General features: G+C 39.7%; 20 protein-coding genes and 2 pseudogenes across 23 annotated transcripts; 11 read left to right on the top strand and 11 right to left on the bottom strand.

The window, feature by feature from the left end:
- The first annotated feature begins 11,128 nt into the window (after window positions 1-11,128).
- LOC122652294 (pathogenesis-related genes transcriptional activator PTI5-like) lies at window positions 11,129-11,837 on the top strand. Its single transcript, XM_043845998.1, has one exon. The coding sequence runs from the start codon at window positions 11,158-11,160 to the stop codon at window positions 11,782-11,784; it is 627 nt and encodes a 208-aa protein (XP_043701933.1). The 5' UTR covers window positions 11,129-11,157; the 3' UTR covers window positions 11,785-11,837.
- A 10,611-nt stretch (window positions 11,838-22,448) lies between these two features.
- On the bottom strand, window positions 22,449-23,359 carry LOC122650086 (ethylene-responsive transcription factor ERF094-like). Its single transcript, XM_043843387.1, has one exon. The coding sequence runs from the start codon at window positions 23,307-23,309 to the stop codon at window positions 22,449-22,451; it is 861 nt and encodes a 286-aa protein (XP_043699322.1). The 5' UTR covers window positions 23,310-23,359.
- An 11,526-nt stretch (window positions 23,360-34,885) lies between these two features.
- Window positions 34,886-38,592, top strand: LOC122652238 (GDSL esterase/lipase At5g45960). The gene is made up of 5 exons (XM_043845926.1): window positions 34,886-35,162; window positions 35,249-35,379; window positions 35,475-35,711; window positions 37,830-38,103; window positions 38,393-38,592. The coding sequence occupies exons 1-5, from the start codon at window positions 34,901-34,903 to the stop codon at window positions 38,590-38,592; spliced, it is 1,104 nt and encodes a 367-aa protein (XP_043701861.1). The 5' UTR covers window positions 34,886-34,900.
- A 4,509-nt stretch (window positions 38,593-43,101) lies between these two features.
- On the bottom strand, window positions 43,102-44,047 carry LOC122651040 (annotated as a pseudogene).
- On the bottom strand, window positions 43,951-44,807 carry LOC122651039 (annotated as a pseudogene).
- A 5,011-nt stretch (window positions 44,808-49,818) lies between these two features.
- LOC122651038 (agamous-like MADS-box protein AGL80) lies at window positions 49,819-50,503 on the top strand. The gene has a single exon (XM_043844380.1). The coding sequence runs from the start codon at window positions 49,823-49,825 to the stop codon at window positions 50,501-50,503; it is 681 nt and encodes a 226-aa protein (XP_043700315.1). The 5' UTR covers window positions 49,819-49,822.
- A 5,838-nt stretch (window positions 50,504-56,341) lies between these two features.
- On the top strand, window positions 56,342-57,022 carry LOC122651037 (agamous-like MADS-box protein AGL80). Its single transcript, XM_043844379.1, has one exon. The coding sequence runs from the start codon at window positions 56,342-56,344 to the stop codon at window positions 57,020-57,022; it is 681 nt and encodes a 226-aa protein (XP_043700314.1).
- A 4,185-nt stretch (window positions 57,023-61,207) lies between these two features.
- LOC122651738 lies at window positions 61,208-116,459 on the top strand. Of its 2 annotated transcripts, none has more exons than XM_043845252.1 (9): window positions 61,208-61,604; window positions 62,419-62,535; window positions 63,320-63,402; window positions 66,664-67,094; window positions 92,926-93,101; window positions 94,619-94,704; window positions 95,962-96,095; window positions 115,230-115,535; window positions 116,023-116,459. In XM_043845252.1, exons 1-9 carry the CDS (start codon window positions 61,284-61,286, stop codon window positions 116,205-116,207), a joined length of 1,839 nt encoding a protein of 612 aa, XP_043701187.1. In that variant the 5' UTR covers window positions 61,208-61,283; the 3' UTR covers window positions 116,208-116,459. The 2 variants fall into 2 exon arrangements, with proteins under 2 accessions (XP_043701187.1, XP_043701186.1); XM_043845251.1 differs by having other exon boundaries at window positions 92,923-93,101.
- A 3,525-nt stretch (window positions 116,460-119,984) lies between these two features.
- On the top strand, window positions 119,985-146,558 carry LOC122652534 (apoptosis inhibitor 5-like protein API5). 2 transcript variants are annotated; one of them, XM_043846306.1, is made up of 16 exons: window positions 119,985-120,184; window positions 120,308-120,469; window positions 126,043-126,142; window positions 126,242-126,304; window positions 128,410-128,507; window positions 129,057-129,131; window positions 129,359-129,508; window positions 138,585-138,650; window positions 138,733-138,798; window positions 139,066-139,176; window positions 139,590-139,679; window positions 139,773-139,879; window positions 145,490-145,604; window positions 145,687-145,752; window positions 145,839-145,942; window positions 146,038-146,558. In XM_043846306.1, the coding sequence occupies exons 1-16, from the start codon at window positions 120,098-120,100 to the stop codon at window positions 146,219-146,221; spliced, it is 1,644 nt and encodes a 547-aa protein (XP_043702241.1). In that variant the 5' UTR covers window positions 119,985-120,097; the 3' UTR covers window positions 146,222-146,558. The 2 variants fall into 2 exon arrangements, with proteins under 2 accessions (XP_043702241.1, XP_043702240.1); XM_043846305.1 differs by having other exon boundaries at window positions 126,239-126,304.
- A 5,680-nt stretch (window positions 146,559-152,238) lies between these two features.
- LOC122651036 (basic leucine zipper 61-like) lies at window positions 152,239-153,814 on the top strand. The gene is made up of 4 exons (XM_043844378.1): window positions 152,239-153,054; window positions 153,156-153,246; window positions 153,359-153,485; window positions 153,636-153,814. Exons 1-4 carry the CDS (start codon window positions 152,492-152,494, stop codon window positions 153,812-153,814), a joined length of 960 nt encoding a protein of 319 aa, XP_043700313.1. The 5' UTR covers window positions 152,239-152,491.
- A 6,914-nt stretch (window positions 153,815-160,728) lies between these two features.
- LOC122651035 (glutamate receptor 3.2-like) lies at window positions 160,729-162,082 on the top strand. The gene is made up of 3 exons (XM_043844377.1): window positions 160,729-161,061; window positions 161,167-161,549; window positions 161,654-162,082. The coding sequence occupies exons 1-3, from the start codon at window positions 160,929-160,931 to the stop codon at window positions 162,080-162,082; spliced, it is 945 nt and encodes a 314-aa protein (XP_043700312.1). The 5' UTR covers window positions 160,729-160,928.
- Window positions 162,083-165,145: 3,063 nt separating this feature from the next.
- On the bottom strand, window positions 165,146-167,978 carry LOC122651961. Its single transcript, XM_043845553.1, has 2 exons — window positions 166,651-167,978; window positions 165,146-166,602 (listed from the first exon to the last, which is right to left on the bottom strand). Exons 1-2 carry the CDS (start codon window positions 167,959-167,961, stop codon window positions 165,325-165,327), a joined length of 2,589 nt encoding a protein of 862 aa, XP_043701488.1. The 5' UTR covers window positions 167,962-167,978; the 3' UTR covers window positions 165,146-165,324.
- An 11,333-nt stretch (window positions 167,979-179,311) lies between these two features.
- Window positions 179,312-186,504, top strand: LOC122650307 (sodium/calcium exchanger NCL). Its single transcript, XM_043843698.1, has 7 exons — window positions 179,312-179,742; window positions 181,186-181,371; window positions 181,670-181,851; window positions 183,290-183,435; window positions 183,516-183,792; window positions 183,879-184,181; window positions 186,006-186,504. Exons 1-7 carry the CDS (start codon window positions 179,346-179,348, stop codon window positions 186,252-186,254), a joined length of 1,740 nt encoding a protein of 579 aa, XP_043699633.1. The 5' UTR covers window positions 179,312-179,345; the 3' UTR covers window positions 186,255-186,504.
- Window positions 186,505-189,267: 2,763 nt separating this feature from the next.
- On the top strand, window positions 189,268-196,082 carry LOC122650308 (coenzyme Q-binding protein COQ10 homolog, mitochondrial-like). Its single transcript, XM_043843699.1, has 4 exons — window positions 189,268-189,599; window positions 191,192-191,387; window positions 195,364-195,495; window positions 195,791-196,082. The coding sequence occupies exons 1-4, from the start codon at window positions 189,292-189,294 to the stop codon at window positions 195,911-195,913; spliced, it is 759 nt and encodes a 252-aa protein (XP_043699634.1). The 5' UTR covers window positions 189,268-189,291; the 3' UTR covers window positions 195,914-196,082.
- Window positions 196,083-197,163: 1,081 nt separating this feature from the next.
- On the bottom strand, window positions 197,164-212,600 carry LOC122649468. 2 transcript variants are annotated; one of them, XM_043842640.1, is made up of 6 exons: window positions 203,009-204,446; window positions 202,791-202,916; window positions 202,500-202,663; window positions 202,174-202,405; window positions 201,826-202,013; window positions 197,164-197,201 (listed from the first exon to the last, which is right to left on the bottom strand). In XM_043842640.1, the coding sequence occupies exons 1-5, from the start codon at window positions 203,666-203,668 to the stop codon at window positions 201,840-201,842; spliced, it is 1,356 nt and encodes a 451-aa protein (XP_043698575.1). In that variant the 5' UTR covers window positions 203,669-204,446; the 3' UTR covers window positions 197,164-197,201; window positions 201,826-201,839. The 2 variants fall into 2 exon arrangements, with proteins under 2 accessions (XP_043698575.1, XP_043698577.1); XM_043842642.1 differs by lacking the exon at window positions 197,164-197,201 and adding an exon at window positions 212,594-212,600 and having other exon boundaries at window positions 201,822-202,013; window positions 203,009-203,701.
- On the bottom strand, window positions 203,950-215,312 carry LOC122649469 (PLASMODESMATA CALLOSE-BINDING PROTEIN 5-like). Its single transcript, XM_043842643.1, has 4 exons — window positions 214,698-215,312; window positions 214,517-214,544; window positions 214,220-214,397; window positions 203,950-204,258 (listed from the first exon to the last, which is right to left on the bottom strand). The coding sequence occupies exons 1-3, from the start codon at window positions 215,110-215,112 to the stop codon at window positions 214,247-214,249; spliced, it is 594 nt and encodes a 197-aa protein (XP_043698578.1). The 5' UTR covers window positions 215,113-215,312; the 3' UTR covers window positions 203,950-204,258; window positions 214,220-214,246.
- Window positions 215,313-222,109: 6,797 nt separating this feature from the next.
- Window positions 222,110-222,691, bottom strand: LOC122651034 (RING-H2 finger protein ATL39-like). The gene has a single exon (XM_043844376.1). The coding sequence runs from the start codon at window positions 222,689-222,691 to the stop codon at window positions 222,110-222,112; it is 582 nt and encodes a 193-aa protein (XP_043700311.1).
- Window positions 222,692-228,994: 6,303 nt separating this feature from the next.
- LOC122651032 (RING-H2 finger protein ATL39-like) lies at window positions 228,995-229,549 on the bottom strand. The gene has a single exon (XM_043844375.1). The coding sequence runs from the start codon at window positions 229,547-229,549 to the stop codon at window positions 228,995-228,997; it is 555 nt and encodes a 184-aa protein (XP_043700310.1).
- Window positions 229,550-233,363: 3,814 nt separating this feature from the next.
- LOC122651031 (RING-H2 finger protein ATL5-like) lies at window positions 233,364-233,984 on the bottom strand. The gene has a single exon (XM_043844374.1). The coding sequence runs from the start codon at window positions 233,982-233,984 to the stop codon at window positions 233,364-233,366; it is 621 nt and encodes a 206-aa protein (XP_043700309.1).
- Window positions 233,985-256,420: 22,436 nt separating this feature from the next.
- LOC122651030 (RING-H2 finger protein ATL5-like) lies at window positions 256,421-257,077 on the bottom strand. The gene has a single exon (XM_043844373.1). The coding sequence runs from the start codon at window positions 257,075-257,077 to the stop codon at window positions 256,421-256,423; it is 657 nt and encodes a 218-aa protein (XP_043700308.1).
- A 3,070-nt stretch (window positions 257,078-260,147) lies between these two features.
- LOC122651029 (E3 ubiquitin-protein ligase ATL41-like) lies at window positions 260,148-260,918 on the bottom strand. The gene has a single exon (XM_043844372.1). The coding sequence runs from the start codon at window positions 260,916-260,918 to the stop codon at window positions 260,148-260,150; it is 771 nt and encodes a 256-aa protein (XP_043700307.1).
- A 13,929-nt stretch (window positions 260,919-274,847) lies between these two features.
- On the top strand, window positions 274,848-276,332 carry LOC122651028. The gene has a single exon (XM_043844371.1). The coding sequence runs from the start codon at window positions 274,848-274,850 to the stop codon at window positions 276,330-276,332; it is 1,485 nt and encodes a 494-aa protein (XP_043700306.1).
- Window positions 276,333-288,358: the final 12,026 nt, after the last annotated feature.

Genomic DNA, 288,358 nt, shown 5'->3' with positions numbered 1-288,358 from the left:
AAGAATAATGGTTCCAAGCTAAAAACTACAAACGGGTAGGTTATTGTCATTGGGTAAATCTGACCTGTGGACCGAAAGAGATTTCACTCTTGTGGGACCCAATTACATAATAAGACTCACATGTTTGTGCTTGCCATGTATGCATTGATCCATCTATCCACAACTGACCCATGAAAGTGATGAAGAAGAAGAAGAAGAAGGTTTTCTTGGGCTACAAACTTTCAAACCAAAAAAGTTATAAAAAAAAAAAAGAAAAACAAAGCATCCACCTCAAAGGCTTTACAGGTCAAACTTTGCTTATTAGTACTCCCACCTTTCTCCTATTTTCAAAACACGTGAATTCAATATTTCCATTTTTTTTTTTTTTTGGGCTTTCACGAAAAGCAAAAAAAAAAATCCAAATCACAACACGTGGGGTTTAGTCATCCTTCAATTTTGACCAGTTTTTGAACTTGTGAATGAAGTCATGAACAACTAGAACAAATGTAGTCTCAATTCACTTCATTTTTTGGATTCCCTCTTTCAAATAATCAAATATGTTTCGGAAAAAAGGTTGAAAAGTCAAGATAGTGAGTGGGTAATTGTTGAAAGGGAAGAGTGGAAGACCACGAGTTTGGAATCTACGACCCATTTGTCAGTACGATAAGAGAAGTCTTTGGTTTCTCGTTCCACGCATAACGTCACCTCCTAGGGTGGAGGCTTCATCCATGATGTCATCATTATTGCCCCCTCACCCACCGAAGCCCCACCAGGAAACCGACTGGAAAGGTACTACTTTATAGATTGCCCTTGAAATTTTATTAAACTACAGAAGTATCCTTCCTTAATTTTTTATTTTTTTTGGGTTTTAAACTAAACTAACTTAATCAAGAGTTGCCAGGTTTGACTAATCTAGGGGTTCTTAAATCTGGATTTTGGCAACCATTGGGTTTTAAAGTTGGGGGCCATTGCCTCTAACTTTGTTTGTTCGGTGGTTCTCTTTCATTTCTTTGGGTTTACTATACAATGTTGATCCTTTGGATCTGGATCCTCTATTGCTGAGCTGTCCCAACTGCCGTATTGTGCAGACATCGCAAAGCCCGAAATGATCGCCTTACCCTCACTCGGGGCAAGGTGCTCGGGCAAAGGTAAGACGGTCATTACACACCTTGCTATGTCTACGTAGCACGACACAGGATAGGCAACTCGATAGTAGAGGATCCAAATTGTGATCATTCCCATCTCTTCAAACTTTAGCCTTCACGTGAAACTTTGCTACGTGGGTAGATCAAGTCATTCATTCAATTGAAAAATGGTTTCGTGATGGCTCTCTCTGACGATTCGGTCATGGATGCAAGACAAAGGGTGTCAATTTAGAATTGAAACCAAAAATCAAAATAAAAAATGGCTGTTTAAAAGGTCGATTTAGTTTTGGTGTAGAAAAGTAAAATTACATTAGATTTGGTTTTGATTTAAACTAAAAATCATTTGTTTTAAATTGAATTAAACAAAATAGAACGTAACCCGTATAAACTGAATCGAACCCTATAATCATGTGTCTTTTTTGAATTGTGTGAAATTACCTATCATGGGGTTCTTTGTTCTATTGTATAAAAATAATTAAAAGGTATCAGATTTGATAACTGGGATCATATTTTCATGAGGTTGTAATTTTCTTTCTAACTGTATTTGTTTCAACAAGTTATTTCCATTTAAACCGATTTTTTGAGACATGTTTTTTAGTTTTTTTCTTTTAACCCAAAAAATTTCTAGGATCCAGGCCAGCCCCTAAAATTTTATTAAAAATAAATTCCAAATAATAGTAGATACAAAGAGGGGGGGGGACAAGCCTGCCTAACCCCAAACCTGAGAAGTACAAATAAATCGCTCCACTCTGAACAAACTCTCTCATCCAAACCCCATACATATATAATTTTATTTTCTTAACACTGGTAGTCCAATTGCATCCTCACGGGTGATCCGTCAAAGCTCCATATATAAATAGAATGAAATCAAATAAATTGAACCGAATCAGTTTGGTTTCAATGTATAAAAATTGTATGATATGCACTCCCGTACTAAGAATGTGGGCCCATTAAAAAAAAAACTTGATTGTTCTAGTTTTTTTTTTTTAATGAGAAAAAAGAAACAAATTACAACTAGGCAAAAGATACAGAGATGCAGTTCCTAGTTTGAGCATTTTTGGCTAGGTTATAAGCCATCGTAAAACAGAAAGGATCCCCCTTAGTACATACTAAATGTAATGTCTTGCCCTATGGTACTTATATATACAAATTAATTGAGAAGTGGTCAAGGCCAAGGAGTATGTGTTGGAGTTGGAAGAGACTCGACAATCCGTTGATTGGAGCACCACACTTCTTTCACCTTCATCCCCAGACTGGACGCATGCTGGAGACCTGTCCGGATACTAACTAATTCTGGTTCCATATGACGAGACGAATTAAGACTCCCTGCAGTAAGCAAAGCAAACTTACCATCTAAAAAATATATATAAGACCATCCTGCTGAATTCACTCCTGGTATCTGATATCCTGCACAGATTAGAACAAGGAAATTGAATTTCGGCAAATGGGAAAAAGTAGATAAGATCAACTCCTCCTCATTATGAGAAAGAACATCATGGGGCAAAAATGAGGGGGGAGATAAGTCTAAATCAACAATCCATTTTTCAATACTTTTCATTACCCATGATACATCCAATATTCACCGGGCCAATCAACGACCGCCACGTGTCACAGACGACCCCCTCCATAGCTAAGGGGAACGAACCGGGGTCCCAAAGACCACTCGGGCGCGGCCACCACTCGGGCGTGGCCCCGCATCGGCGCGGCCTCCTCACCCGAGCGCGGCCTCACCCGGCGCGGCCTCCTCACCGAGCGCGGCCTCACCAGCGCGCCTCCTCACCCAGCCGCCTCCTCACGGCGCGGCCTCCTTACCGAGCGCGGCCTCCTCACCAGGCGGCCTCACCCGCGCGCCTCCTCACCGGAGCGGCCTCACCCGAGCCGCGCCTCCTCACCGGGCGGCCTCACTCAGGCGCTGCCACCACTTGGGCGCGGCCTCACCTAGGCGCAGCCACACATCCAGGCGCAGCCTCACCCAGGCACAACATTGTGGGCACGTGAGGTGGGGGCCACCCATCTACGATCTGATCGTATCGCTAAGACTCATGTCACTACCAGGACTCTAGACCGCCGCTTAGAGGTCACGTCATCCAGACGGATTCAAGCACCAAGGACGTTATCACCACACGCGGGTATCTATCCACCAAGGATCCTGATGCCACCAGGACACTCCCTCCCACGGGGAGATGGCCAATCAGGATAGAGCCCCGTTACCCAGGGCCTCTATCCACTCAACGGCACAATCGCCATCAAACGAGGACTCTCCACACCGCCATACACCGCCATATGCTACTATAAAAGGCAAGGTACGCAACCCCATCAAGGGACATCTAAACTCATACTGAATAATCACTATTCATCTGTTTGCGCCAGGAGATCTAACTTTGGCATCGGAGAGCCCTAGGCCGGGACCACACCGGTTCTCTCTGTTGACCCCTTTGGTCCACTTGCAAGTGACGGCACTCGCAGGACCGCTCGACGATTTCTTGACGCAACAACCCAGACTGGATCCGCCTTATCTAGACCAAGCACGACCTTGTTTCTAGAAGACCAAATAAAATAACAAGTGATAACAAAGACCCCAAAAAACCATATCAATGATTGTTTGTCAAGCTTATAATTAAACAAGGTAGCAAGGCAGAAATCTTTGAGGGAGGAATAAGACAAGAATTCAGATCTCAAGCCCAGCGGACCAACGGCCCAAATATGTTTGACCCAATCATAAGAAAGGAATAAATGCCAGTATGATTCGACACAGTTTCCACATAAAGCACAAGAGGGGTCAATTTTAAGCCATCTAGATAAAGTCGCCTTGATAGGGAGTCCCGCATTTAACACACGCCAGAAAAAAATGTTTGAATTTAGGATGTATTTTCAGCTTCCAAAAAAACTTCCACCAGGTGGAAAGATAAGGGTTAATATTAGAAGATGATAAGAATAAAGATCTAACAGCTAATTTTGTATTAAATCTGCCATTCTTGGCCAAAGTGCACCACCAGCTATCATCAGACTCAGATAAATTAATTCTTTGAATATAAGTAGAAGTATCTAGAGGAATAGAAACATCGAGTAAAGCTGAATTCCAACTAGAATTAGAGACAAACTTACCAACCTTTTCCGCATGGTTAACCAAACCAACTAAGGAAAGCAACTGACCACTAGGGATAAAAGGGATCCAAGGGTCAGTCCAAAAGAAAGTGGATTTTCCATTGCCAATTTTCCTAATCATAATATTTCTCAAGGAAGGAATAATATAAGTAATACTATTCCATGTCCAAGAGCCTCTCTTAGCAATAGTTTTAGGGTAAAAAAAGGATGCATTAGGAAAATATCTAGCTTTAAGAACTCTGGCCCAAGGTGAGGAGGTGTCGGTGAGTAACCTCCAGCCTAATTTCATGAGTAAAGCTTTATTATGGTGCTCAGCTTTACGGAAGCCCAAACCCCCTTTAGATTTTGGGGCACACATTTTTTCCCAAGCAATAAGAGAAGCTTTTTTCTTTTTCCCCGAATTACCAAGCCAGAAATTAAGATAGATAGAATCAATACTGCGACAGATTTTCATAGGGAATTGAAAGCAATTCATCAGATAAGCCGAAGTAGCAGCCAACACAGATTGAATTAAAAGATTACGACCTGCATAAGATAGGAAATTAGATTTCCAAAGTGAGAGCTTCCTTTGAATGCGCTGAACAATACCACTCAACTCCCTTACTTTAGACCGGCCATGGAAGAGATTAGTTCCCAAAAAGATGGAATCATTTGTCATTTCTGTCACACCCCATCCCGAACCACGGAATGCAACGGAGCGTACTAACACGCTCTCTAACCACCGATCACGATGCACACTAAGACTAACTCATTCACAACGACAAATAATAGGTAAAAACAAAGGATTAATATTAATAACATCGAGTTAGTAGAAGCTAGGTGATAGCATATAAAATATTATCTATTCAAATTTACCCCTTCATATCAATGGGTTCTAATAAGGATCTATGTATTATCACTGTATAATAAATACACTTATCAAGAGAGGAATAAAAGAATACACCTTTGAATCGGAAAATAGTTTATCAAAGTGTAACAAAAGATGGCCACCGCCAAGAATCACTGTTCCTCGTGGAACACATCTCACGAGCACTCCGGTCCATGATCCTCATACTCAAGTCCACCACTCTTCATGACCTTCATCGGAGTCTTGAACTCCGTGCCATCATGTTTGAATGTTCCGCATCAACTAAAAAAATATGTTTTCTCGAGGAGTGAGCTCCAATCGAGCCCAATGAGTGGCTAAGCCACACAAGCATACACAATAATAATAATGAATGGGGTTGATGCAAACCATACATGATGGACGGATACCAAGGTGTCCCATACCACCAAGGTAGACCGTACATCACATACAATTTACAATCATGCTACATGAATGAATGATGATGTATAGTTTTATTGTTATCCACCTAACACACAACTAAGTCGAGTATAGTACTATAGCAACACCTTAGGTAGCATCCCCGACATCGGTACCATAAACGGATGGTATACCGGCGATGACAAACCCGAGTCGCTCCGAAGCTCTTATCGGTCTCCACCAAGAGATATACGCAAACCCCGAGTCAAATCCCGTCCGGCGTTCGGCCCAAAATACGGTTGGCGCCAACTTCCCGGGTGGGTATACCTAACGGTCGGAACCCACGGATTTGACCGACACCTAACTCCTCGTCGGTAAGGGTCATAGATCTGGGTAAACATTTATCCTAGCCAGCATTCACCTATTGTATGAGTGAGGTGCGCATGTGCATAGGCCGAGGCCGAGTCCATAGATACCGAAATACGGTCGGCCGGCTATCCTCTCGCCCCTCTAGCCCATACGTGTATACAAGTACGAGATGTGAATACCGAAGGCGTCGGTCGGTCACCATCCCGTTTCCACCTAATGCAATGGACAACTCTAATGCAATTTCAAACGGCAATCTCAAGCCCAAGACCCACCGCACTTGATCCCGCTCGAAGCCCTAGATCTACATGCCATGAGTGAGTCCATATTATGGAATCCTCGTGTCCAAGACCAACCGCACCGAGTCCCATAATTAAATCCAACACCATTCGCACCATAGTGCGGGAAATAAATAATATCGCAAGACAAGAATGTAAAGTCCTATCAACATCTAAACATTTATATCGTCCTATATCTTACTAATAATTATATATTATAGCACACATGCATGAATGACATTCGCAAGACACGACACACAAACATTCCATAAATTAAGACGCTTGCTTAACTCACTCACCTTGATTCTCGGTCAATCGTCGATGCGGAGCTTCTTCAAATCGACGCTCGATGCCAAGTACACCGTCCCACGTACTAATACGCCCGAGCCGGTCACCAACCTAAAGAGAGTGTACAACGTGGGGAGAGATTAGTGCCTTAGGGCTAGAAGAGTTGGGCCCCATAAGTTATCAAACAAGGCTAAAATAGGGGACCGCACATACAAAGAAGGCTATATCATGTGCTGTCCATGTGCCTGTCCCTCTCGGACTTTCCCACCTAGCGAGATCTAGGTTCTCGGGACGGCACTTGCATGTGCTGTCCATGTGCCTGTCCCTCTCGGACCTCCCACCGGCAGATCTTTCTCGGGCGCACTTGCATGTGCCTGTCCATGTGCCTGTCCCTCTCGGACTTCCCACCGCGAGATCTAGTTTCTCGGGACTGGCACTTGCATGTGCACGTCCACGTGCGATCTTCTTTGTTCATGCCATTCGAGAATGGTTTTGCAGCCCCAAAGTCTTGGGCTAAAATGGGGTATTCTTAGGGGTTTTTAGGGGTCTCTTTGGCCATGAGAACAACTCCAACCAAGGTGCCATAGCACACACCCAACATGGGTTTGTAAACCCCATGATCGATTAGGTTTTTCTCCATTAAAATACATATGGAAAGAAAACTCATGGGTTTGGGTATTGGGGTTTTGAAAGGGGCTTTAATCAATGTTATTTAATAACCCACAAACCACACCTCTATGGTCTTCCATGAGGGTTGGTGAAACCCATAAATGGAGGTAAATCCCCAACTTAGGGTTCATAAATGGAGAAGGGTGAATGGGTTTAAGGTAGGGTTAGGTGCTTCATTGTTAAGCATCAAGGATTTGCCATTAATGGCTCTTCTAATTGAGTAGATGGAGCACTCAAGGTGTGCTCAACCGATTCAAACCCTAGGTAATAGAATTAGGGAAAGAGAGATGGAGAGAGAGAGAAAGAGACTCACCAAGGGTTGATGATGATAGCTTGTGCTCCACCATACTTCTCCCTTCTCCTTCCTTCTTTCTCTTCTTTCTTCTTCTTCTTTCTTCTTCTCCTCTTCTTTCTTTTTCTCCTCTCCTCTCCACGATTTAGGTTTTCTATTGTGAGGTGAATAGTGGGTGACCCCTATTTACCTCACTTTAGTCTTAAGTCATGTTTGGTTGTCTTAGGTCTTTAGGTCCATTTTAAGTTATTGGGCCCATTATACTACTAGGCCCATAATATGATTAGAAGGAACATCGGTCCTAAGCCCATTCTAGTATTTATACTCATGAGTTATTAGGATATTAACTTACTCCCAATCATCTATAAGTGGGAACGGGTACACGGCGGGGCCAGCGGATCCTCGAAATAAGGAAATGCTAGGAATGCACCTCGAAGACAAACTTTCCCCTATCTCTGTCGATGTACCTATCCTCGCGACTTCTCTAGAGTCACGGTCAACAATCTTGTGGGATGGCTTGAGTATCATGGTCCATAGTTCACGAGCGTACTCCGCTCCCGGTTCTACATAAAAGGTTCAAACCAGACCGGTGGTCAGACCGAGTTTTAAACCGGGTTTTGGGCACGGATTTAACATTTCCTTTATGCCAATTAAAGAACATAGAGAAACTCTATCAGAGGGGGAAACATTTCTACTAAAGTGCACTCCACTTTTGGGAAAATTAATCTCTTGACTTGATAAGTCAGAGAAAAGATCCAAAATAGCTTTGATGGTCATGAGGTCTTCAGGCGTAGCACGACAAAAAACAAATATGTCGTCGAAGAAACAAAAGATGAGAAATTTCAGGGGCTGATCTAGCTACTTTAATACCTTGAAAGAGATTCAAATCACGATAAGCAGTAAATAATCTAGAGAGGACCTCCATAGCAGTAATGAAAAGATAAGGACTGAGGGGGCAACCTTGACGGATACCCCTAGAGGCTTGAAAAAAATCGAATGGGCTCCCATCCATTTTGATCGAGAACGAGGTAGAAGAAATAAGAGAAAAAATCATTTCACACCATTTATCCCCAAAGCCCAGAAATCTAAATAATGAAACAATCAAGTTCCATTCGAGTCTATCATAGGCTTTGGACATGTCAATTTTTATGGCCACATAACCTTTCTTACCTCTGGTATGCTTGAGAAAATGAAAAATTTTCTGTGCAATCACAATATTATCAGTAATCTGTCTGCCAGGAATAAAAGCAGCCTGAAAAGGTGAGATGAAGGAATGTAAATGATTTTTCAATCTATTAGCAAGAAGCTTGGACAAGATCTCATAGGTAACATTGAATAAGCTAATTGGTCTAAATTCTCCAACATGAGAAGTAGAATCTGTCTTAGGTATAAGACAAATCAGGGTATGATTGACACCCTGAGGGACAATGCTATCTGTAAAAAATTTCAGAACGAAAGATAGTAGGTCAGAATTAACCAAAGACCAAAACTTTTGAAAGAAGCAAGCCTGAAACCCATTAAACCCTGGGGCTTTCAAGGAACCAAAAGAGAAAACTACCTTTCTTATTTCCTCAAGACAGGGGGGAGAGCAGAGAATTGAAGAATCCTCAGTAGAAATCAACTTGGAAAACAAGCATTCTACAAAACCTGCATCCAAAGGGTTAGAAGTCTCAAAAATAGCTTTAAGATGGGAAGCAAATGCATGTGCCATTTCCTTAGGATCTTCAAGTTTTTTATCGTCTTCCAACCAAATAAAATCGATTCTTTTCTTCCTCAAATTGGATTTCGATATCGAGTGGTAAAACTTGGTATTTCTGTCACCATCTCGAATATAAAGATGTCTAGATTTTTTAAGCCAAAAGATCTCCTCCGCGTTGAAAATCCATTTCAGCTGATGTTGGATTTTGTTCATTAAGTCCATATTAGGAGAGGAACCATCAGAACTACAAAGATAGTTCTCAAACATCCTATTTTTGAGTACCTCAATGTGGCCAAAAACATCTCTGTTCCAAGACCTCAAAGAATTAGAGAAAGAAGCCAGTTTAACCGCAATGGACTCCAAAGGAGAAGAGATCCAAGATGAATTACAGAATGAAACAAAATCCGGGTGATAAATCCAAGCTTCTTGGAAATGGAATAATTTCTTATAAGAGGGTCTAGAACCGGAAGTAGAAAGAAGAAGTGGATTATGTCAGTGCCTACTGGGGAAAGTTTTACAATAGATGCTAGGGGGAAGGCAAAAAACCAAGGAGGGGAAGCCAAAGCTCTATCAAGGCACTCCTTAATAAGACAGGATGGTTTCTGTTTATTTGACCAGGTAAAACGAGTACCTTGAAAATTCACATCCTCGAGGGAGAACGAGTGAATGATGTCTCTGAGTTTTTGGGTAGTAGTAGAAGGTTGAAAGGGAAGGCCTCCAATCTTCTTAGAAGGATGAAGAATCTCATTAAAATCGCCAATAATACAGAACATACAATCCAGATTCTCAAGAAAGTCAAATAACTTCAGCCAGCATTGACCTCGAGTGGCCGAATGGGGGGGGGGGGGGAGCATACAAACAAATGACCCAAAACTTAATATTTCCCCCATCAGCTATTTTAATTCCAATAAAGGTGCCATCACGCAAGAATCCAAAATATTAATTGCAGGGTTAGTAAGAACCCATAAACCACCCTTCCTACCCCGAGAGCCAGAGCTGTTAATAAAGAGACCAGGATTATAGGAGGATATAGGGGGAAATATTAAGATAATATCATGGTGAGATTTATTTATATAAAAAGACAGACATTTTTTGGTAAGCATATTATTAAAACCACGGGTATTCCAAGATAGGATCAACATATTAAGATGACGAGGAAAGCAAAAGGAAAAAGAAAAACCTTTAGAAAAGAATCCTCGACGAGGGAGGAAAGCACGATGCCAACCTCGTCGAAAAAAGTTCCAAAAACAGAGATATAAACTTGGTAGAATAGTTCAAAACACTGAGTAGTAATCAAGGAAAGCTTAGAGAGATGAATAGAAAGATACCGAGTTAAGTGTTGGTGACTCCACCGTCGCTTCAAAGACTGAGGGAAGAGAAATGCCGAAAGCAAAAGATGCATCCGTATAACCCAAACCGGAACCCAAGGAAAACTCTCCAACCCAAACTTTAACCGGGAGAACAAATAAGTTAGTTGTTTGTTTTTTTTATTGATTGATCTAGTTAGTTGTTTACCCTGCTTACAACAGCACCAATAATGCGGTGGTTCAATAAAATAAAAAAAAAAAATACCAATTACGAATTATTCTTTGCCTTTCACACCAAATTCGGTTGCTCAGTTTCTCACCCCTCGGGCCCTTTTGGTGACGTGCAGCCTTCTAGCCTGGAAGAAAATGAGACCGGCACCACATTTGGAGTCAAATAGATGGAAAAGTCAGAGTGAATGGTTAGTAGTTTGTAGACTATTCCAAATTAAATGCAGAGATTGGTACCCAGATGATGTTGATAAGTATTAACATCTCTAATCTGTGAAAGTATCAAAATACCCCTCTTATTGGACAATCAATTTTTAATTTAATGCTCTAAACTTCTAAAGCCTCTATAGCAATGGCACGGTCGTAATTCTTTACAGAATCAAGTGTGAATTCCAAGTATTAGTCCTTGCCTATAATTTCTAAAGGTAAGCCACAGAGTCCATACAAATAGAGCCACTCCCACATAAACTTCTTCCAAGATCAGGAGATCAAACCATATTATACCAAAAAAAAAAAAAACCAGAACAGAGAAGAACAGAGGAGTGTGAAATTGAAGCCATGGTTCCTTGTTTACAAGGCATAGATAGTGAATTACCTCTTAATGAGAATGATTCACAAGATATGGTTCTATATGAAGTTCTAAACGAAGCCATGGCTATCAGAAATCCATGGTTTTTGCCTACCAGAGACACAGTTCACAACGGAGCTGGCCTTGAACCAACCCGGGAAGTCGGAAAGAAGCACTACAGGGGGGTAAGACGCCGGCCGTGGGGGAAATACGCCGCTGAAATTCGTGACTCAACGCGACACGGTGCGCGTGTATGGCTCGGCACGTTTGATACTGCAGAAGACGCTGCTTTGGCTTATGATAGGGCTGCATTTAAGATGAGAGGAGCTAAGGCGCTACTGAATTTCCCAGCTGAAGTTGTGGTTTCTGAATCTGTTCATCGAGTATTGAAGCCCAATTCTAGTATTGAAAGAGTGATTAAGGAGGGCTCGAGTTCGACTTCAAGTGGGGTTACAAAGGTGGAAGATCAATTGGAATCGGAAAACAGTTCAGTTGTGGAATTGCAGGATTTGGGATCAGATTACTTGGAGAAGTTGTTAAAGGTTTCTGAGATTGAAGAAGGATTCTCTCCTTCATCTTCCTCTTCTTCTAGTTCATTAATTAATCCTGAAACTTGATTTGAAGAATTTTTTTTCTGTTTTTTTCACTTTTGAGAAAAAAGTGTTTGAAGTTAAGTCTCTTCGAAGGTGTTTGTGTTTTGTATATAAGAGCAAAAATAGTTGAGAGGCATTTCATGTGTTTGCTGCTCAACCATAGTTCAACAGAGCGCTCATGAGCCTATGGAGGGGACACATATATATGTTGTAATTTCTTTTTAGCCTGTAATGAAGAACAGGGTAAAGCCATAATGGTTCCTTCTTTTTATTCTTCTGTACAATAAATTTAGGTTCTAGTGTTCTGCTCGGAATTTAAAAAATTGGGAATTGGATCGGTTTGTTTCCTTGAAAGACAAGTCAATTGCTTTTTTTAGTAATAGTAAAAAAGGCAAATCATTCAACCAAGTTGATTCAAGCCAATATGAATCCTCTACTTAGTGGATAATATGCCACATAATTCCTTGCATGCAGGGTTCAGTGAGTCCCCTTAGCTGTAACAGGGTCGGGTCGGGCTGGGTTTATAAAACCCTAGTCCAGCCCTGAGTCCCCTTAGCTAAGCCCGGATCAGACCCGACCCTGACCCAGGGTCTGAAAAATCCAACCTTATCCTACCCTCAAGGTCAGGTTGGACTGCATATGACTGCCCCTGATCATGGGAAGGGAAAAGGAAGATGCATGGGTTGAATTTGAGATAAAATTATCAATTTTATATAAAATAATATTATAACAAAATATTCGGACTTAGGGCGGGCCAGGACGTTAGGGCCAACAAGGCCAAACTTGAAGTTCTATCTTAAACCTCAAAGGATTAAATTAAAGGTATTAATATCGTGTATGACAAGGGCAACAGATTCCGATTAGACTTGTGGCCATAAAGGCAATGTTTCAATTATATCTAGTTTATGGGAAAAGTCCCCCTGAACATGAGGCGCAGGTGACCTTCAACTCATATTCAGATAATCCTTTCGCTAATTTATAATCTCTTTATTCCATATTTTTTCAATGGGAATTTTTTTTATTAACACCTTAAGGTGTCAAGTCAACCCCAAAAAACCTTAAGGTGTCTAGTATAACACATATTCTCTTGTGGTGAAGAAAATTTTTTTTTCTCGCTAGTTCTCAAATTTACTCGAAAACATGTGTTAGACTTTGACAATTCTTGAAAATAACTGATGGTAAATGATTTTCAGATCATTTTTGAAAGTCCTTGTTAACCCTATCTAAAAGAACTTTTAGAAATAAAATAAGGGACAATCAAAATATGGTTACATGTTTTTTGTATACCTATAGATTGTATCTTTGGTATAATCTATTTTTCAATTCGTAATTTTGTATATATTATTTCAATAAAAGAGTGTTAAGGTATCTTTAGGGCACAAAAGATCACATATTCACACACATGTGTGTTGGTAACATGGAACTAATTGGATATTCAGATTTACATTATGTTGGATATGAAAATGCAAGGACTTCTACTTCATAGTACATTTTTCTACTTGCTGGGGGAGTAATATTCTGGAAGACTGAAAAACAACTAAACACATCATTCTCTACTATGGAAGTTGAAGTGGTGGCGTACGTAATATGAGACTGTCCCTCAGGCATCATTGTTCTAGTATTTTGTCTTAGATACATGTCTTTTGTGACAACACTACAGTAATATGGTTCTCTTACAACACATGCTCTATGAATCGGCGTAGAAACATAGAGAGTAAGTATTTTGTTGTTAAAGAAGATGTGTGAGATCATTGTGTAATAACAGAGTATATTGGTATCAGCTCAGTTGGCAAAAAACCAACTCCTCAAATAAGAGGTCATGAGTTCAAACCACCTTGGGGCCTATCCCCATCCCCTAATTCCCTCCTATTATACAAGCTTTAAATCCCCCCCCAAAAAAAAAAAATAGAGCATATTGTTATTGAGAAGATGATTGCTGAATTTACATTTTTCTGTCATTTATTTGATCTGCACACATTAAGTTTTTTAAATGATAGATGCCTATAAGATAAAATGGTAATAAAGTTTGAACCATGAATTGACTATGGGGTTGATTCTATAAAATTGAAAACTACCACATAAAGGTTCATTATGGAAAGGATAACATATCGTAATACATGAAAAGGAGTGATTAATAAGTTCGACCATGCACCACCATGATTCGTGAGTTGGAATTTTCATTTTGAACTCATTGAATATTCAATGAGTCTTGAACTTGAATAGCTATACTCAAGTTTGCAATTCATAACATTTTCTTGGCATCTGATAATATAAACCAAGTGAGAGAATATTGTCTAATATGACTATATGACCTATCTTGTCACATCAACATAAAAGTTTGAATATGTAATTGGGTTTTAGATTTAGATTATAACTCCCATCTTACCTTGATAGAGAGGGAATGCTAATTTTTTTGCTTTTGGTAAGTTGGGAATGTTAATTGAGTTTTATAAAAGGAAATAGGCTCTTGACTTACAGAAGTTAAATAGAGGTTCTCCGTCGTTCTCTATACCTAAAAGCTAGTTGCAGAGGTCAGAAACTGTGTCAAAGAAATGAGATTATAGAAGCTTGCATTGCTTGGACCAATGGAGGTAAATCCACTTCCACCACTAAAGTCATTGAATTTTATTTTTAAAAGATCTTCTAGATTCTTTATTCTAGCTATGCTTACCTAATACCTTCATTATAGTAATTAAATAACCTTTAGAATTGGATTAGTTAATATCTTATTGGTTATGAAAACTCTAGAAACAAACTTCCAACTTAAAGACGTCATCAACTATTCTACCAAAAAAAAAACGTCATCAACTATAGTTGCTGAATAAATAGTCGGATAAGGAAAGCAAGAGAGAATATAAAAGAATTTTAATGAATAGTCTATCATTTCACCCCCAAAGCTTTTCTTTCATTCTATTGTTAATCTAGATAAGAGGAAAAAACTAAGGAGAGCATATATAAATAGGATATATAAAGTATGTTAATTAGGGAGTAAGAACTCTGTTTGGAGTGAGGTCTACGTCAGCAATCCCATGAGTCTATCTCTCTCCTGTCATATGAAAAGATAGTTTTACCCTCTTATTTTAAGGAGGAGAGAGATAGACATATAAGAATACTGACATAGGCCACACTCCCGAACAGAAAACTATTTCTCTTTTTTTGATGACGAGAAAGTTTGTTATTACTAAGACATTAGAGTGTTCAATTTATTCATTGAGAAATTCTAACTTATATGACAAAAGTACACCATCTTAGGGTCATTAATATTTACCCCTCGATAATACCTTAAACTTTAGTCATGCTGAGGCACTTACAGTTTTCCTTCAATTTATCCTTAATTTTTTTGAAACTTAAATTCGTCACTTGGTCAATTCCAATGGAAATGAAACTTAAAATGTGACTACAGGCCCTAAGATCCACCAATCCACAAAATTACAATCTATTCTAACCCGTCATATGGCAGAACCAAGGCCTGTTGGAGAACCCCTATAGATCGACCTGCCTTAAAAACTCGATTCCCCAAACAAAAACTATGAGTATGATCAAGGAAAGATTTAGGTGTTAATGATACAACGATAGGCCTATGATTGCAGGTTGGATCAGGCTACTCTCCTGCGAGCGCAATGCCCAAGGAGTGCCAACGACACTGGGCTACTAGAGGCACGGGGATGTGTGGCTACGTAGGGTTTGACACACATCTCGATGTACCTAGCAGCCCAGAGCCGTTGGATGTCTCACTAAACACTCCCTAGGTGCTGGTCTTGTAGGAGAGGCCCGACACACATCTCCGCACGTCTAGTAGCCCAACGCCATTGGATGCCTCATTGGGCACTCTCTAAGTGTTGAGCTTGCAGGAGAGGAGCCAAATCCTTGTAGGTTTGAGTTGGAAAACAATCTCACCATGATGGAGGTAAGACTGCATACATTATGACGTTGCCCAGAATCAGGGTGTTAGGCGGTTCAATTTCACGATTTGAGTCAATTTTGGTAAACGGTTTCTATTTGATTTTGGCATATTTATGTACATTTAAGAGTATTAAACAGTCTATTTGGTTAAACAATCCGATTTGATTTAAATCGTTTAATTAAACGATCTCAATTTTAAAATCATAACCAAAACCATTTATTAAACAAGGGAGAATGTTCTCTGTGCCGGGGGTGCAGGCTGTGCCCAAACACATAGGGGTGGGTGCGTTCTCTGTGCTGCCCAGACACATGGGCATGCTACTTAGGAGGGCAGGGTGGTCATTGCATCCCACCCCCATGTGTCAGCGGCACAGAGAACATGAGCCCATAACAATTTCACGATTTTGGTTTGATTTTGACACCCCTAGATTCTAGATCCTACAGTGGCAGAATCCGTGCACTGGGTACACGGTACACCCTTTTATGATACAACGATAGGCCTTAACAAAGGCCAAAGCAAAGCCCCTGGGTTTGGATCTAGCCCAGCCCAAGCAAAGGTATGCAAATGTGCTGATCCAACGTGCGTCGTGCGTCGTGCGTCGTGCGTCGTGCGCGTCTGACCTTTGCGGTTGTTTGTTTCAGTGGATTCAGTTGAACGGAAACGGAAAGATGTCAAAGGAACCATCGTCGGGGGTAGCCGATGGGGAGGCGTTGCAACTTCTTCTCCCATCGTCTCTGCCTGCTTTCTCTTCGTTTCCTCTTCTGCCTCCCTACTTCCAACTTCTTCTTTCCTTGGAATTCACACTTAAGGTTCTCGTGTTTTTATGTGTGAGTGTATTCGTCTATGCGAACGTTAGAGATCAGGCTCAGAGTTTCCCCTAATTTCAATTTTTTCTCGTTGTTTCAGAGGAGAATTATTTCAATTCAGGGGTGATCGAGTGCAAGGATGGATCGAGATCCTTCACCAGAGACAGATCCAATGATCGGTTTCTGCGACTGTGTCAATGACACTGATGAGCCCGGTGACTATTTTTGCCCTAATTTTGATTTTTAAAAAAGACTATTTTTTCCCTTATCTCACTTCATTTGGACTTCTTTAGCTGCAAAACTTGAATTCCAACCCCTTGGTAACTTTGAGTATGAAGTAAAACAGGATCTTTACCAAAGGATAGGTTCAGTTTAGGGTTTAAAACCATGAAAAAATATTAGGTCAAGGAAAACATCCCAATAAACAAGAAATCATATGAGGGAACCAAGAGAACAATGGGAACTAAATCATATGAGGAAACCAAGAGAACTATGGGAACCCAAATATATTAGGTTAGGGATGGGGTAATAAATCATAAGTACTGCTCAAGTTTCTCATCTTTGAAAAAGAGCATTTCCTTCCATCTTTCAGCAGTTCCAAGGGTTTGGGGATTTGAACTTACTTCTTGATGATGAATAAACCTTAAGATCACATAGCTTGATTGTAGAACACTAATGGAGAAAATATAGTAACCAAAACGAACCACCCAGGCTTTCCACCGCAATGTGTCAATCGGATCAAACACCAACACCTTGATCAAACATAAGACAAATCTTCAAAGGAGAAGAAGAATAGCAAAAAGCTTTTCATTAATATCAAAATTCGTGTGCAATGCTTGTCTCCTTACAACTTTATATAAAAGACTCAAAAATAGACTTCTACACTGAAAATGACAGGCCTAACCCAATCTTTAAGCAATAAGGTAACCTAAACTGAGAAAGTGAAATAACAAAGGAAACAGACTCAAAACAGGACTGGACTTATAGAATACTAATCTAGCCCCACTAAAACACGTACTAGCAACTTAAGTTGAACCACATAGAATCGGTTCAATTGAACTAACTCAAGACAACTTAAAAATAAACTTAAGTAAAGAAATAAACTAACTATTCTCATATGCAACCTTATTACCCATACTTTAGGCTCACAAACCCATGGGATCAAAGGCCCAACATGTATACAACCCAACCCTAGACTTGTTCCTAAGCAAAGAAGCCCAGTTTGGTGATAAACCTGCATCACCCCTGAATCAATACACCAAGTATTACAAAGAACATCTAAAGTTTAGTCTTTCAACTATTTCTTCTCTAGATGAGCATTTTTAATCCTCTAACTCAACCTTAAGCTACTGGTTCAAAAGAAACTCTTGATTCGATCAAAGAATTAAAAGGAAACCCAACTTTTACATACTTCTGATAATTCTCCTCTTCAGATTACTCATATTGGATCAGTCACCTTACCTCTTTCTTCTTCTCGATCTTTGATTCTCAGCTGTACACCTAATTTTCTGGGATTTCATTTCAATCAGTCAGAGCACCACCCTGTCAAGGGGGAAGCTGCGGATTCGAGCCCCGCCAGTCCCGAACTAGGATCCAATGAATCAATCAATTCATTGCTCCATTTTTCTGTGAAGAGGGGGGGGGGGGGGACAAAGAGCAGGTTCTAATTCCCGGCAGGAGGATCCTCCTTGATTGGGACCTGCAGCAGAGTCTGTTTCTGTTGCACAAGTTGAAGTGCAAGTATCAGAGTGCATATGGTGTAAGCTAGAAGGCTTTGGGTTCACTAAAGTTGTCCCTCTGATACATTTCTTATCTCAGGCTTTTGGATTGGTTCAATCGTGAATTATTAATCCTTCTGTGTTTCTCCAACCTCTCCCCGCCCCCCCCCCCCCCCAAAAAAAAAGAAAAAAATCTATCATATACTTACCTTTTCATCGAGGAGATCATTTCTTATGGTTGGAATCCTTCTATGTTTCTCCAGAAGTCACATAGAGCCAAGGTTTTAAACTTTGATGAACTTTTGGATTTTTTATTTGTTGGAATTAATGTAAGAAATTTCAATTTTTTTTCCAATTTCAACGAACTTTGGGAAATTGTTTTCTTTATCTTTTCCTATGTGCATTACTATTTCATCCAATTTTAGCTGCCTTATAGATAAAATATTTAGGTTATTGAAATTTGCGTTAAATTTTTGTCTGAAGAGATCTTTCAGTTGTTGTTAATTGAGATTTGAAGCTTATCTCCATTTGCACCATGTGTATAGCACTGGTAAGTTGAATGTGAGGATTCCTCATAATCCCCCCTTCTCCAGACAAGCTTTTCTAATCCTTTGGATGTAGTAGCTGTAAAGTTGTAAGGATATCCTAAAGTGTACATGATTGGATGCAGTTTTTCAGATGAAATTGTTGAGAATCCATTAAATTAAAGCAAATGTTTAGCAGATACATTTATGGCAATGAGCCCATTTAACCTATAACACACAACATATTTTGCTAGGTTGTGAGTCAGAAATACTAAGTCCCTGTCCACATAAACCTAGTTACAATGCAACATTCCAGACCGCTGAATCTGATCTTATTTTTTAATCCCTCTTCTCCACCTATCTCTATTGAGTCCGGCTTACCATCCCTTAGTGAATACCTTGCATTACCATCTAGGGATCATCCTATTCTTATTTGTGATGGTTTCTTGGATTTAAACTCTTTGGGTAGCGGTTGGATCATCCTATTTTATAAGGCGAGCCTTGGCGCAACGATTAAGTTGCGCTATTGCAACCAGATGGTTGCGAGTTCGAAACTTGGAAACAGCCTCTCCTGCAAAACAGGGGGGTAAGGCTGCCTAAATTTGCCCCTCCAGACCCTACAGTAGCGGGAGCCTCATGCACTGGGACGTTCTTTCTTTTTTTCCCCTTTGAGTTCTGGTATTTCAAGGTCTATGTTGTCACCAAAGGCCAAACGTATCCTGTAGGGGTCGCGTCAAGCAAGTTGAATAGGGTATAGGGAGGTAGAAGTGTGAATTGATAGCCCAGTCTTGTGCAAGTGGTTAATGCAGGGAAGTCAGGCCGGTTGGCCGTGTGAGTTGTTTTAATTTTTTTCAGGAGAATATGAAAAGTATCAAAAAGTTATCTAAATTCAAGCCAAGGCCAGTTGTCAAAAGATTCATTTTTCAGCAAACTAACAGCCTCTAAGCAATCAGTGGCAATTGTAGCTTTCTACAGTACGGCTTTTGCCATAAGTTATATTGCTTCTGCAATTCCTCGCACTTCAGCTTCTAGGTGTGATGAGGCATAACCCTATCCAACCCAAGCTTGTTGTTCGGTCATGAATACACACCAGCCAGCTTTCCTAGTATTTTTATCAAAAGCAACATCAGTGATTAATAGAGTATGTGCAGTAGAATATGCTTTCTGCTACGTAACCCGGTAATCTTAAAAAGTGGAGCTGTGACCCATGGGTGAGTGGTGATGCTTGGGGATTCCTCTAGAAAATAATTCCAGGTTGAGGGTTTATCATTGAGGAATTTTTGAAACCCAATTTGAAAAACATGAACACTGATGAGTGTTTTCCCTGAAGCTCCTGAGACAGGTTCAGTTCTCAATCCTAGACCAGAGGTGGCTCATATTCTTTTAAGCATGCCAGGCAGTTTCTTCAGCTTGGTGGCATAGTGGGCAATTGCTCTGAATATGATGCAGAAATTTGTGCAGATGTGCTCTTGTAGTGACTTCATCAAGTACAAAAAAAAATGGGTGTACCCAGTGCACAAGGCTCCCACCTGCGAGGTTTGGGGAGAGTTAATGTACTCAGTGTTTTTCCCGTTTCGCAGAGAGGCTATTTCCGGACTCAATCTCGCGACCTATGGATCAACTTTACTGTTGCACTGAGGTCTGCCCTCTGAATTCAACAAGGACTCATTTCCATAAATACACTTTGAACTTCAGACGGATTGGAAGTTTCCAGATTTTGGATCATGGAAGTGGCTCATGTGATCCTATCTTTGCTTTTAGAATGGAAATATAAGCATATTTGGTAACAAGGCTTCCTTCTTTAGAAGTTAGACAAAGGATTTTATCAGCCGAAGGGGCTCTAGTGGCCACACTGGAAAGGTTGACAAGAGCAGAGGCAAATTCGAACTTCTGTCATTAAGGATGAGGTCACCACCCTTGGATGGGAAGGGCTTTCTGATAACCTTGGCCGGAACTCTATGGTAGGGAAGACTAGGTATCGAAGGGTCCGTTCAAATGTTGAGTCATGTAGCTCAACTCTCCAGGACTCATTGTTCAAGGGCAGGTTTGGTTTTCTCGATCAAACCCAAGATGCTGATCCGGGTTTGTTTGGCATCAAGGACAGTGTTTAAAAGAAGAGGAATTGGGATCTGGATCAATCTCAATTCTAATCCGGATCTGAATCGACCAGGAAACAGCCAGAATGCGCCTCAACCCTGGAAATCCATTATGGATCAGTCGGAACTGATCCGATCCTGATTCTTAAAACACTGATCAAAGGAGGAGCATTAAGAAAGTGCCGAGCATTGATAATTTGTGCTCAAAAAGAATCAGGGTTAGTGAGGAGTCTTTGTCCTAGATGAAGTAGAAGGGCCAGATTATGATCCGAACTTTTCCTGAAACCTAACCCTCCTTACGATTTTGGTCTGCAGATAGCATACCAAGACAGTAGGATTAGATGGTGCCTAGCGTCCTTCCTGAGCCAATTTGCTGTCATCCAATATAAAGGGATGGCTGCCATGACCAGCTGGATGAGAGTTATCAAATCGGCTGCAGCAAAGAGAAGCTTGGAGCTCCAGGCCTGAAAGCCTGAGGTGCTTGCATTTTACTGAAAAGGATTTCAAATTTTTTGAAGTTTACTTTCTGGCCTGAAAGCTCTTTAAACCATTACACGATCCAACAAATTGAATTGGTGTGATAGTAATAGGCCATTAAGAATTTGAAAACGTAATCAACAAAAAGCTATGGATTACAAGGGTTGAAAGGGAAATTTTAATTCCATTAATAATCTTATGCTCATGGAGTCATGGTAAAACTATAAGATTCTAGAAAGGCCTTTTATTGCAATAATAAAGAGAGCTAGACTAAGAGGATCCCCTTTCTGAAGTCCTTTGCATGGTTGGATATGGCCAAAGGAAGAGCTATTCACACTTTGAAAGTGGCAAAAGAAACACAGAATGAAATCCGATCACACCAATGATCATTGAAGCCTAAAATTTCCATTAATGCTCTTCTTGTAATCCATTATGAAATTAAAATCTCACTTGCAACAATGTAATTGTCAGTAATCTGTCTACCTTTGATAAAGGCAGATTGCGAGAGTGAGATAATCATATGGAATACATAGTGGTCTAAGTCTATTCGCCAAAAGCTTAGAAATGAATTTATAGACCATGTTGCAAAGGCTAATAGGTCGTAGTCATCAGGTGTGAGTGGAGGATTTGGAAAGGACTGAAACCAGGGAATGCTGCCCATGCCTCAGCAAGGTTCAAATCTGTGATCAGTCTTAGTGCATCTTTTACAAAGCTGAATGTTATGATTTGAATGTAATGGTCTATGATTTACAATTATTTACACCAGATCATAACTCGGTAAGCATACATGTAGTTCTTCCTTTTGAATTATTGATGTCATAATAACAGTAATAATAATAGAGGATGTTATTAGCTCCTTACAGAGACATATGGCACTGAACAAGAAGACAGACAGGTTATACGAAATTTGTTTGAAGAAGCTGAGAATTATACTTCCATTCCTTAAGCTTTTGTGGTATTCCATTCATTCTTATTACTGGATCATATTAATATGAAAACAAATATACAATGGTATGTTAATAACAAAACCTCACAAGGCAGAGATGCCTGTAAACAATGAATCTGTTGTGTTAAGAATATTATACATCATAATTATACAGTCAAAACCTACAGTAAAGGCTAATGATTTTTTTTTTCTCCCTTTCTTGGGGGTCAATTGTTCTTCAAGAAGACAATAAACTCTCCAAGTAATCGCTTCCAAGGTCCTGAAACTCCAGTACATCAAATTCATTCCATAACATCTGCTGCTCCACATTAGCTAGTTTCTTCCATGAAGGTTGCTCGTTCATTGACATTGTCTCATCATTCTCTTCCCATTCTCTAGCTAATCTTTTTTGTGGATTAAGAGTTGCTTTCTCATATCCGGGATATGTGCAGGGGGATCTGTTTAATTCTGTAGTATAACTTGCTTGAGAAGACGGTGAGGAACAATTCACAGAACGTTTGTCTTTCGTAGCCTCTGCAACAATCTCCAATGGAAAATTGAGGAAAGTTCGAGGCCCTCTCATCTTCAAAGCAGCTTTATCATAAGCAAGGGCAGCTTCTTCAGCCGTATCAAAGGTTCCAAGCCAAACCCGAACTCCTTTTCTTGACGAGTCCCTTATCTCCGCCGCATACTTACCCCATGGTCGTCTCCTCACTCCCCTGAAGTGTCTAGCTTCCACCTTCTCAGCTTTCACAGTACTTTGTTTTGGAGTTGAACTAACCTCATTCCATTCTGAATTAAGATTGTTGGACGGTTCAGTATTGTTTGTGGACTGTATTCCATTGAGCAGTTCCTCCCAGCTTTCAGCTCCCATGGATATCCATCTCCCCAGACTGGGAAGCCTTTGTAGGACTTCCATTGATCCATCTCTCCCATCTAGATGTGGTAGTCCTTCCCAAATTTGGGTTGAAGTGGGTGCCTTATTGGGTTCTCCTCCAGGGGCATTTCCACCGATGAAATTCGCCCATACGTTCTCTAGAATACCATCTGGGGCTTCATGGTTCTCCATTACTTCGATGGCCATGTCAGTCACTGGCATAAAAGTTGTGCTCTCTTCTTGGCAAAATGATATGGAGAAGAGAGAAGATTGTTATTTGAGAAATGTAAGGGCCCATAAGCATCTCTTTGAATGGAACAGCTCATCTGTTACTTTTATCTTATTCCATGAGTGTGAACTGAGCAAGAAACTTATGCTTCAAACAATTGGCCAGCCTAATTCATGGAGGATAATCGGATTCAAACAATAAAATAAAGATGATAAGTATGATTTTTTAGGATCTTTTGCTGACTTATGTGATTCTACTAATCATTATGCAGTGTATTCTATGAATGATCCTTGTATCATGATAAATTAAATAAGAAACACTGAGAGAAGAGAATAGAAATCTAGCTGGATTATTCTCTGAGTTTAGTTTTATTTATTGGTCTGACGTGTTGCTGCAGTGTCAAAGATAAGGGCTTATTTGCATTTGAAGAAGAGGTGGATAGGGAAGGGTTTTTGAGCGGTTTTGCTGCATCATTTCTTCCCAGATACTCTTATCATAACTTGGACTTTCTACGTTCTCAAGGAAACTTTTAAAGTCTAAAGTGCAGTTCCTTAACGGACATCCTCTTTCTTTATTGTATTCTTTAACCCTGGGTCTAGCCATCTTGATGGTGGCATGGTTTTAGAAATCAGAGTAACATGGCATAACCCCTAGACTGTATATACCAGAGTGTATCTTGACTTCCAGGCAATGATGTTGACGGCTATAGATGTATTCTATTCTGACGGATGCGATAGAGCTTGATTCCATTGGCAGCGTCGAAAGTATGAGGGCTAGATGTCGTTAATTCACAAGGTTAAGAAACTCTAATTCCAACGGGGAAGATTTTATATAGGAAGGTCAGATTACAACAAAAGTAAAATAGGAAACAAAATAAAGTAGGAAACTAGTATCCATGATTGCGTATAAAACTTCGGAGGTCTGGTACACCCCTTAAACGTGAGAATTTGCCCCTAACGTGGCAGTTCAACTTGTGGAAGTGTCATAGGGCATTGGCTGCTGTTTGGATATTGGTATTATGGTTCTCGTAACTCTACTCGAAGCTAAAGTTATGATCTCAGAAGTTGCACTGAAAATCAGTAATCGGATGAATTTCTACTGGTTCAGTGGTTCTAAAATTTCTTTAGAAATCTTCTCTACATCAGCATGGACTTGGAAGCTATAGCCACGCTGTCTTGGGCCCCAAGTATTATAATAATAACCGCCTTGATCCGAGGAAGATATATGGAGTAAGACATATGGAGAAACAGACTAGAAGCCACACGCTTGCCCACAAAAGTAAACCAGCCAATAGCTAAAGGGTTTGAGAAGTTTGTTCTTGAAGAAAGATGATGATAATATTATAAAATGTTTCACACCAAATTCCGATGTATTTGAGAGTAGTATTTTCTACTTGAAGGCTGGAAGAAAGCCTGAAGAAAGCGCTCTCGGGATTGCCGAAATCGGTGGATTATTGAGAATGTCTGGTGAGGAAGATTGGGTTGTAGGTTGTGCTGTTAATCTCAAATCTTTTATCTTAAAAGCTAGCCCAATATTTTTTTCTTATTTGCCAATGTAATGAAGTCAACTTCGCGTAAGGTTGTTGTGCGACCTTGAGGGAAGTTGTGGATGTGACTCTTCAGTCACAGAGTGACCTCTTGGGTGGCTGGAAAGGGTCTCTTGCCAACACAGAAACCAGGCTGTACAGTGGCTTTAGGTTCTCTTTGTTTAATAGGGTTGGTAAGGTGTGGGCTCCGAACCTAGCCAATGTCCAATCAAGGTTTTAATACTCGGAATCGAGAATGGAATCAGTCAAAGAGGATTTTGATCCAAATCAGATCAGAACCAGTTCGGGAATCAAGAATTTAAGCTATTTTAAGGTGAAAGTTGAATTGGTTCAGGAATTGAGATTCGGCTCATGAATCAGTCCGATTTAAGATGGATTATAAAAAAAAATGACTAGGAATCGTTCAATTTGGATCAGATTTGGCTAATCCTATTCCGATTCAGGAAGCAACGATTAGGAGCAATAGAAATCAGGATCGGTGTCAACCCACTCCGATTCAAATTGGCCAATTCCCAATTTTTTAAACAATGTGTCAAATTGTACGTAACCATGTAGGATCTTTTATAATTATGGTGCGCTTAGGGATGGGCACGTATGTCATTTTATAAGAATTCTAAAGATTTAGAGGGATTCTCTCTCTCTCTCTCTCTCTCTCTCTCTCTCTCTCTCTCTCTCTTCGTCAAAGCTATTGTCTTATTTTCTTGAAGGGTTTTGTTTGTTTCAGCATAAAATAGTCCAGAAAGAAAAAAAATCAGATTATGCCTCGTAAAATATTTAACATTTTGACTGTTTTACAAACAAAGATTGAGAAAATTTTTGACATGTAAAACCTTTTCATGTAAAATTTTCCGTAACAACAGCTAAAGGTTGGTCTTCAAAAAGGAAGGGTGAAAACTTTTGGTTTTGTTTTTGGAAGGGGGGGTTGTGGTGTTGTTGGTTGCAAATTAAACTTCATTAAGTAGGGAGAAAAGTATTCATTACATTTATAATATCAAAGATGAAAGTAAATGACTCCCATGGCCACTCCCCCATATCCTGATCTAAAACCTCTACCAAGATCTGATAGCACTAAAAATTCTCTCCAATTCTATAATCTCCAAGTGCAGTGCAGTGCGGGGTTTGGAGACCCGACATGTGGTATTTTCTAAATTAAACGGTTAGATCAAAAGGAAAAGAAGAAGAACTAGGTCAATCGTTGGATTTAGGAAAAGACAACGTATCATGTCTCCTGATCGGCACTGCACCGCAATTGGAGATTAGAGAATTGGAGAGGATTTTTATCCGATCTGATAATCAGTCCAGTTGGTGATGAATTTTGCACTTAATTGTTTGGTATCTTATAATCCTTTGAGCAGTCCCCTTGCCTCTGTTTCTTATGCGCTTACAAACCCAAAATGTTTATCAAAAGCAACTAAACTATTATGTGAAAAGTTGGTGTTCACATGGTTCCAAATGATGCAGGTTAATTACAATGCATATCAAACAAGTTTTATAAGATAAAAAATCAAGAGAGCCTTGTTTTTGTTGGCAGAATAGCAATTTGATAGGCCGGGCTCAAGTTGAGCTTGTCATCATATCTAAGGAAAATTGCTGAACTTATACTACTACTACTACACACATGCTTACAATATGCCCTTAAGGTCAGTCATTAAATAAGAACTTATGGCATGGTATTGAAGCCAAATACATGCATGGATGGATTGAATTGAGTCAAGAAATGAGAAACAAATTAGATTTTGATAATGACTTCCGATTTTGTTCATATTTTTATTTGATTCACAAAAATTATAACCTTAATTTGGCTGCCACCACCACTTGACACAAAGTACCAAATATTGTATTCCAAGCTCAATAAATATCTCATCTTGGTTTTGTGCATTAAACATTAGCCAAATTGGATTTTCTCTCGATCTAGGCTATTCTTAAATTCATAATTAAGGTTAAGATTATAGCAGTAAGCTTTAGAAGTGTCCATATTATCCATCCAAAAGCACTAATTTGATAAATATGTTAAGTTTCTATATTTAGTTTGACTTTCAATCACATTGATATAATTTGTCTTTGAGAATCATTTAGTTCCCTTTAATAATAAATGTTTACATGAAAGTGAGTTTTTTTTATATTTTTTGGTGCAATTCAAGGGCCGGCCATCAACTCCATCAGGTCCCACAAGGAGGCAAAGAGAGGACCCACAAGGGATCAAATATGGTACCCATAAGCCCCACTTCTTGGAAAGCAAATAAATGTAGACTAGATGTCGTTAAGGAGACTTGAACCATTGATCAAGCTCCTGACATAGATCACCCAAGAGAGTAGCGGACCATCAGGGCAAGCCCTGGATCGACAAGTGTGAGTTTGATTGATTGTAACATTTGAGAGTTACCTTTCATTGGTTCATTTTGGTTATGAAATAGGGAATAATAACATGGTTTTTTGTTGACATTGATTGTGATAAATAATCTTTTTGGATTCTGATAGTCACATGCGGAGGTTGGTGGGTTCTAGCAGAAGCACTTTTAGAGAAATTAATACTACCAAATACTTCTTTTTTCTCTGCCACATGATTTGGCCCATATATTCTCTACCACATATGCTGAGGTTACAAATATGTTGTAACCTATCTTTAATTATCTAAAAAATGCTCACCTTTTAAAGACATGATTGATTGAAGAAGATTTAAAATAAAAATCCATTTAGGGGGTGTCAATGGGCCGGGGGCTGGACCGGGCTTGCCCTGAACCCTAGCCCAATCCTAAGGTCTTTTAACTCAGCCCCGGCCCTACCAGGCTTAACAAACCCTTGAGCCGGTTTGACCCAGCCCTAATTGGCCCTGATTGACCTTGGATATTATATAAATAAATAAATATATATATATAGGGTCGGGTTCAGTCCGAGGCCTCAACCTAGGTCCTAGGCCCAGCCCAGTCCTATCCGGACTCAAGGTGGGTTAGGGCGGGCTCTAGCTGGGTGTTTTTGACACCACTAACTCCAGGCATGTGACTCACTCGATCTATCCCTCACTCTTCTTTCTCTTGAAGTAGGACTTATACAATAAAAGCAAACGATCAATTCATATCTCTCTCGAGCCACTGTTGCCCCAAAAGTATTATTTTATTAAAACCAATGGATAATCAATTCGCTTATTCATAAATCTTATATACTCAATGATTTTTTATCGGTTTTATTCGATTCAATTTTCGGCTTCGATATTGGTCGATTTGGTGCAGTCTGATTTTCAGTCAGTCCTGTCATACCCTTGTCCAAAACCAATCCAATAACGATCGATTCGATTCAGTCTAAGTTTTTTAGATCGGTCTTATTCGTTCGGGTTAGGTTTTGACACCCTTAACTCTAGGGACCACCATCCTTCACAAAAACGGCCTCTTTTTTTTTTTTTTAAATCTGTGGGAGGGGAAGAGTAGCTAGAAAAGGAAATAATATTAACTACTCACAGCCCCAAAAAAAAAAAAAACACTTGTTTCTAAATATATATATTTGTTCTGTTGGCTATATATGTCTCATCAAATAAACCGTTATCATTAAAAGAAATGAAAGGAATGGCAGTTCGACCAGAAAGAAGATATATATGCATACAGGAGAGTAAGTCAGTGCTTTATTAATAATCTCAAGCTACTTTTCTCATTGATAATGAGCAATGAATGCATTGTCTACCATAAACACCCCCCCCCCCACAAAAAAAAAAAATTACGAATAAATATAAACCATGATTAATGCATTGTCGGGTAACCTTTAAAGTGGTAGAAAAATGCCTTGGCTAGGAGGGCATTGTCGTTAATATGCACGACTGATTGGCTCATTTCTATTCTATGGTTGCGTGAGATGTGTTAATTCTCTTCGCCATGAGCTTGCATGTTTTATCCTAATAAATTCATACTTATTTATCAACAAAAAAAAAAAAAAAATGATAGAAAAATGGGATACTCAATTTGGATCCGGATCGTCTATTGTGTGACTGCCCCAACTGCCCGGCTGTGCAGTCACAACAAGGTATGAAATGATCATTTTACCCCAACTCAGATAAGGTGCTCGAACAGTGGTAAGGTGGTCATTGTGTGTCTTGCTGTGTTTACACGCAACAGGGCAGTTGGGGCAGCCGGGCACAGAAGGAGACCCCAATCCAATTCAGATCCTCTACGGCATGCTGCCTGTAGCAGCCATAGCGGCCCAGACACATCGCCACATGCAATGTCCACCTTACCCCTACTCGGGCAAGGTGCTCGGGCAGAGATAAGGTGGATATTGCACAAGGCGGTGTGTCTGGGCCGCTATGACCACTATGGGCAGCGCACCGTAGACGATCACAAACCACCCCAGTCCTACTCAATTCAATCCATTGGGTAGTAGAAGTCTTAGAGAGAGAGAGAGAGAGAGAGAGAGAGAGAGAGAGAGAGAATGTGTGTGTGGTCCCCATCTAATGAAGATTTGATATGAAAATTAAACCGCAAACATGTCGAGCTAGCAGAGCCTTTTTGGTTTTGCATTATCTCTTGTACATTATACTTATAACACTACAAGTGCCTAACCCTTATCATCCCCTTAGCCAGATTAGCAAGTGGGAACAGGATCTCCACCTATCCTCTTGTCTAGTTGAGTCACTCAGTTCTCAACCACAACCCCTGCCCACCCCATCATTAACACTGACGGCAGCTTCGATCCATCTGCTAAGGAAGTCGGCTGGGGAGCCATTGTTATCTCTAATAATTAATTCTCTATAGCATCTATGAACTCTGGTTATGTAGGAACACCCCAAGAAGCATAAGCGAGAGAGATCCAACAAGATATATACGGGGCATTATCATTGGGATGTGAAATCATAGAAGACTCAACAGTAATGGTACAATGGCTTACAAATCGGAGGACTACCCTTGGTCATGGGAGATTTTTGCCATTTCTATTTGATTTGCAAACTATCTTAAATGATAGATCAATCATTGCTATAGCACAGAAGGAAGATTTGGTACCTCGATGTCGGTTCTTTGCCACCTAGGGCTGTAGTGTGGTTTCTTTTTTTTCATGGTTTAGAATTTACATATGAACTTTTTAACTTTCTGCGTAGGAATTTTTTCATCTCTATGGTTGATGGAGGATTTGTATACTTTATAGTTTGTTAGAAACGTGGCAGCATGGACGATTTGTATATTTTATAGTTTAATTATGATTATGTATATGTTGGACAGTTCATAATTTTTTGTAATTATATTTTTTATTTGTTTTGTAACTCAAATTTTATAGATAAATATAAAATGATGAAATCGATTTATTTGCCAAATAAAAATCTAATGGGAAAATACAAATTGAAAGGCTTGACCAAACCCTATCTGTGATGGTGACTCCTATTCTAGAGTTTTGAAATGAAAAGGCAGAGAGGATATGCTGTGGAACACCTACTTCCTCCCAGGCTCCCAGCCTAAGGACTGAAGAAGGAGAGCCTCATTTAGGCTTTTTTTCCCTTCCCAAAATACTAACCTCACGTGTTAGGTAATCTTCATATAGGTGATACTGTTGAATAATGAATTTTCAAGAACTACCAGCGTAGTTGGTTGGAACCCTACCAATATAGTGCAGATCTGTCTCACGGTGTGCTTTAAGGCAACCCCCTCTTATTCGCCACCTCTCTCTCTCTCTCTCTCTCTGAATAATTCAGAGGCACAGGTGCCTGTAGCGGCCTGTGCGGTGCAGATTGAGTCGCGTGCACAATGACTGCCTTACTCCCGCTCAGGCAAAGCATTTGGACAAGGGTAAGGTGATCTTTATGCGCACAGCTTAGTCTGCACCGCTCAGACCGCTGCAGGCAACGCACCATAGAAAATCTGGATCCCTCTCTGAAACTATTTTATTGCTTCTCATTGGTGCGCTCTTCTACACTGCTTCCATTGTGTACCCACCACATGAGTAATCTACTCTAGCTCATTTTCATTTAGTCATTTGTGGTTGGTACCATCTCCATGTGTCCGGCTTGTTTATTCAATGCATTTATTGTTTCTTGGTGCTCTTTATTATTAATTTCTCATACTACATGTGCTCGGCATTAAATATTTGGTTGTATTAATTATTTCATGATATAGACTACTAGAGTAGTAGATAGGGTATTGGCGGTTCCAATTATTTAGGAATTCGATCCTTCAAATTTTTCACACCTGTGAAATATATACGTATGTGCAAGAATTATTATTGTTATTTTCAACCCCCCCCACCACCCTCAATGCGAGCATGGATCATCTGCACGTATCAATAGGAGAACATACATCCCAGAGTCAATCACATTTTAATTTTGTTTTCATAAAAATTCCTCTTCCTTTTATAAATGGCAAAAATAGGACAGGTGGTTGGCTCTCACATATTGGTACGTGAAGAGGAACCGAACTCAATGCGTAGTGAGACTCTTGTACATTCTTCCGTTAACTTTGTACATCCTTTCATCTTTTAATATTAATTTGGGAAAAGGAATGCTAATCGGTCACACTCTAAGTGGGAGTGTGTGACTCCAAGGCCCAGATACAACCACCCAACCGCCTTGCCTCATGGGATTTGTGCCTTTTCATGGGGGTAAGATGGTCAATTCTAAAGCAATTAGGTGATTATTGTGTCTGGGCGTTGGAGCCACACCGAGAGGCTAGAGCTTAGCATTCTTAAACCCTATTAATTTTTGCTTATTTTAATAATAATAATTTAAAAAAAAAAACTAGTATTTTTGTCCAATTCAAGCCCTGCAGCATCAATTTCCTTGGCCTCCTTTCTAATAATTTGAAATGCTTAACTATTAGGGTCAGTGTTCTCTGTGGGGTAGCGTAGCTCCTGTGTGCATGGGGTCCAATGAAAACACATGCATTGGCATCTGGCCGTGGGCAGTACTCTCTCCCACAGAGAACTTTCTTCGTAACTATTATTAGATTTAATTTGAATTATGAGAGTCTAACAGCCATGATTTTAGTAATGATGAGCACTTGACCTTGCAGATTAAGTTCCAATTAATACAACTAATTTCTAAACAAACTCGACATCTTAAAGTGGAAGTCTCGATTCCTATTGGTTGGTTTGCAACTAAAGCAAAGAAAATTAAGGAGAATGCAATTTCCATAAGGCCCATGTCTCTCACAAATTATATCCTTAAGTTTAAGGCAATTATTGGCTAATTGCACTCTTTAAAGAGTCAACTCCAAGCTGAGCCTTAAGAGAAAATCCCAATTATTCCCATCATATACTCTAATGTAGGTATATGAAATTTCCCACTAAGTCATTTTCAAAATGATGTAGTATCAAAATAGGGGGAAAAACTTATGTTAACAATCTTTACCTTAAAAGAAAAATCATAACCAGACCTTAAATCATCCAAAACCTACAATTATCATTCATTAACCATGATAAGTAGGTGAGAATATGGACATTGGATTAATAAAGATCATGCTTAAATTCAAAGTCTACAAACAAGCATCTATAGACCATTAACCAACTTTTAATTAGTAGGAATCTTTCAAAATTTGTAATTTTCCAATTATAATTTCCCTGCAATGTAATGAATGGAATTTTGTTGTTAAATTTTTGTTTAAAAAAATGGTTAAAATATGATCTTATCATTTTATCATAATACAATAATTCAAAAAATTCATGAGATATTTTAAATTTTGGTCACAAAATTCTTCTGTTTTTCCCCTATTCTTTATGTACTCGTAAATTACTTCAAAGCATAATATATGAACGTGACGTATTGATAAAAAAGAAGTAAAAAGTTAGCAAGCTATATAAACATGGAACCCCCGTAATTGGGTGAAAAGTTACAACGATACAACCATGTTTTTTATTCTTGTCAATGGTACTCTTGCATGATACTTTTTCAGTGGGAGGGGTATTCGACAAAGTGACCCAATGTCACCCTATATATTCACTATGATTATGGAAGGCCTATCTTTGCTTATGAAGGATCTGGTGGACAATCAAAGTATTCAGCTTATTCCTTGTTGTAAACTTCTATCTTTGTCTCATCTTGTATTTGCAAATGATTTATTGATATTTGTGAAGGCAGATAATATGTCATTTTTCGCTGTGATGAACACTTTGGTGTCGCTTGCTTCCCTATCGATTTGGATTTCAAATGAATGGATATATCCAACTCTTTGATCATTCTTAGGGGTGCCCAACCTTAGGATTTGTTGATACCCAAGTCCCCATTAGGTATCTTAGAGTTACCTTTGATTTCTAGGAAGCTAAAAGCAGGAAATTGCCGCCCCCCACCAATTTGATCTGGTTATGAGGCGATTAGAGGGGGGTGGAAGTCCAGATTTCTCAAGGTGGTTATATATACTAGTTTAGGCTTTTTGGTCTCCCTGATTGTGTAATGACTAAATTGGAATCTATGTTTTTCAATTCTCTACGGTTAGGTACCAGTTCAGAGAGAAAAATCCACCATGTCGCATGAGACTCCATTTTTAAACCTAAAGCGGAAGGTAGATTAAGGATCAAAAGGATTAAAGACACGAATGTTACATGGATCTTAAACAAATTTGGTGGGTGGCTTCTCAAAAGCACTCATTACGGATGAAATGGATTAACCCTAAGTACTTGAAAGGTAAGTCCATTAGGACAATTAGGCCCATCCAAAACTACTCATGGGTGTGGCGGAAGATCCTTAAGTACATGATCAAGCTCTTTCTTTCATTTGTCATATCATTGTTAATGGTCGAGCTTCTAAGTTGTGGTTTGACCCCTGACATCCAATGAGGATCCTTATTCTCAGGTTTGGGGATAGAATTAGATATGATGTTAGGTTGGATAGATTTTCTTAGGTGCAACTCCATTATGAGGGAAAGTAACTGGTGTTTTTTCTTCAATGGATCTTTGACTAGTGTGGAATCAATTACCACATTGACAGGTTAAGTAGTACAGATCTGGACTCCATCATTTGGGCATGGAAGTTTTCAGGTCTCTTCCCTACGAATTCCGTCTAGAATATAATGACACATTCTACCCCCAATGGATTGGGCTCCTAGTGTGTGGTTCTGGTCTTGCATCCCTACCCAATGTCCTCTTTGTTTGTTCATATCTTTGGTTTCTTTGCAGTAAAGCATTACATCTATCCAAAAAAAAAAAAAAAACTGTAAAATTTGAAATGAAACAAAAAAATTAAATAAATACATTTCAAATTCAAGCCCATGTGTTTTTGTCCCCTCTAACAAACATGATTCTCCAATGACATGGATGGGTGCAATTAAGACTCCTGTCAGGGTAGCTTAATTATGGGTTGGGGGAGGGGGAATAAAATCAAGGGTTGATGTTCTCTGTGCTGCAATGCAGCCTGCGCCCAGACACATAGGCTTGCCATTCAGGAGGGTAGGATGATCATTTCACCTACCCCCATGTGTTTGAGCGCAACCTGTGCCATCAGCATAGAAAACATTCTCCTTAAAATCAAACAACTAACTCTTAGTAATTAAAATAATAATTATTATTATTATTCACTAAAATCCAAATTTTAATTTTCTGTTAAAATTTCTCCACTTTTCCCTCGACTTCAACCAGAATCCCATCTGGACTGAATCTGATAAAATTTTGCTGTCAAAACCCATGAGAATTACTCACATTTTCAATCAAAAAAAAAAAAAAAACCTCAATCGGAATTGAATTTACTTCTAATCAGATAGTGCTTAATATGATGATCATAATCCATGATATTGTGGTAATTCTTTTTCCCTTTAGGAAGGAATCCTTTGCTTCTAATTAGCTCTTAAATGGCAAAATATGCCTTGTGCTTGTGAACTGTATCTTTCATTCTTGTAATATTGGTTCTACTAACTTCCAACCCCTATCATCCAAAAGTAGTGTCATTCAAGTAAATTCTCTGAAAAGTTAGGGGCAACTTTGTCCTATAATTTTAATACGTGACCCTACAGTACTAGTTATAAGAGACTACCTAAACCAGTGAGAATTCAAATTCCCAGCTAAATCAGTAATAACCCAACTTCTTCATATTTGTGCTCTACTCTGTTCATCTCTCATTCTTTCTTTTGTCAGAGAAAATCCAATATGAGTTCTTCTCTTGATCTTCTTCTAGTTCTTCTTCTTCTACTTCTCTTCCTTTTTGTAGCTCAAACTCAAGCTTTACTCAAACCCAAGAATTCTAATTTCTCAGCCATTTACGTGTTTGGAGATTCTACCGTCGACCCAGGAAATAACAACCATATAGATACCATTTTCAGAAGCAATTTCCCACCCTATGGAAGGGATTTTCCAAACCAGTTACCGACCGGAAGATTCTCCGATGGCCGGATTCCTACCGATTTCATCGGTAATTAAGTCTATATTGAAGTAATTGTGGTGTGTTCTTATACATTTAACTTAATTTGATTGAATTTTATATGATTTTGAATGCAGCTTCGTACTTGGGAATCAAAGATTATGTGCCACCATATTTGGATAAGTCACTTAGCTTGGAGGATTTGATGACCGGAGTTAGTTTCGCTTCTGCCGGTTCCGGTTATGACCCACTTACAGCAACACTAAGTGTCTCTGTCTTCCTCTGTTTGTGTATTTTCAATTTTTTTTTTTTTTTTACTTTAATTGTTTTCATTTTTTTTGATGAGGGTATGTTTGGTTACAGAATGTAATTCAGATGCCTACGCAGCTGGAGTATTTCAAAGAGTACAAAACAAAGATAGCCAATTCAATTGGAACAAACAGGACCGAAGATCATATCCAGAATTCCATTGTTGTTATTAGCTGTGGAACCAATGACTTTGTAGTGAATTACTTTGCCTTACCAATTCGACGTCAAAAGTACACCACTTCTGCAAGTTACCAGCAGTTCTTGTTGCAAAATCTCCGGGAGATGATACAGGTTTGATTCTAACTTGTTGATATAGATCATTAAAAAAAAAGGTTTTAAAACTCGGAATCGGTTGGACTTGATTTGAATAATTCAGTCGGACTCGATATGCGTAGATTAGTACTTGAATATCAAGTTTTTCTTCAACCACGGTCAATGGGTGTCCCATCATTCGTAAAAAGGACGTGGAGATTTAGGGCCCTAGGATGGCGAGTTTTCCTTCGTCATGCGGTCAAGGAAAACTTTGTCCTATTTCTATCCTTAGGGAAGTAATGCTAAATGTTATTGGTCCACCACGTGAAAGTGGTCCCCCAAGAAACTTAGTGCAGCCCTAAGACTTCTTTTGGTTGATTATCATGGTGTGATAACCAATATTATTAGCATGTGGGTTCAAACCATCTGGCATAAAGTTTCTCACACCCCCAATGTTGTTGGGGGGATGGGGGGGATCTCTCATGCCACACCAATCACGGAAGGAGAAATGATTTTGTCATAGACTCATAGGGATCCATATGATCAAGAAGAAAGAGAAAATGGGGCATGAGAGAGCGAGCATCCCCACACTATCCATGTGGGGCTCTTTTCCCTTTAATTGATATCATCAAACCCTAGTGCATTTGTCAACATACTCTTCCGTGACCTTTTTTGTATCTATCACAAGAAAAACATGATTTTTTTTTTGTAAGAAAATAAATAGTTGGAGGCATTCCATGCACGGTGCATAAGGGAGGAGGGGTTATGATGCGTTCCGTGCAAGCATGCACAAAACTTTTACCCTAAACAAATAAATTTTTTTGTTGATGTAAGCGAAGTTAAAAGAGTTTATGGAACAATGTCTTGTAATTCTCAATTCTTATATTTCTTCATGACTAACTGCTATAAATTAAAAAAAAAAGAATCTCAGGGATAGAGTATTTAGTACATTAGTAGTATTAATTAAACTTAAATCACAATGTCCTTTATCTTTATAGATGCTTTTAGAAAAGGTGTAAGAGTTGAGAACAACAGATGCTTAGGTTCATTTACTTCTCAATACGATGTGGGTTACGTTAAATGGGGGCATATGGTTATTTCAATCCCTTTTATGAGAAGGAGTATGATCGTGCAAGCGTGCACGAAACTATTGCCTAAATAAATAAAGAAATTTTTTTCTTTGTTGATGTAAGCAAAGTTAAAAGAGTTTTAAGGAACAATTTCTTGTTTTGGCAAAGATTCTTTATAAATCTCAATTCTTATATTTTTTCATGACTAACTTGCTATAAATTGAAAAAAGAATTTCAAGGATAGAGTTGTTAGTACATTAGTTGTATTAATGACAAATCACAATGCTCTTTATCTTTATAAATGCCTTTAGAAAAGATGTAAGAGTTGAGAACAACAGATGCTTAGGCTCATTTACTTCTATATAGGACTTGAGTTACCTATTTACAAAAGAAAATTTATTTGTTACCTTTGAAAAAAGCTGAACAGTGTTTTTCCCCCTTAGTACTCACTGTCTGTAGCAAATGGGAAAAGTTTCTCTAGACCATCAAGTACTCTCTCTCTTTATATTAAATGATTTTACTGCTCTTCTGTGTATGGATTTATTCTATCGCATCTCCTCGTCGGTGTACTCTTCAATGTGGCTTATTCAAAGAACCCTCTCCTTCCTATGTGGAAAAACATCTCTAACCCTTGGTTTTGGGAAGAGAGATATAAACATAGAGAACGCTACTGTAGACCGTACAGAGAACCACCTTCCATAAATTAAAGCAAAAGAGTACCTGTACATTGAAGACACCTTTTGTTTTGGTTTTTTTTGTTGGTAAACATTGAATACTCCTTTTGTTTTGTTTCTTTAGTAAATATTGAACACACCTTTTGTTTTGTGTTTTTGGGAAAGGCATCCCAGCCCAGCCCAGCCCAGCCCATCCCATCCCATCGGATCCCGTTGACAACCTAAGTCTTGTATCTCTGTTTTTATCCTCTCAATTGTGGTGCACAAGTCCATCCGACGGTGGCCAAATGTGAATAGGTGCACTACTCACTGTTAGACGTAATTTAAGGTGCAGTGGGCAGTGCACCGAACTTGAGAGGATAAAGATCCCTTAATCCTTCCTACCACTTACCAGTATCGTGTATTCATGACAGGGGTTGTGGGACCTTGGGATTCGAAGATTCGCAGTGACTGGTCTTCCTCCAATGGGTTGTTTGCCGGAGGTTATCACCGCAGGTTATGAATTCTTACACTTCTTACACAGAGATTGCGTGGCTACCTACTCATTGGCAGCAAGAGAATACAATAAGCAGCTTCAAGATGAGTTGGTGGACATTCAAAACAGTATGGCATTTCACAGTGGTATCTTTGTCTATGGAGACATATACACTCCATTGGCTGACATGATCCAAAACCCACAAAACTACGGTAATTCCACCCACTGCTTATACTTTCCATAAAATTCCCCAAAATTTTTGGTAAAATTAATTAAGAGCTCATATTCTCTGTGCCGCAGGCCGCAGCGCAGGCTGCGCCTAGACACATGGACCTGCCATTCAGGAGATAGGTTGATCATTGCGTCAACCCCAATGTGTCTGGGCACAGCCTGCGCCCCCGACACAAAGAACATTTTCCTATTAATTAAACAGTGAAATTCATTACATGAGATGATGTGAACTTCTTCTTCTGATCGATCATTTGGTGGTGATGGACGCAGGTTTTGAAGAGACGAGCAGGGGATGTTGTGGGTCAGGGCTGATAGAAGCGTCCTTCACTTGCGGTCCCAACACTCTAGTCTGCCCTGATGCCACTAAGTACGTGTTTTGGGATGCTGTTCACCCAACTGAGAGAGCCTATTACTTTGTCACAAACAGCCTCCACAGGATCATCGATTCTTTCGTAAAACATTTACCTTAGTTTTAACAGTACTAGATAGGTTATTTCATGTGATAGAGAAGGACTCCACATATATTTCAATTGCCAAATTTTAGTCCAAAGTAAGCAAAGAAAGTTACTCAAATATTCAAAGTTTTAATAAAATTACCGAAGAGTAAAGGCTGGGCACACCAACGTTGTGCCCCAGTCCCACCCCCTATGGAAATGAACCCTTGTACTTTCCATCCCACTGTCTCCATTGGGCACAACTGCTAGCCCGACATGCCCAACCCTCTCCTATTACCAAAATACAATCAAACAGAGCTGAACATAAAATACAAAATAGCATCGTTTGTAATTTTAGCTACTTCCTCTAATTATTTTAATTTGAAAATATATTAACCCATGTACTATCATGTGGCAAATAGTGAAGTATTATAATTCAATAAGTATAGTGACAGGGAAGAAAATCCTTTTTTTTTCCCATATTTATGTAAGATTTTGTATGACTGCTTCAAGGGCTTACAACTTAAATAAAAAATAGGGGGAAATCTGTTTGGCAATTCAAGAGGTGTCAATCACCTCATTTATGTATTCTGTTTTTAGTGTGATATAAGAAATAAATTCCTCTATAGGAATAAAGTAAGCCTTTATCTTATGGCAAGTAATTCTTCAATCAATGTCACACTTGGAGAGTTGGTATTTGGATTACGATCATGTACATCAACGTTAGAAGCAACAACAAGACTGAAGCGTGACAATAAATCACTCTCCTTAAGATTGTATTTGCCCCCATAAGTGCAAATTAGATTCACTAGCAACCAATCTCCCAAGATACAACAACCTTTACAAGCTCACACAAGAGTCCTTGCAATTGACTTGAGGGCCACGTTTGTAAACTAGTTAGTGCTGAATACTCAATTAAAACTTACAAAAGTTAAACGAGAGAGAGAGAGAGAGAGTTTTGAGCAACTAGGCTACAGAAATGCTTGAGAACAAAAATAAAAATCAACCAACTCATGAGGGGACCACCCGTATAACTAGAGGAGTGACATCTCCTCAAACACCCTTGAAAAAAAAACCTCAAAAGACAATACTTTTGAAATTTATTTGAAATAGGAAAAGACATAACCTTTTAAAATCAACTTGAAATTAAATTGGATACCTTTATACAAAAAAGGTGCCTGATTTTTTTGAATTTCTTTTTAAATTTAACCGTTAAAATCATAATTCCCCCATAAATTAAAAAAAAATGAAGTAAAACAAAGATTAAGTATTTAACACTTTAGAATTTATAGAACATGCCATTGTAGATGTCTTGTGGACTTGAATATATACTAAGTTTGACAAGCAACACTACTGAGTACAGGTGAAAATATTGTTTCTTGAACCTTTCTTCATTGGTATAACTAACGACCTTATGTCATCCCATTCGAATAAATGGACATTCCTCCTTTTAAACGACCAGCCTTGTCCCATCTCAGGTTAATGATTGTTTAGAGAATTTTGCCTTTAAAATCTCATCAAAAGCAACCCTATTTTTTACAATCACTAATGTCAACTCATAGTGTATACCATAGATAACACACACACACAGTTGTAAAATATAGTTGATTAAGAGCCATGTACTCATCCTTTTGTCATTATGGTGAGTACTATTTTCTCATCAAACCAAGATGAGCCAAAATTATAATAGTACTAGCAAGTCATCTGATGACTTCGTTTTTATCCTTTGAACTTAATTTCAGGATTCTCCTCTCAAATAAATTGGGTTTCTATCACATTGCTTATGTTATAGGCCTTAAACTCATCCCTTTTGATGTCTCGTGTATAATCTTGATGGTTTATGGCTTTATAAACATGTCAGCTAAATTCTTTTTTGACCTTGCAAAATTAATAGTTATTGTTCCATCATTTATATATTGTCTTGCCAAGTTATAGCTCAGGTGTATATGTCTTTTCTTTCCATTGTAAACCTTACTTTTCACGTTAACAATAGCTGTCTGATTATCACAATGCAGTGATATTGACGGCACTAGTTTAGACCATAAGGGAATATCAACCATCAAATTTCTTAGCCATTCGATTTCTATACCGGCTCTTTCCAATCCTCGATTTGTATCTCATCGAATAAATGCTACTTGGAAATTTTCTAGATCTAAATTGTTCTAAACATTTTGGCTATTCCATCCATTTCTTGATCTGAGTTCCTTCCAGATGGGACGAAGATCATGCAAAGAAAATGGAAGATTCCCAGTTTCCATCAATTTCGGGAATTGGTATTGTGTTCCTACTTGATTCTTCAATCCCGTAGGGATTCACATCCTCTACTTCCATCACTTGTACTTCCATCCTACTTCCAAGCCCTATGAGAGCGCCATCTGGACTGATTTGTATCCCACGGTTGACATCAGTCAAATTCAATTTTTTTGAATTTCATCCATGTCATGATTGAACCATCTTAAACCCCCACTCAAATCGGTTTAAAGGGCCTCCCTCAAACCAAACCCAACCCACCCTTAAACCAAGCATTAGGGTTTGGATCGTTTCGAACAAAAATCCCCAAAGATCTCCTCCGTGTTTCTTTTCTTCTTCCCAAAAACGCAGAGCAGGGCAAGAGAAGCCCTAAAACGAGTTGAAATCGCCGAGACCGTGAGAGGGAAGTGGGGCGGAAGGAACTGGACGACCTAAAACTCTGAGTTGCCCTAAAACTCTAAATTGCCTCACCATCTGTCACCATCCATCGTTCTTTATTTCGAACGAGAAGCCCTAGAGCTTCATCCATCCATCCATCGTTCTTCTCTTCTTCTTCCCAAAAATGCTATTTCACTAAACTCATCTCCTATTCAGAAATCCCCATTTCATTTCGATTGAAAAGCCCTAAAACGAGTTGCATCATTTCGTTCTTCTCTTCTTTTTTTTAATTTCACAGGGTCAGGATACTGGAAGTGGAGATGCTGAACTATTTGCAATTTGATCAAATTTAATTCTTTTGTACTAATAAAAAATCTAGGCTACAGTGTATAGAGGCTATGAATCTCTGGAAATCTGATTAGAACGATGAAATACTTTTTTGACTTGTTGCTCCACCCTAATATACTTTCGGTTTTGGCCCCAGAAAAGTCGAATAATCACCATTGTTGAGGTCACATCATGTTATAAAGAGTAAGGACTGGGCACCAACTCAGCTCCATAGAGAGATCCAGACATTTATTCATCATATGACCCTCCAATGACATGAGCAGTGAAAGCAAAGAAGTATTCAGAAGTTGTAACTGGAGAAGAGAGCAAAAGAAAGAAAGAAAAAAGTAGAACTTGTTAATGGATTCTCTGTTTTACAACATTTTCTCTGTTTAACTAGTGAAATCTTTCAACCCCGCAATCCATCAAAGTTCATCACTTCTAAATTTCAAAGTCCAAAAGAGAACCTTACACAGGAGTAGGAAAATGCAAAGAGGAAAGGAAATTGGATTTCTCCTTTTTCTTGCTCTTAATCCACTCTCTTCTCTCCATCTATATCTCATACTATTCCTACAAGCTTCTGTGGTAAAATCCCAATTGAATCGCCTTTCTCTCTCCAGAATTTAGTTGAATCTTCTCCTCTACACCGACTGCTTCTCTGCAAATCCGAAAAGCTTTAGTTTAGAACCTCCATTAGTCTTTTCCTGGAAGTTTATGTGGTTATGGGCTTCTTCTCTGCTCTGCGTTTTTGGGAAGAGGACGAGAAGAACGAGCAAAATCTATTTAGAGATTTTTGTTTGAATTGTTTAGACCCTAGTTTGGTTTAAGGGTAGGTTGAGTTGGTTCGGTTTGAGTAAGGATGATCCGATTTGAGTGGGGGTTTAAGGTGGTTCAATCATGACATAGGTGAAATTCAAAAAAATTTGAATTTGACTAATGTCAACCGTTGGATATGAATTAGGCCAATTGACACTCTCATATGGCTTGGAAATAGGACGGAATTACAAGTAATGGAAGTAGAGGATGTGGATCCATCCCGTAGAGGGGTTTTACCTTCCGGGTAGTTACCCTCACAAATACAGTGTTGCCGCTCAGTAGAAGAATTCTTTTACTTCGATAGACAGAAATTTTTTTTAAAAAAATTGCCCCTGGATAGTAAGCCCCGTTCAGTTAATCCATTTGGATAGAGTGAATAACTGTAATAGAGTCGGCCAAATACTTCGCGGAAAATCCTGGGCTCCACACGTGTCTCAGCCCCATTATTACCAGCTGAAGTTCCCTCGTTTCCGAGGCCACATCTCTGTGGAAAATGGGCCCGGGGACTTTCCTGGGCTGTGGTTCTGAAAACCGTAACCCATTCACTCCCATCCAGTGCTGTAGGTACACTTAACTCTTACACACTTCTATTAATATCTTTGTAGACGTCAATATATAACCGATGTGGGATTCAAACCTGGGACATTTCAAGCATTTTTTGGTACACCTGATCCAGCTTCAGCTCCTGACTTCAACACATTCAGGTCTTTAATATCACTTACTACTATAGGATTACTAATAGCTCATCATAAACCGACCTTTATGGGCTCTTTATAACCAAACGCTAATTCTTATTGTTTAAATGCCTTTAATGAGATACAAACATGATAATCCCTGATGGTTAGATGCCCAATCTTGTAGATCACTTCTGTTTTTGGCAGTTAACAGGATCATACCTATAACCTCGGAAAGATATTGTAAAATAAAACTCTTAACGACGGCGAAAAATTTCTGGAGATCAAGTCGTCTACTTACTGTGATAACATGTCCATGACTCCATGGTTGTCAGTACGGAAATTGAAGAATCACTTAAATATAAGATCATCACGGCCAGGTCCAACCCCAATGTAATGAATTGGTATACCAACAAGTTATTCTATCCTTTCCACATATTGGCGGGCAGCGAGTGGAAGGTTAGCATATTTTCTAACTTCAGCGAAATCATCTTGCCAGCCAGGTACAACTTCGTATTCAACCTGTACATACAAAAGACAAAATCCATCAACAAGAGCACTTAGGAAGTGAAATATCAAGAAACCAAAAAGTGAACAATGAAAAAGTAAATAAGCATCTCCAAACGTATATTGAATCTTAAAACTTACAATTAATTGATCAAGAACGTGTAGATCTGAAGGGAATAACTTGGTTGTTGTGCCATCAGCTAATCTGTAGCCAACCCCCAACTTAATTTCTTTAACGTCTGTAAGTACATCAAGCTTGGTGAGATTGAGAGAGGAGAAACCATTAATCTGACAACTATATTTTAAAGCGACTACATCAAGCCAGCCAAAACGTCGAGGACAAGTTGTGTTTGTGCCAAACTCTATCCCCTTCAACCTAAGGTGGTCTCCATCTATATTTAAGATCTCAGTTGGGAAAGGACCTCAGTTGGGAAAGGACCCGAACCAACTCTTGTAGTATAGGCTTTAACCTGCACAACAATGTTTCAAATTAAAGGTTAGGCCTTCTGTAATGCCGTGGTGCCATGGTATTTCACCATTTACAGGGAGAGGAATCTACTTACCACTCCAATAAGGTCACCAAGGACTCTTGATGCAATGCCAAGCCCAGTGCTTTTTTATCATCCCACCTGCTGACAGGCTAGAGGAAGTGACAAATGGGTATGTTCCAAAGTCAATATCCAACATCGTTGCCTGCCCATCTTCAAACAGTATTTTCTTCTTCTGTGAGAAGTATTCATTCAAAAAATGGACTGTATCAACAATATAGGGTTACAATCACTCAGCAAACCTCTTGTAGCGGTCCACTTCTTCCCCAAGCATGTTGGGGCCATAATCAAACCCTTGGAATTGTGAAGCAGCATCTGAGAGTAAAAGATCAAGCTTTTGCGGGAAAATCTCCATGAGCCTCAGATCGCTTACCCTTATACCATTCTGAATCATCTTGTTCGAGTAACAAGGTCTGATCCCTCTCTTGGTCGTCCCAATAAATGGATTACCAAGCTCATGTTATCTAAGCCCATCTACCTCTTGGTGGAAATCAAAGGACAAGTGTGCATGATCCGATACCAATATCCTACCCTTACAAGAGACACCATTAGATTCGGGGCCCTCGATTTCTTTGAAAAATTCTGGTAGATGTACCACAACTCCATTCCCAATAATACAAAGGGTTTCCTCATTAAGGATTCCTGAGGGAACAAGGAGAAGGACAAATCTCTTACCCTCGGAATTATAGATGGTGTGTCCTGTATTTGCTCCACCCTGTCATCAAGAGAGAAGATCATTTTCACAATCAAATTAGATAGAAAGCTTGTTAAGGGTGGGATGGAATTAAAATTTTAAGATTGTAAGATGTATTAAATGAGGATGTTGAGATGGATGAGTGATAAAACTAGAAAAGATAAAATAAAGAATGCAAAAATCAGAGCTAATTTAGGAGTTAGGTCCCAATACATGATAAGTTGACCGAAAAATCGTTTGTGGTATGGATATGGGCAACAAAGGCCTTTGAATGCTCCAGTAAATAGCAGTGATATGATTCAGATTGGAGGAACTAAAATGACTCTAGGAGAAGTGGGGAGGAAAGACATGCACAACTTAGGACAAATAACAAGTATGGCTTTAAATAGAGTCGATTGGAGACAGAAGATCCATATAGCTAACCCTGTTTAGTTGGTATAAGGCTGAGTTGAGTAGAATATTGTAAGATGTATGATATTTTCCTCGAAACTACAAGTAGATAAGAATAATATCCCAAAAATCTTAAATTCCACCCAACCCACAGCCCTAACCCCATCCCCCCCCCCCCCAAAAAAAAAAGAGGGTAGAATTGTCCTATTTGTTCATAGGGCTATTTGGTCTTATTTTTATTCTAGAATGTTCTCCTTTACATTATAAATAAAGAGGGATGGGGTCACATTAGACACAAGTCTGATTTTTCCCATTCTCGAACATGGTATCAAAGTGGGATCATCCTAAGGATCCACAACCCTAATCGGTCCATTTCTCTCTCCCTCTGCTCTCTTTTATTTTCATTACCGGCACCATCACCACCATCGCCTAGCCCTTCCACCACCACCTAAACCCTACCGCCTCCCTCTCCTTCACACTCCCGGCGGCTCTCCATCCACTTCTAGCGACACCGACAGCCAGCAGGTGCACCTCCATCTCACCGCAACCCTCTGCGGCTCCTTTTTAGACCACCAAGGCCCCCCCCTTTTTTTTCCCTCCTTTGTTCGATTGGCTCTTCTTCCATACCACGATGAAGTAGAGAGCTTACAATTTTTTGTGTGATCTTCTTCCCGGAGTTGCACCTGGAATCGATTTAGGCATTGATGCCTACTTTCTTATGTGTTGGTGATTCCCAGGGTCACTCCCTATTGATTTCATTTTTTTGGGAGATTTCTACCATTTTTTCTCTCCCTTGTGATTAACGGCCACACTCTAGTATGCCTGGGACTTCTGAGATCTCTTTTGCATCCACTAGGGTGGATGCTTCTCCTCAAGGAAATAATTTCTCTTTCCCAGCTTGTTCAGTTAAGTTGGATGGCAAGAATTATTTGATGTGGTCACTCTCGTGTTGTATTTCCATTCGCTCCCATGGATTTTATGGGTACCTCACTGGTGATGTTGTGAATCCCACTTCTGCCAGAGCACCTTTTGATAAGTGGGAGTGTGAGAATAATTCAGTTATGGCTTTCTTTATCAATTCTATGCAACCACAAATTGCCCATGGTTATCTTCTCCTTGATTCGGCTGCCAAGATTGGAAAGCTGCTCAAGATACATATTCCCAAGTTGGGAACGATGCTCAAGTCTATGAACTCCGCAAAAAGGTACATAAACTGGAACAAAAGGACCTCACATTGTCGCGGTATTATGCTGAATTCTGCAGTCTGTGGCAAAAGCTGTATTTTTATGAAGAGTTTCATGCTACGACAACGGTTGATGCGACCAATTTCAAAAAGCGGGAAGACAAGTTGTGTGTTTATGATTTCTTAGCCGGTCTCAATGTTGAATATGATTAGCTCCGTGCAAAAGTGCTAAGCCATGAGCCCTTTCCTACCGTTGATCAGGCTTATTCTATGATCCAACTGGAGGATAGCCGTAAGCATGTCATGCTTCCACAGCCTACATCAGCAACCCCAGAACGATCTGCCCTTTTTTCTGGTAATCAGCCCCATGGTGAAGCCCCCCAGACTAGCGGCTCCTCATCTGAAAAACCCCCTGTGAAGTGTGACTATTGTGGGAAGGAACGCCACACCAAGGAATATTGTTGGAAATTACATGGCAAGCCAGCTGATGCATCCAGTCGTGGTCGTGGCCATGGGAACTCAAACCAGGCCAACCACACCAAAACCACCGAACCTGCTCCTGCTGCACCTGGCTCCACTTTGTCCCCTGATGAGCTTACTACTTTCCATCGACTTCTTTCTTGCATGGATCAACCAACCTCAGCTTCTTCTGCTACTATTGCTTCTCCTGCTGCTCCTCACAGTGCCAATTCAGGTATTTATTTTGCCGGTCATGATATGTCTATTCCCACCACTCCTTGGATTATTGATTCCGGCACCTCTAACCACATGACTGGTTCCCCTAATTTATTTTTTCAATCTTCTCCATATTCCAGAAAAGAGAAGATTCGAGTTGTTGATGGGTCTCTCTCTCCTATTACTGGGAAAGGCTCCATCAAATGTTCTCCCTCCTTGTCTCTTTCCTCTATTTTACATGTTCCTAATTTTTCAACTAACCTCTTATCCATTAATAGACTTTCAATCTCAATTGCAAAGTCACATTTTTTCCTTCTCATTGTGTTTTTCAGGATCTAGTGACGGGCAACGATTGGCTCTGGTAGGGTACATAACGACCTATATCTACTTGATGAAGACTCCTCTCGGATTTTTGTTCAGGCCCTTCAGACACTTTCTCCTGCTAGTTCGTTACTTTTATTGATTGTCACTCTAGAACAACTTGGTTGTATTCAATGAAAACTAAGGGTGAAGTTTTTTCTTGTTTCCCACACTTCCATCGTATGGTTCAGACCTAGTTCACTGCCACCATTAAAATCCTTCGTAGTGATAATGGGTGTGAATACATGGAGAGTTCATTTCAGTCCTACCTTGCTGCCCATGGCATCTTACATCAAACTAGTTGTGTTGACACACCTACCCAAAAATGGCGTGCCGAATGGAAAAATCGGCATTTTCTAGAGGTTTCTCATTCTCTTATGTTTGACATGCATGTTCCTCCCCAATATTGGAGTGATGCAATGTTGACTGAGGCATTCCTCATCAATCGCACGCCCTCCCACGTGCTTGATTTTTGTTCTCCTTTGGATGTTCTTCACGGGTCCTCTACCTTTCTCGTCCCTACTAAGGTTTTTGGCTATGTTTGTTACGCTTGAAATCACCGTTCCCCTGGGAAACTTGAACCTCGTAGTCTCCGCTGCATTTTTTTGGGCTACTCTGCCATCCAGAAGGGATACAAATGTTATCACCCTCCATGTCGTCGTTGGTTTGTGACGATGGATGTGAATTTTCATGAGTCTGTGGCTTATTACTCTGCGATTCCTCTTCAGGGGGAGCCTTCTACTACTACTTCTCAGGAAGATGAGTCACCTCTCTTGTCCTCCCCTGTTCTTCCAGATACTTTAGTTCCTTATATGTAGGGGGAGATTGTGCCACAAGACACTATTGTGTGACCAGAATTACAGGTTTATGTTCAGAAGCAGCAGCCCATTGCACCCCTACCGAGTCAACCTGAACCCCTTGAACCCAATCCGGGTCCCACTTTGGAAGGTAATAATTCTCCCCCTCTTGTTATTGATTCTTTGGCTGATCCTACTCTTGATCCCACACTTGACTTACCTATTGCTGTTTGTAAAGGTTCTTGATGCCGCATTATTCATCCTATTGCTAAAGTTGTTTCTTATGATTCTCTTTCTCCATCCTACGTCACTTTTGTGTCTTCTCTTTCATCTGTCTCTATTCCAAAGAAATGGCAGGATGCTCCTCCATGATTCCTTGTTATGGTGAATAGAACTCCAATAATGCTTCTATTTGTAATATGTTTACATAGTGCAGCCTCTATTGGAACCCTCTACCTTTCTAGGGTTCCAAAAAGAGGTGTAGAGACATAGTGAACTTGGTCAACTCTCAAACCAGCTCTGATACCAAGTTCAAAATCAGATGTCAGTTGATTTAATCAAGGAACAAGGAATGAAAGCTGGGAAAAGAGAAGAAGAAGAGTGGAGAGAATCGTGGGTACCGGAGAATCGCCTCCTACTACCAATTTTGTTCATTAATAAAGTTCATGTAATTACACAAGCCTCCCTAGGAAGGTAAAAGGGAAAAATAACAAAATTAAAAAACTACAACTTAGTATGGCTCATAATAGGCCAATGACTAAATTATCCCTTACAACATAAACTCTAACAATTTGAACCAGTTCAACCGTGATATCAAATTTGAGTTAGGTCGCAGACCAAGGAGGGTGTTAGGAACCCCGGTCCACCTGGTTTAGTTGGCAGAACTTTCGGGTTGAGTGCGATGAGAGCACTCCCCGTAAGGTTGTATCGAGGAGGATGAGGGCTTTCATGCTCTGTCTGGTGGTCAACACTTTCGTCACTGATTTGTCAATTGTTTGTTTCACCCAATTACCTGCCAATTTTCACCTCTACCAAGTCAACAGGTCAACTATCTTGGGGTTCAGGAAGCTTGATATTCTTGCCGACAGGCCTATACAAGGCCTCCTTGGTGGAGTCGAGGCACAATGTGATTCTAATATGATTATTTAAATCTCTTTCTCTTCTTCTACAATTAAATTGTTTTTAAAATGCAAACTAATTACAGTTAGGCACCATTTAACATCACCTTTGGACCCTTTCTAAAAAAAAACCTTGAAGAGTAAATTTGGTGCCCAGCAGCAAACATCTCAGTATTAATCTCAAAAATGGAATAAAACTCCAAATCTCAACCCCAAGATTTATTGGCCTAAATAAAGAAATATAGCAATCGCCTGCCTCTCCAACAGATTTTCAAACGTTAATAAGTGAATCCTCTCTCCCATGGTGAACATCCAAAGGCCCCAACAGCTGGATTAGAACATTTATGGCCCACCTATGCACTTTTGGAAAACCAACTGTCGACAATGCGAATAGTGGGACCCACCTCTCTAAGCAGTTTCCTATTATATTATGTCTTCTACTATAAATGTCACCTGGGTGAGGAGAGAAAACACAATATCCTTCAAACAACAAAATATTAGAGCCTTGGAGGACCCATCCCTCAGTTCTCTTCGCAATCCCTTGTTGCCATGGCTAGGAAAAAGATCGAGCTTGCTTTCATCGCTAATGCAACAGCAAGGAAGAACACCTTCAACAAAAGAAAGAAGGGGATAATGAAGAAGATGAGTGAACTTAGCACGCTATGCGGTGTCAAAACATGCGGTATCATTTATGATCCCAACAGAGGCCAGCCAGAAGTTTGGCCCTCTCCACTGGGTGCGATAGAAGTGATTAATGCTTTCAAGAGCATGCCTCAGACGGAACAAAGCAAGAAGATGGAGAACCATGAGGAGTATCTGAGGAAAAGGATCGGAAAGGTAACAGATCAATTGAGGACGGTTCAGAAGGAGAACCGAAAGAAGGAGATGACAATGCTTATGTATGAATGCTTGAAAGGTAAGGATCTGAATGATCTTACCATGCCTGATCTAACTGATTTGACAAATGTGATAGATGAAAAAAAGAAGGCCATCAATTCTAGGATTGAAGTCCTTAAGCAGACTCGGACACAGATTGGGACCTCAACAACCATGGCTGGAGCAATGAGCATAGAGAATAATAAAGCTGTGCAGGTGGCTATGAATGATCTGCAAGCGCAACCATGGTTCATGCAGAGAATGAACCCAAATGAACAAATGCCTTGTTTTGACAACAAATTTGTGCCGCCATATCTGGATAATGGTGCATTTGCTGCTCCCTTCTTCCCTTGAGACCAAGTGATCCTATCTATCCTTAGGATCTAGCTAGCTAGTGTCATTTATTTCATAAGGACCAGTGTCCGTCCTTAAGAACTAGTCTTGTTGTCTGATTCTTGATATCAGTGTTCCTTCCTTCGCTATGTTTCTTAATTCTGGGGCTTTGTGGTTGTATCCTGCGTCATATTATGAGGATTTTCTCTTGAACTTCTTATAGTTCCTTGCAGAAAACTAAAAAACATTATTACTATATTTCGTTATTTTTATTGCTCCATTTTTCATAACCTCAAGCATATTTACGACAATCTGGTATCTTAAAATTTTATTAATAATGAAGAAAAGGAATAATGATCTACATGAAAGGGGGCTAGGCCTGACCGCATAAGCCCTTTAGTAGATTTAAGGTTCAAGCCACCCTCGAACAAAAGTAAGGATGGCAAATTTATAGTTCTAAGAGATTAACTCCCAGTTAATCATTTGAATTGAGTGAAGCAATTTTGCTATTTCTAAATTGTTTAGACGCAGGGAAAAGTGATGTTACCTAAAGCAGACAGCAAAGACCCGCAAGAGATCAATAATGCTATGTTTCATCGCTGCTACGATGAGACCATTTCATTTTTGTGTTCCCTATAACCAGTTAAACCTATAAGCCCATTGATCATTTTCTTTTGGTTTTTCCTATCATAAGTTAAACCTACAACACCATCCTTCAAGATGGATTCATCTGAGCCACATGAAAAGGTTAGTTAAAGATAGAGAATGTAATTTGGGTTTCCAAAAAGTTAACCACCATATCTACATTTTATTCATGTTTGTGTTGGTAACTCAGGGATAGTCCTTTGTGTTATTTCTTCTCTCTCTTCACGCATGCGTGTGCATAAAAGGCAATCCCCCTATTACTCCATGACCTCAAATTCATCTTCTTACACAAGTATGTCAACATATTCTAAAATATTTTTAGTCAGTCTCTAATGTAATTTATATATATATAATTTTATTTGCTCTAGGAAATTGTTCCCTCTCAATACTTGTATCCTATTTTGTTTTCATTGCTTACTAGTGGAAACCAAAAATATGACTATAACTCAGTTACAGTTGAGTAAATATTTACTGATCACATTTTCTCCCTTCTAATCTAAGGTTACTCTAGACACCACTGATATTGTATCAGAGTATCCATCTTTTATGTAGGCAGATGGTCTATCTATGATAGCTCTCATGATCCAGGTAATAGTTCTCCATTTTCAAAGCCTTAATGGTTAAATTACAGTGCATCACATGGTGCTTGATGTGATAATTTAACCACCAAACCACACCATATGTATGAGTCAGATGGGTCGACGCCCATAATCATTCAATCGTATCCTTTCAATGCCAACAACTTCAGACAAGGAAAAAGTGTGAGATGTGTGGGAAGAAAGAAGGAGCGAATCCATCTATACTTCACTTGTCCATCAACAAATTCATTTCCCATAAAAGCATTCTCATTTGCAATCTGAAAATCCAAGAAGCAGGACCAACAACCAATCAACACACCAAAGACATCAAAGCCTTCAGACCAAACCCAACCAAATAAAAATAGGTGCTACCAACCGCTACGCCCATTTGAATCATGTAGAAACTCAAATTGAACAGCCCAATTTCAGTTCAGATTCATGGAAGACACCAAGAACCTCAACTAATAACCACAAATATTAATTGGCTATTTTGTAAAATAACATGGAGGAGTTTGAACAAAAGGAAGAAATAGTAATCAAATTTCTAAAAGAAGCAGATCAGCAATAACAGAGTTCCCACTTCCGTTCCTGAATCTATCATACACACACACACACACACACACACACGCACACAGCGAGAGAGAGAGAGGTTCATGACACACCTTATTAGTGGCCTACTCGTTCTGGGTTGGATTTGGCCCAAAACCCTTGCAAATGGGAAGAAAAAAGGTGTGTTCAGTATAACCTACCAAAGTGTATGTGTGTGTGAGAGAGAGATGGGAAGGACCACCTGAAATGAGTTGGAAGAAACTCAGATATCAAGAGAACCAGAGAAGAATCCCTAAAGCAGCATTCTGTTGTTCAGAGAAGGAGATGAGGAGTGAGAAAAATGGAGCAAAGAGCTCAGACTCTTCAGCTCAAGCGTAACTGTACATCTCCCGCTCCTTTAAGATTACAGATATCTTAACAGTAATCCAAAATGACAGTCAAAAACTTCGTTAATGTTTTATGGGAAAAAGGTGGGCCATCCACGGTCGGCGAATCAGATAAAGATCTAAGGTCATTATTACACTCATATTTATTTGAGAATCGTAATACCCTTTGCTATTCTCTGGCATCTCTGGCATCCATCCTACATTCCTACCCCAATTATGGTCATTGGTGAAGGAACTATTTTTTCATCGGAGCTTAGGAAAATTATCCTCAAAATTAAATTGAGACAAATTAGAAATAAAGCATTTTTTGGGACTGACAATCTGTAGACAACATAGAACGCAAACCAATGTTATGTGTAGACGTGTACATGCACTCAAACACAACCCGATGCAAAAAGACTGCCACACCTCTAGACTGATCATTATGTCAAAGTGATCTTAGACGGATTTGTACACTTAGAAAGGGAGATGGCAGCAATTGGAGCAGTCATTAGAGACCAAGAAAACTCTTTTTTTTCCCCTATAAAATACAGAGGAATAGAATAGAAATCCTTAACAAATAGTACATTACAAACTCGGCATTTACCAAGTAATGATTCTCCCTAAAATATTGCTTCATCAGGCACGCATCACTATTCTTGTTTGATGATGAATAACAGCGAATTACAAGTGAAATGGTTAAGAGGAAAAAAACTCCTCTACTGACTATTGAATTATCTTCTTCTTTTTTTATTCATATTTTATTGGGAACAGGTTTTTTTAGCCCGCCGTGGACAGTACACTTACACCCTCGCCTTATCTATCTCCTCCTTATATGAAATGACTTTTCTATCCCTATGTATGAAACCATTTCCTCTCTCCCGATTAGTGTGCTCCCTATTTTGCTTGTTCAAAGAACCCTTTTCCCTAAATTATTTTAGGAAAAAAAAATTCCCATTCCAATGCTTTGGGGATGCTTCCTTATGTCTTTTCACATATTGATCATGTGGGTCTTGCATTGACTTAGTTGATGAAATTAATTTGCATGTGATTGTCGGCATGGGTAACCCTCTCCTTTTATTTTATCTTTTTATATTTTCAACAATTTTTTTTAACTAGCAATTCAGATTGTCATTATGATATCCCTAATCTCATGAGAAATCTATAAATTTTTCTATTTGTTCATTTGAAAAATGGAAAAAAAAAAAATAGAATAAATAAAAGAAAATAAGATTCATATTTGACCTGAGATTACACACCAAAAAAGGTATTAGGCATTAGGCATTCTAATCCACCCAAAATGAGAGCACTCCCTGTAAGGTTGTATCTAGAAGGATGAGGGCTTTCAATGCTTTGGCTGGTGGACATCGCTATCTTCACTGATTCGTCAAAGGTTGGTTTCACGCAATTGCCTGTCGCTCCTCTCCTCTATCCAGTCAACAGGTCAAGTGTCTTGGGGATCAGGAACCTGGCATTCTTGCCGACAGGCCTCTACAAAGTTTAGGCTGGAGTCAAGGCACAATGTGATTCTAATATGATTGATTAAATCTCTCTCTCTTTCTACAATTAAATTGCTTTTAATGTGCAAACTAATTACCGTTAGGCACCATTTAACATCCCTCTGCAGCCTTCTTTTTTTTTTTTTTTAAAAACCTGAAGAGTAAAATTTGGCTCCCAGCAGCAAACATCTCTGTATTAATCTCAATAATAGCTTAAATCTCTATATCTCTACCCCAAGATTTATTGGCCTAAACAAAGAAATGGGGAAAAGAACGCTACATGGTAGTATGGCTCCTGTGCTTAGACAGAAGGACACAAAAGTACAGCGCTGCACCCATGAAAAGGGAGAAATCCTGCCTAAGATGATGCTTGTTTTTGCACTCCCATTGGCCAGCGCACACACAAGCTTTAGAGGCCCGAGTGAAATATCACAATTGCCTGTATCTCCAACAGATTTCAAATGATAATGGGTGAATACTCTCTCCCATGGTGAACTTCCAAAGGCCCCAACAGCTGGATTAGAACATTTATGGCCCACCTATGCAATAGTGACCATCCAACTATCGACAACGCAAACAGTAGGACCCACCTCCCTATATAGTTTCCTATTAAATTATGTATGCTAGTATATATCTCCACCCCAAGATTTATTGGTCTAAATAAAGAAATATAGCAATTGTGTATCTTCAACATATTTTTAAATGTTAATGGATGATTCCACTCTCCCATGGTGAACATCCAAAGGCCCCAAGAGTTGGATTAGAACATTTATGGCCAACATATGCAATAGTGGTCATCCAACTGACGACAACGTGAACAGTGGGACCCGCCTCTCTAAATAGTTTACTATTATATTATGTCTTGTACTATATATCTCCACCTCAAGATTAATTGGCCTAAATAAGAAAATATAGCAATTTCCTGCATCTCCAACAGATTTCAAATGTTAATGGGTGAATCCTCTCTCCCATGGTGAACATTCAAAGGCCCTAACAGTTGGATTAGAACATTTATGGCCCACCTATACACTTGTGGCCATCCACCTGTTGACAACGTGAACAGTGGGATTCGCCTCTCTAAATATTTTCCTACTATATTATGTCTTCTACTATATATCTCCATCCCAAGAATTATTGGCCTAAATAAGAAAGGGCAAGAGATCTCTACTTGGTCGCAATTATATACATCTCTAACAGACTTTCAAATGTTAAAGGGTGAATAATCTCCCCCATGGTATACATCCAAAGGCCTCGACAACTGGATTATAACATTTATGGCCCACCAATGCACTTGTGGCCATCCAACTATCGACAACGCGAACAGTGGAACCAGCTGCCTCTCTAAATTGTTTCCTATTATATCATGTCTTCTAGTATATATCTCCACCCCAAGATTTATTGGCCTAAATAAGAAAATATAGCAATTGCCAGCACCTCCGACAGATTTCAAATGTTAATGGGTGAATCATCTCCCCCATGGTGAACATCCAAAAGAAGCAACAGCTGGATTAGAACATTTATAGCCCACCTATGCACTTGTGGTCATCCATTTGTCGACAACAAGAACAGTGGGACCTGCCTCTTTGCGCATAGTTTCATATTATATTTTTTCTTGAACTATATATCTTCACCCCAAGATTTATTGTCCTAAATATAGAAATATAGAAATATAGCAATTTCCTGTATCTCCAACAGATTTTCAAATGTTAATGGATGAATCCTCTCTCTCATGGTGAACATCCAAAAACCCCAACAACTGGATTAGAACATTTATGGCCCACCTATGCATTTGTGGCCATCCAACTGTGGACAACACGAACAGTGTGACCCACCTCTCTAAATAATTTCCTATTATATTATATCTTTTACTATATATCTTCACCCCAAGATTTATTGGCCTAAATAAAGAAATATAATAATTAATGCCTGTATCTCCAACATATTTTCAAATGTTAATGGGTGAATCCTCTCTTCCATGGTGAACATCCGAAGGCCCCAACAGCTGAATTAGAACATTTATGGCCCACCCATGCACTTGTGGCAATCCAACTGTCGACAACGCGAAAAGTAGGACCCGCCTCTCTAAATAGTTTCCTAGTGTATTGTTTCTTCTACTATATAGATCACCTTGGTGAAGAGAGAAAGTACAATATCTTCAAACTAACAAAAGATTAGAGCCTTAGAGGACCCATTCCTCAGTTCTCTTCCCAATTCCTTGTTGCCATGGCTAGGAAGAAGATCAAGCTTGCTTTAATCGCTAATGTGACGGCAAGGAACAACACCTTCAACAAAAGAAAGAAGGGGATAATGAAGAAGATGAGTGAACTTAGCACATTGTGCGGTGTCAAGGCATGCGGAATCATTTATGGTACCAATGGAGCCCAGCCAGAAGTTTGGCCCTCTCTATTGGGTGCAAGAGAAGTGCTTAATTTTTTCAAAAGCTTGCCTCAGATGGCAAAAAGCAAGAAGATGGAGAATCATGCGGAGTATCTGAGTCAAAGGATCGGAAAAGTAAGGGATCAATTGAGGAGGCTTCAGAAGGAGAACCGGAAGAAGGAGATGACAATGCTTATGTATGAATGCTTGAAAGGTAAGGATCTTTATGATCTTACCATGCTTGATATAACTGATTTGACAAATGTGATAGATGAAAATATGAAGGCCATCAATTATAGGATCGAAGTCCTTGAGCAGACTCCAACACAGATTGGGACCTCAACAACCATGGCTGGAGCAATGAGCATAGAGAATAATAAAGCTGTGCAGGTGGATATGAATGGTCTGCAAGCACAAGCATGGTTCGTGCAGGGAATGAACCCAAATGAACGAATGTCTTGTTTTGACAACAAATTTGTGCTGCCATATCTGGATAATGGTGCATTTACTGCTCCCTTCTTCCCTTGAGACCAAGTGATCCTATCTATCCTTAGGATCTAGCTAGCTATTGTCTTTTATTTCATTAGGACTAGTGTCCATCCTTAAGAACTAGTCTTGTTGTCTGATTCTAGATATCAGTGTTCCTTTCTTTGCTATGTTTCTTAATTCTGGGGCTTTGTGGTTGTATATATAAATTGATATTACAAGATTAGGAGGATCTTTTCAGCTTACTGAATTTATTATAAAATAAAAAGTGGCCAAGCCTTAAATACCAAGTAAACCCTGTAATTACTCTTTCATGTGTTCCATGTTGGGTGAAAAGGAAAAGGGAAAAAAAAATGTCATAATGCTTTTTTGGGATCAATACAAGTTTGTCGCAAAATACACAAAAAGAACCAAACCAGTTAACAAACTATGCTGAAATTATTTTTCCACAAGGTATTCAAATCTATAGTATATTTCAGAATTGTAAATTGTGGGGATTAGGAATGTTTTGAGCACGGACACATAGGGCTGCAACAGGGGACGGATTGGGGCGTGCCTTTTAAAACCCCAACCCAACGTACCCTACACTTAGCTAGGCCCAGGCCCGACCTGACCCTGACTCAAGGCTAGAAAAATCTAACCCTTACCTGCCCTCAGGCTGGGGCCGGAATAACCCTGATTGGTCTTGACAATTGGGGGGGGGGGGGGGGGGAGAAGAAGACGAAAGAAGAAATAAGAAAGAATTGGAAGAAGAATAGAAAAAAAAAAAGAAGAAGAAGATTGGGTCGGGTTGAGTTGGGTTCGGTCTAAGGCCTCAATCCTGACGCGGCCTGGCCCTGCCCTGACTCAAGTCTAAAAATTCCCAACCCTAATTTGTTCTCAGGCCAAGGTATCTCAACCTAGGCCCTATTCGGGCTCATGGCGGACCAGAGCGGACTCAGACTGCTATGGCCAAACTTGCACCCTTAAGTGACACTGACACATATCAGCACAACAAAACATGTATTGTAGTTATGAACAATGTGACATAAACCCAGTTCAACAAGTTATAACAACAACAATGGCGCAGCTACAACAACTACAATTATAGCAAACATTAGAGTAAAATCATGAAATAAAATATAAAATTAGCTAGGGAAAGACAAAGAGTAGAAGAAATACTTACTAGTTCAATGAAGTGTTTTACAAGAACCTACTAAACAATTCTAGGATTCAGGTTTCCGAAAATCATACCAAATGCTTATGGGAGACCCGAGGGAGAGGCCGAACACTGAAGTGAAGATTGAAGCAAGAGCCTGAGCCTGAGACAGCACAATGAGAGAGGAATTTGATATGAAGCCAAAATTGAGGGAGTCAAATAACTTCAAATCCTGGTTGGAGAATGTACGCACATGCATTGGTTAACCAACGTGTGGCAAAGCCATATCGGGTAGGGATTCCTCCAAACAGCTTTGTTATTATTATTGTTTACACCAACCTTTTTTAGAAGGGAAAATTATCAGCGACACCCCCTTCGATAACCCGTTAAATTAATGTAATCCGATTAAGCACCAAAATTTCAATTTTAACCCAAAATCTATCGGAATTAGTCTTTTAATTGCTAATTAGTGATGTCAGATGTTTTATTTTTAAAGATTATTTTGCCCTTCCCCTTAAAACAACTAAACCTAGTCTTCTTCTTCCGTAGTCGACTTCCCATCTCTGCAACTAGCACCGCTGCCCATCTCTCACCTCTGCATCCTTGCACACACTCACTTGGGGTGGATCTTCCAAGCCCCAAGTTCAAACCCAGTTTAAGTCGAGATCGAGGTTCGAAGTTCGAACCGAGAGAGAGTTGCAGAGAAATCGAAGCCTTATGCGTTGATGGCCCAATGCGAGGCTGTTGCTGATGAACTGAGTAGAGTTGCAGACAAATACTTTAGGAGTTGTTTTCCCTTTATATATTTGGCCGTACACAACAATTGAGAGTTGGATTTTTTGACCGAAATTTAAAGAAAGTGCTTACCGTGTGCTGCCCAGAGCTGGTGCGCAAACCCCTCTTTCTAGCGACATCTGCGACCAACCATATTGGTCATCGATCTCTATACCCTCTTTCTTTCAATCCAGGTTTTGGGTCGAAGGAAACCCCCTTCTGGGCAACCAAGTTCCTGGCATTTCATCCCTGAAATCATCCGCTGCTATTAGATTGAAACCCGTAATCACTGCTGGTCCTGTTTTACCGCCAGTTAATGGTTTCAGCATTGATCACTCTATTGTTAGGTGATGATTGGAACCAATTCTTGTTGTATTCAATTGGGTTTAATGATGTGATTTAGTGTTTAAAGTGCTGAATCGATTGGTTTTCATAAGGGAGAGAACTTTCTGTCAGCTGCGGACCTAGGTCCTCTTTGCCGGAGCCGGGACTGGGTTGAGAGAGAACGATGGCATTCGATTGGCGGAGGACACCGGATTTCAGGAGCAAGTCGAGGTCGTGGAGGATGGAAGAGAGGGAGGCAGAGGCCATATCAAGGTCACTCTGCAGGAGGAGCTTGCCGCCGATGTATGAGGAAGGGTCATGGCAGAGGTCGGAGAGGGTGTTTTTGGGCCAGATTTTGGAGGGAAGAAGCTCTCCGATTCTTTTTTTATTTAAATTTATTTTAAAATGTTTTAATATAGAGGATAGTTTAGTCATTTACGTTGCACTCAGTTATCCCGTTAGGTTTTTTTTTTTATGAGAAAGAAGAAAATATTCTATTAAAAAGTCAGAAACATATGTACATCGTACAAGAAACACCTTAAAGGAGAATTAGCTTTCATGGTAGTAGCCAAAATATGGGAACGTAGAGCAGCAGTCCATTGATTGTGTTGGAGGGAGATTGGGGTAATAGTAAAATTAGCGGAGTTACCCCCGTTAGTTGTTTTTGGGCCAAAATTGAAATTTTGATCGCATTAATTTATATTCTGGAATAAAATCTTTATTTCTTCTAAGCCGACGAAGGAACACCACCGCTGGCATCCCTCCCCAGTCCTCTCCCTCTGCTAAGTGCTAACCATCATCCCCCCTCCAGCGATAAGCCCTCCCCTTCCCGAAGCTCAGTATCCTCCCTTGCTAAGTGTTGGATGAGGGCAAGAGGTGTAGCCTGCGCCTCTTTCGCAGCGGTACAGCAGATTTGAGCGTTCGCCTCTCTTCGATAACTACCCTGCAGTTAAAAGTTTTGACGAGTTAAACAACCACAACGTACGTATTTCATTAAGATGAAGAGGTTAGGATGATAACACATACTGTAAGTTCTTGAGAGAAAAAATAAAAACTTTTATCCTTCCCATGAACTGACTTCGAGCCTTCTAAAGGATGGCATTTGAACCTTGTTTCCTGGTTATATATTTTAATTTGATTTGTGGGTTTGCAGATGGAGGGGCTGAAACATGGACTTGGTTTGCTTTCAAAAGGGACAAAGAGCTGAGCACACTGTGCATTCCAAGCTGACATGTTTGTGTGAAGAGCTCCCAGGTGCTTTCCAATCCTTACTCTCCTCCTTTTCCGGCTTCTTCTACCATCACTTTCCTTAAATCAATAAACTGTGTCTAAATTTGCACAAGAAGCGTTCTACGAATTGCCTTAAAGAAAGGTTTTGTAGTTTGTATGGGATATTAGTGAAATTAGAACTTTTCCCAGTTCCCCATTGCTAAAAAATTGATAAATCAGAGACTTAAAGTACTTGTTGCCAATCTGTGGGTTCTCCTGTATGTGTTTTGATGTTTTTACGTATTTGATGTATTGTGGTTCGGTCCTAAGCTTGATCAACTGCTGCTGTCTTTTCTTCTGGTAGTTTATAACTACCACAGTGTAACTTGTCTGGCATCCATATTGGTGCACAGGTAGGGCGAGCCCTCCTCTGATGGTCTACCCACCTGTCAAATTTCAATCCAAACAGAGTTTTCCATGTGGCAAAACAAAGATTCAAAAAACAGTTGCAAAGTCAATACATGGGTAAGACGGTTGAATGGCTCCAAAAAGAAAAGGAGGGGGGGGAGGCTATAATGACAATTATGTTTCCTTTCATATTAGCGATAATTAAGGACTATCTATTTTCAGTTTATGCTGCATACAACGTTTTGAAGAATTTAATTATTAGAGGCATTTGTCTAAGGGAGATACTGCTTATTTTTTACCTTTTATGCTTTTCTTTTATATGTCTTCCCCCTTGTTTTATTTTTTCCCTTTCTTTTGCCATCTGGGTTTATGACATTCGAATTCACTTCAAAAGTGCAGGAAGGAAAGGATTGTCTGTTTTATATAGTGCCCCTTTGACTGCACCCAAAGATGTCCGAGAGTGTTGAAACGGAATCTAAGGATATAGCTGAACAGAACAATAATGGCAAAAGGAAGATTCAGAGAAAGGTCAATGAAGGTTGTAATCCTGCAGTGGAGAGACCTCTCAAGAAAACATGTGTATCATTCACCAAGCCATCATATATTCCACGGCTGAATAATGTACGAACAGAAAATTGTGGTAGAATAACTCATCTTACTGGAAAACTCATGCGACAACATAATTGGAAGGAAGCAAGTGGAACCTTGAGCGTGGCATTGAAAGGGACGTGCAAGGAGACATCTCCAGTGAAGAATCGAATTAAATACACTGTATGACTGTAGGGACACTTTTTGCTGGTTACTTTGTTCCTGTATTTAGCTTCTGTACATTTTGTTTGATACCTTTTATAATGTGAGTGTCTGTGTAGGACAGGAAGTGCTTTGTCATGAGAACCACCCTTGTTTGCCAAAGTGCCATTCTAAAGTCCCTGTTCTTGGGCATTTGAAGTTAAGGTTAAGGGTGTGCAAACTGAATGCGCACTTGAGCACATGGCATAAATTTAGAAGACCATTAGTGCTGTTATGTTATGACTTATGAGAGCAGTAGACTATCCCTAGGGTATGTCTAGTGGAACATGGATTTCCTGTTTGTGGTTGAATCATAAATTCTTGTCGCTAGCATTCCCATTTTATGATTTTCTTGAAGAAAACTTGTTTCCAAGATGTCTGCATGTCTGGCCTTTGCATGATCAAACATGTACAGCACTGGTTGGTCTCACGAAGAGATCCTTGGTTTTCAATTCACCGAACTGGATAGTTCTAGCCACCAACATATACAGTTTTTTAGGATATCTAGTAGTGGGTCCGGATGTCCTTTCCAATATTGTCTCATCTATGACGCAAGTGGCTCTTGAAGAATGCCAGGTGCATCTCTGCCTGTTTTTTCTTACTCTCCCTGATGAAATGGTATATGTTCTAATCTTAGAAATCTGTCTGGGTAGCTAAGAATTTGGTTTCTATGATAAGCATTTTGACCTGGGCTTATTGTGCCCACATGATAAGCCTTTTTCACTTTTTGTTACACATTTCATTTGTAATGCTCAAGTAATTTTAAAGTAACTCATAGGTACAAATTTTTTGTTAGGCTGTGATGGAGCTTCTTAAGCGGCTTGACAATAATCATTTAAGCCTGGCAAAAATAAAGCACATCTATGAGATTTGGATGAGAAAGAATAGATCAATGAAGAATTGGCGAGCAAAGGTATGATTTGGAAACATTCGTTTTACCTTTGTCCTCCTTGATTCAATATTAATGTGATTGGTTCTTTTTCCGTTTCCCCTTGAGTATCGTACTTTGACTCATTCATGCAAATTTCTCACTATTTAGTTTGTGTGGGTAGAACTTTTATAGTTTTATGTCTTCATTGATAACTAAAAGGTTTTGGGCACTAACCTGGCTTCAAGTATTTATGCTTTGGTGTTTTTATGGTTGTATTTCTCCCAACTGAAATTATGCATCAGGAAAAAATCACATTCAGCATTTTACTTTTCACATCAAAATTGACATAGGCCATGATGTTATGGAATTCACTCTAATTATTGTGTCACACACGTATGAAAAGGCTGTACAACATGAACCCATGTACTTGGACACATGTTGTACAATAGGGTGTACTGGTCTAAAACTTGGACCACATTCATCTTACGTATTGTACAACATTTTCTTTATATATTATTATTATTGTTGTTGTTGTTGTTGTTGTTGTTGTTGTTGTTATTGTACTTGATGTTGTTCTTGTTATATATGAAGGGGAGGGTTCACCATAGAATTTATGCGCTGTACAAATATGTGATTTTGATACAGACAGTTCAAGTGTTAGTTGCTTGGTCAGTAATTTAAGACCAAGTGTGACTCGAATCCATTCTCTACGTATCTTGTTGTGACTTGTAATTTTCACTGTTGGGAAGCGTATATGCATCTTAATGCCTAGAATTCGTAGCATCATTTGCAGACCTTTTTATTCACTTTTTTGACAATTTGGCAGGATAGATATGTGATTCAACTGGAGTTTGTCCTTTTTTGTCTTACACAAGGGAACATTAAAGAAGCACATCAAGCTGTTATTTGGTATGTTTTTATTTTTAATTGGAGTTGTTGGGTATGCTGGATTAAATTGTTCAGCCTCATATGTGCAGTATGTCAACAAGTTGAGTCTTGAGCTATAAGTTTGTTGAGCCTTAAAAAAGATTGTATAACCAGAGAGTTTGCATAATTTGCTTGAATTTAGAAATGTATTATGATGCTTAACCTTATGAGCATGGTTCAAAATTTCGCGATATATCGCTCGGTAATTTCGACACTACCGAGACGAGATGGGCTTCCGAAATGAAAAAATTTCAAATTTCGTAGAAATTTCGGTATATTTCGAAGAAATACTTGTGTATTGAATAGTAAATTTTGGTAAATTTCGTAGAAATACTTTGTGTATTGAGTATTGAACTATTGACTATCATGGAGTTTATGAGTTATGACTTATAGACTTATGCACTTATGATTTTATGAGTTTAAATTTTAAATTTAAACTAAAGGCTACATTTGACTTTATTTTTGTTTCATTACTTTGTTTAAATTTCTTATTATGTCTTTTAGTACTTAAACCATATACTATTTATACATTAGGGTCCGACCGTATACTGTCAATCAAGGGTGCAAACACAAAACACCACTTTGAGTTCATTTTTTTTTGCAATATGAAGGTTTAAATATGTTTATTTAGCTTAAATAAGGGTGTACATGAAGTATTAGGCCTTAATATGGCCAAAAATCCACCGAGATGGAGTGCCGAAATATGACAGAAAAAATACCATATTTCGGCGAAATTTCGGTATATTTCAGAAATCTCGACCAGCCCGAAATGGCGAGATGAGACGAGATTTCGAACTATGCTTATGAGAACCCAATTTCTCTTGTTTGTTCCATAGGGGGCATCCCACGAGTTTGGAACTTTGGGTTATCCAGATGATGGCCACCCTACTAGTTTGGCATAGATCATGTTGTATTGTTAAGCCCTACTGTACTTTGGATAGCTGATTAGCTGAGGACTTGCACAAAATCAGGATGGTCTGGACTGATTTCTAAGCATGCCAAAATGACAGAAAACTACTCTAGGAGAACAGTAATATGCACTTCTGACCTAGGAAATCAGGTCACACAAGATAATTCTACGCATTACATATTTATGTGCCTTATTGAAATCTGTCTTTGTGTAAATGTTGTTCTCCTCTTTTCCCATTTTTTGGTTCAGACTATAAATATTTCCGAGCAATGAAGTTTTTTTGGAGTCAATATCTTGATACTCCATCTACATAAAACATGATGCCTAGGAATGCCATGCGGACTTCATGGGATGGAGTGTGAGTCTATTCTTTGGAGGGCATCATAAAAGGAGCTCAAATTGAATAAACCCAGAGAACCGCCTCCTCACATCAGCTGTTATAAGACTATCGGGTCCAGAAGTTAAAAGAATGGAATCGGGATCTGGATCTTATCCAAATCAACGTAGATCAGTGTGAATCAGCCATTTTTGGATCGACTGTGAATCGGCTTTATAAAAAGAAAAAGAAAAACGGATCATAATGTTCCCCTCTGATACAGATAAATCACCTAAATGGTAGAAATAAGCTTTGGGTTGGGTTATGTATGTGTTGGGCCATTTGTTCCCATGGGTTTTCATTGTAATGAGCCTCTTTAATGGGCCTATAATGTGGGTAGAGACTAGGTATACGGGATTAATTAGTTAAGTGTCTTTGTTTCTTTATTGTAATTAAGTGTTTTAGTTAGGCTGGATTAGGATTCTATTAGTCCAGTTCTTTATTGAGTCAGTTTCCTTTGTTATTTCAGTTTTCTAGTCAGTTTAGGTTATCTTATTAGTTAAAGGTTATGTTAGGCCTTTCCTTTTTAGTGTAGGAGTCTATTTCTAAATCTTCTATTTAAGTTCGTAAGGGAGGCCAGCATTGTACACGAATATTGATTAATAAACCTATAGCTTTGCTTGCTTCTTCTCCTTTGAAGATCTCTTGTGTTTGATCAAGAAACCCCTTGTGTGTGATTGGTGTCTGATCCAATCGAACACCTTGCGGTGTGTAGCCTGGATGGATTGCTCAATTGTTCATGTTCTGAAGCTACTGTTCTAGTGCTGATTCTATCGATTTCTCTACTTAATATTCTGCCATTGGCAGTATGTTCAAGCTCTGCAATTTCCTGCACTTCCTACTCTATTGTAGTTTCATATATGTAAGGCTTTTTTTGCATGAATTCTGTGTAAAACAATCTAACCATTAGAATAATCCTATATTTTGATCAGTTGTTCATCAACCCTAATTAGAAACTCGATTCCAGTTTGGTGCAATTCTAACCCGCTGATATTGATTTATACCGAAATCCCTGTTTGACCCTTATCTTTTAAATTGTATTCTGTCCTTTTAATTACTGATTCTATTTACTGGTTTCTCTAATCTGAATGATATTGCTGAGATTTATAGTATATAATCAGAATTGATTACTTCAGTACTGAAATAAAACTAGAACTAGGACTAACAACTCAAACTGAAACTAAGACTAATAACTCAAAGTAGAACTAGGATTAACTACTTAAAGCAGAACTAGGACAGACTTATACTCAAAGTAGGAGTCACAGGAGGAGGAGAGGAATCTTGAGAATCGAGATATCCTCTTCTCCCACTGGACCCGATATACTTCAACAATAAGGACAGTCCATCTCTGAACAGGTCACACTCGAGCTGCCTTCTCGATCTGGGAACCAGTTAGTCAGTTATCTCTTCATATAACTTGGCAACAACACATTTATGAAGTGCTAATGGAGAAAATGGAAAGGCTTCCATCCAAACCCCATCTCTAATCCACCTGGCTCCGTATGTCAATTACTACTATCTTATACAGGGAACATTGATTGTTGAACTCATTTACCAAATTGGATACACTTCTCCATAAGGTTTCACTCATCTCAATAGCTAATCCAGTTTAGTTCCAAATATTTGTAGCGATTTCCCAATTGCAACTTAGTTTATCAGCCTAAAGGGTCCTATGATGACATGCAAAATACTGTATTTGATATTTATACTTGTGTGGACTTCTATTTTAACCATGTTCCAATATCCTAGTAGATTAAGGATATGGTAGTTTGTTGGCTGGTGAATGAGTAAGTTGTCAATCTTGTATGATGTTGGAAATTTTACTCCATGGTACATCTTCTAGGAAGTAATGCTTCTTGTTAGCAGAAAATAGAAAAGAAAGTTTTTATTACATTAATGCATCAGAGAGATATTTAGGACAATGCCATCATAGTTAATTGTGATGTGTTTTTCCCAGCCTCATGCAGGAAAGTGAATATGGAAGTGACCCAACTCTAAATATGATGGTTGGCTTGATCTTCTATCAACTTTGGTATTCTACCATCCAAAAAGACATGAGATTGAGAGATTCTGACAGAAGTGACTCACCTACGACATTAGAGATATTTAGAACATGGTCTGTCGACCCTGTTGAAGATTCAGATTGTCACAAAGCAGCTGATATGCATGAAGAGAATTCTCCCGCACAATGTGATTCAGAAACCTCTATTAGGATCGATAAAAAAATTTCTGTGGACAGTTGTAACCCACAGAAAAAGAAGTCCCGTCAAAATATACAGCCACAGGGCTTCTACATGGAGGAATCTGCTGAACAGAATGCAAATGACGAAGCGCCTTTTTCTTATCGTGATGACAATTTGATGCATGAATCCATTTTTTTTGCACGAGGTGAGTTTGGCTTCCTTACAGATTTGTCTGCTATATTGTTATTGCTTTGTATGCTGATAGGGTTTTTACCATTTAGTGTTCAAAATTTTTAGGAAATGGGTTTCTTTCTGTAGTACATGAACAACAAATCTTAAATGTTTATATTTTTACATGTTGACATTTGTATCTGTTAGAGATATAGGCCAGAATACTGTAGGGGTATTCTGGTCCTTTCCTCCTTTTAATTTTCTTCTTATGTTATTTCCTTTGTTTATACTTATGTCAGCTATATATGGGCATAAGTGTCTGTGTAATTCTTTTTTATTAGTATAAATAAAGGCTTAGGGAATCATATTGATTCACTTAAGCACATTAAACCATTCTATTTCTTAACATGGCATCAGAGCAACGACCCTTCTGATTTTTTTCAAAACCCCTGTCCCTCCCATCGTGTTCTCTTCCCTTTCCCTTCTCTCTCGATTTTTTTTCTCCCCCTTCTCCTTGCTTCTTCTCCTTCTCTAAGGGCAGCACTGCAGAGGTGATCCCATGATCTGGTTGCTGCCCCTTCCCACCTCTTTTATCCTTTTTTCATGACCTAAACATTTTCTCTCGATGGCTGCTGGTTCCACCTATTGCGCTAATTAGAGTTTTCTTTTTTTTTTTGGGAAGATCAGTCCTCGATTTATTGGGCCTGCTTCTCCTTCTCTTGGAGACTCTCCTGCGACATTGGACTGCTACTATCGAGACTCCACCAGCAACTGAAGACTCTATCTCCCAATCGAGACCTAATTTCAGGTTTTTTTCCTTCAACAAATACCTGAATATTCTCGGTTTTGGAGATTGGACTGCTTGCGGCTCCTGCTTCTTTTGGATATATTTTTTTTCTTCTTCATCCAAGACATTCTCTGAAGTATATTGGCCAGCGTGGTTACACCTTCTTCAACAATTTTTTTTGGGATTTCCCTGCCCCATCGATCTCTGTTTTTGGGTTTTGTTCCATAACCCTCACACACTCGGTATTGGGAAGGGCTCCTATTTTGCTTCTGGACAGATCTTCTCTTCATTATGGGTGACTCCACTGATATTTCGACTGCTACATCTGATCTGGTTAGCCATGACAAATCTGATTTCCGTGATCTCCATCCTAACCCTATCAAGTTAGACGGCAGCAATTATCTTTTATGGTCTCGATCAGCCTCTTTTGCTATTGCTGGACGTGGCCTCACTGGTTATATTGATGGGACTATCCCTATGCCGACTGCCCCTGGTACTGCCAAGACTCAATGGCTAGCTAACAATGGTCTTCTTATGTCATATTTTGTTGGTTCTATGAATTCAGATCTAGCCCAGGGTTTTCTTCTCCTTGATACTGCTTCTCAGATTTGGGCAGCATGTAAAGAGACATATGAGCAGCTTGGCAATGATGCTCAGGTATATGAGCTTCGCAAAAAGGTCCTTAATACTACTCAGGGGGGCTTCATTGTGTCCAAATATTATGCCACTCTCCGCAGCTTCTGGCAGCAATTGGACCATTTTTCAGATTATCACCCTGATACGGCCAACGTCGCTGCCTATAAGAAGCATGTTGACAAGATTAGGGTGTATGATTTTTTGGCCGGGTTGAATGTTGAATATGACCAGATTCGTGTTCAGGTGTTGGGCCATTCTCCTTTTCCCACACTTGAACAATCCTATGCCCTGGTCTTTTTAGAAGAAAACTGCAGGACTGCTATGTTACATCCTCCTGTTTCAGACAGATCAGCTCTCCAAACTACTGCCCAGGCTCCTGCTGCCCCAATTGGGCCTTTATTTGTTGGTAGTTCTCCTTCGGGTCCTCTTACCTGTGACCACTGTCATAAGCCTTATCATACTAAGGACAGGTGCTGGAAGCTTCATGGGAAGCCGGCTGACAAGAAAAAACCTAAGAGCAAGGCAAATCAATCTGAATCTGTTGATACAGCCCCGGCTACAGACATTGGTCTATCCAAGGACGATTTACAGGCTTTCCTGCGTATACTAAGGTCTTCCGCTGCTGCTACCTCTACTACTTCTGCTGTTACTGCCAATTCCTCAACTCCTTTAGGTTCATATTTTGCTCGGTCAGGTATCCCTTTTGGTGGTCATTGTGCTTCTGTGGCTTTACATCCCTGGATCATTGATTCCGGGGCTACAGATCACATGACTGGTACTTCTAGCTTATTTTATAGATATTCTCCCGCTTTTGGGAAAGACAAGGTCAAGGTGGCTGATGGTTCCCTTTCTTCCATCTCTGGAAAAGGAATCATCAATTGTACTTCCAACCTCCCTTTGTCTTCTGTTTTACATAGCCCTAATTTTACTGCTAACCTCCTTTCCATTAGTAGTATTACTCGTGATCTTAACTGCAAGGTAATCTTTTATCCTTCTCATTGTGTTTTTCAAGATCTGGCGTCTGGAAAGACGATTGGATTGGGTAGAGTTCACGGTGGGCTGTATCTGCTTGATGATGGTCATCTTCTTTCACCGCTACCTTCTCCCCTACATCAGAACTCCTTGGACTCTTCTGAACTTTACCAATGGCACTCTAGATTAGGTCACCCTCCATTAGGCATTTTAGCACATATATTTCCATCTTTGGTCACCACATGTAATAAGGATAATTTTTTTTGTGAGGCTTGTGTTCTGGCCAAACAGACACGTGCAACTTTTTCTTTATCTAATAAAAGGAGTTCTTCTTGTTTTCATTTGGTGCATTCGGATGTTTGGGGACCTAGTCGTAAGACCTCTATCTTTGGCCATCGTTGGTTTGTCTCCTTTATTGATTGTCATTCTTGGAATACTTGGATTTATCTTTTTCAGTCTAAAAACCAGGTTTTTTCGTGTTTTCAACATTTTCATAAAATGGTCCAGACCCAATTCCAGGCCACTCTTAAGGTTTTACGGAGTGATAATGGCATTGAATGTAAGGAATCCCAATTTAAAAAATACCTTGCTAATCATGGGATTATCCATCAGACTAGTTGTGTTGATACGCTGGCCCAAAATGGTGTTGCCGAAAGAAAGAATCGCCACTTATTGGAAGTGGCAAGAGCCTTAATGTTTGCTCGGCATATTCCATCCCAATATTGGGGTGATGCGGTTCTTTCTGCCGCTTACCTTATTAATTGGTTACCTTCCCGGGTTCTGGATTCCCGTAGCCCATCTGACATTTTACTTGGTGATTTCTCCTTTGTGGTTCCTCCCAAAGTCTTTGGCTGTGTCTGTTATGCTAGGGATACTCATTCCCTTGGCAAACTTGAACCTCGTGGGTTACGGTGTATTTTTTTGGGTTATTCTCCAACCCAGAAAGGCTACAAGTGTTACCACCCTCCTACCCGCCGTACTATGGTCAGTATGGATGTGGTTTTCCATGAAACCCTTTCCTATTATTCCTCCCTACCTCTTCAGGGGGAGCGTTTTAGTAAAGATGTGGTTCCTACTCTTGGGTTTCCCCTTTCCTCATCACCTATATCCACCGACCATCACTCCCCGGCTGCTATCCAGCCTCCCGAGGCTGCTGTCCTGCCTCCCGTGGCTGCTGTCCCTTCACCTGAGGGGAATCCAATACAGGGGGAGACCATGGAAACAGATGGTGGTAATGTTCCTATTCAGGGGGAGCTGACTCCAGTACAGAGGACCATTCGTAACTTTCAGAGGACCATTGACAATTCCACCATTTTTACTTATAACCGGAGATGTTCTAACAGAGGGCAGAATCAGACCACTGCAGCACCAATACCCATCCAGTTGCTGCCTCAGGATCCAGATCCTCCTTCTCCTGGTGAGCCCTCCTCTTCTGATCTACCCAATGCTCATCGCAAAAGTACCAGGACCTGCACTTTACATCCTATTTCCCGTTTTGTGTCTTATAGTTCTCTTTCTCCCTCTTTTCGTACATTTGTTTCCTCCCTTTCTTTTGTTTCCATTCCTAAAAATTGGCAGGAAGCATCTACAGATGGGAAGTGAAAGGTAGCAATGTTGGAAGAAATGAGAGCATTGAACAAAAACAATACGTGGGATCTTGTAGTTCTTCCTCCAGGGAAAAAACCAGTGGGTTGTAAATGGGTGTTTGTGGTCAAACAGAAGACAGATGGTACAGTGGATCGGTACAAGGCACGTCTGGTTGCTAAAGGCTTTACCCAGACGTATGGCATTGACTACCAGGAGACTTTCGCACCGGTAGCAAAACTCAATACTGTACGGGTATTGCTATCCTGTGCAGTGAATCTTGGATGGGATCTTCAGCAGTTGGATGTGAAGAATGCCTTCCTCCATGGTGAACTAAAGGAAGAAGTATATATGGACATTCCTCTAGGTTTTTCAAGTCCTGCTACCAAGGGAAATGTGTGTCAACTGAAGCGTGCACTCTATGGCTTGAAACAGTCACCTAGAGCTTGGTTCGGTAGATTTCACAAGGCTATGTTGTCCGTGGGTTACCAACAAAGCAATGCTGATCATACCTTGTTCATCAAACGTGTGGGTGCTAAAGTTACTCTCCTCATAGTCTACGTTGATGATATTGTAGTGACCGGTAATGATGGTGATGAGATCAACAGGTTGAAGCTATTCCTTGGCCGTGAGTTTGAAATTAAGGATCTGGGGACTTTGAAATATTTTCTCGGGATAAAGGTTGCTCGTTCTTCAAAGGGTATATTTCTGTCTCAAAGAAAGTATGTCCTGGATCTACTATCTGAAACAAGGCTGCTAGGGTGTCATCCTTCGGCAACTCCCATAGAAGCTACGACAAGACTCAAGGAGAAAGAAGGCTCACCAGTTGACAAAGGTCGTTATCAGCAGTTGGTGGGCAAACTTATCTACCTATCTCACACTCGACCAGACATTGCCATTGCAGTGAGTATGGTCAGCCAGTTTATGCATGACCCTTATTCTTCTCATATGGAGGTCGTCCTTCGCATCTTACGATACTTAAAGTCTGCTCTAGGACAAGGGATACTCTTATCTCCCAATGGTCATCTGAAAGTTGAAGCATACACTGATGTGGATTGGGCTGGTTCAAGTGATAGGAAGTCCATCTCTGGATACTGCTCTTTTGTTGGTGGGAACCTTGTCACCTGGCGTAGTAAAAAACAGAATGTGGTGGCCAGGTCCAGTGCTGAGGCTGAATTTCGTGCAATGGCTCATGGTATCTGTGAATTGTTGTGGCTTAAGGGGCTGTTGCAAGATATTTGAGTTGTTGTCCAACTTCCAATGATGTTATATTGTGACAATAAGGCTGCCATAAGCATCGCTCATAATCCTATCCAACATGATCGTACTAAGCATGTGGAGGTGGACAGACATTTCATCAAGGAGAAACTTGAAGCTGGACTTATTTGTGTTCCCTATGTGAAGTCTACTGATCAGCTGGCTAATGTGTTCACCAAGGGGCTGACTAGCACAGTGTTTCATCCTTTTCTAGCCAAGTTGGGCATGTGTGACATTTTTTGCACCAACTTGAGGGGGAGTGTTAGAGATATAGGTCAGAATACCCCTACGGTATTCTGGTCCTTTCCTCTTAATTTTCTTCTTATGTTATTTCCTTTGTTTACACTTATGTCAGCTATATAGGGGCATAAGTGTCTATGTAATTCTTTTTTATTAGTATAAATAAAGGCTTAGGGAATCATATTGATTCACTTAAGCACATTAAACCATTCTATTTCTTAACAGTATCACCATCCAAATATGTAAGCAAGGTTTGAAGTATCAGTATAGGGAAGTGTAACTGAAAGCTGATTTTAAGAGACGTCTCCGAAACTTATCAGAGAGGCGCTAAGGGTTTGTTAATCTGTTTGATAATGTTTCTGTTCCAAAGGATTTTTTTTTTTGGTTTCTGATCAAAATGAGTATTTCTACAAGTTAGGGTGCATTTGATAACATGGAAACACTTCTCTCTTTCCTCTCGTCTTTTCTCTCCCATTTCACACATCATAAGGAATATCAACTTAGAAGTTTTTTTTTTCTTTGGTGATGACTTCTATGCCGACCTCGACTAATGTCACAAGGAGCGGAGGCGGTAGGTTGATTGATTGGGATTGCCAGACGATACAAGGGGGGTACCTTCTTTGTCTATGGAGTCCTCTGCAACGAAATTACCAATGCGGACTTTGGGCTTGCAGGCGATGGTGTGGTTACCGAAAACTTTACAGGAGGAGCAATGTGGTGGGAGCCATTCACAGAGAACCTTCTAATGGAAGGAGAAGCCTTCATCATTGGTAATAATGATCAAAGATGGAGGTTCACAGCCAGCTAAGACCTCCACACAGAATCTCGCATAGGCCAAACGATCCATTCTTTTAGTTCGTTGATCAGAATAAAGGGGGTTCCCGATGATTGAACCATCAATGCTAAGGCCTCCTTCACACCAGAGATGGAGTGGAAGACCTGGGAATGCGATCCAGAGAGGGATAGTGTTCGCTACCATTTCACCTAAAAGCTTGAACTCCCTCGCACGTGTAGGCCAAGATCCTATGGTCCTTGCACGTGGAGCTCGCGCGGCATTTCCTTCGCGCAGCATCAAGGGAGAAGAAATGTCGGGAAAATTATTCCAATGCACTTCCCAGGAGTCGAATACTTGACCTCCCTGCTCTGATACCATGTTCGCTACCGTTTTACCTAAAAGCTCGAACTGTTAGGGAGCATCAATGTATACTTCAACAGATAGTTCGGTTGTCTACCTGGTTAAGTTGAAGATATTGATCCCATTGACGAAGGAAGACAGGCTTCTTACCTACTTGCTAGGGACTGCCGAGATCTTGTCTTCATCATCAGAAAACTTGAATATGAAGAAACTGTTATCAAGCAGGTAAGTCTTCCTTGGGTTCTCCATTGCTTGTTAAGGGAGGTTTTGACAATATGGAAGGGAGGCCTGTCACCGATGAAATGGCCAACAAGGCAGTTTTTCCATTTTGAGATTTCAGGGGCTAGCAGATTGGCAGGGTAGAGAACTATTTTGGTGTTGCCGTCAAGGGAGGGAGGTACGAAATGGAGAGAATGGTCATCTCGGGAAGGAGGGGGAGAGGGGGACCGAATAGGAAGGACCAAGCTTTCTGGGCGGTGGATTGGGGGGGGGGGTCAGTTCTAAAACTCGTCTCGACTCGGCGAGGTCTCGGCTCTCGTCTCGGTTTTCTGAGAAACCGAGACGAGATGGCATACGATACATAAAAGTGCAATATCTCGTCGAGATCTCGGGTTGACCCATGGAAATGACCCTTCTACTATGTATTTACTTACCTAACTCGACAGAACTCGACATATCTCGGCGAGATCTCGGATCTCTGGTTGACCCATGGAAATGACCCATCTACTATGTATTTACTTACCTAACTCGACAGAACTCTTATATGCTTGCTGTGGAGCACTATATTCAACATTACAGCAACACTATGCTATGGGAAGACTATGTGACACTAGCAGGGACTGAATACTTGATTCAAAGTCATTTTATGTGATGATAGTTGTAACACTTTTAAACAGTTTGATGTATCACTTTAACATTTCTAATTCTTATTTAAGTTGTTTAGCTATTAATTGAATGTTTTGCTTGCTTTTTATTACTAAATTATGTGTAGAGTAGGGTATTTTAGTACGTGGCCTACCAACCTATGGTCCGAATTGAAACTCAGATTTGGACTTTGTTTTTGCAAAATTTGATAGTGCTATTGTGTTTAAATGGCCTAAAATAGGCTGAATACCAAGTTTCAGACCCAAACGAGGTCTAAAACCCACCGAGTTGAGGCTTCGAGTCGAAAAAAAAAATGCACCAACTCGGCGAGATCTCGACTTGACTCGGTTTTTCCAAGGGTCGAGTTGGTACCGAGACCCGAGTTTTAGTACCTTGGGAGGTGAAGGGCAGGTGGCTGGAGGACTGGGAGAGGGGATGGCTGGTTGAGGGAGGGAGGGGGTCATTCATGGCATATTTCATCTGCAAAAACTTCGGCCACCCCTCGAAGCTGTGTCTCCCGCCTCCTGTTACCTCTGCTGATGGCCCAATGACTCCTCCGTCTACCTCGCCCACCGTGACTGTTCCAACGGGTGATGTGGAGACCAATATCGCTGACTCTGCAACAACGATTCTTACTGTTGAGGAGGTTGAAGTCCTTGGGGAAAACATTACTGCCGCTGAGATTGGTACCTTGGTGGAAGATGACGCTGATGCGTCAGTTGACTCGATGGAAGGTAAATCTCTTTTGAAGACGACGCTGCTGCCCGGGAGGTGGTTGCTCCGATGGAAGGTTCCCTGAAACTCTCTCGTGGCCGGAAAAAACACCGGAATCGCCATTGGAAAAACCAGCGTGGCTTTGGCGAGGCTCCCAGTCATGGCGGCTCGCCCGAGGCTCACCTACTCTCCAGATCTGAGGACGCTGACCACAACAGGTACATGGTACTTCGGTCTTTCGAGCTGGGCGATGATAGCGTTGTTGCAGCCTCGAATGTCACTCTCGAGATCAGCCTGATCTGCGACGATGACTTGCAGGCACCCCCTACAGTTACCTTTGCAAGCTCCCCTTCACCTTCGTCCTGCTTCCCTTCCACTTTTGGAAACCCAACTCAGATATCACCCCCTTTTAACCAAACCACTCCCTTCCCGAGGCCTCCCCCCAACTTTTCAACCCATCTCTCCCCCTCACGTGAACCACTTATCCACTCACCCCCCTTTGTCCTACCTCTCAGCACCTCCTTGTCTGACCCGACCCACCAACCCGCCCTCTTAACCCACCCACCTCCCCTAACAAATGGCTTAATCCCTTTTCCCCCTTGGCCGAACCACTTCAAGCCTGGTCCTGGTCCTTCAGCCGGTTCCACCTTGGCCCATTGCCCTTCATCCCTTCTCCCCCCTTCCCCCTCTTCTCCTCTGGTTTGCTTTCCCCCCTTGAGGGAGTATCGCCTTAAGCCCCGAAGCGTCCCCCCTGGGTCTCGCGTTAGCTCCACTGATGGCTGGTTGCCCCCTCCCCCCCTTTGACCATGATCCCTTGGACCATTTGGAATGTCTGTGGCCTCAATGCCCCGGGTAAACAAGCTGAGATTCGCGATCGTATCAAATCCTCCAAATCCTCCCTTTGTTGTCTCCTTGAAACCAAAGTCATTAAACCCAACTCCTCCCGCATCGCCCACTCTCTTGCTCCCTCTTGGTCTTTCCTTTCCAACTATACTCATTCTCCAAATGGCCGCATTTGGGTCCTCTGGGATCCATCCAAATTCCATATCTCAGTCTCCTCTGCTTCCCCCCAATTCCTCCATCTTAGCATCTCTGACCACCTCCACAATCACCTCTTCTTCTTCACCATGTTCTATGCCTTTAACCGTTACTTGGATCGGCTCCCCCTTTGGGACGACATCCGCTCCATCGCTTTGTCTGTGGGTCCCACCCTTTGGGGCATGGGTGGTGACTTTAATGTTGTCCGCTTTAGCCACGAAAAATTGGTTGGCTCCCCCATTGACCAACTAGCTATTACTGCCTTCAATTCTTGTCTTGAGGATACAAGGCTTAACGACCTGAGATGGTCGGGTGCTGATCTCTCTTGGCACAACAAGCGCTCTGGCCCTGACAGAGTTGCCTGTAAGCTTGACCGTGTCCTCGTAAATGACCATTGGCTCTCCTCCCTTCCTTCTTCCCATGCTGTCTTTGACCTCCCCGACCTCTCTGACCACTCCCCCATCTCCCTCTTTGTCCTCCCTTACTTATCCTTTGGTCCCAAACCCTTCAAGTTTTTCGACATGTGGTCCTCCCACACCGGATTCCTCCCTACTGTCCAAGCAGCTTGGGACATTCCTGTCCAATCCTTCTCCTCCCCTCTCCTTGCCTTCTCTAAGAAGCTCAAAAATATCAAAGCTGCCCTCAAGTACTGGAATTCTACCACCTTTGGTAACATCTCCTCCCGTGTCTCCTCTTGCCGTGACACCCTCTCCTCCATCCAGTCCCGTCTTCAGTCCGATCCCCTCAACTCCTTGCTTGCTACGGAAGAATCCCTCGCTGCCTCTGAGCTTGCCTCCTCTCTTTCTCTGGAGGAAAGTTTCCTCAAACAGAAATCCCAGATTAAATGGCTCGATCTTGGTAACTCGAATACTGCTTTCTTCCATCGTTCCCTCAAAGGCCAAACCAACTCCAACTCCATTCTCACCCTCACCACCTCTGATGGCTTGGTCCTCTCCTCTGTTGAAGCTATCAAATCTGAAGCTGTGTCCTACTTTTCTGGTATCTTCTGCCCCCCCTCTACCACCCAAGCCCCTATCCCGGATGACCTTATCAATAAATTCGTTCCTCCTCACCTCTTCAACTCCCTCTGCTCCATACCCTCTGACTCTGAGATTGTCACTGCTGTTCGCTCTCACAAGGCTAGCAAAGCTCCTGGCCCTGATGGTTTTAGTATGGGGTTCTTCTCCTCTTACTGGGACATCATCGGTGCTGAGCTCATTGGTGCCATCAAGAGCTTTTTCTTTAACCCCCACCAGATCCAAAACATAAACCACACCTTTCTCTGTCTCATCCCAAAATCCCCAGGAGCCTCTTCCATGCCTGACTTCAGGCCCATCTCCCTCTGCAACCTCCTCTACAAGTTCATTGCCAAAATTCTTGCCAACAGACTCCAGCTCGTCATTAACTCCCTTGTCAGCTCTAATCAGTCAGCCTTTATCTCTGGGAGAAGCATTTCGCATAACATTATCCTTTGCCAGGACATTGTTCGAGGCTTCCACCGGAAATCCATCTCTCCCTCAGCCCTCTTGAAGATAGACATCCACAAAGCCTTTGACTCCATCCGCTGGGACTACATCTCCCAAGTCCTGCTTAAGATGTCATTCCTGCCCACCTTTGTCAATTGGATCCACTTTTGCATCTCCACCCCTCGCTTCTCCGTTCTCCTCAATGGCAGCCCTACGGGCTTCTTTAACTCCTCTGTTGGTATTCGTCAAGGCTGCCCCTTCTCCCCCTTCCTCTTTTGCCTTTCCCTTGAGGTCCTCTCTCGAAGCATCCAATCCAAAACTGATCTCCTCCTCATCTCCCCCATCCCCAAATGTAAACCCACCAACCTGGCCCACCTTGCCTTCGCTGATGATCTCATGATCTTCTCCAAGGCTGACCCCCTCTCCCTTGAGTCCATCATGTCTTCCCTCCACCTCTTCCAGGGTCTCTCCGGTCTTCGCATTAACCTCCTTAAATCCCAAATCTTCCTTGCTGGGATCCCTGATACTACCAAAGTCTCCCTCTCCTCCATCACAGGCTTTTCTCTTGGCACCATACCCATCCGCTACTTTGGCCTCCCCCTCATCCCTGCTAGATTTTCAGCCCACCATTGCCATCCCATCCTTGACCTCCTCCGTAAGAGGCTGCAACTCTGGAAGGCCAAGCTTTTATCCTATGCAGGTCACCTTGAGCTCATTAGATCGGTTCTTCAGTCATGCTACATCTATTGGAGCGGTGTTTTTAGCCTCCCTAAGGCCACCATCAAGGCAGCCAAGTCTATTATGTGTGCTTTCCTTTGGAAAGGTGTGGATTCAGCTAGGTTTCTCCACCCTAAAAGCTGGTCCTCCATTTGCTGCCCTAAATCTGAAGGCGGTCTTGGTCTCAGAAGGATTAAAGATGTGAACATTGCAGGTTCTCTCAAGGTGATCTGGAAGCTTCTCACCAACAAATCCAGCATCTGGACCTCCTGGGTGTATGCTGGGCTTCTTCGTAGTGACTCTATCTGGACTGTCAGCTCTACTACAGAATCCTCCTGGATTTGGCACAAATCCTCCAAGTGAGGCACATAGCCATGGGAGCTATATCTTACAGGATTGATGATGGGCTGCACACCTCCCTTTGGCTTGACAATTGGCATCCCTCAGGTGTCCTTGCTTCCATTGTCAGCCCCCGTGTCATATATGCCTCCGGTCTAGACAGATCTTCCCTTGTGGCTTCTATCATCACCAGAGGCTCTTGGTCCCCTCCCCTCTCCCCTCCTCCCCTTGCAGACATCTGGAGATCCCTCCCCCCTATCCCCCCTGGTCATCGTGGTAGAGGTGATGCAATCACCTGGCTCCCCTCCCCCTCTGGCAGGTTCAGCTCCCACTCCGTTTGGGACATGGTCAGACATAGAGGGACCCTCAGTCCTTGGCACAAAGTGGTTTGGTTTAGAGGGCACATCCCTCGTCAGAGCTTCACCGCTTGGCGCGCCCTATCGAATTGCCTCCCTACCCAAGACTTCCTCTTGCATCACAATATGCAAGTCTCCTCCAACTGCTGTCTTTGTTGGAATGGGCATGAAGATGTGGAGCACCTGTTCTTCTCTTGCCCCTTTGCTGCCTCCATTTGGAGCCGTGTCCTTCGCCTCTGTTGGCCTGCCCGGAGATCTCCTCTGCCCCTATCCAGAGAATGGGTTTGGATTAATATGACATTTGGTAGGAAATAGATCTGCGATACGATTGGGAAGCTTGCTTTTTGTGCCACTATCTCCCACATTTGGATGGAGAGAAACCTAAGAAGATGGACATCCAACTCCCGTTCTTTCGACTAGATTTGGAAAGCCATCTTCTTTTATGTTTCATCTAAAGCTACCTCCCTCCCCCCCTCTGATGTAAAGGATACCCCAAGGAACAGGCTTATTGTTGTCTCCTGGGGTCTTCCTACCTCCATTTTGCGCTCTAGCTAGCCTCTAGCTTCTTTGTTGTTGGCCCTTGGGCTTGTATATTCCTCTTCTTTCTCCGTAATTTATATTTTTATTCATCTAAAAAAAAAAACTAGTGGGAACTGAACTACTTTCTCAATGAGCTCCTCCCCTCCATCTGTCTCTCCCTGCCGGTCCCTCCGGCAGGTCTCCTGATCCTCCCTTTGTCCTCTCTTCCTAGTATGGCTTCCCCCGGTTCTGCCCCTGTTTCTCCCTCTCCTCCCCCTGTTCCTCCTCTTCATCCCCCTATTTCCCAGCCCCTTCCCTGGAGTTCCATCGTCGCGGTAGGCTCCTCCTCTTCCTCTGATGGACTCCCTCTGCATTTTGTCCCTTCTTCTTCTGCTGGCTCTTCGAAGGTGGTCTTCTGTCCTCCTGACCTGCTCTTGAATGAAGCTAAGCTTTGGGAAGATTGCCTTGTGGGTTACTTTCTGGGACCTTGTCCTCCCTTTCCCATCGTCAAATTGTCTCTTTCCAAGCAATGGCGTCCCCAAGGTACTCTAGATACCTTTCTGCTAGACAATGGCTTCTTCATATTTAAATTCTCCTCCTCTCTTGACAAGTCTCGTGCCCTGGAAGGAGGTCCTTGGCTGGTGGGTAAAAGGCCTATCTTCTTGAGTCAATGGACTCGACAAATTCAACTTAGGCGACTGGACCTTTCATCCATTCCTCTGTGGATCACTTTACCAGGCTTGCCTCTTCATTTCTGGTGCACTGATGGCCTTAGTTTGATCGGCTCAGCCTTTGGAAAACCTTTGTTCTCTGATTTGCACACTCGCAGGAAGGATCGTCTAGCCTTCGCGAGAATTTGTGTTGAAGTTTCTGCTGCAGAGACCCTACCTTCGTTCATCACTGTTAATGAAGGTGAGGGCCACTCTTTCGAACAGGAAGTGCATTATGATTGGCTGCCTCCTCAGTGCCTGGTCTGTAAAACCTTTGGCCATGACTCCCAACATTGCACTCCGGTGGTCAAATCCCTGGAGGCTGATGGCCCTGATCCTCGATGCAACTTAGTCTCTTTGGTTGGCGATGGATCTGCTAGCTCTGGTGTCGTTCCCTTGGATAGAGTTGCGATAACGGCTAATGGTGGAGTCGAGACGATAAACCTCCACTCCAAGGTTGCTCGCTCTAGCTCTCGCAGTCGTTCACGATCCAGATTCTGGCACCGGAATCAGCGACGGAAGAAGAAGAAGCCATTGGAAAGCACCAACGATCTATCTCAATCGTTGCAGAAGCCCTGGGCTGATGGGTAGAATCGTTTTAGTCTCCTGGCGTCGACTGAAGATGCAGAGCCCCTTTCATGTCCCGAGAAACCCCAGTTTGAGATACTTCCTCGCAGCAGATCTCGTATGGAGGAGGATCCTGTTGTCGAGCCTTCTATTCTTGGCTTTGGCTTAGAAAACGATGATGCTCTGGCTTCTAAGTCCTCGACTGCTCCTTTGAGTTGCTCTGCTACTCCCTTGATCTCTGGCGATTATGTTTCACTCTTGCCTACTATTGAAGGAACCCTCTCTCATTTTTCTCCTGCTTTATCGAACCCTGCGACACCAACTCTTGCTGACCTGGCTCGAGTGGGGCCCCTTCCAGTTGACCTTCCCCCTCCTTGTGGCCTTTTGGGCTCTACGCTGCCTGCTAATCCTTTTGAACCGGGTTCTTTTAACCCAGACCCATCTGCCCCTTTATCCATCTCCTCCAATGGGTCGGGTTGTCCAAACTTAAGTTCTTCTTCCTCTCAGGCGGGTCTAAGCTCTCTTTTGGGACCTGGCCCATGTCCGTTGAACCCATCATCTTCTTCACCCGCTCCTTGCACCTCCCCTGTTTCAACTCTTGCCCACCTCCCCCCACCTCCCACTCCCTCTGCCCCCTATGGTAGCTCTTATCGCCGGAGGCACCATAGTGAAACTAGGTCTCGTGCTGTGCTGACCAGGCTCCTTGAGCCTTTGCTGCCCTTGCAACCTCTGTCCCAATGATTCACGGCACTGTCTGGAACACTCGTGGGCTCAACTCTCCCGCGAAGCAGGCTGCTGTTTGTTCCCTCATTAGATCATCTCGTTCGAGTTTTTGTTGCCTCCTGGAAACCCATGTTAAGGAGCCCAACTCTTCCAAAATCCTTAACTCAGTTGCTCCTGGTTGGTCTCTGCTTACCAACTACAACCACCACACCAATGGCCGTATCTGGCTTCTGTGGGATCCCAAAAAAATTTCTATTTCTCTCTCTGCTTCCTCCTCTCAATACCTTCATACCAAATTCTCCGACTCTTTAGGCCAATTTTCCTTCTTCTTCTCAGTTGTTTATGCTGAAAACTGTCCTGCTCTTAGGACTTCTTTGTGGGCTGATCTCCGATCCCTTGCTAGCCAAATTGGATCCCAGCCTTGGGGTCTTGGAGGAGACTTCAACATTATCCGCTACAGTCATGAAAAGCAAGGGGGTGACCATATTGACCTGGATGCTATGAATGTTTTTAATGATTGCATTGAAGACATAGCTGTTAATGATCTCAGATGGAGTGGATTTCCCCTTACCTGGAGCAATAAAAGGTCTGGAAACTGCAGAATTGCCTGCAAGCTTGATCGAGTTCTGGTCAATGAAGAGTGGCTTAACTCCTTCCCTTCTTCCCATGCTTCTTTTGAAAACCCAGGCATCTCTGATCACTCTCCCATCTCGCATGCTATCCAGCCCTTTACTTTCTTTGGCCCCAAACCCTTCAAATATTTTGACATGTGGCCTTCTCATCCAACTTTTCTCCCGGTTGTCCTTGAAGCTTGGCAAAAGCCTTTCCACGCCTTCTCCAAGAGGCTCAAGAATGTCAAGGCTGCCCTAAAGGACTGGAACCTGAACATCTTTGGCAACATTACTGTTCAAGTTAAAGAGTGTAAGGACAGACTTGCTTCCATTCTATCTAGGCTGCAGTCTGATTTGCTCAATGAATCCCTTGTTGTTGAAGAAAAAGAGGTCTCTAGCCAGCTCTCCATCTTGCTAGCTAGGGAAGAAAGCTTTCTCAAACAAAAATCTAGAATCAAGTGGCTGGATTTGGGTGACTCTAACTCAGCATATTTCCACCGGCCTGTCAAAGCTAGAGTTAATGCTAACTCTATTGTCCAGCTCTCTCGGCGGGATGGCTCTCTTGTTAACACTGTCAAGGATATTAAGGATCAAGCAGTGCAGCACTTTAAAGGTATTTTCTCTGGGCCTCAGCAGGATCAGGTCCCTATTCCTAACCATTTGCTCAACAAGTTCATTGCTCCAGAATTTTTGGAATCCTTAACTGCTATCCCCAAAGAAGAAGAAATTGTGAAAGCTATCCACTCCCTAAAGGTTAATGGAGCTCCTTGCCCGGATGGCTTTAGCATGGGATTCTTTCTTGCTGCTTGGGACATCATCAAAGCCGACCTTATTGCTGCCATTGAGAGCTTCTTCCTTAATCCCAATCAAGTCAATGGGATCAATCACACCTTCCTCTGTCTTATACCCAAAAAGGAAGGTGCTATTGCCATGAATGCAATCTTCTGTACAATTTATTGCAAAAATTCTTGCTAGAAGGCTCAAGAGTGTGGTGGACCTATTGGTGAGTGACAACCAAACAGCCTTCATCCCTGGCAGGAACATCTCTGATAACATCCTTCTGTGTAATGATATTGTCAGAGACTTTGATAGAAAGAATCACTCTTCGTCGTTGCTCCTGAAGATTGACATCCATAAAGCTTTTGATTCTCTTAGATGGGATTACATTGCTCAATTGATGACTCAAATGGGGTTTCCTTTGCCCGTTGTTCACTGGATCAGCTCTTGCATCTCTTCCCCAAAGTTCTCAGTTTTGGTCAATGGCAGTCCGGCAGGGTACTTTGGAGCTTCTGTGGGGATTCGACAAGGCTGCCCTCTCTCCCCTTACTTGTTTACTATTGCCATGGAAATCCTTTCCAGGCAAATTCAGACTTGCACTGACCAGCAGCTCATCATTCCTTTGCCAAAGTGTAAAGGCCTAAAGCTCACTCACTTGGCATTTGCTGATGACTTGATGATTTTCTCCAAGGCATCGATTGCGTCCTTAGAGTCTATCTTGCTATGCCTCCATCAATTCAAAGAGTTATCAGGGCTTCGCATTAACCCCTCCAAGACTCTCATCTTCTTTGCTGGAGTTTCTGAAATTGACAAAGCCGGCTTCCTCGCAATCTCTGGGTTCCTTAAGGGTCAGCTGCCTGTCAAATACTTGGGAATTCCTTTGATCCCTGCTAGGCTCTCTGCTCACCATTGTACTCCTTTGTTGGATATGATCCGGAAAGGACTTCAGCTCTGGAAAAGCCAGCTTCTTTCTTATGCTGGCAGGTTGGTCCTCATCAGATCTGTTTTGGAAGCCTCTTACATCTACTGGTCGGGTGTCTATGGACTCCCCCAGTCTACTATCAAGGCTATGGAAGCTCTTATGGCTTCTTTCCTTTGGAAGGGCTCTGACGCCACAATGTTCCTTCATCCCTTGAGCTGGGCTGCTGTGTGCCTTCCCAAGAAGGAAGGGGGGTTGGGTATTCGGCGTATTAAAGAAGTGAACTCAGCTGGCATCATCAAGCTTCTAAGGAAGATAGCCTAAAAAAAAAAGAGCATTTGGATGGATTGGATCTACTCGGGGCCCCTCCGCCACAATTCCATTTGGACTGCTCCCGCTCTATCTGATGCTTCTTGGGTTTGGAGGAAAATCCTTGCCAGCCGCCCCTTGGTCCTTCAAGTCATTCGCTCCAGCATTGGTGATGGTTAATCTACTTACCTCTGGCTTGACAACTGGCATCCTATGGGAATTCTTCTTCACCGGGTTACTCCAAGATCCATTTACTCCTCAGGCCTACATAGACTTTCTTTGGTGGCCGATATTCTACATCATAATGATTGGGCTCCTCCAACATCTGGCCCCATCCTCACCCCTATCTGGAATGAGCTTCACTCGGTTACTAGAAGGGCTGTTTCTAGAGGAGATTGTGTTACTTGGTCCTCTAACAGCTCTTGCTCCTTCTCTTCAAAGGCTGCCTGGGATCTTATTCGTCTGAAAGGCCTCCATTTGGATTGCTCCCGCTCTATCTGATGCTTCTTGGGTTTGGAGGAAAATCCTTGCCAGCCGCCCCTTGGTCCTTCAAGTCATTCGCTCTAGCATTGGTGATGGTCAATCTACTTACCTCTGGCTTGACAACTGGCATCCTATGGGAATTCTTCTTCACCGGGTTACTCTGGTTACTCCAAGATCCATTTACTCCTCAGGCCTACATAGACTTTCTTTGGTGGCCGATATTCTACATCACAATGATTGGGCTCCTCCAACATTTGGCCCCATCCTCACCCTTATCTGGAATGAGCTTCACTCGGTTACTAGAAGGGCTGTTTCTAGAGGAGATTGTGTTACTTGGTCCTCTAACAGCTCTTGCTCCTTCTCTTCAAAGGCTGCCTAGGATCTTATTCGTTTGAAAGGCCCTTTGGTTTCTTAGCATGGACTTCTTTGGTTCAAGCATCACATTCCTAGGCACTGCTTCACAGCCTGGAGAGTCTTCAACAACTGTCTCCCTACTCAAGCTTTTCTCCGCAGCTGCCAGATCTTAGTCTCTCGTGCCTGCTGCCTCTGTTGGAACAATGATGAAGACCTGAACCACCTCTTCTTTGAATGCCCAACTGCTACTGCAATCTGGAAGGGAGTCCTTCTCAACTGCTGGCCTACCCGAAGACGCATCCTTCCCTTCTCCAGAGAATGGATTTGGATTGATATGACTTTTGCTGGATCCACCACTTGTGACGCGGTCGGGAAGTTGGCCTTTTGTGCTACCCTCAACCATATCTGGATGGAGCGAAATTTGAGAAAATGGACTTCCAACTCTCGGACTTACCGGAAGATTTGGGACTCCATTTCCTTTGAAATTAAAGCAAAGTTATCTCTTCTTCCTCCCTCTTCTTGTATAGACACCCCTAGGAACAGGACCATTGTTTAGTCCTGGGGCCTCTCCAATGTTTCCTTGGTTCCCCCGGCAATTGCTTGGGCTGACTGGTTTGGCCCTCTTGTTGTGGGGCCCTTTGTAATTCTCCTTTCTTCTCTCTTTTGGTAATGAAATTTTTATTCACCCAAAAAAAAAAACTAGTGGGAACCTTAAAACTTAGGATTACAAGTGATATTATATTATATAAAATAAATCCTAATTCTAGAATCCTAAGTTTAATGTAGTTCTAGATAGGGTAAAGCCCTACTAGAAGCCAATTAAACCAGGACCAATAACAAGGAACTACGGGGCTGTTGGTTCTGCAGTTTCAGTAGGACAGCATTGCAGTTTTAGGTCAAATCTAGGGCTTAGGTTAGGATAATGGAAGGGGGGCTTAGGGGGTATGGCTAGGCAGGTTTATAGGACTCTAATAATGTAGGTATTATAGAGTTTTAAGTGTTTTGAAAATTCTGTAAAACTGGGCAGTAATTCAGGATCGACTATGGGTTTTGGGGAAATTAATGAAGGATGAGGGGATTAGGGTTTTGATGGACAAATATGGCTGAGCAGCAAGATCTAGAGTTTAATGGAATTAGGGTTTAATGGAATTCAAGCAAAAATAAAGGGGGATCAATTGGGGAAGGGAGTAGAGGATTAGAAGAAGAAATTAATGAACAAGTTGCAGCAGAAATCCACTAGCAGCAGCTTGGACAGAAGTGAAGGATAGAACCACCTTCGAATTGGGATCCTCCCAGCCGTCACGGCGCAAGGAGTCGATCGGATTCCACCAATCCCTTTCCTCCTTGATAGAACCACAAGGATGCACAATCTCAAGGAGCACAGGAGCAGCAACAATGGCAGCCAACAAGCAAAAGCTTTTTTTCATTAATCAAATTCGTGTTCAATGCTGGCCTCCCTTACAAATTTATATAGAAAACTCAAAAATAGATTTAGACACTAAAAAAGAAAGGCCTAACCCTATTCCTAACCTATTAGGTAACTTAAACTGATTAGGAAACTAGAATACTAAAGGAAATAGACTCAAAACATGGCTGGACTTATAGAGTCCTAATCCAGCCCAACTTACATCACATGACCAATTAAGTTGTCACATGACTACTTAACCAAGTCACATGATCACTTAAATTGAACCAATTGGATGCAACCAATTTGAACCGGTTCAATTAAAAAACATAAAAATAAACTAAGTATTGGGCTAATCCCGTATGCAACCTATATACCCATATTTTAGGCCCATAAAAGTAGCCTATTACATTATAAACCCATGGGATCAAAGGCCCAACATGTATGTAACCCAACCCTAGACTTATTCCCAATGAAACAAGCCCTATTTGGTGATGAATCTGCATCAAAGTTACTCTTTAACACTTGAATTCCATTGAAGCTTGGTGAAGAGCTTGACACTTGGCTTTCAAGTCACTTGAGCTTTTTGATGATTTCCACAAGTCTTGAATCTTCCATTCACTTGTACTGGAGATGCTCCATGGTCAATGACACATTTGGCTTTGCTTGGCTCTTTGGTGCTTGAATTCTTGATTCTTGAAAGAATCATCATGAAGTCATAGCTTTTTCATCACTTGACAGACATGTTGGAATCCCCAAAATAATACTTGCAAACATGCAATATTACAACATAAAGCCACTAAATTGCTGTAGGAAAGCATGTAAATTGGTTTAAATCATAGTAATAATGAATTAAACTCCCTCATGTAGGAAAATATAATAAGGTTGACTCTCTAGTGACCAATGCTTGAGATTAAGATCAAACAGTATCATGGATACTCATTTTATGAAGTAATCCTGACACTTCTTGGTTCTTATGTATTTTGGCACTTGCCTTTGGGTTTTTTTTTTGGTTCATCATGGGGCTCAACTTCTAGCTTCTATATGTTGATCATTCCCTTAATGGTTGTGGCATTCTGATTTATCTCCCTCCTCTGGCCTCCAAAAAAAAAAAAGGGGGGGGGGAATTGTTATTTGTTTAAAAAAATTTAAGGCTTAGTCAAATGGTAGGAATTATTTGAACAAAGCATGCTTTCCCCATTTCTAAGAGAGAATAATTCTTTTTCCTTTATTGATCACATATCAGAAATCTCCTAGCAATATATTTGAGACAGAGAATAATTTTTGGTTAAACTACCATATGGCTATTATATGGCTGATTATTTTTGGTGCGGAATATTGGGCAGTTAAGAAGCATTATATAGACAAACTCAGTGTAGCGGAAATAAGGATGTTGAGATGGATGAGTGGCAAAACTAGGAAGGATAAAGTAAGGAATGATCATATTAGAAGTGGTTTGGGAGTAGCTCTGATACATGATAAGCAACGAGAAAGTCGTTTGAGGTGGCACTACCATGTTCAACGGAGGCCTTTTGATGCTCCAATACGCAAGGTTTAAAGTATCGGTATCGGGTATCGTATCGATTAGGCGATTTTAAGAGACATATAGTATCGTATCGTATCGGAGATACGTATCGATCGGTGCAGAAACACATGAAAATGATTAAAATACACATGGAAATACACTTTTGGACACAAAAAACAATATAAACAAGCAATATATGTCATAAATGATGCATATACACTAAGAATTGTGAATAATGTATAACCAGACAAGTGCGGTACTTTGAAATTGTTATAAAAGATGAGATTTCTTACATGCAGAGTCACTCTATTGCCATGAAGAATGGCATGGTGGATCAAACTCATGTCTGTAAGGGTCTTCAAGAATAAGAGCAACTAGGATGATGTTGTGTACTGACCGAACATAAGCACAATATTGACCCTTAAGGAAGCCATTTTCGGTTTTGGGTGAAAAATGGTGGATTTGAGTTCAAATCTTTGCAAATGTATACAAAGCATGCATCTAATAGTTAATTGAACCTATTCTCCTTGAATCATAGCAAAAAAAAAAGAACTAAAATGCAAGATATGAAGCAAAGGATCCGACCCGACCCGACATATTTTGTGGCACGATCCGAAGGGAGAAAAAGTTGAGATTTAGTTCATGAAAAAGGCATGTGTATCGATACGTATCAATACATTAAAAAACCCAAACAAACGGTAATATTAGTACGTATCGACCGTATCGACACGTATCTGTCGATACATATCGATAGAATATATTTTAAAAAAAAAGAGACGTATCTTTCTGTATCGTATCGATACTGACCGATACCGATACGTATCGGCCGATACGATACGATACAGACTGATACTTTAAATCATGCCAGTACAGTGGAGTGATTCAGATTGAAGGAACTAAAAGAGCCAGGGGTAGCCTAAAATGACCTTAGGAGAAGTGGTGAGGAAAGACATGCATAGCTTAGGCCTTGTATCAAGTATGACCTCGAATAGAGCTGACTGGAGGGCAAGGATCCATGTAGTCGACCTCATTTAGTTGGGATAAGGCTGAGCGTTTTTGTTGTATACTTCTGCAGTTATGCCAGAACATTCAATTACTACATATTACATACTCCTAAAATTCTAGTCTGTATAATTTACACCCCTCAACCAGTTTTTGAAGATACCTATGATGCAGGTCAAATCAATAGATCTACTTATAGTGGGCTTAAGAGAGAGAATAAGAGAGAAAGAAAGTGAAGGTATGGGGCTGGGACTGTGAACAGTACCCATCAACAATAACATAAAGGGGCAATTACCTTAAACTTTGTTTCTGATACTCCTCTACATTTAAACTTTTACCTCTCCTTCTCCCCTAGTGTTTTAAAATTCCCAAATTACCCCTCTGTCCATCACTCCTAACCGGCTGCCTATCACCTTCTTCCTCCACTCCGCCCAGAACTTTTGAATCAAGTAGTTCCTTTATCTGGCTCACCTGGGTTGGTAAGCTGTTAATCTCTGTTTAATAATAAACTAAGAAAGAAGAAGATTGAAAATAGCCCTCGTTAAAGCCTTCGAGCCCCAAGCCAAACAAAAGGTCTTCTCTTCTTTGCACATTAGCCGGACACAAAAATAAAAAAGAGAGGTAATGGAATTTCGAAAGAAAAAAATTCAAAAAGAGAGCCCCTTGATCGGATCATATGATGAAGCAGAAGCATTAGCATCAGTTGGTAAAGTTGGAAATGGTACTTGTGGCTCAACAGCCTTCGCAGCAGGTGAATGTTCAACAGTAGGAGATGGAGGAACTAGCTTAGTCAAGAGCTCTGCTGGGAAATCTGAAATCCCTGTCAGATAAAATATGTAGAACAGCTTAAAAAGGAAGATCAACTGCTGCAACTTCACCTGCCCGTACACCCCCTCGAAAACCCCTGATCCACCTGTCACAGCAAGGTATGTATCTTTGTAGGTCAGATACCCCCCTTGCACCGATATGTGCCTGTAATCCCCAAAGTAGAAGCTGTACATCAACTCATATCATTCTCCTTTCTTCTCTGGTACATGTTGGATCTGCACACAATTCTGTTGTTATGCCCAATCTCTTCTGCAGGTCCCCGCTATACACCTGTAATAATCATAGTTAATCGGACGAGTTTGTTTAATTTCTCAGAAACAGAGTCAAAAGTTTCATCTCTTCTGCAAGTCCCCGATATATACCTGTAATAATCATAGTTAATTCGGACTATTTTGTTTAATTTCTCAGAAACTAAAAAATTTCATCTCTTCTTTCCCAAAACAAAAGAAGCAGCTTGCCTTGTTGGTAAAAGGGGGGAGATAACCCTGGGAATTCTCCTGTTTTTTGACTCAGGTGTAGGTATGCAGGGCTTCCACAGTAGTCTCTGTCGTTGATATCGTACACGCAGAGCTCCTGAATTTTGGCTGCAGGTGATACAATAGAGAATTACTACTCAAAACTAAAGGAACAAATTTTGAGAGTATCTACAAATGAAAGTAGCAAGAAAATAGAAAATACTTACTGGGTCTGGGTGTGGAAGAAGAATCTGGTTTATGATTCTCTTTCTTGGAGAATTAGGATCTGGTTGTGCCATTGTGCTCCTCGGATCGAGAGATTCTGGTATGTGCTTTCAGATCTGAGAATCCAGCTAGACAATGAATCGAAAGTCTTAAACCCCAAGAGTTTTTGGGTCTGGGCATAGGAAAGAGATGATATTCAATCTAGTGCTCTAATTGCTGAAGATCTTGTCTTGGGAGCTGCGAATGATCCTGCAGACGCCATTGATGGTAGAGCAAGAAAAAGGGCCAAAGTGGTTCATCTTGCTTGATTCAAAAGCATAGTTCAAGATCTCGGTGAGATCTCACTTTTAACTCGATCTCATAGGATCTCGAGACGAAACGCCATGCGACACACAAATGTCATTATCTCGCTCGAGATCTCGGTATCTCGCTTGAGATCTCGGTATCTCGCTTGAGATCTCAGTATCTCGCTGAGATCTCGAGCTATTTCTCATTTCGGTTCGACTCGGTAGAACCAGAAAGCTCATAATACACCATAACTCAACGAGATCTCGACTCGCTCTCGCCTGTCTCGCCTCTGTGAAGGGTAAACTCCATCTTTGGGTCATGTTTTTCATTTCTTTTGGCAAATCACACCTCCAACACCTCATCAAAGCTTGATTCATTAAAGATTGAAGCTACTAATCTCCTCCAAGCTGCATCTCAAGAACCTAAGGTAACTATTCATCTCAAAAACTATATTTTTCATAGAAACATGATCTAAACTTGTAGACTACCAACTTAGGATCCGTAGTCAAAGTAATATTTTGGGTTTGAATTTGTAAAAACTAAGGGTTCCACTGTGTTTAGAGGGCCTAAAATAGGGGGAATGTCAAGTTTCAGCCCCTATCTTGGCCATGGCCACCGAAACCTACCATCGAGTTCAGGAAAAAAAATACATGATCTCGCCGAGATCTCGGTTTCGTGGCCTGGCGAAACCAGTGGCGAAACCGAGACCTAAAACCTTGTTCAAAAGGGCTGGGTGGAGTGGAAGAAGAAGGTGATGGGGGCAGCCAGTTAGGGGTGATGGGTTTACCTGGACATAGGGGTAATTTGGGATTTTAAAATACCAGGGGAGGTGGTAAAAGTCTAAATGTAGAGGAGTATCAGAATCAAAGTTTAAGGTAGGGGAGCATTAGTAAATATAGGCCAAGTGTAGGGAGTTATAGTAATTGACAGTAGTTTTAAAAGAAAGATTAGAGACGAAAGATGGGAGAGGAGAGAGAAAGGAGAGGTGCCAACCTCCACTTAAAACAAATCTTAACTCATTCCATTATCAATCATTCGGTTTGGCCATAGGCTTACATAAATTTATAATGACTCAAATCAGGAAATAAAAATAGAAACAAAGATTGACCCAATCTCCCAATTACAAATTGTACGAGAAGTTTCGTAAACTGACTATGAAACTGCAAATAGACACTACTCATGAATAGAAACAAATCAAAAAGTACTAACTAAAAGGAAAATGACCTAAACAAGACTGGATTTATAGTAACCTAATCCAACCCAACTATTGCAATATGATCATAAGTGTAGTTCTCAAGGCATCGCCTAGGCACCCCCAGGCGTTGAGGCTCTTTTGCGATAGCATGCTTTGTTGATACTTCATGAGTTTACGTTTATTTATGTTTATTGCTTTGTTTTTCGATGAATATGCGTATATTATATCCAATACTTTGTTTATCATATGTTATTTTCTCATATTAGGTCATTATTAGCATAATTATATCATATTGCATTGATATGGTTCTATGTTGCATTTAAGCATAATTATATAAAATTTATCATTGCTATATTATATATAGTTATGTACTGCACCTAGGCAACGCTTAGATGGGCACCTTGTCACCTAGGCGCCCTTCCAACGCCTTGGGTCGCCTAGTCACCTTGACAACTATGATCATAAGAGTAATTGAACAGTAACATGTGAACAGTACACTAGCTAAGTCTATACCAGATAACTGGTTTAGAATTGAACCAGACCAACCCAACCCACAGGAATTGGTTTTTTTCTCCTTTCTAGAAGAATACTGCATCACTACTTTATCACCTTAACTAGTCACTCTAATTCTGATTACTCAACATAGAGCAAGAGGAGTCATTCAAATTCTGATTATTCAACATAGAGCAATAGGGTTATATCTACCAAAGAATTGCTGATATTCTTTTGAATGATGACTTTCTGCTAATGACAAAACTTTCATGGAAAGGTAGCTCATTTTGAAGTCTGGATTGTATTTCTTTGTTTTGGTATCATTGGTTTTATGTGGATGAATACTTAATTTATTTGTTTTGCCATGAAAAAGGGTTGGATACAAGTTTGTTGCCTATAAGGTTTCCACGTTCGCATGAGAACTGGGAGGAGTTCATGCATCTACATAGGCAACTGCTTAATGACCACTATGCTAGTGCGGTGAAGCATTTACGTGTTGCTCTTTATTCTGCTCCTCCAGAACTGGCGGCCTTACTTCCTCTAATTCAGGCATGGATTTCCCTTCTATTAGCATCTTTTGATACTGAGTCAACAATCTTGCAAATTTGGATTGCCTTTTATATCAATGAAGTCCAGTTCATCCAAGGTTTTTTGCATTGGATCTCTCTATTTGGCTGATGACTTCGCTGTCCAAGCTTGTAATTATCCTTTGATTGCATGCGACTTATTTTATCCTTGACTGTAAAATTTCCATCTACTGCCTTGTCTTTAGAGGACAGTATAAGAAAAATGTACTAAGATATTTGCAATGTTGAAAGGAAATATATCTCCTTTGGGAGGATAATACTGATTAATTTACCCTCCCTAATCACCTTGCAAACTATCTTTTACATAGGCCCAATGAGAGTAACCCTTGGATGTCACTCAACTTTCGTTAACTTCTACAACTCAGTGTCAGCATAGCATCACGCCCGATCATTAGCATGCACCACAAAAAGAAAAAACAGCATCTGCCTTTGTGGACTTGCCCCAAAACCAAGAGACAAACACCCTCAACTATAATCATCCTGTAACCTTGTTGGATCAGTTGAGAGAAAAAAAAAAAAAGAGAACCAGAAACAACTTAAAAGAGAAAAACATTAAGAACAGCTTAATGGGCTTTATTAGATATTCTGAGAAATTTTTAACTGCCCGTTATAGAAAGAACTTTCATTGCATATCTATCCCTTTGCTCAGCCTTCCTTAAGGATCTGTTTGTTTCAACTGAAGAAAACTTACTAGAAGCAGGTGGCAATGATATCATGAACCAAGATGCCCCCATTTTTTCTGGAAAACAACATCCAGAAATTTAAGATGGAAGCAGTTTTCCAAAATTTTGTATTATTTTTCTGTAAACAAATTTGTTCTTTTGCTAGACCAATACTATTTCCTTGTTTCAACTGAAGAAAACTTACTGGAAGCAGGTGGCAATGATATCATGAACCAAGATGCCACCATTTTTTCTGGAAAACAACATCCAGAAATTTAAAATGGAAGCCGTTTTTCAAAATTTTGTATTGTTTTTCAGTAAACTAATTTCTTCTTTTGCTAGACCAATACTATTTCCTTTTGCTTTTATACAATTCCTATAAAATATTCTATGTTGAGACAAACAGAGCCTAATGTCCCCACCAGGGAAAAATGCCTACCAATTTTTTGCTTGCTTTTATGGTCCACTACTCCACTCTATTTTTACTTCAAATGTTAAATTCTAATTGTTCAAAGATTAAAATTAGCTGATTGCAGCCGATTGTGTCTGTTGAAGTTGAGAATTAGTTTCTTCAAATGATCTTAAGAAATTTCTTTTTGTGAATGACTAGAACCATTCAAAAATTTTTTTTAATTTATTGTTTTTTTTAAGCTAAGAATTCTCCTTAGTTGAGGTTTGTTGAATGGTCAAGTCTGGATCTTTGTATGTGATCTATGTGCTTTGATATAGTCTATAAATGGTAATTAATTTATAAGAATTCTAGGTACCCTCTTCTTAATAGTGCATCCTGTACTTATTTGTATTTTCCTCTTATCAGTTGTTGCTTGTTGGGGATCGTGTTAATGAGGCAATGAGTGAGCTCGAGAGATTATGTCACAATACGAACATGACACTTCCTTTTAGGTAAGGGAATATTTAATCACATGCGTTGTTGTATATGTTAGTGGGTGAGCCTTGGCACAACAGCTAAGTTGCGCTATTGCAACCATCAGGTTGCAGGTTCGAAACATGGAAACAGCCTCTCCGTGAACCAGGGGTAAGGCTGCATACATTTGCCCCTCCCAGACCCTGCAGTAGTGGGAGCCTTATGCACTGGAATGCTGTGTTGTATATTTTACTTGTTAATAGAATTAAGAACAAAAGAACATGAAGATGCTTGCTGCACTTGTGTCCTATCCAGAAAATCTCATGGGTTGGAAATTGAAATGCAGGATGATCATCACCATCCAATCTGTTGCATTGTCTTTGAAATTTAAGAAGATGAAAAAGGGCTACTGCTCTATAATAAGTGTTGTAGTTGGTGATTGATCTAGTTAGGTCAATGTTTCAACTGTCAAGTAAATGGTCTCTTAGACTGGATTTATTGATGGTAGCCTAAAGGCCCTAAACTCAGTGTATGTGCACTACAATCATAGACGGGATACCTGCTATGGAATATTAAGGATTTTTTGGTGTATCCTGCTAAATCATGATTATATTTTTCTCAACAGCCTTTTGTTGTTTGCTCACGATTATGGTGTATTGCATGCTCCTTTAGTATTACTTGTTTACAACAACTCAGCCTTATCCCAACTAAATGGGGTCGGTTACATGGATTTTTGCCCTCCAATCAGCTCTATTCGAGGTCATACTTGATACAAGGCCTAAGTTATGCATGTCTTTCCTCACCACTTCTCCTAAGGTCATTTTAGGTCTTCCCCTTGCTCTTTTAGTTCCTTCAATCTGTCCCTTTAGTATTACTTGTTTGTTCCTCTTTATTGCTGGCTGTTTACAGAAAAAAAGTCTCTTTTTTTTTTTTTTTTTGGGTAGCCTTCATTCTAAGCTTTTCTCCTTGGTCGACCATCAAACATACCTAGCAGTTGCCTTCCATGCTTCACAAAATTACCACTCCTCCTTAGTGTTCCTTCATACTTAAATTAATCTTGAGGGCTCTTAATATCTCTTATTTTATAAAGTTCTGCAGTGCATATTCCCCTCTTACAATGTACATACTCTGCAGATTAAGGACGAGTATTACAGAATGCTTTGAATGCTTCACAAAATTACCACTCCTCCTTAGTGTTCCTTCATACTTAAATTAATCTTGAGGGCTCTTAATATCTCTTATTTTATAAAGTTCTGCAGTGCATATTCCCCTCTTACAATGTACATACTCTGCAGATTAAGGGCGAGTATTGCAGAATGCTTTGACCTAAAGCAGTACGACGTGCTCTCAACCTGCTACGAAGATATCTTAAAGAAGGATCCGACATGTATTCATTCATTAAGAAAGCTAATTACCATGCATAACAATGGTTTGTATTCATCATGAAACTTGTAACTGAGCATGGACTAAACTTTTTTCTTCGCTCTGGAATGATGTTGTTATACTATCTTAATTTCTACCAATTTCCTTCAAGAATATTACTACATCGTAGATGCCTTTCTTATCTAACCCGTTAGTTGATGTTGGATAGCTTTTGGATATTATCCTTTTGGATAATTGGCCCAATGAATAAAAAACTCTACTTTAATATAGGCATGGAACTAAATCTCAGTCGAAACTGACCGACATCTCCAACCTAGTTGTCTCAGTTTTGGGCCTGGCCGAAACGATCGAAACCCAGGGTCAAAACCCAAGGTTCGACCTTGGTTTCAACCAGGGAGGCCCTAGGTCGAAACCTCGAAATGAGATCCGACATGTCTCGGTTTCGGCTTGACCAAAACCGGCCTTGAAACCAAGATTTAGAACCTTGAATATAGGTAATGATATGTTCATGATTCAAGATTTCGGTTGAAACTTGAAGTTTCGGCCGAGATTAATGTAATTCTAGATGGCTGGAATACCAACTAGAACCAATAACCAGGATCTGCTAAGGGTTGGAGGAATCGGTTAGGTTAAAATAGGTGAAATTCTGAAATTAGGGTTAGGGTTGGATGCAAGGTTCGAAAACTCGGGTCTCGGTGGCATCTCAGCCAGGCCAGAAACCGAGTCGAGAGTTGCTGCATTTTTTTTTTTTTGGACTCAGACCCCCAACTCGGTGGGTTGTACACATATTTTGGGTCTGAAACTTGGTATCCAGCCTATTTCAGGCCATTTAAACACAATGGCATGCCCAGATTTGCCAAAAAACAAGTCCAAATATGAGTTTCACTTTGGACCATAGGTTGGTAGGCGACGAGTCGTACTAAAACAACATAATCTATATATAATTTAGTAAAACATAGCAAATTAGCAATCAAAACATTCTAATTAGCACACATCAATCAAAACATTCAAATAAAATGTACATTACATCAATGTTCACTTAATTTGTTACATAAAATGAGATTGAACAAGAAATTCATCCCTATATCGATCCACATAGAATTCCCATGTCATGGAATTGCTATAGTGTTGCAGATAGTGTGACACAGCTTCCATATAAGTCTTCTGATCAACATATACCAATCTCCCTATCTTAGGGTACATGGGAGGTTTGGTATGAGGTGTAAGATCCACTGCCATCGTCATATTGAATTTGAGGCATGTATGATGGTTTGGGACTAGGAATGTATACCCAACACCGACCCGAGCTTTGCTATCGTCATACTCACCGACTACCCATACCGACCATAGGCACTATAATCGAACCGGTGCTCTGCTGGCCATAGTCATAGCCATGATGATGCTTTGAGATGATTGCCATGATCGATGCTCACTAGTAGTATCTATACTCATGCTTCCGAAACTTGTAAGCATGATGTTCATACCGCTGTTGTCCTCCTCCTGAGCATATGACTGATGTGAGTGTTTGCAACCCTTCTTTCTGTTGTATGTTTTAGGGTGGCCACCATGGTCTTGATCTTGAGTGGCATGCGTAAACTGAGATTCACCGGTGAAACGCACAGGGTCCTCCTGCGTTCCAACTTCTTGCTCGTATTGCTCGCGCATCCCCTCATGACGATCATCATAATAACCGCCACTCCGCATGCCACTAGCAGCAGCAGCTTCACCACCACCACCACCAGCATCACCATCACCATCACCATCACCATCACCATCACCATCGCCAGTGTCATCACCACCACCATCATCATCATCAGCAGGACTTCCTACAGCAGGCTCAAAAAGTTTTGGTGACTCTGCATGTACACGTCCCTCTTGCGTCGACATATATTCATCAACATTAGTGCCGGTTACAGACGCAATAGTGGGGTCGGGCCTACCCCCAAATTGATCAATATCAGGTGTACCACGATCCCTCACCCACTGGAATAGGGGATCCTCATCATCATCAGAGTCCTCTTGAAAAATGTTGGACAGTTCAATGGGTTCTTTATCATTGGCCTCAATTCCTTCACGTATGTGCCTCATCCTTAATCTCATATTGTAGTGCACATACACAAGCTGCTCCAGTCGTTCGCTACCCAACCTATTCCGCCTCTTTGAATGTATCAATGAGAATGTACTCCAGTTGCGCTCACATCCGGAGGATGAACAAGTTTGTGAGAGCACTCTCACTGCTACCTTCCTCAGGTTGGGTGAACTTGTACCATAAAGCACCCACCACCAGTGCATTACAAATATAGAATAGTAAGAATATGTACATTCTAAAGAGATAAAATTATAATTCATAAATGTAATATCATGCCACCTACCAGGGTCTGACTTTTGTCTACCCTCCACTGCAGCTAGTCGATCGAAACTTGCTGAGGCCTCTCTGAAGTATTTGATCTATTTTCAATTTGAGGCATTAGTATTTCCTATTTAGTAATTACATTCATAAACTAACTACCAAAGTGCCAAAGTCCCATACTCTCACTTCATCATTGCAAGCAACTTGTGTCTTTGGATGGGGCTCCAACTTCTGAGTAACAGCTTGAACTGCCTCTAACAATTCTATGTCTAGCCCAAGATCATGGGAGTAGTGATACTTTGGATTCAAATAGTATGCTGGTAAAGTAAACACCACAAATATGATTTGTTAGTGACTTAATCGCTTTAATGCCTTTAGGGTTTTGAATATGTAAATGTAAAAAAGTTATAACATTTAAAGTATAAAGTATGTTGAACTCACCAGCCTTATGCAATGGATGACTCAAGTGCTTCTCCCACCGCTCATCAATGATGTTAGTGTAGGACTTTGCACTTTGAGGTATAGCAGCTCTAACCATTTCCTTCATTTTTGGATGGCAGCATAAATGTGGCCCAAAGTAGGCTTCTTCTCTCAGTATCAACCATCCTCGCATCGCCACCACCGGCTCTAATATGCCAACCACTTTCCCCAAGTCCTTCCAAAATCCATCATTTGCAATGGTCTGTTGTGCTACCTTTGCTTCTGACTTAGAACCTTGCCAACCAAACCATTCATAACTTGCAAACATACACCTTAGACCTATCGCCTTACTCTGAAAGCTCTTCAATGCAATGTAATTGGTGGCAAATCGAGTGACACCAGGCCTCACTAAATCTCCATTGCATTTCTCCCTCATCAAGGCTAAAGCATAAGAATGGTTGTACACAAAAGTTGTCACTTGTCTTGCCCTATTTACCACACCCGCCACCAAAGTCTTTTTCCCCATGTCCTTCAGAATTAAATCAATAGAATGGGCTGCACATGGGGTCCAAAAGAGCCGGATCCTCTTACTCTTCTTATTCATCAACTTCTCTCCAGCCTTTTTATAGTTGGAACCGTTATCCGTCACAATTTGGATAACGTTCCTTGGTCCTACCTCCTCCACCACTTGCTTCAACTCCTTATAAAAGTATGATGCATCCTTTATATGCTTTGATGCATCGATAGACTTCATGAATATAGTCTTTCCATTGCAACTCACCATGAAATTTATGATGGACAGCCTAGTAGGTCCAGTCCAACCATCAGCCATAAGAATAACCCCATATGTCTCCCACATTGGCTTCAAACCATCAATGTATTCTTTTAGCTCCTCTACCTCCTGAGGCAAATATACATTGTATAATTCAAATGGTGAAGGTCCCTTCCATCCTACACCAGCCCTCCCTGCAGCATCAAGGAATGCATTATAGTATGTTACTTGTGCTACATTGGCTGGAATGCCATGGTAAAGCATGAACTTGCTGAAGGCTTTTCGTGCTTTCTCTTGTTTACCACCAAATACTTGTGGGATGGTTGGCTAGTAGGCATCTTGTTGCCTAAAAGTGGTGGGATCCTGCTAAAAAATGGGTTCTGGACCTTATACTCGTGGTCGGGTTTGGTGTCGTGGTATATTTCTTGTCCCAGTGCTTCTCCTCCTCTCATCTTCTTGCACTGGTGCAGCTGAGCCAGATCCACTAGCTCCTCTTGCTTGCTCATATGCTCTTATATTATCAAAATGAAAACTTTGTCTACTCTCAGCCAAAGTTTGCTGGTAAATTCTCCATTCAGCCTTTGATTGAAACTCACCAGGTGGAGGCCCAATGTCAGTATCATCTCCGCCATGGACCTCTGCACCAGCCCTCTCTAGTATTGCCTCATTAAACTCTTGTTGCATTCTTTCCCTCTCAGATTTTTTTAATCTTCCTCCTTTCAAATGTTGTGTCAGTGCCACTTTCACTTGGATAGGAACATTTGGGCATGATGAAACATCCTTGCCTGTACCAGACAAGTGCTGCTTTAACCTGGTGGCTCCTCCAGATAGTAACTTCCCACAATAATTGCATTTGGACTTCTTTTTGTCTGCGGACATGGGAACTCCATGCTGCCATGCTATATCAGACATTGTATACAAAATGTCTTATGTTTTACATTGTTACATAAAAAAACATGTATTAATAACCATGGATCACTTAAAGTAAGGTATTCAAGACTTAAAGTATGCTATTCATAACTCTTAAATGTAATTTCAAGCTACTAGAACTATGAAATAACTATCTCTTATTTATCCCCTAACCCTAGTATTTATTTGTTAATTAAAAATAATATTTTGAATTTTTTTTAAAACTATTTATACCTTAAAGTATAAGAAAAATATAATGTAATGATGAATTTGACACCATTTGAAGTTGAATATTATGTACATATGTTGTACATAATTTTCCATAAGCAATAAGTATTTTTCCTTAATATTATATATATTTTTTTTAATTTTTATAATATATTTATTAAATCTGAAAAATAAAATAATTTTTTTAATGGGTGAAAATAAAAAATTAATCCATGGGGCTGTAGAGCATCCCAAGTAGTTTAACATATATCAAAATCATTTTCAAACAATCACTATTCATCCTATTTTTTTCATTTTCTTTTTTCAAATAAATCATTTATTTTTTCAGAAATTATAATAAATAATTTATTAATTGAAAAAAAATCCGACTCCATGAAGTGATAGATCGGGCAAAGATATTCAACATATATTAAAACCACATGAATCTAACAAGGATTACAAAAATTTTTTTTGGAAAAAATAGATTTGGGGAAGAAATAGAAAACACCTTTGAAATCTTGCAAATAGGTGATGATGCTCCAAATTGGCATTTGAATCTTCACTTTGGCACTTCAATCTAACTCCAAACAGTGCATTCCATCCAACAATCGAAAGAAAGAAGAAGAAATTTGAAGGAGAGGTGTTTTTCCCCTTGGTTTAGAGCCTATCGAGTTCTGTTCCTGCTCTCTCTTATGTTGGAAATGGGTTTTTGGGTGAAAATTGGGCTGAATACAAGTAAATAGCACCTTTGGGCCCAACCGAGATATCGCCGAGATCTCGCCGAGATATTGTTTTTTTTGTATTGAAAATATCTTGATTTTAACCTTCGAGATATCACTGAGGCCGAGATCTCGGCCGAGAAATTGCACTTTTAGGAACCGACTAGTAACTCGACTCGGTTTTGCCCAAAACCGAGAAACTCGGCGAGATCTCGCGAGTTCTCGAACCTTGGTTGGATGGGATCTAGGGTTTGAAGGTAGGGTTAGGTTAGGTTAGTAAAGGGAAGTCTTCCAGTAAAGGTCCTGAGATGTTTTATGGAGATTAGGTATGTAAAAAAAGTTGATTACTAAATTAGGGTTTGGGTTTTGGGAAATTGGAATGTAGGAGAATCAGGGTTTAGAGTGGTCACCTAAGGTTGGAACCAGAATCGAGTTTTCCTTAGGGTGTGGGAAGAAGATCGAAACTGGAAAGATGGGATTTTGATGAGTGATTTGGGCTGTACAGGTTTTAGGGTATGGGGAATGAAGTTCGGGTATGAGGGAATGTTAGGGTTAGGTTTTAGAGGATTAGAAGAAGAATGGTTTGGGGATGGGGATATGGACTTACTTGTTAGTTTAGGGATCCTTGAACCTTGAAGCAGAAAACAACAATTGAATCAAATCTTCAACTATCGGCTATGGCAGAATTGAAGTAGCTTGAACACTCGAATGCAAATCGATGAAGATAGAGAGGGGCAGTGAAGGCTATCTCAGTCTGGGCATCTCACCCTCACAGCCTATCTCAGGACAGTGTTGTTTGCAAAGCAACTTTTCATTCATTAAATCGTGGGAGACTCTCAAGAGCTCTTACATATATATAGCCTTATGGCTGGACAGAATTCAAACTCTAACTATGACTCAAAACTTAGCTAGGACTGATAACTGAACTAGGAATACTAACTAGGACTTCTAACTATGTTTCAAACTTGCACTAGGAATCCCAATTAGAATTACAATTCAAATAAAGACTGACTAAATAAAACAACAAATTAAAAGCCCACGATTTTAACTGTTGGTGTAGGGATTTCCTTACACCTACCCGATAGCTACTCATGCTAGTGTAGGGAAGGATCCCTACACCTGCGGCTGGTTTTAGACAGCCAATTTACATCAACTCCCCCCCCCTCTTAAAAACATTCGTCTCCGACGAATGGATGAAAGACATATAACGCTCATAAAGATCCAGATCAAGACGCTTGAAGTTGTCGGCGTGAATCCAGGTGTTGTCACTATCAGGGCGATCCTTCCATTTGACAAGGAAAGAGTAATAACCACGACCACCACGCATAGTAGTGAACTTGTTGTCAAGCACATTCTCAATAATATCATCCGTAGGAGTAGTGAACTATGGTAAACGGAGAGCATATTCAGTATCACCTTCGTCAGAATGGTGGTCGACATATAGAGTGAGATCAGCCACATTGAAAACATTACCAATCTTCATAGATGGAGGAAGTTCAAGCTGGTAGGCATTGCCGCATTGGGCCCTATGCGCTGCAGTACTTTGAAAGGACCCATCTTGCGGGGATGGAGCTTGTGATTGGCGCCTGGAGGAAGCCATTCAGGGGAAATACCAACCATCACTATATCACCTAGTTGAAATTCCACATATCGACGATGACGATCCGCCACAGCCTTGTACCCATCATTACTAATAGCAAATTGTTGACAAACATCAGCCTCCACACTAACACGAACATGAAGAATAGGAATCAAGTCCACAGGGCGCTTAGGTTGCAAGCCCAAAACAATCTCGAAAGGGGTACATCCAGTGGTGCGATTAACGGAACTGTTGTATGCAAACTCGGCAATATCGAGGACAGAAGGCCAGTCGCTCTCATGATCACGAACAAGGCATCAGAGAAGATTGCCTAAGCTGCGGTTAAGCACCTTAGTCTAACCGTCGGTTTGAGGATGAAAGGTTGTAGAGAACTTCAACTTTGTATTTGTTTTTGTCCACAAGGTCTTCAAAAACTAACTAGTGAATTTCACATCCCGATCAGAAACAATAGATTCTGGCTGCCCATGAATACGCACTACTTCTTTGAAGAAGAGTCTGGCTATATGACTTGCATCAAATGTCTTCCGACAAGGGATAAAATGAGCAATCTTCGAAAATTTGTCCACCACTACAAATATAGAATCATGACGCTCCTGTGTAGATGGTAAACCCAGAACAAAGTCCATACTGATATGCAGCCAGGGTGCATGTGGAACTGTTAAAGGTGTATAGAGGCATGTGTTCTGTTTATTGCCCTTAGCAAGTTGGCAAGCACAACAACGTTGAATAACCTATTGTACATCGCATTGTAAATGTGACCAATAATATAAGTCTGCAACTGCAGCATATGTCTTGCTAACTCCAAAATGCCTTCCCATACCACCACCATGTAGCTCTCTAATGAGGTGTAGTCGAAGAGAAGTGTTAGGGATACATAATCGCGTCCCTAAGAAGAGATATCCATCACGTAATGAATACTTCGCATCAGTTCCTCCTTGCTATAACGTGGCATAAATAAGGGAAAAATCAGAATCAGATGGATATCTCTAATATGCTCAATGCTGGCACTATGAGTAGTGGAGGTGGACATGGTGAGTACTTTGCGACTTGGTGCATCAGCGACCTGAATCTCTTTGCTCACCTTGTACTTTAGAGTGAAGTGGAACTCTTGGAGATAAGCAATCCATTTAGTATGCCGGTTGCTTATGGATCGCTGTAAATGCAAATACTTGAGGGCTTCATGATTAGAGTATAGAATAAATTCCTTGCCCACTAGGTAGTGTCTCCAATGTTTCAGGATCTGGATCATTGCATATAATTCTGGATCATAGGTAGAGTAACGCCGCTTAGCGTCGTTTAGCTTTTCACTGTAGAAGGCAATGGGGTGACTTGATTGCATAAGAACTCCAATTCCAACATGGGATGCATCTGTCTACACTTCAAAGATGATATCAAAGTTGGGTAACCATAGAATTGGTGCCTCAGTCATCTTTTGTTTGATCAATGCAAAGGCTTTGGTGGCAGCCGGTGTCCAAGAGAATTTACCTTTGCCCTCCTTCATGCCTTCAGTAAAAGGTTCCATGATGCCACTGAAATTCCGAATGAAACGTCGATAGAATGATGCTAGGCCGTGGAAACTCCTGACCTTAGTTAAAGTTTGTGGTACCGGCTAGTCAACTATGCTTTGTACCTTTGTTGCGTTAGCTTCAACTCCTTTGGAAGATATAATAAATCCAAGGAAGATAACCTTGGGCAACATAAAAGAACACTTCTTGAGGTTGATGTGAGCTTCTCCGCACATAACACTCTCATCACATGCTTCAGATGATCAAGGTGTTCATCAGTAGTATGACTGTAGATAAGAATGTTATCAAAGTAGACTACCAGAAATTTGCCGATGAATGGACGGAGCACCTGTGTCATCACATGCATGAAAGTGCTTGGTACATTTGTAAGGCCAAAGGGCAGCACCTTCCACTCATATAGTCCATCTTTTGTCTTGAATGCAGTCTTCCGCTCATCCCTTGGACGGATCCTAATTTGATGATATCCACTCTTCAAGTCAATCTTCGAAAAGATAGAAGCCCCAGTGAACATGTCTAACATATCATCAAGGCGTGGGATAGGAAACCTGTACTTGACGGTGATCTTGTTGATGGCCCTGCTATCAATACACATCCGCCATGTGCCATCTTTCTTTGGAGTAAGTAGTGCTTGGACAGCACACGGGCTCATTCTCTCAGCAATAAATCCTTTGCGAAGAAGATCATCCACTTGCTTCTTGAGTTCGGCATGCTCAGTGGGGCTGAGGTGATAAGTGGGCAGATTTGGTAATATTGATCCCGGTACGAGATCATTGGCATACTGTATATCTCTCATCGGTGGCAGCTCGTCAGGAAGATTACCTGGTACTAGATCTGAGAAGTCATTGAGTAGATCCTTCATAGCCTTGGGATGAGTAACAGTAGGGGCCTGGCGACACTTCTTTCGTGACCAGAGCTAATATCAATCCTGTCTCCTCACTGGTAGTAAGGAATTCTTGCTGGGGTAATGCAAGAAGTCGTGATTCCATGGGCTCTGCCTTACTAGTACCTGTGTTAGCACGTGGTACTTTGTTGTTTGTGCTTTCTTTTATTGGCTGTTTCATGTCAATAGTCTTCAAGATCTGTTGTCGATTCAGTTGGGCAGCTCTAAGCCTTGGTTTCATCATGGGTACGTTGAGTGGATTGAGGACCAGTGGTTTCCCATTGAAATCGAAGAAACACTGATTTGTTGTACCTCCCACCAGCACATTATTATCATACAACCAAGGTCTTCCTAGTAACACATCAGTCAGAATCATGGGTATCACATCGCACCAGACATTTTCTTCATAACCAGAAATTTTAAGGGGTACCGAGCTTCGCTGATTTACCTCTAGAGTATCGCTATTGATTAAGGATACCTTGTATGCTTGCGGATGAGGTTCAGCTTTAAGCTTTCCTGCAATGACAAAAGCCTGAGAAACCACGTTGACACAACTTCCTCTGTCCATGATTACTTGTGCTGTTGATGAGCCACTATCCATTAGTGTATAAAAAATACAATGTCGACGCCAATCCTCCCCTTAGGTTCAGCAATTAGAATACGTGTCACTATATTGATCTCATAAGTGTCATCATCTAGGGTGTCATCATAATCGTCTCCCTCAAGGGCAGCATTAACAGCCCAATTATCATTAAGCTGTGGCTCACATACTTGGACATCTGGACTAGCTTCCATAGCTGCGATCACTGAGTTGGACTTTCCCCTTTGTGGACAAAATTTTGCATGATGACTCTCTTGCTGGCAATGAAAACATTTATTGGTGGACTGATTATTCATGGGTGCCTTACCTCTGTCCTCTGTAGTTGGTGGGATTCGGTTAGGGAACCCACTTGATCTATTAGGAGCAAAAGTCCTCCTAACATCACCGGATTGTTGAGTGATCCTTCGTGGGGCAGCCTTGATTAATCTTCAGCATCCATTGCCTTCTCAAAATAGTGGTTCAAGTTGTATATTTCAACCACTCCCATCTTGTCCCTGACATCAGCTCTCAATCCCAACTTGAAATGAGATATAAGCTGATCATCGTTCTCATCTACACCAGTGCGAGAAAGTAAATCATTAAATTTATCTATATATACCTCAACAGTGAAAGTACCTTGGTGTATGGTATTGAGTTGGTCATGTAGGCGCCTTTGATAAGGAGGTAGGCACTTCTCTTTGAGAATTTTCTTCATAGCTGCCCAAGTAACTGGTTCCATGTGACGACGGATCAATCTATCTTCATGTGTACGCCACCGATCCCTAGCTCCTGCAGTTAACTTGGTACTGGCCAGCTGCATCTTTCGGTCCAGAGACAACTAAAACCATTTGAAGTAGTCATCTAAAGCACTCAACCAGTCATGGAATGCAATAGGGTCATGTTTCCCATTATACTCTTTAAGATCCAGCTGCACCTTATGCTTATCATCACGGTAGTACTGATGTCGTTCATCTTCTTCAAAAGCAGGGTTGTGAATAGCTCTATGAGTCTGCTATGTTAGAACTCTCTGTGGTAGCCTTCGTGGATGTTGATTGTCAGTAAGAGAAGTAACAGCTTTGATTTGTAGCATCTGAAGTGGAGGTGTAGTAGGTCCTTGTTGTAATAGTTTTTATGTTTCTCACCTCTTCAGTCAACCTTTTACTGATTTCATATCTTCAGATAATCCTCTAACTATTTCAGCCAGTTGTTGAAGAGTGATTGGAGATCCCATAGCTCTGATACCAAATAATATAATTCTGGATGGCTGGAATACCAACTAGAATCAATAACCAGGATCTGCTAAGGGTTGGAGGTATCGGTTAGGTTAAAATAGGTGAAATTCTGAAATTAGGGTTATAATTTGATGGGATCTAGGGTTTGAAGGTAGGGTTAAGTTAGGTTGGTAAAGGGAAGTCTTCCGGTGAAGGTCCTGAGATGTTTTATGGAGATTAGGTATGTAAAAAAAGTTGATTACTAAATTAGGGTTTGGGTTTCTGGGTTTTGGGAAATTGGAATGTAAGAGAATCTAGGGTTTAGAGTGGTCACCTAAGGCTGGAACCAGAATCGAGTTCCCTTAGGGTGTGGGAAGAAAATCGAATCTGGAAAGATGGGATTTTGATGAGTGATTTGGGCTGTACAGGTTTTAGGTTATGGGGAATGAAGTTCGGGTATGAGGGAATGTTAGGGTTAGGTTTTAGAGGATTAGAAGAAGAAGGGGTTGGGGATGGGGATATGGACTTACTTGTTAGCTTAGGGATCCTTGAACCTTGAAACAGAAAACAGCAATTGAATCAAATCTTCAACTATCGGCTATGGCAGAATTGAAGTAGCTTGAACACTTGAATGCAGATCGATGGAGATAGAGAGAGGGAGTGAAGGCTATCTCAGCCTGGGTATCTCATCCTCACAGCCTATCTCAGGATAGTGTTGTTTGCAAAGCAACTTTTCATTCATTAAATCGTGGGAGACTCTCAAGAGCTCTTACATATATATAGCCTTATGGCTGGACAGAATTCAAACTCTAACTATGACTCAAAACTTAGCTAGGACTGATAACTGAACTAGGAATACTAACTAGGACTTCTAACTATGTTTCAAACTTGCACTAGGAATCCCAATTAGAATTCCTACACCTGCGGCTGGTTTTAGACAGCCAATTTACATCAGAGATACCTTGGTTTCCCAAGTTTCCGAGACGAAACTCATATGTAATACTGTTTTGACCAGGTTTTGACATATTTCGACAATATTTCGGAAGTTTCAATAATTTCGACCAGTTTCGACCAAAAAATACCAAGTTTCGACCAATTTTAACCAACCCATGATATGTCGAGTTTTGCCCAAACAACACCAGGTTTTGGTCGAAACCTGGGAAATCTCGGTTTCGGCCGGGGTCAAAACCGGCTTCAAAACTGAGATTTAGAACCTAGGATATGTTTACTAATTGGCATATAATCACACCCAAGGTTCTAAGACTTGGGTCTCGGTGGCATCTCGGCCAAGCCAGAAACCAAGTCGAGCCGAGACCTCGGCGAGTTGGTGCAATTTTTTTTTTTTTGACTTGGACCCCCAACTCGGTGGGTTTTACACATTTTTTGGGTCTGAAACTTGGTATCCAGCCTATTTCAGGCCATTTAAACACAATGGCATGCCCAGATTTGCCAAAAAACAAGTCCAAATATGAGTTTTACTTTGGGCCATAGGTTGGTAGGCGACGAGTCGTACTAAAAGTCTAAAACAACCTACTCTACATATAATTTAGTAAAACTTAGCAAATTTAGCAATCAAAACATTCTAATTAGTACATATCAAATTATCAATCAAAACATTCAAATAAAAAGTACATTACATCAATGTTCACTGAATTTGTTACATAAAATATGATTGAGTAATAAATTCATCCCCATATTGATCCACAAAAAATTCCCATGTCATGGAATTGCTGCAATGTTGCACATATTGTGACACGGCTGCCATACAAGTCTTCTGATCAACATATACCAGTCTCCCTATCTTAGGGTACATGGGAGGCTGTTGGTATGGCGTGTAACTGTGTAAGATGAACTGCTACTATCATATTGAGTTTGAGGCATGTATGGCTGGTTTGGGACTGGGAATATGTACCCAAAACCTGACCCAGAGCTTTGATTGTCATACTCAGTTGCTGACTGCCCATACTGACCATAAGCACTATAATCAGAACCGGTGCTCTCCTGGCCATAGTCATAGCCATGATGATGCTGAGATGATTGCCATGACTGATGCTCACTAGTAGTATCTATACTCATGCTTCCGAAACTTGCAAGCACGGTGTTCATACTGCTGTCATCATCTTGAGCATCTAACTGATGTGAGTGTTGGCGACCCTTCTTTCTTTTGTATGTTTTAGGGTGACCACCATGGTCTTGATCTTGAGTGGCATGCGTAAACTGAGACTCACTGGTGAAACGCACAGGGTCCCCCTGCGTTCCCACCTCATACTGGTACTGCTCGCGCATCCCCTCATGACGATCATCATAATAACCGCCACTCGGCATGCCACGACCACCACCACCACCACCACCATCATCACCATCACCACCATCACCATCACCATCACCATCACCATCATCACCATCACCACTGGCATCACCACTACCATCATCATCATCAGCAGGCTCAAAAGGTTTCGGTGACTCTGCATGTGCACGCCCCTCTTGCAACGACATATAATCCTCAGCATCAGTGCCGGTTACAGACGCAATGGTGGGGTCGGGCCTACCCCCAGGCTGATCCATATCAGGTGTACCACGATCCCTCACCCACTGGAATAGGGGATCCTCATCGTCATCAGAGTTCTCTTGGAAAATGTTGGACAATTCAATGGGTTCTTTATCATTGGCCTCAATTCCTTCACGTATATGCCTCATCCTTAATGTCATATTGTAGTGCACATACACAAGCTGCTCCAGTCGTTCGCTACCCAACTTGTTCCGCCTCTTTGAATATATCAATGAGAATGTACTCCAGTTGCGCTCACATCCGGAGGATGAACAAGTTTGTGAGAGCACTCTCACTGCTACCTTCCTCAGGTTGGGTGAACTTGTACCATAAAACACCCACCAGTCGGCTGCATTACATATATAGAATAGTAAGAATATGTACATTCTAAAGAGATAAAATTATAATTCATAAATGTAAATATGTAATATCATGCCACCTACCAGGGTCTGGCTTTTGTCTACCCTCCACTGCAGCTTGTCGACCAAAACTTGCTGAGGCCTCTCTAAAGTATTTGATCTATTTTCAATTTGTGGAATTAGTATTTCCTATTTAGTAATTACATTCATAAACTAACTACCAAAGTACCAAAGTCGCATACTCTCACCTCATCATTGTAAGCAGATTGTGTCTTTGGATTGAGCTCTAACTTCGCAGTAACAGTTTGAACTGCCTCTAACAATTCTATGTCTAGCCTAAGATCATGGGAGTAGTGATACTTTGGATTCAAATAGTATGCTGGTAAAGTAGACACCACAAATATGATTTGTTAGTGACTTTACTGACTTAATGCCTTTGGGTTTTGAATATGTAAATGTAAAAAAGTTATAACATTTAAAGTGTAAAGTATGTTGAACTCACCAACTTTATGCAATGGATGACTCAAGTGCTTCTCCCACCGCTCATCAATGATGTTAGTGTAGGACTTTGCACTTTGAGGTATAGCAGCTCTAACCATTTCCTTCATTTTTTGGATGATAGCATAAATTTGGGTCAAGGTAGGCTTCTTCTCTGTATCAACCATCCTCAGTACTGCCACCACTGGCTCTAATATGGCAACCACTTTCCCCAAGTCCTTCCAAAATCCATCACTTGCAATGGTCTGTTGTGCTGCCTTTGCATCTTCTGACTTAGAACCTTGCCAACCAAACCATTTATCACTTGCAAACATAGACCTCAGACCTATCGCCTTAGTCTGAAAGCTCTTCAATACAATGTAATTGATGGCAAATCGAGTGACACCAGGCCTCACTAAATCTCCATTGCATTTCTCCCTCAACAAGGCTAAAGCATAAGAATGGTTGTACACAAAAGTTGTCACTTGTCTTGCCCTATTTACCACACCCGCCACCAAAGTCTTTTTCCCCATGTCCTTCAGCATTAAATCAATAGAATGGGCTGCACATGGGGTCCAAAAGAGCCGGATCCTCTTACTCTTCTTATTCATCAACTTCTCTCCAGCCTTTTTAAAGTTGGAACCGTTATCCGTCACAATTTGGATAACGTTCCTTGGTCCTACCTCCTCCACCACTTGCTTCAACTCCTTATTCAAGTATGATGCATCCTTTACATGATTTGATGCATCGATGGACTTCAAGAATACAGTCTTTCCATTGCAACTCACTATGAAATTTATGATGGATAATCTAGTAGGTCTAGTCCATCCATCAGCCATAAGAGTAACCCCATATGTCTCCCACATTGGCTTCAAATTATCAATCTTATATTCTCAAAATGAAAACTTTGTCTACTCTCAGCCAAAGTCTGCTGGTAAATTCTCCATTCAGCCTCTTATTGAAACTCACCAGGTGGAGGCCCAATGTCAGTATCATCTCCGCCACGGACCTCTACACCAGTCCTCTCTAGTACTGCCTCATCAAACTCTTGTTGCATTCTTTCCCTCTCAGCTTTCTTTAATCTTCCTCCTTTCAAATGTTGTGCTATTGCCACTTTCACTTGGATAGGAACATTTGGGCATGAGGCAACATCCTTGCCTGTAGCAGACAAGTGTTGCTTTAACCTAGTGGCTCCTCCAGATAGCAACTTCCCACAATAATTGCATTTAGATTTCTTTTTGTCTGCGGACATGGGGACTCAATGTTGCCATTCTATATCAAACATTGTGTACAAAATATCTTATATTTTACACTGTTACATAAAAAAGCATGTATTAATAACCATGGATCACTTAAAGTAAGGTATTCAAGACTTAAAGTATGCTATTCATAACTCTTAAACGTAATGTCAAGCAAGTAGAACTATGAAATAACTATCTCTTATTTATCCCCTAACCCTAGTATTTATTTCTTAATTAAAAATAATATTTTGAATTTTTTTCTAAAATATTTATACCTTAAAGTATAAGAAAAATATAATGTAATGATGTATTTGACACCATTTCAAGTTGAATATTATGTACATATGTTGTACATAATTTTCCATAGGCAACAAGTATTTTTCCTTAATATTATATATATTTTTTAAAATTTTTATAATATATTTATTAAATCTGAAAAATAAAATAATTTTTTTAATGGGTGAAAATAAAAAATTAATCCATGGGGCTGTAGAGCATCCCAAGTTGTTTAACATATATCAAATTTATTTTCAAACAATCACTATTCATCCTATTTTTTTCATTTTCTTTTTTCAAATAAATCATTTATTTTTTCAGAAATTATAATAAAAAATTTAATAACTGAAAAATAAATCCGACTCCATCAAGTGATAGATCGGGCAAAGATGTTTACCATATATCAAAACCAAATGAATCTAACAAGTATTACACAATTTTTTTTGAAAAAAATAGATTTGGGAAAAATTAGAAAATACCTTTGAAATCCTATAAATAGGTGATGATTTGGAGTTGAATCTTCACTTTACCACTTGAATCTCACTTCAAACATCATAATCCACTAAAGATTTGAGAGAAATAGGAAGAAATTTGAGAGAGAGAGCTCTTGGAGTGTTTTTCTCTAAACTTTAGAGAGCTTTGAACAGAACTCGAGATTTCCGAGTTCTGTCCATTGCTCTCTTTTAAAAAAATGGGCATATGGGCATATGGGTCATGAAAACTGGGTAAAAAACCATATAACCCGATACCGAGATCTCGAGATATTGAAATTTTACAACTATAAAAAAACAGAGAAATGTGTATCGAGACTTGGTCGAGATCTCGCCGAGAAATTGCAGTTTTAGGAACCGTAGGCCATCTCGACTCGCTATCTCACGAAACCGATAAATCTCGTGAGTTCTCGCCAAGATCTCGCGAGTTCTCGAACCATGATCACTCCTTTGGTGATTAGGTTTAGTAAAGAGGATATGAAACAGAAAATAAAAAACTGGAATCGAAAATTGGGAAAAAGTTTTGTACAACGCCAGCTCAAAAATGAAATTGCACACTCCCTCATATATCGCTGTTCATTTGAGGGCGTGATATGTCATAAATGCCCCTCCCCCTTTTGTCAGATTTCAAAGGGGGTTCTCTTATTCACCCAAAACTGCACTCGGGCAGTGTAGGGAAACCTCTCCCTAGAAAATTTAATCAAAAGGTGAAAATCAAGAATTTGGTAAGAAAAAGGAGAAGAAATTCAAGAAAACTGTTCAAATGCATAGTTATCAAAGCATCGCCATGGTGGTGTCGCCTTGCTTTTTTCCCCTCTAAAACGCTATGGTCGCCTTCCTGCCTTGATAACTTTGCTCAGAAGATAAAAGGACCCGTAAACTGAATCAGATTATCTATTAAGAGGGGAAGATGAATTAGATTTACAAAAAAAAATTATAAAGGAACGAAGAAATTGAATCAAAGATTTGATTAATCTTCTCAATTCCAGGTTTAGAGCTCCAATAAAAACTCTAAACAGATCAAGAGTTTTTTTTGGGGGGAATAAAGAATATAATTACTAAAGAAAAAGGAACAGATCAAGAGTTGTTGAAGAGTCTCAAGAAGGTAAAGAAACAAACAAAAAACCTGTGTTGCATGGACACTTAAGCTTATGTGCTGTACCCATGTTCAACACTACTGTAAGCCAATGAGAGTGCAAGAAAATGAATCTTTTCCATACCCAAGTTTTGCCTTCCTTGTCTGGGTAACATAACTAAAAGCAAACAGTCACACATGAAAGCATGAATCTTAAAATAGAGAAAACATGGTAAGCATCAAGCAAGAATTAAAAAACGACAGATATAAGAAAAACCTCTTAACTGCAGGCAGCCAACAGTGTACTGGCAAGCATCCAAATTACTTTATTCCATACCAATATTTTTCAATCACTAGTGCTCCATGGAGTGTTTATACTTATTCTCTTTAGCTTGTACTTCTACTAGTAAGATCTCTAAGATTCCTAATAAGAACCAAATTACAAGCTTAAGTACACTCCTCTCCTGAACAATTAAGGATATCAAAATAAGAAATTTACGCTCAATAAACATTCCTAAGAAAATGGAACTTCCTAAATAAATATCCCACCACAGATTGACACCCTACATGAAATTTGCTTATAACTTCCTCAACACAGCTCAAAATTGCAAGATCTTGCACTTGTCAGAAAGGTAACTGAATTGGTTTTAGATGGCACCACACTAAATGGACGAATATTACTTCCAAAACTGGCTCCAAATGGAAGTGTGACAGAAATAACCAGTTGGAATAGTTCAAAACTCAAGAGATAATATTGCCTCATACAAATCCACTATTACATGACTTCCTCTAGTCAAACATGGAATTTTGAGACATCATCATTTGAAGCTTGAAATGCTTTTGCATCATTAGGCTGTATATTGTCAACTTTAATACATGGATGACTCAAATATGTAGCCATCTTCTTAAAATATTTAATGGTTTACTGAAGCTTCCATGTCGGATGTTGTACACTGCTTGGCCATTGCATTTATATTAATAGTAAATGATTAGGTTGTGTATCTTGCCCATCTGTTCAGCCATTCATAGAAGGCTGAAGGTGCCCTGGGTTGGAACTGGTGTTGCAAAAAGGAGGAAATTTAATCATCTTGTCTCGTATTTATAGTTTAGAATTCCATCTATTGTACATAATATATCATCGTTTTTTGTATTCAGTATAATTTTCAATGTATTTTGTTTGTTTTGTTTTCCTCTGATAAACTGTGAGATGCTTCTGTATAAAGTTCCTATGATAACTTTTTCTTTTTATGCATAATGAAATTTATTCAGAAGAAGAAAGATCTATATACAGTGAAACAACAACAACAACAATAACAACAAGAGATAGGCCATATGCAACAACTCAAATAGAGAAATCATAAAATAGGATAATGCCCTAAATAAAACTCAAAAGTGCACGTAGACTGCTAAATTTAAATTTGATAAAGAGATGAATAGTTGATTCCTCATCTACAGTGCAAATTAAACCAACCTGGGGAAATGTGTCAGTGTTATCTTGCTTGTCTAATATTGTTCTTTGTTTGATTTGGATATTTGTAGGGGACTATAATTTTGAACCACTAGTGGAGATGATAGCCTTACATCTAGATGCTACATATGCAACATGTGACATATGGGGAGAGCTTGCATCATGCTTCCTCAAGCTTTCTCACTACGAAGAAGATCAAATGTCAGTATGTGGAAATGAAAATGAATATGGAAACAAGAAACAGTTTTCTGTTTGTTTCAATTCGATTCCCAGATCGTTCATAGAGGGTAACTTGCGAATGTCATGGAAACTACGTTGCAAATGGTGGTCTAGACGCCACTTCAGCAAGAACATCCACGACTCAGAGATGCAAGAAGGTATCTTCAATTGTTTGTGGAATATTTTCTGTAGCTCAGTAATGAGAGTCTTCTGTAATTTGGTTTCCTTTGTGTCTGCTTACTGAGCCAGTCTGTTTATTTGATTTCAGTCTCACTATCCATTAATGCCATGGTATTGATCGTCTGATGTGTTGCTGTCTTCTGGAAATTAGAAGATAATTTGATTGGTCAAAAATCCATTTTACTGAAAATATCATAGCTAGGGAACACGTATCCTATTTAGCAATTATGAATCACTAGGAATAACTTCTGATGCTTATGGATGTACTCCCCGCATCACCCCACAAAACTCTCTGTTTCCTCCCTTCAATGATTTTTAGAAATGAAGGCATGATTTGGTTAGTAAATACAATTATACAATCACTGAATTGATCTCTTCTTTGAGGCTCAGTAATTAGACTATCAAGTTCTCTCCAAATGCTTTATTTCGGTAAATTAATGATGCTCCTGCTCTTGATTTCAACAGGTGAATTTCAGCTATTAACATGCAAGGCAGCATGTGCATGTCACCTTTATGGACCAGAGTTTGAATATGTTAAGAGTGTTAATACTTATCTAAAGAAAGAGGATAACCAGGAGAGGATGATGTTTCTGCAAAATCACATGAATAATTCAATCAAGCTTCTTGAAAATTTGAATAGGTCAGGCTGAATGCTGCAGTGCTTTCTCTTTGAAAAGTAGAAGGGAGAAGTTTCACCATTTCCAGTCAGTGAGCGGATGCTCCTTTTGGATTGGTAATCTATCACACAGTAATTTTATTTCAAATTGGAAACCTGACACTGTTTCTTGTACTCCTGAACAACACCTCGGTGCTGAAGAAAGAAATGTCCTTTGGCAGCTGTAATTGTGGTAATCTCATGGTTGAGGAATCTGAAAACTTAAGTAGTCCTGGATTTTAAAGTATCCACTGACCTCAAAAGTGCATGTTTTTTTTTTGGTCCTATAAGTTGTATCAAGTGTTATGGTTTATATATCAGGTGTCTCGATCATGTGATGTCATTGAGAAGTCAGCCAAGTGGATTCGTTTCATTGCTTCAATCAAGTTTTCAGCCTGTTGAAGAGTTTTTCAAGGAATCAACAACAGCTTGCTTTTTGGATCAGGTGGGAGTTTTTCAATTTGAATTGTATTTAGCTTTTTTAGGATTGAGATACATGTACATATCAGCCCTGAAGGATGTAATATTTATTCTGTTTCATAACATAAATGAGTCAGGAGGGTCTTGCATAAATCCACACCTACTATATTTATTGTGAATTTTTCTTCATGAATTGATGGTATTCGCTTTATTTTTAATGTGGAATGAGTTGCTCATTCTTGGTTTTCAACCATTGGGGTTGATTTTGATACACCAGGAAATATAATTGCACCTCTGTTTTTGCTACAAACCAAAAAGGAAGCTACCTCTCTTGTCCTTGTAGCTAGTAAACTGCTAGTGTCACCGGAGATATGTTGGGAAACTTTTCCAGCTGATTTGAATATCAGAAGACCATCTTCTGCTGGATAGCTTTACCTACCTCACTGGTTTATTTCAAACTGAGCAGTTGATGATCCGTACTACACAGTATACAGCAGGGGCTGGTGGATGAATTGATTAAATACTTCATTTTAATATTTGTTTCTACCAGAGTGAGGACAGAGTTAATTTATCTTCCATTACTTGAATGTAGCCTTGTTGGAAATGGCTTCTGGTTGTTTTGTTGAATTAGACAAAAGCAAAGCTGAAAAGGGGAAGGCAAAAAGACTATGGGTTCTCTTCCATGCTCTGTGAAATTCAAAAGGGAGCATGATCTGTGTACCAATTAAGGCATTTTGCAGTGGCATCTTTCAAAACCCTAGCAGAAATCAGAAGTCAGAAGAACAGAATGGAAGATGAAATGAATATCATAAATCTCTCTTTCAGCAATAATGAATAAGATCTATTTTTTACTTTCAAAACCCTAGCAGAAATCAGAAGTCAAAAGAACAGAATGGAAGATGAAATGAATATCATAAATCTCTCAGAGATGCATCTTGTTGTCACCAAGGTGGTGAAGTTAGAAATAGTAACAATCTTCTGATTGCCCTTGTTTTATTCTCAAAGTTATTTAAGTCAGGGGTAAAAAGATATTTCAAAAAAAATTTGAAATGACTTGTCATTATGTCATTTTCAATAGTGAGCCCATAGAAATGCACGTGGAAGCATTAATCGGGCAGTCATTTCCCATTTCATGGGGGTGGGGTGGTCATTTCGCCCCACCTGTGTTTGGCATAAGCACCATACTCCACCCCACCTCCCCCAACAGAAACCATTTTCCCTTTTTATTTTATTCCAGATAAACACATGCGTTATGGTGCCTAGATCCTATGGTCCAAAAGATACCCCACAAAAGATTCTGAAGAAAACTAGAGAACTAAAATCCATAATAAAAGAGGTAAAAAAAGTAAAGGGAAAAAATCTCTACCTGATGGTATTTTCTATGCCCTCTCACAGGGCACTGTGAGATGACGTTTCTGCCCTTTGGGTAGATATTCGGGCGTGCTCCCCCATTAGACTAGGCACTTGTGTAGAGAACATGCGATCAAAGTAGAGATCTCTTGCCCGTAAAGTATAATTACAATTTTGTTCTCACCAACCTTGGTTAACATTTTTCCTCTTGTAAATAAGAATAAGGTTCATAACATTCTTGGTGACTCCCCTATAAAAGATGGTTCCCTTTATCTAGGAACTCTATAGTCGCAAAAAAAAAACAAAAGGAAAAAGACAATCTCGAATAATATTATAACTCGTGTTCGTTCCAAGTTGGGGCTATGGAAAGCCCTGATGTTGTCTCAAACCGGAAGGTCTGTCCTGAAATTAGTGTTAAGCTCTGTACCAACATATTGGATGTCATGCTTCCATTTTCCAGATAACTCTGTAACCGAAGAGATTCTATTTAATGTAGATTTTGGAAAGGATTGCATGATGATTGTAAAGCAACTCCAAAAAAAAAAAAAACGGCTTTTTCTAAGCATCACGTGTTCAAATCAAAGGTCCACAGTCTCACTTCCCATAGACCTAGGCTGGTCATTGATCTTTTGGGATGAGTTTGTAAGACCTAAAGCCATGATCATGACATAGATTAAGAAACACAAGCAAAGTACAATAAATACAAGTGAACCTAGAGCCATGGAGATGAATACCACGAATATCGATGAGTTGAGATCGATGGAACCATGACTCATTTTGATCAGGTTTTACTCGAGTCAAGTCAAGTCAAAGAAACTCATGACATGGCTCTTCTTCACTCTACTCGGACGCTAATCTCCTTTGCTTATAGGGAAAGTAACAGGGCAGTGGACTGGCTTGCCAACTTAGCTTATGACATAGCTACTTCATCCATCTTCCATGCTGGGAGTCTTCCTCCGAGGGATCTTCAGCGGATTCTTCGAGAAGATAGAGCTAGTTTGCCCTTCTTCAGAATGTAGATTCTTTTATAGTTTTCAGTTCCTAAGGTTTATATGGGCTTGGGTCTAGTCTGAGTTGAGAGTTTTGTCCTCCTTGGGGTTGAGGTAAGGCGGTATATCCTTCCTTTGTATTTTCTTCGACTTTTTCATTAATAAAATTTTAAGGGCTTGCCCGGGTCCCCCAGATAAGGTTTGGGTAAAAAATGAAAAAAATAAAAACTCATTTTCTAATTATGTTTTTTATATTTCAAAAAAAGGAGAGGGATAGGCACAATGCCCTTGCCTGATAAACTAGCGGGGTGACACCAATGAAAGCATGGGACGAGACATCATATAGGACGGGTATGACATCATTTCAAGGGAGGGGGAAGAGAGAAATAGACACAACGGATGCTAACCTGTGGTACGCGGGCAGTGTGCCCAGTCTTTTCCAAAACAAAATTGGATTCGTGTACCCTACTGCAAATAAATGGAAACACCTGTAAGGGTGTTTTTATACATTTGATACACTGCTGGTACATAGTAAGTACATAACTACATACTACATAGACTGCAACCCCGTCATCATAGACTCGTAAAAAAGCTAAACAAAAAGCCCAAGGTGGTCGGTCACATTTGAGGGTGAAAAAGAGAGCAGCACTGTCACCTGTTACTAACATAACACGCAAGCCGTAACCCTCGTTATCTTCTACGTTTCATTTTTCGTTTCGCTTCTCAGAAATTGAGACTCTTTACGAATTTTACTTCTTTCTCAGTTTCTCTTCCATTTATTAAAACCATCTATTTAACCAAAAAAAATTTTAAAAAACCATTTTTATATTTTGCTGCTATTATATTTCATCATTTAACATTTGATTTGCCCGTCTTTTCTTCTAATCCCCCACCCTCTCTCTCTCTCTCTCTCTCTCTCTCAGAAGTCGGGTCTTCTTCCTCTTTCTCTTCCGTTTATTAAACCCATCTAGAGCCTCTAGCTTTCCGTATCTACTCCATATTTACTGCTGTTCTATTGGAAATTAGAAGCTCGATAAATTCATTACAGGATTGAACCCTTGACTTCCCCCCTTCTTTTCTTCTAATTTCCCCCCCTTTGTGTGAGCTCTGCTTATCTGAAGCAGCAATGGTTGATGGGTCTGAAGATACGAGCGAGATCGAGAAGCTCTACGAGTATGGCGAACGACTCAACGAAGCCAAGGATAAATCACAGGTTAGTTTTCTACTTTTTTTTTTTTTTCTTCCTGTTCCTTTAGAACGTAGAAATAGGGCTATTAAAAGTAATACCATTGCTCGTTTGTGGATTATTCAAATCTTTTTTCTGGGTCTGAAGCAGAATGTTAAAGACTACGAAGGTATAATAAGAGCAGCTAAAGGAAGCATAAAGGCAAAACAGTTAGCGGCACAGCTCATTCCCCGGTTCTTCAAGTTCTTCCCCAGCATCTCCAGCCAAGCTGTTGAAGCCCATTTTGATTTGTGCGAGGAAGAGGAGCTTGGTGTAAGTAGCAGTTCTCTCTCTCTCTCTATCCTCCTCCTTTTCCACTTTAAATGCTGTGTTTAGGGTAGACTTCGCGTCTTGTGGGGTCTGGACTCTGGTGAGATTTTTCACTTGGTTTATATGATTTGTAATATGAATATGCTGAGGCGTAGTTATACAACAACAACAAACTCAGCCTTATCCCATCTTAATGGAGTCGGCTACATGGTTCCAAACAAAACAAAGTAGAGAAAATAGAGGTCACCACCAAAAAAGGGATGAAAAAGAGATGAGAAATGACAAATGAAATATGGAAAATAAAAGAGAAAGTATAAAAGATGAAAGATGTAAGTAAGAGGAAAGACGCACAGCCCAGTAAGTCAGGATAATCTCAGCTAAATGGGGTCTGCTACATGGATCTTTGCCCTCCAATAGGCTCTATCTGAGGCATAGTTATGTGAATTGAAATTCCCGTTTGCATGCCTTATGAGGTGTTGCAAATCGTAGATGGTGTTTTAAGGGCTAATCAGGTGATTGATGTGATCCGTTGCTTGTTTTGAGAAGTTATTCCCTAATTGTGATTGATTTTCGGTGGCATGTGGAGTGACTTCCAGTTTTGGTAACTCTAGTCGCTGTTCCTGTATTGTTGTCCATTCTTCATAAGCGAAGGATGACAGTCCAGACCTGCTGTTTCAGCTTAAACCAGTAAGGGAGAAATGAGTAGAAATTTCGTCAATAAGGTGATTACTTACTTTGAGAAACATTGATGTTCCTATGCTAGGCTGCCTGCTCAATCATGAGTTAATGAAGTTGTTCCATGTCATGAGTGCACTTTGGTTTTCATTCTCAATTCAAAGATTATTATGTAGATAAAAGTCTTATGTGAATATCAATCTAATCATATCATTTATTGGTTTGGGTGGAAAGATTATTGACCAGATGCGATCTGATGGAGTAAATGAACACTTATTCATTTTCACTGGAAAGTAGCAGAGATCCGCTGGCATAAGAAGGATTTTTCTCTCTTTTTAAGGTTTCAGATGGTGATTGTGATTACATGGAAAACTGAAGGAATAATGGGATTTGTGTGGATGATATTTCAGAGGTTTAGTAAGCCATCTTGGAATTTTCCTGCAGCTCAAATACCCAATGGATGGGAAGCCCTTCCCCGACACTTCAATTGTGCTAGAGTCTTGGTGCAATTACTCTTTTGATAGCTGCTTTTGCATGGCATTTGTGGGGGTGGATGTTCAAATTCAATTGAAATGGGCAGGGTTGACAGTACATGTGGTGACTGGTGAAAGAGTATTGCCTGAGTAAGGTAAGCAGTTTGTCGAAGATAAGCTGTTTTCTATGAGGAGTAATAACTATGGCATGTGTTGCATGGGAAGATGAAGTTTGTAAGTGTTTTGGTTTGGATATTTTTGGGGTAAAATTTATAGAAATCACTCCTCAGGTATCAAAGCAAATATTTGAGGTACACATGTAAAGCACCCTAGAACACCTGACCAAGCACTGAGGTATATTAAGAGGCAATAAAATGGAGTTCTTGTCAAATAACAAGACATTTGGATGGGATGCAGGGTCTATTTTAAGGAATGATACATTGATATTGTCTCCAATATGAACAAGTCGTGCAATTTACAAGAAAGCAGGGTGAAATGCATGTACAAGATTTTTGAGCAAATTGAAAGGTTTTTTAGGTCTTCCTTTTCTGGAAGCAGTCCACAAGTCTTCCTTGTATGTTGCTGATCAATAAAGATGACATAAATGGTTCTGGCTTATTGGATGTGGAAGTTAACTCTTTGACAATAATGTTAGATTACAGGAGGAACATCTCCCTGTGGATATTTATGGTGAATTCTAGTTTTCAAGGTTGATGTTGGTTAGAAAATGAATTTCCATTGATGTTTTGGTAGAAAGGAGTTTGTGTTTGGTTACTGTGCAGGTAGATTTTGTTACTTAATCCACTGAAGTTTGTGGCTGTTGACGAGTAGCTTGATTTGCTTGGGATGGCTTCTTTTCCTCAAAGCAAAGGGATTGAATTGTTTCTTAGGTACAGGGGGAAGCTAAAGTCTTACTTTCCATTTGTTGAACTTTGATCACTTAACGAATTTTGAGGATTCAGATAATCGGAGTTGGCAAGTTATTGCTTGTTATACAGGGGGATCTTAATCTGTTTTCGCTTACCTATGGCTATGGGTTGACCAACTTGTGACAATTTGAGAGGTTCATGAAATCTTATTTGTGGTTTAAATTGCAATGACTTGTTTGGGAGGTTGGTGATATGTCTTGGTGGAGGAAAGAAAGAGGGGGGGGGGTTGTTTATAAAACTAAGGAAGTTTCCCAATGAAGATGTGTATTTGGTTATGGATTTTAGCAGGTTTGGCAACCTTCTTCTTGTCGTTGATAAAAAGAGTTGGTATGCAAGCTTGGTGGTCAAGTCTGTTTTGTCTGGTGGAAACCATAACCATTGATTCTCCTAGAAGCCAAATTGCACTGGGTCGACAAACTTTTGCCTGAATTTTTGAGGAGGATGGTGTAGGGTTCTTTCCACTTTTTGAAAACAGGGAGAGGATTTCTAATCCTATAGAAGAATGTGGTGCAGAGGAAGTATTTAAACTATTTTATTCCAAAATTTCGAGAACTTTTCTTTAGGGGGTGCGGGGAGATGTTTCTTTATGGGGTCCAGGTTCTTGTGTTCTGCATTTGTTCAGGGTTTATGGAATAAGTCGGACCAGGTGGTCAATGACTTTGATTGGCAAGACCTATGCTGGTTACGTAACGATTTATGCTTAACTTTGCTAATGAGAAGCTTGGGTAATGGTTATAGTGGGTTCATGTACAGCATGAAATAGTTTTCTCCTTTTGCGATGGTGACGTTGTAAAATAATTCTAGTCTAGTTCAATGTTTTGTCATGTGGAAAGTTGATGTGGCAATTTTGATTTTTTGACAGTGTGGATAAGGATATCTAGAAAATGGTCTAGATTGGCTAGAGCCTACATGTCAAATTTCAGACTCAGATTCAGCCATATTCCCTTCCATGTGTCGGCATATTTCCTTTGTGTTTTCAGCTGTCTATTTCTTTTTAGAGAAGTTTCATTTTTTCCACTGGACTTTTGAAGCTTTATTTTGCCACTTGGCCAAGACCGTTTTGGCTGTAACTTGACGTGTGAGCAGGGGACCTTGGCCTGGGTCTACTTGTCCACAAAATTCCAGCTCTATCCAATTTGCCACGACAGATATTTGTGCCAATCTAGAGATACTCTCTAGTGCTGCTGGGCTAGAAAAATTTCACCCCCGTTTTTATTTCGGATTTCGGTCAGGCCGAAACACCAAAACGAAACGAGTTTTCGAACTATGGCCATAACACATAAATGATACCAAAGACCTACTAACCAGCAGGCTTGTGCAAGAAGGGAAAAAAATGGCTTTATGGTTTTTCAATTATTCCAATTTATTTTAAACAAAAATAGGGGCCACAAATGATACCAAACACCTACTAAACTGAAAACGTGTTTCATAAACAAAAATATAAATGATACCAGAGAGAGCTTTATTACACCAAAGTTTAGGGAAAGACGGAAAGTTATGTCACGTGTGTGTGTTAGATGGGACGTCCAGACCACTTGGGTTTGGGGATAGATTTTGACCCTAACCTGATTCATTCGCTGCTAATTAAGAGGGATAGAATCATAGAAATCTGTGGAGTTCGGGCAGTTTTGCCAATGCTGAACTTGAATGTATTAAGTAATAAATAGTGGTCAACCTGAATGTATTAAGTAATGGAGGGGACTTACTTATTTTACAAGGAAATGGGGGCAGAATGGTGCCCTTTTATTGGGGGGGGGGGGGTTGAGGGCATGCTAAATCCATTTGTATTCTGTTGGGACTGGCCTAAACATTGGGGTGATGCGATACGGAGTTCAAACAACCCTGTTTGGGTTCGCTATGGGCCCACCCAAGTATACAATATCCAATAAAAGGTAATGACTGAACCGTAACTGTATCAAAGGTAGCAAGCGAGGAGTGGTAGTGCCGTAATTAACCAAATATGAGAGGGGTAATTTGATAGAATATAGACAAAGGGCACAGGGGGATTTATAACTATTAACTAGGGGTAAACATGGAAGGATATCAATTAACGCATATAAAAAAAAATGAAAGAACTGTGGTAATAATGGAGAACGAGACATAAATGAGGGTTAAAGATGTCTTCAACCTCTCGTCCCAAACAGAGAGACGGAAAACACTACCACAAAGGAGGAATCTCTCTCACGGAGATCCGGTCGAGATGGGTTTGGGGTTTGATTCTCTACCAAGGATCTTCTGAAAATCCGATAAGCACACATCCAAACTAACAGAGGGCTGGTCTGAAAATTGTTGCCGGTGGAACAACAGAAATGAGCTTGATTGCAGCGATCTACTTCACACAGAGGAGGTATTAGGGCCTGGGATTGTAGGGTTTGAATCACCCTAGGGTGATGATCTTACGCCCAGAACAGGAGGAGAAAGAAGAAAATGTGAAGGAGAACAATTTGATTCTGTTGGTCGGCAACTACCACTCAGATTAACAGAAGCCAGCGAAGAGTGATAGCAGGAAATAAAGATGAAGAAACGGGAAGGAAGAGAAGGGGAGAGAATGGAGAAGGAAGGGATCCTGGTACCATTATCAGGGGAGAGAGACCTTGCAGGCTTCACCTAAAACAAACTCAATTCATTCTGAAAATTCTAGTTACATATATATAAATAAGAAATTAAAAATCTGAAACAGAAATTTACTCAAGTAGGAAACGAAGAAAACCAATTTAACTCAATTAAGGAAGCCCTCCATAGGAATGCTGTAATGGTAGTAATCTGTTACAAATTGAACTCTAACAAAGTAAGCCAACAAGATAAAGGAAATAGGTTCATAATAAATAAACTAATATCCTAAATATCTTGCCCTCCCTACTTTCAGGTTTGAGATGGGTTGCCAAATTCACACAACCTACCCTGACCTGTTCAGTAAAATTTTTTAGATGTGTGGGATAGCTGTGATGCTCAAACTAGTTGGGCCCTGGTTGATGGATGTTTACCCTAATCTGATTTGTTTGCCTCTCACTAGAGGCTGCGATGGGTTCATTAATTGGGTTTAAAAATATTAAGATACCAACCCAAACTGGGAAAACGAGGTATGTTTGCTGGTGGCACATCATACTCAATTAGTTATGGTTTGCGTAGTTTAGTTTTAACCCAAAACCTGACCTAGCTGCATATTCATTTGGTTTTTCTGATCAATAGAACAAGTGGGAAAGACAGATTTTGAGTGGTTGGGTTCCGGTCAAGGATTGCCATTGCCTATGCTTAATGTCATATAAATGGTTGTAACAGTTTGATCTGGCACTTTGTTGAGAATCATCTGATAAAATGGTATCTTTTAAGGGAGTGGAAAAGAATGAATGAGCATAGCTCAGAAGGAAACGATCAAAACAATACATTCAGTTTTTGGGGAACTGATTCCTCCCTCCCTCCTCCCCCCCCCCCCCCCCCAAAAAAAATGAACGGATGTTTGTATGACATAAGTCAAACTCTTGTTTCTGTTCATCCACAGATCCGGGTGCAAGCAATACGTGGACTTCCTCTTTTTTGCAAGGATACACCAGAATATGTTTCTAAAATTGTGGACATTCTTGGACAACTTCTTACAGCTGGTAGTTTGATGTTCAAATTATTCTTTGGATGCTTAGTTTCCTTTCATTCTTTTTCGTTTGGTAATAAATCTGATCATGGTTTGGTGATGCTTTTAGAAGAAAATGTGGAGCGTGATGCGGTGCACAAAGCCCTTTTGTCTTTGTTAAGGCAGGATGCAAAAGGTAACTAATCTCGTAAAAAAAATTATGAATTTCAAGTTTTACGGTCCACCTGTTATCTAGGAATATGAATTGGTTCATTTTGGTTAATGCCTCTTTTTTCTGATTCTCCTAGATTCTATCATACTACTGTTTTCTTATGTGCAACAATTGATTTGACATTTGTTGTTTGCAATACATTAACTTGAATGGATTATTCTGATTGAGTTCTTTGGCTCTGGATGTATTGTGTGCTGGTGTGACTAGGGACATATAAATGTGAAACTAGAACTTTGGAGGGAAGGCATGGCATCTGAGGATGTCGGCAAGTGAGATTACATTAATTGCAACTTTAGTGACGACTTGCTCAGGGGTGAGGTGCTGTTAGCTGATCCAGGGGCGTATCTGGTGGGAGCAATCATTTGCGTACTTATATTGTCCACAAGAGAGATAGAGCTGGCTTGATCCTGACTTCCTGTAGAGCTAGAGTTAGAGCTAGAGCCAGTTGTCTGAAGGGGAAGGTTAATGGGGGGATATTTACCCAACAACAAATAGGTTTACTATCCCATCCACAACAGGATCTGTGAGTAACTCACGGACAGCAAGCTATTACCAAGCAAAACTCCTAATCTAGGGTTTAGAATGACCCAAGGTTTTGGTTAAATATTCACAACCAGCAGTATAACAAACCCTCAAAACAGTAAGACGACCAATGGTTGGACCTCAAGTATAGACACTTTACCAAATTAGAAACTTGCAGCCAGATTTAGAAACAATGCTCTAAACCATCATCCAATCATCAAAACAACATGAAACTTTGAGTGTAAGCAGGATTCCATATTCAATCCATCATATACAAAATCAAACTAATCCATCAACCTAATATCACAGTTCAGCAATTCACAGATTTAGTAACTAGGGCTGTAGTAGGAAAACTCACATTCCACAAGTCTGATGGTCACCAACTTACAGTGGAGTCATCTTCTTGTGCTGAGAAATCACCTTCCAAAATATAAGGATGATCTGATGGATCGCAGGAGGGATCAGGGATGTACATAACTCAATGCCAAATGACCATAAACTTGTGTAAGACTGTCACAGGTAAGTTCCACCACAGGGAACTTGATTCCCTTCAATATAATTTAATTTCAATGTTATAACCCTCAGCACTTAAGACTTATGTCAGCAACTTGTAATAGTGTTAGCAGGAAAGAAACTGAAAATAAAATAGAAACAATAACAGCCACGATAGGAGAGAAGAAGAAGAAGGTTGTGGTAGTTGGTTGAAGCCTCCTGTATGTGAGGTGGTTCTTCAAGGGCTAAGTTATTCTCTCAGGCCCATGGTTTGAACTACATTCTTGTCCTGGGTGGTCATTATGTTTGTGGTTGAGGCCTGGAGAAGGATCAGCTGATGTGATAGGTTGGATAATCATGTCAATGGTCCATGGTTCTCCCATCTATCAGGGTGTGCATGTCTTCTCTTTTGAACTCCTTTTTTTATTGAAAGCATGGTTGGTCAATTGCTTGGCAGATTATCTCACTAACCAATGGGTTGTTAGGCCTGCCATTTGTTGTGGACTATCTCATGTGTGTTTGCACGATCTTGTTATCTTGTACAGTAGGTGTGATCTGATTTGTTCCGGGGGCCCTAAATCAAAGACCTTGTATTTGAGATGGTTTGGTCATTCAATATGAAAAGAGTGACTGTTCTATTGATCAGTGTGTTCGTTCAATTTGAAGGCTCCGAAAGGAGGAGGTATAGGCAGAAAGGATATGATTTTATCTGTGAAAAAGGGAATTTGCTACATATGCATTATTCTAGATGTGGCATATGATGAAATGGCAAGATAGGTTTATAGTGGACTCTAATTAATTGGAACAGGGCATGGGGGCTAATTGTTGTAATGAGTAAATGAGCCATCCATTTGTTATATTCTGTATTCTCTGCAAAGAAAGTTGCCTCTGATTTCCAATGTGGTAATGTTTCAGTCTTGTCCTTCCACCCCTTTTATGATATTTCTGATATGGTTTTTGTGCATGTAAACCAACTCTCTTCATGGTTTATTTTGCAAAACCTGGAAACTCTTTTATTACAGCACTTCTCTAGCTAATATATGCACTTGCTGCAGCTTCTTTGACGGCCTTGTTTAAGCATATTGAGAGCACCGATGAACCAAGTACTGATGAAAGTATACGTGAAAAGGTTCTGAATTTTGTTAGGGATAAGGTGAGAAGCACCCTTCTGTAACTTTTGTTTCGATCTCTTCTACATTATATTTTTATGTTAGTTTGAGCATATTGGGTCTAGGGCTACGTAAGCCTTTCACAGGTCTGGGGTTCCGATAACTCATCTGCTGTCTTAGGTTGAGAGGATCAGGACCTATTGTTAGGTGAGTCGCATCCAAAAACTTATGTAGGCAAGGTCTCATGAATGAAAGATCATAAGCAGCTTGATCAAATGACTTCCAACCATCTGATCAATGTATTATTTTTCAAAAATTTCATACACTAAATTTAAATTCTTCTAAACACTGTCAGATATATAGAGATAAATTGCTTGGTTGGGATTATCCATTCAAGTGATTTGTCATGTAATTAATCCTTTAGTGGGCCTATATGATGCTAGGTTCTGATCTTGATCCATTGTGAAACATGTGGCAGTTGCAAGCTTTTAAGGCCCCAGAATGTTGTAATGGCTCTGTAACCCAGACTCAAGACGATGCCTATTTTTATTGCATTTTACTATAGTTGAGCTAAGTGCTTTCTTATACTTTAGGTCTTTCCCCAAAAAGCTGAACTTTTGAAGCCTCAAGAGCAAATGGAAAGACATATAACTGAATTGGTGAAGAAAGTAAGTTCACTATCTTATTTGTTGAGCTTAATTTTTTTTGTTTTCTCTGTATTTTATTTGTGATGGTGATCTCTATTTCTGGGCTTGCTTTCCCTTCGTCAGTCATATATCTTTGCTGGGTTTTTTTGCTTCCACTTCTTGAGTGTATGTAATGATCTAAAGTTTAATTATGGTATCTGTGAGATTGCTAGAAGATTCCTAATGATCTTATTGAATGCTATTGATAGAGTTTACAAGATGTGACTGGAGCAGAGTTTAAAATGTTTATGGACTTCTTGAAAAGTTTGAGCATATTTGGAGATAATGCTCCCCCAGAGAGAGTGCAAGAGTTAATTGAGATTATTGAGGGACAGGCAGATCTAGATGCCCAGTTCAATGTAAGTTATTTATTGCCTTTGGCTTTTGGATATGAAGAAGTTGTCAACATGTTATTTTATCTTCTGTTGTGGCTGTTATTTATGGCCCTGTTTGTGCAAAGTGAAGTTCAGATGGCTTTCTCAAACTGTTGCTTGGCTTAATTGTGCCCTGGATCTATCAAAGGAATGTAGTGTCACACCTTCCATGTGTTCAAATCGGTTGTGATGTTTGGATATACTTGGATAATATTTTTCTGACTTTGTTTTTACTTATGATGAGGCTTAGTTGAGTTTCTCCGTATTGTTACTATTGTAGGGAAGAAAATTTCGACCACTTGCCTTGCAAAACGCATATTTGTTCTGTTCCTTCTATTTCAATTCATTGAAAAACTAAATGATGTAGATCGAAGCATAAAGAAGACCAAAGAAAAAATAAAAACAAAAAGTTACTGTTCACGTGAACTGTACCTAGTGACACTGTTCACGTGAACAGTTATTTGGGGGCTGATATGGACTGCGGCCTTAGAGTAGTTGATTTTTGGTGTTGTTTTTATTGTTAGACACTTATTTAGTTTCCTATTTGAGTTGTAATCCTAATTGGGAATCCTAGTTCTGTTAGGAATCCTAGTTAGAGTCTAGTTTCTATTTTATAGGTTTTATTTATTTGTTTCTTACTTAGATTAGGATTGGGTTGTTTAATATAAATACATGTATGTGGCTGAACAGAAAAGAGAGTGATTGAAGAGAAATGAGCTATTGATGAAGCTGTGAGATGTGGCAATGGTGAGATACCATGGGGCGTGGGTGAGAGGATGATGAGCCGAGATAGCTGATCCTATTCCCCCTTCTATATCCCTTTCTTCCTCTTCTTCTTATCCTTTTATGTTCTACTTCATATGTAAACATGAAATAGCAATAAAAGAGTTTTAGTTACTCAATTTTTGTTCTTTTTATTGTATTGATCCTGCTGCAATTGATCTCCCGCTGGTTTCCCTGGTGCGAGGTCGATTTTACATTACTAAATATCATATTACACAGGCAATGATTTAGATGCACTGCCTTGGACCGACCCAAACCCAGTTGGGTATCTAGATGGTGATGAACCGGGTCCAGTTTGAGTCTTGGTCTATTAAAATTTTAGGAAGTTTATTTTATTTGGGAAAGTATTATGAAATCTTTTAATTTGGGTAGGATACGTAGGAGATAGATAGCAAGTTATTTCAGTTTCAGTTTTAGAGTCCAACGAGGAGTTGTTGAGTCTTTGGTTTTTGTCTTTGTTTTTCCCCTTTAAATACTTGCATTGTAATTAACGTGAGAACCGATTGAATAGAATGGAATAGTTGTAGTTTGAAGTGCCCATGTGACTGTGACTTGTGCGATCTCCTTCTTCCCCCCCCCCCCCCTTCTCTCTTGTGCATTCCTCTCCCCGCAACTCTGATTTCTTCTCCCGATTTCCCTTCTTCCCTATCGGCCCTCCACCAGGCAACCTGGGTTCTGAAGATTTATGATGCTCTGGTTTTTGCCTCCAATAGTTTGACAACCAAGTGTTACCATGGTCAATCCTTACCTTTTTGGAATATAATTTTTTGAATTAATTATTATTATTAAGGAAAAGGGTGGGCATGCCACCATGGTGCCCACCTTGTGTCTGTCTCTCTCCCAATCCCCATGGAAAGGACCATCCTACCCCTCCCATCCCACCCTGCCCATTGGTCAAGGCCGCCTGCATACCTTGGGCAGTGTGCCCAACTTCTGCCCTTGTTATTATTTTTATATTTTTGTATAATGGAATTTTTACTCATCCCTATTGGAAGACCTGGTTTGAACCATTTCACCTGGATGGAGTTTCATTGAACTCGACAACCTGGGTGAGTTAAATTATCACCTGGGTCATGAAAATGCAAAGGCTTGGACGGTTGGACCTCACTTTTTCCTTGAGTTGGGAAAAAGAAAAATGTAAGAAAACAGAGAAAAAAGGTTATCTTTTTCCTTGAATTAGTGAAAAAATTTTAGAACAGAGAGAGATAAATGGTGATGTACACCTCAATGTCTAAAGAATCAGGATGGTTTTTGACATATGTGCTATTCTGTGGGGCCTAGTCCTCGGCTCAGTCCTTGGCTAAGGAATTGTGTATCTAGTTCTAGAAGTAAGAGTTTTTCCATTCACTCTGCCTGGATGAGGAAATCAATCTACATAAAATAGCCACATCACCTTTTACTTCCAACTGGGACCAAGTAAGAGATAGGGAGAGAGACGGATCCTGAAGAGGGAGCCTTGATCTACTGTAGCCAAATCAGCTTCTCCAATCGGTTTGGGAGGAGGAGGTGGGGGGGAGAATGGTGTTCTTGTCATGGTTCCTGATAGTGATACTGAGACTTGCTGGCTCTGGATTGGCATTTCCTTCAGTAATACGACAAATGTCATGCTTCTCATTTCAATGACTTGAAGATGGATGGTAATCTTATTTAAGTTGCAGTAGTAATATGGTGCTTCTTATTGAGTTGCATCCAAATTTACGATTTCTATTTCTTATTTCCTCTGTAAATTACATGCATACTTCATTATATTTGACCATCTAGAAATTCTCTCTAATGTATTTTTTGCTATCCGATGGAACAAGCAGTCTTTTTGTTTTTCTGCCTCCCTTCAACAACAACAAGAGTATATGTTCATTTCATATAAAAGATGTAATTATAATTGATTATTGACATGACTTTCAAAACCCCCAAATGTGAAATTGAACTCTCTATGGATATTAACATTGAATAAAAAGCAAGGTATACTGTCTAGAAGAGAAACAATTTCTGTTGACCACATAAAACTGTTTGGTAACTGAAGCCCAGTCTATAGGTTACCGGCTAATATCTGCATAAATTTGGAATAACACCTGAGATTGTCTTAAACTGCCCTTGCATTCCTCTCTTTCGACAAACCCCAGACCATTGTATATGGTAGCTGGTTTCACAGAAGCTAAAGTGGCTCTTAAGCCATTGAATGAACAGCTACATATTCAGGCCATGTTAAACTTACTCCAAACAAATAAAGAAAAACGCATTCATACCTCTTCAGTCACATTAAAATTAGGAACAAGTATGATGCAGAACTCTCCTTACAATAACATAATTTCAATTTACCCTCCCAGTAACATAAGGAAGATCGCTTCACCCTTATGTAATGTTAGTTCTCAAATTGCCAATTCTTTAATTGAAGATCATCTAAAATCAGAAGCTTATTTAGAGTCGGCACCCTTTAGGGGGAGTCTTGGTCTCCACTCTCCAAGCACTCTTGTGATTCCATTGCCTGAAATTTTTGATCTAGGCCTTCTCCTCTGGGAGTTGAATTCTGGAAAAGCATCTTTTTCTCTACCATTTTGAAGGTACGGAAACCTCTTGGTGGAGGGCCGGTTAGAGGAGAGAGACAATCTGAGGTGGGATCTCAGAGTTGCAGGGAGGGGAAGAAATCACGCAATCGCAGGCACGTAGGGCAAAACCCAATACTTTCCTATCCAATTCTGTGTGTCCAACATTGGGTACATGCAGTTATATAAAGGAAATTAACAAGACTCCTAATTAGACTCTAAAACTGAAAATATCTTGCAAACCAACGCAAAAACTAAGTTGCCTATTCCTACCTATCCAACTTAAACAAATAAAAGACTTGAAGAATAACTAAACTACTTCCAACCCTTGTTGGACCAAAAACCCAGGTTGGGCCGGTTCTGTCTAGGTTTGGGTTTTCAAACTCGGTCATGCTAGTGCAACCAGACAAGTGCTACTGCATCATTTTTCCTCCTCTGAAAAAACTCGACTCCATCGAGTTTGGAGTTTGGACAAGAACCGAGGAGACCATCTGACTTAACATGCTGGGGTGAAAATATCTTGCTGTCCGCTGAAGCTTGATAATGTAGCTCACAATAGGATAAGGATCCTATTAGAGGCCAATCAACAGGATCTAAATACAGCTGCTGGTCTAGCTAGGCAGTTTTGGCTGTTTAGGGCAAATCTAGGGTTTAGGCTAGGGTTATGGATGAAAGTAATATATGGTAATGATCAGCAGGTCTAGAAGGTTATTTTGATATAAAAATATTGGGATTTGGATCAGTTTAAAATTCCTGCAGAATTAGGGTTAGGGTTTTGGGTTTTAGAAATTAAGAAAAATTACCAAAACTAGGGTTTTGAGTTGGAGATTGGAGTAGGGTTTTTGGTCAGATATTAGAGGGGTTAGGGGGAAGGTTCGGCTGTAATATGGGCTGGATTGGATGGCTAATTAGGTCTGAACAGGTTTTTGGCTATTTAGGGTTTAGTGGAGATGAAGGGCAATTAGGGTTTGAGTGATGGGAAGAGGCAGCAACTTAGATCGAGTATGGAGGGTGTTGAGGAGGAGCTGTGGTCAAAGTATGAGAGGATTCTGATGAGGGAACAGGTTTGGATAGGTTCTAGATAAATTAGGGTTTATGAAATCAAAACAAAAAATAAAGGGCTCGAATGAGGAAGGAGAATGGAATGATAAAAACAAAAATTAAACTCAAACTCATCACTGGAATCCACCGGCAGCAGCTTGAATGATGAAGGATGAAACCACCTTCAGAGAGACATCCTCCCAGCCGTCACGGCGTAAGGAGCCGCAGGAATCCACCCACCCTTTCCACCTTGAAATCCACAAGGATGCACCCTCAAAGGAGCAGAGCAGCAGCAGCAGGAAAACAGTCTTTTTTTTCAAATTTCAATGTGGGGGAGCCTCCCACGATTTCTACTTTTATAATAAAGGGCCAATGGCCAAATCCTAGTACAAACTAAAGTCCCTTCCTTCTAAAATCGTGGAAGGGAGAAATTTAATCTAACTTAACTAATTTAAAACAGTAAATTGACTAAGATACCCCTACTAACTTAAAACAAAAGAATCTAACTTAAAACTACTAATTTAAAAGAAGATTCCATACTAGCCAATAGGATATAAGGACCTATTGACCAATAGGAACACTTCACTTAAATTAGACCAATTGAACCAATTGGATGCAACCAATTTTAAACCGGTTCAATCTAAAAACAGGAAAATAAATTAAGTATTGGGCTAATCCCGTATGCAACCTATATACCCCTAGTTTAGGCTCATTAAAGTGGCCTAATACATAAAAAAACCCTTGGAAACAAAGGCCCAACATGTATATAACCCATCCCTAGGCCTATTTCTAAAGAAATAAGCCCTATTTGGTGATGATTCTGCATCACTTGATCGCCGGAAGGTCCTTAGCTGGGAGGAACTTCATTTCGAGTCCATCGTATTTAAAGGATTACTTGTTCTCATAACCGCATTGTTGAGCCTTCTTATCACACAATCATAGACGCCCCAAAAGGATGTGACACACCTTTAAGGGTTGGACATCACATTGCACTTTGTCGACCAACACGCCAATAAAATACGTGAGCAAACATTAATCGTTGATCTTAATATTAATGTTGTTCACCCACACAACTTTGTAGGGGTTAGGATGCGGCTGTCTTTAAACTGAGTTTGTGAATATCTTTAGAAGCGTTCTTTGTGGGGGAGCGTGGTCCCTGTGCGTGGGCCAATGAGAGCGCACGTGTTGGCATCATGAGAAGCGGGATTTCCGCCTTTCATGGGGTGCGGAGCGGTCATTTCGCCCCCTTTGTGTCTGGGCGTGGCCTGTACATTCCCCCACATGAACTTTTCTCCATATTTATATATTGCATAATAAGGTGTTTTATGCTTCAAAACTGTATTTTATATGTATCATAAGCACATCCATGCATTGTTTTACCATTTTCATGCGTATCTTGCATCACTCTGATAAGATAGGTCTCTTAAAATAACGCCTACAATACCCAGTACAGATACTTAGATCCTTGCTTTTAAGATATTTTTCTTTCTAAAAATACCTCTGCTTTTATATCAAATTTTCTGTCTAATGTCATGAGATCAACCCCGACTATAAAAGCTCTAGCTCTTTTTCTCTCTCCCTCTCTCTCGCTTGCGCATATGTGTGTGCTGAAGAATCAATACCTGTTGAGAAAATGGAACATTGATTTGATCAGCATATCCCTTTCCTTTTCAGGAATCTGAACGATGAAAACTAGCAAGGTTCTCCTCTATGATTTCTGAAACTGTTAAACAAAAATCTAGGCTTGGAACTCCTCTGCCATGATTCCTGACTCTGTAAAAGAAACAACTAAAATCTTCAAATCCCTATGATGAGAAGAGAAAAAATCTCAGAAGACAATCAATCAATTGGGTCGGGAATTCTTGGATTGCAAATCTCAGTATTATGTAATGTAGCCTAGGTGAAATAAATCTCACTTAGGACCAGGTTCTGTCTTAGGGCTGGCCGAATGGACAGATTAGGGTTACTAGGGCAGAAGTTAGGGTTAGGAATGGGAGATTGAGTTAGGGTTTATTGGATAATGGTCTGCAGGTTTTTAGGAGTCTATTAGTATAGGATCTAACTAGGTTTAAATAAGAAATAGAAATTCAGAATATTAGGGTTAGGGTTTTGGGTTTTAGGACTAAAGAGGATAAAGGGATCTAGGGTTTCTAGAGGGAATCAGGCCAAGAGCTTCTGGCCGAGTGTCACAGAGGTAGGGAATAGGGTTCGGCTGAAGTATGGGATGATTTGGATGGCTGGTTAGGTCTAGGCAGGTTTAGGGTTGCTGGGGTGTAATGGAGAAGAGAGGAAATTAGGGTTTAGTTGTTGAGAACTTGAGATGAAGGCTGCAGGTTAGGTCGAGTGGAAGGTCTGCTGTGAGGGATCTGTGGTTAGAAGTTTAATGAAAACTGATGGTCAGATCTGTAGTTACGAAGGAATCCTAGTTAAAATAGGAGTTGCAGCTTTAATGGGGTTGAGGGTTATGGAAATTGATAGAGGATGTAGGGCTGGGTTAGGGAATAAGAAGGAACTAATTAATTGCAGAATTCTGTAACAGCTTACTTGTAATAGAAGAACTTCAATGGCAGCAACTCGAAGAGCTTGATTGAAGAAGAAGAAGAACCTCCCGATCTGCGAGATGCAAGGAGTCGCTGGATTTCTCCAACCTTAGCCCTTGATATAACTCACAAGGGGTCTTGATATGACACACAAGACAGAGAAGCAGCAGCAGTCATGGCGGCAGCAGCAAGAAGAAACAAAATTTCAAACATAATAGGTGGGGGAGCCTCCCACGATTCTACTATTTATAATAATAAAGGGGGGCCAAAAAGCCTTACAAATAATCAATCTAAAGCAATCCTAATCAGATTAGGAGTTGGGATTCCTAATCTGAATCCTAATTATAAAACATAGAATAGACTTATACTCTAAATAGGAGTATAAGTGTAAACAACTAAAACAAATAAGATAAAATACGAATCCCTCTAAAATCGTGGAGGGGAACTAAGAAGATAAACCATGAAAAAGACTGTTTTAACCCTAGGCTAAAAGAACAAACAAATAAAAAGGCTCCAACGAAAAATCAAAGAACAGCCAAATTAATCATGGTTTCGGCTTCTGCATCATTATGTCTAGTAGTCAAAGTGGTCTTAATCTCATCTTGAAAATCAGATCCAAGCCAAGATCAGAGTTTCTCAGTTTTGATGGGTTCGCAATCTCTTCCGCCTCGGCATTGGTTTCTATCTCTACCCTACCGTCATTGGCTGATTAGCAAATTCTTACTACGTTTGCAGAGTTGCTGTATCTATTTTGGAAAAGGGCAAAAGTTGAGGGAGGTTTAAGGCATTGTGTCCCTACTCAAATCAAACTTTTTTCTCCTTTTTTTTTAACAAAAAATTCCCCATTTTCTTTTTGCTTTCCTCCTCGTTTCCTCTGTTGTGGAACTCTGTTTGCCCAGCTCTCTGATGGACCAGTTGAAAGCCATAGACGAAGGCAGAACTGGGCATGGTCTAGAGCTCATTCTAGCATCTTAGACACCCATTGAAGAAGATGATGTGTTTGAGGTTGATGCTGAACTGAGATACGCCATGCAGCAACCTAGAAATGCACCCTAGTTGGGAAAGTGCTCAGCATTAAGCTGTTCGATGGCAGACTCTGCAGAAGATCACATGGGGAGCAAGGTCAGAATAGTCGTGACACAAGGAAAATAGGCTTTGAATGTTGAGAGCCATGACATGAAGGGGGTTGTGGTAAATAATTTTGAATAATTTTGAAATGTCAAATGGGTTCTAGAAAAAATTGTGTCAGCCTCCCAGGTTGTATTTTGGATTTTATCTATGTAGATCAGTGTGAAAACCCCTTTTTCCTTTCCCTGTTTATACTTTTCTCCCAAGATTGTCAAATCGTCTAGGTGATGGAATGGCTGGTTGCCTAGGTGTTGCCCAGGAACTGGAAAGGCTAAATTTTGGCCCATTCTTCTTGATCGCTTTTGCACTAAGTTTATATTATAAATGACACTGATAAGACACAAAACAGCCTATATACTCAAGGAAATATGTTGGTCTCTTTAATTCCTTGGCTGAACAGGTAGATCATGTGGCTTGTGTTCCACAGGATTTTGGTTGAAGTCCTTCAGATAGCAAAAGAAATCGGTCTCTACTGTCTACCACAAAACCAAATTAAAAATAGGAAGTCTCCAAACATAAAGCTAAAGTGAACTTACAAAGCATAGTTCACATTCACAAAATACATGATTTGCAAAACTGGACTATAAAATTTAATTGTATCTTTTCTCTTGTCCAGCATTAAGTCCATCCAAAAATGATTCTAAGATGCCCACAATAACAGTCAGGTTGCCAACATTGAGTCATTTACTCATTTTAGTACATAAAGAGCAAAAAGCATAGTAGCACTTGTCCAAAAAATAAACTAGTATGTCCTTAATCTTCATACGGAGTGCTCTAATTTTGTTTTCAATAGTTTTATTCAGTATGGGTCAACAGGCGGTTTGCCAATCAAAAATAAAGCTAGGTGCACGCCTAGATCAAATTGCCTACGCAAGGTTTGCCTGTATCCCCATTTACTGCCTGGTCGCCTTGATAACACTGTTAATTTCTCTTCCTCCCACCCCCCACCCCCCAAAAAAAGAAGCCAAATTCGCAGACACATTGACGATGCTGGCTTTAAATTATGATGCTTTTATCTTGATACTGCAGGTTTCAGATGTTGATCATATTGACAGATTGATTTCATGCCTCTACATGGCTCTTCCATTCTTTATGGTATGGACTTGATTGTCTAGGAACTCTTTCCCCAATTTTGACAAATATTAGATTTTTAGTTCACTGAAATCTTATTTTCCAGAGGGGTGCATCAAATAGCAAGTTTCTTAACTATGTGAACAAGCACATCATACCTGTTTTTGACAAGGTAATATTCTGAGTTTCTGTGTCTGTTGGTATTATGAACCATGAGAGTTTGTTTTTACATTTTTTCTGTATGAAAGTATCTAAACGAGCACATAATAAATGTTCTTTTTTTGAGCACAAGCACATAATAACTGTTTTTGGTATTATGAACCATTGAATTTCACTTCCAGGTTTCTGCGGTCCTCCTCTCTCTCTCTCTCTCTATAACGCATCGGGTTTTCATAATGTAGTTACTTCATTTTGGTCTAATGATGCTTTTCCTTGCCAGCTTCCTGAAGAAAGAAAACTTGACTTGCTCAAGAACCTTGCGGAAAGTTCACCTTATACGTCACCACAGGATTCACGTCAGCTTCTTCCTTCTATTGTTCAGCTTTTAAAGGTACCTTTTTTTCTGTTTTTAAATTTTGCAGACAATGTCTTTAGTGCTATAACATAGGGAGATTTTATTTTGGTAATCTGAGTTGCCAATTGAAATCCATGGCAGAACTGTTGCTGCTATTCTCGTATTTTGGCCTTTCATGTATTTATGTTATGAAGTTTATTGATGATGGTTAATATTATGCCATCCTTAATAAATACTTTTTAACTGTCTTTCATGCTAACTCCTGCATAATGATAGTTTTAAGATCTCAGTCTGCAACTTTCACCCTATTTAATATCTTAATTATTTAATGCTTTCTGTCCCAAATAATTGAAGCTTTAAAGTTATGACCATCATTTTTCTGTCAATTTATATATACATTTTTAATGGGTCCTTGTCTTATAATTTTCCCCTGCTGATTTCTTGCCCAGAAATACATGCCTCGGAGAAAGGCTGGAGAGGAGATGAACTTTACTTATGTTGAATGCTTGTTATACACATTTCACCATTTAGCGCATAAGGTGAATGAACTTCTCAGATATCATTTACTTGGTTGACTTGCTTTTTGGTCCTCCTTTTTTGGATTGATACTTATTTAATCCATGCTTTTGCAGACTCCTAATGCCACCAATAGTCTCTGTGGTTATAAGATAGTGACTGGTCAGCCATCAGATAGGCTTGGAGAGGATTTTTCGGAGTGCTACAAAGATTTCACTGAGAGGTGACCATTTTTCTTTTGAAGTTTCTCTTATCTCTCAATTTAAATGAAAAAATTCATCTGCCTATTCTCTAGTTCTCTATTTCCAGTAAGTGAATATTCTTCTTGATAGAAAAAGGGGATAGAAGATGATGCCTGTTTGACTGTTTCTCAAATATTAACTATTACAGATTATTAAATGACTTATAACTCTGTTGTGTTGTAGTATTGCTAGTAGTTGCTAATATTAACTGTTACAGATTGTAAAATGATTTTTAGCTCTTGCAACAACAACAACTCAGCCTTATCCCAACTAAATGGGGGCAACTACATGGATCCTTGCCCTCCAATTAGTTCTATTCAAGGTCATACTTAATACAAGGCGTAAGGTATGCATGTCTTTCCTCACCACTTCTCCTTGGGTCATTTTAGGTCAGCCCTGGCTCTTTTAGTTCCTTCAATCTTAATCAAATCACTCCTCCATACTGGAGCATCCAAGGGCCTCTGTTGAACATGGGTATGCTACCTTAAACAACTTTCTTGTAGCTTATCATGTATCAGAGCTACTCCCAAATCAGCTCTAATATGACCATTCCTTACTTTATCCTTCCTAGTTTTGCCACACATCCATCTCAACATCATCTCCGCTACACGTAGTTTATCTACATGATGCTTCTTAATTGTCCTATAAAATTTTCCTTTAGTTTTTAAAAGAATATGTTGATCAGACAACACTCTGGATGCACCTCTACACCATCCGTCTTATTTTAATTCTCCGCAAAACTTCATCCTCTATATCACCTTTATTTATGATTGAGCCCATATCAAGGTTTTAGGACTCGGTTTAGCCTTCGGTTTCACCAAGTCACAAAACCAAGTTATGTCGAGATCTTGGCGAGTGTATGTATTTTTTCCCGTCAAGATTCGGTGGTGGGTTTCGGTGGTCATATGGCCAAGTAGCTCCTGAAACTTGACATCCACCCTATTTTAGGCCTTCTAAACACAATGGAAACATTAGTTGTTACAAATTCAAACCCAAAATGGTACTTTGACTTCGGACCCTAGGTTGGTAGTTTACGGCGGAGGTGAGCTCTACGCCTGTACCCTAGGCTATTCCACATAATAATTAGAACACATATTATTAAAGTAGAGGTGTAAACAACTTAATTAAGCATTAGGGATAAAAAAATATCAAACCATAATCATAGTTGAGCATTAGGCATCATATTCATAATCATGCATTGTGATGGTTTGACGGTTTGTTAACAATTGTTAGAAACTTGGAAAGAGACATAGATTAAACAAATACAAGTGTAAGTGTGTAATGAGTGTCTGGCCGAATCATCAAAAAGACCATGTTGTTGTTGTTGTTGTTGTTGTCGAATAAAGCTTTGGTCTGATTGAATTACAAACGTTGGCCATGACATATTATGCTGGAAGTAACGCTCGAAGTCGTCCACAACAGCCCTATAAACTGAATCATCAGTGTACTAGAGGTACTCTAACCTAGGGTATATAATGTAGTCCTAGATAGGTAGGAGACCTACTAGGAGCCAAACAACAAGATCAAACAATAAAAGGGGCTGCTGGTTCGAATGGACAGCACTAGGATTTAGGTCAATTCCTAGGGTTTGGGTTGGATATTGGGAAAGGGGTTTATAGGGTATTAATGGGCAGGTCTAGGGGGTCAATATGGTATTAAAAGGTTAGGGGTTGGATGAGTTTTGAAATTCTGCAATTCTGGACAGAATTGAGTTGCAAGTTTTGGGTTTAATGGAGTGGAGGAATGGAGGGGTTAGAGTGGGAGTTTGGGGCTGAAACTTGGATCGAGTGTCAACAATGATGTAAGGGATGTATGCTGAAAGTTTGGTTTGAAACTGATGGACAGGTTCGAAGTTATGGAGGTTTCCTAGTAGAAGTAGGAGAGAGAGGTAAAACTATAATTTCAGACAATCAGCTTGGTGGATGGTGCTGAAATTTGAATCGAGTCTTTCTTAGGTTTTGAGGAAGACTCGATCAAATTTTTAGCAGGTTCTAATGGTTAGATTTGGCTGGGCAGAATTCTCATGAAAGTCACCTTGTATGTGACCTTCTAGAAGGAAGAAGAAGAGTTGCAGAATTTTTTACTTGTTGCAGGTCTTCAGTGACAGCAGCTTTGAAGATGAACAATGGGGTCTCCCGATCTTCACAATGCAAGGAGTCGATTGGAGATCCACCAATCCCTTCAACCTTGATATTACTCACAGGGCAACCTTGATATTACTCACAAGGCACACTCACGAAGGAGCAAAGGCAGCAACAAAGGCAGCAAGCATAAAGCTAATTTTTATTAATCAAATTCGTATGTAATGCTGGCCTCCCTTACAAACTTATATAGAAGACTCAAAAATAGATTTAGACACTAAAAAGGAATGGCCTAACTTTATCCCTAACCTATTAGGTAACTTAAACTAACTAGGAAACTAAAATACTAAAAGAAATAGACTCAAAACATGGTTGGACTTATAGAGTCCTAATCAAACCCAACTTACATCACATGACCACTTAAGTTGTCACATGACCACTTAACCAAGTCACATGATCACTTAAATTGAACCAATTGGATGCAACCAATTTGAACCGGTTCAATTAAAAAACATAAAAATAAACTAAGTATTGGGCTAATCCCGTATGCAACCTATATACCCATATTTTAGGTCCATAAAAGTGGCCTATTACATTAGAAACCCATGGGACCAAAGGCCCAACATGTCTGTAACTCAACCCTAGACTTATTCCCAATGAAACAAGCCCTATTTGGTGATGTATCTGCATCAGTATATATCTCCAAAACGTAAGGAACTCGATCGATAACCACCGCTTCTAGATGGTGCCCGTGGAACCCGAACTGGCACCAACATGTATGGCTGGTGGCCCGAGAACCCAAAGATGCTTTCCACAAAACCTGATCCAATGTGTGATTGACCCTCGTACTCATAGGTAGAGGGTAATGATGATAAAGAGCCAGCCTGACCAAAGGCTCCAAACTTACCATACCCAGTATAGTGACTATACTCGAAACCAATGCTCCTCGTGTCATATATGGATGATGGTGCATGTCATTGCTCCCCATGAATACCATTCCATACTCATGCCTCCATTATTGTCAGTCAAGCTCTTGATCGTGTCATCTATGCTATCTTATTGCTCCCCAAATGATGGCGTGAATCGGTGACGTGAGCCTCTCCTATAGGCAAGTCCACCATGGTCCTCATCCTATGTGGCATGAGTGTACTGAGTCTCTCCTGTGAAGCGCACTGGCTTAGGCATAGGCTCTGGCTCTTGGTAGTGATACCCTTAGTTAGTAAATACGCGTATTATACGCGTACCCAAATTTTTGAACACATAATACTCCCATCCCCGCATTTTCCCATATTTTTATAAAAAAAACACGTTTTTTAATCGATCGAGTATTATACTCGTATAATTCGTGTATTACCCTTTCGTCCCTTTCGATTTGCGTTGAACATCCAACCCTAGCAGGCAACAGCAGCCGCCCTCCATCTCCAATCATCCTCCCCATCTCCGTTCAACAAAGCTTCGTCGGCGACGGCGACGGCGACGTTTCTCCTTCCACTGTTGTTCGGTTAGTATCCCTTCCTTTAGTTCCTATTGTTTGCTAATCAAACCAAAAATCACAAAGTTCCAACTGCATCTCCATGGAAAATAGAAACAGAAAGCTTTTCTGAAAGCCGAGCAAAAAAGGCTTTGAAATCATGGCAAGTATGGTTTGATTTGACAGTGTTTCTGAACATTGTAAGACAAATGCTTTTCTTTAGCTTATTGTGCTTGTCTGAGAAGTGGGTCTGTGGCAAAAAGCCCAATCATCCAGTTCAAGTTACTCAACTCATTCTCTTCTTGTTCTTATTTTCCTCCTCTTGTTTCTCTGGTCTTTGAACTTTGATGGTGGTAGTGAAGCAAATGAATCTGGTGTGATATTGGCGAGAACAGCTCAATCTCTATTTTATTTTATTCTTGTTTTTCTGTCTCTTGTAGCTAATGTGTACAAAAGAGAAATGGGTAACAGTGGAGATCCATATCTGGAACTCTCCCTCTTGCCTTGTCACTTGTGTCCTTAGAGACTATTTTATGGGGTTTTCATGGTTCCAGAACACATTATGTCTTACTTTTTTTTATGTTTGATGAGATGTAATAGACTATTATATTGATATTTTATGTTTTACAAACTACTTTATTGATATTTTGGTATGTTAAATGATAATCTTAGAGATGTAATATAGGATATTATATTAGTGTTTATTTTAGTTCATAAAATCATGATATTATTTTGTTTATTAGGTGGTGAATGCATGTTATATAATGAATATATGTCTGTTTTTTTTAGAGTATTATTGCCGTCTATGCCGTATTATACCCATATTAAACGTGTACCGTATTATTATCGTATGCGTTTTATGAAGCCGGGTCTAGTCCGTTTAATTGCCGTACGTATCCGTTCCCGTTCAATTGTCGTTCCCGAACTTACTAACTAAGGTGATACCCCCATCACCATCATCACTACAAGTACCATCACCATCACCACTACCAGTACCCAAACCTGACAACTTAGGGTTCTCATCATTAACCCCACCAGCCTGAGACTCGAAAGGTTAGGGTGTCTGTGAATGCACAAAGCCCTTGCGAGACGACATATACTCGTCCACGACAGTGTTATTGATGAAGCCTGATCTCAGTCCAAAAAGTGTTTTGGTGGTTCTTCGACGGGCCGTTTCGCCTTCAAAACTCGTCAGAATGGCCAAAAAGTGCATACATCAGCACTGTAGGCGCTGACTTCTGTAGAGCTCATCAAGATCTTCACTAAAGTACTATACACCTACCATTCAATGTGAGACGTACTCGTAAAATAATACTTCCAAGTTTCCTATTCAAGAGGAGATAGAAAGAGACCTTTTAATGTTCCTATGACAAGTCTTTCCGGCTTTTTTGTTCGATTTCTTTGCCAATTCTCTCATCGTGTTGGATGAGTTGATTGTTTGATTGTTTGATTGTGGGGACCCATCTTCCTGAAGTCGTGAACAAGCTTCCGTTAATTATAGTTTCCGTTTGGGAAACCAACCCTTGATTAACTGCAAGAAAAAGGATAAAAACATCTTTGTATTTCTTTGTATTTTTTCATGTATAGATTTACAATGAAAGGCCAGGGCACTTGTTGGAATTACGAAAAGATCTAAAAAAATGTGAATTTTTCTTGAATAAACAATCCTGGAAAAGTGTTCTTCCACATGGCATATGGCTCTTGATGAAACTTGCAGTTGCAATGTAGAAAGAGATGCTCTGGGGAACGTATGGAAACTTTCTGCGTTGTCAACTCAGCGACTGTGCTTGAGTCATTTCAAAACAGCAATGCTTGGCTGGTTTGGCATAGGCTCATAGCAACAAACCCATACTCTTTCTTAAAGTGCAGGAAAATATTAAAATATGTAATAAATATAACTCCTGACAAAGAATAGAAGCAATATATGACTCATCAAGTGACTTAGGTGGCAACATTGAACTTCATATAGGTGGAGAAATGGTATTTCCGACATTTCAGAAATAATTTAATTGACATTGTTACTGTTGTTGATGGTGCAGGCTGAGTAATGTGGAGGAATTAGCTAGGGCTACCATGAAGAAATTAACTCAGGGGATGGCGGAACATGGCAAGGCAATGGCAGCTGCTAAGACTGATGAAGCAAAGGCTAGCATTGTGAGTTTCTTCTTGGGAGGTTGCAGTCTCTTGTGTAGCTATCTGGTTAATTTAACTTATGATTATACCATATTCTCTGCAGAAAACGAAAAAGCAGAATACCACAACAGGATTAAGAACCTGCAATAATATACTGGCAATGACACAGGTGAATGGAGGAAATAGTTTCCTGTTCATGTATGCATGACCCGTATCCATGCTTGTATTGATTTTCTTAATTTCTTTTTATTTCAGCCACTGCATTCAAAATCACCTTCATTTGCTGGGGATAAGAAAATCAATTTGTCATGGAAAGAAGCAGTGAAACCGTCTACACCTTCAACTGCTGCTGCGGCAGGGTAGGGAGAACTTTTCCTTTATCATTGTCTCATGTTTTTTCTCTTGTTTCATGTTCTTTATTTTCTGTTAGCTAATTTATGTCATTCCGTTGCAGTGCAAAGCGAATGGCTACTGCCACTAATGGTTCAGGCAACTCTGCAACGAAGAAAGGAAGAGGTGATGGTGGTGTGCAGCACCAGCTTGTCAACAGGGCATTGGAAGGGTTGTCTCGTGGTGGAAGAAGTAGTGGAAGAGGCAGGGGGTGGGGTGGACGTGGAAGAGGAAGGGGTTATCGCTAAGGCATACTTATATGCGGAAGCCCTCGAGTGTATTGGTTCTCTTCTGTTTGTATTGGGCCTCTTTGAATTTTGATTTCTTTACTTAGAAGCTGATTAGAGGTTTAGTCAAAAAGAAGCTAACGAAAGATTTAGGTTCATTTTGAACTAAATAGCTCTTTGTTAAAATGTCTAATTAGATCCATTTATGAGGGATTGGATTGTGTTCCCAATCCCATCTAATCAACCTGATTACAGCAGCAGCTTGTAAAAGAAAAGAAAACAATTAGAAGAATGGGATTGATACTTTTGACATCTTCTCCTGTTTTGGATTAATTGTTTATTACTATTCAGGAAGCAATCTATAGTGCATTGAATAAATAGATGATCGTCGAACACCCCCCCCCCAAACCCCCAAAGGAAAAAAAAAATAGGTGTAAAATGGATAGGGCTCCTCTCCAGGGAGTCCAGGGGCATCCATCAGATCTGGGCACACTGGGATGCCTGCTGGGCACACATCCCTGTGGTCCCAGCGACCCAGTGCTGTTGGATGCCTCCTTGGGCACTAGGGTCCTGGAGAGGAGCCTAGTTGAAAAACTCTTTTCTAGTAGTCTTTTTCTCATCATCACGGGGAACGGATCATACCTAGAGGTGCAAGTGTGGCCTTGTCGGCCCGAACCCGCCCTGAGCCCGAACTGGGTCTGGGCTGAGATATCTTGGCCCTGAAGATGGGTCAGGGCTTTAAATTTCTAACCCTGAGTCAGGGTCGAGGCTTCGGCCTGAGCCTGGCCCAGCCCAGGCGGACCTTGTTTTAAGTTATACTATAAAATATATATTGATATAATATATATATTATAAACTTGAAATGTCATTTTGTTATATAATATATTATATATGAAGATAATAAGTGATATAAATATTTTATTATAGTATTATTTTAAGTAAAATGATAATTTTCTCCCCGGTACAGTTCAGCCTATGCATCTCCCTTCCCCCTCCCCATGATTAGGGCCAATCAAGGTCAGCCTAACCCAACCCTGAGGGCGGCGGGTCAGGGTGGGATTTTTCAGGCCTTGAGTCAGGGTCGGGTCAGGCTTGGGACCAGCTAAGGACACTCAAGGTTTGGTTAGGGTTTTATAAAGTCCGGCCCAACCCAACCCTGTTTTAAGTTATACTATAAAATATATATTGATATAATATATATATTATAAACTTGAAATGTCACCCACATTTTGTTTTATATTATAATATATTATATATGAAGATAATAAGTGATATAAATATTTTATTATAGTGTTATATTAAATAAATTGATAATTTTCTCCCGGTCCAGTTCAGCCCATGCATCTCCCTTCCCCCTCCCCATGATTAGGGCCAATCAGGGTCAGCCTAACCCAACCCTGAGGGCGGGTCAGGTTGGGCCTGGGCCCAGCTAAGGACACTCAGGGTCGGGTTAAGGTTTTATAAAGCCCGGCCCAACTCGACCCTGTTGCACACCTAATCATACCATTGGTTTTTTTTTTTAATTGAATTGTGTTAATCAGAGGCTTCTGTCAAGGTTCCATTAAAGATGAATATACCAAGCTTCATAAATTTAAGTTAGGCCATCAATATAGAAATATTCTACCCAATAGATATCAACAACTAAGGCTCTTGTAGAAGCTTATTGCTTGGGGATTTTGGTGTCATTTTCTTACATTGAAGGGCTTCATGAGATGCACTACTTTTAAAATGACATTGAACTGTAGGTGTCTTGTGGAACTATTTTTTTTTTTGGTAAGGGGTTGAGTAGTGCCTGCACCAGCGTGGGACCAATGAGAGGACACGGTGGTACTTTCTTGCATTCCTGTTTTTGGGGGCAGGAGGCACGTGACCAGGTACTGTTCTTTCTAAAATCTAAAACTTTATTTTCCAGTTAATGATAAGTTAAAGAGGCGAGTCTATGGGTTTTGTCATGCGGAACCAGTTTCTTTTTGTAAAATCTTAAAACTTATTTTCCAGTCAATGGAAAATTAAAAGGACACAAGCTGTGAACGCCATGGTAGATTTATGGACACCTGATACCTCATACACATTACTATCATCGACTCAGATTAGTTTTAGCTTCTGCCAATAGAATGCTATTCCTGCAAATATCTGAGAATGGTAATTCCAGATGATATCTAACATAATCTGTAGAATTGGATTCCCACTATCAAAGAGGATGGAACTTCTGTATTTCATCAGGATTCAATTTCTACTATTTAGGCGGAGATATGAATTCCTGAGGGCGGGCCTTGGTGCAACGGTAAGGTTGCTCCATTATGACCAAATGGTCACAAGTCTGGAAACAGCTTCTTTGTGGAAGCAAGGGTAAGGATGTGTATAGTATAATCCTCCCCAGACCCCGCAATGGCGAGAGCCTTGTGCAATCTGTCTTCTTCAACTTAATTAGATTCTAGTGCTAAAATGCATTCTGGAATAAGAAATAAAGAAAATAGAGAAAAATTGAGTTTTAGGCTGCATCTGGTATGCATTATTGGAATAGATTTTAGGTCAAAGATATATTCCAAAAAATCATACCAACTGCAGAAGTTCATTAACCGCGTTTGTAGTTGAGATCATCAGGGGATGAGATATTCAGGACCCACAAAATGTTGAGATTGAAAAGATGAGATGACAAATATATGCTAAATAAATAGTGGGTCAAAATGTTTGAGATCAACCTTGAATGCATACCAAACACAGCTTTAAAATGCATTCTAAATCCAGAATCTAATCCAAGGATAAAAACTTTGATTATTATAATTGAATTTTGGGAACTCCAGCTCAATACGCAGACATGGAAAGAGGAAAGACAAGATATTTATTTTGGATAAGGCCAAGTCCAAACCTCCAAGGTTGAGATGAAATTTTAGCCCGAATTTCTTGTTGGCCAGTCCGAAAATTTACTGTGCCATCACAATCTGGTCTGTTGGGGGCCAATCTTAGCCCAACCCAGTAATGTTCAATCTTACTTCCAACCCCCCTCCCCCCTTCCCCCACCAGCTGACCCTGTTGCTGTGTTCTTCGAACTATAACCACTGAACTACAGATATGGTTGTCCATGACAAAGATGAAAGTGAAAGTCACCCAATAACGAGGTGTATGATATGATCCAAGAATAATGTCCACATGGACCACAGAGGAGGATCATCCAGTTAACCCTAGTGGCCAATAGCAGGCTTTGCAAGTGGTACTGATCCTGATGACTAACCCCCTAACCTGGCACCTGCCCTTTCCTTGCACTGTTCATGTATCGATGTTCAATTCATTCATGTAAATTGTGTTTTCAATATAAGGTGCAATTCTTACCCCAAAAAACAAAAAAGGTGCTCTCTCTCGCTCTCTCTCTCTCTCTGCTTTTATACTCCTGCTTTATTTATCTACTTTTTAAAACAGCTGTCTCTTCATGTTTTCCTTCTTCTCACATGCAATAATGCTTCTCCACTATACAATTAACCGTCCTTCCTCTACTCTTCCTTGTACGGTAGACCAGAATTTTCTTTGGGAACTCAAACTCCACTAAAAGAATAAATCTCCATTAATGAGAGAGAGAGAGAGAGAGAGAGAGAACATGTTTTTATCAGATTCTTGAATGGTGGATTATGGATGTTAGCCACCAAAACCAAAACAAACGGCAAAAAGACCCATCAATCCTCGATTTTTGGGCCAACAGATTAAACATTGTGGACCTTAGATCTATAAGATGATCCAAATCCATGTGATGTTTAAGGGGAGTTTGCAGTAGTGGTCCATCCATTTGGTGGTCCTTTTTCCTTACACCTTATCACCTTAATCTGAGAGAGAAACAGAAAATCAGAGAATCCAAAATCTTTAATTGTCGGTAGAGTCCAGTCTACAGAAGGCTCTTTTAACCCAAAAAAAAAAAAAAAAAAAAAAAACACTCGGGGGCACCGATAGGGACTTACTTAATTTTGATCCATCTTTTATCTAATCATTATTATTGTCTCCCAAAAACAACTTCCCAATTAATCCACAGATGCCAATTTGATATTGTCTCGAAGTTACCCAGAAAGTGCAGTGAGAGGAGGTGAGGGAAGTTAATAAATTTAAAAAAAAGGTGAGCCACATATAGCCACCATGTGAGGCCTGGTTTGGAGACAAAGCAAAGGAAGGTGGGGGGCATGCAAGCATTTCACATGGGAGGAGGAGGAGGCGGAGCATATGATATTTATGATATGACCCTTTCAAGTTTCAAGTTCCTCTTCCTCTTCACAACTCAACAACCTCCTTAATCCTACACCTCCTATTGTACAATTATAAATTACAACTTTTTTATATTTAGGGATAGGGTTTCCTACAAGAACAGCGTGTAAAAAAGAATTTGCATGTTACACAATGATATCATTGATATGGGATTTAAATAAAATCTACACGATCAAAATATAAGAGAGAACGTCAGTGTGAGTTCCATTGTTTTTCATATGAAAATGGTATAAAAGAATCTCTACAAGGACAACGTAGTAATCTTTTTCACATTAATTATATAGAAAAAAAGAACACTATCCAGTCACATGGTTCCTGTACCCAGACAAATAGCTTGCATAATTACAATTCAGCCCCCACTAAAATAAAAAAAAAATATCATCCAAGCTAATACCCATGTGTGTTCTTATTGGCCCCCATGCTGGTGTAGGGGCTATATGACCATGTACCAATATCTTGTCCAAATATATATATATGAAAAAAAGTTGGGCAAATCGCCAGTGTACTGTAAAGTAACGTCTATTATGTCTATCTCTCTCTTCCTCCTTTTAAAATGACCCTTGCCACCCTTGCCACTATAGGCACAGTGGCATATATATATATATGTATGGAAAGAGATCACTATTTGGTCGTGTAGTGTTTGCACCAGTATGGGGTCAATGAGAGCATGCATAGTGGCCGGGATCTGTCAAAATGGGATTATTTTATTTTATTGAGGGTTGAATAGTAATTTCACATGGTCCTGTGTTTGGCGCAAAAACCACACGACTAGTTAGTGTTCTTTTTCCCTATATATGTAGGGAATATAGGGAAAACAAACGTTGCCTAGTCATGTGTAGCTTATGCCCAGACACATCCCAGAAATGACCACCCCATCTCTTACAAAATGAAAAACCCTCCATAGTTGATGCCCTTGTGCGTCCCCTCATTGGCCCTACACTGGTGTAGGAGCCACACAATCGGGCAGTGTTCTTCCCATATATATAAAGGGAAAAGGCACGGTTTGGGAGGATATGTGTTGCATCTAGACACAAAGGGTGGGCAAAATGACCTCTTCGCCCCTATGAAAGGCAGAAATGCCACCTTATTGATGGTTCCCCATGTTGGTGCAGGGGCCACGCTCCCAAAACAGAGAATGTGCTCCATTATCCATATATAAATGGGAAAAAATGATTGCTACACACGCGCAGCCAAGTACCACACACAATGTATATCAAATGCTTGTGACCCATTTGCTCTACACAATGTAGCTATAATCAATCAATCTAGGAAATGGGTTTGATGAAATAGAGATGATCCCATCATGTGGATCAAAGCTAGCATTATTGATGTATCAAATCCAACAGTAGAAGATGAGTGACGATGAGAGAGAGTATTGGAATGGGAAGTAGATTAGAGGGGGAGACGTAGAGGAAAGGATCCTCCGTGATACTTATTAGATATTATTATAATAAGTATAAGGTTTGGAGGCAAAGCAGACGGTCACATCGGCACGTGGTCACTGATTCCGCCAGTTATTAAACTACTGCGACTTTCCAGTAAAACCGTTGAGAACCCCAACCCCTTCCCAGCTGTAGCTAGCTGTCCCAATCTCCCATGTGACCTTCCCCTCCAAAACCTCTGGGCCTATGAAAAAGATAGACTAAATTAAATATTAAAAATTTTAAAAAAATAAAAAAAATAAAAAAATAAAAAACATCCTCAGAGAAGAGGTGGTGGGGTTAGGGATAAAGAAGATTAACAGAATCAATAGATAGAGATAGAGAACAACAGCAACAAAGTTTAATGAGATAGAGAAGAGAAAGAAGAAGCTGAACAAGAACAAGAACAGAAAGAAGAAGAGACCACTTGTTGCTGTTACCATTTTCTCTCTCTCTCTCTCTCTCTCATCTCTTCTTAGTTCTAACTTCCCACCCTAACTTGGGAATAGCAAGACTTTGATTAGAGTCAATTGGTTGTTTGGTTGGTAGTTAGTTTGATTCAATTCTTTCTCTCTTTTCTTTCCATCTCCATCTTTAAAATTGTGTCATTTTTTGTATACATAGAATGGCACAATTACCTCCCAAAATCCCAAACATGACACCCAATTGGCCTAATTTCACCCACCAAAGAATACCTTCCATGAGTAGTTTGATGCCTACCACCACCACCACCACCCAACACCAACCACAACCTTCACAACAACCCTCATGGGTTGATGAATTTCTCGACTTCTCGTCTGTAAAACGCGGCGCTCACCGGAGATCGGCAAGTGACTCAATTGCCTTCCTTGAAGCCCCTCTTGTGGTAGAAGAATGCAGAAGCTCCTCATCAGCCACATTAAGGCCCACCAACAATGAATTCGATAGATTAGATGACGAACAACTCATGTCTATGTTCTCCGACGACATTTCAGCCAATGTACCTCCCACGGTTTCATCTTCTAATCCCTCCACACCGTCAGATCACAACAGCATTAACGATGACAAACATACACCATCCGATCAGCATTTAAAGAATGATTCCGCTGAGGTCCAGAGCTCATGCAAACCTGACCCTCCTCCTCCTCCTCCTCCTCCTCCTACTTCTGCTAATGGTGATCCCATTGTTGATCCTAAACGGGTCAAGAGGTTGGTAACACAAAAAAATTAAGAATGAACAATTTTTTTTTTATTTTTTTATTTTTTAACCTTAATTAATTTTCCCATTATTGTGATTTGGAAATTAATAGGATACTAGCCAATAGGCAATCTGCACAGAGATCACGAGTGAGGAAGTTACAATACATTTCCGAGCTCGAACGCAGCGTAACATCCTTACAAGTATGTCTATAAGTGTCTTAATTATGTGTATTAATAAGTATTAACCCAATTCTTATGCTTCCAAAATTACTTAATTATTGATTCTTCTTTTATATTTGACATGAAAATGAAGACGGAAGTATCGGCATTGTCACCAAGAGTTGCATTTCTCGATCATCAAAGGTTGGTGCTTAACGTGGACAACAGTGCTCTCAAGCAAAGAATTGCAGCTCTAGCTCAAGATAAGATCTTCAAAGATGGTAAGTAAGAGTTTGTATCAGTTTTTATGGGGTTTTTTTTTTTTTTTTTTTTTTTTTTTGAGGATTTAAGGTTAAATTCTGAAGGTGGTGGTGGGTTTGTGAATGAATGGATTAATAATGTAGCTCATCAAATTTACCAAAAAAATGTAGCTCATCAAGAAGCATTGAAGAAGGAGATAGAGAGATTAAGGCATGTGTACCACCAGCAGAACCTAAAGAAGATGAGCAATAACACACCAACTACTACTACTACTACTACAAATACAACTGCGCCACCTTCTGATACACACGGTGGTCATGTGGACAAGGGGCGGCAACTGATTAATTAAAAGTGTGGGAAGTGGGAAGGAGGAGTTGAGACAAGAAAACCTTGAGAGGCTATGCTGCATTCTGCTAACCTGGCATCCACGTGATGTGTTTTCCTTTTGTGTAGGTGGGTCCCTTGCTAAGATTATAAAGTTCAAGTGTAGGATAAAGGACACGTGGACCATTTTTATTATTTTTTTTCTGGGTGGAGGTGGGGTGGTGGTGTTTGTAAGTGGTGAATTTTATTGTTTTACTTCACTGTTTAGGGATTGGGGTTGAGGGTGGTGATTTTTTTTTTGTATTTTATTAAATGATTAATTTTTTTTTTCTTGGGGGGAGAGTAATGTGGGGTGGTGGTGGTGTGTTGGGATTGGGATGTATGAAAGAAGGGTTGGTGGAGGGAATTGTCAGGGAAGGAGGGAGGGAGGGGTGTTTGATGTCTCTGTTGTTGTAACTTTTTGGGTGTTCGTTTTTTCTTTTCTTGGGGGTAATAATTTTATGGGTTGCCTTCTTAAGGAGAAAAAAATTTGTAGAAAAACAGCTTAATTGTGCTCAAATTGTATTTCAAAATTAATGGTTTTCTCTTTCTTTTTAGTCATAGATTATTTCTCTGATTTGGTGTGATGTTAACCCTTAACAACCTTAATTATTTTACTGAGTTAAAAGGAGATTTGATGGATTGTCTACCACTTTAAATTCTAATTTTGATCTTTTAATTATTAGAAACAATGGGTAATTTTCACTTTTAATTATTGGGTTAAATACTAAAACCCTGAAAGCTCCACTTTCAACTGTTTCTAATTATGTTACTTTGCCCAGACCTTTATGCCTGGCTGGTTTCATATTCTTTTGGGGAGGTAATGGGAATTACTACACTAGTCCTTGTAATTGAATTTCAGGGGGTCTATTTCCTTTGCCTCGGTTAAGTTACAGTTAGAATTTAGAAAGGATTCCTTTACTTGGCTGCTGGTCCCCTACGAAATTTTAGTATTGTTGACTAAATATATCTAGCATTTTGTGAAACCATGGGTGTTGGATAGTTGAAAAGATGGGTTTTCTTCCCTCTTACTATGTCTAGTAAAGCATAATGTTTTATTATTATTTATTATATGACAGTACATGAGTTAGTCTCTGTGACAGAGGACGAGACAATCAAACATCTCATTGGTTTAATTTTAGCTTAAAATGAGTAAAGAAATTAACTAAAATTACAAAAAATATCATTTGTATTTTATATTCATCTCGATTTGATGACCTTAATCTGACCTGATTATCTTGCCAAAACCTGTTCCCAGAATTGTAGTGGTTTCCCTTTTCCATCTTAGATTTACAAGATTACCTCTGGAGGACTGTATAAAAAGACAATAGGGGGAGGCAAGGGAGCAGATAATGGGGTCTGCAAATTCTTTTTCTATTTCATTCTTGATGTATTTTCTTAGAACCATAGAGTGTTATTCAATCCAAGATTAGTCAAAATCTGTTCCCCAAAATGTACATTAACCATATGTGATGACAAATGATCTGGAATAAAAGATGAATGAGACAAAGAAAATATCAAGTTGGATTATATAGGCTAAGCTGATCAAGGATTTTGAATGTCAATTCAAACCCTAGAAGTCCAGGCATGACCCATGCATGCCTTTTGTCTTAATTCAGGTGAATTCCTTCTATTTAATTTAGGCTTCTGCCTTCAAGCTCTCAAATGTTACTGGTTTCAATTTTGAAAATTTTATCTAAGTTTAATTTGTTTATGCTCTTTTACCGTATTTGTTGTAGCCTCTCAAAGGTTTTTGGGTTACTAAACGGTGGGGTCAATTTTCCTTCACCCACGATGGAATGAGGTCTTCCTTCAATGTGGATTAGTGTTTCGAATCAAATCGATCGAAACTAACTTGAGCTGAAACCAATATGAGCTTATTGGATCATGTTTTGGATTGGGGTTTTGCGATACTGAACCCAAACTAGACAACACCGAATGAATGGAGAAATGTTCTTTTTGGGAGAGTACCCCTGCGCCCAGACGTATGGGGACGAAATGATTGCCCTACCCCCATGAAAGGCAATAATGACTGTCCTGTTGATGTTGTCGCATGCGCTCCCACTGGCCCCGTGCACACGTAGGGGCCATGCTCCCCCAAAGAGAACTCTTGCCCTTTATGAATATATTTACATTCTAAATTGAACTCGAACCGATAAGAGAAACTGATAAAAACCGAAACTAGACTGAACCCAAATCGAAACTGGTGCACCCTTATTGGATCATGTTTTAGACTCATTCATACATGAAAAGGAGGACGAATCCATCAAAAACCTCTAAAGACTAACAAATTAATAGGCTAAAGAGCATAATAAACAGGGCAAACCTAAGCAAAGGAGGAGGAGAAGAAGGCACAGAAGAAGGCAAAGGGAATGGCCCATGAAGGCCTCGGAGGTAGGGATGTAAATGAATAGCCGAAATCCGTTTTCGTATTCGTGTCTGTATTCGTTTAGCACTATCCGAATCCGTCCGAAAGCTAAACGGATACGAATACGGATAGGCTATAGCTATCTGAAAAGCTATATTTATATGTAAACAGATAAAATATTCGATCCGTATCCATGTCCGTATCCGTTTAGCACTATCCGAATCTGTCTGAAAGCTAATCGGATGCGGATGCGGATATAGCACTACCCTAGCCGAATCCGATCCGTTTACATCCCTACTCGAAGGGGGTCCCGATTGTTCATGATAGAGTGAGATTCACGTGCCATGGTGCTTCTGATTAATTGTACGTAGCAGCCACACCAACTCTGGTCCAATTCATAAAAGTAAAAAATAAATAAATAAAAAAACATGTTAATTCAGAAGCTGGGTCATTGACTTAATCAGTAATCTAACATGTTTCTGGTTCTTCCTTTGGTTTTGGGTCATTGACTTAAAGCAGCAATAATAGGTGGTCTTAATTGTTAAAACGTTAATTACTTCAAAAAATATAGCTCTCTTCATTAATTAGTGAATCTAGCTAGTAACGTAACTCTAGTTCTCTACTTTTAGATGCAATGCGCAGCTCGTCTGCTGGCTGGATCCATCTGAATTTTTGTGGCACAAAGTCTTTGGTGAATAATGGGTATTTTGAACACAATTACACAGCTATGAGTATTATATTTGCAAACCTAGTGGTCTAAGGTCTAAACATGTCCAGTGATACAAAGCTTGTGTATATATATAGGGCAAGAATTTTCTGCGGGGGAGTGTGTCCCCTGTGCGTGCAAATTTAAAATAACCCATGTTTCTATGAGTGCTTCCATTGGTCCTAGGGGTGTTAAAAAAACCCAGACATCCAGACCTGGCCCTAACCTGCCCTGAGCACGGAGAGGGTTAGACCGGGCTTGGGGATAAGGAAGGGTCGGGCTGGGTTTCACAATTGCTAGGCCCTGGCAAGGCCAACCTGACCCTATTTAATGTATTATAAACTATATAATATATATTAATATAATACATTAATATATTATATATATATTAAAAAATGGGCTGGGGCTTTGTTAAGTGGGCTGTGATGTCATGATGGGCTTTGTTAAATTCAGTTTTTAATGGACCATCAGTGCCAATCAAGGTTGGGCCGAGCTTGGGAAAACTTTGCCAGGGTCGGGCTAGGTTGAGAGTATACGTTGCCCTGACAGGGTCGGGCTGGGCTTGGGTTTAGGTTAAGGCTCCTAGGGTTGGGCTAGGGTTAAGGTCTAGCCCGGCCTATTGACACCCTAATTGGCCCCCCACGCACGCAAGGACCGTGCTCCCCCCCACAGAGAGCTCCTCCCATATTTTTTCCTCAAACATGATTCGCATCACTAAAAAGAGGGAGATTATTGGAATATTTCTATAGTTAATACTGACTCTTACATGTTTGTTAAGTGTTGAAAAATCTTGTTTTTCATTGTGTATGCTTTTTCGGACATCATTCGAAGGATAACTCTAATAAAAAAGGAAGATCTTAAGAAGCCAAGCAAGCATTGATCACTAAGCTTCGATGGTTTATCTCCAAGAGAGCTAATTTGAAAGACATTTTATGTTAATGAACTTCTGAAAACTCAAGTGATTCGGAAGCCGAGAGTCTACATCTTCATGGGGCTTCAACGACATTATTGTTGTGAACACTAGAGACATAGGATCTGCTTGTATTGGTTTTATTTCTTAGAATCCAATTCCTCCACGATAGTGGTGATCTACATTGTGAGTTGTGACCAATGGTTTGACATACATGATAGTAACCAACATTGTGAGTTGTGACCAAAGGCTTAATGCATACCTGGTCTGACAAACGACGCTAACCCTCACTCTTCCATAGTGGTACTTGACCATAGACTTCACCTTGAAACTAAAATGGTAATTATATTTTCGTCCAAGTCAAAAATGCATAGACAGGATTTGCATCCTCTGTGGCCTAAAGTTGAGCGATCATCGTGCTACACTCAACCATTCACAGACCGTCACATGAAATTAATGTCGATTCAATGATTGGTAGATGATGGCTGGGCTATTTTATTGACCCCACAGAGATACATAATGGGAGCGTTGGTTATGATGATCGGAGTCGTGTTGCCTGTTGGCTACATGATGTTCCGAAATAAGCGTGTACTCCTACTCCAAACAGACTTAGGTGGGCCTTTCCATTTCTTTTTTTACCTGAATTTACATTTTTGAATGAATACCGAAATTTCGAATCTGTACTGGATAACCTTTAGGAAGTTTGGATCTTTCCAGGCATAGTTAAGATCGTGACAAGGAATTGCAGATTTTAGGGTTTTTTCCGTTTTCTTCCTTTTCGGTGTCAATAGTTCTCTCTTTTTTTTGGGGGGGTCACACTTGAGATGTTTTCAGAATTGGATCGAGTAGTCTGAAATTTTGAAATTTGGGTTGCACGAGCAAAGGATTGATCTAGAGGTATTGGGGCATGTTCTCTACTCCAGAATTGTTTTCTAGGCGTTGATGGAAGAACTATCGAGGCTTGTTTGGAGATGAAGAGAAAGAAAGACAAAAAAAAAACCTCCATTAATCTGTACACTACTATTACGACATTGTTGAACTGCAATTGTGATGTATGGATTGTGAGAAATTTGAATGAAAAGATGAGCTTATTGATAAAATAAAAATACATATGCTTTGATTCTTTTCCAGATCAGAGATTTAACAAATCATTTACCATTACTCAATGATTAAGGAGACCATCTCAAACAGCGCGCAAATAAGTTACTAAGTGGTTGTGTTAAAATGTAAGATGTAACTGCAGCTACTAATTAATGATCGATATATGGATGCTGCAGCCATGGATATCATAAACAATCACAAGATGGGAGGAAGTGGCATTGGTTGCAGAGTTAAAGCTGGGGGAAAGCCAACACAGAACTAGTCCCCATCATTTCCTTAATTGGCTACAAACCTTCCATCAGTACTCACTCCCTCAAAGTGCATGGACACGAGGATCTCCATTCTTCATCTGCATGGCATGGGTTATGATATCTCCTAGCTTTTCAAGATGGAATTCATTTCAGCAATTGTCAATTCCTACCGATGGCGAAACGTAATAGCAATCTCTGAATGAAGATACCACTACCTACACTAGAGATTCAAGTTTCATCACCCTACCTACTCTCTTACTCACTCCGAGCTGAAATGCTTCAAAGATGGCCAATTAAAAGGTTTGCCCTGTTTTTAAGATTATTAACGTGGTAGGTAAAAGCTACAGAGAGCTCGGATTTTGGTCACCCAAATTTGGCTTCTCTGATCAGAACCTAATCGAACATGATATAGCCTGCCTGGAGAAAATAAGAAGAAATAGATCAAATGAATCCATGCATGGAAGTACTGAGCGGTCCAATCTATTGGCCTGGGGGCTCAGAATTGAATCAGTACCGATCGGATGGGCTCCAGTGTTTTTGTTCTCTAATGAAACAGAGAGGCCAGTTAAGATAGGCGTTCCAGCCAATGCAGCTTTCAAACAGTTTGTGAGAGTGAGTTATGATGAGAGGGTAGACAGAGACAACTCAAGTTACTGGGTTTTTCAGTTTCTGTTTTTTAATTAGCTGTGAATCACCTACCATACCACTTGCGCTACCAACTTGTGCCCTACCAAGGTTCGTACGACGACATGATGAAGCAGGTCCATAGTGGGGTAAGATTTTTATTGAAACTTCTCTGTTCCAGAAACATAAGGGAGGCGGGATCCCATGTATTCGGCTCTCCTCCTGCCACGGCAGGAGCTGGAGGATCCAGCCCACCAAAAACAGGGGTGTTTGGGTCATTGTACAGGCGCCCCCCTCCCTGTTTTTTCTGGGCTGGATCCTCCAGCTCCCGCCACAGCTAGAGGAGAGTCAAGTCCGGATCCCATTTTCGTACAAGATAAGTTCTCGTACACTTCAGAACGCACATATGGAATCCACCATGTGGGACTCACTTGAGTAGATTCCATGTGTGCCCCTCATATGGTAGGTAAGAGACCCATTCTCGTACGAGAATGGGAGCGGAACTCGAAATAAGGGGGAAGTTGTTCTTTAATGAGCACATGATTAATTTGATGGGTAAAAGAGTAATTTCATGTTAACATAAAATATCAATTTCAATCACCACTACCACTGCCACTACCAAATTTTTGGGTATTCAATGACATTTTTATAAATTTATTGAAGTTCTAGACTTAAAAATTATTGCACATAACAAACATGTTTCTATTTCTTTTCCTACCAAGAAATAGAAATTAACATACGTTACCAAACCAAACGTGTTTTTTCTCCCAGAAAGAGAAGAAATACATTTCTGGAATAGAAACATGACCTAGTAACAAAAGTGCTATCATGAAGAGCCTACATTCTGATGTCAATTATCTTCATTTTCTGTTTGAAATTTTTAATTTTTCTTTCTTTTGTTTTTCTTTACTGCTCTCTCTTAGTACTGATGAGCATTAACCCATTCATGTTCAAGACTTTTGATGCTACAGTTGGTGATATAGAAATAATGGCAAACAGGTTTCGGTATACAGAATTCTCACATCCATATGTAGATTCAGGTCTTGTAATGGTAGTGAAGGTGTGATTACTGATAAATCACCAGATCCTTTCATTCTCATCAAGGCTTTCACAGGATTGGAGTGGTTTCTAATAGTAGCAATGTGTGTATTCACCGGAATCGTCATGGGATTATATCAACGCTATAGTGATCCAGAAGTATATGGAGGACTGATCACCAAGCAAATTGGCGCAATGCTCTGGTTCTCAGTCACCACTTTCTTCTCAACACAGAGTAAGCTTCGGACATTTAATTGAACTGTATGAATACATAAAATTTGTATAGTTAGAACAAATGACTCTGATTCAAGGCTCTAAACCAATTTATTTTAAACTGCAGTTGCCATGCTTAATGGTCTTATTCCAAGAGTTGTGGCCGGAGTTTGGCAATTTGTGGTACTCATTGTAACTGCATTCTTTACGGCTAGCCTCACTTCCAGGATGACAGTTTCACAACTAGAACCAGCAGTTGTTGATATTGATTTCCTCAAGACTGCAAACGCAGCTGTTGGGTGTAATGGGAATTCTTTTATTGTTAGTTATCTGATTGATGTTTTGGGGTTTAAGCCAGAGAGTACTAAGAAAATTGCTTCTATTGATGACTATCCTTTGGCTCTATCAAGTGGAGATATCAAAGCTGCATTCTTTGTAGAACTTCAAGCCAATGCCTTACAAGGCTACACTAAAGCAGGACAAAAATACACACTCGGTGGATTTGGATTTGTAATTGAATACTTTCTCACTTTTCTCTTGTAGTAGTTGTAGGTGTAGAACTTACTCTAAATTCCTTCCTTGCTCATTTGTAATTGAATTGTTTTCTGTTCCAGGCTTTTAAGAAGGGTTCTCCACTGGCTTTTGACATATCAGAGGCAATTCTTAAATTAATTGAGAAGGGGAAACTGGAGCACCTACAGAGGAATTTTCTCTACCCTTCTAACTGCTCTACGTCCAGAACTGATGTCACTGGCACCCATAGTTTGCTCTCAGGCATATTCACTATCACAGGAGTTGTTTCCGCAGCTGCTTTGTTTAGGAATTTTCTCTACCCTTCTAACTGCTCTACTTCCAGAACTGATGTCACTGGCACCCATAATTTGCTCTCAGGCATATTCACTATCACAGGAGTTGTTTCCGCAGCTGCTTTGTTTATTATTGTGGATCGTAGACTACAACTTCATTTGCAGCTTCAAATATACACCCGAGCAATTTATAGTAGAACTTCACAATGGGTTATGAGCCTCAGCACATCTATGTAAAATCGTTCCTAGGCTAAGATCAGCTCCCAAGATAGATCAACAACCCAATGTAGGGGAAGATGTAACAAGCACAGAGTTTGCAAACCAATGAAGCAATCACATGGAAAACATCATACCAAATTATTCAGTGTTGTTCTTCTGTTTGTTCGCAGTGCACAACGTAAGATCTGTAAAACAATCTGTGTTAGTTGCATATTCTGTTCTGTTACATTTCAGTTAGAAGACTACCTTGTATATGTTAGGTTTTTGTAGGCGATCGGTGCAGTGGTCAACCGGTTCAAGGTCCACTAGTCACCGAGAGCATTATTCTGTAAACAGTTAGTGCACTGGCCGACCAGGCCAATAACCAACTAAATCAGCATCTTTACGGATTGATTCACCACCTTGAGACAGACCCAGAGATACATCAACACCCTCCCCTTTTATCATTCTCAGGCAAAACACAACAATGGGGATTTTTACTATCCCCATCATCAGAAGCAACAACAATAACCAACTAAATCACAGCTTGAATAAGCATATCCCCAGATGTTGATGGGGGAGATAAACATTCATTAATCATAAAAGACACCAAAACTTTATGAAACAATCAGAGGTTCGATGATATCTTTCTACAAACCTCACGAAGGCTGTGGAATTCATACTGAATATTGATTAAAAAACCCATACCTTTATTGTTCTAAATGTTTGTTGTTTTTGCTTTGAATCCCTTTAGCGAAGAACTTACACTCTAGCCGATGAGGGCAGGAATTCCCACTCAATCCAATCCACAATTATGGTAACTGGCCGACCAACATGCTCAGCAGCATGCTTAATTGCAATTTCATGAAAACACTCTTCAGGAATGGAGGAGAGTAAAGACTAGGAATGGAGAAACAAGAAAACAAACCCCAGCAGATTAGAGGAAATGTGAGTATTGGAAGACAGATCACACAGAGAGAAGAGTACAGTAAGGAACAAAAACCAAGGATCAAAAGACGTCTAAAGAAACTTAAGGCTATTGCAGACTAATCTCTTCTTTCTAATTTATTATGTAATAAAATTTGACAATCGACAGGCTAGAGTCATAATTGTTGAAAGTCCCGAATACCAAACTGCAGAGCCAATGTGCCAAGGGGGTATCACACCAATAATGCATCTGATACAGAGATTTAGTATTATTCATTATAGGACTAAAATATTGAACCAGTAATCCTCGCAACTACAATTCGAGAGTTTCATCTATGCAGAAAGGAGATTTGAACATCCTATGCATATCATAATCTTTTTTGGAAAAAAGAACGCTACCTGGTCGCGCGTGGCTCTGCACCCTGACACAGGAGCATATGAAGGTAACGCCCTGCCCCCATGAAATAAAAAATCACATCTATGTTGATGCCCTTGCGTGAGCTCTCATTGATCCCCTCACTAATGCAGGCTTTACACTAGAGAAATCACTTCCAAGTAGTTGTGGTGTGGAGAAATCACTTCCAAGTAGTTGTGGTGTGGTTAAGTATGCAACTTGGATCGACCCCAGAGAAACTAAACCTTGAACTTGAACTGTGCACTGAGCCAAGCCTCGGGCTCAGTCCTACTAAAATCCACCAATTACCAAGAGAAACCAGCCTGATGCCATGAGTAGAGAGACAGTAGACGGATCTTTATCTCCTACAGGGAAGTTCCCTGCCTGGTACGGTTTCTACAATTCCTCTCATAAGGGGGGCGGAAATGACCACCTTACCCCCTGCCCGAACACACTGCCCGGGTGGGGTCCAACCCCCTCTTATTAGAGGCACTAGGGAACCGTACAGGGCAGAGAACCATAGGAGATAATTTTCCACATCCGCAATGCAAGTGATATTATTGGGCAAGCAATATGCAGAGCCCTCTGCAGTTATGCTGATCCATGTTCACCTGGATTTTCCTCTTCAACTCTGCTTGGAGACCAATGTATGTTGAGAGAAATGGCAGCGGTTGGGACATGTGTTGACCTGCAAGGGAACCCCCACAGGGCAAGTGATATTGTCCAAACATTTTTTTTTTTTTTTTGGGAGATAGGTTAACCCCAAGAGAGTTGAGTTCATGACTTCTTAATAGCAAGGTGTTGGTATTTGCCAAACTGAGCTACCCCTTGGGCTTTTATTATTTGAGTTTGGTTAACCCCGAAGAGAGTTGAATTCATGACCCCTTTTATGAAAGGGTTTTTTGTTTGGGAGAGTGTGATGATTTTTTAACTCTCCCCTGACATATAAGGGTCATTTTGTTTTAGTGTTTAGATACAGTTCACAGACAGTGTTAAAGTGGGAACACAACTTACATCTGGCATTAACGATGTTATAGCCCTCACTAATCATAGGATCCCCATCTATTTAATTGAGGCATACACTAAATCATAAGTTTTTTTTTTTTATTTTTCATTTTTAGTAAAGGTGTGATCAAGCCATACAATGCATTGGCTTCTCTCAAATTGGAATATATATACATATATATATTTAGACATACTACACAAGGGCAACAGAGTTTTGTTTTATTTACATTAACCTCTTAATCACGCTCATCCTGCTTTGAATCTGCAAAACAAAATTTCTGATGTGCTTCCCATTGGCACAAAAACACACATTTACTTGCATCCTCAATCAAGCACAAAAACACAAATTCTATGTGTATGTAAACTCATGATCATGTTATCCTTTGAAGAATTAATATCAGTTTTAACTAAAGTATGACTTCCTCAGTGTCTGCTGGAAACATAATTCTGAGTTGATTCATCTGAAACCATGATTAAGGTTACAAATATAAAGCTAATTTCAGATAATATGGGAATCAAGACTGCTGTGGCAGCTATCTGATTAGTAAAGGAGAGCTGCTGCTCCAAGCATTTCCAAAAGATGGATGTAGCTACAGGAAAGATCAACATTGCATATAAACTATAAATTGTGGGGTTCTCCTAGGAAGTATAGATTTAGGTTTTCCCAACTGTAACAGTTGGTAAAGAATGAACAAATATCAAAATTGCAACAATTCTAATTATCTCACAAACATGAAATAGGAATAGAGAGGATCTGAAAGGAGTCAGCCTATGTAGTCATAACAATCAGTTAATTTTGTAACAAGTGCAACAATCACTTTTAATCACTGCATAAAGAGTAAATTGGCATCAACATAATGAAAAGAGAAAACTACCAGTCAAATTATGATAACTTACACAGCTGTAGTTGATACAGTCACCTATATTCACAACCTCACTATTAGGCGAACAGCTGTTACTGACTGCAAGGAATGTGTTCAAGTCTCTGAAACTTCACGGTTTGCAAAAGATTCTTATGGAATTTTGTTTCATTCTCCAATTCTAATAGCCTACTACCCAGTAACTGTACTTGTTTTAGATGTAATTCAAACTTCGCTAACCACCTTTGCTCAAAATCCTTGATCTGCCCTTCAATCGTGAAGCGTAAAAACCTAAGCTCTCCCTCTCGATCCTGCTGTTGTTTTTCCAGTTCCATGGAGCTAAGAACAACCCCACCAGTCCCAGGAACATCCTTGTAAAGTGGTTCATCAGGCTGTGAATAACATTCTCTATATTCAAAGAATGCCCGGTGAGTTTCCTTCAAAGCCTTCTTATAACCATTTAACAAATTGGTCATGACATATAGTTCATGCTCAAGCCTATAAATTCCGAGCCTTCTTTTCTGCTCCTCTTCAGCCTTTGATCTATGCAAAGCTTCAATGATATTGTTCCGCTGCTGAAGCTCAGAGATTAAGGCCTGTTCTTGTAAATGAGCATTCATCATCTCTTGATTTTTTGCTTCATACATCATTCTAGCTTTGCCCGTCCAACTTTGCACTTGTTCCATGCACAAATAAAAATCCGATGCCTTTTGTTCCTCCCATGGGTCAACACTTCTCATCCTTTTCTGAACATTGAAAGAGTGATGACTGAAATCATTGTCATGATCTATCTCTCTCTTGCACCCATTGCCAAACAGTGATGAACCAACTGAATTCATATGGTTGTCCATCCTTGAATTTAGAAGTTCCCCAGAAGGGTGACTAAAAAGGGGAGCAGTCGTATTATACGGAAGGTTTGTAGTCCCCAGTGCTTGAATAAGGTCGGTTGAGGATACCTGCTCCAGAGTAGTGGGTTTTGACGACAGATCATTCACTTCTTGCTCTTCTTCTCTTTCTTCTTCTTCATCATCATCTTCTTCATCTTCTTGTTGCTGTTCTTCTTCTTCTTCTTCTTCTTCTTCTTCTTCTTTCATGTTTTGTCCACTCTCAAAACCACTTACCTCACTTAGATTACAGCGCTGCAAGAAATGCTCATCAACATGGTTCCTACCATCCAGCAGCAAAAGACTAGGTTCATCATCCTTGCAATCTTGGAAGTCCATAGCATCGTCTTCACCCTTAACCTGCTCACAATCAGTATTGACTTGTCCCACACTCAATTCTATCTGCTGCGACTCCATTTCCTGTCCCTGGAAGTCCTCCAAATTAGTCTCCTTAATGTCAATGGCATCCTCTTCTTCCACATTATAAACCTTAGTCTCCTTAATGTCATTGGCATCCTCTTCTTCCATATTATAAGCCTCTGTTATAGGTTCTTTAAACAGATGCACATGTTGAGCCTTCATCAAGCATTGCAAGTGCGAAGCGTAATAACAAGAGCCCAACTGCGATGATTGCGTGAGTTCCTTCTCTACCATAAACCAGATCAATCGACGCCAATCGACCTTCTCCGGATGCCCATCTCTGATAAGCTTACTCCACGCCACAATCTCATTCGGCATTATCCAAGTATCTTCATGGAGGAAAAACCAAGTTGACACAAAATCCTCCATAAATGCTATGGAATCTTCAGGTAACTTCTCGAAATCAGAATCCGCAGCTTCCAACTGATTAATCTTAATCTTATCTTTCTTGTGGGGGAGCTTCAGGGCTCTACCGAGATCGGCTCCATTGACCATGATCCGGAAGTCATTCACGTAACTGCAACGCAAGTGAGGGTTGAAATTGACGATTAACTGAAATAGAAGGTCTGTTCGGATCTCCCGATCAAAATGGAGGTGTGCAAAGTCCCACAACCCTAGGCGCTTCAGAAGCTTTTCGTGCTTGGAAAAATCTAGGGTTTTACTGGGAATGAAGGGAATTGGTTGCAGCTTTTCCTTAACAGCCTGAAGCTTCTTCTCAAGGGCAGCACGCTGTCGGTGGTTGAGGGTTTTCTTCCTCTTCGGGGGTTTCCGAAATACCTTCCGAACATTGTGAAGGGGATTGTTTGGGATTATGTCGGGAAAGGTGATTTCATGCGCAGGAGGAGGAGGGAGCGTAGGAGAAAGGGCCATACCATCTGGTTCTGGTTCTTCATCTTCCTCTTGCTGCTGGTGTGGTTGCTGTTCCTCTTCTTCTCGCTCTTGTTCTTGATCTTGTTCATTCTGTGGTTGCAGCGGTTGTTGCTCTTCTTCGTCTACTTCTTCTACTTCTGGATGAGCTGTAGCTTCTTCCGGCTGGTTCTCCAGATCATGTATTTCTTTCGGCGCCTGAGCCTCACGGGGCTGGTTTTCTTGGTCATTAGTTCCATCCCCATCATGACGCTGATCCTGAGGTGCCGGTTCTTCTTCCATCAGCACCAATTTAGGGTCTTGATCTTCCTCCTCCACCGATTTAGAGTGTTGATCTTCTTCCACCAATTTAGGGTCTTGATCTTCTTCCAGGTTTTGATCTTGAGGTCTCTGAGATGACAGTTCTTCTTCCTCCATCGATTTAGGGTCTTGGTCTTCTGCGTTTTGGTCCTGCTGCAGTGGCTCAGATGGCTGTTCTTCTTCCACCATTTTAAGGTTTTGCTGTTGGTGGCCTTTGGCTTGCTTCTGTGAACGGGTTCTTCTGAACTTCCTTTTGGTCATCTTTTAATGCTTTTTTTCCCGCTTCGGAAGTTGGAACGGAAACCTACACAAATTTGGGGAGTCAAGAGCAAGACTGTGCCAGCCCCCTTTCTTTCCTAAAATTGAATATTAGTATCCACCTCCAGTTGGATAAATCTACAATGATTTTATGTAGCCATGTGTAATGTAATGTATCCCCATCATCATCGCATAGGATGCCATGAGGCCCATGAACAATCACCTTCTTCTTTCTCCTCTCTTTTAATCATCTTTTAGCATTCCATGCACTAATCATCATTGAGATTGATTATGGAGATGAACCTGACTGGGCAATCCTGACCTTCCATTTGTTCATCCAATCACCTGAGATCTGACCGATGTTTGACCAGAGTAAATTCATGGGAAAATTACAAGATTATTCAAAGTCATATTTTTAATAGTTAGTAAATACACCTATAATACATGTATTGGAAAACATATTTTAATTTATAAATGCATTTATATGGAAGAAAAAAACGTTTTTATAAATTTTTTTTTTGGGTAGAAACGTCTTTACAAGTTTTGTATTCTACACGTAATATACATGTTTTCAAACGTATTATATATTTAACTTAGATTTATTACATTTAAAAAGAATCAAAACAAAACCCCAACTGGACCTTTTTCCTATTGCAACTCACAAAATCCTTAGCTGCTGCCCCCTCATCTTCTTTTTCTTTTCCATCTCTGTTCCCATTTGAGTTCATAGGTGGCCAGTGAATCAAATTTGAGGAGGTTGGAGGATATTATGTCTTGCATAGTGAATTTCAAAATTTTAATATTGATTTTGAATGTGGGATATTATATTGTGTTTATTTCAGTTGTGAGGTTTTTTTTTTATAAAAAAATTTTGGTACAGATTTATTTTCGATAAAATCATTGTCTATATGCTATTACGTGTTTATTACATAGTGAATATGTACCCGTATTTTTTGCTTACAAGATTATCGTATTAAACACATATCGTATTATCATCGTACGTGTTTTATTATGCCAGATTTTTTTTAAGTATTATTATCGTCTGACCCATTTAATTGGTATACAAATCCATACCCGTTTTATTGCCGCTTCTGAACTTACTGACTTTTTTTTTTGGTAAAGTCTGAACTTACTAACTAATAAGTTCATAATTGGAAAACCAATTTCTTTTGTGTTTTGGTGAATCATCTGGGTTGAGTCAAAATTTTAGAAAATCTGATCAAAAGTCATATAGAATATAAACACAAAGAGTGAAAAAAAATTGACAAGACTCAGTTAAGACGAGGTCTTTTTATCCAAGTCATAGTAAATTAGAAGAATCTAATCGTTTTTCACTGATGACTATTTATTAGGCATGTGATCGCTACTTGATCGCATGATCTCTACACCAGCTATGGGCAAATGGGGTATAAACCAAAAATAGAGATTTTTTTTCCCTTATTGTGATACTAATTCGATGAATGTATTCATTAATAAAAGTTAAAATACCTTGTGATTCATCAACGATGTACACAGAGACCACATTCACTAAGGCCATCAGCGAAGTAAATAGAGAACTTAGAAAGAGGGTTTTAGACTTTTAGTTATTCGAGGAAAATTGAGCCTTCCCAGAACCTCGTGAGCCATGAACCTAGAGAACTTAGAAAGAGGGTTTCAGACTTTTAGTTTTTCGAGTAAAGTTGAGCCTTCCCGGAACCTCGTGAGCCATGAACCTAGAGATCTTAGAGAGATGGGTTTTAGTTTTTTCAGGTAAAGTTGATTACAACTTACAACACAAAGGGTCCTTTGTGGTATCATTAGAGACCACATTCACTAATGTTTAGATTCATTTTTTACGTTCACAGTTTAAAATCAAATTTATTATATTTTAATTTTCATCACTTTCAACTTGTCATTTTAGTAATTTAGTCTTCCAATTTCCCTTAGATCGACCATTTATTTGCTACTTGTTAAATTAATTTAGGACTGTTTTGATATGATTTCTATTTCTATTTCTATTTCATAAGATGATTTCGATTGAAAAAATTATTTGATTTGATTTTTGCAGCTTATTTCAATGACATAGAAATCACATGAAAGAGAAATTCTGCAATAGATGAGAAGCCGTATCAATTTCGAAACTGAAATTATATTCACCTTATTTCGCGCTGATGCGCTGATGTTTAATGAGCACCTGGTACGCAACTGTTCTTTTGATGGGCAAAACAGTAATACCCTGTTCTTTTTTCTCCGTCGTTGTGGTTCAACATGTTTTGAACTTCTGAACACCCAAAAAAACAAGAAAGCTATGGCGCGATCTGGACGAAGAACCAGGGGGCAAATGGCTATTCCAAAGCTCTTGTGGTGTTAAGATCCAGTCTTCATAGAAGATATTGCCATCTAGGGCACAAAGCTCTTTATTCCCGATTTCAGCAACAAGCATTTCTACAGATTCCTGGTTTGGCCAATGAAAAAAGTCGAGATCATTGAATTTCTGATTGGAGAAGAAGCTAAAACAATGGCTATTCGAGCTCCATCTTCTCCCGTGGCAAGGGCCACTGGCCCATTGTGCGCAGGCTGGAAGCTCTTGCTGCCACCGCAACTTGCAGATATGGGGCAAGGAAGAAACAAAATTGATTTATTGTCAAAAATTCGAAATTATTTTGATTGCAGCAATGTGAAAATTGTCAAGAATAAAAAATGGCCAAACTTAAAATTATCTTCCTGAATTTTCACTAATTTCATGTGCACCCCTGTTTTCTAGACTAAGTACTACTATAGTCCCTGTCGTTAGACAAAGACGTTATAACATAACGGATCCTAGTTTTTGAATTTCGATAGACCATTCTGCCCCTGGATTGAGTAAAATGACAAATCTAACCTTATCTGAAAGAAAAAAAAAAAACCTACAACTCATCTTCCCCAAATCGTTTAGGGTTTGGAGAAGATGAGTTCTTGAATCACAATTTTTCAAAGTTCATCGCCTGGTTACCGGTTGTTTTACCGGCATCTGATGAATTGGAGTTGATGGAGCTCTGAGCTGCAACACTTCACCTGAAATTTCAGGCCAAACAAAGGTTTGTAGAAGGAGTTCAGTTGATTGAGTCTCTCCTTCATCCTTTATCGAAGCCCCAAACTGTTGTTGATCATAGCTACTGATTAGAGAAGATCTTAGTCACTTGTGGCTCGGTTTTCCTCCTTGTTCCCGTGCTGATTCGAGTTCACATATCTCTGGAACCTGAGAACTAACAGAGTTGAAATTCTAGGGATCTATTCCCCTGCCAGAGATCACCGCTCGATTGCAAGTTGGGCCTGATCTGAGGCCTGCTGGTTGGGATCTCAGAAATCTCCAATCAGACCTATGGTCGTCTTGTTCACCTAGTAGTGCACCATTCCATGTGGCTTTCAAAAGCTCTACAATTCCTTTTCCACTAAATAGACGAAGACATAGCTAAAGGAAATAGAGGCAAAGTCCTCTTGGAACTTTGATGACACATTTCTTAGCAATCAACTCTGGCATTTCCCAGAAAATAGCTTGCCTAACCAACCTCACCAAGAGATAAGTTAAAACAGATTCCCAAACTTCAAAAGCAAAACACCAGCAAGTAAAAGATGAAAAGTGAAGTATGATCTCCACTCCTGTAGACATGAAGGATACATAGGGAAGCAAATGGCCTCACTACTATTCACATAAAAGAACTCAATAGTTGATATAACCCCTTCAACCCAAACTGCCTCCTAGAAAATGTCCAACAGAGAGGCCTCTAAACCAGAAATCATTCTGAAATATGAACAAGAATTTGCCTTGAGTTCTGTTTTAATTACCATTTGATATCTCTGCATCTAGCCTTCACCTTGACCTGCGATTTCTAGGGTTTGTTCAATCCTTAGAGACCCAAACTCGATGGGAGTCTGAGCCAATCAGGTCTGATCTGAATCTGCATATGAATTGAGTTTCTTTGTTTTCCTAATTTGTTCTTGCAGACTTGTTCCATTTCTACTTTGTTTTCCTTTCAATTTGGTGTTGATTTTTTTCATTATTGCTAAAAAGTCTAATAGATTTTTCTTTTAGATGTCTTTTAATCTGATTTAGATGTTTATTGTGTAAAAACCTGCAATTTTTCCCACTTTTCAAACCCTAAATCCTAAACGATTTGGAAAAAGATGAGTTGCAGATTTTTTTTTCAGGTACGGGCATTTTTGTTATTCTATCCTATCAATGGGCATAATGATCCATCAATATTAAAAACCTGGGATATATTATAACATAACGTCTCTGACTAACGGCAGGGACTATAGTGATATTTAGTTTAGAAAGTAGAGGTGCACGTGAAATTAATGTAAATTCAGGGGGGTAACTATAAATTTGACCATTTTCAAGAGGCATTTGGAAATAACCCCGATAATTTAATTTATGGGAATAGATTATCTATATTTTCTATGGGAAGGGTGATGGTGGTGGTGGTGGCGTTGGTAGCGGGGTAGTGGTGGCAATGGCAATGGAAGTGGTGGTGGGGTGGTGGCTGCAACGACGATGATGGTGGAGGTAGCAATGGCAGTAGTGGTGGTGGTGGTGGTGGCGTGGAATTGGTGGCAGTGGTAGTGGCAATGGTGGGGTGGTGGCAGCGGTGGTGTCCCGCCATAAGATTTGCAATGCGCCCCCGCGTTGCAGAGAAACCAGATCCGAAAATGCATCATTGTTGGCTTGGACTGCGGATGGGAAGCCAAACTATAAAATATGGGTTTTTTTTATAATTACCATCCCAAAATCTTTACTATCTACTACTCTTCCCCCCCCAAAAAAAAAAATTTTCAAACAACTGTTACCCCCCACTAATGCATACTAACCACTAACTGACCCCCACCGTTACATTTCCGTAACGGTGGGGGTTAGTTGTGACAGTGTGCTCTTGTCACGGATTTTTTAGGATCAAAATGCCCTTTTGGGTTGGTAATTGTAAAAAAACCCCACCCCATCAATTCACCAAAAAAAAAAAAAAACGGACCACCAACCCCACCACCGCCGTCATCACCACCTCCTCCTCTTTCTTCTTTGTCAGAACACCATTGCCACAACCCCATCCTCTGTTTTTCCTCACCAACCCCCTTTGCTTTTTTATTTTGCCCTTCATTTCTTGATCCTTCAAGAAGCCTAGAAATGCAAGAAAGCCAAAATGAAAAATCTTCCCTTCCACCCGCCTCCACCGCCACTTCCATCACCACCACCACCACCATTGTCATCCCGAGGTGGAAAGAAACCCAAAAATGCCTTACTTTGTTTCCAAAAGTTATTTTTCTTCAGTTTTTCACTATGAAATAAACACAAAAATCCCTTTCCCCATTTGCCCTCAATTTCTGATGGAAGCTTTCTTGTTTGTTTTCACCTTCTATTTGTAGCTCCTCGCACTTCTTAATCTTATTGGGGTTTTTGCTTTTCTGTCGTCATCTATCTTGAATGGTTTTGTGTCCTACACCTTTAAATCGTCATCAAGCTCTGGCGATTTTTCCTTGCCTTGAATGGAAGCATTGGTGATTTTTCCTTGCCTTGAAAAGCTAGGGCACAAGAGAAAGCTTCCAGATGAAGCCGGGAATAACAAAATAGGGAGCAAGGCTGAACTGGTTGAAGAAAGATGAGCGCCGGTTAATCTCTCCTTTAATAATTTTTTCTTCCATTCATCTTAATTGCTCTTCATTTTTCTATTTTCTTTGTTTGTTACTGCCGACATTCTGTTTTGGGTGGTACATGCAACTAACCAGATCTAAACCAAACTCTAACAGTCCTTTTCTGTTCTTCCTGAAATTTGGAGCGAAGATTGTACGCTTTTGGGTGATTCATGCCCTGGTATTTTTATTCTCAAATTTCTCCTCTGCGGAGTTACTGACCTTCAATTGAAGCCTTACCTGTAACTTCCGCCAAGTTCAGTTATAGAATTTTTCTTTTTCTATTTTTCTGATCTGTTGGCCTGTTGTTGATTGTTCCTAAAAGATTTTTTAGTGCATAATCTTCCCCTACAATTTTGGGTGGTCATTGTGCCACCCCTCCTCCTCCTCCTTCTTCTTCTTCCTCTGCAACCCCAAACCTTATTTGAGTTTAACCTTTTTTCGTATAGAGCAGGGGATTGCCATTGGAGTCAAGAAGAACACGACGACCACAAAAGCTCGAGTGCTTAACCTTGACTTCGAAGAGAATATTGCCATTAACCTCGTCAACAACAGAAAAATTGTCTTTCCCAGGGGATAAAACTTTCCTCAAAAGGTTTGGGGTTGCAGTGGAGGAAGAAGAAGTAGGAGAAGAAGGAAGAGGGATGGTGATGGGGTGGTTTGTTTTTTTTTTTTACAATTACCACCCCAAAAGGGCATTTTGGTCCTAAAAAATCCGTGACAAGGGCACACTGTCACGACTAACCCCCACCGTTACGAAAATGTAACGGTGGGGGTCAGTTAGTGGTTAGTATGCATCAATGGGGGGTAACAGTTGTTTGAAAGTTTTTTTTGGGAGAGGGGTAATAGTAGATAATAAAGATTTTGGGGTGATAATTATAAAAAACCCAAAAAAGATAAATGAGCAGCACAACTGCTACCTTGCAGCTCTTTATCAATAATAAATGTTTCATACTAACTACGTTCTAGTGTCACCTAATTAGGTAATGACACAAAAAATTGTGTCTATCTTTCTTCTCAAACTCTTTTTTGTTTTTTGTAAATTTTCCTGACATCTAAACATAGCCTGAGGGTGTCAATTGGTCCGATTCCTTAACGGTTCCGGCCTAAGAGGTCAAGATTAGAACAGGATCAATAGCTAATCGGTTTCTAACATGGGATCTAGGACCATTAACTAAATAGCTGGCCCGGTTCCAATTCCTAATTGGTTCCAAGCAGTCCAAATTAAAAATTAAAAAATAAAAAAAAATCCCTAACACATGCTACATGTATTCAATAATATTTTAAAAATTAACAAGACACTAAATTTTTTTTTTTGTGGTGAAAACAATACACTAATTTCAATCACATGAGATATGCAATCTATCACCATTTTTTTTTCTTAAAACAATGAAATAGTCTATAGTACTTCTTGTTTTATATTCATTTATAGTCTATAGGACCTAGAACAGTATTGCTACAATTCTCCCAAATTTAAAAAATATGGTTTTTTGGCAAGTTGGCAATGGTAAGACTACTTCATGTTGGTATGATCCCTGGATACCATCTGATACAGGTAATTTCTTACCCCAAATCATCTCTCACTAGTCATACTTAAATATTGTACATGATTTTATAAATCACACCCATTGGAATCGGTTAGAACTATAATCTTGTTTCTCACTAATGACTATTAATAATGTTCTTCGGATTAATATTTCTACCAATGATGAGCTGTGGAGATGTTCAATCTCTCAAAATGGTAAATTCTCAACGAAACAAGACGCCAACTACATTGCCAAATCTAATTTTCATAGGCCCATACATTTCCAATGGTGAAAGTTTTTTTTGGAAGCTTAACATTTATCCTCGTTTTAAAATTTTCTTTTGACGTGTTTTAAATGTAGGAATCCCAGTCAAAGCCTCTCTTTCGAAATGGATGCCCATCGAGCCTTCATGTGTTTTATGTGGCTCTAACGATGAATCAATTTGGCATCTTTTCTTATCATGTGATTGGACTAAGCGTATCTGGGATTAAGAACCGAGCATCTCTCTGCTCCTTCTTTTATCCACCTCTGTGAATCGTTCTTAGGCTCAAATGCCTTTGATAAACAATCTTTAATTTGGGATTTCTTAGTTTTTATTATAACCTGTTATTATATTTGGTTTGGAAGAAACAAAGTTATGTTGTGTGTGGCTAAGGCCGATCCTATGATGGTCATCCAAAATGTTTTGGATATTAGATTTGAATCTCCAACCACTATCAACAAATATTTCTACTATGGATTCTCCACAAAGCACACACTTTCCACCACTTGTCTCCATAGCTGCTAACATTCAAATGGATTTTCCTGGTTTAATAGTCACAGGAATATATGAACCCGATCTTAGAATAGCAGAGTGGATTTTTTGTATTTTGATAGATGAAAAAAGTTTCCTAACAGATGCATATAGCATAGCCACAAAGGATGCTAAAGAAGCTGAGCTTTTTGGAATCATCTAAGGATAGAAGAGAGACAGAAATCAAAATATCAATATCAAAGAAAGTTGGTGTTGCAACAAAGAACTTTGTGACATACTTAATCCATCAAACTCAACCCCTATCCCTTGGAATCTTATAAATACCTATTTTTGAACTAGCTGAAGCTTCAGATAACTTTACACGTGTAGTCTGTAAATGGTGTGATATTTTGCCTGATCCCCCTTGTAAATATTTGTAATTTATCCTTGTTCTTTAATATAATCAAGAAGCTGAATACTTGGCTTCCAGCTTCTCAGCGCCATAAACGTATGTTGTTACCTATTCGACCATTCTAAATGCTTTCCATAAAAAAAAAAAACACCATTACCCTCATAAATTAGGATTCTTTTAAGATGTGTTCTTAAGTCGGAATTTTCAAATAGATTTTTAAGTTAACACCAAAATATTTAATAAAATAGTATATGAGACAAGAGGTACCAATCACAATTGAAAAGCTAAAAGAAATAAAGGGATTGACGGTTCTCATGACCTTAGGTCTTAAGAATTATATAATATATTGGGTTATGATATGGATTTGTTTCGGTTCCAACAGTTCCTTGTATGTCTATTGGTTTTGGAACCATTGGGAGACCAATAACTTTTCAGTTTTAGTGCCACCTTCGTTGGAGTAGTGTTTGACTATGTTTCCTAACTTGCAAACGACAAGTATTTTTTGTTTCTAACTATGACATTTCTGTTTTTGTGTTTTTTTTTTAATTTATATGAATTGCTTAGTGTATGAATTTTATATTAATCTATTGGGAAAAAGAACTCTATCCGAGAGTGTGCCCTACGCCAGTACTCCCATGAGTCTATCTCTCTCTTCTCTATAGAAAAAGACACTTCTGCCCCCTTATTTTGAGGAGGAGTGATATAGACACAGGGGAGTATTGGCGTAGACCACACTCTCGGAGGCAATTGCTTCCATTATATATTTTAGCTTGTAAAGGACAAGCAATTTTGTTTATGAATAATATATACAATAATGCAATAGAAAATAAAAATCACTTAACTATCATTGTTTGGATTCTAAGATAGAATATTATTTTTTGGGCGTGGTCCCATATTTCAAATTCCAATTACAAATCTGTCCTATCTTAAAGCATTGTACGATGGTGTGGATAAGGGTCAAAAAAAAAAAAAAAAAAAGAAAAAAAGAAAAAAAAGAAGAGATTACTATTAAAAAAAAAAAAAAGCCTCATTGCTAGAGGCTTTCTCCAAGTTATTGAGTTTTGTCGGTTGCAACAAACTTGATGAAGTAATCAGTTGGACAGATGCTCAGGAAATCAAAAACTGGTTGACATACCTGGAAAAATATCTTTGGCCATGCGAACTTTTACGTGGTTATTTGATATATCCCAACTTATGTCTTCCTTTCAGTCTGTAATAATTTTAAAACAACGTAGGACTTATATATATCCCATTGATAAGATAGCTAGATATGCAAGAATTAACAAATTTACTTCGGACTGTATAACCACTATTGTAAATATTATGTTTAATCAGTAATATTACTACTTTCTTCATCCAAAAAAAAATAAAATATGTTGCAATTACCATGATTACAAAGAGATTTACCAATTAGTTAAAGGCATAATCCTCTAAAACGCTACTTTGTCCCATGCGGTGTGTGGCCCTTGCGCCCAGGGCCGCATGAAATAACCATTGGAAAGGTGGAAATCTCTGAAGGTGCAGCAATTATTTTGCATGATTCAGTGTCTGGACACAAAGGCCGTATTCTGCACGTGACTAGGTAGGGTTCTCTTTCCCATAAAACAATACTTTAAATCATCCAATTTCAAATTTCAAATCAGACCGAAGAAAGAGAGTGTACCTCGCAAGACCAAAGAAAGAAGAAAGTATTACAGGTAGGATGGAGCTTGCAGTCATGGTTTGAGGAATCAATATTGGATCGGTCGATTCCTAGATCGATATCGATATTTAGCTGATCTCGTATGGGTATATTGTTACGAATAAGGGTAAAAATGTAAAAAAATATAATTTTTTAAAAGAAAACAAGGGTAACAGTGTAACACTGACTGTTCCAGACCAATACGGATCAATTCAATGGCTGGCCGATCCCAAACAAGGCTGATTCTGGTCGATGCAAATCGATTCCGATCCAATCATCTGAATCGGAATCAGATCCAGATTCCATTCCGTTCTATTTTAATCCCTGACCCATACAATTTGTTTGACATTTGGACCACTGGCTCTCCCCCTATCCAAATTGAATTCACGAGGTTTGAATTTCAGCCGTACACGGATCGCACACGGTACTAGGCTGGAGTGGAGTGGGTCTCATTTATTATACGCTTTAGGGTCCCACCTGAAGTGAGCATGTGGTAGCATTTTCCCTACATCTAGAGTCTTATCCTACTCAAGTATCTTCGTTCCACTCAAGAAAGTGACCCGTTGAAGTGAACACAAATTCTTTTCACCTCACCAATAGGCTTTTCCATGAAAAGAAATCTATATATTTATGAATCTATTATCTTATCTTTGACCACCCTTATTCTTTTATAATGAAAATCTTTGACCCGTAATTTATCGCATCAAAATGAATATGGTGGGCCGGACTTTCTTTCTCTGCCCAACAACTCTACTAGAGTATTAGTAGGTCCCACTGGCCACAACCAACACATTACAGTTGAGCATGTCATCAACGCGGATACGCGTGGCATTTTCAAAATGGGAAAACATTTATAAGGCCGTTTAACTAGGTGGCTAAAATGGAAATTTGTTTTTGCTGCTACAAGTGTAGCAGGAACAAGCCTGCAAACCAAGGAAATGGAATAATTCAATTTCCCTTTTTTCATAAATGTCCTCTTAAAATTTTATATTTTCTAAAATACCCTTTAAGATTTTATTTTCTTAGCTACCAAAAGCATAGCAGGAACATTCATGCTAAAGTGTAGCAGCAAGTATTACACTATTATGCGGAAAATCTGTGTGCGTTATTAATTAACAAAAAAACACATACAGAAATACAGTAATTACAGTAATAAAAAGCGATTTCTTGTAGTAGTTTATAGGTAAGCGGCACCTTTTTTGGATCCAATCGACGCTCTTGGCGCTTTTCCTCCCTCGTAACTGTTACATTTTGCTTCAAATGTTCTGAATTCTATAGAGATATGGATGTGGAAACTTCAAGTTCAAGTTAGGTGTAGGTGGTTGCAGTGCAGTTCAAGCGACGACGCGAAACCAACGAGAGTGCTACAGAAAGGGAAAATAAGAGGAAGAAACCATGGCGAACAAATCTGTGCTTTCCGTTATGTTTATTGTCTTTGTGGTCCTTGCCACCGCTGGATTTGGCCGGAGTAGATTCATTAATTCAGGGACACCTACTTATTCCGATCTGGTCTCTGATGGGATTGACAATGTTCGGCAACCATCCATTATTTCACACAACCGGATCTTCTCATCGGAAGATACCTGCGAACAGACGTACGGGTTTTTGCCCTGCACCACCACCGTCGTCGGGAACCTATTCCTTATTGTTGTGTATGGATTCTTGATGTTCCAGGCTGCCACGCTCCTTTCCAACGGAAGTGAGCTTCTGCTCGAGATCCTTGGCCCTGGTATTATCGGTGGTCTCTTCCTCCCCATCCTCGGCGCCCTTCCCGATGCCATGCTTATACTTGGTAAGATTTAAACCAAAAAAAGAAAGAAAGAAGAAAATCTTCTTTCCTTTTCTACTTCCAATTTCTCTCTCAAGAAGAATTCTTTTTCCCCTCCTTGTTTGTTTAATGCAAAGTATTGATGCTCTGGGGTAGCCTTGGTTCACTGGCTTCAGATTGGGCCTGCTCTTGACATTGCCTATTTCTTTTATATCTGTACCACTAATGTCTGTGATCTTTGAATATTTCTGTTTTATTTTCTGGAATAGAACTGATTTAATTAAACAAAAAATGTCAGGAAATAGCTCTGTTTGTATTGAACCAATTGATCTTCCTTTGTTTTTCCAAGATTCTGCTTTTGATGAAAGTAAATCCCCTGCCTCCTCAGGCTTGAATTTCAGGCGGGGTGAACATATCTCCCTTGTCCTGCCTGTAGACCAATGGAGAATTACTTTCTTCATATCTGATCTAGTTAATGACATTACTACGATTCCACCAGTTATCGTATAAATAACCGCTTGAACTGTCCTAACTTGTCATTTAAGATCAAACTTATCCTTAGGTTGAATCCTTGACCAGAAATGTTGCCTGTCTATTAATTTGTGATCATGTCAAAATGTATACCAATTCGTTTGTGGATTCTCAATCTCTAAGCATTTCCTGATTTATCTACTATGCTGAGGCTGGTGATAACAAAAGGCTCTGAGTGCGGCCATATATTGTGGCATCTCAGGTGGAAGAAAAATTAGAGTGGCTGTAGTAACTGAACTCTTTGAGAATTAGAGTACGAATTAAATATCAAGGGTTTCTTTCCCTTAATTAGTTCATGGGGTTGCCAAAGAATTGTATATGATCCAAATTAGATTTAACACCGATGTTTAATTTGATTAACATTCAATTCACAAGATCAGTTTGTAATTGGATTTTGTTAGCATTTACCTTGATTTAAATCTGATAAAATTCTGATCTGGCTGTCATTGTTGTTGTGATTATTACTATAACAGCCATACAGTTGAGCTAGATTTCCAAATCTGGCATGTGGCCATGACCAAAGCCCTTTCAGTCTAGGAGATATTGTTGCACTTCCTGTCCATTTTCAATGTGTTTCATTGTTTTTCTGGCTTGCATCTGTACTGGATGGGTTGGAATGTCAAAGTTTGGGTTCATATGCTAGCATCTGTAGGGATTGTCGACTTCTGTTATCTCCTGTTTCTTATGGAAGGAGTGGATTAACTTTTAAAGGCAAATAAGCATCGATGGAGGATTCAACCTCTGCTCATTTCACCGATCTCTGTTATACATTAGGGATCAATATAACCACTAAACTCTTATGCAGGCTGCCTTTTTCAGAGGCATTGCATTAGGGATCTGAATAAGGTAAATTATTATGGATGTATGGTTGTTGAGGTTTTTTTTTTTCTAATTGAGTAGGGTTTGCTTCTACTGAATTTTCCCATGTCTCTGCAGTATCTGGCCTTTCTGGAAGTAGAGAAACTGCTCAAAGTCAGGTCTTGGTTGGAATGGGCTTGCTAGCTGGGTCAACTGTCATGCTTCTTACATTATTATGGGGATCTTGTGTAATTGTTGGCAAGTGTGACATTGAGGATTCAATCGCAAGAGATTTGAAAGATACAAAAGGATTCAGCTTAACAGGTACACTTTTATATGTGTCATTCTACTTGTTGATAGTGTCATAAAGAAGGGGGAAAAAGAGGGTAATGGAGTAAGCAGAATCCTATATTTATCTATTGTGTAAATTAGATTGTACGACATATAACTCTTGCCAATTAGAAAGACTTTAGGGAAGGTGCACTTCATTTTCTCGTCAATTCTGAAATTCCTAAACAGTACTCTTATGTAAAAGAACCTGATTTTCAGCACATAGTTTAAAAAATAGCAAATTGAGGGTGTAGGAGAATACATCATAGTTCATAAATTCTTTGTCTTGCAGGATCTGGTGTTACTACAGATATTTGGACTTGTTATGCTGCAATGATCATGTCTGTTTCTGTTATTCCATTTATCATTGTCCAACTACCACAAATCCTCCACTCAAATTCTGGAAGACATTTAGCGGTCTTGATTGCACTTATTGTCTCTCTTGCATTATTACTCACTTATTGCCTTTATCAGGTATTTGTTTTCCTATGTTGATCAATACTTTTTAATACATTATCCTCTGTACATGCATAAATAATCTTTTAAAAAACGGTGACCACCATAATTTTTTTTTTTTTTACTGTCAAATACAACAAAATTTCAATAATGCAAATGTGCTTCAGAAACTAATGATGCAGAAAACAAAATTGCTTCGAATTCTTTGTTTCTTGATGATTTTCATATTGTATCGTAAGTAACCAATGTAAGACTCATGCTCTATTTTATATTTGGTTGCTAATGAACATTGTATCACCTTTATTCTTTTTATCGGTAATGAAGAAGATAACGTGCTTAAGAAAAATGCGGGAGAGTACAAAGAGAGGAGTCGACACATGAACAGGGGCAAAATTTCTGTCTGATGATTGCCATGATAAATATTGTACTAGAAAAGTTGTAATGGCAATGGAATACATCAAATCTGGTGATTGTGGGTTTGGGGTCTTTGGTTTCTTGTTTTCTGAGGTTTCTTGGAGTCTTTGATGTCTTTTATCTGAATTTCTCTCACACATTTTCTCTCTAAATTTTTTTTTCTGTTGCTGATTCAAACACAACTCACACATGCACACGCACACGCACACGCACACGCACGCATGCACGGACAAACGCACACCAGACATGGTGATTTAGCTTGCTGAGGAATCTGGTGATTATTGGCCGACTTTGGTTTCCACAGTAACTAGGGTTATAAAAATATGTTATTCAGATTGCATCTAATATAAACAGAATACAATTCGATAATATTCTTACAAGATCTCATAGAGTCTCATAGGTATGGGGTTTGAACTTCTGTTTGTATTGAATTAGATCTTCCAACAAGCTAATGAGGTTTTACACTTAATCAGCTGTGAAGATCAAACCATCATGTCACTTGCATCCCTTAAACACCGGATGCAAACGAGGTTAATGAAACTTTCCAATTGAGGAGAGGGTTCTAAAATATGGACGTAGAAGTCTCAACAATTTTGTAATATGTTAATTGTCCTTGTGATGAGCCTATTAAATTGAAGCTGAACAGAGTTCTGGCTGACATACTGGTGCATTCTTATTCTTTAATGGGTTAAAAGTTTGTTTATCCGAGTTGCCAAGATTTGAAATCCGATCATAGTATTTCTGACTTGCATACCATTTCTCAATTCATTATTGCTTAAGTTAATAACTTTCTAGCAATAGTACTGATATTATTGTCTTCTGTTAAAGTTTCTAGTTGGAAGTATAAGTACAACTCTTTCCTGTACCGATTTTGGTTTTTCTCTATACCTTTTCGTTGTAGATTTGCTTGTTTCTGGTCATTGTTTAATAGGAAAGCTAATTGGTTTCATCTTCTGATTGAGAATTTTGGCTCATCATAAATAAAAAGGTCTGACTTATTATCCCCTCCACCCCCCAACATCCAAAAAAAATAATGGTGCAGATTTTTCAGCCTTGGATTCAGAGGAGAAGGCTTGCATATGCAAAGCATAAACATGTAATATCAGGGGTATTGAAACATTTGAAAATGCGTGCACTAGGAAGGCTCCTGACAGATGATGGTGAACCTAACACAGATGTTATAAGAAAGTTAGTCCATGTTATATTCACTACGGCTTCTGTTATTTGATACTATGCTGTAATTAATCATCCGTTTAATTTAATAACAGGCTATTCAAGACAATTGATCTGGATTCAGATCAATGTTTATCAGCTTCTGAGCTAAGAGCATTGCTCATAGGTATCCAGTTTGATGAGATAGACTTGGACAAGGATGATGCTGCTGAAAAACTATTGAGTGATTTTGATACATCTCATGATCGTCATGTTGATGAGGATGAGTTCGTGAAAGGAATCTCAAGATGGATTAATGTAGCCAAGGGTAATGTGGTTTCATCTGGCGATGCAGGTCCTCACACAATAAAGTTCATAAATGATTTTCATCTGGTAAGTTCCTTTATGATGTGCCTTGCGGTGATTTCAACCCTTAGTGTAGCATTTTAATGCCTTCAAAATGCATATTGCATGTGCAGCAAACCAAGAAGGAGCATTATCTGCTGGGAGATATGAGTGATGAGACTGTAGAGGGCGTTGAGAATCCCAAGCGGACTTCTATTAAAGCAGTATTAATGTTGATGCTGGGAACTGTTATTGCTGCTGCATTTGCAGACCCTCTTGTTGATGCTGTCGACAACTTCTCCAGTGCTACAAGTATACCTTCATTCTTCATCTCTTTCATAGCTCTGCCCTTGGCTACCAACTCAAGTGAGGCAGTGTCAGCACTTATTTTCGCTAGTCGAAAGAAGCAGAGAACTGCTTCTTTAACCTTCTCTGAGGTTTGTTTTTCTCTGTTCAGTTATTCTTTTGGAAATATCTAGAGTGTAGGTTTTGTTCACTGCTGCAGTGTTTCCTCCAAAGTTGCTGCTGTCTCAGTAGTCCTTGAATTTGTCCAACTTGATTGTGTTAAAAAGTTGTCAATGCCTAGGTGGCACCTTGGTCGCCTTGCGTCTGGACTCTGCAACACCTTGGGTCACCTAGATGCCGTGACAACTAGGATTAAACTAGATCGGTTGGGACTCTGCACCTGCTATTAGAAACTTCCCTTGTTAGGAAAACAATTGTTTGATTCTCTCATCTTTAAGGAATCTAGGACAGCACAGCTCGTGTGACTTTGTGCCACGTGATGTTTTTGCGCAAATCTGGTTTCATTGTTTAATCCCTAAATGATGATGAAATCAACACTACTAGAGTCACTTTTGCCTGTAGAAGCAAGGAATCAAATTGATTTTGCTAAAAAATTTGATTAGAATGCCTTACATTAGCCCTTGGTAGTGTTTTACAGTCATGGGTCGTGTTCTGTAGTTTATAAGAGATGTGTCGAGTGTATCGGTAGGTATCATCTATATTGGGTCACTATCGACCCAATACAGTCGATACTCTTTTTGTTTTTAGATATCAAATCGGTACCTTAAATATACGATATGTATTGGTTAGTGTTAGCTAAGGGTGTCAAAATCAAACCGAAACCGTTTATCGAAACTGAACTGAGCTGTTTACACCGTAACTGTGAAACCATTTAATAAATGGTTCGTTTTCGTTTTAAAATTGAGAACATTTAGTTAAACGTTTAAACCGAAATAAACATTAGTACTATGTAATGGCAATAATTAAGCATTAATGGTAACAATAAATAATTAGTAAATATATAATGGTACAAATAAACAATTATGTAAAGACAACATATAAGAATCCAATTCATACTTCCATTTTCCATAAAAAAAAAGTAAAAGACATGTAATGGAAAATAGTTGTTTGAATAAAAATAAGTTAAAAAACCTTATAAAATTGATTAAACCGAAATCTTTTATAAATGGTTTCTTATTAAACGGTTCGGTTTTGGTTTCACCTAAAAAACTTGCACCGAACTGTGTAACACCCTTTAATATTAGCGGACACATTAGGATACTTAAAACCTTGTAGCTAAATCAAGTTGTGTTTACCATTTCAAAGGAGCTCGTCAAACCACACTTCAGCCGGGTATATGTAAATTTTACATCGTTTATAATGTACTTTTAGCCATAGAAAGATGCCTGCATTCCAAAAATCTTACGGTCAGTTCTCTTATGATTGAAGCTACTTCTTTTTAAAAAAAAAAGCATCAAAGCAACCAATATTTTGGAAAAGAGTTGATCATTCTAATGGTTGGCCAGTTAAATTTTCATGGTGCTTCACCTTCTTAACAACTCAATTTTCATGTATTTCTGAATGGGATTTTTCCTTGACGGCATCCATATCTATTCGAATGCTTCTTTGGGATAATCCAATGCTAAATGACTTTTTGCTAGCTATCCAATTCTTCTGGTGGAGTTGGTAACAATCTGCTGGTTCACATACCTTTGCCTTGGACTCCTCACAGGGAGGTGTACTGTAATATTACAGGTTCTAAGAACTATTATGACCAGCCTCTGACAGGATGATATCAATAGTCATGATGAAATGAAACAAATAGACTTCAAATGTTATTGTATGCAGTGGTTACAGTTACCAAATTCAGGAAATATAAAGTGAACATGCTATTTTTCTGCTTACACTGGTTGTGGGACATGTACTACTAATATGAGACTCATTGCTCTATTTTTTTGGGTGTGTGTGTGCTGCAGATATATGGTGCAGTGACCATGAACAATATCCTTTGCCTGGCTGTCTTCTTAGCCATTGTTTATGTGAGGCACTTGACATGGGACTTCTCCTCTGAGGTGCTGGTCATTCTTATTGTTTGTCTGGTGATGGGTGTCTTTGCTAGTTTTCGCACTACCTTCCCTCTATGGACATGCTCAGTGGCCTATGTGCTTTACCCCTTCTCCCTGGCAATGGTTTATGTCCTTGACTATGTTTTTGGTTGGTCATAGACAGATGAGGTCATGAAATAGTGAAGAAGGACAGTTGCAAATCACCTCCTTATGGTACATCGGATAATTGAAAGCATCGAACTTCTCTTTATGCTTTTTAGTTTCTCCTTGGGATGTTGCATGTTTTTTTTCTTCTGTTATCTTTGTAACCTCATGGAGGAAATGTCTCTAATCAATGAACTGAAAACCTATATTGATTCCCTATGATTTGCATTTTGCTTAGATCTTGAAAACAGCGGCATTTTTGTTATTGAGGTTTTAAGAGAAGCAATCTAACAGCATTTTGCTATGGGCACAGGACACAGTTTTAGGGGCATATGGCAAGGGCCAAAATTTAAGGTTGGTAAACTCTACATGGATGTCCAAGAGGCTTGGCCGAGTTGGGTCTAATCCACATCTGTTCTAGAACTGAGTCATGTTGCATGTAGACATTTTGGTCTTTGCAGTTAACTCAATTACTAGTTCACAAAAGCAATCCAAGTTTCTCATGGCTTTTGGTGTTGTGGCGCTGCTCTTCAGGTCCTGCTTCTAATTTCAGGTTTGAATTTGGAAAGTCATGCATCTCATGAGTTCAGGATCCAAAAGTGAACACCATTGCCCTAACTTTCCCTCTCTGCTGCTACTCTAGTTCTATTTGATTGTGTGTCGAGCTGGAAATATTGAGATAACCAGTAGAAGTAAAGTAACATCACGTCACTTAGGTCCAGTCTATCATGTGCATTTGGGGGTTGGCAATTGGCATGTCTGGAATTGAGTTTGACCTCGGGTAGTGTGCATGGTCTTTGCCTTTGTATGGGAAGCTAATGGTTATCACAATGGTTTCTTCTGCAATCACAATTACCACATAGTTTAATGCATCAGAACTATAGATACTCGACAGGGGAAATGGGACATCTCACATTAAGTTTCAAGAATAATAATAATAAGGGGTAAACAAGAAATGAAAGAAGTTGTAGTTTTTGCATAGAAAATTGTTTCATCAAAAGCACTTGATTCAAAATGATTATATTTTCAGGGAAAAAGATCTCTACTTGGTGTTGTTTCCTACGCCCTCTCACATGGCATCATGAAATGATGCCTCTGCCCCTTGGGTAGATATCGAGGTGTGCTTTGCCCATTGGCCGCTTTGTAGAGACCATGAGATCCAGTAGAGATCTCTTGCCCATATTTTAATTGGAATACGTGTTGGATGAAAGTAGGAGTCTTATACTCCCTTATTGGTTTATATTCTATACACTTGATCTGTTTTAGGAATTTGTTTTTGGATTCTTGGGAATTGATGTTGGCGTGGAGTCTATTTTGAAGTGGAAACCTCATTTCTTAAACCCTCGGCAGGGGGAGCCTTGTGCACTGGATACACCATACCCTTTTCATCATCTTCAACCTAAGATACCCATATCTTTCCTCCTCCACCGCCAATACCACCACCGCCACCACTGTTAAAACATAACCTTCCGATACTAATTTCCCCATTTCTGACGCTAAGTTAGGTTGACAAGAATGTTGGTCTGTGAGTTCGTTGTATTCGCCATAATGCAGGAGGGTGTGGATGAAGTCCTTCACTTGGGATTCGCCGTCGAACTTGTGGTGAGGACCTCCGGGGCTTGGGGCGGTTGTCGGAACTAGTGATGATCCTGGAGCCATTGCATCGTAGATTGCCAGTAATGAAGTGGCTAGTTGAATCTATAAAAAAAAGGGGTAGAGTTGTAGGAAAGGGGTTGGAGGAGGAAGAAGAAGAAGAAGGGTAAAATGATCTATTTACATGGACTAGGGTTAGTTTGGGGATTAAATCAAAAGGGTAAATGCATCCTCTCACAAGGACCCTGGGTTAGTTTGAGGATTATGAAAAATTTTAAGGGAAAATTACATGATTAGCTACTTTTGGGTTTTTATTTACAAAACTGTCCACCCTATGTTTGAGTTAACAAAAATAGACAAAAACAAGTTAAGGTTTACAAAACTAGACAAAATAGTCTCTCCCTCCAACATTTACTTTTTTAGATATTTTTACCCCTGTCATTGCCTTCTCGCCCAGGCATCCTCCATTCCCTGCAACCCTACCCTTGTCTTAGCCACCGCCATTCTCTGCTACCCCAAGTAACAGAAGAAAAAAAAAACAGATTTTTTCAGAGGGAAACTGTCGAGGAAGGAAGGAGAGTCACTATTTTGTCTAGTTTTGTAAAACTAAACTTGTTTTTGTCTATTTTTGTTAACTCAAACATAGGGTGGACAGTTTTGTAAATGAAAACCCAAAAGTAGCTAATCATGTAATTTTCCCAAATTTTAAACCATGTCAGGGCACGTAAGTACGTAACAGACGTGTAGTTGTGTAATAGTATTTTTTTATAAAGTAGAGGGGTCAAAGTGTAATTGTGGAAAATATAAGAAAAGAAGATGTAATTAAACCATAGTACAGAGGAGGGGTATGTAATTTCTTCCCCCTCCCAAAAAAATAATATTAAGAATAAACTTTTAAATATAAACGCGTTTTAAACATGTTTTTGCTAAAAGTGAAATCCGGAGACCGGACTCTAATCTTTTGATCTTTTATTATTTGGTAACTTGCGGCTGTCGAAGACCATGTCATAAGACTCACGCCGCCACTTGCTTGCTGGACCAATTCCAATAGGAACCCCAATTGTACAATCTAAAACTGAAAAGGGTGAACAAAGAATAAAGCAGAGCTGGTCATTGTCATGATTCATTTTCCTTCCTCAGTAACGCTCTCTCTCTCTCTCTGATTGTCGATGGTTGTGGGGGAATGCGTGATCTCTTTAGAATTTTGATGGAGGGCCTTGCTTGTTTTCTTCTGGATTGATTTCAAAGGTCTTCGATTGTCCTTCCCTTTTGCCTCCTAAAAAGCCAGAAAGGCCGCTGTTTGATCAGGACATCTCATAGCAATAATATTTTTTCCTTTCGCCCGCAACATTTAAAGGAATTTGTGAGGGGATTTTTGGCAAACGGGTGCAGGAAGGTCTTTTTAATTAAGCAATTGGCTGGGCTGGGAAGTTTTCTGATTGTTTGGTCTCCTTTTACAATGCCGCCATTTATGTATGTTTCGAAGGCCGTTGGGAGGCTGGTATCGCGTAGAAACCCTGTGGGAATGTTGATGAGCTCTGTCAATAGTGGTCGGCAATTCGAGAAATTTGTACAGGTGCAATGTTTGAGTAGCATGGTGGGTTTTGAAGCTGCAACAGTTGATAGGTTGGTTAGAACTGATAGAGATATGAACTCTTCGATTAGGGGCTTGCCACATACTGTCCAAAGGAGGTGCTTCCTTGGTTATGGTGACGAGGAGGAGGGGAATGTTCTTTCGAGGAATTACGAGGAGAGGCGTGTTATTGGGTATGCCCCTCCCTCTCTTTTCCTTCTTGCTATTCGAATCCTATTGTTCTTGTAAAAATGATAATTAATGTCATTTTAGGGATTCATTTGATGTCAATATATAATTTCCTTTTCTTTCTTCTTTACCGTAACTAATTTCCTTCATTTATTAGATTTTGTTCCCTCATTTTGTTCTGGGTTTTTTTTTACCATCCCTGGTACCCTGATGAAAATCCTTACAGAAACGTGTGGGAGGGAACCAGTTTTCTAACCTAATGACAAATTGATAACAATAAGCTTGTGATGCTCTGTTCTGTCATGGAGATCCAAGGAAGAAGCGTCTGTCTTATTGAATCCCAGCGTGCCAAATTACATGATTATAACTGAATCACTTTAGCCATCTGGTAAATTGAATATTGAATCTTAGGTTCTTGTTGAACACGAAGACATTTTGCAAACTATTATGAAATTATGAATTTAATGGCTACTAATGAGGGAGAGGGTTGGGGGAAATACACTGAATATGAAAAAAGTCACTCGTATACGCGACCATGGGAATCTAATTCAATTTAAAGACTAAGCACTGCATGGGATGAGGTACAATAAGAACGGCTCAGAAGAGGTTCAAAAGTTGTGGCAAAATGGAATTGAATTTGTTTTTTAATCTTGGTTAACTGCCTGTGACTTGTTCTGCTATGTCTTGGATTTGCTGCTTCATTAGTTCTTTCTTTTCCTTTCATATGATTTTCATTATTCACCCCAATTTAGTTATTAACTTTGCACTTTTAGTTCTACTAATGCTTCTTGTAGTATTTATTTCATATTCTTTTTCACTTTCCCTTTCATTTTTTTTAGTTTCTCATAATATTTGAGCATCTTTAGTTTGCTTAGTTATTACAGATTTTAATTAGTTGGACTAAATTCTGGTTGCATAGATTATTTTGTGGACATTGGGGTGCCCATGAAGGCCTGTGTCCTTTTTCTTGACCTGCCCTCTGAATTTTAGTCCTTTTTTCTTTTTAAAACCCCTTGTGGACATTAGTTCTGTCTATTCCATCTTCAAGGAGATTGCTGTTGCCCAACATATGTCCTGCAATATCTCACATGTATATCGAATTGGGGCTCTTGGATGTTAGAAACCTAGCGTCCACAACCCAAATATAGTAATCTGTAGACCCCAAGTAGACCGCTATTTTAGAATCTTCCACTTTAGTAATGCACTTTAACCTAATCATATATATATATATATATATTTGAGCCTCAATTAAAAATATTGAAATAATTTTATACTATGAAAGTAATAAAAAAATATATTTAAAGGAATCTTTGTACCCCGTAAAATCTAGGTAGCCCTCAAGTTCATGAATCTTATTTCTCCAGGATTGTTGAATCTGAAACCAACGACCTGCATCTGTGTAACATAGTTTTTCCTGTAAGGACAGAGTAGTAAAATGCTTATCCTTCTTAGTTGGGAAATCCTTTGCTGCGGTGAACAGTTTTTAATTGCTACATTTAAATGTACAAGGTGCTATCACATCATTATTCATTATTTGTTTTACAAAGTACCTAGTTTTCTTGCTGACAGACAAGCTGATGGCATTTGTGATAATCAGATACTCTCCGGAACAGTTGTTTGCAGTGGTTGCAGCTGTTGACTTGTATCAAGATTTTGTTCCATGGTGTCAGAGATCTGAGATAATCCGGCGCTTCGATGATGGATCATTCGACGCTGAGCTGGAGATTGGTTTTAAATTTTTGGTTGAGAGTTACGTGTCTCATGTCGAGCTGGACAAACCAAAGTCTGTAAAGGTAGTTACATTTCGTTAAAACTGTTTGTGATTTTTACTTAGATTTATGTCTTGATTATAATCTATTTGTATTTTTTTTTCTTTCATTAGCCAAACTGGATAAGAGTTTTAACTTTCAAAACTATCAGCTTGAAATGAAAAATTGTTTCCCACTGGTATTTGGTAAATTTGGTGCTGGGAAGATTGTGGTTTGGGTCGGGTTTTATTTGGTATGATTATTGAAGATAACGGTGAAAATTGTGGGTACATGTAAAATGCAAGGCAAAAGTGTAGCGGATTTTAGGCCATATGTATTGATGACTTGCCTATATTGATTATCGGATGGATATGGTGGTCCCCCTTCCTTTGGGGATTGCCAACAAATTTGGTTGTCTAACTCAACCATCTGATGCCGCTGGAGCATGTCCACTAGACCACTGGTCTAAATGATTCTACTGTATACACACATCAAAGCTTCACTTTTAGTATGGTTTTTGATATTTTGTTAGAAGTCACATAGGATTAGGTTTAAGTGATGAGTTGTATTTGTAATATTTTTAAATTTTAAGAAGCTTATTATGATAGTCTGTCAGTCTGAATATGTTTTCTTTAATATAGGGTAAATTACTTGCCTATCTTTATTTAGGATAGAGTTCTTACTTCGTAGTGGGATAAGGTTAGTTGTCTTTAAGAGTTACAAGCAAGGATTGAGGCATCGGTATCGGGTATTGTATTGGAGGGGTGATTTTAACAGCGTATCGTATCAGAGAGAAGCAAAATACATTAAAGATACACATGGAAATGGTCAAGAAATGCATGGATGCACTTATGATACATATAGATTACAGGTTTAAAGCATAAAACACCTTATTATGCAACATATAAATATGTATGCAAGGATTTGAGTCCTTTTACCTAATCTAGTGATACACAACCAAAAAAAAAGGTACTCAAATCCTTAAGATGCAAGGATTTGAGTCCTTTTTACCTAATCTAGTGATAACCAAAAAAAAAGTCAAGAAAAAAAAAAAAAGTGCAACCAAAAAAAAAGAGATCTGCAACTTTAACTCTTTTTGTCACCCAAATCTATTTTGATCGTGATTTGAACACTTTAAATCCCCAAAACTTGTTGAAATGGTGAAGATTATGGTCGTTTTTATGTTAGATGATTTCCCCTAACTTAGATCGAAGAAAAAATTAAGTTTCCAGGGCTTTCGGTGCTTTCGGTTTCTTATCTCACCCATGGTTTCTGTTTTAGAGGTTTAAAGGAGGTGTATCAAGTGTATCTTACCTGTATCTATCCGTATCAGACTGTGTCAACCCATATTAGTCAATACAATATTTTTTTTGAAAAATAAATTTCGTATCGATACTCACCAATACTGATATATTGTGGCCGATACTATATGATAAGCAGTGCTACTTAAAACCAAACTAGATGGAGGTTTGGTCATGGTCTATAATCGAGTCTGTCAGATTATTTTTTGGTGAATGGAATGGATAGGGTTTGGGATTCAGAATGGTTCTCTGCTTTGAGAGACTACTTTTCTTCTCTTTGCTCCTGTTAGATCATGCATTTAAATACTGCAAACAAAATTTCTGTGCCTTTTTTCTTTTTAATTGACCAGGTTGGATATGCTTTTCTACTCATGTCTTAAATTCTAGTTCATCTTTCTGCAAGTACAATTCTAATATATGCAATTGGGTCCCCCCCCCCCCCAATCATAATCATTTTCCTCTTTTTTTTTTTTTTTTTTTAAAATATTTTTATTTGTGCTTCTGGTTCAAATCTCTTACCTCATTTTTTATTTCAGATTTAGAATCTGTCCTGAGTTTCCTATTTGATTTGAACCTAGATTATTATCTGTTTGATGCAGGTAAGATTCTCTAATTGGGTCAATCGGACTTCGGAAGATTTTATTTTGGCCCATGATTTGGTTCTATGGGCCTTGAGCTTTTTATTTTTTATTTTATTGATGTAATGGGCCTCTTTTATAAGTTCCTATTTTTTATGGTCTTAATTCTGAATACGAGATTTACGTTATTAGTTAGTCTGGTTAGAGTTCTATTTATTTATTTATTTGTTATTACATGTTTTAGTTACACTGGTATAGGTCTCTAAGAGCCCAGCCTTATTTCAGTCTCTTTCCTTTATTATTTTAGTTTCCTAGTTATTTTTAGTTATCTTATCAGTTCATGATTGGTTTTGGCCTTTCCTTTTTTGAGCTTGAATCTGTTTTGAGTCTTTTATATAAGTTTGCAAGGGGCTACAGCCTTGTACACGAATTTTAGTAAAGAATTTGGCTTGTTGCCTTTAGTTCTGTCATGATTCAGTTGCAGCCACTACAGTGATGATTCCAATCGAGGCATTTGGTAATTCTAAGGTCATATCCCCTCCTTTTCTCCTTATCTTTTATCTAATCGAATACAAGTAGAATCTTACCTCTTCCATAGTTCCATTCCTGTGCAAGTTTCTTTTCTAGTTCTGTTTTTTATTCATATTATTCTGTTGGCAGTTTTTTAAAGTTCTTAAACTTCAGATCTGAGTTCAGTTAATCATTGGTTTTTTTTTAAATTATTTAAAATTAGCATTCAAAACCTTATTTTTACATCGACAAGGATCTTCTGAAATCATCAAATTTTTCGAATCTGATTTCAATTCTGTTTTCATAATCGGATTTGACTCTTTACGCATTCCTGGTTTCAAAGTCGGATTTTGTTATTAGTTCAACAGAGTCCTATTCATGGTGCTACTCCTTGATTTATCTTCTTATCTCTTTTTATCTTTTCCTTCTTCACTAATTTATATATACTGCTTCTACAACATGTCCCCTTCAATCATCGGTGTACAGCTGCTAAACCTCCCAAATCCTCCAAACAATGTCCAGTTCTCACCCCTGCTGGGTTTTTTCCCCCAAATCAAGCCCTAATTGTGGGGTTGGTCAGTTTGGGGTGGTTGATGAGTGGCTAACCTTCCTAAGTGTTAATGGGATCAGCTAACTTAAGACAATGATGTGCATAATCTGGCTATTTTTTATGAGGTTAAGTTTGGCTGAGTAGTCCCTGACTGGACCCATCAGTGTAGTTAAGAGTTAAGACTGCTAGTTGACCATCATTCCATTATGCCTTGCCAGACTAAAATCATAATCGTCCATAATCTGTAGACATTTCCAAGATAACATCATGTAACAAATTGCCATTTTAACCATTTTCTTTAATCTGTGAGGCATTTGTACATTATCTACATCCCTGTGAATAAAAAGAAAATAAATCTCAAACTAGAGGTCATGTAAGAAAGAGCTACAACATTTCAACACAAGGAGCATATTATTAAGAGGTTTTTTTTTTTTGGGTTAAGAAGCATATTATCAAGTTAATACTTCATGTTAAAAGCATATGCAAAACAGTTGATCTACTAGCTCAACTCTACTCGATTGTCTACTCAACATCCCCGAACTAGTTGACATTTTGAGTTTTGACTGCACTGGAGTCTAATCCAGTGTGGAATTATTGGCAACTAAAAACCTGGAGAAACCAAGTGGTTTAGTGGATCTGTGGAGGAATTGCGGCTCCTAATTTGGAAGCATCATAAAAAGGAGACATGAACACTTTTTCTGATTTTAACTTATTTGCCCAGGGTGCTGTCTAAAAGATAAGGTGTTTTCTACTTATTTAATTCCTTACTATTATATAAGTTGTGTTGTAGTAATTGGGGAAATTCTATGAATTTGTCTTTTTGGAAACAGTGTGGAAAAGAAAATTTTGGCGAACAATGGCATTCTTTGTTCTGTCAGACATATTAAGGATCATATCAGGGTTTAAACTAAACACTAAGATTTTCTCTTTTGGATTTTAGTTTTAATATCTTGATTAACAACTTGTGTATATAATACTTTGTATTCTTTGCTGTGTCTTTCTTCTTTCCTTCTGTACTTGTTTGAGTTGTTTTTGCTAGGTTGACTGTTGTTGCACTCATCCTATCCTTTGTTTTTACTCAGACAACTGTGTCACAGAGTGGTATTTTCGATCATTTGATAAACATCTGGGAATTTAATCCTGGACCAGTTCCAGGAACTTGTGACGTTCATTTCTTGGTGGACTTCAAGTTCCAGTCACCACTTTATCGTCAGGTATTGTCCATTTCAAGTTCCTATTGTATTTCTTTTGTTCTTCAAGCTAAAGAATCATCACCAAGTTACTACTGTTGACCCTCAATTTTTATAATGGCTGCATTGAAACAAATTCAACTTTTCACATGATGGACAAAATTCCCATGTTCAACAACAATAAGACAATTCCGTGTTGCATATGTTACTAGTCAAGAAACTTTTTTGCATAGTTGGCACAGCATATGTTTTTACCTTTCATGGATGATAGCCACTTCGGGTTGTTAAGGAGGTTTATGAACTTCATTTTGAACAACAGGTAGCATCCATGTTCTTCAAGGAAGTGGTCTCTCGACTTGTTGAATCATTCACCGGCCGCTGCCGTTTGATTTATGGACCCGGGGTCCAAGTATTTGAAAATTCTTATGGACACAGGGTATAAACAGGTGGTTTTATTGAATTGTACTGACAAAGACAGATGGAAACCATAGAATGCTCACATGCATCCCTCAAGTGGCAGTCCAAGTTCTTTAACATGTTACAGTTGGGGTCAGTAGATTCAGCATGCTCAAGGATGCCCTTTGCTAATGCAAATTCTCTTTCAACTTGGCCACAAGCTTATGAATGTCGGTTAGTTCTATTTGTAGGTTAAAATGCTCTCCCCACACAGTAGGTGTTTTTCCTTTTTGTCCCAACACAATTTGGTGTTGCAGCTCATAGATTTTGACTGTGAAGCTGTTGTTAATATCATTTTTTGTCCCAACACAATTTGGTGTTGCTGTTATTTTTTTTGGTAATATCTTTACCATTCTCATTATTGTAACTTGTTTTGTTTTTGCCTGGGGGGGTTTTAGTTGCCCTTATTAAAAAAATGACCCTGCATAAATTTTGAGCTTTGTTTAGTTGCCCTGTTAAATGCATATTGTAGGGGTTGTTTAGTGACCATGTGAAAAGCGAATGGGAAATTTCTCCCCTATAGAAAACCTTTTTTCTGATCACTACTAATGAAAATTTTTACCCCTCCTTTCCCCATCGCCTTCTAAAATTTAAATCCAGATTACCCCTCAATGGCACATTTTCATTATTTTTCTCTTCAGATTTAAATATATCTCGTAGTACCTTGTAAAGGGTTTAAGTAGCCCTGGTTCTTCCCTTACCTAGACCGATTATGCATAATTAGGGCTCACTCAAATCCAAATCGTTCATCTTACATCTGTAGTCCCAGCTGATACAAGTCTCATTTCTATCTTGATTTTTAACTCTTGGATTTCTGCTGAGAAGGGTGTCTTGACATCAGAGATTCCATTGTAGATCCCAATCTGAACATTTAGAAAGCGAGCACACTTGTAGGGTTACAACTTGTGACTTCTCAACATAGGTTATCCTAATCACTACAATTACTATCATATCAACTATCAAGAGCTAAATCTTAGGGGCAATTACTATTAGTCGTCTATGCTTGTCCTCTATTTACACGAACTCCTCCATTTTAATTTTTTTTACTTCTAGTTTCTCCAGAAAATCCAGACTTACATCTCTTCCCTGGTGTTTCAAAATCCCTAGATTACCCCTTTATTAATTGGTTCAACCTAGTTCAAGTGAAACAGGCCCCTCCCTCTCTTGGACTTACTGGTCATCTCAACCAGTACCACCACCTCTCTCTCTCTCTCTCTCTCTCTGCCTTGCCTGGCTGTTTTTCTCTCTCCCATGCTCTGTTTCTCTATCTCTCTGCCCGTCCTCACTTAATTCAAACAGCAAACAACTAAATAAATGAACAGGTATGCTTTGGATTAACAATCGTCAGAGTACCCTGCCAAGGGGAGGAACATATAATTGTTCCCATGGTTTAAGAAACCTGGATCGGATACAGGATCAGCCATCAGAGTCGGTTGTGAATAATATAGGTAGCTCACAAGAGGGTTGCAGAAATCTACTGAATTTGGCTGGATTCCGATTCAAATCGACCTATTCACCCAATTTGATTCTGCTTCTTCATACCGGGTTTACTTCTTTGCAAGGAATGATCTCAAGGAATAGCCTATCACCACCCAGGTTAGACTGTCAGAGTCAATAACATTAAGCAATACAAGGGAACATGAATGCATTCCATTGCAAATTCAGTTCATGAGTTCTTCCGGAAAAGAAGAAACCCAAAAATCCAACCTCGGGAGCCTATAGCCCATCTTGCTAGACCATGAGTTTGACAGTTATCCTCTCTACAAGCATAGCGAAATCACAAAAAGAAAAAAGAAAAAAAAAAAAAAAAAAAAATCATTTACAAACCTGATATCACTTTTTTTTGGTAAGAAACCTGATATCACTGATGACAACGAAACCTTAGCGGTTGAGCTTGATTCGTCCACAGTATAACGAATAAGCGCTTGGGAATCAGAATGAACACGAACATACTAATTATGGACTGGATTGATAAGCCAGAGGGAGAGGGGGTAGTCGCCTGCTGGGAAGCTCCAAAAGGAGAGTTGAGACTCAACACTGTTATTAACTGACATGATCCACTCCTCCTTGAACTCCAAACAATTTGCAAGTTTAAGGGACCGAAGTCACCGAACTCGAAAGACCTACGGAGACCTTTGTCAGGATCGAGAGATCTTCCAAGAAGAGGTGAATTGAAATATAAAAATTTGATAAACTAAAACACAAGATTTTTGCACAAAAATAATCACAGAAGCTAAAGAGTTTTTGAACACTCATCCACACTCAAGTCTATCTATGTAAGGAGGAAGAAAAAGGTAAAGCAAGAAAGACAATTTTATGGTGGTTTGGACAACTCTCTACGTCCACTATCAAGAATCCTCAATCACTTAGATTTCCATTATCTCAATTTCTTTTCAACATAGCAATCAAAACATTGTTTTCCAAGGTAGCAATCAAACCTAAGGTATTTTCCGAGATTCACACCAAAACCCGACAATGTCACCTTCATGGCTCTTCTCTAAATATTTTGATCATTACCCAAAAAGAAAAAAAATCTAAATATTTTGATTGTTGAACTCTGGACGCTTTGCACTGCCTTATCATATGCCATAGCTCATGATTTACATCATATTATTATAGAATCCGACTCTTTTGTTATTATTCAAGCTTTGTAGGATTCCTACCGACAACTACCATGCAAGTACATGAGAACTTTGTCGACTAATGCTAACCCAACTAAGATTGGTTCACTGTCAACACCGATTTCGAGAAAAAAACATAGAGCTATGGATTGGCTAGCTTGCTTCTCACTCTTCTGTATCTCGTTATTTTCTTTTTGAACTTGACCCACCCCAAGTGGTTTATCTGAAGTGTTACAAGCTGATGTATGTATGCTCCCTATAGTCCGACTTATATAACTACTACTTAAATAAAACCAGTAAACATAAATAAATAAATAAATATACCATTTCTGAGTTGAATTAGAGAGTCAAATCCCCTAATAAATAAATGAATAAATTAATTAAGGGTTACTTTTGTAGCCTTTAATTGTTGCAGTGGCAAAGGGTGTGGCCTTGGCTGCAATGGGGTCCCCTAATTAAACTGAACCAACAAATGCATGGCGCTTTCAAGCGAAGAATGTTTTGTGCATCAGATTTTGATTATTGCCTTGCCGTTGCTCCTGATGGAGTGATGGACCACCGGAGTACCTTTATAATTTATAGGGAAATTTATGAAACACCTCCTGAAAATGGGTCGAAACTCAGATCATCCCCTGAAATTTGAAAATACTCAGATCACTCCCTGCATTAGAGCCCTATACTCAAATTAGACCCTATCGTTAGTTAAGTGATGAAGTCAGCTAGTTAAATTTTTTGAAAACCCTAAACTACCCTTTGGTTAATGTGAAGTTACTTTTTTTTTTTTAAGTTTATAAGGATGAGGGGAATTAGAGGGGAATAATCCCTCTTCTTCCCCAAATCAACAGAAAGACAAATGAAACCCTTAGGGTTCTGCCTCAAGGAAACTTTGTGAATGGCAGTCAAAACATCGTGACGACGGCCCAATAATCCCGACGAAGGGTGGTGATAGGCCGGCGACCAATCGTATGGCTTCAGACGCTGTGAATCTCCGACGATCCTTGCACCTCACGATTAGCTTTCCCAGTTTCTCCCACCACAAAACCCCAAGACAAAAACCAGCTGCTGTGAAAGAGCATCCATGGCAAGTTTACTTCCTTGGCCAAGTCCGACTCTCCGAATCTGAATACGAAACCTACTTAAACCCCCAAATTTTTACAAAAACCCCAAAAAAATTTTTCTCATTAAGTTTAGATGAAGATGGAGACTAACGCTTATAACCCACAAATGCTTTTTCTTTTTCGTCAATAAAGTCAACTGCCAATGATTAGGTAACAAATAAAACATTTAAACCTGCAACTATTTAAAGGAAATGGAAAAGATTTCCACATGTAACTTCCATCTTAGAAAGTGAAGTTCAGAAATTAATATCTGAGTGATCAGTGTCCACTAGTTTCATTCTAGTCCAATCTGTGGAAGGTTGAGTCTCCACTACTTTTAATATTACCCTTGCCATAGTTTCAAAAAAATGCCATTGTTCTCGGCCAACACAGGCAACCGCCTGCCTTAAAACCCCCCGGTGAACATCTGTCTCATCCCAGTGATCAAAATCCTGGGGTTAATTGATCGGAAAAGCTTCCTAACCTCTGTGTGGCGATCGATTTGCCACGGGTAGGAGTGGCAGCCATGGTCGCGAGCCCTTTTTTTTATATTTATTTTTTATTATTGCACACTTGTTTTGCCAAATGTTTACGGAATCAGATCTCAATCTAAAACGAAAAAGGAATTGAAAACCTCAAAATTTTCCCATGGAGTTCTTGAGTCACCATCGGAGCAGCTGCCACCAGTTGTGTTGTCTCTTGGTTTTTTTGTATTTTTTTCCTTCTCTCCGGCGAACTTATGTTTAAGATTAAGTTATAGGTGTGAGGAAGAGGGTGAAATTAGGTTGAGGATGAAGGAAAAGGTAGTATTGTAAATTTAATTTTAATGATTTAGTACAATGATAAAATAATCCTTTTACACCAATAATTAACAGCAGACTACACTGTTAGTGTAGAGGTGATGATCTGAGTATTTTCAAATTTGAGAGGATGATCTGAGATTCGACCCATTTTCAAGGGTGTTTCATAAATTTTCCTAATTTATATGATAACTTTCTAAAACCCTTAGATAAAGTTTCCTACAGTTTCCCAAACCCTAGATACAGGCCCAACTGTTTGAGTCTTGAAGCCAGCATGCATCATCATGAAACGTTTGATTCTGTGGCACCATGCAACATGCAAATGGGGCCCATCCATACTCATCCCCACCTTGGGATCATCGATGGGGATATCCCAGTTCACAGCCTCTGATTGATTCCCTATTCCTTCCAATCCCAAATCCCAATTCCTTAAAAAAAAAAGAACAAAAAACAAAAAAGAATTATGGCTCTTCATTAGCTTCCAAGTTTGATTGTGTACGATTCTGCTACCATGTTCAGGCTGTTATTTATAGTACTAACCTGAAACTAGCAGTCAGTTAGTGGGCCTTTTTCTCATGTCAGTATCTGTTTTGATACTGTGATTTGATCTGATCTGGTACTCTATTGGTTTACTCCATCGTACAATAAATTTACAGGGCACAGGTTTTCAGCCTTTTTGCTCATTATTCATTTTTGAAGTGCAGTAGTAAGTACTTCTGGGTCCCACTCCCACCCAATATCCAAATTCCAAACCATTTAAAAAAAAAAAAAAAAAAAAAATATTCCTTTTCAACACTTCTGCTTCTTCTCCATGTCTGATCCCAATTCTTGGAGTTTGGGATACTATACTATTCGAAGGATTTTAATTTCGCACGTTGGCATGCTGCCTTCTCTCCTCTAGCTCTACTTCCAACCTCCCTCCCCCCTTCCCCTGCTGCTTCAGCTTCAAGCCCTCAGCTCAGCAATGGTGGGATACTGTACTAGGGTTCGGCCCTTATCAATTATTGTTTTAAACGTAAACAAGAAAGAACAAAACCTGAAACCCACATCATTCCTCAACTCATCTCATACAAAAGGTTTGTTACGAATCTAAAGTGTCCTTTTGTCATTCAACATTATCAAGCAAAACTGAAGAAATCTCAAAAGCATAACAAACAAACACAACCATTCAAAAATAAAATTAAAACCCAACAAACTACATAGATAGATTATGGCTATACATCTCTACTATACCCATTCCCCACTTCCTTGGGATGATCACACACTGGATACAGCCCTGAGATTTCCTCCGCACTTCTCTTTCATGGTAGTTCGTTCTCCTCTCTCTCATCTCGTATTTCTTAAGAGACTAAGAGATGCAATAGAAGAGTCAAATTCTTCCAAGTTCCCCCCACTTACAACTTCAGGTTGAGATCAACTGTGTCGCTAGCCTCAATTCTCCTGTGGTCGTTCGTCGTGGTTGCCACTCTCTGCCCTTTTGGTGGGAAGAAATTATGAATGGGTTGCTGCTGCTGCTGTTCTATTGATGACCCAGCTGGTCGCAGCAAGGGCTCTTCAATGCTTCTTGCCTATACACCATTATTTAACACCAAATTAAAAACACAATAACCCGGTTGTCAGAAACATAGCAAAAGGAACAGCAACCAAGAAAGAAGAGGGCGGCCGGGGGGGGGGGGGGGAGGGTGAGAAAGGAAAAGATTTCCATTTTTCTTAATTAATCATTCTTACCTGAGATGATTGCAGATCGAATTCAGGGATTGGATAATGGGAAGGTAAGGATGCTAAGGGCTGTTGCTTATTAGATTTGCAACCCATTGTGGATGAACTTGTTGCAGGAGGGCCCAAGGTGAGAAAATCCCCTTGAAGAGTTCCATTTTCTTTAATTCCATTCTTGTGGTTCAGCTCGGACCTGGTTCCTCTCCAGGTCGTGTGGAGGGCTGTGGAGCCCGAGGTACCCTCACTGAACACAGCATAACCAAAAAAATGTGAGCCAACAACCCAGAGAGAGAGAGAGAGAGAGAGAGAGAGAGAGAGAAAATCCCAGATATACCAACCTGATAATGCAATCTCCAGGTTCCAACTTGAATGTGCTGCCATTGCTATTGCCACATAAAGATTGTTCTTCTGGTCTGTAGATTGGCTGGATAATCGAAGGAATTTTGGAAGGAAACGGCAGGTTTTCTAGAGAGAAGGGCCATGGTCGCTTAATACCAACCATCTATACTACATTCCAACCAGTCAACTATTAGAATCTATCCCATCTTCTAAACAATATCAACTATTCTATAATGTAAAGTTTTCGAATTCGAAGCATGAAAATGAGGAAGGCATCCCCCCCCACATACCTTCTCTTCCTCGGGCCACGGTGACGGTGGCGTGTAGTTGCTGTTGCTGAAAATGCTTTGGTTTGAAGGAAGCTCCATCGGGAAACCTAGTCCAGACGATGATGAAGTAAAGGGAGGGACAGTCACCTGCAGAGAGACAGAATCAGAGATTGCTTTGCAGTCTCTAGAGAGTGCTTGACAGGAAGAGATTAAAAAAAAATATAAAAAAAATCAGTCACCATTGTTGAAGAATGTGGTTGCTTTCTATCATTCACAACGGGGGGAGAAGAATGCCAAATTGGGTAGGATGTCTCGTTCTGCAAGTGGGTTCGGCATGCAAGTCCATGATCCAATCTGGGAACATCACCATTGTAGTTCAACTCGTTCCACATATTGGGATAATGTCCTTGCCTTGTAAAAGATGTGACCATGTCAGACATCGTACGACCACCGCTGCCACCACCGGAAGCAACTTGATGAGAACCATAAATTGGAGTTATCGTCTGCAACGAAGGAGTTGGAGGTGGTGGTGGGACCAAAAGATCAAGAGTAGGGCTGGGACCCGGAGGAGGGCTTCCAAACAGAGAAGTTGTCGAAGACAGATCAATTGAAGATGTAGGGAAAGGGGACGAAGAAGATGACTGGTGGTGAGGAGGAGGAGGAGGAGGTAGTGGAATAACAAAACAAGGGGAGGACACCCCAGCAGCCACGCCCTTCTGCTGCTGCTCTTCTAATCGGATCTTCTCCAGTTGGGCAACCCCAAGACCTCTTTGTGGGATTTTTTTCTGCTTCAGCTTCTTGGCAGAACGACCTCCTCCATTACTACCACCACCACCACCACAATCACCACCACTGCTATTATTGTTATATTTCTGGTGTTGCTGTTCTTCTTGTGCCATTCTTCTGCTCTGCCATCTAACTACAGGAAAATCCTAGAAGAAGAAAAACAAATGAAAAAGATGAAGACACCCAGATGCCAAAAAGTGAAAATGATGAAGAGAACCCAGAGAGAGAAGATTCAGAATGCTAAGAAAAAGAAATAAATTGTTGTCTGGGTCTTCTTCCTAAGACGCAACCAAAAAATCCAGGTTGAAATTTGCAGTAGTAAAGAGGGGGGAGAAGGAAGAGAACCCAAATCTGAGAAACAGAGAAACCAGAAACGCAAGTCAAGAGAAAACCGAAATCCCCATTTTTGAGAACCAAAATCTCGCAGGTTCTGGAGTGAAAATCGGCTACTTATGGGAAAAAACCCAGAACCCAACCCAAGTTTTCAGCAAAGATGGAGACGGAGAGAAATAAAATATAAAATAGTGAGAGAGAGAAAAAGTATATCTGAGAGTTCCGTATCTCCCTCCCCCAAGTTCGCTTGTCTGATAGACAAATCAACCCGAACAAAAAGCCCTTTCAAACCACGCAAATCCAAGCACTTATCGAATCTTTTTCCATCTCTTTTCTCGCCCAAATCCTCGCTCCACTCCCTCTTTCTCCCCTAGACCGACTCTCAAGAGCTCAAAACCAAAATCAATCTTCCCAGTTTTAAGATCTCTTTCTCTCTCCTCATCCTACACCTCATTCCATCATCAAAGGCTCCATTTTATAAAACGGGTCATCACATTTTCACCCTCCTCACCCTATGAATTATTGTCACCCACCTCTACTCATTTTCTTCTCCTTCCTCTACATAGGCTCTCATGGAACTCACAGCTCTCTCTCTCTCTCTCTCTCTCTCTCTCTCTCATTGTTCTTTACCGGTTGAGGCAAATGAGGCCACCATTTGCAGCTTTACTGCTTAAGGGTCTGATTTGGGACCCGCAAGGCCCACACAAGCCTTTGGCTCATTTGATTCACACCAGATTTCGGATCCAGATCTTCTACGGTGCCCTGCCCGTAACGGCTTGAACGGTGCACAAATAGGGTGCGCTGCAATGACCACCTTACCCTGTTGGACAAGACACTTGGGCAGAGATAAGATGATCATTGCAGCACGCCCTGTTTGTGTGCCACTCAAGCCGCTACGGGCAGGGCGTCGAAGAAGATCTGAATTCAGATTCCACACCTCAACACGGTTCATTTACACATATTGATTGATTGATTGATAAACCAAACATACCTCGTCTCTTATCCGTTTTCTTCTCTGGTGTTCCCATACTAAATTTGTATAATGACGTTGCCTTTCCCGTCCCAACTCCTCTCAAACACCCTTTTCTAATTATTAGTGATTGTAAATTAAAACAAAAAATGTGTGGGATTTTTCAGTTATGTTTGATGGTCCTTAAAACTAAAATTTAGTGGTCCATAGATTTAGGTAGAGAGAGCAATGAATCATGGTGTGTCCCAATTGATTCACTATTGGATCCTTTTTTCTTATATGTACCACGTAACCCTTACGACCAAATCATCTACAGGTCAACAATTGACAAACTGCTAGCGTAGTTAGTTGATGTTTAAAGGGTATCAATTTATGATGATCCCAGGTTGACACTGAGAGGGGGAGGGTGAATCAGCGTTATTATAAAAATTTTCCAAACTTGAATGATAGTTCTCTATCACTGCTCTCTGAAACACAAACACTGCAATCCCTGTATCTCTGTTTTACTGCCCTGTGCACACACCGACTGGCTTGGGGCACCCCAATTTGATCAATCTACAGTTCGTGTGTTACCTTGCCTCACAACCAATGAATTGGCTAGGCCTCCCACGTAAACACACCCATTCTGCAGTCAGATAACACTTCAATACACATATATAAAAATAGCAAAGAAGAGACACAGTATTTAACGTGGTTCAGTACTGTGCACACATCCACGGTGCAATAACCTAATCAGGGTTTCGTATATTGCACGATACTCAACTAATTTTAGTGACTACAATCACTCAGGAACTCCAATCTCTGCTTCGGTTTGTACAACCACACAAACGAGGGCAACAACCCCAATCTTTATGCAAGCCCCCACTTAATAGAGTTACAATAGCATAAAAAAAAATTCAACAATGTAAATCCCTTCCCAAAAATTTTGCCAACAAAGCTTACAAAGGTTCCATAGGCTTTCAACTCAAAGACAACAACCAATAACAAAATATTGGGATTCACTAAAGAGGATTACCTCTTTCAGGGTAATAGCACAGCAAGCACCTCCTCTAGAACGTCCTCAAAAAGTCGCACGACTCACAACAAGCACGGAACTCGTGAAAACACCACCTTCTTGGTTATTCCTGCACACCTCTCCATATGAGCAATTTTTTACATTTTTTTCTTACAGGGACGTTCTCCTCCTCTCTGTGAATCCAACGCACTTTGCAGCACCCAAATCCGAGATATCCCTTTCCAAAGATGGATGCTCTGAATTAGGAAATAGATGGCAAATCCGTACATAAGAGGAATTTTCGTGACAAACATAACGTAACGAAACCCGTTATGACGTTGCTCGAGCATTATTTTCTCTCCATGATGTCATGCTTATGTCAACACGATTTAAAAAAACGCGTTTTTACTTTATTACAAAGATTGTGCTTATTACTTCAACCACTTAGAATGTATTAAATAGAATCTCCATCACATGTGAACTATATGAATCATACACTGGAGTAGAACCTTGCATATACATCAAAACTTAAATCACTATGGTGTGACGCACGTGAATAATAAATCATGTGCCAAGCCACTAAAAAGCCAGGCGCAAGCATCTCTAGGGCCAACCCTTCTTTGCCCAACTATATGCCTTTAAATTGGAATCCAACCCATAGATCTTGATCCAACGGTCTGAAACATTCTGGAACTTCACCAAATTAAAGGAAAAATACTGTTCACAATATACCACTTAAAAAACTAAGCCAAAATTTTGGCTAAGTATGGGAAAATCGTCCTTATCCAGATTTGCTCCATTTTCAAGTAACAACACGAAAATCGATATAACTTCCTCATACGACATCCAAATGATGCATGAGTAGTTGCATTAGAACCGTAACTCGACGAACTACAAATCTTATGAAGAGTCCTTCACCCAGTTCTGCGCCATTATCACTTTCAAAAATAGCTTCAAAGTGGACCCCACTGCACGATCCTATGAAATCACAACTTTTGATGTACGAAACCTTCACCTACTGCTTCGGGCCTTTGACAAACACTTCTTAGGGATCATATATACTGCAAATAGTCATCCTACATGCACGGATACTGCTGTAACTTTACCAAAAGACCAAACTACCCTTGATACTGTGTAGAAGCCCGTTTAACCATTCCAACTCTACCAAACCATCAATAGCTGCTGCCACAATACCAATATGACTGAATACGTTGCCAACAATGACAACAACACTCCACACACTTCAGTGGACCAACAATTTAGAATCAAAATCAAAATCGGCCATTTAAAATCAAATCGATTCAGTTTTGGTTTAAAACATTGATGAAATCTGTCAAAGTTCGGTTTTTGGTTTTATGATTGAAACCGTCAAACGAAATCAATTTACCTATTTTCGAATCGAGTAAGGAATCTAATAAATCATATATATATATATATTTAACTATTTTACTAAGGTAGATGATAATTTTATTCCATTTTAAAGTTTGGAAAAAGTTTAGTGGAGTATGCATGGCTCTAACAAACAAGGGTTTTTTTTTTGTTTTTGTTTTTTTGTAATAATGTTAAATTTTTACCTAAACAGCTAAAATAGGGCCTAAATCAAATATAAATCGGCATCGAAATCAAATATGAAACCAAATGAAAATCGAACCGTATCAGTTCGGCTTTGGTTTTGAAACACATGTTCCTATTCGATTTCGGTTCCCATGTTGTATCTTAAACCGAACTGAAACCAGACCGAATAATCGAAACCAAACCGATTGACACTCTTATTGGTGCTTTAAATGCTCAAGAGGTCTAGGCTTAAGAGATCACGAGTTCGATTCTCCTATCTTCACCTTGTACCTCAAGGCACACATCTTTCTTGTTTGTCTCTCTCTCTCTCTCATCCCTGTCAAGGCCCAGAAAATACAATGTAGCTAGCTTTATGCGTTTGTATTATACATAAAATAGCAATCTTGGAGCTAGCATGGATGTTGAAATGTTCTATATTTGGGCCTACAGTAGTCACATGGGAAGCTAACATAGATAGATAGGATCTTATGTGAACCTACAGCTTAGCCATGTATAGAGTAGGATATATTGCTATCACGTCTAATGTATGTCCACCATATATTGCCATTTTTACTCTAAGATTAACGATGAAACCCATTAATACTCTTTTTTTTTTTAATTAAATTTGTTTCTTAATGATCAACAAACAGCACTATTGTGGTTGTCGAAGGTGCACACATTTGGTAAATAGATCGGAATGTGATCTTCAAATCAAATGATCGAAGCCATTGGAATTAATAGCCGATCAATCGTTACCAGTCCACTACGTCACCCCCCGGATCTTTGTCGTCTCCATTTATCTGTTCTTCCATTTTCTCTCATAGGGGGTGGAAATGATCACCTTATCCCTTGCCCGAACACACTGCCCCAGTAGGGTCCACTCCCTCCCCTACTAGATGAAATGGAGAAAATGGAAGGACAGATAAATGGAGACGATAATTCCTCCTCCCCCCCACCCCAAAAAAGAAAAAAAAATTCTTAATGGTAATTGGTAAGGTATGCCAAAATTATGTTTACATAGAGAAGATATTTGACTTAAGCAAAAATTATGCTTCTTGCGCCTCAGTTGTGAGCATCATTTTGTCATTTTAACCTTCACAAATGGGTTGTTCTTTGGATAGTTTATATATTAATTCGTGATCTTTTTCAACCATATGGTCCATCATGGGTATAGTTTACTTGTTTTTTATTGACTGTCTTGGTTATTCAAAAAGAATTGGTTGTTCCTTTAAATTATTGAAAACATTGTTTATGAATGTGGCTTTATTCAATTAGAATAACAATCATCCTTAGATAATATCATCAATAACATGTAGACAAAGTTTGAGTATCAAGTTTCATAAGAAAAAAAGAGGAAGGTTGGAATAACAACAAACATTGCTAGGTGGTAAAAAAAGAAAAGTAGCTGAAAAGGTTTTTTTACTAAGGCATGGGTACAAAGGAGTTCCATAAGTCAATCCGTATTGCATAAAATATTTATTACACTTTCGAAAGTGAGATAAATGCACATTAAAAAATTTGACTCCCATTTTAGAATTTTTTTTTAGGCAACCAGTCCACCATTTTGAACCATGCATGAAAAGGATTTGGTAAATTGGCTGTTTGATGAATGGTGCACCATGAACAATTAGATCTCAAATTTGGGATCACATGTCTTACATATATATGACTCACCTTGTATTGAGCTTTCGTGTCTGCATTTTCAAGCAATAACCAATATTGTTAAAGTTCAATTCACAACAATATTTCAAAGCTTTCAACTTCCTCCATTAGAAAAAACCAAAACGATATAGTTTACTAGTTATAATGTGCAACAACCCTTCCTATCTGATAGAAAAGGATCCAATGATCTTGAGTCGATCTTACCTGAGATTGCAAATTTGTCTATAAATAGCATATTAATTGTATTAATATATATAATCGATTTGTTATGTGTAATGCTAATTGATAATGCCTCATTGCCTTGGTAAGTGCTATATGGTCTTGTGCATTGAAGCCCATGGTTATGAACCCAAATCCATTTGTATGTAACATTTTGTTTTCCAAATGAAACAATGATTTGATGTACATTCACAAAATTTGAGAGCCAATAAATTACCATGTGGTAAATATTTGGCCACCAAAAGAAACTTCTCTAGATTGACTGTTAATGGGGAAAACTTTGCCTTACTAACGTTATATGGTTAGAAGTGAAAACATTATGAGTTGTCAAGGTCTAAGGGCACAAGGAGGATTAGCAAGAGAGGATTTCGAGAGGAAAAGATTGGAAGTGTGGGAGTGGGGTACGTGGGGGAATCACATTTCAAAGAGTGAATCATATGTATCACTTATTTAAATGTTCATAGATCACTTATAAGAATCAATTTAAAGCATTTCTCAAATGACTCCTCAAAATCAACGAGTGATATCAATTGCAGCCAACAACTTTTAGTGGATGACAATTGATGTGTAGAACAACATATGCAGACCTACTACATATCTTATGATATGTCAACAAGGATCTTTCTTTGTTAGCCAATCAATGTCAACAAGAACTATTGGGGTCCACAAAACCAATACACAATTCTAACCAACAGATCTTGTCGGATGACTAGCTACTATATGCTTAGATCACAAATTACCTAGGGTTTTGGTTGATGGTCCCAAAAATAACAATTTTGTGTAGCTTTCTCCCGAGCTATGAAGAATTGAAGATTATCTTAATATGAAGAAATGTTTTCTATGGATGTGTACACGGTCCATACCCGGATATAGAGGATGGTGAAATGATGTTTCGCCCATTTTTATCCTCTCTTGTTACAGCACGGTGCTGTATTGCATCGTGCGATAGTATGTGTACCATGTGAGACCCGTTGTACCACATGGTCTCTGCAGCACCGCACGATGCAGTACAACACCGTACTGTAACAGGAGAGGATAACGATTTGACGCTCTGCTCCCATGAAAGGCGAATATGTCCGGCCCAATTAATGCTCCCGCTCGGTTAAGCTCAAAGGCTAAGCAATCTACAATTAATAAATGCCGTTGCTCTCAAGTGAGAATCACTACTCAAAAGAGGCATTAAACAGCTCAATGATGATAGGGACAAGTTCTTGCTATGGTAATTAATTTGATATAGTGAAGGAAACTCCCATGTTCACTTTAGGGCAGGTTAGGAAGTTTGTGCAGATCAGTAAGGGTAGCAGGGCCATAATTAGTCGTCACTTATAGTTACAACACCTTACATACGTACGTACTCTCTCAGACTCGGGGCCACCCTTGAGAAATCTCGGCCGGCCCCATTTACATTTATAGAACGAGGTTGTTTCTCTCAAGTTGATATGGTGGAACTGATGATGATATGAAAGCTACGTACCCTTTTCATTATGAGTTCTTTAAGTAGTAAAACTTTCTTAACCAGGGAGGGATGTGGGGGAGATTGGGAAACCGCGTTACTATATATATCCAAGGTTGGTTCGGTGGTTCCTAAAGCAACATTTTCCCTACTTGTTGCCCTAGGTGGAGCCTTTGAAGTTCACCTAGTATTCTATTCTTAGATGTGACATGCCCATTCTATGGATCGCTCCAACCTATGCACACCGGAGTTAGTTTTTAGTGGGAGTTTATTTATTTATTTATTTTTTGAGAAAAAGAATACTAACCGGTCATGGTTTTTGTGTTTGAGTCTAGACATAAATTAATGCCTTTGTGCACGAAAAGACTCTTCAACCCTCAATAAAATTGAAAATTGTATCCAAATCATTACCTCTACGTGCACTTTCATTGGCTACTGGGCTGGTGCTGGGGCTACATGATCTATAAGCATTCTCTTGCCCATTTTATTTTTTGTGAAGTGTTTTCTATGGGGAAACGTGGCCCCTGTGCGTGTGGCTGGAGATCAAGGCCATTTCACCTTTCATAGGGGGTAGAGTGGTCATTTCACACTTCCTCACCTTTTTTTTGGGGGGGGGGGGTGGTTCTCTATCTCGGAGCATGGCCTACGCCAGTGCTCCCCATGTTTGTCTTTCTCCTTCTCGAAACAAGGGGCACAAATTTCTTTTTATAAAGAAGAGAAAAATACACACATGAGAGCGCTGAAATAGGTCATGCTCCCAGACATAGTTCTCTTTCCCTTTTTTTTTTTTTAGAAATGCGAACGAGTAGCCACCTTATTTTCCTAGTATATAAAGCAAGAGGGAAGGAACAATTTGCTTTGGTTCCACGTGCCATCTGTTTAGCCCTCATCTGTTTAGCCCTCATCTGGGCTGTGTATTTTTCTACTTGACAGATCCTAGCTAGTGAAGTGCATCATAGGCTCCATTTGGTTGCGAGGGAAATTGAAGGGAAGGGAAAGGAAGGTAACGAAGTGCAATTTTCAAATTATATATATTTTTTTGTAATTCTTTACTTCATATGATTATATTGTTAAACTCCAAATAATTTTATATTTGATTAAAAAAATTCACTCTACTTTACATCTAAAGCCTTAGATTTGAAAAGCAAAATAAAATTTATACCTAAAAAACATCATTAGTAAATATGGTAAGGAGTTTAAGCACTTTATACAATCATATTAAATAATGTTTACAAAAGTTCTCTTTTTTAGGTTTGAAAATTTCCCTTCTCTACCCTTCATTTTCCATTGCAACGAAATGGAGCAAAATGTCTTAATTAGGATCGAGAATATTGTGAAATGGGTCAAGTTAATCTTGGGCTTGGGCCCAACAATTGGGAGATCACATGCATTATATGTATATGTATAGGGAGAGGGTTCTTTGCCTAGTAGTGTGGCCCTTGCACAAGCACAGGAATGAATTGTAGTGCAAGCCCACATCGGGTGTGTGTGTAGTGTGAGTTGTGTATATCCGCCATTCCACGGTCCCAAAAGTCGGTTAACCTTTTGGGATTGGTGTGTGGTTTGTGTGATTACTCTTTGTTTCATCAAAAAATAAATAAATAAATAAAATTTGTAGTGCAAGCATGAGCATAAACAAGAGTGGGGCAGTCATTTCGCCTCCCTTTTGTGTCTGGGTGCAAACGCCAAACTGCGAGGCATGGTTCTTTTTCCCATATGTATATATGAGCAATGTTGAATGATATATGTTAAAGTAATAGTTTATAGGGTTTAAGAATGCTAACCAATCGCGCTCTAGGTGTGGCTCCAACGCTTAGGAGAAGGTTTTGGTCGAAGCTAGAAGACGGCTGGACGAACTGAAAGACAAGATGAGAGTCATTAAGTGGGCTGTTGAGGGCGCAGGTGTCATTGTGATGCACAAATCCAGTGTTTCGCTAAGATTTCGAATAGCTGTCCCGAATTCAAGTTGATTATGTTTCGCTTCTTCCTCGGAGAAAGACGATCAAACAATTCCCAATCATGGTCCTTGCTGATCGGATCATCCGTATAGGATACAAAAAGAAACTCCAGATATTTGATATCTTTCTCTTTGAATGAGACCTCAATTCCAGCTACGGTTTCATTAGCTATCTTACAACTAGAATCCCTCTTTTTTCCGATCCGGTTCCTCCACCACCGCGAACCCCAGTTAGATTTAGGTCTACCCTTGTTTGATTCCTGTTGAAGCATATACTCGGGGGGTGGGTGCAGGGCGGACGATTTCAAAGCGGACTTTCCATTCATTAGATAGAGAAGATCGCCAAGATTCGTGATCCGCTGCCGAACTTATAAGACACAGTAACCGCTTAACCACCTTGGAAATGACCGTCTTGCCCCATGAAAAGGCAGAAATCTCATGGGGCAAAGCGATCATTTCCAAGGTGGTTAGACAGTTATGTGTCTAGGCGTGGGAGCCACGCCTAGAGTGCGACCGGTTAGCATTCCTTTTACCTAGTTTATAAATAAGGATTAGATACTTATAATGAGCGAAAATAGTTTAGCAGAAATTTTACAAACTGATTTGTATACACATTCATATCTAAGTGGAAGTGCTCTACAGGGCCATATCAATGTGCTTTTTTCCTAAAATTATATATGTTCTTATTCTAACAAGCTTAATATGAATTAGACTGAGTCAAGCATTCATCCTTAGATAAACACCCAGTATAAATGGGCTGGGCTTGTAATTGAAATTGTTCCTTAGAAAGAGATAAACGTGGCCCACTCACTTGTCAGATTTTGGAACGGGTTTGGGCTTGGGCTAGCCTCAATCCTTCCCATTGCTCCCTTAATTGATAGTCGTGTGAAAACAATGTCAAAGATGGGTTTTGGGGGGAATTTTTTTTGCTGCAACCTCGGATGCAGCCATGTTCCTGCTGCTCCCAATGGTAGGTGTAAAATTGGAATAATCTCTTTCCCCTTTGGGTTCACACATACCCTCTTAGGTTTTACCCTTTTGGATTCCAAATCACCGCCTACAGTTGAGGCAGCAGGAGCATAGCTGCAACCCAGGCAGCAGCAAATTTTCGTTCGGTTTTGGGGGGTGGGGGTTGACTGCTCGTGCCCCCCCCCCCCCCAAATGAAAGGTGGTAATGCCCCCGGTTGATCCTTCCGCATATGCTCCCATCGACCCGTGCACGTGTAAGTGGCCATGCTCTCCCACAGAGAACTCTTAGCCGTTAAAATTTTAGACCTTAATTTTTGCTCAGTCTTTAAATTTTCCTTGTGGGAGTTCTTCGTTCCCTTAATGCCATAAGCATATGATCTTCCCTATTCATGTCTTGAGCTTTGATATCCCAAAGTTTTTATTTTTATTTTTTATGTGGATGAACTTTGATATCCCAAAGTTGAAACAAGTTGATCAAAGGAACTAAAATTGAATAATAAGTAAATGACCCCAAGAGGGTATTACATTAGTGTCATTAGATTAAGATACAGACTCTCTCTCTCTCTCTCTCTTAATGTGTTCACAACTGGAAGGCTAGTGAAGAGGTGAAAACCAATGGTATGATGATTAGGGTCCGACTCCAACTGCCGACGGCTTTATCACCACTGAAATCTGATCCTGTGGGTCCAAACTGAGCTGTTCCACCAAAGCTCCCATTGATTGCCATAGAGCTGCATCATTTATCGTCCATTCAAGAAAATTATTTATCAGGTTTTTAGGAACAACTGTAACCAATATTAAAAAATTAATAAGAGGCCCCAAAAGTAATCTTTGATCAATTAAAGCTCACCTTGATGGAAACTGGCACTTCCCCCAACCTGAAATTTGAAAGAACCAAAAAAAAAAAAAAAAAGGGTCGATGAGAAAAGAGTGAGAAAAACAGAAGGGTTTCACACTTTAATAATCAGAAACCCTAATTGTCAGGTGTGAAGAGGGAAGGGAAGTGGAAGTGGAAGTGGGAGAAAGCTTACTAGGGTCTAAGGAAGTGAGGGCCGCAGAGTTCCCGAAATTGCAGCTCTCGCTTGTCATTCCATGCTTGAGGTAATAATCATTGAAGGCATAGGAAGCCATATTCTGGAGGTTACTTTGATCGTAGCACGGACCTTCCTGCTGTATTGGTCCACAATCGGCTCCCCCAATCCCACAAGCCCAATCCAAGGCCGTCTGCAAAGCTGTATCCTCAGCGTTGTTCTTCGCTACGCACCAGAGAGGAGATCCTCCGCTGTTAGCCTTCGATTCCAGATCTGGGTTTCCCCTCGAATGTGAAGAAGAAGTAGCTTCAACGGATTTCTCAGTATATGTTAATGCAGTACAATGCACTAACGCCGTAACTAGGATGAATGAGAGAAGAAGACGATGAGAATAAGAATTAGATATCACCGCCATTGAACTTGAAGAGATCTGGAGGCACAGGAAGTGGAGAAGCAAACAGGGAAGGCGAAACGTTCCTTCTTCTTATCTCGAAATTTGGGGGAGTTCTCTCGAAGCTGGAGCTTCGTATGTGACCGTTGGAGTTTTGGATTTGAGGAGCAGATCGCGGCAGTGGAAGAGATGGATTCGCTAAGAGAGAGAGAGAGAATTGGTCACTATAAGGGATCTCTCTGCTCTGCTATTGCCTGGTGAGTGGTGGCACACTGTCCTTCCTTGTCTTCTTCTTCTTCTTCTTCTTCTTCTTTTTATTCCGCGTTTCTTTAGATTTGTTGTTGTATTTTTGTATTGTCCTTCTGTTCTTTGTCAAGGGTATTATAGTCATTCAACTCAACGCATAATGCGCTGATGATGAATCCTAGTTGGTGTGATTGCCATAATTCATGAATCTTGTTATTGTCCCCTAATTGTAATGATATCCAACCATTGGTGATGACATGTGCATCTTATATATGCGGGGGTTATTGTCCCCTAATAGTCATGGTCAAAAGTCAACAAATGGCTCCACCCGGTTCGATTCTAGAACAAACGGTCCAGAATCAGAGGCTAGTGGACCAAGTAGATGGGCCGCGGGACTGAGTCCTAACACCCCCATCGTGAATGGGCCCATATACTACTGAATCTGTGAGTACTAAACAAAAAAGAATAATAAAGAGACAAAATTTCATCTACTACAGAAGCAGTAGCCCAGTCCAGAGAGCAAATCGATCGCCGGAGAGCATAAATCACTGGTAAATAATCAAGGAGACCACCGAACCCATCCTCTATGGTAATTCATCTCTCAGTCGATGCATGCGTCTTTGTTCGACAATTAATTAGTGCATTCGAGTTGACGTCGAGCGGTCTTTCTTCAACACACACTTGACGTCGAAGTTCGTGTTTTTAGTGTCAAAGTGATCCCATTCAACATCGAAGTCTAGGTCTTTCCATAATTGAAGACTCTTCATTTTTTAGGATTCCTTTGTTATCACGAATTAGGGGTATCCTTGGAGACTTGGAACTTCGCTAGATTCATTCCTTGGTCCCCCGAGACTCCCCATTAATAACATGATAAATCACGTTTTTAACTCGGATTTGATTGGCCAAGGGTTTCTACCCTCTTTTGGGCCATTGATATTGAACAATCCCTCTCTCATCCAAATTGGATGGTGGATATGGGATTAATGGGTTCTTTGATTTGTTAAGGAGAAGAGGAGTCTCCTAAATCTATTAATAGAGCCTCCTCTCACGTTTTACAAGATATTTTTGGCAAATTGGGTGTCATTGGAAGAGAGCTTTGCAACCCTAGTTTTCATAAGAACCTTGGGTCCTTTGGGAGAGGGATTGAGCTTCTCTCCTTAGTCAAAGACATCCTTCAACCCTCCAATTTTGTGATTCCTTTACGAGGCTGGATCAGGTTCTCGTACGAAAATGGTCGTACAAGAATCTGAACCAATCTCCCCTTTTTTTTACTAGGTAACACATCTTTAATTTTTAATTCCTTTTTTATCTTCTTGTTAGTATATGTATGTGCATGTTGTTATTTTTACATTCATATGATATTATTATTAGTGTTTTTTTTTTATCAAAGACGGACAACAAAAGCTACTCAAAAGATTTTATTAAGAAAACATTGAAGAAGAGTGCATGCGAGAGAACGCAGCAGAACCAAGACAATCCGGTGGAAAGAGCCACCACACCCTTAGACAAGCGAAACCTAAACGCACCCATGACCAACAAATGGGCTTCCTGTTAAAGGAACGGGGAACATAAAAGAACCTAACTTGTGAGAAATGAGACCTAAGATCTACAATGTCCTCCTCAACAACGATCGAAGGGGCCCAATCCAAAGTACAAGGAGGAAGGAGAATTCAAAAAACGAATTAAAGACAGGGAATCTGAAAACACAACTAAGCAATCCAACTTCAAGCTACGCCCCATCAGAAGAGCATCACGCACAACCTCAGTTTCCATCAATAGACCAGAGATCCCAGCACCATACTTGCGCATTCATATGTTATTTGCATCATGATTTTCATTTTCATACATTTTTTCCCCTTTCTTTTGTCGATTTTATCATTAGAATAGGATTTTTAACTATAAATTAGGGTTTCACCGCTTAATTTGTGTTAATAATCTTTTATCGGTGTTCTCACCTTTTCACTAGAGATTTACCATTGATTTTTCTGTCCATGATGTTTTCCCATTTTTCATTATTTTTCTGATTTTATTAGAATGTCTCTAGGCTTATTCTAGCCGGCTAGCCCTAAGGCCGTTTTCATAAATTTTCACTATTTTATTTGTACACAAATTTCTATCATATTCTTACCATGTTTTGGGTTTATTGAGATGTTTTCTTATTTTTCTTAATCCTCGTTGATATTTTAGGGATTTACTTTGATTTCCCCAAACATCCATGCTTCACAGTTAGGATTCAGAATGGCATTTCCATAAATATGTCTATGTTTCATATGTATTATATTTTGTTTACTTTAACTTCTTTTATGCTAACGATGGTTTTGTAGCCAGTCGCCTCAGGTATGTGATTCTTATATTTTTTTATTTTTTTAAAAAGAGAAATTTTATTGAATAAAAGGAGGCAAACAAGCCTATGACAAAATACTGGCAAAGAAAGCTAAAAATTAAAAAGGGGAAGCTCAGTCCTAAACCATAATGGCGAGGGCTTCAAGCCATTCGCTTACCCGAGAAAAAAAAACAAGGCTACGGGAGATCTGCGAGGCGTACCGACGGGGTCCTTGTCCTATTTGATCGTCGGGGGATCTCAGCATATACACCAGGCCGATCAAAAGCCATACGCGCCAAAAGAGTCTCCTCCTCTGGTGAAAAGGGAGATGGAGTCTCCTTTTCAACCAGAGATTTTTCTACTGTCATGTCCACCGCTTTAACACTAGGCTTTGCTTTCTTTTGACGTCGATTTCTACCAATAACTGGAGTAGCCATATGGCAACCCACATGACCACCTCGAGGGGATTTCCTATAGCCACCACGATTCTTTCGACCCAATACCTGAGTCCACCCACCTTGCATCTCCTCTTGATCAAATTGGTCATGATCCGACCCACCCACATCTGACCCAGGTGCACAAGCAGAACCCACACCCATATTTAGGCTCGAATCCACTCCATCCGACCCACCTACGTGAGAATATCCCTCCTTATTTGAATATAAAGACTCCTTTCCCAACTCAATCTCTACCTCATCATTACTTTTAAAACTCAAATTCTTTATTGCATTAAAGTCTCTATATTGATTACCATCATCCTCATCTGATGCCACCTCATTATCTTCTAAATTTAAAAACAAAGGAGCATTTATGTGAGGGTTAATAGAAGTAGTAACCACCACGTCTTTCTCCACTAAATCAGCGCCCAAACCGGCAATCATTCTATCTCTTTCAAAAAATACTCCATCCGATTGGATCTGATTAACTAAATCCCCTTCAACGGGATTCCTTCCCAAACTAGACTCCCCAACCCCAACGACTCTCCTCTCAAGCCTTCCGTCACCTGTAGATTTCGGCACCATGGAAAAGTCCGGCGAGTTCTCCATTTCTCCTCCCTCATGGGCGATCTGCTTCACCAATCCCTGCCTGACCAAAGCATTCTCATTTTCTATCACCTTTCTAGGAGAATCCACATGCGCCTCAACCTGTGCAACAGGCACAGGCTTAGTATGCACGCCGCCCCCATGGCCTTTCTTCTTCCGACATTGATCCACCCCATGCCCAAGCTTCAAGCAACACTCACAGAACAAGGGTAATCTCTCATAATCCACATTCTGAAAAAAAACCAGAGGTACCACACCCAATCCAAATTTGTTCAGGTAAACTCGATCGAATATCCAACTCCACGCATGCCCTCGCCGCCACTGTACGAGTGCAGCAGGCTGTAGCACTTTCTACCTTCAAAACCTTACCCACCGTTCCGACAATGGAGACAAAAAAATTTCCTTGATAGAGATTAACCGGAAGGTTGGGGAAGGAGACCCACACCGGGACAACAGGGGACTCCGAGCCAGATTTAAACTCCCGTGTCCATTTAAAAAACCTGAAGCTACAACTTGAATGAACAGCTGCTCCTTTAACCAGACTTTAAGGAAATCGGTTTTCTCAAGAAACCGAAGAAGGAGATGTCTGCGATCAAACGATGACACCACAACCTCCTATTGTAGGTAAAAGCGTTTCTGCAGGAACGTCTTCACTGCAAAGAGGGAAGGGCGGCCAAAAGCACACTTAGCTACCAACGAGTACTGGAACGGTATTTTAGAGAAAGAGATCTCGTCATTGGAAAAAAACACAGCAGGTGTCCCCATGTGAATCAAAGGGCTTTTGATAGGAATCGATGGAGAATAAAAAATCACTGATCTAGAAACGACACTTGTAAAAGAAGCCTTCGAACCCATAGCCAAACTGGGATCTTCGCCGCCCATCGTCACGCCGGCAGCAGTTGGATCCGGTGGCCGACCCTCCTTGACCGAGGGAGGCTCTGCCATGCTTCTTCAATGGCTCCACGTTTCAAAGTTTCTGTGACTAAGCATCCCACTTCACCCGTTTTCCTGTGGACCTTGTGTGATTGGGACTTAAGTCGGTATGTGATTCTTACCTTACTCTTTAAACAGTCTCTGAAAGAGATAAGGCTACGTACATTTTTTATTTTCTCCAAACCCTATTAAATGCGGGAGTCTAATGCATTGGGTATGACCTGTTTTTCCTATTACTTTATTTTTTTTATTAGCTTCGTGTGTTTTTTATATTATATTTTGATCAAGCAATAAGAAAATCAGTTTAACCAGTGGACTAGGTTGCCTAACATCATCACCCGAACCATAGATTTGATTGTATTAGTCCCTATTGGAATTGTCATTGAGTCATTTATTTATTTCGCAGGTCCTAGCCTAATTTAGGTGGTAACTTTCAATATGTTTCCTCTCTGAATATATGAGGTGGAGAGCATCCCAAATTTTTTCTCCCATGCATCTAGGGGATGGAAAGGCTCACTTTTCTCACAACGTTCTAGATTTTGTTTTACCAAATTTGGTAGGCCATCACTTGGCAAACATGCATTTGTTAGATCAGATCAAAGTGGCCGATCCAAGATTCAATCCGATACATGAAGCGCATAGTGAAGGGAATCAAGAATTGGACTGAGTCGAATCCAATCCGATTCAATCAAATGCGACGATCCAATTTCAATTCCCATAACCATGTTTTTATGGTGCACGATATAACACAGCAGCGCTTTTCTCAAAATCACAGAGTAGTGATTTTTAGTTTTTGCATGGTTTTAAGATGCGGGTATTAAGTAGGACATGCTGATGAGAAGTTACACATGATTTCATACTTTTGGAGGTGTCAATAAGAAAAACCCTTTACTAAATCTACGAGTAACTGCAATGTTGGGAACAATTAATTAAGTAATGGGTATTTCGGTAAAATTCTTATGTAGGGTTTCTCTATAAATATGGAGCTAAGGTTTTGGTTTTGGTTTTTTTTTTTTTTTTTTTTACCCTGTAACGAAATCTGAAAGAGGTGTGAGGTCAAGGGATCTGGGAGCTGGAAGATCCAACACAGCCAAAACAGTCGGGGTTTGGTCATTTCACAAGGGGGGCTGTCTATGAAATGATCCAAATACCCCTCTCTTGGCTGGGTTAGATCCTCCAGTTCCCACCACAGCTGAAGGATATATTGCTGAATTGGAGTTCCTGCGACTGAAATCCTATTCTCCATTGATAGTAAAACAGATCTCATTTCAACGTTGATGTAGACAATTTTACCAAATCACGTAAATCCTTTTATTCATTGTATGATAGTTGTTTGTCATTCCCAATGGTTGATGCAGCATACATGTTAGCATTCATTTTCTACAGCTAAGAACCATTAAGAGGGTAGCATCCACGTAGTTTCCTGAAGAGAAGAAAACATCTTTCTGGCGTAAGCAATCTCTCTGCAGGGGGACCAATTCCGTAAAAGGGTCAAATAGTTTATCGTTAATATTAGATTAGATTAAAAAGTAGGGCAGAGATGAGGTATGGTTAAACGTCATCCGACGATCCTTCTCCAATTTGGGCATAACTAGTACCGTCTCAACTGGGGATCAACCTACTAGGGAGGGTTCTCCATCCTTAAATTTCTAATTGAGATAAAAAGTGCTCTCTGGAATATTAATCATGAAACTTCATAACTATCATTATAATTTCTCTTCTTTAAGATACTGTGTGTGTTCACTTTTCTTTACAACTGAAGTAGACAAGCTTGACTTGTACATCTGTGACAAGAGAAACTCTTGCTTTCCACTTTAACAAGGGTGGGCGGCAAGCATTGTTCTCTGAATCCGGATGTTAATCTAGCTGGTACCTCTGGATTGTTGATGTTTCTTAATCTAAGTTGAAATTAAATATCCATTATAATTGGGGTTTTAAGGTAGAAGTTATAATCTTACATCAGAATAATTCGATATGAAAACTTATATATACTTAAACATTCTCTCTTTAATGGTTAGTTTTTAAGGATGAGTTCTCCCCAAGTCACTAACATCTTTGCATTCATAAACATATTGCATTTGTGGTTTAAATCCGAAACATTCTCTATCTTGAACCAATTCTATTCATTTCAAGTTTGAAATGCTTTTTATATATAGAATGGGAAAAACGAATTCGGCTCTCCTCCAGCCGTGGCGGGTGCTGGAGGATCCAGCCCAGCCAAAACAGGGGTGTTTGGGTCATTTCACTGCCCCCCCCCCCCCCCCCTTCCCCTGTTTTTGACTGAGCTGGATCCTCCAGCTCCCGCCGTGGCTGGAGGAAAGCCAGGTCCGGGAAACTACATAAAATAGGTAATCATGTATAGAAAGAAGAACAGAGCTAGAGATATGTTTGTACCACTTATTATTAGTGATGAGTGTCTAGATCTTCAACCCCATATGTTTGCTGCTGCTGCTGCCCATTTATGGTAATCACGTAGCTAGGCATCCTCCTTGGACGTCTGTGAAGAAGCATCATGAGATGTACTCTCTAAATTACTTGGTGTTGAAGGGCTAAATGAATCCAATTGGGGACCCATAGATGATGGTTCATGATGTGGCTGAGCAGTGGTGGAGGCTTGTGCAGCAGAACGGCACAAGGGGCATGTGGAGTGAGAGCTCAACCACATATTGATGCATTGCAAGTGGAAGATATGTTTACAGGTAGGTATAAGCCTGGCCATGTCTCCTTCCTCTAATTTGCTCAAGCAAACCGCACATTCTACTACGGTGTCAGTGCTGTTCTGGAGCTGGTGGGGTGGATTGTAGACGAAGGTGGGCAGTGAAGCAATGACCGATAGATGGAGAGAGTGCTGCACCACTTGTGAGGCTGTTGAGACAACATTAATGGATGGCTGAGAAGCTTCTCTTCTGTGGCGTCTGCAAGTCCTCCACGCATAAAAATAGATTAACATGACGACTACAACCATAAGGACTAAGGCAATGAATTTACCAACTGAACGGTACCACACATCATCATCAACATCAAGGAGGTAGTAACCTGAATCTTCATCTGAAGCCATGGAAGAAGTAGATAGAACCAAAGAGAAACAACTGGCCTGGTGGATCAAAGGGTTGGGTAGTTTTGGGCTCTCTCTCTCTCTCTCTCTCTCTCTCTCGGTCCCTTGGGTTCTTTGAGTTTCTGATATTTGAATGTATTGTTTACCAACTAAATAAGAATAGCACTAATAATGAGTGGGGAGTGCGTGTGGGTGTTTGTGTGCTTTTTTGCTTTTGTCTACTTGTAAGCGAATGAGGTAACCAAGGAAGGACTTGTCAAAAAATTAAAAAAAGTTAACCAAGGAAGGAAGGAAGGAAGGAGCGAATGAGGTAACCAAGGAAAGACTTATCAAAAAATAAATAAAAGGTAACCAAGGAAGGAGGGAAGGAGGGAAGGAGGGAAGGAAGGAAGGAAGGATACATCTATCTTTCATCAACAGAGTGAACTTATTTTCATTTCCTGTGCACAACTGCACAAAGAGACACACCTGTCCCTATTGCTTTTATAAATATCGTTCTTCCTCATTTGTTCTTATAAATTGATACTTCTATTAAATGGGTTAGAATCTGGTTATACAATTTTGGTCCATATAGATCCTAGGGAAAACCCCCGTTACACAGAGCCTCCCCCTACCCCGTGTATTAGGACTCGAACCTAGGACCTCGTGACTGAAGCACATAGTCCTAAACAGCCGAGAAAACCCATGAGGGGTTAATGTTTTGGGCTCATGTTCTCTGTGCAGTAGCGCAGGCTGCGCCCAGACACATGGGCCTGCCACTCAAGGAGGTAGGATGGTCATTGTGCCCACCCCCATGTGTTTGGGAGCAACCTGCGCCCCTGCCACAGAGAACATTCTCCCTAATGTTTTATATTCCTTTATACAAAATGCTTCTAGAGGGACTTTATCTTTGAATTGGATCTCTTACATGCATAGTCAAAGGACCAACAAGTGGATTAAGACACTGATTTCATAAAATCCGTAAGGGAGAAAGAATGCTAACCGGTGCTGTGTCTCGGCGTGTACCTACCCCCAGGCATAGCCATACGCGAAATGATCGGTGCACCCCCTGGAAAGGCGGAAAGGACCAAGGGTGCGCCGATCATTTCACGTGCGGTTGTGCCTGGGCACAGGTACACGCCGAGGTACAACACCAGTTAGCGTTCCTTTCTCTAGTCCTTAAATATAAAATCATATTCTCTACCAAAAAAAATATATATAAAATCATATTCGCTCCTAATGAGATTCAATTCTTTGTGATGAAACAAGAACTTACTTGAGAGAATGTTCTAATGGTCATTCATATGTAATTCTCAAATTTATTTGGAGCTCTATAGTCTTCAATCTGAATGAACATACATATGATGGCATTTCGAACAATATAAAAGGCCTTGATTATGTGCTCAGTTTACTTTTGACCCATCAACTTCATTAGTATAACATATACAATTATCAATTCTATGTTTTTACTTGGTCTATCTTGGTCCGTAGTCATTTATTTATAGCTTATGTAATGAAAAAAGATAAATTAATCAAGGAGATTAAGAAAAAGTATATTTGAGATAAAATAGGGAATTTATAAGGTAATTGTTGTAAAACAAATGGTCCATAAACGGGTTTAATTGTATTAGGCTCGATTGAGGGTTCGTCGATCCATGAGCCATAGTTTGAAACATTGAGCTAACGTGTCGGATCGAGTTTGAATTTTCACTGATCAAGACAGGTCAGTCCTACCGATGCGGGTTTAGAATTGATATCCCTAGTCGGCAAGGTGGATGCATCATGTGATCAACACACTATGGAGGTATGAAAGAAAGTGACACATCGTCTGTATATGGGTCCACATGCTAGGGAAAAGAAAGAGTGGTTGATCACACGAATGAACCTTATCAAATATGGATGACGTCACCAGAAGGATTGTTTGATATAAATATTAGTATGATCTCAAGATTTTTAACCATCCAATAAATAAATACAAGAAGAATCTTTAGCATATCGACTTAAGAGGCGTTGGATGGCATACTCATCTAGAAAATAGTGACCGTCGTTATGTAATAACGGGTTTGCTTGCTTTAATGGAAAATACTTTCTTGAGGATTCATTTGTTTCCATGTATAAATACGGGAAAGGAAAATTCTCTTGTAAAATAGAAATTTATACCGATGTTTTAAAGTAAAAAATAAAATTAAACGGAGTAAAATTTTAATGTAAACTATCATTTGCACATATATATAACAAGATAAACAATGTCTAAAAGAATCATTTGTAAATATAAAATGGTAAATTTTATTATACTCTCTCCAATGTAGATAAATTTGTCTCCATGCATCACCAAATTAGTTCTACCAAGGACGAACAAGGTCTAGATTGATTAGTTACATTCTAAATTTCAAAGTCAAATTCAATCATGTAAACCCCATTAATGTACTAGCACATGTCCTTGCACTGGAATGCAATCTCTCTACAATCCTTATCTTGGTGTGCATTCTAAATTTCAAAGTCAAATTCAATCATGTAAACCCCATTAATGTACTAGCACATGTCCTTGCATTGGAATGCAATCTCTCTACAATCCTTATCTTGGTGTGCAACCTTTGCCCTTTGGTACTCGTAGATTTTCAAAACTTCATTTGCTATTTAGCCAATTCCATTTTGGTTGAAATATAATTGCACACACTAGGAGGCAATGAGGGGACCCACAAGGGGTCAAATATGGTACCCAAAGGCTCCACTTCTTGAAAAGCAATTAAATGTGGACTAGGTGTCGCTAAGGAGACTTGAACCACCGATCAAGCGCCTGACGCAGTTCTCCCAAGGGAATAGCTAACCACAAGGGCAAGCCCTAGATCGACAGTAGTTCTCCTCTCAATATCCATAGGAGGTGGGATAGAGACAAACGTAGGCTGGATATGTCCAACTTTTACCTATTTTGTTAAAACGATTGACCACATGCCTTTTTGACTTCAATGCTTGTACAAGGTTTTATTTTTCTTTCAGTATTTTAAATTTGTATAAAATTAAAGGCAAGAGAATGCTAACTAACTGCATCCGGTGTGTAGCTCCTATGCCTAGATACATGGCTACATAAAATTACCATAATGTTGTCAAGAATTTTTATCTTTCCATGGGGATACGGTGGATATTTCATACGGGCCTTGTGTCTAGGCGTAGGAGCCTCGCACCGCGCCTAACTAGATAGCTTTCTTTTTTTCAAAATTATAATATTTTAAAGGGGAATGATTCCTCATGATGCCAATGGGGGAGGGGAATCTCCCATGTCATACTAATGAGGGTATTGAGAATGGTATAATTCTTAAAATAAAATAAAAAAGAGAATAGTATAATTTACATGGGCCCACATGATCAAGATAAAGAGAGAACAATAAAAAATTAAAAAAAAAACCAATGTAAGATGACTAGCATCGCGGGGAACTTTTTCCCTATTTTATATACAATTTCCATACTCTCTTTTGAAAATTTTAATAAATTAATATTTCATTTAGAAATTAGAAACCTCACCATGTGGGTGGGTATCTTTTTTCCTTAATAGGAAACTAACCTCCCTGTTCCCTTCTCCAATTGTAAACTCTAAAATAAATATGGGTGATATATTTTAAGTTGGGTATCTTATTTTGCATATTTTGGTCATCAATCAAAGCCCATACCACCCAATCACAACTTTCCTAGTGACACAACCCCCAATCACTCCAGAAGATTTTTATCCAATTATATCATTCTTCTATACTTGCTGTATATTTATTTATTATTTTTTTTGATAAGAGCATTTCATTAACGTGGGAACAATGTTCCCGAAACATCCGTAAACAACAAATAAAATTATTAGTTCAGTGATTAAAAAACTGAGGTCAATCATAAACTCAAACGTCCTAAGTTCAAAGCCCATTGTCCTCACTTTAGGCCAGTCATCACTCCGTCTCAAACCAATTGATTGTTGTGATGAAAATTTAGTGTGATAATAGGTGCGGTGGCCATTTTGCTACCGGGGGATTAGTCGGGCCAATGTGTGTGAATATCGGGCACCCCCTTCCAACTCCCTCTATATCTCACCCACCCCTACCTCTGTCAAACACTATCATAGACCGAAATCCTGTATCTACTGCACTATTCAGACGATACAATCAGGTCAACTGATTTTATGTATCCACGACAAAGGAACCGTTAGCACGACATGTTAAACTAGTGGCTTAGCTTGCCAGATAATATCTAAACGAGTTTATTGGTATTTTTCTCCCTGATTTTGCGGATACCGAAGGTCCCGGTGATCTTGTTTAGGGCTTTGTTTGTCCATTAGCTTTGCTATTCGTAGATTGTTTTGATTATTAAGAAGTTTTTGAATGGTTAATTATTTCTTGAAAGTGATTGGATGAATGTGGAATGAAATAAAATTATTAGTTAATTACCCCATATTAGGAATAGCCTACCTGAGTTTATATGTTGTTCTTTTGAAAAATGAAAGATTTACGAGGGAAAATTAAGATATTTCCTCTTACATTCCATCATTAGTTGCTGTTTTGCTGAAAAAACTATAACATCTTTGTTATAATGATATTCAAATAGAATATAAACTTGACTTAATTATATGTTGTTGACCATTGCCACTAAAACTCAATATTGATGAAGTACTGATGTTTTTGTCATGTCTTTCATTGTTTTGTATATCACATTCTCTATTATAGTCATAGAATCCAAACGAGATTAGGAGAAAAATGGTGAGACTGAGTTGTGCCACCGGTCACTCTCCTTAAGACCTTAGTTCCCTTTTATTGGTACAACCGGGTTGACGTGAACTAGTCTCCCAAGATAAAACAGCTCCTATTGACCCTCTTGTCCATATGCACTCGTTGATACCTTGGGGCTGTGCTCAATTTCAAAAACGAAAAGCTAAAATTAGAGGTCGTGAATTCCATTTAAGAGAATGAGAGAGTGTGTGTGTGAGTTGACACACCTATTCGAATGGTTATTTCATTTAAATGGGCCCAAGCCCACATAATAACTAAGTCAAACAAGGTGGCCCAAGTCCCATCCAGCCCAAGACCGTGACAAAAAGATGAGGTGAACACACCTATTCGTATGGTTGTTTCTTTTTATGTACCATTTAAATGGGCCCAACCCATGTAACAACTAAGTCACATAAAGTAGCCCAACAACGTGAGATGCCAAGCCAAAAAAAACAAAAAAAGGCACGGCCCATATTGCTTCACCCACACCCACGTCCGGCCCGGCTAAACTCTTTTCAGCGCGTGCGCATGTGTATGAAAAAGCAACACAAACCCTCTAGTGTTTGTGGGGCCCACTCTAGTGTATGGGAGTTAGATTGTGCCAGTTTAGTATGAGATAGGTTAAAGGGCTTGATTTAACGCGTTCAATAAGCTCTGGAGCTTTTGGCGTATCAGTCAAGTACATAACATTTGGTATCAGAACTAGACACTACGTCACGGGTTTCACTCACAGAAAGGGCAACCTGCTGTTAGACAAAAACCTTGAAGCAGAGTGGAGCTGTTTGAAAAAGGCTACCTACCACCAGAGTGAGAGTCGCCTAGAGTGAGAGTTTCCAAGGATAACAGTTGTGAAAGCATGGTGGTCTGTTATGTGCCTAATGGGGTCCGATCTACTATATGAGTTCTAGATTGGACACTTTAAACTCGAAAAAAGCTGCTTGAGCTCTAGAAAACACCTCATCAGGGGTATTGTCCCTTGGATCGAAAACTTTATCATTTCGGGCAAGCCAAAGACGAATCTAACTCCTCTCAGGTTCCCTGCCCGGTTAGGTTCGTAGGTTCCTCTCATAGGGGGGCGGAAATGACGACCTCACCTCCTGCCCGAACACACTGCCCGGGTGGGATGAGGTCGTCATTTCCGCCCTCCCTATGAGAGGAACCTACGAACCTAAGAGGGCAGGGAACCTGAGAGGAGAAAAATTCGCCAAAGACATATAATAGGCTTTAACACTTCAGCCGCTATCTTCTTACTTGGAAAATTGAATTGGTCCCAAATCTTCAGTAGATGAGATAAGCTTGGGGTGGTATCGGTAGGATGGAAAGGGAACTTGGGAAGTGGGAACCATTGGGTGCTCCATCCACGCAGTTTCCTAAAGACAGATAAAGTTGATTTTTTTGCACTCTCTCATCATCCGGGGAAGAGAGGGGGGGGGACCATTTATATAGAAAAGGAAATTGCAAAAAATAGTAAGAGATGAGATAACTAGTTGCATACTCAACTGGGGATGAACAACCAACCAGCTTCGAAGGTTGGGGGGGGGGGGGGGTGTTGGGGGTGGGTTCACAATCCTTTCTATCTATCTAAACCTCATCTGTTTGTTGCAGCCCGGCCATCTATGGTAATCACATAGGCATGCTCCTTGGAAGTAGTTTGTGAAGAAGCATCATCTGATGTACCCTCTGCAATTGAAGCTTGTACAGAAGAACGGCAGATGGGGCATGTGGAGTGAGAGCTCAGCCACATATTGATGCATTGTAAGTGAAACATATGCTTACAGGTAGGTATTAGCTTGGTCATGTCTCCTTCCTCAAAGTTGCTCAAGCAAACTGCACATTCTAGTGTGTCAATGTTGGTGTGGAGCTTGTGGGCTACTTTGTATACGAAGGTGGGTAGTAAAGCGATGACCGATGGATGGAGAACGTTGTCGATGGGTGGTGGTGGTGGTGGGCGGCGAGAGTCCACCACTTGTGAGGCGGCCGTTGATAAGACTTCATCAATGGATTGCTGAGTCTCAACATCTCTTTTGTGGCGTCTGTAAGTACTCCACGCATAGAAATAGACTAAGATGAGGAATAGGACTAGAGCGCATAAGCCAATGCTCTTACTAAGGGAATGGTACCACTCATCATCATCAGAATCCATGGAAGTAGAATTAGATAGAACGAACCACAAAGAGAGACAAGTATGGTGGATTTAAGGTGTGGTTGTTGTTTTAGAGTCTCTCTAGTTGTCTCTCAGATCTATTATTATCTGCTAACTGCCAGCCAATTGGAATAAGAAACTACTATTGAGTGACCGCTTTTCTCGGCGGTCTGTTTGTGAATGAATGAATGAATGAGGTAACCAAGGAAGGTCTTATAAGAAAAACACAAAAAAAAAAAAGGCAACCAAGGAACGTTTAGGAAACATCCTTCTTTTCTTCAAGAGAGATGGATTTCATCTTAGCCGGCCCTCAGGTAACCAAGGAAAGTATTATAAGAAAGAATTAAAAAAAAAAAATGGTACCTTAATCAGTGATCACTACCAGGCTTTGCTTGATTCAACGGAAATTAATTTTGTTCTTAAAAGAATCAATTTTAAGCTATATATGAAGTGGCAAAATTAACTCTAAATATGCTCTCCAATGTGGACAACCTTCTTTTCTACATGGACCATCCATCTAACAAGAAAGATGTGGAAATTTTAACGTTGGATAAGTCACATGCTAAAATTTAAGGTCAAGATTCAATTCCGCACCACAAAGTGTTCCTAGCTTAATTGGTTTGCACCTTTTGGGTACTCCCAACACTTTTAATTAAACTTCATTTTGTTATTAGGCAAATTTTATATTGGCTGCAATTCGGCATGTGAGAAATGAATCTTAGAACCCCTACTTATCCACAAAATATAGGTTTTATCAAATTGGCACATGACTTATTTGTGCAGAGAAGCTCTTTCAATGCTCATGAGGAAAATTTACATTTTTTTTTTTTTATTGTCAATTATCCTTTTTTAAGTATTACATAAAAATGAAACATTTTATAGGTATGATTGATTAAGTAAAATAATCCAATCATATGATGGGTATAGTGTTCTTTATGGCTGGCAATAATTGTAGTGAAAATGATTGATCCATTACCCTGGTAATGATTCCTTTATATCCTTTTCACATAATAACTAGTGAGACCCATATTGACATTTCTCTCTTATTCTGACCATGTTCGTATAGACCCTATATAGAACATACCATTTTTCTACCTTTTGGTGGTTGTATTGTGCAGATTCTTTCTTACACTGCCTTTGTAGAAAACTCTCTCCCATAATTGTATTACTAATTAAGATATCAATTTCATTTGGGAGAAATAACATAGAAGGAAATAAATTTAAAAGTTGTTTTCCAAATTTTTGTATTGTATTTCAATAGCTGCTTTCATTTTTTAATTTCATTGTATAGTTTTACACCTACTTTTATGACAAATTCTATAAAAACAATTTTGTTAAAACAAAAAAGGCAAAGGGAACTGAGAACATATGCTCGGCATTTCTCAAAATAATATATATATGGTAGAAGACCAACTCCTCACATAAGAGGTCATGAGTTCAAACTACCTTGGGGCCTATCCCCATCCCCTATCCCTCCCCCCTATTAAAGCTCTTCAAATCCAAAAAAAAAATAAAAAAATATATGATAGATGGCTTTGATCATTTCTTTTCTACACACATGGTGAAGTTTCTAAATCAAAATGTGTTAATAATATATTAAAATTTTCAAAAATGAACAACCAACCTGTTTGTTGTATCTTAAAATATTTTGGTTGTTTAAAAAAACAATCTGTTATACTTATGTGAAATATTCTTCACGGCATCTAAGCTTTTGAATTAGCATGGGAATCAATGTTCAAAATCCAGGTATCGGACTTGGGATCGGCCAAGCAAATACCGATTTGGATCGGTCTTTTCGACTTGGATCCATCAAAATGACCAAAATCCAGGTTTTACTGGATCGGGCTTGGATCGGGCTTGGATCGGTTGTACTACGAGACCTCTGCCCCACACATCTAATCAGCTCACGTGGTTCACCGGTTCCACCAGCTAGACCAAATTCGTGATTCTGTCGATACAGAGGTGCGCTTGAAGTGGGGTGTGTGCTATCCATCCCTCTCTTTTCAATAAAAAAGGAGTTTCAAAGAGACGAGCAAATGCTTTGAGCGATCCGTAAGAAATTCATAGTCATGGTTCAAAAAGAAAATATTAATAAAATATGAAATAGATACAGATCGGTCAAAAATTCAAAAAAAAAAAAATGTTAAAATCCCTAAAATATTGGTAAAAAAAACCAAAAAAAATGGCTAATCTCGGATCGGATTGGCTGAACCAATCGAGTTATCCGATCCAGGGAACGATCCAGTAAAACCTGGATGGATTGGTCTAATCTCAGGATCGGCCTCGGCCACAATGGAGTCTATGGATCCTAAACAATAAAGGGTAAGAGTTTAATGATGATACAAGAATCCAATCACATGGAGTCAAAGAGTGAAGGAAAACTTACTCCTAATCCGTAAAGTGGGTTCAAGCCGGCTGGGGGTTTCATTTTCTTTTCACTACAAGAAATCTCTCATTTTGGCGACGGTTTTTTCAAGTGCCAAAAAATCAAATCCGTTGCTAAAAATCTGGATGACGGTTTTCTAACCGGTTGCCATAACCGTTGTCATAAATGTTGCAGCTGAAAATATGTGACGGTTAAAAGGGTGGCATTGAGAAATATACTATGCGACAGTAGAAATAGTAACGTTACGGACTAAAATCTCTTTTTTTTTTGTTTCCCTGTAAACGTGAATAAGCGTTTCATTTGATAAATAAGCTAGGGGAGTGTTACTTTGTAGGATCTTTATCTTCTCAGGTTCCCTTCCCGGTACAGTTCATACAGTTTCTCTCATAGGGTGGTGAAAATGATCACCTTATCCCCTGCCTGAACACACTATCTGGGTGAGGTCCACCCCCCTCTTATTACAGGCACAAGGAAAGTGTATCGGACAAGGAACCTGAGAGGATAATTTTTTTGGTTAGTTTGCGCCAACATACAAATGACAGTTTATATTTTGAGCAGATGTAATAATTTTTAAATGTAAAGATATTTTGATTACAGGTCTAGAATAAAGAAATGCTAAGAATGAGAAGCTATGTACTATGACCCTTTCTCTAAGGAAACAAATTCTTTTAGGGAAAAAAAAAAAAGAGAAAGGGTAATGAGATCCCCATGCCCCAAAAAGTTTTTCTTTGCAGAAAACCAAGAATTTAAAATGATGTAGAAAAATAGCAATCATCCAATTATATGGTTTGACAAGATTACCTATGACCACGGTAAGATCAAAACTACTTCACTATCAAAGAATAATAGATTATAACCGCTCATCCTCACCAATCTTTTGGATTTCAGAGTAAACTCTCTCTACAAAACATATAATGAAACCCTACATCGGCATATATTACCGAAATATCTTCGTAACCCTAAAATTTTTTCCTCAAGTCTAACGCCTGAATCCGTCATGAACCCACCACGGCCATTCAGCTCACAAATCTATCATTTATTTTTGGCCACATCACTCCCAACAATTGCCCCCTTAGAGAAGCTAGGGAACCATTGGGTGTCCATCCACGCATTTTCTTGAAGACTTGCACTCTCAGATAGCGAGGGAGAAGTTTATTACTAGTTGCATTCTCAAGTCTCAACTGGGGATGAACAACCTGCTCTGGTGGGGTGTGGGTGGGTTGGTTGAGTTCTCAATTGTTTATAACATGAGACAAAAGTGCAGGAAAATTAATGATGAAGATAAGATCGATGGTTGAGAAGAGAAGTATATTGATAATTCATCTATATATTGTCGGAGATCGATCGAGACATATATGTTTAGGTATACAAATTATTACTGATGATCGACTATCCATCTATCTATTTATCTATCTAAGATCTTCAACTTCAAACCTCATCAGTTTCCTGCCGTCGTCGACCATCTATAGTGATCATGTTGGGTTCCAGCTGGTCGTCCTTGGAAGTAGTTTGTGAAGAAGCATCATGAGATGTACCCTCTGCAGTGGAGGCGGCTTGTACAGCAGAACGGCAGATGGGGCATGTGGAGTGTGAGCGGAGCCAGGTATTGATGCATTGTAAGTGAAACATATGGTTACAGGTAGGTATTAGCTTTATCATGTCTCCTTCCTCAAACTTGTTCAAGCAAACCGCACATTCTACTACTGTGTCAAACTTGGTATGGAGGTGGCCAACTTTGTAGACGAAGGTGGGTAGTGAAGCGATGACCGATGGATGGAGAATGTTTTCAATGGGTGGTGTGAGGCGAGAGAGGTCCACCAATTGTGTGACCGATGAGATTCCTCCATAATTAATGGATGAGGACGACAGAGCAGCTTCTCTTTCTCTTTCTCTTTCTCTAGTTTGGCGTCTGTAAGTAGTACAGGCATAGACGAAGAGTAAATTGACGAGTAAGGCCACAGCACATAAGGCAATGATCTTACTTATGGAATGGTACCACACATCTGCATCAACAAAGGAGAAACCTCCTGAATGATCATCGGAACCCATGGAAGGAAGGAAGTAGATTTGATAGCAAATTAAGAACCCACCCTACCTTCCCAAGAAAGAAAGCAAAACAACAACGAATCCACAACAACAAATGGCAGGCAGATTTAAGGGGCGAAATGTGAGAGAAGGCAGAATATATACATACACAATTCAAGTCAAGTCAAAAGTCAAGGTCGTCTCCATAAGTCTTCTCTCTCCCTTGTTGTAACTGTTTCGATCAGTTACAAAAGTTTTGTAACCCAATTTCCCTTTATTTATTTATAATGCCCATGTTATTTTATCATTTAAGTTATGAATGAACCACTTTTTGAAAAAGACCAACAACTATCCTCGCCCCGCCCCCACCCCAGCCAAGATAGGGCCCAGCCCAGGAGTGTCAATTCCAGGCCCGGCCTGGCAGGCCCGACCAATCCCGCCCAGTTAAAGCCCGATCAGGACTAGACCGATTCTTAAAGCCCGACACGTTTAATAATAGGACGGTCCCGGTGTGGGGTCCTAGCCCGTCGGGCGCCCGACCGGACCAACCGTTTTCAAGCCCGACCTAGCCCGCCCAGCTACAGCCCGACCTAGCCCGACCCTTTAAGCAAACCACCCTCCATTAATCCATTTAGCCCACCTGATAACCCTCTCTCTTTTCCTATTTAACTCCTTAAAATGATTAGCCCATTAAACTCAAATTAATGGACAATTCAATTGATGGGTTTCTTTAACTCAGAAAAATGTTTATATTCTTCTCCATTAAGGTTCTCATTTCATAGAATCAGAACCAGACATATACAAAAAGGGCTAGGGGTGTTCTTGCTCCAAAGAGAAAACAAATAGTAGGACGAACCCAGTACCGTCAATGATGATTGAGCTGATAAGCATAAGCACTTCATAAATTTGAGTTAATTATAATTACAAAAAGAAACAAATCAGTAAATAAAAACTAATAAACATAAGTTCTTCCTTTTTTTTAGTAGAAACTAATAAACATAAGTTCAGGAAAAGATTATGGTTTGAAAAATTGGGTTTGGATTTGGGTCTTGAATGTGTTTTGGTGGAAACCCATTTCTTTTCTCTTTATTTTTTCAAGTAGGAATTTAATTCTGTAAAGGCCCGATCAAGACCCGGGTAAGGCCCGATGAAGAGTTAAACAGACCCACAACCCGATTAAGACCCGATTAAAGCCCGATTTTAATACCCAATTAAAGACCGACACCGACCGAACCCCGATCAAGCCCTACATGGCCCGGACCGAATACTTAAATGGTCGAACACGGTGCAGCTTGCATAATTGGTGAGGCCTGGCTAGGCCCGACCGAACCCGACCGAGCCTGAAATTGTTGCTAAGGGCTACACCCAAATTGAAGGCGTTGATTATCACGACACCTTTGCTCCTGTTGCTAAACTTGTCACTATACGAGTTCTTCTCACTATTGCAACTGTCAATGCTTGGCCTCTTCATCAATGCCGTCGCTTGGCCTCTTCATCAATGACGTCTATAATGCTTTCCTTCATGGGGATCTTTTGGAGGATGTTTATATGACCCCCCCGCTTGGTTATCTTCACAAGGGGGAGAACGTTGTTTGTAAATTACACCGCTCTCTCTATGGCTTGAAACAGGCATCACACAACTAGTTCGCCAAATTATCCACTGCTTTACTAAGCTTTGGCTTTATTCCATCCTAGGCTGACCATTCGCTTTTTGTGCTCCACCGAGACTCTGCTTCCATCTTCATCCTCGTATATGTGGATGACATTATCATCACCGATTCAGATGTTGCTTTATCACAGGATGTCAAAACCCCCATCAGCAACCAGTTCCATACTAAAGACATTGGCATTTTAAAATATTTCCTTGGTATAGAAGTTGCTCGCTCCAACAAGGATCTATCTTTGTCAACGGAAATACACCCTCGATATTTTTAATGATTGTGGACTCACAGGGGCTCGTCCTACAGATTTTCCAATGGAACAAAATCTGAAACTCTCTGACTCTACAGGCAAGGTTCTCTCAGATCCATCACCTTATCGGCGATTAGTTGGGCGTTTGATCTATCTTACTATTACATGACCCGATATTGTTCATACTGTTAATATCTTAAGTCAATTTATGCACCAACCTCGCCAACCACACTTGGATGCGGCCCATCGCTTGCTTCGTTACCTTAAAGGCACCCCTGGTCAAGGTCTTTTTATACCTGCAACGACTACTTTACAGTTGACCGCTTTTTGTGACTCTGATTGGACGAGCTGCCCAATGACTCGCCTGTCTACCACCGGATACTGCATTCTCCTTGGCATAGTTTCGATATTTTGGAAGACAAAGAAACAAACCACAGTGTCACGTTCCTCTGCTGAAGCAGAATGCTACGCCATGGCCGTTGCTACATGTGAACTCACTTGGCTCTCCTACCTCTTTCGGGATTTAGGATTACCTCCCCCGGCGCATATCCCTCTCTATTGTGACAACCAAGCAGCCCTCCACATTGCCGCCAACCCAGTATATCATGAACGCACAAAACATATTGAAATAGATTGTCATGTCGTTCGAGAGAAAATTCAACTGGGTTTGCTTCACCCTACCAAGATTCCGTCTGCCGATCGAGTCACCAATCTCTTTACTAAGTCTCTTGGTCGGGTACAATTTCAATATCTCAAGTCCAAGATGTGTTGAACACACAGTGCAGATGGCAGTGACTGTGTGTTGGTTGTCATTGTTGTCAACATAGTGCATGTGTGTTGTTGTGGTCAACACAATGCATCTTGGTGCAGATACAACTCATAGGGGCATTTTGGTCATTTGACAGTGTTGTGACATGTTGGCAATGATGTTGGAGCATCCGAGAATTATGTGGCAGCATAAGATTGTTCATTGCAGTGTTTGGAAGCTTTAAATAGCCTTGGGTGAAGGCTAGGTGCATTAAGAATGTTGATTTCATAGGTTTCCACACTGGCAGTGTGTTCGTCGACATTTTTGGAGGGTATTATGACGGAACTGGGTGGAGCATTCTGCATGAGTATTTTAGTTTGTCGAGTTCTCTTCGAAATGCAATTGGAATCGTGCAATTCCGAGTTCAGACGATGAAGTTATAGCAATTCCCGTTTGGTCACCTAAAATGAAGGGCATTTTAGTCAATCCGAATTGTTTTGGGGTTTCCTGAGAAAATCAGTAAGGATTTTGCTGATGTGGCTAATTTTGATTGGTAGTGGTCATCGTCATGGACACGTGGCTGCAAACGGCACTCAAATCGGAGCTAAAATGAAGAAGTTGTGGCCTAGATTCCATTTCGGGTTCTCTGATAGGTTGGGATGTAGAAGATTCCGATCAACATGATCACATTCAACTGAGGTTTTAAAATTTGAATGCGCGGTCCAGATTATTCCAGATCTGTAGACCCTGTGGTCCCTGATTGAATGTAGCGCGTACATATAAAGCACCCAAGAAAGATTCTGTTTCGGAAGATGTCATAGGCCCTATCATTTCAAGGTGAAATAGATGACTATCCGATGGCTGAAAAGTATTCCCGCCTTCACCGACAGATCTAACGGCTATAAGGCTGCCGTACGAGACAGCCATTAGGAGCGCGAAACGTCGCCTGCTACTGTCAGCCTTTGACATTGACTTTACCTCGTGATACTGATCTGACGGATGAGATCTTAAGCGATCTGACGTATGAAAAACATGCATATTTCAAAGTCAAGATCTGACGGACGTTGATAAATGTGCTGATGCACTGGCGCTACATGGAATCAAGCACCGATATGATGCTTGCGCGCGCATAGGTACACGGCCCTCGAGATTCTATTTTAAGCTCTACGAATGGCCTAGCTTCTAAACCCGATATCTCACTCATCCAATGGCCAAATGAGGTGAACTTTTCTTTGATTTTGGGTAATTTTTCGAGCTCTATCCATTGCTGTGCTGAGAGAACAGAAAAGAGAAGCAGAGGTCGCCGGAAAAGGGTTGCAGCCCTAAATAGGTGATGTGTGTAGTCATGGCTTGAATCACCTTCTCCATCTCATGTGTTCAGCCTCCCTAGAAACCATTGATAGTCTGAAATCATAGTTTCAGCACCTCTCTTTGTGGTTGTAGCCAAGGAAGAAAGGGGAAAAGAGAAAGAAAAAAAAGAAGGAAGAAAGAAAGAAAGAAGAAGAGAAGAAAAAAAAGGAAGTTTGAAGCCCCATCTCAAGCCTCAAATCTTAGATTCCGTGGAGGAAACAAAGAAGAAAAGAAAGAAGAAAGGAAAGAAAAAAGGGAGAGAAAAAGAAAAGGAAAAGGAAAGGAAAGGAAAAGAAGAGAAAAGAAAAGAAAGGAAAGGAAAGGAAAAGAAGAGAAATGAAAAGAAAGGGAAGGAAATAGAAGGAAAAGAAAGAAAAGGAAGAAGACAGTGGTTTCCCACACTGCCAGAACCACTCCAGGACTCCAGTGACAGAGCACACTTGAAGATTCCAGGTTCTCCATCAAATTGGGAGAAATTGAAGATTCCAGTGAGCCACCAGAGTTGCTAGACTCCATCACCGGACATCAATGATCAGAGACAGTGCATGGTTGTGAGATTTTCTACACTTTATTGCCTGTTGTGTTTGATATACTGTATTTCCATTGCATATGCTAGCTAGGTTATACTGCCATAGACCTATGCTATGTGGATTTCATTGTAGGGCATTTGTATAAGCCCAATTGTTTTTATTAAGTTGTCCAGTTGCATCTGGACACAGTCTTGTACCGAGTGGGTCTTGGGAAAACCATTGGGGGTAACACCCTTGTCTCTATACTTAGAGATAGAAGCAGTCGATGTCCCGAGTCATAGGTGTGGCTAAAACATCATCTGCAGCGGTGGGTGCGGCCTCTCAGTTTTATGCTGGGAAAATTAGTGATGAGTAGATGCTGAGGTTCAAGTGACCATTACTCCGTGCACGTAGGCAACTTGCCGAAGCACGTATTTCTCTGTGTTGTAGATGCTTGCTTGCCTTGGTTAGAAGTGCATTTCTGCAGGATGGGTGTACACACCTGGTAGAGCCTTTGAGTCTGGCTGGGGTGTGTATACGAATTTGTGGCTTGTATTCAGATCCTCCAGTTGTGATTGAGTCAGTGTGCTTGAGTGAAGGATCTCCAACAGTTGACATAGCAGCTCTTGGCAGCAGCATCAGTGACTGTGGTTGTATGAGACTGAGTCAAGATTGCTTTTAGAGTGTGGTTGTGTACCTGTTTGCCTTTTGAGAAGACTGTGTGGGTGGTTGTGGTGAGTGTTAAAGATCTTAACAGGTGAATTGGGAGTGAACCTGTTAGAGGGAAAGATTTTTATAGTCCACTGATTCACCCCCCCTCTCAGTGGCCATCACTGTTCAACAAGATAGGCATTCGTGACCTACATGCTCCACCTTGAGGGGGAGTGTTAGCGTGAATCTTGGCTGAAAGAGCCGTTGGGGATTGCATTCTTGGCTAAAAGAGCCGTTGAGGATTGCATTGCTTGATCCTTGGATGAGAATGCCGTTGCATGATCCTTGGCATTGTCTCATCCAATTTGTGAATATTGTATTTAGTTTGTTTAGGAAGTTTTATCTTAGTTTCCTTTTTCTTTGAGCTGATTGCTCTATTTTTACTTGTATAAATTGCAGCTTTTTTATTGAATGAAATATACACATTTATACCAATATTTACAAAACCGTCCAAGTTTATCTAGGCAAAGTGAACTCCACCAATCATGCTTCTGATTATCCAAGCCCTGTTCAAAAAGAACCAGCCTCGGTACCTACTTGGCTCGAAAATGGTTTCAATTTCGTTTGAGCCAAAAATAGGGTATAAACACCTACGCCTAGGGATGCAAAAGGATCGGATTCGGCACGGATAGTGCTATATCCGCATCCACATTCGATTAGCTTTTGGACGGATTCGGATAGTGCTAAATGGATACAGACACGGATACGGATCGGATGTTTTATCCGTTTACATATAAATATAGCTTTTCGGATAGCTATAGCCTATCTGTATCCGTATCCGTTTAGCTTTCGGACGGATTCGGATAGTGCTAAACAGATATGAACACGGATACGGAAACAAATTTCGGCTATTCATTTACATCCCTACCTACGCCCTCTCACATGGCACTGTGAGATGACACCTCTACCCTTAGTCTTCCCATCTGCGGACCTATAGCATTGGGAGGACTAAAAGTACATTTATGTATAAGAGTAGGGACCTAATCATCCCGATAAATATCCACAGAACAGCCATTCATTTCCAACTTTACATCTTAATCCTTCCTGAAGGAGGGTCCCCCTCTATGTTTAGGGGAAGCATAAACATAGACATGGCATGAACCGGGATAGAGGAAAGAACATACTTAATTAAGATTTCTTTATGCGCAGAAAGTAAATTTCCTTCCATTTTGAGATTTTCGCTTGTGCACTTTCAATGATGCCATGGAGAGTGAATGTCTTTGAACATCCGGACACAATCAAGAGACACAAGTACTTTCAATTAATTATGTGCAACTTCCAGAAATCCAGTGGAAGTAGAGACATTAGTTTTTATGGCAAATGGAGTATTAAAACTGAAGAGGATTTTGGATTTGTGACAATATATTTCTTGCCCTGAAACAACACAATACCAATGGAGGGTGCTCACAATGTGGGTGCATTCTTATTGTCTAGCCTTTGCAAAAAGCATACAATCATTAACAAAAAATAAATGTTATATTTCTTTCACATACACAAATTTAAATTGGGAACGGAATATAGATTTTTAGGTTAAATATTGCATAAAATGTAACATTTCTTATACTATGTATGTAAGAAAATAGTGAATACACAGAAAAATCCATAAAATGTATACTAAATTTATAAACAAAATTATATAATTTAGAAAAATAAAAATAAATCTATGAAACTAAAAAACACAATTCTCTTGTTCAAGAACTAAATAATTCACCACTGAATGGTGAATATTGCAAACAGCTGTTTGGTCGGTTGGTTAGTGTGGCTTACGATTCTCCTAGTTTGCATATTGTGCCAAATAAAAAGGTACCCCTCTTTCCCTTTGGTAGTTGTTGATTTCTGTTGAATTCCACACAAAAAAAGAAGCACATGAATTATTTTATTTTTAGTGAAAATTTGTTTCTATAAAACAAGAGTTGTGAGGAGGGACCTGGCTCTCCTCCAGTCATGGCGCTGGAGGATCCAGCCCAGCAAGGATTGATCATTTAAGGGGGAGAACCCACCTGTGAAATAATCCAAACACCCTCCGTTTTCTTCTGGGCTGGATCCTCCAGTTCCCGCCACGGCTGGAGGAGAGGTAGATTGAACTGTTGGAGGAGTAGTAGGTACTTTTAGGATCGTGGCATCATAATCGCGTGGGCATCCTCCTTAGAAGTACTTTGTGAAGAAGCATCATCAGATGTACTCTCTTCCTTTTGGGGTTGTACAGCAGAACGGCAGATGGGGCATGTGGATCGTGAGCTCAACCACAAATTGATGCATTGTAAGTGAAACATATGCTTACAGGTAGGTATGAGCTTGGTCATGTCTCCTTCCTCTAAGTTGTTTAAGCAAACTGCACATTCTACTGTGTCAATGTTGGTGTTGAGCTGATGGGCTACTTTGTAGACGAAGGTGGGTAGTGAAGCGATGACCGATGAATGGAGAACACTGTCGATGGATGGTGGGTGGTGAGAGTTCACCACTTGTGAGGCCGTTGATGAGACTCCTCCATTAATGGATGGCTGAGCAGCTTCTCTTGTGTGGCGTCTGTAAGTACTCCACGCATAGAAATAGATTAAGATGACGACTAAGACCAGAGCACATAAGCCAATTATCTTACTAATGGAATGGTACCAAACATCAGCATCAAGAAAGGAGAAACCTGAATGATCATTAGAAGCCATGGAATGGAAGTAGATAGAACCACAAAAGAGAAACAACTGGGCAGATTTAAGGATTTAAGGGGGGTTCTTCTTGTTTTTAGGGTCTCTCCTCTCTTAAAAGGTCTCCCTCCGGTTCCTTCGAGTTTCTAAGTATTAATTTTTTTTTTTCTGATGAGACATGTGAAAGAATTATTTGCTAACTGCAAGTTGGAATAAGAAACTACTACTGAGTGCGTGTGAGGGTGTGCGTTCGCTTTTTTCGGTGCATTTGTCAGCGAATGGGGTTTAATTTTTTTTTTAAAAAGGTCAACAAGAATGGAAATAAATTTGAACTTGTTTTCCAAAATTTTGTATTGGATTTCAGTAAATGCTTTAATTTTTTATTTATTCTTCGTGTATATTAGGATCTTTAACCTCACGAGTTTCCTGCGGATCTTGATCCTCTACTGCAGAGGCCCGATAGGACCGTGCTACCTAGACACGATGTGGCGTGCAATGATCGCCTTACCCCTACTCAGATAAGGCATTTGGGTAGGGGTAAGGCGGTCATTGCATGTCTCACCGTGTCTGGGCAGCATGGTCCTGCTGGGTAACTCAGCAGTAGAGGATCTGGATTGGTTCCCTACCCGGCCTAGTACCCAATGCCCCTAACAGAGGGGGCACAATGACCACCCTATCCTCGCCCGAACATTTTGTCTGGGTGGGGTCCACCACCACCTCCTTATTAGAGGGATTGGGGAACTGGGCCGGGCAGGAACGGGAGGAGATAATTTTCTGTGTACAATATCCTCATGCCCATGCAATTGCAAAGTGGGCATTAACTTACCCTTTAAATGGGTTTTGGGTTTCAATTTGGATCTTATCCTGCCGCTTGTTCGTGCGGTCTCACACAGGCTAGGCATGGATACCACATGGACCCTATTCGGGCAAGGTGCTCAGGCAGTGGGTATAGCCGTCATTTCGTCCCTGCCTATGTTGGAACAGGAGTTGGCTTGAAACTTCAAGGCACGTTACAGAGTCGCTCACCTTAAGACGAAATTCGTCCCTACTTCCAGATGCAAATAGGTTGCAGACGAATTGTGTCCCAGGATACAATGAAGCCTCAAACTGTGTTGATTATCTTGGCTCTGTATTGCACAAACGAAGCTAGGAACGATTCCAGAAAGCCTTTTGAGAAACAGGAAAGCGAGTAGCAGAGAAATCTGTTTCCTGCACCAAAACAGATTCCCTGCAAGATCACCTTTGAGAATGAGGAGAAGAAAAGAACGTTTTTTAAGATATGTTCAAATTTGAAATACCTCTGAATACTAATAAGCCACTTGGCACCTGTTCCCAACAGATGGATTCTTCCATCTTTGAATCTGATCCGTTAGATCGTAACTATACGATCTAAACCATCCAAACATATAACAGTCATAACTGTTTTGAATCTGGTCTATTAGATCGTAACTGTACAATCTAAACCGTCCAAAAATATAGCAGTCATAACTGTTGATCAACTGTATACTTTGATCTTATTCAGATTCAAATCGGACCACTCGATCAAAAGGAACGGTCCAGATCAAATCTTGCTCGAAGCGATGCAAGAGCTAAGTGTGTGCGTCACTAACGCCTCTACAGCCCACTGCCCACGCCACGCGTGCGCCATCCATCTTGTTTATTAACTTAAACAATAGATAGAGCTTTATTAAATATACCAAAGTATTCACCTTTACGTTTCCGATGTGGAACTATTCCCAACATCATTATGTTGAAAAACTCCAACAACCTATGTGAGGTCACGCGGACAATGGCAGCAGAGGATCTGGAAATTGATCGCATATGGATATTGGACTAAGATATAGGACAACTCCATCTGAAGTTCTGAATACCCAAAAGTATAAAACAAATGATCAAATCCATCTACCATATATTATTTAGAGAAATGCTGAGCATATGTTCTCGGTTCCCCCTCCCCCTCCCCCTCCCCCTCCCCTTTTTTGTTTTTTAAACATTAAAACCCCACAAAGGGTGTAACACTGGCAAAAATCTCAATTCAATATCCATATGTGATCAATTTCCACTATTAGATCGAGCTAGCCAACTCCGCATTAGTCAATACTCACCAATCCGATTTTGAAAAATCAAAAAGGATGACTATGCAAGCCCACCCAAAAGGAAATCGTATAATCTCCCACCTGGGCAGCATCTGTCACAAACAGAAGTATTGCATGGAGTATACACCTTAAGTCAAATGTCTTAATTCAAATAAAACTACAAACACTCAATCGTGTGAATCATCACATCTAAAGCGACATTAGATCAAACACATCAATGTGTTTATAATCTCACCAACTTAAGTTGTATAAATGAAAATTACATGATATAGTAATCAAATTACCTATTTCTAACCACTAGTAATGAAGATGGACATTGTTGGCTGACACAAATGTTTTCTATTGCTCTATGATAAAGACGCCTCTATCAACTCTTTTTAAAAATATTATCAAATCTTTAATGAAATAAAGGTACGGTAATCTAACCACTAGTAATAAAAAAAAATGGATTAGTAATTAATTAATAAGAATTCAAGTTATATTTTGTATTATTATTATTATTATTATTAATGCACTATAAAACACTTGAAACATTACTTACTAGTATTATTACCTAATTCAGTAGTTGTTACACTAGACTAAAAGATGCCTTTGTACATATCTGAGATAAGAAATCCTAATCCTATTGTGCGGACGGCAGCCTTGGGCTCGTGGCTTGTCCCCTGCCATCAAAGTTTTAAAACTTGAAATCGGAATCGGAATCGAAATGGGCCAGAGAGGATTCCAGTACAAATCGGATTTGAATCAGCTTGAATTGGTTCGAGAATCAAGAATCTAAGTTGTTTTGGGGTGAAAATCAAATCGATTTAGGAATTAGGAATCTGTCTCATTCAAGATGTATTATGAAGGACATTACTAGGAATTGGCCGATCAGATTTCAATTCAGGAAGCAACAATTAGAATCAGTTGAAATCAGGATCACTGTCAGTTGATTCCAATCCGATTCCCAATTTTAAAACAATACTTGCGATAGTTTCAGGGCCGAGGGTCTTGGTCTCAACTCTCGAGTTCGAAACCCCTCTCGCACCAAGAGGCCTGTTTGTGCCTCTCCCAACCAGTAGGTTCCCCTCAACCACCTTCAATCAAGACAGCCCCTTAGGGTATCCAATCTTAGCAAAATTAAATAAATAAATAAGAAGATATTTTATTGTGGAATGCTGCTTAATTACATCCTCTGTACCAAAAGATAAATGGATAAAGGGGTTAATTTTCCTAAACGATCAGCTTTAGGGGTGTCAATCTGTCGGTTTGATTTGATCTAGTTTCTGTAAGTTTTTCTTTTCCTGCTTTTTTACCTACTGTAGGGTAGATTGGACCTGAAAGGATAAGGTATCCGGTCTACAAAAGCTAAATTGATTGGATTTGACAGCTCTCGATCTGGTTGGTTTTGGTCCGTTATTGGGTTTTTTCAACGGTGTGTTATCATTTTATTATTGGTCCGGTCTCGATTTTTAATTTAAAAAAATAAAAAATATATATAAAAAAAACCCTGAAATTTATCGATATATAGGATTTCTGTTTTTTTTTTAATCAAAATATTATCAAAAGAAAGAAAAAAAAATGTCGCACACAAAATAGCGACCCTTCAACAATTGAGCCCATATAGGATTGCTATTATCACAAATAAATGTAAACAATAAATAGAAATATGTCATACTAATATTATTTCATCATAAAAGATAACAAAAGGCACATGAATCAATTTATTTAATTTTCTAGTGAAAATTTGTTTTTGTAAAACAAGCGTTGTGAGGAGGTGGAGTGAACTGCTAGAGGAGTAGAGGTATTGTTTGGATTGTGACAACCTAATGAGGAGGTGAATTGGGTGAAAATATACAATTTTCCCAAATGGATCTACCGATATTGCAAGATCGGTGCACTGTAGAGGATTTTAATCCGTCCAAAGCTAATCTACTGAGAACTTGTTTAGGGGAAATGACAACTAGCCAGCCTGATAAAGAACGTGAATCTTACACTCTTGGTAACTCCATGTCTTGGGCTGGGCTTTCGCAAAATATATTTTTTCATATTTTAAGCCCAAGCTTAGCCTCAGTTTCGGGCCCAGCGCCGCGCAAGGCACAACAGATGTATTCATCCTCAAGGACAGAGTTGCCAGGCTGACTGGCTGACTGGTTCATTTTCAGATGAACATTGGCAGGGACGTAATTATTAGGTCTATCAAAAAAAAATTTAATTATCTCCCCTTATATTAAGACATCAATTCAATTAACTCATGATTCATGATGAAGACTCATCCATATTTAAGAAATAGCCAACTAGGTCCGAGTTAATCCGAATTTTCATTGACTTTGGCTGTGTTTGGAAACCAAGAAAAGAAAAAAAATATATAATGAGTTAAAAATCATGATAATATGCAATGATTGATTTATATGTCTTCTCCCTTCTTAAATTTAAAATTTATTCTTTTTCTTTATTTTCTTGGCATCCAAACATATCGGAATCTTATTTTTATTTATTTATTAGACTATATATTATTTATTGACTATAAGTTTGGTCTACAACAAAAGAAAACCTTAGAATTTTTGTCCCGTATTCTCAATATTAACCCCTTTTCTTTCTTCGTCTCACTTGCAAAGCAATCATATCATCACTCCCTCGCCAATCTTAGGAAATAAGGAAGATATTAAGAAATTAAGAAAAAAAAAAAAAACATGACTCACCTGAGTCGCTAGATTTTGAATAAGACGAGTCAAGTCAAAAAATCTAGTTTTTCAATTTTGGAATGCTTGAAAACTACAAGATAATAAAATACGAGTTGATGTCCCATCTAAGGTTCAATTTTATAAATAAAAAAAAAAAAATCAGAAAATTTCACAAATTACAAGTCTTTCCGTCTCATTACATAAAATCAAAATTAGCAGTCAAGACTCAAGACAGAGATAAACAACACTGTTCACAACCTAAATTAATGAAGAAACTGATTAATTATGGGAGTTGTAGAAATTCAGATTAAAATTTTATGTAACCAGTAATTAATGGTACATATATTCTAATTAATGTCAAGGCATTAGATTCAATATATAAAAAGTTATGAACAGGTGATCGATCGATATCATCCAATTAATGCTTCAGAACCCATGAATTACAATTACAGAATATCTCTACCGGACCCTCTGGATTTGGATCCAGCATCGCAGAGAATTTTTTTTTCCTTCCCCAAACCTCCCGGCCCCCCGCCCCCCCCCCTCCTCCCTCCTTTCATTAGGTAAGCTCCACAGCAATTGGTTCGATTGATTGCACTGAGGGGGCTTCTCTTCTTCTATCACTTGGTTGACGTCTAGCTCTATAAAAAAGGGAAGACATGCAACTCCACCTAGATCTGTTATGATATTTGCGGAAATGCCATAAGACCCAGAAAGCTAAGGCTAAAAATAAGACCACAAAAACGGCTGTGAAGATGTAGAGGAACAACGTCGTCTTGGAAATGGAGTTGCAGTCTCCAAATTCATCATAATCACTGAAACTACTCATTAATTGCAGAAATCCAAGCTAGCTAGCTTGTTTGATCTCTCAGCTCCCAGAGATCATTAATGGTGGACATGGCTGCAGAAAGATATGATTATGGGTTTCTTTTATATAATGTGTTTTTGGGTTAATTTTATTGGGGAGACAATATTCGGGCTGACCAGGTCCAAAGTGGAGGTTTCGGTCAAATTAATCCAAAATCTATAAACATTGGTTTCGTACTCAACTACGTAACACCGTTAGGAATGTCGGGACTCAGTCAGGACTACTGCTTGTCATTTTTTGTTTAACGCTCGAGGAAATTGCGTGCCACAATGGGATTCAAAACTTTTGGTATAAGTTTATTGAAAATTGTGTGCTTCAATGGTTCACCGTTCATGCTGGCAAAACCCTCGCTTTACGCTTTATTTGATATTAATTTTATATCTTTTACAAGTCTTTTATTTAAGGGTGTAACGGAAAAAGATAGTGATAAACTCAATTCAAATTCAAATGCTGGATTGAGTGGGTGAAGAAGAGTTTGGAGTAAACTCTACCTCTTTCAAATGTAAATTGTAAATTTAAAATACTGTTGAAATATTAAACTTATAAATACACGTTCCTATCTCAAGATGAGATAAGGAAATTATTTGTTTAATTGAATATAGCTAGGTGATGAAAAATCAGGTTTTGATTCAGATCGAGTCGAGTAAAAAAAATATGAATCCTAGTTAGTCAAGAATCATGAAGATTCCTTTAGATTTAAGAAATGACTAGAACATATCCGAGTCAATTCGAATTTTTATTAACTCAGTGTTTTTGCTTAAGTCTTGTGATAAAAATAGTTGTTTTTATCGTCGAGAATGCGAAATCGATTTAGAATGCATTCCAACAATGCATACCAAACACAACCTTAAAATGGTCATGCGGTAAAGACTTTCTACCTTGGGCGTATAGGAATTGGACTTCGTATAGTTTCTACGGTGCATGTAAAGATTGGGTGCCCGGTTCCTACATTCCCATGAGGGAATCAAATAGGTCTCAAATTTTGTGAAAAACCGAATAGTAAGCTCCATAGCAGTTTACAACTTGACAAATAAAGCTTTGAAAATCCAAGATAATGGAGAATATCCAATAGTGGTTGAAATACCATAGGCATGCACAGGTTGGTATTTGATCCAATTGTTGGGTTTTGAGTCCAATTATTATAACTTGATTTATCGGATCCATATTGATTCACTTAAAGGGATTTAATCCAGACCGTCCATTGTGGGTATGGATTAGGTCTGGGATATATATATATATAATGTTGGTCCTTGCAGCCACCACTTACACACATAGGTAGGACTGTAGGAGTTTTCTATTCTGCTCACAAGATAGAAAAAGATCTCTTCGAGTGGAAGGCTGTGGAAGATCAACATCCAGGGAAATCAAGAGATCGTTGATTGCTACTATGACAAGGGAATGAAATCTTCATTAAACGGCTAAACTGGTATGTGATTTAATTATTTACATTGTTCCCAGATGATTGTGTTCTAGCTATTGTGAAGGAGTGTGAGATCATGGTAAATGATCAATTGAAAATCATAACAGTGGCATCAGAGCTAGATCTTCACATGCTAAGATCAATCGTTAGTAATGAAATAAATTTAAAGATTTGTATTGACAACAATACCTTTTTTCTTTCTTTTTTTTTATTATTATTTTTTTATTGTAAGGGCAGCCAAAACCGCCATTAATGGACAATCAAGGCTGCCATTGACGGACAATAGGGAAGATCACTATTACAAGGCTTGTTTTGTTTTTTTGGATCGGCTGGAGAAGCCTTTTCCTGGCCGAGAACAGTGAACCATGTCGCCTCTGATTATGTATTCAATTAGAAGAAATTGACCCATGTGTTGGCTGCTGATGGTGACAAGTATTGTTTCACATATTGAAATTACTGTTTCCATAAGATAAAATTGAGACAATATAGTATTGAATAGAATATTTAATGGTAATGATCATAATCTTTGTCTCCAGTAGTAGTTTGCCGCAGCTTTGATTAAAAAAAAAAAGGAGAAAGGAGAGTCAACGACCACCGATATTGACCAATGATCGGAGTGGACACCGCGACCGGTGGCTTGGAAGCCGTCACAACCGTCGCCCATGTGGGCAGCGGGCATGGCAGCAGCTATGGCCGATTGTCTTGTGCGTTCGGTTGTGGCAATGAAGACAGGGGTTCTCTTAATGATTTTGTAAAATTTTAAAGACCATTTGGTCCTTTTAGGGGTGTTTATAACCATCATAACAAGTGGCACTCCATAGTTGGCTAAAAGGTTTACATCAGTAATTTGAGTGGGTAAAATTTTAAGTTAATGTGAGGGACATTTGAGTCCTTTCATGTTGTTTATTAACCACCATGCCATGTATTGCCCATTTAAGAAAAGATGGCATTAAAGGTTTGCATTGTTTTTGGTTATTTAATTACCCAGTCAAAGTGTGTTGCTGCTGTTTGCGGATTTTAAAACACATTATAGAATCGTGCACCTGTGGGAGTTGGTTTGAAGAAAAGATGGAATATTCCATAATTTTTTATATTTGTTTTCATAAATAAATAAATAAAAAGAAATTGTAAACGATCAGCTTGGCTTGGCCAAAAGTGAACCGGTTTATGTCGTTTCAGGTGACCCAAGAAGTGAACCCAATCGATTTGATTCAGATCAGTTTAATTGACCGACCCAAAAACCTGTTGACCAACTCAAAAGTTGTTGACTTACTCCGTTGACTGACCCAAGGACATGAACCAAAAACTCAAAAAGCTGACCTGATGACCTGGACTGTCCCGGTCCGACCTGGTTTAGCCACCCAATTTGGCCTGACATTGTCTCCCTCACAGATTCTCAATTCTCAGCAATTTCGCTTTAACTCATAACTGTAAATGTTGGTATGAACTACTTTAATTACTTCCATATTCTCTCCCTCTCTCTCTCTCCTCCCCCCCCCCTCCCCTCCCCTCCCCTCCCCTCTCCTCTCTTTTCTAGTGGATGGGTTTAATCTAGGTTTTGGATCAGATTGATGTTGCTGGTGGGATGGAGTTTGTAGATAGAGGGGGTGAGTTGGGGCAGGGAGAACATGGTGGGGTGATGGCTGTAGCGACAGCATTGCCGGTGGCCATGGAAGGAAGAAGAAGAGGAAGAAGAAAGAGAAAGGTGTAAGGGCATTTTGGTTACAGTAGGTAATTTACTAACACCCCACTTGGGTTAAGTGAAATCAAATTTGAAAAATAAGGGAGGTCTGAGTAATTGTCAAAAGGACAGGGAAAGTTTCCTGAATGGTCATAAAGGTCAGGGGAGGTCTGAGTATTTGCTCTATAGATTATAGTGATTTTGTATGTGTGTAAAGGAAAATGGAGAAGGTTTTCAAGAGCATACGTTAGGGGCTCCTTATATCTCTTTCTCTCCGGACTCTTCCCATTTCCTTTGAAACGACATATCTGTCCTTATTGTGGGATGAAAGAAATAAACACAAGGAGTCACTTGTCACATACACTGGCACCTCTTGTGTCCATCTCTCTCCTCCCGTCCCCTCTATGAAATGACATATCTACTCTTTGTGTGAGGAGAGCACACATTCTCTTGTACGCTAATGGGGGGATTGGAAAATACAAGTGTCTCGTGTTACTAATAACAAATAATTGATGATGACTTAATGAGATAGTTAAAAAAACTAGAAAACTACAAGCGTGTTGTGAGAGAGAGAGAGAGGTTGTACAAGTATTGTTGCAGCCAAGTCACCGCCTCTCTGGATCTTGCACTCCATCTGTTTGATCAAAAGGCTGATCAATTCTCCTCTCTGAACTATCTCCACCAACGAGTCTCCGGAAGGAATTGAGTTCAGGGTATTGTCTTCCAACCTTAGAAGATTGTGCAGAAGCATCCTAAGATGTATCCACTGGCCACTACCCTCTGAACTTAAAAGAGTTATGAGAGGTGGAAGAAATTAATCCAATTCTATAGCCGTAAATGGTAACCAACACACACTCTTCTCTTCCTTGGACTCAACAGCACACCTGCAAATCGGGCATGTGGAGTGTGAGCTGAACCACATATTGATGCACTGCGTATGGAACAAGTGCTTACAATTTGGTAGAAGCATGACAATCTCCTCCTCCTCCTCCTCGAAATCGCTCAAGCAGACCACACATTCTCTTGTACCTTTCTCCTCCACCTGATCGGCTTTTTTGTAAACATAGACCGGCAGGTTAGCGATGATCGACTGATCAAGCCCTCTATGGAATGGTTGGCGTGGTTGCACTTGCCTGGTTTCGAGTCCCTGTTCGGTTCTAGAGCCACGCATGGCCATGGCATAGTACTGGCTCATAACAAGATGCTCTACATGCCTATAGAGTAGGATGAGAAACAATAAGACAGCAATTATACCGAAGACTGCTATAATGATCCTTCTATTTGAGACTATAGCCATGGCAGACCCAACTGAGGATCGTTTATCTGTTTTTTTGTCTCTCACTTCTTTCTATCCATGTTTGAATTATTGATTGATTTCGTGTGTGCTTGAAATTTTGTTATGCTTGTACCTTTCAAAGTAACTATCAAATAAAGTCATTATTATATGATTGACCCCTTCCTTTGCCTTCACGCTTTGTATTAATCTATCTATGAGCCATCTTCTAATTGGAGATCTCGATCTGATAACAACCTCCATATAAAGAATCTAAGGTTCCACTTCAAGATTTCAAGCTATATATATATAGCGTTTCGAGCAGTACAATATAGAGCACTGAAAGTACAAAACTGTCTCATTATAAATGAATCCTAAAATTTAATTTGAGGGTTCTGTTGGGTATTTGATCGATACGTCAAAAGCAAACACGTTAAATTAAGCTATTTAACCTGTCTCATACTAGACTGGTCAATCTAACGTCCATACACTAGAGTAGACCCCATTAAACACATAACAGGCTCCTCCTCCAATCCCACTCTCCTACAAGAGGGACCGCCGACATTAGGGAAAAATCATCAGTACTTCATGGAATTAATTAAGTTGTCCCAATGGGCTACAGTTAATCAAAACCTTGATTGCTAGCCTAAGCACACCCAATTACGGCCGGTTGTCACATTTTTATCATAATTAAACGGTTTCGACATAAAAAAAAATTGCAGAAGCAACCAGTTAAGTACGTATTTTGGTTAAATAAAATTTAAAAAAACAGAAAACAAATCATATATAACGTGAATTGCTTTCTATCTCTACAAAACGGACATAAGACATGTAACAATTCAAGTGGAATAAGCTAGCCAACCTTTTTGAGCCTAGCAAGCAAGAGATCGAGTCCTTCTTATATCACTATATATTAATGGAAGTTATAAACAGCCTGATCGACCCTGATTTCTCACTTATTATAACATAGGAAAAGTGATTTGGGGATTTGGCAATATCCTCTACTAACGCTTAATGCATTTTAGAATTGGCAAATAGACCCATGATAGCATTAAATAGGAACTTTGATTGATAAATACAAAATAAATGAAAAAATTTACCACTTTAATGAATTTAGTTGATTTTAAGAATATTAAACTTATTGTAAGGGGGGTGGGGATGAGAGGGAAGGAGGGCTGACAATAATTTACCTAATAAGACTAAGTAATCCATGAGTCTGAGTTAGATACTAAGTTCGGGTACGGCGTACGGCAATTAATTGGTACATGTTTAATAAGTGTTTTAATACGGTTGTTCTGAAATAGTACAGGAGCAAAAATACGGGTTTATCCTAGTAAAAATCAAGGAGAAAACTGATTTTTTTGGCAACTAAATTCTAATCTTCTCATGCATTCATGAACACTTAAAACCAATATGGCTTTCCAATTTGAAATCATTTCCCATTCTTTTGGATCTCTACATCTAATATTAATTAGTTTAACCAATTAATAAGGCATTTAATACGACAATTAATACATAAATATGTGTTAATACAATAATTAATACGGCATTCAGGTCTAAGTTTTAGTTTTTTATTTTCTTTAAGGGGAGAGTTTTCATACACGGCCGTGCATGTGCACGGTCGTATTTTCAACCGTTGGATGAACATGATCGTGTATAGTACACAGGTCCTCATTTCCATCCACCGGTTGAAGGCACGGTCTTGCGCCATACACGGCCGTGCACGAAACCTTTTGGCTTTGTTTAATTAAATTAAAATACATAAATATTTATTAACATAATAATTAATACGACTGCTTTTAAAAGTCACGTACAGAATTAGACTACTCCATAAAATATGATAAGAATCAAGAATTTGAATTATACGATCACAATTAATACGACAATTAATACACGAATTTACTAACTATGAGTCTGACCTGATAAGCTTCTTATGTTGACCAAAATATCAGCCTAAGAAGGAACACAATCAGGCATAAGTCAAGGGAAAGATAAGAATCTACGCTAATTACTTAGGAACTAATTGATAGAGATTGATTCTGGGGTTATATAAGGGAAGCTACTACAACTGTTATAAGCTATACAAGATGACAATATAAGGATGACAGCTAACATACAAGCTTTGTTAGATAAAATAAAATTCTGTCCAAACAGAATTTTATCTAACAACACAATAATTAATAAATAAAAAAAAATGAAAAAGAGATCACACACATAGAACACAAATTTGCATGGTTCTCCCAAGACAGGTTTTCGACCATGGCTGAGCAAAACCAGAGCTTCCGTTATTGTGATGATGAAATTATAAAACTCTGCCCACATCTCATCTTTAAAAAATAACCTCATATATATAGGTTTCAAGCGCAGTACAATATAGAGAAACCCTAATTCTTCAAGAAAGAGGATGAGGTTCAACATCGCAGCGGCAAATAGGGCAAGTAGAGTGTGAATTCAACCATATAATGATGCACTGTGCATGGAACATATGTTTACAGTTGGGTAGAAGCATAACAATCTCTTCATCCTCTAAACAGCCCAAGCAAACAGCACATTCTCTCGTCCCACGGCCATCGCTGGTCTCTCCATAGACAAATATCGGTAAGGATGCAATGACTGATGGCTGCAGACCCATAGCGGCTGTTAACGTTGCTGTTGTTGTTGTTGTTATTGTTGTTGTAGTTGTTGTTGTTGTTATTGTTTCATCACCACCAGAGTGCATTGTTCGCAGTTGAAGGGCGAGTTCCATTGAGCCCACATGGTGTCTGTGTCTCGAGATCCACCATAGAAAGCTGTAGAGCAAGACAACTACTACAAAAAAGATGAAGATGGACAGCATCGACTTCACAATATCAATTGCAGTTGCCATACCCTGTTTTTGTCTTCGCCAGAGTCCATTACTTCTATAGAGTCGGATCCAACTCGAGAATGTAAAGGTTTTAACGTGCAAATCTCTCCAGAAGAAGCAAGAGATCGACTCCCTCTTATATCAATAATGGAAGTTATAAACAGCCTAATCTAACCCCATTTTTTTTACTTACTATAACATAGGGAAAGGGAGCATTATCTATACAATTCAGATCGTCTATGGTGCAGCTGCCCGTAGCGGTCTGTGCGGCGCAGACTGGGCCGGGCATGCAGTGATCGTCTTACCTCCGTTCAGGTAAGGCGTTTGGGTAGGGCTAAGGTGGTCTTTGCAAGCGTGGCTCAGTCTGTGCCGCTCAAGCCACTACAGACAGCACACCGTAGAGGATCTGGATCCTTATCTATATGGATCACTATCATGGAGCTGGTTACCTTGTTTGCTCCTGATGCTTTCCTAAACCGGAGTTCTGAATCTTTTCAAATTTATAATGTTGATGTGGAAATCATCCCACTGAAATTTTTTTTATTTATTCTATTTTTCATTTTTATTCTTATCTGCACGAGTGGTGCCAACACATGATTTGGATGTAAGGTTGTTAATCACTTCTGTTTAAGGTAATGACATGTAGAAATTGAAATTGAAATGTTTATTAAACAAATCCAATATCCTAAATCGAAACCAATTAATAAACAACTCCGCGGTCAGACAGTTCTAAAATGATTCCAATTAAATGATTTTATTGGTTTCAGTTTCAGTTTTGTTGCTGGTTTGAGTTATCAGTTTCAAAATTCACCTATTATCAGTTTAGTTTAGTATCGATTTTGTTATTGGTTCGAGTTAAAATATTCTGGGACCATTTTGAGAATGAACCGTTTTTTGAATCCGGATAAAGAAATGTGACATTGTTTGACTTGTATCATGACATCTAAGCACAAATTGAGAGTCAAGCTAGGAATAAAAGCAATTTAAATTACTTTACACGGTGTAAATCCACTCTAGAACACAAATTATAAAAAGCATAAATAAGAATGTTATGACTAACCCATTTTTAATAAATTTAGTATGTATTATCAGTTCAATTTTGTATCCTTGCATCCCGTTTTTTTTTTTTTTGTTTTTTTTTTGGGTAAATTACTAGTTTTCAAACGAAACACAGATCACCACTTGGATTTTTGAAAAAACTCGAGTCACCCCCTGGTTTAGACCCTTAATATGATAAATTAGTCCCTAACGTTAGTTTTATGCCGTTAAGTGATGATGTCATCCAATTAAATAAATTTAAATCCCTAAACTACCTTTTAACAGTGTATTGTAAAGTTAATTATAATGTTTTAGTATAAGGGTAAAATAGTCCTTTCGCACCAATAACAAACACCATTGTTGTAGAGGGGTTTTTTTTTTTGTAATTGGGGTATAATACAAAGCAATGAATCTAAACATAAACAAAGCAGACAACAATTCTTTCCAAGAATCCCAACAAAAAAAAACAATTCTTTCCAAGAAAAAAAAAGAATATACAAATAGCCTGGAATAGGCAACAAACAACTGTTTTGTGACATTCTTTCCAAAAAAAGAAGAAATAAAAACTATACAATTAGCCTGCAGTAGGCAACAAACAACTGATTTGTGACATGTTATACTTTATATCAATTCAATTGAACAAATGCAGGGAAAAACAAAGAGGAAATTTTAGAGTTGGAAATGCTTATAGCCTAAGTTTTCTTGTCACTGCCTCTCTAGATCTTCTGGTTCATGATCTGTTTGGCCACAAAGTTGAATTCTCCTTTCCAATCTTTCACTACTAATTACCATGCCCATCTTACAAAATGAGCTGAGTGGTCTCCTTAGCCCTCCCACTTTTGAACTCTCTGCTACATCATCCGATGCATCCCCCCCTGAACCACCATCTGATGTTACCATTACCGGAGCTTCAAAGGGTATCACAACACTTGACTCTATGGTTTCTGGCATGGCTGCTTCTTGAGGTGCCACACCGCAACGGCAGATAGGGCATGTGGACTGTGAATTCAACCACACATTAATGCATTGTGCATGGAACATATGGTTACAGTTTGGTAGAAGTATAGTCATCTCTTCTTCTTCTATATTGCTCAAACAAATTGGACATTCTTTTATAGCATTACTGGATCCATTGTAGACAAATATTGGCAAGGCAGCGATGATTGATGGATCGAGTCCTTGTTTAATGGATGTTTCGCCTGATCGAACTTGCATCGCTGCTGCGAGATGATCAGTTCCGGCACGACGGCTTGCTCGGTATCTAGACACCCAACCTGCCATGACGTAGAATAGAACAACTAGTACCAAAGAGATGGTGACACAGAGCATGATCGTACTACTATTCGAGGCACCTAAAGCCATGTTAGAGATCCAATAGAGAGCTCAGAACAGGGGAGATGGAAACCAATTGAGGCTTCTTTTGTCTCTGAATTAGTGGATTAGTTGATTGAAATGGGTATGTATGTATGTATGTATATGTGCCTTGATGATCTGCAAGAGAGAGAGGGAATGTGTCGTACTAAACAAAGTAATGTAACTCTGAAAGCACAACCAAACAAGCAAAGGGAGGTTCTCCCTTTTACTTTCTCCCTACGGTGCTTCCTTAATTTGGTTGATATTTTCTTCTCTGCCTAAAATTGTTAAATTCATTCTCTGATAACATAAAATGAATCGTTCACGCTACACCATGGATTGTGAATATCAAACTGCAACACTTTGGCATGGTAGAAGAGAAGAAAATGGCCAGGATGCTGCGACTTTGTTTGGTGTTTAGCAGATTATTTTGGCAATAAGAAACAAAAAAAGGTTCAAGATTCTGACGTTTAAAAATAGAAAAGAGGAATCTTCACTCCTAAACAACTAAAACTAAACTAATAAGAAAAAGTTTTAGTGGGCCGGACAAGAAGAATGCAATCTTAAACGGCAACAATAAAAAATATATATATATAACGTAGGTGAGTTTCCAATTATGTTTGAAGCTGATTTAAATTTTGGATATTGTTTTGTCTCCATGAACATGAACAGGCTTACATCCCAAAACCTTTAAATGGGTTACTCAAAGAATGGAATCTTGAAAGTTGAAACGAGAAAAGTAGCACAAGAAGAACAATAAATTTTGTTACCTATCAAACAAAACAAAACAAAACAAAAAAATCTATTTGTTGTAAGTCTAGAAATCTAATAGTCTAGTTTGGGTGCATTTCTTTGCCACCAAATAGGTGAACTAAGAAGTTGGAATCTAACCTTTTTTTTCCCCTTGTCTTATTCTTAAAAATTATTTAATATAGGCTTAACAAAATATTTTCAAAAAATTAAAATTATTTAATGCAATTTTCATGTGAAATATCAGCTTTAACCTCATTAAAAAAATATGTTGTACTAAAGGGAAAAAAAGTAAGATTATATATATGGGGAAAACAACACTACTTGGTCACGTGGTACCTGTGCCCAGACACAAGAGCACAAACAAGCAATGACTTTTCAGTCCGCTGTGAAATAAAAATGTGATCTACACAGATGCTTTTGCGCACGCTCTGATTGGTCCTTACGCTAGTGCAGAGGCTATATGACCAGACAACGATTTCTTGCCCTATATATATGGGTGCATCTTTTTGTCACCAAGTTTGTGAAATTAGAAGCTGTAACCTTCTTTTGATTACCTTTATTTGTCTTATTTGCAAAAGTTATGTAAGTCAATGGTAAAAAGGTATTTTCAAAATAATTTGAATGTAACTAATCCTTATTCATTTTTCAATATTTTTGTTGTCCATATGAAATAACATGATTTACCCTCATAGAAAAAGCAAGGTTTCAATCTTGTTTCAATCACCCTTGGCAATGATAGGGAAAAAAGGAAGTTGTTTGATCATGTAGCCCCTCTGCCTAGACAGAGGAGTGCCCAAAATTACCGTCTCATCCCTATAAAATAAAAAAAATCTCATTTATATTGATGTTCATGCTCCCGCTCTCATTAGCTCCCACACTGGTGCAAGGGCCATGCGACCAGACAGCGTTTTCTTGTGCCTATGTATATACAAACTTGACATGTGTAAATAGACACACACATATTTTTCACATATGTATATATATAGGACATGATCGAACGAGGACGGGTTTAACTTAAGGCCTCAGCTCACCCGGGGCCTAGCCAGATTTGCCCAAATCCCAACTTTGGAAATAATCTAAACCAGAGCTTAGCCTGTGGACTTTGGAAATAATCTAAACCACAGCTTAGCCTGTGGGCTGGAAAGCCCTACGCTCCTACCCAGGTCCTGAAATTTTTGACAGGCTTTGGGTGGGCTTGGGCTTTCTGGACCAAACTTGCACCGCTACATTGGATCTTTATAATACTTGCGACCAACATGCCGATAATTTGATTTCTTAATGAGCTTGTTTTGGAGATTCTATGGCCGTCCTTATAATACATAACGGAGAGTAAGTGAGGAGCAGTTTTCTTGGACAAAATCTCAACCAAGAAAAGTGAAATAGAAGTTCCTGCTTTGGTAATTTGTTACACTGAAAATAGCCTCAATTGGAGGCGTAAGAGAGGTGAAATCGCCAATCATTTAGATAACAATTACTACTTTTGAATATTAAGAAGTAATGCCTTTCTATTGCTACATAAGGGCTGTTCACCATGCTCTAGTCTCTTTTGCCTCCAATAATAAAGATCTTTTCTAGGAAAACAGCATTAACAATTAGAATTTAGAGTAACAGTACAGAACAGGAAGGGGGATTGCTGCCTGGCTGCGTGGCCCCTGCACCAGCACTTGGCCACTGTAAAAGCACGGGGCTTCTAATAGGGGTAGGATTTTTCATTTCACAAGAGCGGGTGGTCATTTCGCTCTTTTTGTGTCTGGGTGCAGGCACCAGCCTTAGCTTTTTCCAACTTTAAAAAAAAAAAAACAATTATATCCGTATGAAACAAGTTTGACTATATTTGATATGCATTCTGTTTTCCTACCAAACTTTTTGAAGTTTGGGTAGTTGTTTATGTTCTCCTATTCTAAGGCTACCATCAAACAGAGAAAAGGAAAGAAAGAGTGCACTGATATAAATCAATCCATTCGAATGTAACATGAAATTTCCCATCATCAATACTCCTTCAAAACTGAGAATCATAGGGAAGGATCCCTCCCTATACATCCATCCTAACAAAAGTATAAAAAGCAAATGTAATCTCATATATGATTTCTTGAATTGAGTAAGGTATCAACGCAAGTTGCTGGCCAGTATGTTCACCTGCACGTATGGTCAGGTGCCAACACTTGTCCCTTACTATTATTTAAAAGCTGAAGAAGAGTATACATGGAAGCAAAAGACACGGGTGTTGGCATCGATCCGTACATGTAGAGTAAATCAACTCGTGACATATGGCAAATAGTGAAACGTTATACTTCACTAGCTAGGTATAGTGATAGGAAAAAAAATCTTATTGCCTCTCTAAATCTTCTACTCCATCCGATTGAACACAGGGCTGAACTCTCCTGTCTGCTCTATCCCTACTAAGCATCCTCTTGAAAGAACTCATTGGTGAGAATGATCCACCAACCTTGGAAGACTGAACAGCACCGTCGTCCGATGTACCCTCCGATGTCGGCACTGTGAAGTTCAATGAATCCAACGGTGGAGCCGTCGAAGGCACACCAACCACCGTCTCATGGGTCTGTAGGGATGGTGTTTGGGCTTGGGCTTGGACTTGGGCTTGGGGTTCAGCCCCTTTACGGCAAATGGGGCAAGTAGAGTGGAAGCTCAACCACATATCAATACACTCTACATGGAACAAGTGCTTACAGTTTGGTAGAAGTCTCACCATCTCTCCATCTTCTAAACTGCTCAAGCAAATTGTGCACTCCGTCGTGTTGGTTTCGTCGAGCTGTTCGGTTCTCCGGTAGGCGAACACGGGTATGGAGGCGATCACTGAAGGGTTGAGTCCTGCCTTGGGTTGCTCATCACATAAATGGACTTGAGCAGCTGCTGAGGCTCCCATGGTTAGATGATGGATATCCCTGCGGCGCCTTGCGTGGCGTCCAAGGACACACCTTGCATAGATATGGAGAAGGAAGACGATCACAACTACGAGGAATAGGGAAGAGACGGCAGTGAACAGAATTCTGTTATTGAACTTGTATTGGTTATCGACCCCATCATGTATTCTCCCAAAGGGGTCCTTGTGATCCTCATTGCAATCACTGTAATTCATGAATGGAGAAAAAGAAGAAGAAGAAGAAGGATGCTCGCAAGGGGTGGACATAGCTGGATGATGATGGTTTGGTTGGTATCTCTTTAGCTGCTTTGAGGTATTGATATCTGGGTGGGTGTGTTCTGTTGGAGAAGAAGGAAATATATATATGTGAATTTTCTTACGCTGTTTGGTCTATGGGAGTGCGTGAGAAATGGGTTGGGTTTCATCCAATCCTTCAAGGTTTAATTTAAAGTTTAGGAAGAACATCTTTCTGTTTTATATTCAAACAGGTTGACTGGAACGCCTTGTTTGACTTCATTTCTGTCTACTTCTCCATTTTTCCGTTGACTGTTCAACTATTTCCATGTTTTCATGAATAAATTGGCCATTCATAATTTTCTTATATTTTCTCGAACCATCAGTACTGAGCTCATTAAGGGCCTTCCTTACAATTAGCCACTTGTCTTATGATGAGAGGGTAGGGTTGGTTTTGTCTAAATTATGATTTTTAAAATTTTTTTGAAAAAAAGTTAGGGGAAAGTTTTTATATACGGTTGTGTAAGCGGTGCATGTGAGAGGATGGGAGTTTCAAGGCAGTAATTAATGGATTGGGATTTATGACTTTTTCAACTCTTTGTGAGAGGAGATACAACCGTGCATGCTTACATGATCGTGTATGAAAATTTTTCCCAAAAAATTATTTGAAAAAACTCTAATTTGGTGGGGAGGGGGGTTTAATTTTTTATAAAAGTTTACCAAAAATTAAAAAAAAAAATCCTAAAAAAGTTGTAAAACAAATAGAATTTGTAATATAGGGCCAAAGGGTAGAGTGGTTATTTGACTTCACAAGAATTTAAGAAGACGGTGAAAAATCGGGAAGAAGAAATTAAAATAGACTCTAATGTGTGACTGACCTCTTAACTCACTCAAGGATGTGAAAGTTTGAAAGGGTTGGTAGTCCGGTGGAGCCCACGAATACTCTAACAAAACTACCAGGAATTAGTGAAGGAAACCTACACTGTCATTTCTAGTGTCACGTAAGCCATGAAAACAAGACCGCGGCGACTGAGAGGGAGAGAGAGAGAGGGTCGCTTGTCTGAAGTACGTCTTTGTTTGTTTAATGGAAAAGTTTTTGGAAGTTACGTAGTAAAGTTTTTCTCGAGCCCTACTAACACGCGTAATCTTCTTGAGTTCTTGACGAGCAAGTTTCACAACGAAAACAGAAATTCGTGGCGAAGTCCTCAGTCAGCTTGACATAGTACTAAATTTGTCTACTTGATTTCATTCATTGCCTTTAATTAAAGTCAACAAATGCGAGTGTTGGAGTAAGTTCCGTGTCTGGTGGGCGGATGTTTCAAACCCACATTTAAGGTTAGGTTTTGCCGTTTACCAAACATTAATTGCTCTCAAGTCTCCGTATGAAATTGGTTCTGTTAATTGATTCGGATCCTATTCGTTCACACTACTTGATCTTTGATCTTGGTAGTCAGTCTGACGTGATTGATGGATGCTGAACTATGAAGATTTGATTACTGAGATAGTACTTCACCACCACCACCCGGGGTTTATAGATTCCCATCATCTTAAAACGATTGGCAAATCTTTCTCAGTATTTTTCTTAATAAAATACCCTCCTCGTAGTAGATTCCCCTGCGCACATCTGAGCTTGTCTTTTGGAGTTTTGTGTCTTGAAAGTATATTTATAGTCAAGTAATACCCAAAATATATGTATAGTCATAGGGAGGGAGGAAGTGTTTCTGATATAGGCTTTTTTGTCAATTAGATGTAAATTGTTCAAAGGTTCAATCCAAAACCTAAAGGCAGTGTTTGGAAGTCAAGAAAAGAAAAGAAAAAAGAATCCATGTTGTTTATAGGATAGAAAAATAAAATTTGATAAGATATAAAGGAATAAAAAAAAGTAAAAGATCAAATCCAGAAGAGAGAGATAGGGATGGACCGAAATGGGGATGGATTTGGCGGATCCAGATCCTCTACGGCACATTGCCCGTAGCGGTTTGAGCGGTACAGACTGAGCCGTGTGCATAAAGACTGCCTTATCCCTGTCCAAACGCCTTGCCCAAGCAAGGGTAGGTGGTCATTGTGCGCACGATCCAGTCTGCACCGCATAGGCCGCTACGGGCAGCTGCGCTGTAGACGATCTGAATTGGGATTTTGCCGCAAGAATAGTAAATGGAGTCTAATTATCATCTCTAGTTCCCTAGCTGCCCAGTTCCCTCAATGCCTGTCCACCCCCCCCCCCCCTTATTGGAGTCCACCCCCCCCCTCCCTATTAGAGGCACTAGGAGAACTAGGCGGGCAAGGCACTGGAGGAGACAGAGATTCCACCTCCAACACCCATGTTTGCCGCTTAGGGGATTTTTTTTAACATTCTCGACATTTTGTCTAAATTATCTGTTAGAAAAATGTCTCATCCAAATTAATCTCTGTGGACGTCTAAAGATTCAAGCAAATCAAATGTTGAAAGTATAAAACGCGGTTGATTTGTTTTTCTTGCAGACGATGGTTTCCAACTGAAGCAGCTTAATTTTTTGTTCACAAAGCAATCCATGTTTGATGAGGAATGTCCATACCATACATCCAACCATGGGTCTCTCTAGTTTTTTAGGTATTAGTATACATGCATGTATGGGTGTATCTTCAGATGACATTTGATTTCTGCACAATATTTTCTGTTAGAACTACAGATGTTCTCAACTCTGTTCTTTGTACGTTTGAGGAAACCAAGTTGTGAAATGAAAGTATTACACATGATCTTTGAGAATCTATCACCTTATAGGCCTATTGGTCACTAATTTCCTCCTAGACAAACAAATGTTCTAGACTTCTAGTGTTGAAATCATATCCTGTCCTAGTAAATTCTTGAGAGATCTGAATATTGGGTGGGGAATGATATTAGCTCTTCATGTTTTATGGGGGTGTTTGAGAGAATAATTTTACTGATCCATTAGATGCAAGGTTGAGTAATATTGAAAGAAATTGGAAGAGAAATCATACACACACAAAACAAGATTTACGAGGTTCACCCCCAAAAAGGAAGGTTACATCCACGGCCGAGCAATAAAACGAATCCATTATTTTTATGAAGCAAATACAAATCTCAGAAAGTATAAAACTGCCCCTAGAAACCCACCTGGTTTGGTTCAGACTTGAACCAACATAGGGCAACATATCAAATCAAAGATCTCAAAGCCAAAACGGCTCGTCAAAAAATCACCACAGCACTTTTTGGACTGAGATCAAGCTTTCACCAATAACATCCTCAAGAAGAAATTAATCTTTAGTGTCGTAGCATTTAGCCTTTCTCCATCTCTTTTTATCTACAGTTATCTTCTACAGTGATTGTATCAAGTATTTCTTTTACTAGAAAAAAATCAAGTATTTCATTATTAATTTGCTATTAAAAATGTTTATATACTAATATTGTTCAATTTCAATTTCTAAGTTCATGATTGGCTTCAAATGTTCCTTTTCATCTAAAAAGGTTCTTGAAGAGACTTATTACTGTTAATAGAGGTCCTGCTCTCTTTGGTATCATTTGTGAAAATCATTTTTGGTCAAAACATAAAAATCGTTTGGTAATCAATATACATAATAGATGGTGTATTCAGAAATAGGTTTGGTATACCTATGTATAAAATGTTTTTTATAACTTTTAAACCGATCATCGTCATTGCAAGCACCACCGCCTGCGACCTCCCTCTCCAATGGGTTCCCACAGGGCTCTCCACATGAATGCGACGTCGAATACAAATCCATAGAAGGGTCTGGTCACTCTGCACAGAAAAAAAATATCGAATCTCCTTCGCTGTCAGCAGCTGCACCGATTGGCAACCAGGGCACCGCCAATTCACGCCCTGGTTCTTATCCAAAGACAAATCAACAGAAGTCGGTGCTCGAGCCCGTTTCCTTATACAATTGAGATGGAGAATGGAGTAACAGCTCGAGCACTACCATATTGGGGCAGCCCTCCCTACCATATGTCATAACAAATCATGCATTCAACCGCCCTTTTCGCGAGCTTATCTTGAATTTCTTGCACAAGCTGCGGGACATCGAACACCTTAGGCTCCAAAATCTCTGGTTCCTTCTTTGGATACGAAGGCCGAGCCGTGTAGCTTCGATGAACAAAGCCACCTCTATGCCGACCCCTAGGATGGGCGGAACTGTAATTCGAGTCTCCACCGTTTCCATTGGGATTTAATTCATTTGAATTGAAGATTGGAGGTGGGTTGGGTGGGTTGAAAATAGTAGCAGTAGATCCTCTAGGAACCCATTGTTGACGAGCAGTACGAGCAGGAATCCAAGATCCCTCTCTTCGATCATCTCGGCGTTGACGGCTCATTGTTTGAGGGATACGAAACAACTGAACCCCAACCCTAACCCCTTCCGTAACTGAACTGAAACAAACCCAACCGAATAGAGTCGAATCACAATAGGAGTAGAGGGTGGGTGGGTGAAGCTGAAACCCTAGAGATTGAGAGAAAACAAAATATGAAAATTCCTGATTCTCTGATAGGATTGAGAGGGTATGAATCGACTGGGTTTCTCTGTTGTGTTGATGTGTTCCTCTATTTAGTTTTTGGCTTCGAGAGATCGGGGCTGCAGTGAAGACCAAAAGAGTTTTGTTTTGTGGGTTTTTGAGATATTGGCATTTGAATTAGGGTTTCAAAAAGATGAGAGCAGGTGGTGATGCTATTCAGGTAGAGACATGGGATGTTGGGAAATCGAAGGGAAGGAAGAAGAAAGATGACGAGACAGAGGACAAGTTAAGGTTTATATTGGCATTTTACACATTTAACCTCACCATAGAACCGTTGCAAACACGTGCGTTTTAAAATTCTTAAGTTGCACAAATAGCGAAAAATAGTTTTCTTCAAAAAATCATAAATGGTTTTCAATCTTTTTTTGGTTTTTTATGTTTTTTCAATCTTTTTTAATTAGAAATTGGCTCCATAAACGGTACCAAACGCAACCAAAAATATTTTTTAAAGCAAAAATAAAAAATAAAAATTATACCAAAGATACCCTTATACATGTAAGTAATTTGTTCAGCTCTACCATGTGTCGTCTTTACAAATATGCATTGGTCGGTGCACTAAGTGATCTATACTTGAGAAAATAAGGGCCCGTTTAATAACACTTCTGTTCCATGTTTCTGGTGTTTTTTTATGCTTCCGACACAAAAAAATGGAAACTACCGTTTGGTTTGTCCGATCTATTTTTCCGTTTTATAAACACAGACTGGGTAAAAAAAACAACAAAAACACCATTTTGAGAAACAACAAAAACCTTGTTTCTTCATCCTAAAAACGTTTTGAGTGAAACAAAAGAGGGAAAAAAAGAGAAGGAGTGCCCGATAATTTTGAAGATACCCTAGCTCCAATAATTTCGAAGGTACCTTAGCTCCAGCGACCAGTCTTGTGACATCGTCTTCTCCAATGGAACCTTAGCTCTGGCTCTCAACATCGTCTTCTCCAAGAAGTTTTATAACCTGTGCGAGAGACTTTCGCAACCCCAACTACTGAAGGAGGTAAGTGCTCATCGCCTTCTCTCTTTCTTCTTCTTCTCTTCTTCGTCTGCAACTATGGTCTAACAATGATTCTTTTTCTTCTTCTCTTTTGTCTATTCTTCTTCTTTTGTTAAAAACCCTAGAATCATATAGGTGTTCTTCAACGGCGGTTTAATCGCAGTCATATTTCAATATCCCCTCAAAAGTTCAGGCCGAGAAATCCAGTTTGCAACTTCCTAGTCCTGAGTCTTGGCATGCGGCACAACCACTAGAGCTCTCGCCAACGAGATATTTTTGATATGTATTAATTCTCTCTCTCTAGATCCAAACAACGAAATTGGGGATTTCTTTTTCCTTTTTGTATTGAACAATTTAGGGATTTGGTGATAATTGTTTAACGGATTGGTTTTCTTGCGAGTTGTTGTTCATCCCACTGTGGGCTTTCTCTGGCATTGATTCTTTAACTCAAGGGAATTTCTGCCATAGATTTTGGAAAATCTTCATGTTTTGCGGTTTAGGGAATAGTGGTGGGGAAAAGTGGTGAGAGGTGACGGTGGTTGCCATATTTTAGTCTCTCTGAATCTAAAAATGTATGATTGCTTGATTTGGTTGAGGCCCAGTTAAGACAACTACTGTTGTGCATAATCTTTTCATATTTTTAAACATGAATTTAAGGATGATTCTAGAAAGGAATTTGTGTCTGGATTTATTAGCATGAATAAATATTGAATTTTGTTGTTATCTGTTGATTTTTTGTGACTGATATTGTTCAAGAAATGACTTGATGTAAGGCCAAATTTGAAATCTTCAAGCATAGTCTCTGAACCTGAAAGTGGTTTTGGCCGAAGTTCTCTGCTTATTCCACAATCTAGACCCATGATATATTTGGTTAGCAATGTAACTTTATATGGGATTTTTTAGTTTGTGATTACTGAGGTATCTCTCTCTTCTCTAGGTACTTCTAGTTCATGTTTTATTCTTTCTAGTTCTCTATTACTAGAATAAATTTGTTTGCTTCAATTCTGTAGTCGTTACTAGTCGTTTCCTTCAATTCATCTTACCTTCAACTCTGGACCTTCGTTCTCTATTTTTTTTTTTCTCTATCCGCTGAGCCATGGGGATCAGTTTAATGGAGCACCACTGTGAAATTATCACCACTAACTAAAATGGTTTAACTAGCCTTCATCCAAAACAAAAGAGTTACTTTACTCTCATACTGTTGAATCCAAATCAATCTTTCTTAACCATATGAATTTTCAGATGTTTTTTGAATAAATGATGTTGAAATGTTTGATTGGATCTTTGCTTGGGAGTTCTACAATATTTGACATCTCTAGTTGTTAAATAACCCGACTTAATGTGATATTGGGTGCAGCATGACCAGATTTGACATTACGTGTAATCTTATCCTATACTTTGGTGCTACCTCAAAAACATTATTGTAATGCTGGTTGATGTTCTTGGTTGGTTTCCCAAATCATGTACTTGCTATCTCAAGGATTTTACATAATGTGAAATCATCCACTTGGTAGGGTTATGGGTCTTTAGCTCAAATTGGTAGAGCACTTGGAACATGAGCATGTCTCAAGCATGTTCCAAGGGGATGGTGGTTCAAATCCACCAAGACCTTTTTGATTCAACCATTCATAGTCAAATCACTTGAGGTAGTCATGTAAATGTAGTGCACATGACAATTATACACAATGGAAGCAACAATGACTCTCATCGTTTGTAATCACATGTTAAATCTATGTAAGTTAGTCAATTAATGACATTTCTGTAATAACTGATTATTTTGGTAAAAAAATGTTTCGGAACAGGTTTTACCAAACGGCTCAGAAGATGTTTTTCTGTTCTGAAAACATTTCTGGAACAAGTTTACCAAACACCATTTTAGAGTCCAGAAACAGAAAAAAATGACAAAGGTAAAAACATCTGTTCTGTAACAGAAACGTTACCAAACGGCCCCTAAAAATCCGAAAGGTTTTTTTTTTTTTATAGAAAAAGTCCGAAGGGTTATATGAGGTAGTGGAGTTGGGGACATTTATGGGAGAGTTATTAGTGGAAGTCGTGCCACGGGATATGCTAATTAATCACCTTCTACAACTACCTATAGGTGAGGTTGATATAATTAAGGGTAAAATACACTTCACCCCATGATTTTCAAATGAAACTCAGATCATCCCCTGGTTTTTGAAAAAACTTAGATCACCCCGTCTACAGTAGCAGTGTTAGTCTGCTATTAGTTACTAGTGTGAAAAGACTATTTTACCCTTGTACTAAAACATTATAATTAAATTTACAATACTACCTTTCTTTCATCTTCAACATTGGTCAAGGGTAGTTTAGGGATTTAAAATTATTTAACTGGCTGACATCATTACTTAACAGTATAAAACTAACGATAGAGACTAATTTGTTATATTGGGGTCTAAACCAGGGGATGATTTGAGTTTTTTCAAAAACCAAGGGGTGATCTGAGTTTCGTTTGAAAACCAGGGGGTGACGTGTAATTTAGGTCTTTGAGATTATTGGGTGCTACCTATTGACCCGACCCACCATGGTGGGGGGGGGGGGGGGGGGGGGGGGGGGGGGGGGGGGGGGGGGGGGGGGGGGGGGGGGGGGGGGGGGGGGGGGGGGGGGGGGGGGGGGGGGGGGGGGGGGGGGGGGGGGGGGGGGGGGGGGGGGGTTTTGGTTTTTTTTTTTTTGGTGTTTTTTTTGTTTGGTGGGGGGGGGGTGGGGGGGGGGTGGGGGGGGGGGGGGGGGGGGGGGGGGGGGGGGGGGGGGGGGGGGGGGGGGGGGGGGGGGGGGGGGGGGGGTTTTGTGGGGGGGGTCCTCCCTTACAAACAAGGGCTTCTTCTTTTACCTTTGTTTTTAATTTCTAATGGAATGCCATGCTGAGTATCCCTATCCCCACGCCTACCCTAGGTAGGAAGGGGAGAAGGCCATGGAACCATTTCCAAACCAGTCAAGGTCGACCTACCATGGATCTAGGAAGCCTTCAACCCAAAATTGATCCTAATTTTTTTCTTTTTTAAAAGAAGACAACTGTTGAGCAATTGGCTTGAGGCTAGTGCAATAACTGGTAGTCTTAGTCCAAGAGTTTGTCTAATCTAGATCAAGGACCAGCTAGGTTCAAAGATGGATTAGCCAATCCAGATCCCACCGGACTTTGGATTTTTATTTATTTATTTATTATTTTAGAGGTCGACATGTGGCTGAGGTGTTGTTTAAACGGCGAAGTTAGATGCACACATTTGAGTATGATGTACATGCGATGGAGAGTAAGGATTTTCTAGCTCTGGTGTGCGCATCCATCCTCACCACAAGTCGACCTCTAGGGTCCACGGTAGAAGAGTTCGATCCAAATATGATAGACCCAATTTATTTTATTTTGGGTAGAAATACGATATACCCAATTTTTTTTCCTCTCAGGTTCCCTGTCCCGTCTGGTTGTCTGGTTCCTCTCATAGGGGGAGCGAAAATGAAGACTTAACCACACCCGGGCAGTGTGTTCGGGTAGGGGGTTAGATCGTTATTTCCGCCCCCTATGAGAGGAACTTGACAATTGTACCAGGCAGGGAACCTGAGAGGATAATGATCTGATATACCCCCATTAAATAAATGAAAAAACTAGAAAATTGAAAGAGGAGGGATGGCCAAGGTCCGGATCGAATAATTATCACCTCAAATTCCTTTAATAGGGGGGAGTGGACCCCACCTTGGGCAGTGTTTTCGGGCAGGGTGGTCATTTCCGCCCCCCCCTCATGTGAGGAATTGGAGTAAATGGAGGGGGTAGCGATTGTTAGGGAATCCAACGCCCGCCCGGATCCCTCGGGTGTGGAGCCATGCGCTTTGGCAGGTGCATAAGGAAATAAAGTTGCACCTTCCTTACAATCGTCTTTTTGGGGGATTGGCACGACAACGATTCCTAGCCGGAGACAAGTGGGACCGATCTTATCACATCCCATGGGGGATTGGGATCTCCCCATATGGGATTATGGGGCGTTGGGCTCCTCTGTAGTGCGACATGGTTTGTAGCGCATCATCTGACGGCCCGTAGTAGTGGAGTGTTGGGTTGCATGCCCAAGCACTATGAACCGTTGAATGTGCGCTACACTCCCTGTCGCGCTACGAGGACCTAAATCCGATTATGGGTAGCTGATCCCAACTCGGATGGCCAAACGGCCCAAACCTTTAATTAATGGCCAAGCGAAACACTCCTCAATCAAACGAAACACTGTTTTTTTGTTTTGTTTTGTCTGGCAAACCCTCACTTTTGTTTGCCGCGAAACCACCATCTTCGCAAACCCTTACATCAACAATGGGAATCATTGCACAAGAAGAGGTTCTTCAGAGGACACTTGCGTAATAGGTTAATCTCTGTGTGTGTGTGTGTGTGTGTTGCTGCTGTTGTTTATATTAGCATTGGTAGGGATTTGTCAAGGGGCTTGCCTCCAGCTTTCTCAGCTCGCAAAGCCTATCAATATGACGATGCATTGTATATGTTTTCGTGGGTTCTATTGTTTGGATTTCTATTCTTGTGATTTCCTCTTCTGATTTCATCAAATTTGATTATATGAATATGGCTTTTGCTGATATTTTGACAGTAGCTTCTCATAGTCATGGATTCTAATCTATAATTACCTAAGTTCTGCTGATCTTTTCACATTTGCCTCTTATAGTCTTCCGAGATTTTTTCTTTTTAAAAAAAATTCGAATTGGGTTTAGAAGCAGTCAATTAAAAACTGTATTCCCCAATAGAGAGAGAAGGGTTCTACTGTTTGGATTTCTCTTCTTATGATCTCTTCTTCTGATTTGATCCTATTTCCTTTACTAGATCTGCGTTTGAAGGTTTTTTTGAATTTGATTGTTACGTTCTGTGTTATGAGATGCCACTTGATTTGGGTTAATGAGTAGTTTAATCTACAATGCCGTGGCTTTTGCTGATATTTTTACAGTTACCTCTCATAGCCATGGAGTCTAATCTATAATTACCTAACTTTATCTGAAATCGTAGAGTTTTATGCTCATTTATTACTTGGTTCTCTGAAGGTTCTAATTGACCATTTGGACATGACTCTCTCCCTCACATCTCTCTCCCCTCCACTTGGATCTCACTCGACTCTCTCTCTCTCTCCCAACTTCTCTCCCTCTCACGTCTCAATGCCTTTTATTCTGCTTCTTCTTCTCTTCTAATCCAGTTTTTATTTTATTTTCTCTTTCAATTTGTTATCAGGTTCTGACAAGATGAAGATCAGAATGAATGATACGTAAGTCTACATTCTTTCTTTTTGGTACACTGAGCTTCTTCAGTCCTTTCTTCACTTTAAACGATTAATTTTTTTTCTTTTACAGGATTTGAAAGGATCGTCCGTTTGGTAGTATGAGTTTTCTCTTCATAAGGAAGATGTTGAGCTTGTGGCCATTAATGATCCCTTCATTACTACTACTTACATGGTAATCCATCCATCCTTTTATTTCTAACCAGTTTCATACATCTGATCCACCGATATGTGACTATATCAGTTGATTTGACTACCATCTTTACTGATCTAATAAATAAACCATCACTTATACGAATGAAATAAATGATTTTTGTTATCAATACAATCCAGAGGTTATCGTCCATACCATTTTGTGTTCGGATGGATGTAAATGATTGTTTGTTGGTTGATTGTATTAGTTTGTTTAGTGCATACCGTATTCCATTCATATTGAGTTGGTTTCCCTTATCAGCAGTTTGTTGTTGTGCTTTGCGCAGACCTACAAGTTAAAATATGACAGTGTTTATGGTTAATGGAAGCATCATGACATCAAGGTCAAGGACTTGAAGACCCTTTTCTTTGGTGAGAAGCTAGTGACTGTTTTTTATGTTAGGTAATAGCCTGCATTCCTAAATTTAATTCTTAAGTAAGTTTTTTATAATACTATAGAAAATCATTTTACGGGTTTTGACTTCTGATACACGTTTGATTACGGTGAAATTTGTAGGAATCCAGACGAGATCTCCTGGGGTGAGATCGGTGCGGAGTTTGTTGTTGAGTCAATCAGAATGTCCACTAACAATAACAAGGTCGCTGCCCACTTGGTTTGCTAAAATCTCGCTCTCTCTTTTTTTTTTTCCTTTCTTTCTTTTATCGTTGGCAGTCAAACTCATTGGTGATCTTGATGGAAGTGATTCTCTTTTGTTTGATTTCTTTTCAAACTTATATCTACCTCTCTGATTCAGCCACTCAGAGGACTGTTGATGGGCATCAAGAAAGTACTGGAGAGGTGGAAGAGCTGCTTCCTTCAACATCATCTCTATCAGTACTAAGGTAACTAATGCCATTATAATGTTTTTTCGATTTGGAGCAGGATGCTACTGCAAATGGATCCGTGCACTCGTCTATTGGCCAGTGGTTAGGTGCTGGCTTTGTTCTTTGTCTTGTATGTTTTCATTTGTATATTTTGGTAGTTGAATGGTCTTTTGAAATTCAGATGGATGATCTCTATTATGTTAGCCTATGGCTATGATCCTTTGTTATCTTGAATAGAATGAACATAGAAGACCTTTTGTATATATTTTTTAAAAGAGAAACAGAATCGAAAGTTGGTTTTGATGAATCACTATTTGGATATTAATTAGTGGGTGTAATTAATTTACAATTGAATGTTCTCGATGCTGTAAGCTGTTGGGAAGGTTATGCCATCATTGAAGGGGAAATTGTGACTGGAATGGCTTTCGTGTTCACACCTTTGATGTGTTAGTGGTGGATCTCACTGCGGCCCTTGAGATAAAGGCAAGATATGAGCCAGATCAAAGCTGCAATCAAGGACGTGGTGAATTTACTTAATGTAGTTCTAGATTGGTAGAAGACCAACTAGAAGCCAATAACCAGGATCTGTTCTTGAATGGGTAATTCGACTAGGCCAAATATGTTAAAATGGGTAATTCAGCTAGGTCAAATATGTTAAAATTGTAAAATTAGGGTTAGGGTTTGATGGGACCTAGGGTTAGATGTTAGGGTTAAGTTAGGAGAGTATAGATTATATGGGAGAGAAGATGTTGAAAGTTATAGTTAAATCAGATGATTATATCTGAAATTATTGAGGAATCCTAGTAAAAATAGGATTGAGGGGAAAAAGGTAATCGCAGACAATCGGCTGGGTGGATGGTAATGAAATTTGAATTTAGTCTCTCTTAGGGTTTGAGGAAGATTCGATCAAAATTTCAGCAGGTTCTAACGGTTAGATTTGGCTGAGCAGAATTCTTGCAAAAGTCACCTTGCATGTGACCTTCATCCAGCAACTGAATATGTTTCTTCAAGAGATCAGCTAGGGCAGAACTGGAGCTTGAATGGAACTTGAATGGAGATCGATGGAATGGGGTTAGGTAAGAGAATGGTTATCTCTGATGTAAACTGGCTGTCTAAAACCAGCCGCAGGTATAGGGATTCTTCCCTACACCAGCATAATTAGCCATCGGGTAGGTGTAGGGATTCTTCCCTATACCAACAGCAGTCGTGGGGATTTAGATTAGTATTTGTTTTATTTGTTTTTATTATGTTTTATTCTTTATTGAGTTGTAATTCTAATTAGGATTCCTAGTTCAAATCTGAATTAGAAGTCCTAGTTTTGAGTCCTAGTCCTAGTTGGCATTCCTATTCCTATTTTGAGTCCTAGTCCTAGTTAGGATTTATATTTCATGTCCAGCCTTGAAGGCTATATAATGTAAGAGCTCCATTGAGCCCCCCACGATTTAATGAATAAGAAATTTGCTTTGTTGCATTCCACTGTCCTGAGATAGGCTGTGAAGGTGAGGCTGAGATAGCCTTCACGAGTTCACTGTCTCTCTCATTCGTGTGCATTCAGATTTGTTCAAGTTTGCTACTGCTGATTGTTTGAACGTTCATGGCTCAGTTATCCAGATCTGCTACCAGTTCAAGGATCCATCTAATAACCAGTAAGTAAATCCCCATCCCCAAACCCTTTTGTTCCTAGCCCTCTAAGCCAAACCCTAATATCCCTCCATCTCCAAACATCACTTCCATAACCTAAAACCTGCCCAACCTGATTCCACCATTAGAAGCAGCCCAAACTTGGACCAAATCTCCCCCTCACTGTTTGGGAAACTCGATCCAAGCCCCTAGCCATAATACTCATTATAAACCCTAGATCCCTACATTAATCTCCTTCTCAAACCCTAACCCTAACTTCACTATTTATCTAATTCCACCCTAGCCAATCCATTAAACCCTAGTAAATCCTAGTTCTGGTTCTAGTTGGCTTTATCCCCATCTAGGATTACATTATTTGGTATTAAAGCCTAGCTATGGGTTCTCCAAAATCAAGTGATCCAACCACTCTACAAAGAATCGGCCGAGATAGTCAAGGTTTTATCTCAAGATGTGAAGACCATCAAGCAACAGTTGATGTACTTGTCACAACAAGGTCCTACTGCACCTCCACAACAAATATCACAAACTGAAGCTGCTGCTTCATACACTAACAACCGACATCCACGTAGGTTACCACAGAGGGTTCCCACACTACAGACACACAGGATCAACAACAATTCTGCCTATGAAGAAGATGAAGATCACGATGGAAATCAGTATTACCGTGATGATAAGCATAAGGTAAAACTAGATCTGAAGGAATATAACGGGAAACATGACCCTATTGCATTCCATGACTGGTTGAGTGCTCTAGATGACTACTTCAAGTGGTTTCGGTTGTCTGAAGACCGAAAGATGCAGCTGGCCACGACTAAGTTAATTGGAGGAGCCAGAGATTGGTGGCGTACACATGAAGACAGGTTGATCCGTCGTCACATGGAACCAATTACTTGGGCAGCTATGAAAGAGATTCTCAAAGAGAAGTACTTACCTCCTTCTTATCAGAGGCGTTTGCATGATCAACTGAACACTATACGACAAGGTACCTTAACAGTTGAGGAGTATATTGATAAATTCAATGACTTACTCTCACGTACGGGTGTAGATGAGAATGATGACCAGCTTATATCCCGTTTCAAGTTGGGATTGAGGGTTGACATTAAAGACAAGATAGGCGTGGTTGAAATATATAATTTGAATCACTGTTTTGAAAAGGCAATGGATGCTGAAGATTTAATCAAGGCTGCCCCGCCAAGATTCACAACGCAGTCCGGTGATATTAGGAGAGCCTTTACTCCTAACAGATCTAGTGGTTTCCCTACCCGAGCTCCACCAACTACAGAGGAAAAGGGTAAGGCCCCCATGGGTAGTCAAACACCTAACAAGTGTTTCCATTGCCAACAAGATGGTCATTATGCAAGGTATTGCCCCCAAAGAGGGAAGTCCAATTCAGTGATTGCAGCCATGGAAACTAGTCCAGATGTCCAAGTTTGTGACCCGCAGTTTAATGACAATTGGGCCGTTAATGCTGCTCTTGAGGGAGAAGACTATGATGATACTTTGGAAGACCAAATTTATGAGGTAAATGTAGTAACTCGCATTCTGGTTGCTGAATCTAAAGGAGAGGACTGGCGTCGACATTGCATCTTTTATACACTGATGGATAGCGGGACAGCAACAGCCCAAGTGATCGTGGACAGCGGTAATTGTGTCAACGTGGTTTCTAAAGCTTTTGTCATTGAAGAGAAGCTTAAAGCTGAACCTCACCCACAACCATACAAGGTATCCTTACTTAATAAAGATACTTTAGAGGTTAATCAGCGGTGCTCAGTGCCACTCAAGATTTTTGGTTACGAGGAGACTGTCTGGTGTGATATAATTCCTATGATTCTGACTGATGTTTTACTTGGGAGACCATGGATGTATGATAACAATGTATTGACGGGAGGTACAAAAAATCAGTGTTTCTTTGACTTCAAAGGGAAACCACTGGTTCTCAACCCCTCAATGTACCATTGATGAAGCCAAGGCTTAGAGCTGCCCAAAGCGACAACAGTCTTGAAAACTATTGACAATAGACAGCCAATGAAAGGAGGGTCAAGCAGCAAGGCACCACATGCTAGTACTAGTACTACTAAAGCACAGCCCATGGAGCAACGAATTCTGTCCCTGCCTCACCGAGAATTCCTTACTACAAGTGAAGAGACAGGGTTGATACTAGCCCTGGTCACGAGAGCAGTGTCACCAACCCCTACCACTATTCAACCCAAGTCCATAAAAGATCTGCTTGATGATTTCTCAGATCTAGTACCAGACGATCTTCCAGATGAGCTACCTCCTATGAGGGATATTTAGCATGCCATTGATCTAGTACCAGGTTCGGTGCTACCAAATCTGCCCACTTATCGTCTCAGCCCTACTGAGCATGCCGAGCTCAAGAGACAAGTGGATGACCTGATTCGCAAGGGGTTTATTGTTGAGAGCATGAGCCCATGTGTGCTCCAAGATTACTTACTCCAAAGAAAGATGGTACATGGAGGATGTGTATTGATAGCAGGCAATAAACAAGATCACCATCAAATACAGTTTCCTATTCCAAGACTTGACGACATGTTAGACATGCTCACAGTGCTTCCATCTTTTCGAAGATTGACTTAAAGAGCGGATATCATCGATTCGGGTCCGCCGAGAGATGAGGAAGACTCGCTTTCAAGACAAAGGATGGTCTATATGAATGGAAGGTGATGCCTTTCGGTCTCACAAATGCTCCAAGCACCTTCATGCGTGTAATGACACAGTACTTCGTCCATTCATCGGTAAGTTTCTTGTGGTTTACTTTGATGACATTCTTATCTACAAATACACCACCGAGGAGCATCTGATCATCTAAAGCAAGTGATGAGAGTGTTACGTGATAGAGAAACTCTTCATCAACCTCAAAAAGTGTTCTTTTATGTTACCTAAGGTTATCTTCCTTGGGTTTATTATATCTTCACGGGTTGAAGCCGATCCGAGAAAGTGCAAAGCATAGTCGATTGGCCCGTGCCACACACCTTGACGGGTTAGGAGTTTCCACGGCCTAGCATCTTTTTATCGGCGTTTTATTCGAACTTCAGCGCATCATGGCACCCATTCGAGTGCATGAGAGAAAGTAAGGGCAAATTCCATGGACACCGGCTGCTACCAAAGCATTTTCCTTGATCAAGCAAAAGATGACCGAGGCACCTGTTCTACGGCTCCCAAACTTTGATGTCATATTTGAGGTGGCTACAGATGCATCCCATGCTGGGATTGGAGGAGTTCTCATGCAATCAAATCATCCCATTGCCTTCTATAGTGAGAAACTCAACGATGCTAAGTGGCGTTATTCTACCTATGATTTGGAGCTTTATGCAGTGATCCAGATTATAAAGCATTGGAGACACTACCTTGTGGGCAAAGAATTTATTCTATACTCTGACCATGAGGCCCTTAAGTATCTCCATTCTCAGCGATCCATAAGCAACCGCCATGCTAAATGGATCGCCTATCTCCAAGAGTTTCACTTCGTTCTGAAGTACAAGGCAGGCAAAGAGAACCAGGTCGCTGATGCGCTAAATCGGAAAGTTCTCACCCTATCCACCTCTTCTACTCACAGCACAGGCATCGAACATATCAGAGATGAGTACACGGCTGATGTTGATTTTTCCCCCATTCATACTACATTACAGCAAGGCAGAACTGATGCCAAATACTCCCTACGTGATGGATATCTCTTCTTCGGGACACGCCTATCTATCCCTAACACATCCCTTCGGCAGCACCTCATTAGGGAACTACATGACGGTGGCATGGGAGGGCATTTTGGCATTAGCAAGACATATGCTGCAGTTGCTGATTTGTATTATTGGCCACATCTTCAGCGTGACGTCCAACAGGTGATTCAGCGTTGTCGAGATTGTCAGCTTGCCAAGGGTGATAAGCGAAACACGGGCCTCTACACACCTCTTCCAGTGCCTCATGCACCCTGGTTACATATCAGCATGGATTTCGTTCTCGGTCTCCCATCTACACGGGAGCGTCATGACTCTATATTTGTGGTGGTGGATAGGTTTTCGAAAATGGCTCATTTCATTCCCTGTCGAAAGACATTTGATGCCAGTCACATCGCCAAGCTCTTCTTCAAAGAGGTCGTACGTATTCATGGGCTACCCTAGTCTATTGTTTCTGATCGTGATGTCAAATTCACTAGCTATTTTTGGAAGACCTTGTGGATGAAGACCAATACCAAGCTGAAGTTCTCCACCGCCTTTCATCCTCAGACAGATGGGCAGACTGAAGTGGTTAATCGCAGTTTAGGCAATCTCCTCCGATATCTTGTTCGTGATCATGCGAAAGATTGGCCTTCTGTCCTTGATATTGCTGAGTTCGCGTACAATAGTTCTGTCAATCGGACCACTGGTCGTACTCCATTTGAGATTGTTTTGGGTCTGCAACCCAAGCGCCCCGTGGACTTGCTTCCTTTTCCTCCTCATGTTCGTGTTAGTGTGGACACTGATGAGTTCCTTCGCCACATCACCGAGGTCCATACCGACGTTCGCCGACGCATTGCTATTAACAATGAAGGTTACAAGACAGCAGCTGATTATCATCGCCGATACGTGGAATTCCAACCTGGTGATTTGGTGATGGTCCGTATTTCTCCTGAGCGACTTCCTCTTGGAGCCAATCATAAGGTCCACCCTCGCAAAATGGGTCCTTTCAAGGTGCAACAACGCATTGGGACCAATGCCTATATGCTCGAGCTTCCTCCGTCTATGAAGATTAACAATGTTTTCAACGTGGCCGATCTCACTCTTCATGTTGGCCACCATTCGGACGACGGTGATACTGCACATGCTCTCCGCCTCCCACAGTTTACCACTCCTACTGCTGATGTCATTGAGAATGTGCTTGATAACAGGTTTACTACTATGCGGGGTGGTCGCGGCTATTACTCTTTCCTTGTTAAATGGAAGGATCGCCCTGATAGTGACAGTACCTGGATTCACGCCAACGACTTCAGGCGCCTTGATCCTGATCTCTACGAGCGCTACATGTCTTTCATCCATTCGTCGGAGATGAATGTTTTTGAGAAGGGGGGAGTTGATGTAAACTAGCTGTCTAAAACCAGCCGCAGGTGTAGGGATTCTTCCCTACACCAGCATAATTAGCCATCGGGTAGGTGTAGGGATTCTTCCCTACACCAACAAGATGTGGGGATTTAGATTAGTATTTGTTTTATTTGTTTTTATTATGTTTTATTCTTTATTGAGTTGTAATTCTAATTAGGATTCCTAGTTCAAATCTGAATTAGAAGTCCTAGTTTTGAGTCCGAGTCCTAGTCCTAGTTGGCATTCCTATTCCTATTTTGAGTCCTAGTCCTAGTTAGGATTTATATTTCATGTCCAGCTTTGAAGGCTATATAATGTAAGAGCTCCATTGAGCCTCCCATGATTTAATGAATAAGAAATTTGCTTTGTTGCATTCCACTGTCCTGAGATAGGCTGTGAAGGTGAGGCTGAGATAGCCTTCACGAGTTCAATGTCTCTCTCATTCGTGTGCATTCAGATTTGTTCAAGTTTGCTACTGCTGATTGTTTGAAGGTTCATGGCTCAGTTAGCCAGATCTGCTACCAGTTCAAGGATCCATCCAATAACCAGTAAGTAAATCCCCATCCCCAAACCCTTTTGTTCCTAACCCTCTAAGCCAAACCCTAATATCCGTCCATCTCCAAACATCATTTCCATAACCTAAAACCTGCCCAGCCTGATTCCACCATTAGAAGCAGCCCAAACTTGGACCGAATCTCCCCCTCACTGTTTGGGAAACTCGATCCAAGCCCCTAGCCATAATATTCATTATAAACCCTAGATCCCTACATTAATCTCCTTCTCAAACCCTAACCCTAACTTCACTATTTATCTAATTCCACCCTAGCCAATCCATTAAACCCTAGTAAATCCTGGTTCTGGTTCTAGTTGGCTTTATCCCCATCTAGGATTACATTAATCTCAGCCTGGGCATCTCATCCAACCTATCTCAGGATTTTCTCGAAGGCTAAAGCCAATATTTCATTAATCAAATTCGTGTGCAATGCTGACCTCCCTTGCAAACTTATATAGAAGACTCAAAAATAGATTTAGACACTAAAAAGGCCTAACCGTATAAATAATTAATAAGGTAACCTAAATTGACTAGGAAAGTGAAATAATAAAGAAAGAGACCCAAAATAGGACTCTAACTAAACTAATGAACTAAATCCCGTTTTCCTACTTTCTACGCATATTTTAGGCTCATTAAATTAGCCAATTACAAAGTAAACCCATGGGATCAAAGTCCCAATACATATATGACCCAATCCAAAGCTTATTTCCACTAAAATAAGCCCTAAGTGACTTATCTACATCATTACTTGTTTTGGTTTTACTACCAGTGAATTGGCTGATGATATTGGATCATGAAAATTAGACATCAAGCTTGGTGGAATTGTTTTTATGTGGCTCTGACTTGATGGTTCTCACCATTCCTATACACCGAGGACGACACTGTCTCCACCGATTTTATAGAGTGGTGGGAGTCTTGGGATCCTCTCTTTCTCTCATGTTTCTCTTTGCCAATACTGAACTATGTTTTTCTGGCGATAAACCCGCCGCTAATTTCTTTTCTTGTTCACAACTACATGCTGCTTTGTTAATCTGCCTCCAACGTCTGCTCCATCGAGATTTTGGATTACGAGTGAGCCATCAATACTATTTTTTGCCTCTCCTCTTTTTTGGGGGGGGGGGGGGATTTTCACCCTGTGCCTTGTTTAGCGTTCTCTTTCTCATATCTGACTTCATTCTACTATTAACTCTGTCTCTCTCTCTCTCCTCTGATCTGTTCTGTCTGGGGGTTTACTTTTCCATCTTTCTTTTCTCTAAATAAATGATTGGTGAAAATTTGCGCAAGTTACAATGGTTTTTGCGGTTTTTTTACGGTTTAAACCCTGCAGTAGCAGGAGCCTCTTGCACTGGGATGCTCTTTTTAACTATGGTCTCATTCGGTTTTCATTCATAATTTTTATTTTTCTTGTGCCATCAAGCCACTGGTTCGGGTATACCTGAAGTCAAGACTTATCTGAATGGTGTGGATGCTCCTCGAATCCTGCCTAAGTGGACTCTGTTTGGAAAGGTTAGATTTTAAGGTGTCTTAAAGTATTTCTGTGTATATGGAATTAATTTTTTGTTATTCGTTTAATTAAAGCTGTAACAGAAGCACGTCTCAATGTATCAGAGATTGGATTGAATTTCACAAGTTGCATGCAAGTATGATACTTATATATCTCAATTGGAAATGGGAAGACATGATGATTTGCCCCTAAAATAACTTCAAACCAATAAGTCGTCTTTTGTTTGCAATAGATATTCTGAAGTTAGGACTTTAAGTGATTAAAAGTTATATATATTTTTCACATTCAATGCGTAAAATTTCCTCTCTTTTCGGTCTTTTATATATCTTCCCTCTTCAAGTGATTAAAGTTGTGCAATTTCTGATTCTGTTTTCTCCTCTCTCCCTCCTTTTTTTTTTTTTTTTTTTAATTCCTATGGAAATTGAACTTTGGGGAGGGCATTCCAGATCTTCTATTGTTATTGGTACAATGGACTTCAGAACTATGGTGGAAAAGCTTATGTTTAGCAATAAAGTGCATGCTTGCTCTTTCTCTTCTAGGTTAGATATGTATAAAAAATTTGAGAACTTCTAATTCAATTTTTTTTTTTAGTTTTTTTTTTAATCAGAAGATTTAGTTAGACTTAACTATGTCATAAATATCTCTTCAACTACCGGACTTAAGCATACAGTCTGGACCCTAGACTTCATCTTTGTTTTTCCAAGTTCACTTCCTTCTCTTTCTCCAAACTCCTATGTGTAAGACCTTCAGTTTCTCTCCTCCTTAACCCTTGCTAGGGTTGGTGATTCAGGTGCTTCTTGCTTCCAAGTAAGTCTTCTCTTTTACACACACACACACAAAATAAATATCAGTTTTGAAACCGCAACATAAAATTTTCACAGGAATTTATTGGCTCCTTAATTCATGATCTGCACATAATAGAGTAGAAGAATTCAACAAGAGTAAGTGTTTACTCTCTTCTATCTGATGTAACATCACATGCATTTATTTCTCTTAGTTTTCAAATCTTTTGCATTGATTTGCACCACCATCAAGAAGCACATCTTTTCCTGTACCTTTTTTTATGTACCACATGTCTTATCTTTACTTAGTGATTTGGTATTGATTCAACGTTTTAATTTAGTACGGTTTTAGGGGGGGCGGGGAGGAAATAATGGCTGACGTGGACAGTTAGTGGGAGAGTATTTTCTTCTTCAGCTGAGAATTAGAATCCACTTTAGTGCAGTTCCCACTGACGCATTGCCATGAGTTCTCAATGCTTTCCTCCAATATGCCTAAAGTATTGTGCAGAGCCTTGCTAAAGTATTGCTGATTTTGACTTTAGGATGCTGGTGTCTTTTACGAGACTTATTTGGACATTTTCTAATTGATTTTCATTTCTTTGTATATTAGTTCTTGGATATCTTATCTGTTAATTTCTTCTCCCTCTGTTTGCTGATTCTGTTGGTTCTTTTCGTTCATCAATTTCTTCTCACTCTTTCTCTCTTTCTATGAATCACTTTGAACTTCAAGATGAGGCAAGGAGTAGAGGATTTTCAATTAAGCGGATTTCATTCAACGGGAAATTTAAGTAGCACTCAGTTTGTTTGTTTATATATACTTTTTTCAGCTATAGTTATGAACTTGCATGTTGAATTACACATACACACAAATATAGTGTGTGTGTGTGTGTTGAGTTGGATTGTTGAGTTGGATAGTAGAATTTTTGGAAGCTCGTCATGCACATGTTAAAAAAATTCAGTTGCTTCAGTTCGTATGTTTCTCTATAATGCTTTATATAATTCTATTTTAGCATCCACATTGGTGCTTCATGGTTGATACTTCTTTTAAGCTTCAGTTCGTATGTTTCTCTATAATGCTTTATATAATTCTATTTTAGCATCCACATTGGTGCTTCATGGTTGATACTTCTTTTACTCTGTCATGTTGGAACTATTGTTGTTCTTCATTGAACTTTTGTTTTCATGGTTGATACTTCTTTTACTCTGTCCTGTTGGAACTATTGTTGTTCTTCATTGAACTTTTGTTTTAATTTGATGGTTGATTTTTCTTTTAGTATGGATAACTTCATTTTAGTTATGATGTTGCTTATTTCAATCTGGATATTCATTCTATTTTTTTGGGCCAAGTTTAATTCTATTATGTGATCTACATGGGTGGTTGATAGTTGATACCTCCCCATTTAGCTGAGATTCTCCTAACGTGGGTTGTGCCTTTTTCCTCCTCCTTTCTTTCATCTTTCATTTTTCATCCTTCATATTTTTTTCTATTTATTTCCATCTTTTACTTGTCTTTCTCTGATCTTTTCCCATCCCTCTTTTCTCATCTTTTCTTTCCCTTTTTTGGCTAGATCTCAGTTGTCCTTACTTTCTTTGTTTGTGTTGAGGTTTTGGTGTCATGAAGCTTGAAGCATAAGCACATATCTGAAAAATTGTCTGGCACATCAACTTAGTGCATGATGTTTAGTCCACATTTTTTTCTGTTAGAACTTAGAAGTAGAGATGTTTTAACTCTCTTCTTTGTCTGAGGAAACCAAGTTGTGAAATGAAAGTATTACACATGATCTTTTAGAATCTATTACCTTATATGCCTATTGGTCACTAATATCCTCCTAGACAAACAAATGTTCTAGACTTCTAGTGTTGAAATCATATCCTGTCCTAGTAAATTCTTGAGAGATTTGAATATTGGGTGGGGAATGATATTAGCTCTTGATGTTTTCTGGGGGTGTTTGAGAGAATAATTTTACTGATCTATAAGATGCAAGGTTGAGTAATATTGAAAAAAATTACAATGATATCACTTAGGTTCTCATCTAGCTATCTTGAAATGCAGGAAGCTGAGGTTTTGTAGAGAGATGATTTTGAAGAACTGGTTAAAATGGTAATTAAAGAATCTGCAATCTCAGTACGCCCTATACCTCTTTGCTCAGCCATTGACTACCTTGGATGGGTTAGCAAAGGCGGGTCAACAAATTGAGGAGGCAATTCACACACTCACTCTCTCCAAGACAAGACTGAAAACAAAACCACTGCAGCGACGAGTGGGACAAATAAGCCCTACCAAGCAACAAGAATACTGAAGTAAACAAGTTTGTGGTTGAATTTCCTTTTCTTATGTGTGATGCACAGAAGGGGAATTCAAGGCTAAATTTTACCAGGGGGGGGGGGGGGGGAGGGGGATACTGGGATAAGAGTACTACATCACGTGGGGAATTAACATTGACTGACTGTCTCAAAAAATTCATTTCTGCACTCGATTAGGACCAAGAACGTGTAGGCGATAGACGTCTCTTTTGGGTTTCGAGATACTATAATTTTAGTCACAGGAGATGCACGCCAGGAATAAAGTTGTTGCATATCTTCAGCATAGACAGCTTGTTGACGCTTCTTTTGTGGCACAAGAAATAGAGTTTCAAACACGATCGCCTTCTGTAACACAATCTCAGCAACAATAATTCATGTTTTTCAAACTTGAAACCCTTAAACACGACAGATTTGAGGTGCTGAAATTTATAATCAAGCTCTTGTAGTGGTTGCTCTCCATGTTGCTTCCAGTATTCCCCGTCGTAGAAAGAAAATCCATTGAACTGTCAGTAATGACAAACTTTAGAAATGGAATTAATTAAAAGGAAAATAGATAATAAATTGACCATAGACTGAGACTTATATAGAGACTTACATCTATGAAAATTCTCTCTAGGGCTGGGCAGTTCTTGAGGAACAAACCAATGTCATAGGGATTGCAGTAACTTGTCTTTTCCATTACAATTGAAATTCCTTCAATTTATCTAAGGGAAAAAAGTCGCAGCGCGACCTGTATAATTCCTTAAGCGCAACACTAAACGCAATGGTTAAATCTCAACTGTTGAGATTTAGCCAATTGATCTGAACCGTTGAATTTTCAACCTGCTACCGGTTGTCTCACTGTGTTCTTCCTCAGCTCTCTCTTCCCCTGCAAACCTATTCTTTGCAAACCCAGATACAATCATTTAAAAAAAAAAAACCCACCCCTGCAATCACAAACCCATCTCCGCTGTAAATCTCTCTTCCTTTCTAAACCTCTTATTTGCAAACCTAGAGAGAATCGATTTACAAAAGAAAAAAAATATAACGAACCGGGAGGCTCTCCATGCTTTAAGATCGTCACTTGTCCCATGACGAAATTCTTGGAAAATTTCGAAGAATCATCGGAGCTCAAACCGAGAGAAACAATCAATTTACCAAAAAAAATATATACAAAAATAAGGAACCACCCCCAGCAACCCAAAACCCATCACCTTGAAGCACTCCCTATCTCTCTGTTTTGATTTTTTTTTCTTCGATTATCTCCCTTGAATTTTTTTATTTATTTTTTTAATTTTTTAAGAAAATTGAAGAAGAAGAAGCCACTGTGTATTGTCTCCTCTCACCTCCGCCCTCCCTGTGTATTGTGGGTGGGAAGATGAAGTTTTCTTTTATTTATTTTTTTAATTAAAGGGAAGATGGAGTTTTTTGCATTTCTGTTCGGTTCCAAGATCCCAGAGATTCAAGGGTCTTCAATTCGATTAATTTTTACAGGGTCTTTTGATCTCTGAAGTCTTGAAAGGAAAGAAGTTTTGGCTCTAAGCCATCTCATCGGATTTGGGTCATCTTCATCATCAGCATAAATCATCTTCTTCTTTTCAATTGTTGGAGTTTCGTTTTTTATACCTTTACGAAATGGACAAAATGAAAACTCTGCTGAAACCCAAACCAAATCCACAACAGCAATTGAGATACGATTATGGGTAAGACGATTTTAATTGTAAAAATCGTGAGAGCAGGTTTCTTCTCCAAACCAAATCCACAAACCTGCAGAAAGAAACCTCACGATTAGCTGAAACCCAAATCAAATCCACAACAGCCATAGAAAAAAGAAGAAACCTGCTCTCACGGTGAGCAAATTTATGGGTTTTTTTTCTTCAATGGATACGATTAAAAGATAAAAAAAAAAAGGGTTTGGATTAAGAAGTTGCGTTAAAAAAAAACAAACCGTAGTGCTGCTACCACCCACTCTTTATCTAAATATTTCTCTGTAGCTCTGAGCTCGCCCTCTATGTACTTGGGAGACAGTCCCTAATCATCAAGAAGAAAAGAATTCTTAATTATAACCACACATGCAAGATCATTGAATTCAAATTTAACAATCCCAACAATTAATTATATGAATAATATATGAAGTACAGTACACTACCTGAAGGAAAATACTACTAACGGTAAGAATGTTGACGTTAGCTAAATGATTGGGAAGATATTGCATGTATAATACCTCTGCAATCCATTTAGACATGTAAGCGGTGAAATCAAAGATTGCATCTCTTATTAGATTCAACGTACCAGTAGTATCCATGGAGAAAAAAATCCTGGTAATGTACCCAGAATAATGCAGTGAAAATAGACTGGGGGCATCATCAATATTCACCCTAGATAGGTTGTCACATCCTGTGACCTTTAACCTCCGTATATTTTTGGATGAAATTCTTAAAGACAATTCAGCCCCCGACAATTGTTCACTTCGAAATTCTCCATATGAAAACAGTTTTGGAACACACATTGGAATATGAACCCGTGTAAGAGACACTGCGGTGAGAGAGCGCAAACCATTGAAGCTGATCAAAGAGGGCTTAAACTCGCAGAGAGTTAGTGACAGAACCTTCAGTGATGCACAGTCCAAGATAAAATCATCAGAAACCTTGAAAATAAAATTCCTCCCTCCTCCTCCTGCTGCTGCTGCTTGACCTTGACCTGGAGAGAAGTCTAGATAGATTGAGTTATTCAACTCCTTTCATGGCTGCCAAACGCAGCCATTCCTCAACGTCATTCGTGTTGCTGATCGGGTCAAAAAAGAGTCTGAATCTATAAATCTTGGGACCAACATGCAGCTCCAGAACACCGATCAACAATTTTAATAAAATCTTGTCGGCTCCGGCCTAGTGCAAACATTTCATCCAAGTCAAGATTCAAACTAGATATCCGCGAGCCAGATTCAAGAACTGCATTGCTAAGGGTAGCCGTCACCCTACTTCCGTCGCACTCTTCCCTTATGTCTTCTTCCATGAACTCTGGTTGGTGTTGGATTTCTTCCTCTTCCACGTCCATTTTTCCTTTTTGGTACAGTTCTTCAAGAAACTAATTAACTTGACATAACGAAAAACAGAGAAATTAATGAGATTTTTTAAGGTAAAGCATCAAACGAAGGAGGCTTTTATAGACTAGCAGGTATTGATCATGATCTCTCTCTCTCTCTCTCTCTCTCTCTCAAGGTGTAATAAGCAGCCGAATGACGAGCGATTCTTGCTAACATATTATATAATCCATATATTATTACCCCCAACCCAAAAAAAAAAAAAACCACACAATATATAAGTTTAATTTTCGTTTAATTCTTTTTCTCTTTTAATTCCTTTTCTCTTTAAATTAATAGGATAATTTCACATACCACCCGTGAGGTTTGACGAAAATATGATTTTATCTCCCAGTTTAAAAAATTCTGCGTATCACATGAGGTTTACAAACATTAACAAATACACCCATTCCTTCAATTTATGACTAATAGTGTTAAAAACATGAAATAAAATGATAAAATTGCCCTTGCAAGAAAAACAAAAAATACCTGCCTGAGTTGCAAGCTATTTCATGAGCAACTCGATTAAGGTTTCCAAACATTTAAACTACAAGACCATAATTTATTATACAAATTAACAAGGACTACTGGACAAATAGTAAAAAATCCAACAACAAAGCATAATAAGAAAAATTCAAGCTTCATTCAACCAATCTTAGAGAACTGAACACTATAGCAGAGTAGAGTAGAAGAAGTTTGTGAAATAATGCAG

The sequence above is a fragment of the Telopea speciosissima genome, chromosome 2 (assembly GCF_018873765.1).
Source record: "Telopea speciosissima isolate NSW1024214 ecotype Mountain lineage chromosome 2, Tspe_v1, whole genome shotgun sequence".
Lineage (NCBI taxonomy): Eukaryota > Viridiplantae > Streptophyta > Magnoliopsida > Proteales > Proteaceae > Telopea > Telopea speciosissima.
This window is presented reverse-complemented; position numbering and strand designations above follow the sequence as displayed.

Bases quoted from the DNA above. Each gene is read 5' to 3' on its own strand.
- LOC122651035 (XM_043844377.1), top strand. From the start codon at position 160,929: ATGTGTGTATTCACCGGAATCGTCATGGGATTATATCAACGCTATAGT. The intron at 161,062-161,166 runs GTAAGCTTCGGA...TTTAAACTGCAG, and splicing joins CACTTTCTTCTCAACACAGA to TTGCCATGCTTAATGGTCTT. The intron at 161,550-161,653 runs GTAATTGAATAC...TTTCTGTTCCAG, and splicing joins CACTCGGTGGATTTGGATTT to GCTTTTAAGAAGGGTTCTCC.
- LOC122651036 (XM_043844378.1), top strand. From the start codon at position 152,492: ATGGCACAATTACCTCCCAAAATCCCAAACATGACACCCAATTGGCCT. The intron at 153,247-153,358 runs GTATGTCTATAA...ATGAAAATGAAG, and splicing joins GCAGCGTAACATCCTTACAA to ACGGAAGTATCGGCATTGTC. The intron at 153,486-153,635 runs GTAAGTAAGAGT...AAAAAAATGTAG, and splicing joins AGATAAGATCTTCAAAGATG to CTCATCAAGAAGCATTGAAG.
- LOC122649469 (XM_043842643.1), bottom strand. From the start codon at position 215,112: ATGGCGGTGATATCTAATTCTTATTCTCATCGTCTTCTTCTCTCATTC. The intron at 214,545-214,697 runs GTAAGCTTTCTC...TTCAAATTTCAG, and splicing joins CCTCACTTCCTTAGACCCTA to GTTGGGGGAAGTGCCAGTTT. The intron at 214,398-214,516 runs GTGAGCTTTAAT...TAAATGATGCAG, and splicing joins AAGTGCCAGTTTCCATCAAG to CTCTATGGCAATCAATGGGA.
- LOC122651029 (XM_043844372.1), bottom strand. From the start codon at position 260,918: ATGAATTACAGTGATTGCAATGAGGATCACAAGGACCCCTTTGGGAGA.
- LOC122651030 (XM_043844373.1), bottom strand. From the start codon at position 257,077: ATGGCTTTAGGTGCCTCGAATAGTAGTACGATCATGCTCTGTGTCACC.
- LOC122651738 (XM_043845251.1), top strand. From the start codon at position 61,284: ATGTCCGAGAGTGTTGAAACGGAATCTAAGGATATAGCTGAACAGAAC. The intron at 67,095-92,922 runs GTGAGTTTGGCT...TTTGCCATGAAA, and splicing joins ATCCATTTTTTTTGCACGAG to AAGGGTTGGATACAAGTTTG. The intron at 115,536-116,022 runs GTATCTTCAATT...TGATTTCAACAG, and splicing joins CGACTCAGAGATGCAAGAAG to GTGAATTTCAGCTATTAACA.
- LOC122650086 (XM_043843387.1), bottom strand. From the start codon at position 23,309: ATGCCAGTGACTGACATGGCCATCGAAGTAATGGAGAACCATGAAGCC.
- LOC122651031 (XM_043844374.1), bottom strand. From the start codon at position 233,984: ATGGGTTCCGATGATCATTCAGGAGGTTTCTCCTTTGTTGATGCAGAT.
- LOC122651038 (XM_043844380.1), top strand. From the start codon at position 49,823: ATGGCTAGGAAAAAGATCGAGCTTGCTTTCATCGCTAATGCAACAGCA.
- LOC122651037 (XM_043844379.1), top strand. From the start codon at position 56,342: ATGGCTAGGAAGAAGATCAAGCTTGCTTTAATCGCTAATGTGACGGCA.
- LOC122651961 (XM_043845553.1), bottom strand. From the start codon at position 167,961: ATGACCAAAAGGAAGTTCAGAAGAACCCGTTCACAGAAGCAAGCCAAA. The intron at 166,603-166,650 runs GCTTATAATATG...AAGGAGACTAAG, and splicing joins TTAAAGAACCTATAACAGAG to GTTTATAATGTGGAAGAAGA.
- LOC122651034 (XM_043844376.1), bottom strand. From the start codon at position 222,691: ATGGCTTCAGATGAAGATTCAGGTTACTACCTCCTTGATGTTGATGAT.
- LOC122651028 (XM_043844371.1), top strand. From the start codon at position 274,848: ATGTACTTGTCACAACAAGGTCCTACTGCACCTCCACAACAAATATCA.
- LOC122652294 (XM_043845998.1), top strand. From the start codon at position 11,158: ATGGTTCCTTGTTTACAAGGCATAGATAGTGAATTACCTCTTAATGAG.
- LOC122652534 (XM_043846305.1), top strand. From the start codon at position 120,098: ATGGTTGATGGGTCTGAAGATACGAGCGAGATCGAGAAGCTCTACGAG. The intron at 120,470-126,042 runs GTAAGTAGCAGT...GTTCATCCACAG, and splicing joins GCGAGGAAGAGGAGCTTGGT to ATCCGGGTGCAAGCAATACG. The intron at 139,680-139,772 runs GTGAATGAACTT...ATGCTTTTGCAG, and splicing joins TTCACCATTTAGCGCATAAG to ACTCCTAATGCCACCAATAG.
- LOC122652238 (XM_043845926.1), top strand. From the start codon at position 34,901: ATGAGTTCTTCTCTTGATCTTCTTCTAGTTCTTCTTCTTCTACTTCTC. The intron at 35,163-35,248 runs GTAATTAAGTCT...TTTTGAATGCAG, and splicing joins GATTCCTACCGATTTCATCG to CTTCGTACTTGGGAATCAAA. The intron at 35,712-37,829 runs GTTTGATTCTAA...TATTCATGACAG, and splicing joins ATCTCCGGGAGATGATACAG to GGGTTGTGGGACCTTGGGAT.
- LOC122651032 (XM_043844375.1), bottom strand. From the start codon at position 229,549: ATGGATTCTGATGATGATGAGTGGTACCATTCCCTTAGTAAGAGCATT.
- LOC122649468 (XM_043842642.1), bottom strand. From the start codon at position 203,668: ATGGCACAAGAAGAACAGCAACACCAGAAATATAACAATAATAGCAGT. The intron at 202,664-202,790 runs GTATGTGGGGGG...AATGTAGTATAG, and splicing joins CGTGGCCCGAGGAAGAGAAG to ATGGTTGGTATTAAGCGACC. The intron at 202,406-202,499 runs GTTGGTATATCT...TGCTGTGTTCAG, and splicing joins CCTGGAGATTGCATTATCAG to TGAGGGTACCTCGGGCTCCA.
- LOC122650308 (XM_043843699.1), top strand. From the start codon at position 189,292: ATGCCGCCATTTATGTATGTTTCGAAGGCCGTTGGGAGGCTGGTATCG. The intron at 189,600-191,191 runs GTATGCCCCTCC...TGTGATAATCAG, and splicing joins GAGGAGAGGCGTGTTATTGG to ATACTCTCCGGAACAGTTGT. The intron at 191,388-195,363 runs GTAGTTACATTT...GTTTTTACTCAG, and splicing joins ACAAACCAAAGTCTGTAAAG to ACAACTGTGTCACAGAGTGG.
- LOC122650307 (XM_043843698.1), top strand. From the start codon at position 179,346: ATGGCGAACAAATCTGTGCTTTCCGTTATGTTTATTGTCTTTGTGGTC. The intron at 179,743-181,185 runs GTAAGATTTAAA...ATGTCTCTGCAG, and splicing joins CGATGCCATGCTTATACTTG to TATCTGGCCTTTCTGGAAGT. The intron at 181,372-181,669 runs GTACACTTTTAT...TTTGTCTTGCAG, and splicing joins AAAAGGATTCAGCTTAACAG to GATCTGGTGTTACTACAGAT.